The sequence below is a fragment of the Podarcis bocagei genome (genome assembly GCF_964188305.1).
Source record: "Podarcis bocagei genome assembly, chromosome: 11".
NCBI classification, from domain to species: Eukaryota; Metazoa; Chordata; class Lepidosauria; order Squamata; family Lacertidae; genus Podarcis; species Podarcis bocagei.
In genome coordinates, this window is record NC_138136.1 from 23,286,637 (window position 1) to 23,574,994 (window position 288,358).

The 288,358-nt window shown below is 40.9% G+C and overlaps 3 protein-coding genes and 1 long non-coding RNA gene across 5 annotated transcripts in view; 2 read left to right on the plus strand and 2 right to left on the minus strand.

Moving 5' to 3' along the window:
- The first annotated feature begins 46,877 nt into the window (after positions 1–46,877).
- Positions 46,878–193,680, plus strand: FBXL17 (F-box and leucine rich repeat protein 17). Its single transcript, XM_081213702.1, has 9 exons — positions 46,878–47,926; positions 49,971–50,093; positions 50,769–51,026; positions 53,959–54,090; positions 93,605–93,712; positions 97,428–97,558; positions 139,009–139,085; positions 179,067–179,209; positions 190,801–193,680. Exons 1-9 carry the CDS (start codon positions 47,078–47,080, stop codon positions 190,936–190,938), a joined length of 1,959 nt encoding a protein of 652 aa, XP_081069828.1. The 5' UTR covers positions 46,878–47,077; the 3' UTR covers positions 190,939–193,680.
- On the minus strand, positions 191,639–239,089 carry LOC308597880. Its single transcript, XR_014013246.1, has 2 exons — positions 238,804–239,089; positions 191,639–191,925 (listed from the first exon to the last, which is right to left on the minus strand). It is a non-coding gene; the product is annotated as an uncharacterized lncRNA (long non-coding RNA).
- Positions 239,090–273,872: 34,783 nt separating this feature from the next.
- Positions 273,873–278,748, minus strand: LOC308597721 (uncharacterized protein). The gene is made up of 2 exons (XM_081213757.1): positions 274,031–278,748; positions 273,873–273,995 (listed from the first exon to the last, which is right to left on the minus strand). The coding sequence occupies exon 1, from the start codon at positions 277,973–277,975 to the stop codon at positions 276,602–276,604; it is 1,374 nt and encodes a 457-aa protein (XP_081069883.1). The 5' UTR covers positions 277,976–278,748; the 3' UTR covers positions 273,873–273,995; positions 274,031–276,601.
- Positions 277,616–288,358, plus strand: part of EFNA5 (ephrin A5) — a 225,319-nt gene continuing 214,576 nt past the window's right edge. The window contains exon 1 of one of the 2 annotated variants that reach the window (XM_081213874.1): positions 277,616–278,754. In XM_081213874.1, coding sequence (XP_081070000.1) covers positions 278,630–278,754 — 125 coding nt within the window. In that variant the 5' untranslated portion in view covers positions 277,616–278,629. The remainder of the gene's footprint in view (positions 278,755–288,358) is intronic. The other variant, XM_081213873.1, reaches the window with a different exon arrangement.

Below are 288,358 nucleotides of genomic sequence, written 5' to 3' on the forward strand. Positions count from 1 at the left end.
TTAGATGGTACCGGCCGGGCATCAATGAGGCTGACTGAGACAGCTGCCTTGGAAGCAGAAGCCAAGTGGCCCTGCCCTTGTGCCACCAGAGAAGCGGGTGCAGGCAAGATCTTGTGAGAGCCCCACAGAATGTCATAAAAGCCCCCACAGAGGACTCAGCTAGATTGGTAAAGAAAAAGTGTTGTATATGCATTGTGTATGCAATATAACACTGTGACACCAGATGGCGCTGTGGAGTCCTGTCTTTCCGTACCGGATTTCCCTGTATGAATTTACAATGCGTTTAACCGAATCACTTCTTTGACATGTCTAGATCCAGCCAGGATCTCACAGGGCAACACCTTCCGGTTTCTCTCCAGGAGAAACAAAAGGAGATGGGCCACCCCCTGGATGTTACACCAGCGGAGCTGGGGTGTATAAATGATAACTTGTCCACATGGTGTTAGAGGGGTTGGGGACAAATTAGTATGTTCTTTACTATGTGGTGCTTTGTCCTGTAGTGCAAACTTTTTGGCTCAGGATTTTTCAGAAGATGACAAAAATTATTGATCAACTTGCCTACCCAGATCTGGGCTTTGCTTTCATTTGCCTCTTTCCCGACTCCATGCATAGACTCATGCAGTTACTTCTTTCCTTGAAGCTGCAAGATTGGAGTTAGCTCAGCATTGGAAATATGCCTTTCCATTTACAGAGCAAAGCTGGTGGATAATTAGAGGGTGTATTGCCTTGGCTGAAAAACTAACTCAGCATCATGGTGTCTTTTAGGGTAAAACTAAGATAGATAAATTTGATATTGTACAGCAAACGTTCCTATGAAATGTTACTGGTCAAAAAAGTTTGTCCTCCAGATCCTTTCAAATATTTCTGCCAGACCTACCTAAGCATTAGTCTGTTCCTAGAATAGCAGTCAGGACAAGTCAAAAGCCTTTACCAAAATCTGCATCTAATGCCCTTTGATATGTAGTAGCTTGTCTTTTGTATACGTGGGACAGTTTCATTGTTGTTGGTTACATGTTGCTCTTATGCATGCAACTGCTTGCAACTGTTAAGCAGAAAATTTGTGAAATAGAGAGTAATTCTAAACAATGAGTTTTTTTACAGCTAATAACCAACGGTCAGGCTAGGGCAGGCATGTCTAAAGCGGGTCAATTTAATCCAGCCCCCATGGCAGTATATGTCTTGGGGTAAAATACTAAAAAAAGCTCATCAACTTCAATCCTACAAAAAACTCAACAACTTTGGTCGGCCCTCACACATGTTCACTTCATCAAATTTGGCCCTCTTTGGGAAAAGTTTGGGCACCCCTGGGCTACGGCAACACTCTAGCAAAGAGCAAGCAAAATGATTTTACTACTACTTCTACTACTATTACTACTAACTGCATTTATACAGTGCCTTTCTGCCAAGGCACTCAAAGCATATGCGTGTTGGAAGTACTGGGCTGTGGAAGTTCCCATTGTCCCTTTATATATATATTTCAAATTTCCAGTAGCAGGCCAGGATATTCATCTTGGTTCCATAAATTCTTAATACAGTTGTTATATAGTACTAAATCCTGTGGAGCTTGGCAATGGGTTTTAACAGTGCTGCCAAAAATGGTTCGCTATGTAAAAAGTGTGTTGTGCAAGTTAAAATAACTGTACATGTCTTTACAGGACCAGCCTTATAATTGCTTTAGCTATCCTGTTTCAAGCTGTGAACATTTTATTAACACTAGCAGTTGGTGCTCCCCAAATCTTATCTACCCGCTCAAAACCATTCTGTCCCAGGTTGCTTCCACCCGCGTGTCTTTTAGGGAGGCGTTAATTTTTCATAATGTGTAGTTAAAACCGTGGTTCTAAGCAGCACATTATAATACTATATATTCTCTGACAGTGCTCATCCCCATGATAAAGATTATTCTACAGTGTTTACTCAGGACCTTTATCTTCAGCAAAGGTCCCCTACAATTTTAATGAGAAGCTTCCTCCTTCTGATTTCTCCTCAATATGGCATTTGTGATGAAGTGTTCCTGATCACCATGGGAAGGTTTAATTACTGGCTTCCCCACTTTTTATTTTATTTTTGTTTTATTGCAAAATAGTTAGTCTTGAAGAGAAACCCTGCATTTGGCACATAATGGCAGTCTACCATGTGAAGAACTACACCTCATCTCACATAATGGCTGTATAAGAGTTATCTTAATAATGACTTTAAAGGGGGGGACACATTTTCAGGATTAGGACCAAGTGTAGCAGAATGGTGTAGAGTTTTTGCATACCTAGACCAGAGGATGTCATGGTTGTGGTGATTATATGACAAAATTCCAGAGATTAGTAGCATACCCAAGGAATATCTTCCAAGATAACTAAACTGATCTGATGTCTCCAATCTTTTGTGTGTCACTTTCATAATAAGTATAAATGTTTCTAATATCCCTTGAGCTACTGCAAATAAATATATGTGACAATAGGAGCGTGGAAACCTGTCACAAATGAGAAATCATTATAATCAGGGGCCTCAGGCAGAGAGAAACATTACATAGAAAGTTGTTGATTACACAGATTCGCTGCATCTGTTATTGCTTTTGAATCTTGGGAAGTCTAGTGCTATATTCTGGGCTAGTGTAATGAGTTTAAAAATGAATGTTACAGCACCGCCACTTGCATATAAGATTTTGATATCGTCTAACGCGGAGCAGGCAAAAGGTAAAATTGGGATCTCCTGATTGCAGACGATTTGCAGTAGAAGATGATTTGCGGTAGAACTGCTAAATGTTTAACTAACAAAAACAAAAAGTGAGACTCACAAGTAAGCAAAAAAAATAAAAATTAAATGTGTCAGGACTGACAATGTGCTCATACACAGGCTGAATTAGGAATGGCTTATGGGCTCCAATTGGTTTGAGAAACAGTACATCAAACAGTAATATCTTCGGCTGTACACACACACTACCTTTAAAGCACATTTGAAGCACATTCTTTTCTCAAAGAATTCTGGGCACTATAGTTTACCCCTCACAGCGACATAATTCCCAGCAGCCCTTAACATAATACAAGGCCTATTGTTGTATATAACAAGTTTAATAAATGTGTTTTTCTTTATCAATGTTTGTAGCTTATTTTGCCATAAGGTTTCCATCGCAACAAAAATCTGTTTTGATTTCATTTTCCTTCTTCCCACCGCCTTTTCTTTTGGAAACTTTTTTTAATTATCAACAGTCTTTCCCTCTTGTGACAAACAGTTTGCTCTCCCTTACTCCCAATCACAGTCAGCCATGATCCAGGGATGTTCATTTGTTCTCTTCCCACAATCAGCATCCGAGTCAGAAAGCTGCAAAGGCTTGTGTGGTGATCCACAAACTTGCAAATGCTGTTTATCCAGATAGTACAGTGGTACCTCAGGTTACATATGCTTCAGGTTACAGACTCCGCTAACCCAGAAATATTACCTCGGGTTAAGAACTTTGCTTCAGGATGAGAACAGAAATTGTTAAGTTGTGGGCGAACATATCAGACGACACAGCGATTCTTCAAACAGCTCTTCTTTATTCAGATGTCAGAACGGAACTGAGCTGAAGGGCTCAGTCAGCCTGCTTATATAGAGCTCCAGCACAACAGTTACTGTAGCAACTTTCTAAAACTATCCAATCACTGAACGTCATTTTTGATCCTTCATTTGCATACAAACTATCCAATCAGTGAACGTCACTTTCAATCCTTCATTTGCATAACTATCTACAGTATCCCCCTGCTGGCCCAGGGTGAGAACTTCAATACATAACAGAAATCGTGCAGCAGCGGCGCGGCGGCAGTGGGAGGCCCCATTAGCTAAAGTGGTGCTTCAGGCTAAGAACAGTTTCAGATTAAGAACAGACCTCCAGAACAAATTAAGTTCTTAACCCGAGGTGCCACTGTAAAACACAGGCAATGAATGAGCACACTGTGGACAAAAATGGTGGTACTATTCTATCTTGACCTCTTCATTTATTCATTATAAGGGTTATATACTGTTTTCCATATAATTATCAAGGTGACACCCAACTATAAATTCAACCATATAAACATTTACGCATTTGACTAGGACTTGAAGCCATTGGTTAAATGTCTATCACTGAGGTGTTTTTTCATTAAGAACAGTAAACAACAACAACAACAACAACAACAAACTCTTGCAAACTGGAAGTGTCATCAACTACTCAAATTGTCCAAATAAAATCAGCAGTTTTTGAGATGGATGATACTGCAATCAGTCTTGAAGCATCACTTTGACATTTTAAGTTAGAATAATAGGGCTGCTGCACAAGAATATAATATATAATAATGATATTTATAATATAAATATGCCTTTTTCTGCTTGGTACAATCAATGAATCAGGGTTGGTTTTCTTTTTACTCATCTTCATATTACTTCAACATTGTTTTGTAATTGTGAATCCTTTCTGCCCTTGACTACTTTTCTCCCCTTTTCCATTTAATTGTCTTCAATTCCCAAACTCAAGTTGCCATAGCCGCTGCATGGAATTAATCCTCTTGCTAAAAAAACTTAAGTTCTAGTGGTGGGGGGGCTGCTTTGCATTGCTATGAGAACAATATCAACTTTTGAAGAAAATTACATGCCTGGAAGGCATAAATGTAAGAGGCAGAGAGTACCTCATTATCACTCCTTCAAGATGGTAAAAAGCAAACCTCAAGTCATTGCAAATCCCAGCATAAAATAATCTCTGGGACATACTAAAGAATGCTATTATACATGCAGCAGCAATGTGCAGAAGTTATTGGGAAGCAGGGGAGCACTGCAGGCACAGATTCTTGTGAGAAGTAAGACAATACATTAAGACACACACACACACCCCAAATCCCAGAGTTTCAAGCAGAAATTACAATCACTGAAGCGTTCAGTCAAGGGATAGCAACTTCTCTCTGCCACCTCCCTCATCATCGCAGTGCTTTTGCTAATCCATGTATGAAAATGTTCATTTCTGATGTGATCTATCACAGACATTAGCAATTGGCAGTTCTGGCTCAAATCCACTGGCAGCAAGCCGCACGAAATGCATCCAAGCCATGATAAATAGCAGGCTGCAAAGGGGTGAGCATCAAGTACCTGATAGACCAGATGTCAAACAAATCGTCTGTGGTCGATCCTCCAGACAGATGCCACCAGAATTGGATGAGAGCTCCTTCTTGCAGGGAAAGTGTGTGCAAGACTGTGCGTTTGAATGTGGTAGGCAGGAAGGGAAGTCTATCAGGCTATGGAAAAGGTTACCAGGCTGCTGTGGAGAAGGGGGGAGAATGATCAATTTTCTGTCACATCCAAGGGCACTTCCAGGTTGCTGCTGTTTCAAACTGAAATTCGATCACATATTGGCCAATTGAGGTTGTACAGTTACAGCTGATTGAGAGTTTTCCCGAGAGATCAGACCTTGAAATAAGGAAAAGGACAGAAAAATCACCGGAAAGCGTGGTTAATGCTTGCTTGATGCAATGTCGTGTAACAGCCCCACAAACAAATCAGGATGAATGCTCACTAAATAGCCAACATCACCTCACCTTCCTGCAAACAAGTGAGGATGGATGTTCAATGAACAGGTCGTCTGGAGGTGCCCCAAGTCTAAAACATTTCAGTTCCACTGTTTGCCCTACATGCAGCAAGGACGCCAGAGATAGTATACAGTGGTGCCTCGGGTTACATACGCTTCAGGTTACAGACTCTGCTAACCCAGAAATAGTGCCTCAGGTTAAGAACTTTGCTTCAGGATGAGAACAGAAATCGTGCTCCGGCAGTGCGGCAGCAGCGGGAGGCCCCATTAGCTAAAGTGGTGCTTCAGGTTAAGAACAGTTTCAGGTTAAGTACGGACCTCCGGAACGAATTAAGTACTTAACCCGAGGTATCACTGTATATGCATCAACACAAAAACACAGGCAGTTCATTTTTAAAAATGCACCAAGCATCCCCCCACCCCGCCACCCCATGATAGTATCAGAAAGTTTTGGCTGCATGCTAACAGCAAATCAATACCACCATAGGCTAATAAGAGCCTGGGGGGAAATGTAAGCTTGTCACTTTTAGTTGGTGCCTAAAAGGTGTCAGTGAAGGCACCAGGGAGACCACACCAGGGAAAGCATTCTGCAGATGGTGGGCCACAACTGAAAAGGCCCTTTTTTGTGACATCATCTGCCAAGCCTCCAGGGGCCTGGTAAAGGATGTCAGATGAAGATCTAGCGGTCCAGGGAGGTTCACATTAGGAGAAATGTTCCAGAAAATATTGCGGTCTTGAGATGTAAAGAGCTTTATGGGTCTTTTGAGCTCAGAAGCATGCCGATTTATTATGTTTTAATGCATTATACTATTTATTTCATTCAGTGTCTTCACTGTTTTTAATGAATATTTATAGTTTTTTTCACCTTTTCTAAACTGACTCCTTTTCAGTGAGATTTTGACTCTTTAGCCATGTGCTCCCTAGAGAAAATTAATACAGAGGTAATAAAGAACTCGGGACGTGGGTGGCGCTGTGGTCTAAACCACTTAGCCCAGGACTTGGCAATAGGAAGGTTGGCAGTTCATATCCCTGCGGCGGGGTGAGCTCCCGTTGTTTGGTCCCAGCTCCTGCCAACCTAGCAGTTCAAAAGCATTTCAAAATGCAAGTAGATAAATAGGTACTGCTTCGGTGGGAAGGTAAATGGCATTTCCGTGCGCTGCTCTGGTTTCACCAGAAGCGGCTTAGTCATGCTGGCCACATGACCCGGAAAAACTGTCTGCGAGCAAACGCCAGCTCCCTCGGCCAGTAAAGCGAGATGAGCACCGCAACCCCAGAGTCAGTCACGACTGGACTTAACTGTCAGGGGTCCTTTACCTTTACCTTTAATAAAGAACTCATTGTTCAGGTTGCATGCCCAACACCTGGCAGACCACAATATGCTAACATGACAAAATGTTAATTGCTTATAGCTGTAGGGTTGGGGACCTGTGACCTTCTTACAAAGTGAGGCTACAACATTTCCAGGAGGAGCTTCAAAGAAATTAATGGAAACATCCACAATTTCCTCTTAAACAGAGATATCTGTAGCTCTGCCCCAAGCATCTGCATAATTCAGCACCTGTGACTCAATAGCGTCATAATAAATGCATAAGTTGAATTAAATTAGTTATTTTTTTAAAAGTTGATAAACTTTTTCACTTCTGCACTGGCTATTGGATAGAAGAGGGAACATCCCAGAAGGGGACCGATTTGACACGGGACACCGCTGGGTGGTGCCAAATTTATGATGTTTATTCTTGCCATCTCTGTGGCACTGTCTTTCCTTATGCAACAGGGTGCACTGAACATTTTTCTTCCACATTCATTTTGAATTTCTTATGTATCGAGTTTATTACCCAGTCTCATACTTCCAGAGCCAGCTGTCTGAAAATGGCACTACAGGGAATCCAACATAATTTTGGTGGAGGCTGCAAAGTCACATTCATCTACAAATTCACTTGATGGCTTATGAGGGAAATAGGCGTCGTCATATGCAGAAAGAAAGCCTTCATTTCTTTCATCTTGAAGCTTGTCGTGGGCTTGGTTCTTCATTTAGATTATTGGTGTTGGGCCTTACAGTGGGCAAATGGCAAAGTACTGTCATGGGCACAAACTAGCTCTCTATAATTCCTACCAGACAACTTAGATTTTACAACATTTCTTTGAGACTGGTATTTTTAATTACTTTGAAGCTGCTGAAAGGCACAAGTGGCCATAGAGAGCTCCAAATGAAATCTTGCATTGAGAAGTAATTAGCACAACAGATGCATTGTACAACTGTAGCCTCAGAAATACTACAGGTTTCATTGGCAGTGAGTCTGTAAAAAGTTTACAGTGCTCAGCAGTCCACATTACTGAAAAATTGAAATAATCACCTCTTGAGCGTTTCCTCTTTTGCTTTAATAGGTAATAATTGCTTTATTTTTAAACATAAATAGTGTACATAATAGGATTTTGCTGGGGTGAAAAAGGTAGAAGATAAAACGTAATTAAATCTGTCCTTTATGCTTGTAGAACGAATATACTATATCCCTGTTTGGCATTAAAACTTTACTTATCTTCATACTCATAGCAAATAAAGGACTTGATGACAAATCAAAGTTAGGCAGCACTAGTTATGTATTCTACATTGTTTTAATAACAGAGAAGTTCATAATATTTAAAATTTTGTCAAAAGTACATTGTAAAAGGCAAATTTGCTCTTTTAGTCTAAAGTGTAGAACTACCTAAATTAAGAGTGAGAATTAGACTACAGTTGCCTTAGCAATGATGACTTAATAATAACAATAAAAGGTCAATGCAGTCCTATGGATGACTTCTTAGGGGGAAAGACCTACTGTATGTGATAGGCTTACCCCCTGGAAATGCTGCAATCCTAGGCACACACACTTCCTATTGAACATAGTGAAATTTACTTCTGAGTAAATATGCCTAGAACTATGCATGGACATCCATGGGGGAAGGAAAGGGAGGGAAAGTTCTGGTGCATGGGCAGAAGTCTGTTCTATTTGTACAAGGACTCACAACTAGGAAGCCAGAAGCACATATAACCAGCAGCAGAAACCTCCAGTAGCTCACCAAACAAAGCAGGAGATTGGGAAATATAAATGGGAAAACCAGCCTCATTCAACTTTTGCATGGCTGTCAAACAATAACGGTGGCAGAGGGAAAAGAGAGGGGCATCCCAGAACTGAAACCCTAATAAGAATAAGAATAAGAATAAGAATAAGAATAAGAATAAGAATAAGAATAAGAATTTATTTATACCCCACACATCTGGCTGCATTTCCCTAGCCACTCTGGAACTCTCCCAACAGAATATTAAAAACGCAGTAAAACATCAAACATAAACTTCCCTAAACAGGGCTGCCTTTGGATGTCTTCTAAAAGTGAGATAGTTGTTTATTTCCTTGACATCTGATGGGAAGGTGTTCCACAGGGCGGGCGCCACCACCGAGAAGGCCCTCTGCCTGGTTCCCTGCAACCTCACTTCTCGCACTGAGGGTACCACCAGAAGGCCCTCGGCACTGGACCTCCGTGTTTGGGCTGAACGATGGGGGTGGAGACGCTCCTTCAGGTATACAGGACCGAGGCCGTTTAGGGCTTTAAAGATCAGCACCAACACTTTGAATTGGGCTCGGAAACATACTGAGAGCCAATGTAGGTCTTTTAGGACTGGTGTTATATGGTCTCGGCAGCCATACTCCATACTCCAAACATCAAACAGTATGTCCACTTGGGCACAGCGACAGAAAGCAGTCAGGTTGGAATTGTGGGCCAGGTGTTTTCTTCCGGTCCCCAGCCACATCTCAGAACCTGGGGTCATCACCAAAACATCAAAGCCCATCTTGTTTATGGTGTTATCCTGTGGGCAGAGGTGAGGGCCCTAACATCTCCAGATACGGATGGGTGAGATCCCTGCCAGAAAGACTGGAGAGCCACTGACAGCCAGTGTAGGCGGTACTGAGATAGATGTGCCAATGGTCTGACTAATTATATGACAGCTTCCTATTTTCCTATGTGTTTCTCATTTCTTTCTCATCCCTCTGCTGCCTCAGTCCGCTAGATCTGTCATAAAAGGTAGTCAAGTTTCCCTCGTCTTCGTTTGCTGTGACTGGGGGAAGGGGGTATTGTTCTGTACAGTTCTACTTTTTCTGTACAATTGCTTTCAGAGTTCTGTGCAGTTGCACAGTTCTCTCCATGGGTGGTTTGGGTTTTTTTAAAGTAATAACATGCAAAATGACAACTCTCAAGAGTGTCAAAACTGCTGCCACAGAATGGGATTTAAAAACATTATCGAAGGCTGCTGGGAGACTTGCTTGCTTGAAATAATCTACTCCTGGGTAAATACAGGTTTTGCTTACATTTTCGCAGTTGTTTTAAAATCGCTTATAGTGTATATAAAAGCAATTGAAGCCCTGTGAACTGCCACAGTGATTTGCAGAAAACACTTCCAGGCAAGTCCAGATTCTCTCTTCTCCCAACTCACACAGGAGTTCTTTCTCCTAACTTCTCTGATTGCGTTTCCTTTATCTTCCCATATTTTATTTTGCAATGGTTGTGCTTGAGGAAAAGCAAAATTCTGACCTGCTGCTGCATAAGCCGCCTGTTAAAGCAGACACTAAAAATATGATATTGCAGCTGAAATGCGGGAGCAATTGAAAGGAAGTAGGGAGAGGTGGGAAGCATTGATGAGACTCATAAACAGGCCATTATCATTTATTTCCTCACCCCCAAACCCCTCGTTCACACACTTGGCTTGGCATTGGCTTTTGTCTGCTTTTGACAGGAGGAAAGCTGCTGATTACACCATCCCACGCAGCATGAGAGAACTAGGCAGGAGTCCCAAAGGGGGAATGTGGATGCTAGGCAGGAGTCATGTGACTGGGGCATCCTTGGCTGTGTGGGTCTGGCTCAGCTCCCTCCCAAAGCCATTAAACTCAACAAGCCCATTACAGCCAAACAGCGAGGTGTCAAGATGACCCCGAGCTAAAGTTAAGGGACTGCCAAGGTGATATTAACATAATCATAATTATCAAAATGGGTACTGTTCTTCCTTATAAATTTCAACAACAGCATCCTTTTCAGAATAAGGAACCAGCCCACATATTTGTTTTGATTGCTGCTCCTGCTGAAACACTGACTGGGTTTGCTTATTTTATCCCATCTTTTCCTTTGAGGAGCTCAGAAAAGCAAACGTGTTTCTTCCTATTGTAATGACTCAGACTTGTGTGCATGAAAGGTTGATCTGAGCTCAAGTTACTACTACAGCGGGACCTCATTTTTCGAATGTCTTCGACTTCTGAACTCTGAAAACCCGGAAGTAACTGCTTCGGTTTTTGAACGCTTTTCAGAAGTCGAACGTGCCACTCGGCTTCCGTATTGAGTTTTCCGGAAGTAAATGCTTCGGTTTTCGAACGTTTTGGAAGTCAAACGGTCTTCTGGAAAGGATTACGTTAAAAAACCGAGGTATCACTGTACTTGGAGAAAATCTGTCAGACAACTGCTCTCGGACACATTGGAAGTTCACCACTTTCGCCACCACACAGGAGGCCCAATTATGCGTCCATGAATGTACATCTTACCCACACAGTGAACCTTGCACCATTTGCTTTCTCCTGACATGTTTCACTGTTCAGAGCTCTCCAGGAAACTAGTAGTCTGCTTGAGCTCCACAATATCAGAGAGTGCAAAATTGGATCAATTTCCTGCCATGCCTCATGAGGTGAGACAAGGCCTCAGTAGAATGTCCAGTACTGACTAATGGGGAAACCCCCCCCCCCTGGATTCAGGAATCCATTGGCTTCCGTGAGCCTCTGGGGGTGACCCATCTTAAGAAGTCCTGCACCTTTCCCCACATGGCCTGACCTGCACCTCCATAAAATAGCTTGCTGCTCTCATGTGTGGTGGAGGATGCCATCCTGTGACCAGTGTTGAAATATGATTCCACTGCCTGCCTGGTTGGCTTTTGTGCATGGAAATGAGACACCATATTGTGCTTTGCCTCAGACAACAAAAGGTCATAGCTTAGCCTGGCCCCTAGAACTAATGCAAGTTCAGGTTGAAGGTGACACCACAGGAAGAGAAATCTGCATGTAAAGTTACCATGTGAGGTACCTTTGCGATAAAAGAAAGTCACTTGAGGCTGTTTTGTCTTCTAGAGCTCTCTCCCCCGCCCCTCGCCTTTTCCTTTCAACAAGGAGGGAATTGTTTACTTCATTACATAGTCTTAACAGAGATGGACATTTGCTACTTTTGTGAATTAAAGCAATGCTAATTAAATTGATCTTCCTGCCATGCTCTTCTTTGACCATCTAGTCAGCCCTCCACTCTTTTGTGTTGTGTGTGAGAGAGGCAAAAATAAAGAATATTGGAAAGAAAACATTTCCAGAAAACCAGCAGGTCAGAAGCATTCTCATACTAAGCCTTTGATTTTTTTAAAAAACAAAGGTTTAGTTGACACACAAGCCTGGCTTGCAAGTTCTAGAGATTCAGAGAGGGATGAAACCTATGGCCTTCCAGATATTGTTGTACTCCAGTTCCCATCCTCCCCAGCCAGGGAAGGTGGGACTTGGAGTACAACAACATATGGAGGGCCACAGATTCCCCAACACTGTTCTAGGTGCAGGAGGCCCTGGAGCAAGCCGTGAGCTTGCAATAATCCCCACCCTCAGGTCACACAAATTGTCCACACTGAAAAACTGGTGGCATGCGTTCTATGCTCTTGTCACATGCAGAACTGAATTTCTCTCCCCTCTGCATGCTTCTTTGGCAATTGTTGAATAATAGGAGCATGTGGGACAGAGAACACTAACAACACTAATGTGCAAATAGTTGATTGTTGTTAAGCCAACCAGGCTTAACACACACACACACCTTAAATATATGCTTAGTGACATACAGATAGATCACAAAGTGTACCCCAAATGTACTTTTGATATAGTTTCATTTCATTCATTCCATAGTTAGAAGGTTTCAAACCACACATTTCATAATCATCTTTGCCAATTAATTACTTCAAATGTCAACTAAAGATCAAGGCATTAACGTGCATCTAGCACAGGTTTTTTAGTGTGATTAGTGAGAATGACACTTCTCGGCGCTTTTTTTCTGGGGTACTCAAGGGTACGCAGTACTGATAGAAACTTTCCCCAAAAAAAGTTAGGGACTGACTGTAACAACTTCATGGTGAGTACTGGCACCTTTTTTCCTTAAAAAACAAGAAAGAAAGTACTGACTCTTCTGGAAATAACCAATGGGGGATTATGTTTCATTTATCAGAGGTGGTTTTAGGGCAGCGAACCGGTTCGGCCACACTGGGTGCAGTGCTGCAGAGGGTGCCAGAACCATGCTGTAGAACAGAGTGAGAAAGGCTGGGGGAACCACCAAATTTTAGTGCCACACAGGATGCCACTGAAATTTGAGAGCCCAAAGTCCACCACTGCATGCATCATGTACAGATTTCCCACCAATTTCTTTTGTAATTTTACTTTTTTTTTTAATGAAGGTGTCTGAAATTTGGTCCTTTGGTTACAATACAGACCTCTTTGCTATATTGCCACAGTATGATGCTGTTCAGCCTTCAGTGAATGAGGCATACGGACATAGACAAATAGAAGATTTGTAAACATTGCATTCAGTTAAGTTTCTGCATTTCACAGCATTTCCATCCTGTGAGTCTCCCTGCTGATTTGTGAGGACATTTAACTTATAAATGAACTATAATCCTATGTCACCTGGGAATACGCCCCACTGAACTCAATGAGACTCACTTCTGAGCTGTGGCATATAGGATTGCACTGTTAGAAACAACACACACACATTTCCCAGAAATAATGACCTCGGGGTCAGCTATTTCCTGGCAGATATTGACCATCTGAAATGGCTGCATTTGTCTTGGATGTTGATCCCAGTGTTAGCTGCCAGGAAATTCTTTTCCAATTGGTCATTATGTCTTAGTAAACTAGAAAACAGTATGAAGAAATGAGACTCAATCTGGAACTACTAAACTATCATGTATTTCTGCTGCAAAGTTGTTCTGTTTATACACTCCTGGGAAAGGATTCTCTTGTGCACTAATGCGAGCAGTTGGGCAGCCAGCCTGTTATAAACACCAGATCCATCAGCTGTTTTTGGGTCACATCATTAGGATTGGCACAAGTTCGGAGTCTAACTTACACCAGCTGGCCTGACTGTGGTCTCTAAGGAACCATATGCCATCTGAGAATTAGTCGAGCAAGGCTAGCATATCAGCTACAGTAGGAAAGTATAAATAATGGCAGGTCATTTGAATGACAGTATTCTAGATTCATATCCTACATATACAAAGCCATTAGCCAAAGTGGCCATCCTCTTTCATATTTGTAAAATGATCAAAACGCGTGCATGCATCATCTCAGGCATTCTGCAGTCACCTGGCCAAACAAAGACAACGTGATCTTCACCTGTGTGCAGAATCTTCTCATCTTCTCAAAGACAAATTTACTTTTCTTGTAGAGTGTGAATGTGTCTGGTCATTGCTGATAAAATCATTACCATCCTCATTATACCTGCCTCAGCAGTTTCAGTCTTGTATCAAGCACTTTAAAGTTTGTCGTTTTATTATGTTTTTATATGTGCTGGAAGCCATCCAGAGTGGATGGGGAAACAACACTAGATGCGTATAAATAATAAAATTATTATTATTATTAGTGAAATAGAAGTTGATAGAACAAGGGAGGGATGGAAGTTGCATCTACAGAGACCTTAGTTAATATGAATAGTCACTGTAGCAGAAAATAACTATTCCTACTCTTTCAGGAGTAGTGAGACTTTTGAGGTCGTGAAAAAGAAAGTCTCCAAAATTAAGGTGGCCTAGGGTATTTGCAAGCTGTTGGTTGATTTAAAGGGCAATCCTATGTATGTCTACTGAAAAACGAGTCCTACTAGGTTCAATGGGGTTTACTCTCAGGGATGTAACTGACTGATAACATGCTAATGTTGGTCTTCTTGCTTCTCAATATGCTGCTCTTTGGAATCCATGGGACATAAGCTCCTTCAAATCTCTTTAAAATCAATGAGACTTACTAGATCATGACAATTTCCCCCCACTGATCTAACTGTAATTGTCATGCAACCCATTATATCCAACCCCTAAAACTGCAAGCGAGCCCCACCTGGCCAGCTGGAGAGTTGGGTTGTGGGTCCTTGCTTGCCTCAGCCTCCTAGAGTGTCCCTCTTGCTGCTTCCTACGCTTCAGAGCCTGCAGTGTTCATGGCGACAGGGGCCCCTCAGGCTCTGGTGATGGGTCCGGCTGCTCTGGCTCCTGTTCACTAATCCCCACCCCCCGTCACCCTGTGAATACTTCCTTCCCTATCCCCTGCTGGCCCCGGTGTGTCCCAGTCCCAGCCCTCCTACCCGTTATCCTGTCAGTTTGTGACAGCAAAGTTCATTTTGATCTGTTATGTCTCCTCCTCATCCCCTCTGCACCTCTGTGTTCTCTCACTCTCTGCTCTACAGAAGGCAGAAATCGACACTTTACACTGGAAATAAATAGTACAGAGATAATCAAGATGGTAATATTAGCATAAATCTGTTTCATTTTGAGTTTCCCTGGGTCTGCTCATTAACTAGCTGATGTGTTTGGGGTGCCTCTGTATGAACATGCAGGCAGGCAATGCGTACTATGAATGTAGCATGTCACACAGTCTAGAACACCTTCGTTTTGGGCTTCAACATGGATGTTGTAGAGGCATAGAATATCTGAAACTAGTGTATCCCACATCCCAGGCTAGGGTGTCCAATTCCTTGGGCGGCTTTAGATATGTATCAATGCCACCTTGTGGCCAATGGTAACATCACTTCTTAAAATCAGTGTTGAAAAAGTCTTCAGGATTTAATAATTTAATTTGCTTTTTCATTTCCATGTTGTTGCTGGCTACTGTCTATCTTGAGAGAAAATGTTATGCCCCTCCTATTTTGATGCATAGAGTCTTCTGCATGCAGCAGTGTACGTGTGGGGACTCTTTGAGATCTTATGGTTTTTTTGTTTTTGTTTAGTTGTGTCTGACTCTTTGTGACCCCATGGACTAGAGCACGGCAGGCACTCCTGTCTTCCACTGCCTCCCACAGTTTGGTCAGATTCATGCTGGTAGCTTCAAGAACACTGTCCAACCATCTCGTCCTCTGTCGTCCCCTTCTCCTTGTGCCCTCCTTCTTTCCCAACATCAGGGTCTTTTCCAGGGAGTCTTCTCTTCTCATGAGGTGGCCAAAGTATTGGAGCCTCAGCTTCAGGATCTGTCCTTCCAGTGAGCACTCAGGGCTGATTTCCTTAAGAATGGATAGGTTTGATCTTCTTGCAGTCCATGGGACTCTCAAGAGTCTCCTCCAGCACCACAATTCAAAAGCATCCATTCTTAGGCTTCTTTATGGTCCGGCTATCACTTCCATACATCACTACTGGGAAAACCATAGCTTTAACTATATGTACCTTTGTCGGCAAGGTGAGGTCTCTGCTTTTTAAGATGCTGTCTAGGTTTGTTATTGCTTTTCTCCCAAGAAGCAGGCGTCTTTTAATTTCATAACTGCTGTCACCATCTGCAGTGACCCAGGAAAGTAAAATCTCTCACTGCCTCCATTTCTTCCCCTTAGGAATGCATAATTGGGCACAAGTGAAGCCATTCACCCTCTCCATGTGTTCTTATAACATTGAAACTGGGTTTTTCTCTATGGACGAAAGGGTAACAGACAAACAAACACACCAGTTCCACCCAGGCTGCACATTTTATTTACAAGCCAACAAGAAAATAAATCAGTTGTCAACTTTCTCCTTACCTTTCTCCTTTTTTGCAGGGTCAAACATCATAGGAAGAATGTGAAATACTGCCTAGATGTCACCATGCATACAATTTGACAAGGTGGGGGGGGGCTCTTTCGGACTTGATAAATGTTTGTGGAGGTTTGGCATCTGCAAGCCAGCTGCCCCCTCTCCAGATGTTCATATCATATCCAAACAGAGCTATGATCCCTATAGATTTAGTTCAGCCAACTGTCATCCTGATTCCATCAAGGCAGAGCTAAAAATAAACATCATTGGTTGTCTTCGTTTTTTGTTTTAAAGTAACACCCCTTTCTGTGAAATGGTTTGACATGGCTAAGGCACATACAGAAATAAAATGAAACATTTCAACACATTAGGCGCACATAGTCTATATTCCACAATATGGTACTCTGCTTATGTGACTCATTGCTCCCCCACACCTCTCTTGATACATGCACATATAGCAATGCTCCTGACTCTAGCAGAAAGTTCAAGGAAAAAATGACTGCAACCAGCACTTTTTTGAAACCCTCAACCCCTCTGCCACCAACATGTTCAGATCACCTTATCTCAGCATAGTAAGCTGCAGTGTACATTGGCTCTTTGCCCATGGGACAGTTCCACCTCTCCTCCTTTTGCATCTTAATCAAATGTGAAAGCAAGCCATAGTTTCCCATTCTGTCTAAACCAGGAAACTATGGGCGGAATTAAATGTTGTGTTCTTTTTAATCGGTTTGTCTATGCAAGTATTTCCGCTTGCTGGACAGAATGACCCCTCTTCTCCTTCTTCGTACACCGTTCTGGATGTTCTGCCATCCCCCCCCCCCAACCAATTTCATGTTGTGCATGCGAAGGAGAGCAGAAAAGCCCCACTGTGCAAGCAAAAGTCCTTGCGTGGGCTTCCACTAGCAGTTCTTGTCAGCTGAATCCCACCCTATAATTACCAGCATCAGAAGAAACCAGAGTCTTAAGCCAAATTAAAACCATGATTTAAGATCCTGGTTTGTTCTGAATCTGATAACTGTAGGTTCCCGGTTCAGATGACTCGGGGAACTATGGCTAATTCTGGGTTTACTTACAGAGTGCCCTGAAAGGAGGAAACAGCTGCATACACTGTTATAAGGCCTGTGCATATATCAGCTTATTAGACCAATATATGATCATCTGATCAGGGCCACTGATTTTGTTACAGAAGGCTATGTGCTGGTCCCATGGGTTAACCAAGAGGCGAGGTCCGAGTCCAGTCCGAGGTCGAAGATGCAATATGAAGGCAGTCCGTAAAAGCTGAAGCTGGGTGCAGGACAGGGAGTCAGGAGAGGTCAGGAGCGCAGCCCGGAAAGCAGGACAGGGTTCAGGGAGGAACTGGCAACCTACAACGTTGCTCCCGCAACTTGGGATTGGGGCTGGATGGCTTTTATCTGCCCTGAGGCATAGGGCGGCCCCGATCCTCAGGTGACTCGCCTCTCCTGGCCTGAAGACGAGCAGTCCTCCTGCAGGAACTTAGTTCCCTCCACCTCTCTGCCCTGAGCCTCTGCAGCTCAGGAGAGGCTGGAGGGTTCCCGGACCCAGAGGCAACCTCAGCTTCCCCTGATGGGGCTGAGACTGGAGCACCTGCAGGCAATGGGTCCTCCATCACCTCAGGAGCCAGAGCAGACTCAGCTGGTGCCTGCACCTGAGGATCCAGCCCAGGTGAGGACCCTTCAGGCTCAAGCCCCAGCCCCAGCTCAGCTGGTTCTGGAGGTGGGGAATCCTGTGCAGGCTGGGTTTCCTCAGGTTCAGCATCCGAGTCCGAATCCCAGGCCATCACAGGCTAGCAGTCATTTTTGAAGCAGAAGACAATTCTGGCTACAGCACTTGAGCTTCCATGTCTCTTTAGGAATACGATTAAGAAGTTACTTGCGATAAACAGAGAGTGCCTAATTAATGTCACTGCAATGAACCTCCCTCCCATGATTCAGCTCCATGAACAGTCCCCTTAACTGAGGGAACTGAAAGGCAGCATTGCTCATTCAGAGAGAACATCTTCCAACAGTCTGGGAGCAAAGACAGCACACACACACACACACACACACACACACACACACACACCTGCTTTTGGAATCAGCTTGAAGTTACATAATCATAGCCTGTAATTTGGTTGCGTTTTGACGCTTCATGTTTGATTTTTTTGTGGTTTTGTTTATATTATTTATGTACTCATGTGATTTGTTTTTATATATTTATTGTTGCTTAATTGCGTTACTTAAAATGGGGAATTATTACTGTCACCAGCAGCCATGCTCATTTTGACTAGTGTTGAATGTGGAATTTGTACTGCATTTTAAAAATATATATTCATTTTTGTTGGCATATGTAAACTGCATACAGATTTCTGTTGAAATATAGGCTGTTATACAAAAGAAAGAAAGGAAGAAATGAGATGTTTCCATCTCATTGGTATTGCCTGACGTTGTGCTTTTACTATCTCCCTCTTAACAAACTCCCAGCCATCATGAACTCCCTTTCCGACTTGGATGATGGACTCAAAGGCATCCTGATCAAATTTGCAGATGACACCAAACTGGGAGGGGTGGCTAACACCCCAGAGGACAGGATCACACTTCAAAACGACCTTGACAGATTAGAGAACTGGGCCAAAACAAACAAGATGAATTTTAACAGGGAGAAATGTAAAGTATTGCACTTGGGCAAAAAAAATGAGAGGCACAAATACAAGATGGGGGACACCTGGCTTGAGAGCAGTACATGTGAAAAGGATCTAGGAGTCTTGGTTGGCCACAAACTTGACATGAGCCAACAGTGTGACGCAGCAGCTAAAAAAGCCAATGCAATTCTGGGCTGCATCAATAGGAGTATAGCATCTAGATCAAGGGAAGTAATAGTGCCACTGTATTCTGCTCTGGTCAGACCTCACCTGGAGTACTGTGTCCAGTTCTGGGCACCACAATTCAAGAAGGACACTGACAAACTGGAACGTGTCCAGAGGAGGGCAACCAAAATGGTCAAAGGCCTGGAAACGATGCCTTATGAGGAACGGCTAAGGGAGCTGGGCATGTTTAGCCTGGAGAAGAGGAGGTTAAGGGGTGATATGATAGCCATGTTCAAATACATAAAAGGATGTCACATAGAGGAGGGAGAAAGGTTGTTTTCTGCTGCTCCAGAGAAGCGGACACGGAGCAATGGATCCAAACTACAAGAAAGAAGATTCCACCTAAACATTCGGAAGAACTTCCTGACAGTAAGAGCTGTTCGACAGTGGAATTTGCTGCCAAGGAGTGTGGTGGAGTCTCCTACTTTGGAGGTCTTTAAGCAGAGGCTTGACAACCATATGTCAGGAGTGCTCTGATGGTGTTTCCTGCTTGGCAGGGGGTTGGACTCGATGGCCCTTGTGGTCTCTTCCAACTCTATGATTCTATGATTCTATTCTATGATTCTATGATTCTACGAAGGAAGGAAGGAAGGAAGGAAGGAAGGAAGGAAGGAAGGAAGGAAGGAAGGAAGGCCTGGAAATGGTAATCTAACAATCCTATACCCCCTAGAACAGGGGTCTGCAACCCGCGGCTCTGGAGCCGCATGTGGCTCTTTTACACCTTTGCCGCGGCTCCGGGGCGGATACTAGCGAGGGGAGGAGGCGCATTGTGTGCCCCAACACTCCCCACTGTGGCGGGCACTGTACTGGCTGTGATGTCGCATGGGGGAGGTGCGTGCGTTAGTCACGCACCGTCCCGACGTCACCTTCCCGCCCGCCCGCCCGCCCACTACATAGTAAGGGGCATGTACGCTGGTCACTGCATTGAAAGGGGGCATGTACGCTGGTCACTGTTTTGAAGGGGAGTGAAGAACACACACACACAAAAAAGGTAACTTGTTAATTTAACGTTTATTTCTATGAGGAGGAGTAATTCTGAGGGATCAAACAAAGAAATAATTTTTAAAAAGTGACAAAAAAGTTATTTTTATAATGACGAGTTTTGCGGCTCCCAGTTTTTTTTTCTTTGGAAACGGGTCCAAGTGGCTCTTTTTGTCTTAAAGGTTGCAGACCCCTGACCTAGAAGCAAGTCCCATTGAATTCAGTAGGACTTGCTTCTGAGAAGACATGCCTAGGATTGTGCTGTCTGATACATTACAAAAACTACCATATCTCACACACTAATATAAGAAAAGTGTGTGGGACGAAATTTTAGGAGGAGCCACAAATTCCAACAGATATCCAGGAATCATGTTCTAAATTAAATATCTTAATGGGCTGCCATTGGAACAGATCCCCTCCTTCCTGCCCAGTAAGTGTAGATCACTCTGTCAAACACAGATAAGGAAATAAACAGCAGCTTCCTAATCTTTGGCCCCGATAGTGAAGTTCACACTCATTCTCAAAGACACAAAAATCACATTGTACAGAGAATTTTTTTTTAAAGCCCACATAGAGATTGGCAAACAACGTAGCCTTGACAGACAGACAATTCATAAGAATCAAGTAAGCTTGCATTTTCTATTATTCCTGAGCAGCTGAAGACTGATGGATGAAAAATACCCTCGGGAAGAATATTTCAGTTGTATGATGTTGAATTAATTTATGGATTCTGATATACAAAATCTTCTAGAAACTTATGACATGATCCAGCTATTTAGCATATGAATTTAGGTTTGGGTGAACCTTGTGGAAATCAGTTTTAGAAGACTTCTTGTTGTTTAGTCGTGTCCAACTCTTCGTGACCCCATGGACCAGAGCACGCTAGGCACTCCTGTCTTCCACTGCCTCCCGCAGTTTGGTCAAATTCATGCTGGTAGCTTCGAGAACATTGTCCAACCATCTTGTCTTCTGTCGTTCCCTTCTCCTTGTGCCCTCCATCTTTCCCAACATCAGGGTCTTTTCCAGGGAGTCTTCTCTTCTCATGATGTGGCCAAAATATTGGAGCCTCAGCTACAGGATCTGTTGTTCCAGTGAGCACTCAGGGCTGATTTCCTTCAGAATGGATAGGTTTGATCTTCTTGCAGTCCATGGGACTCCCAAGAGTCTCCTCCAGGACCATAATTCAAAAGCATCAATTCTTTGGCAATCAGCTGCCTTTATGGTCCAGCTCTCACTTCCATACATCACTACTGGGAAAACCCAGTATATAAAATTTTATATAAAAATTTATTTATATAAACTACAATATATTTTGGGGTGCAAAAAGCATAACCCCCTCTCCCAGTTAAGCTTAACACGCAAGTTGCCTTCTTTTCACAGCATCCTCATGTTGGATCAAGGCTGTTTTCCTTGAGTTAATTTCTCACATCCCCCAAATCTCTTTCCTGATCAGTCACTGCTAGCTCAGACCTCATCAGCATATATGTAAAACCCTCTTGCCTTTAATGGCCCATTCCCTGCTTTTGTTTCCACACACAGAAACACACCTGCCGAGCATTTGTCTTAGACCCCCCTCCATCCATCCAGGTGAATCACCATTCAGGGAACCACCCACAGTCATTAAAAAACGTTAACTTTCTTTTGCCAAGTCCCCAAGCACCCATACCCAGTGACTGAGCCAGCCACACTCGCAGCAATATTTACGTGATGAGTTTGCTTCATATCAAGCAGAAGATCTTGAACGTTGCTTCCCTGCCTGACCTCTGGTCACTTGGGAGCTCTGCAGAGGCTGCTTTGAAACTGCTAATGTTTGCAGGGCTGTGTGTATGTAGATAGAACTATGACAGAAACATTTGTTCCAGGTTCTGGGCGACTCTACACAGAAAATCCAGTGTGTCTTAATTCTGTTGTGTTTATTCCACACACACCTCTGCTTTGCAGCTAACAATGCAACATTCACAACTCAGCCATTCAAAACTGGCTTATTGCTCCATCACTTTCCCACCAAAATACTACTTGAAAGGTGATGAGCCTGAATTAAGTGACACTTGGTGCTGAGTAGAGTTTAAGGTCATTGCTATTTGCGGCTGGACTGGATACAGGTGTCAGGCACCAGAACTCAAAAGTTGCCCTGCTCTCTCTGGTAACTGCATCTGAAAATTACATATAATACTTTTGTCTCATCTTCTTTAAAGATATATTTTTCCCAGGAAAAGTAATGGCCACGTGCAGTTACGCCTCACTTCTTATACTGTATATGGTTCTTACCTTGCAAATTCAAGAGTTGTGCTTATTCAGGCATACTTGAGGGGGTACAAATCTAATACACACACACACACACACACACACACACACACTTTTTGCGGTTAGAGAAGTCATGGGATATGCACTGAAAAGTATGAGATGAATGATTAATGGAAGGACGTACAAAAACCCTGCAAGCAAATCAGGATAGATGCTCATTGTCTTCTAGTCACCTTACGAACAGATCAGAATGAATGCTCAGTTAAGACCAAGCACAGCCTTGCTCTTGTGTAGGTTTTGTGCTGGCAAATCAGGATGAATGCTCAATAGACAGGTTACCTGGAGGAACCAGTTAGTTCCTAACATGCCCATTAACCCATTGGCTTGTAACCTGAGGGGATAGCATTGATCTCTATGGTTTTGACATGCAGTTGAGAACTACAAACGCTTTGGATAAGAGCTAAGGCCCTGAGATCGCTTGCACCTCATTTACTTGGAAGAACACCACATCAATTTCAGTGGTGTTCATTTCAAAATAAGCATGCTTTCTGTCGATGCCTAAGAGCGCAATCAGAGCCCAGAACAGCCAGGCTGAGTGAGTTTGGGATAGGCAGATCTTGGCCACTGTAACACCCTCATTCCAGCTGAACTAGGGTTATGCTTGCTCAGTCAGCCAGCAGTAGCCCAGTGGGGTGAGCAGAGCTGGCCCACCAATGAGACAAGCTGAGGCAACTACCTCAGGCAGCAGGATCCACAAGGGCAGCAAACCTGGCCTCCAAGAAATGTATTGCCTGCTGCTGCTGCTGCTGCTGCTGCTGCTCATTGGAAGCCAGCTCTGCTGCCATCTTGGCAGCCCTGTCCCCATCCAATGGCACTGCTACAGTATCTTCTCAACGAATAGGAGGTGCTGCTGGTCTCCTCCCACCCACAGGGAGAAATTGGTGGGGCTGCCCTATGGGGTCTTCTGGGCTCTGCAGCTGTCCAGAGTGACTCAGAGTGGCCCCTTCCCCACCACCCCACAACTTCCTTTGATTCCCACTTCAACCGTTGAGTGAGGTCCATTTGTCCCCCCACCTTGTTCCTAGTCTAGATGTTTATTCCCTCCTTGTTTCTGATGCAGAGCTTTGCTCAGCCCTTCTTCCCTGGCAGGGGGCAGAGGCAGCACCATTTTGTGGTTTGCCTCAGGTACCAAAATATCTTAGGCTGGCCTTGGGGGTATCTCCCGAAAACTTAAATATTTGCGAAGATTCACGCATAAAGCTTTTGAGACCTTTCTTCACGAGCTGCTCCATCACCTTTGCCCCAAAATGTCTGTATGCAGAGAATTCCCTCAATACCCACTTCAAGGGAGAATATTCTGCTCTTGCTAGTATGCGACAAAAATATCCAGGGAAAATGATTTTATTTTAAACAAACATGTTGTTAATTATTTAGTTTCTGGCTTCATTTATTATTTAAAAACTAACACAATGCTGAGAGGCACTATTGTTGCGACAAGCTGAGATCCCTCTGTAAAAATATGTCAGTGGTTTTTCCTAAGTAGTTATACTTAAAGATACACAGCCCCTCGCAATGAGTAACACCTCACGTTTTGGTATATAATCAACTCCTAAAATGAATGCTTCTTTGAAGTTTGATCTGCGTGAGGTTTTCAGAACACTAGAAATTCATTTTTCCTAGAAGCTTACATTGCAATCCTAACCATTTTTTCTCAGAAGGAAGTCTGACTGAATTCAGTGGGGCTTATTACAAGACAAATGGGGTTTGGACTACAATCTTGGGCTGGCATGTATTTAGGCTATGCAACCCTGAATAGGGAGCTTTTAAATGTTTGATGTCGTACTGTGTTTTAATTTATTGGAAGTCACCTCAGCTGGGGTAACCCAGTCAGATGAGCAGCATAAGTGGTGTTGTGTAGTTAGATTACTACCAAGGTTAGATTACTGCAATGTGTTAAACGTAGGGCTGCCTCTGAAGACAGTTTGGAAACTTCAGCTAGTGCAGAATTCGGCAGCCAGGTTGCTCACCGGAACAAGATGGTTTGAACATGTTACACTGATCCTGGTCCAACTGCGCTGGCTACCAATTAGTTTCCGAGCCCAGTTCAAAGTGATGGTTTTGACGTATAAAGCCTTAAACTGCTCAAGACTGCAATACCTCAAGGACTGCCTCTTTCCCTATGAACCTACCCAGACCCCGATATCATCTTCTAAGGCCCCCTCCTCTAGAGGTTTGGAGGGCGGCAACACGAAAACGGGCCTTCTCTGCAGTGGCTCCCCGTCTGTGGAATGCTCTCCCCAGGGAAATTTGCCTGGCACCTTCATTATACAGTCATACCTCAGGTTACAGACGCTTCAGGTTACATTTTTTTCGGGTTATGGATGCACCGAAACCCGGAAGTACCGGAACAGGTTACTTCTTGGTTTTGACAGTCACACATGCACAGAAGCGCTAAATCACGCTTTGCGCATGTGCAGAAGTGCCAAATTGCAACCAGCGCATGCGCAGACGCGCCGCTGCGGGTTGCGAAAGCTGCAGGTTGTGAACGTGCATCCCGCACGGATCACGTTCGCAACCCGAGCATCCACTGTACACCTTTAGGGGCCAGGCAAAAATGTTCCTTTTTAACCAGGCCTTTGGTTGATTTGATTGACATTCTATGCCCTTTTAAAATGTGGTTATTTGGGGGGGTGTTATTGGGTTGTTGTTTTTATTTTGATTATATATATTGTGGTTTTATATTTTGATTTTGTTCTGTGAACTGCCCTGAGACCTCCGGGTATAGGGCAGTATATAAATTCATTAAATAATAAAATAATAGTGTAGTGTTGCTGTCTGTCCTTCCCTGTAGTCCTTACAACAAACTTATGAGGTAAATGAGGGCGAGACAGTGAGTAGTAGCTTAAAGTCACAGGGTAAGCTTCGTAGCTGAGTGGGGATTTGAACCCGAATCCCCTGGGTCCTATTCCAACACCTAAGTACAATATGAAACTGGCCCTTAGTATCTTTCAGTATACAGTGGTACCTTGGGTTAAGTACTTAATTCGTTCCGGAGGTCCGTTCTTAACCTGAAACTGTTCTTAACCTGAAGCACCACTTTAGCTAATGGGGCCTCCTGCTGCCGCTGCGCCGCTGGAGCACAATTTCTGTTCTCATCCTGAAGCAAAGTTCTTAACCCAAGGTACTATTTCTGGGTTAGCGGAGTCTGTAACCTGAAGCATATGTAAGCTGAAGCATATGTAACCTGAGGTACCACTGTAATCCTGTGCCTGTCTACTCAGTACTAAGCACCAATGAATTCTATGTGCCTTAATTCCAGATAATTGTGTGCAGCAGGGGTGAGGAAACTGGCTCTACAGATTTTGTTGGCCTACAGCTCCCATCAACCCTAACCATTGGCCCTGCTGGCCGAGGCTGGTAGGAGTTGAAGTCCAACACTATCCTGAGGGCCACAGGCCCCCCACCTCTATTGTACAGGACAGGGTCTTAGAAACATTCCAGCCACTCTATGAGGGGACTGAATGAGAAATTGATGTTTAAGGTGTTTTTGGATTCCTGTCCTCTCTCAAGAGTCACATTCCCCACTTAGTAATCAAATGAGGCTTCTGTTCATTTGAATGCTAGCATGAAACCAGCCTTATTCAGCCAAGGTCAGTTATAAATCAAATGGATGTCATTTCACAAACCAGCCCGAAACAACTGTACTCCATTATCTAAATGGGAAGCAGAGTTGTTAATGGGTGTCTGAGGGCTAAAATCAATTTAGCTTACAGGCACTCAGCTGTTAGAACAGTTGTGAACATGTCGGAATCTTAATAAACAATGATTAGTATTAATATTATACAAGTTTTGAAATGGAGCAAGGGTATTGAGTTTCCCCACTCCAATGGCTGAATCAGAGGTGCTTCCTGCCTGAAAGTCCCATCACAGAAATCACAATGGCATTGTGGAAGGTTTATTCATTGTTTTTATGGCAGAACAGCCACAAAAAGGAGAGTCTGAAGAGTGCCCACATCCAAACAATATAGGTTCCTGCCAGTCCAGTGGTTCATCACAGGAGCAATGGACAGATGGACAATCCAGTGTGTTTGTCTAATAACCGTCTTCCTCTCTGCCTCAAAGGAAATACCATGAACGCTTAACTTCAGGGAAGACATACAAATGGTTGGTGGAAATTTTAGTGACAATCTGCCTTTTCCGCCCCCATCCCTCAAAATAGCAGACACCGCACCAGCTTTCCCCAATCTGGTGCCCTCCAGATGTTGTTGGATTATTACTCTTAGCATCCCTTGTAAATTTGTTGCTCTTATCAGTAACCAGACGTTTATTTTTGTTTCTAGCTAACTTTGCAATAATGACGTTTTCCATTTGCGTCCTGCTTTGAGGGTTTTCTTTTTCTTAAACAATCAAGGAGTATATACATTTCATGAAATAAATAACATAAATGCTGTAGCCTGCCCTCCTATGATGAAAGGTGGGTTTTAAATATGCCTAATAAATAAAACAAACTGGAATGGGGCCTCACAGCTGCCCCTGCCCCTTGTCTCCTTGAGATACCACAAGGTGAATTCAGCTGAATGTTCATAAACACTCTACACACTTGGGGCACCGACTGCAGGGGGTGCCTCCATGTTCTCAGCTAACCCTTCCAGACTGGGCCAGTAGTATGCATGGTGTCAGGTACTGTGACCAGTGGCACAGCCCCTCTCCCCATTTAGCGACAGCATATCTTATTCAAGTGGATAATGTGTGGAAACAGCTACAACTTACCTCCAAACCAGAACTGGAAAGCCCGTTCACACTGCAGTTGGCTATGCTCTCTAGAGCCGATGGGAATTGTAGTTCAGTAACATCTGAAGGGCCAAAGGTTCCCCACACCTGGCTTGCACAAAAACATTTGGAAGTATATGTAATAACTGCACGAATCAGGTGTTTTCTACAAATGACCTCCTAACTTCCCAGGGTCTACCAGCTGACCTGTCAAGGTTCCATCAGACTCCACCTCTTAAGACACCAGGTTCTGCCTCTTGGCTTATCAACTTCACCTCTCAAATGAAACCTGCCACACCCTTTGCTGAATGGTTTGACCAGATTGGTACACTAGTAGGCCCCCCACTGTAGAGAGGCAGCAACATCTGCATACTAAAATGTTGATAGTATGCCTTGATTTTAGACATAAATATAGAGCCTACAGCTATGGTGCATTATTTATTAGCCACTGCAGATGATATGGCCCTTGCAATTTTCTCTCTCTCCTGGTTTTATGTGTGTTACTTCACTGCATCATTTGAAAGGATATGCAATTTAAATATACATGAAATAACAGCAGTTTCATAGCAGCCTTTTCATTTAAAGTTAACTTTGAATTAGCTGGCCTTCAGCTGTTCTTTTGCAGAGAAAGCAGAATGATGCTTTCTGCTCCGAAGTTGCCTCTGTCTATATGCTTACCTTTTTACAGATGTGTGGTACCCATGGAGCACATTATCTTGAATTAGTTCTGCGGCTCCCATTTCTTATAAAGAATAATCAACAGCTATTATATCTCGACAGGGGTCTCCTGTCTGTGAGGATTGCGAATTAGGTAGGTATTTTATCTGAAAATTCTACAAACGCTATTTATCACTGACTTGCTTGGCAATGATGTTTTCAGATTCAGTTCACAGAACTATATATTTCAAGTGTCACAGAGATCTATCAGTATTCAAATATTCTGAAGCGAATATAAATTAACCAAGCTATTTGATTTGGTACCAGCATGAAAAACCCCAGTAATCAATCAGCAAAGATATTAGACAAATTCTCAGCATCAGAGGGAAATGTACACATAATGAAAGTAGGGCTCATTTATGAGGATTGTGTAATACCTCCAGAACCAGAGGCAACATACTTCTGTATACCAGTTCTGGTGGAACTACAGTGGAAGATTTGTCCGATTTCTTGGCTTCCCATAAGGCAGGGGTTGGAAACAAGTGGCCTCCAAATGCTGTAGAACTCCAACTCTTATCAGTGCCAGACAGCATGGCTAATCCTGGTTCATAGTAACAGGACAGTTTAATCTTGAAACTACATTTCCCGTGTTAGGACCTGTGACACCGACCCTGGAAAAGCACACCGACTGTGATGGCCGGCGATTCGGACTCAGATGCTGAACCTGAGGGATCCCAGCTGGGGCTGGGGCTTGAGCCTGAAGGGTCCTCACCTGTGCTGGGTCCTCAGGTGCAGACTCCAGCTGAGTCTGCTCTGGCTCCTGAGGTGATGGAGGACCCATTGCCTGCAGGTGTTCCACTCTCAGCCCCATCAGAGGAAGCTGAGGTTGCCTCTGGGTCCGGGAACCCTCCAGCCTCTCCTGAGCTGCAGAGGCTCAGGGCAGAGAGGCAGAGGGAACTAAGTTCCCGCAGGAGGACTGCTCGCCTCCAGGCCAGGAGAGATGAGTCACCAGAGGATTGGGGCCACCCTATGCCTCGGAGCAGATAAAAGCCAGCCAGCCCCAAGTCCCAAGTTGTGGGAGCAACATGGTTGGTTGCTAGTTCCTGCCTGAACCCTGTCCTGCTTTTTTGCTAGAGCTCCTGACCTGCCCTGGCTCCCTGCTTGCATGCCTGTTCCTGACTTCACCTGACTCCCTGCCCTGAACCCAGCTTCAGCTACTATGGACTGCCTCCATGTTGCACCTTTGACCACGAACCGGACTTGGACCTCGCCTCTCAGATAACCCATGGGACCAGCACACCGACCTTCCTTAGAAAGGAGAGAGGCCAGAAAAGAAAGACAGAGGAAGGCACACTGGGACCAGGTGTGGGCAAGCCAGTGAAACAGCAGTAGGGACTTTGAGAGCTCACACAGAAGATGACTTGTACAGACTTCACCACAAATGAGGGTCCATGGGGCACAAGAGATACCTGGGAATAGATTAATACATCAGTCAGATGGTTTCAGGCTGGAGCTTCAGGACCTTGGATAGTTCCAAGTAGAACACTTGTTTCAAGGATGTTGGGGGACCAGGAATCAGACTCCACTTCAGGTGATGAAGCAGAGGGTTTTGAAACAGAAGGGGAAGGGCATTCAGGGCACACCCCGGAGTGTTGCTACCAGAGGACTTTGCAGGGCCGTTGTGGCCCTGGTCAGAGGATGTGCTCTGTCAAAAGACTCAGTGAAGATCCAGTGCAGACAGAGACTCCTCAGCTCTGTCACAGCAAGAGACTAATCGAAAGGGCTGGTTCCTGTAAGTAAAACAGCATCTTTCAGCATGGGCAGGGCTCACAATTAGGAGGCAGCTGTGTCGATGCTATAGAGGGCTGAGGCTCAGTTTGTTCTCTGCTGAGGCAGCACAATAGATTTGTGGTTGAAGAGCACAGCGTGAGCCACAGCATTCAGCTGGAACCCCCCTATATCCAGCCTTGCTTCAGTCTGCTGGTACCCAGCCTCAACCTTACTCTGTATTCCACATGAGTTTTGCCTTGCCTGAGCACAGAGCACAACAAAATCATATGTGGACCAGGCACTCCTGGCCCTTGCTGCTCAACCAAGATATTGAACTCATTTTTGCTTCTGCCCAAATCCTTAATGTTTCAGTCAGTATGATATGCACACAAGGTTTAAAAGGGAAAGATGATGAACTGCATGGCTAAGCATAAGCAAAGATGTTGATGCAACAAGCAACACACCCTCTTCCTTTTGAAGAGTGGGGCAGGCACAGCGTTTAGCACAGCAAGTCCTAGGAATGGGCAAGCAAACAAGTACTTCTGTGGGTGGAACCTGAGCAGTTTGTGCTGGCATCTCTGTGACCCAGGAGACAGAGGGGCAGTCAGTGCTGGCTTGGCATCTGAGTTGTCAGCAGGACTCTCTCCTGAGGGGCAAGACTGACAGGGAGAGGCACTGAAGGCAAGAGTTGCTGGAGGTGCTGAGCCAAGGGTGTCCAGTAACACAAGGGTTAATGTCCAGTTCTGCAAAAGCCCACTTCATATGATTCTTTGTCCATATGGAGGGAGAGGAACCACAGAAACCAGGTCTGCATGGATCATGCTTGATTTATTTTCATGGGGCAAGCCAAGCTGGCTTCTCCACCTCCATATGAGAACTAGCAAGAGCATGAATCACGGCTTCTCTGCAGCTATTCAAGGCACAAGTACACTGTCATTTTGCATCCAGGCACCCTAGCTCAAATATCTTCATCTGATTTACTTTCTAGCTATGGTACGTTGTTATTGATTCACCTTTTCACAGGCACTACACCTATAAATATGGAATCAGTTCATCAATATCTTCAATACTGTCTCCCGTCTGCAAGAGAAAAGAGCAATCTAGTGCACCGTCCTTCATTACTCTTTAGCAGTAGATATGGTTGTTATTCCAAGATAGTGGTTTGATTTATGATCTTTCTGCCTTTGAGGTAAAATACTAAGAAGCATTCATGCAATAACCAGAAATTAGCATGTCAAAGCAACACTACTCTTTGATCTCTACTCAATATTTTTTAAGTGTCCAAATGTAAGCATACAAACTACGTTGTAAGAACCAGGATGGCCAACATTCTGTATTCAGCATGAAAATCTTTGATCCCTGCTGGATATGAACATCTGGATATTAACATTTGCATTGTGCCTTAAAGCTATAACATTTAAAAAGAAAGCCACACTTACAAAGTCAGATATTTCATTATGCCCTTCAGGAGCACATCATTAACACAACTTTGTCCAATTAGTGTTTATACTTGGGAACTAAATTCTATTCTACTCAATATATTTGTGCAGAAGAAGCTGTAGTTCCAATGTGCTACAGGTTTCGTGCTGGTATCTCCTGGGGTTTCTAAAATACAGACATTTAAAAACTGGTCTGTTGTGCTGTGCCCTAAAGCATCTCAGTAGTGCTGAAACTGAGTCTAATTAACCTCCTGCTAAACCTAAAATGTCAGGAAGGAATACCACCAAACCCAAATGGTTGCGGGGAAAACACATTAGACATGGGTAGAATTAGTTATTCTAGATTGTGGGCCAATTATCATGAAAGCTAACACAATCATAGCAAGTTTTAGTCATTTAGTCATTAATTTTTTTCTTTTTTAAAAAAGGCCCAGATATCATCAAGTATGAATTATACCTTATCATAACACCACAATGCAACATGTTTACATCAAAGGGAAGTCTCACTGAGTTTCACAGGATTCTCACCCAGGTAAATATGCATTGTATTGCAGTCCTGATTAATTTGTAAGCATTCCCATGCCTAGGGGGACTTTCATCACTTCCCAAAAGTGTTTACATGGTAACTTAGTTCCTGTAATTATGACAAGCGGGTTTAACAAGTCTGGCTTCACTTGTCTCGGACCACTTACTCTGGAGTAGTCATACTGACCACCAAAGGACTACTGCAAAGAAATCATGTGTCTAGTTAGGTGCTAGATCTAGATCTAGTACATGACCAACACATAAACCTGAAAATTATGATTTAATTATTGGCAGTGCTCAAATTTGTGCTGTTGCAACAAGAGATTTCATTAAGGTTTTGGTCATACTCCAAATGATCTCTTTGTAAACATGAGCGAGCCAACTTTATTATAATTTTTAAATAGTTTCGGCTTAAGATCTCAGATAAATAATTACCAGTGGGCACAAACCAACCAGCTAAATGCTGTAGATAGTGGGGCAGATTTAAACATGCACGTAACTCATTGCTGGACAACTTCACAGAGATACAACAAAGGAGTTTGAAAGAATGTCAAGGTTTTGGTGTACCTAGTACACATGTTAAGGTAACAGCCATCCAAATTTCAGGTGTTAAAAGGTGAATTGAAATACCGTCGGCTAACCGCACAGCCCTTGTGTTAACAAGGAACAAACCATTCTTACATCGTACTTAGACTAAGCTGTAGCATTACCTAACAATATTGCTTAACTTAACCCCCCCCCCATGATATCGAAGAGGAATTGGATTTTGTGGGTTCAAATAGAATGTCCTGAACCCCTGGCCTACCTGGCAGCAAGTCAGTATGTCAAGTCCAAATTTGGGGGTCAAGCCACACTAGCAAAGGCCAAAGTCCAGGAAATACAGTCTAGGGTCAATACAAGTAGTGAAATCGAGCAGTCGGAAGAACACAGTCCAGAGTAAAAACCCCAAGCACAGTCCTATAGAGATCCAAGAGCATCCAAGCCAAGGTCCATCAACATGGTCAGTTGAGGAGACACAGCACCTCCGCTCTGCTTCCCTTTGGTACTTTGCATGCAGATTGCAGCATCTGGGCTTGATGAGGCATGTGACCCTCACCTGTTCTGAGTCTACTCAGACTGAGGAATCACATCCCTCCTCTCAGAGCTAGCAAGCCCCACCTGGCCAGATAGGGAGCTGGTCTGTTGGTCCTTGCCTGCCTCAGCCTCCTGGAGTGCCTCTCCTGCTGCTTCCTATGTCTCAGAGCCTACCATGTTCATGAAGAAAGGGGCCCCTCTGGCTCTGGTGACTGGTCCTGCTGCTCTGGTTCCTGTCCATTGACCTCTATCCCCTTGCCATCCTCCACCACCCTGTGAATACTTCCTTCTCCACCCCCTGCTTGCCCTGGTGTGTCCCAGTCCTGGCTACACCCCTCGCCGGGATCCTCTTCCTCCTCTCCGTCATCCATTCATGACATAGGAGTGCATATACAGGAAAACTTTGGAAAATGAATCAAGGTCAAGATGCATGAAACTTATGGCCAAACTGGCCATGATGTGGGTAATCCAAGAATAGGGCAAAAATTGTGGAGGCTCTCTGGAGTTGGTGTTTGCTTTATGGGCTAAAATATATAGTTACCCATATATGTGGGATATATCTAAGTCATACTCAGAGTAGCCCTGTGGACGTCAATGAACTTAAGAGATTTGAGTGCATGCCTTTCTGTTGGTTGTGACTTGCACTGAATAGCACCCCATATGGTTTCCCCAGTGGGACAATTTCAGGGTGAATTTTAAATGGAATAACAGTACAAGCAAAAGGGTTCTTAAAAAAATCCTTCACTTAGGGTCATGGCCCTAATTCATGCTGACTTCTCCCATATCTTCCCAGAAACTGAAATAAATACATTTTAAACAACCCAGCCAGATATCCTGGTTTGGTCTCTCTAAAATTGTAGTCCTGTGCATTTTTTTTATCAGGGAGTAAGCCCCACTGAACACAGAGGGTCATATTTTCAAGTAAACATGCCGAGTGTTGGGTTGTAATGTACACTTACTGGGGACTAAACCTCAGTAAATTCATATGGAATGACTTCTAGTAATCATGAATTGCACTGCACACAACAAAGCTGAGTTGGGTTAAACTGAGTAGGAGGAACTGGTCCAATATCACCCTGTGGGTTCCTTGGCTGAGTCAGGACTTGAACCCAGAACTCCTCAGTCTAGGCCTCTTAATGCCCCATCTCTCTCCTCACACTGTATCTCCAATGGGGTGCCTCTAATCACAATGTGGTGGTGGTGCATATGAATTTCAGTATTATGCAGCCAGCCTTATTTTTATAAAAAAGGAATAAATAAATATAATAAAATCAACACTGACTGTATTCTGTGCATCCTACAGTTTTAGTTTCCCACTTGTTTATTTAAGTGACAGGAGCAGGCAGTTTCTGTCAGCTGCATTAATATTTTACGTGTGCGCAAAGGCTTCATCCACAGGGATTCCGCCCTCCCCCCAATAAATAAATAAATAAATAAGCTGTTGATTAAAGAAGTGAGTTGTGGGGATCATTTCCACAGACAACTCTCTGATTTAACATGGAGGAATCATTAACTTGTGATATGCAGCCTGTCGTCCTCAGGGAATTTAATTCAAGATTTTCGCTAGCCTTCTCAGGTCTTGGGAACAGACTGGAAATGGTTTGAGAAGAAAAAGAGAGGGCATTACTGCTGGGCCCTTTTCACTCTGTCACCGGAGTCACAAGAAAAAACAGCTTCTTGTTTTCCAGACTGAATTCACCCGCAGTCTGCGCCATCAAGATGAAATGCAATGCAAGGAATCATAAAAGTTTACTAATGTCATATTTCTCGAGAATTTCCCTTCAGCAAATCTCTGACGGAGCTTGATTCATCCTTCCTGGGACTGAAGGCACTCCAGGGTGTGTAATTATTCACTACAGCTTACTTTGATTGAATAAATTAGAAGCTACCCCAACAGTTCCAGAATGATATATGGCAATAACATTATTTTTTAAAAAATGTTTAAAAAGCACAAATGGTTGAGTGAAACATTCTTTATAGTATATTCATGCCAAACCTAAGAATTGCCTTGATCTTTTTCCAACTGCCACCTCATAACTTTCCATTTGTGGTGCAACAATCTGGAAACACGGGTGGCAAGCCACTTAAATTGCAGCTTCTAAATTCTCCCGTGCCCATGTCCAGACACATTACAGCTGTATGAGTGCCACAGGTTGCCAGATTAAATTCACGTGTTGGTGATTCACGTCAAAGCCCCTTGCAGTCTGGGCCCTGGATACCTGGCCAGAGAACCTTCTCCCATACCTGCTTCCTTTTGTGTGATGAGTCAAGCAAAGAGACAGGAGAGACTCGGAGCCAGAGGACAAAGCCAGAACAAAAAGGCAAATCAGGAGGCAGGACAGGATGTGTAAGACTTCGTTTTTCCTTTAAAGGCCTAGCTAGAAGAGGAAGCTATCTTATATTCTTTCCTTTCCAGGAGGAGACAATGGTTAGTCTGGGTGGGCAGAATCAATTCAATACCTGATGGTACCTCACTGTTGCAACCTGCAATTTGGTGGTTTGCCACACGGGGCAGCCACACATTGATCTAAACGCTCTCAGGGCTTCATTGATAAACAGGCTGAGCTTTACTTGCGCATCTATGCACCACCACCTTGCCAACCTTCTCCCATCCAGGTGAGCTGCAGTGACCCCTGCAGTGGCAGGACGGCAGCTACTGGGAATTCGCTGCCCCGGCAGATTCATCTAGTCCTCTCTTCATTTTGGGGCTAGGGGAGTCACCTGTTGGATGTCTCCCCCAAACAGCTGTCATTTGGCCTGTCTTCTGTTTGATTTGGCTGTTCTCCCTCTGGAATATTTCCTGGATTCCATTTGTCATTTGATTTTTGATGTGCTTTGAATGGGTTACTTTGAATGGGTTACTAAATAAATGGCATTTATTGAGTTTCTGAGTGTTATGTGCATTGAACACACCATTCTGAAGTGGAAAGGCAGCATAGATATTTTGTAATAAATAAAACAAAATGTAAGAGCTCACAAATTGACTAAGTACCATATCGGAGCAAGGGGTCTGCTCTCTTGGAGCTGTCCAGGGTGCTGCAGGGTCTTTCTCTGACTGTTCCGAGTTTCTGGTCTATGGGCCTTCTTTGGCTCCTGACTGAAGGCCAAACTACACATTACATTAAATACACTTCTTAAATGCTGTAATACTGCAAACTTTGTTTTGCAGGGAAAGCAGCTATGGGGCTCCAATCTGGTAATGTGCTGCTATTCTGGATCGGGGGCCTGCATTGCTTTCCTGCTTAAAATCCTCCCAGTCAGTGCTCCTTCCCCCCAAAGGATATTAAAAATGTGACCAATGTATCCTGAAGTTTAGCCATAATTTTCTGAGTACACCACTCCTGCTGGTATCCTCAGATGACCTGGTAAATTAGCCCAACCCAACTCCCTTGTGAATCTAACATTACTTTTGTTGTTGTTGTTTAGTCGTTTAGTCATGTCTGACTCTTCGTGACCCCATGGACCAGAGCACGCCAGGCACTTCTGACTTCCACTGCCTCCCGCAGTTTGGTCAGACTCATGCTGGTAGCTTCGAGAACACTGTCCAACCATCTCGTCCTCTGTCATCCCCTTTTCTCCTTGTGCCCTCCATCTTTCCCAACATCAGGGTCCTTTCCAGGGAGTCTTCTCTTCTCATGAGGTGGCCAAAGTATTGGAGCCTCAGCTTCACAATCTGCTAACACTGCTAGGACTGGACAATTCTCTGAATTGCACAATTGTCTCAACACATAAATGCACTTCTAAATTCAGATTTTTTTAAAAAAAAACCAACTGCCATTATATTCCTGTTATAAGTGTTGTTTCTGTTAAATTATGCACAGAAATGTTGAGTTTTTAATCCCTTAATGTCTGGGTTTTCCAAATATCTCTTGAAAATTAGATAGAAGTAAAGCATTTATCGTTGGGATGCATTTTAAATGCACTCCAGAATCACAAGCCTAGCACATGGGAAACAAACAACCCAACTTGCAGTTTTATCTACATCCCAGAGCCCTCAGTACTTACTCTGACCATACCTTACAATAGTGGAAAAACAAGGAAGTAGTGATGGGGAGGAGAGGGAGAGAGGAGAGTTGAGCTGGGTATGTTTGTGTAGTTCTCATGTTTTCACACAAGACTGCAAAAGTTTGGTGCAAGCAGAAGAATGTGGACATCTAGAGGCACACAAGAAGAAGCCTGCTTCCAAGTGTGGATAGCCTTTGCACTTCCGGCTTTGAAGATGAGTAACACGCTCCCTGTGCACTCTTAAGTTCAGAGTTCGTAATAAATCTTATCATCAGCCTGTTTCGACTTCAAAGGCAATTAACAAACTCCTACAAGTTCCTTATCTCCTACTTGTCACCAGCAAGGTGGTAAATGTCAGCCAAGACAAGTAAAAAAGACTGTAAGAGTCAAGCCCCGACCAGCCCATCCCCCCACTCTGCTCCCACTACATGCAGCAAAATAGCAAAACAGAAAATGGAAGAGGCTGGGAATGAGAGAGAGATGGTGTTGGAGAGTTTCATTGCTGACACGCTTAAGGAAATTGTGTCACAGACTAAACGCCTGAAACCAATGCAAGATAAATTAACTCAGGTGGATGTCAAGGTTTCAGCCTTAGATGCAAAAATTACTGATCGTAAGGAGGAAATATCCAGCCTGAAAGTCGAAATGGCTCAGATTAAACGAGATGTAACAGAAATAAACACACAAGTGAATTGTGAAAAACGTTTAGCTCTCCAGGAAGCTTTGGCAGAACCTAATTGCAATATCTTGAACAACAGAATAACAGTCCTGGGGAAATAGGCGTGCAGACGCAACCTTCACAGAGTAGGCATTGGCAAAATTCGAACTCAAGGCAATCTGCCAGTGTTCTTGGAGGACCTTCTCAGAAAACTGCTACAAATTAATCAGGCCATTAGAATCCCAATTCGACAATGAATTGCAGTTTTCACACAAGACTGCAGAAGTTTTGTGCAAGCAGAAGAATGTGGACATCTAGAGACACACAAGAAGAAGCCTGCTTCCAAGTGTGAATAGCCTTTAGCTGGAATGGGAAACTGGGCATTTAAGACCCTCTAGATAAGGAAACCTAGCAGTCATGAAATAAGAGAATAGGCATTCTCATGGAACTGAGCATACTCCACCCTCGTCATCCCAAATATCTGTACAGGATTAATGCTACTTACTAATTGTGCCTATGAATTATCTGGAGTCAGGGCTGGGCAGCGAGGTAGCCAATTGTTGTAAATGCCATCATTTAAAACTGCACACATAGAAACAAGAGGATATAGTTAAACTGCATGATAAGAGAACAGGTGATGTGATTCAGTGTGAATTAATTTGCACTAGGTTCTGAAGAAGTGTGCATGCACACGAAAGCTCATACCAAGAACTAACTTAGTTGGTCTTTAAGGTGCTACTGGAAGGAATTTTTTTATTTTTTAAAAAAAGAAGTTAATGTTATAATTTAATTCAACACATAATTAACTTATTGCCACAGGATTTGGTGAAGAGACCAACAAAATCATGGAGGATGAATATTCAATGGCAAATACCAATGACTGCAGAAAATATATATAATCTCATTGGAAGCTGCCCTACACCAAAGTAGACAGTGTTTCAGGTGGCAGTCTTCCTATCTCTACCTGGAGATGCCAGAGATTGGATATGGGACCTATTGCATGCTGTACCATTGAGCTTTGTGCCGTCCAAACTCCATGATCTGCAAGCTTTTAAATCAGTCTCTCTCTCAATATCAGAAGCTGGGAAAAGGAAGACAGGATGGCCACTACCATTATATTCTGCTTGTTAGCTTCTCTCAACAGCATCTGGTTTGCTCATGCTGGAATGCTGGGCTTTATAAATGTCAGTAAAGGTAAAGGTAAAGGGACCCCTGACCATTAGGTCCAGTTGTGGCTGACTCTGGGGCTGCGGCGCTCATCTTGCTTTATTGGCCGAGGGAGCCGGCGTACAGCTTCCAAGTCATGTGGCCAGCATGACTAAGCCGCTTCTGGCGAACCAGAGCAGTGTACGGAAACACCGTTTACCTTCCCACCGGAGTGGTACCTATTTATCTACTTGACCTTTGACGTGCTTTCGAACTGCTAGGTTGGCAGGAGCAGGGACCGAACAACAGGAGCTCACCCCGTCGCGGGGATTCGAACCGCTGACCTTCTGATTGGCAAGCCCTAGGCTCTGTGGTTTAATCCACAGCGCCACCCGCATCCCAATAAATATCAGTACTTAGGTAAATTAAAATGTTTTAAAGCCATTTGGTAAGGTTCCAAGCCTAACAACGTTATTTATTTTGTTTCTTCCCCAAAACAGTCGGGGAATAAATTCCAAGTATAAGATTACATCAATGAGACTGAACTCTCCCTCCCTTTTCTTTAAGTAAAAATGCTTGGGGGGGGGGGAGAGGCGAGTGCAGGCTGTAAACAGTACATTACTTGGTCTTTCTGCCTAATGGCTAGGAACACTGAAATTGACAAGGTAACAACTAGCCATTCAGCCAAAGGTGCCACATAATTTGCTGTAGCCCAGCAGCTTTTTCACTTGGAGACAAAATCCATTAGTAATGTTGACACGAGGGAATAGAGGTCAGCACACAACCATCTCCTTTCCAAGTTCACGATGCTTACTTAATGGGACAAGACAACCTCATTAGTCCTTTTAATCTTTAGAAAAACCAAATCATAGCATCAATAAAATCTGAATCTAAATGAAAGGGAAAACACTCGTTTCCAAAGTATAATATTTTTAAAGGTCCAAATAAAAACATTGCCCTTTAAAAAGACAAATATATAACAAACTCTAATCTACCCTGGCTAGGTTTCTATAGCATCCCAATTTTAAATCTTTTGGAGTATCACAGTTTATGCTTCAATGACTAAAACTCATGCTTTCATCATCAAGAACTAAAGAGTATTAACAATGGTATGCAATTTTCACTTGTGCCACTGTCAAATATTTAATTCCAAACATCTCTACAAGTTATGGAATTATCATTTCATTTGAGATATAACTATCTTCACAGACTTTTACTTTAATTCACAACTTTATCAGCCAAGTAACATGTGTCACAAGAAAATAATGTTGTTTATGATGGATTATAGTTTTGCAATATTCACATTCTTACACCGCAATCCTATACATGCCTACTTCGAAGTGAGGCCCACTGAGTTCAATGGGACTTACTCTAAGGTAAGTGTGTGTACAGGCCTGACGCTTTATTCTTGCTGATCTGAGAGTCTGCTGGCCAGCTGGCTTTGGAAGGATGAAGTTCTTAAAATGAATGAATGAAAATTCTGAATGGACACTACTAAATGTGTATTCTGACAGAATCTAGTATATAGCTTATCTAACTGTGTGATCATTGAGTTACATGCACTCGGTCATTCCTAAATAGGATAGGATCACTCTACTCCACTAGCCTCATGAATTTATCTTGATGTTACACTACTGTTTCTCAGCGATAATGGTGGTGGCGGCAGGTTTGGGATCAACGAAAAGCGTGGGATGACTGTAGCCCACTTCCTCTGTCTGTGCTCCCCCTTTCTGATCCCCTGATTCCAGCCATACCAAGGCTCTCTTTGTGTGTTTAGGCTTAAATACCAACACCAACATCCAGAGAGTTCCAGAATAACATCTACTTCTGCTTCATTGACTACGCAACAGCCTTTGACTGTGTGGATCATAGCAAACTATGGGGGGTTCTTAAAGAAATGGGAGTGCCTGACCACCTTATCTGACTCCTGAGAAATCTCTATGTGGGACAAGAAGCAACAGTTAGAACTGGATATGGAACAACAGATTGGTTCAAAATTGGGAATGGAGTATGACAAGGCTGTATATTGTCTCCCTGCTTATTTAATTTATATGCAGAATACATCATGCGAAAGGCTGGGCTGGATGAATCCCAAGACGGAATTAAGATTTCCGGAAGAAATATCAACAACCTCAGATATACAGATGACACAACTTTGATAGCAAAAAGTGAGGAGGAATTAGAGAACTTTTTATTGAGGGTGAAAGAGGAGAGTGCAAAATATGGTCTGAAGCTCAACATAAAAAAAACTAAGATCATGGCCACTGATCCCATCACATCCTGGCAAATAGAAGGGGAAGAAATGGAGGCAGTTACAGATTTTACCTTCTTGGGCTCCATGATCACTGCAAATGGTGACAGCAGTCATTAAATTGAAAGGCGGCTGCTTCTTGGGAGAAAAGCAATGACAAACCTAGACAGCATCTTAAAAAGCAGAGACATCACTTTGCCAACAAAGGTCCGTATAGTTAAAGCTATGGTTTTCCTAGTAGTGATGTATGGAAGTGAGAGCTGGAACATAAAGAAGGCTGATTGCCAAAGAATTGATGCTTTTGAATTGTGGTGCTGGAGGAGACTCTTGAGAGTCCCATGAACTGCAAGAAGATCAAACCTATCCATTCTGAAGGAAATCAGCCCTGAGTGCTCACTGGAAGGACAGATCCTGAAGCTGAGGCTCCAATACCTTGGCCACCTCATGAGAAGACTCCCTGGAAAAGACCCTGATGTTGGGAAAGATTGAGGGCACAAGGAGAAGGGGACGATAGAGGACGAGATGGTTGGACAGTGTTCTCGAAGCTACCAACATGAATTTGACCAAACTGTTGGAGGCAGTAGAAGACAGGAGTGCCTGGCGTGCTCTGGTCCATGGGGTCACGAAGAGTCAGACACAGCTAAATGATTAAACAACAACCACATCCCAGGAGAGTGATTTCATTTCCTTCTAGTTGGTAGTGCAATTCTCAGATCTAAGTCCCATTGACTTCAATGGGACTTACTAAAGAGAAGTGTCTGTAAGGATTGCAGCCTTCAGTTTGTTAGCCTTCTCTGCGACTAGACAGCCTACCCCCAAAATGTATATATTCCCTGGACTTAAAGCATGCATAACAGAGCTATAGTTTATATCTATACGTTGAACTGCACATCTGCTCAGTGTAATCTTTTGCTGGCAATGTTTAGAAGGTGGAAATTTGTTGTTTATAAAAATTAGCTGCGTCAGTTTTAGACACTTCTGTGCTAAGAACCCTGGGACACTTTCTCTTTTCGATAAAAGAGCATGAATTGAGAGCGCGAAAAGCACCTTGGATAGGGTGGAGACAGGTCCATGCAATTCACGGGAAATATTTCTTCTATCATTTGTGCACCAATTGAAGCAGTGGTGAAGGTTTCTTAAGGTTAGACATCCTTCAAAGCTTGGAAGAATGATCTCCTTTGCAATGATCACTGAAATAATGCCAAATCCAATACAGAAGAGATAAGAAATTATGGATTTTAGTCTTTCCCTTCTGTATCTTAATTAGAACTCTACTTCCTCATAGTTCAGGAACTTTTCTAGGTGATGATTCATAAATCATATGGCAGGACATAAAAGACAATTGCCTAAGGACTCAAAGTAAAGCTCTATCATTTGCTAAGTGCTTCTTTCCATCTTCAAAGATGAAAACATACTTGGCACAACAAAGCCCTGAGAACATTTTATTAATCCCAATAACAGTGTATGTGGCTTAAATGGTTCTTTTTTAAAAGTTAGCATTTTGAAACCCAGTTAAAAGAGTACTCTAATTATCAATTCTGGACACCAGTCCTAAAGAGGTTTCTACATTTGTAACCATGCATAGAAAGGGAAAAGAGGACAGAAGACTTTCTGTGTAGAGATGAAGTACGTACTGGAAGAAGCTGGGAACAGGAACAAAAGAGTGCGCATGTGGGTTTATAGGGGCTGTTGCTACCAAGACTGCATATAGTCCTATTTACATGTTACATGGTGTTTGCTGGTGCCTGTGTTCAGCTGTGATTATGTTAACTGTTTTTCCCCTTAGATATATATTGCTGCCCTATTGAGGCCACCTTTAAAGGATGAAAATAAATTGAATGGCGGGAAGGGATTTTCTCTTTTGCTGGAGCAAGTGCTGTTAGGTTATGTTAGTACACCAACTGTTCAAACTCTTGGCTAAGCAGACAGGCACTATCTCTCCTGCAACAATGGTTTGCTGCTTCATAAAGCTTTCATTTTTAGTTTATGAGCGCAACCCATAGCTAACAGGTGCCAGGCATGCCACTGAGATTTGAAAGCTGAGAAGCAAATTCCATGCACCAGTTAATGTGCTGTTTCTCCAATATTTCCCCACACTATTGTTTCGATTTTATTTTTTGCTACATTTCCCCAGTTTAGTGTAAAGGTTTTTAACTAGCAGTCTCACAGCCATGCCAGCAATGGCTCCAGAATCATACTTAAAAAAAGAATCTGCCATAGTCTCATTCCCTTACACTTACATTTCCTACCAAGTGAGGAATTCACCCCAGCAGGTGCAGGGATAGATACATTTCCTCTGTCCCCATTTTAAAGTGAACTGAGCTCATATGCACCTCTCAGACTGCTGCCTGAATTGCAATATAATTATTCTGCAGATTACTCTCCAAATTTTACAACACAGCTATCAACTTTAAAAAAAATATAGTACCAAAATGAATACAAAATGCATATTTCAGGACAAAGAAATACTTAGAAATGCATACACAAGATAAAATATGTGTTTAAATATGTATTTTGTGATAAAACCTATTTAAATATGATTTTTGGGTATAGATTTTAAGGGTTCAGATTAATGTGCAAATGGATGGAACAGACATATGCGTGAACACATGCAAAATTCATTGCCAAAATCCAGGCAATCCTTTGACATAAATGTGAAGGGCTTCAGAACATTTTGCATTACACCATAATCAGTAGATAATTTCCTTCTTGAATATAGGCAGAGCAGACCAAATTGTTTTAAATGCCATCATGAAAATTTATGTTGCTGACTCAGATAGTTATTCAGCATTTGAATTTAGAGAATGGTCTTCAGTTCCATCCTACATGTTCAGTAATTATATAGAAATGGATAGTTAGTAATAATTTGCTGCTGACATTAAAATAACAAGAACTCCTCACTAGGGAGGCCATACACTCCTGCCCCACCTGCAAGCCTTTATTTCACCTTAAACTATGCTGCCATCTAGTGACAAAGTAGATAAGTTACAAGCCATAGTCTTTAATTTTCCCGTTATTTTTTGTAAAGTACGGTGGTACCTTGGTTTAAGAACTTAATCCGTTCTGCATTCCGGAAGTACGTTCTTAAACCAAAACTGTTCTTAAACCGAGGTGCACTTTCCCTAATGAGGCCTCCTGCTGCCGTTGCCCTTCCACCGTTCGGCTTTCCTTCGTAGACTAAGGTAAAGTTTGCTAACTGGGACACTAATTCCGATTTTGCGGAGTTCGTATACCAAATAGTTTGTAAACAGGGCTGTTCTTAAACCGAGGTACCACTGTACTCATTTTTGCCTTTTAGAAAATATAGATAGATAGGTTCAAAAATAGCAGTTGGGTAATACCTTTATTAGAACCAACTAGAATAATAATAAAAAGAGGGGCGGGGGAAGAAAAGGACAAGTTTCCCTAAGAAATTGGGAGGTGATTGGGCTGAAAACAGAAGAAGGGGGAGAGAGTAAGGTTTTTGCCAGCTGATGGGCTTGCCAAGGAACAAAGAGAAGAAACATTTAATACATGTTCCTCATCTGTGCAAGGAGGCTGACTGATGTGTTGGAGTTGAGGGCACCTGTTGGAGTTGAACAGCAAATGGATACAGAGAAAAGCAAGGAGGAGGGTGCTGGCGTTCTCGGGAAAGTTCCTGGGCAGAGGGAGATGAGGTCTCATAGGTATCCAAAGATTCCTATTTGGCAAGGTGAAAAGCATTGCTTCGTATGCTCAAGATGGGCTTCATAGAATCATAGAATCATAGAATCATAGAGTTGGAAGAGACCACAAGGGCCATCGAGTCCAACCCCCCAAAATCAGCATAAAAACAAATACTGCAAAACTTGTCTTCCTGGTGATGAGTGGGTTTAAAGGGTTTCAAATGGGGTTGGCCAGTTTGTCTAAAATGCATCTTCTTCTACTATGTAAGTGAGATGGGGGAAGGAGTTTAAGGTTTCCTTTGGGCTCCTCTGGAAGGAACTTCAGGTCACTGAAATTGTTAGTGATTGCAGAAGAGCAGGGAAGGAAAGAGTGATATTTAGGTGATCTTACTTTGAGGTACATATCTTGAGGACAACAGAGGACGAGATGGTTGGATAGTGTTCTCGAAGCTACTAGCATGAGTTTGACCAAACTGCGGGAGGCAGTGGAAGACAGGAGTGCCTGGCGTGCTCTGGTCCATGGGGTCACAAAGAGTCGGACACGACTAAACGACTAAACAACAACAACAAATCTTGAGGTAACACTTCTAGAAGAAAATTGATGTTCTTTCACTGACTTTAAATTTACAAACGATAAGGGAAGAATGGCAGAGATTTACAATGAAAGGAGATGGCTATCCATGGCTTCCTGTCATGGACCCTCTCTAGGCCAAAACTGAATCTCCCTTCTCAGAGGCAGGCTATTATAGCATACGCTGGTGGTGGTTGTTTTAAAGGGGGCATTTACCCTGATTAGCATAGGCTCTCCAGGGTTTCAGACAGAGAACATTCCCATTCCTGGAATGCTGGGAAGAGAACCTGCTGGGGGTGCCAGGGTTGAACCCGAGACCTTTACATGCAAAGATGATGCTGTGCCACTAAGCTACAACCTTTCCACATAGGCAGCAAGCCTAAGCATGCTCATATTTGAAAGTAAGTGTCCATGAAATCAATGGCACTTACCGTATTTTTTGCTCTATAAGACTCACTTTTTCCCTCCTAAAAAGTAAGGGGAAATGTGTGTGCGTCTTATGGAGCGAATGCAAGGCTGCGCAGCTATCCCAGAAGCCAGAACAGCAAAAGGGACTGCTGCTTTCACTGCACAGTGATCCCTCTTGCTGTTCTGGATTCTGAGATTCAGAAATTTTTTTTCCTTGTTTTCCTCCTCCAAAAACTAGGTGCGTCTTGTGGTCTGGTGCGTCTTATAGAGCGAAAAATACGGTACTTCTTAGCATGTATGGGTAAGGCTCAGGTGACAAATAATCTCTTCTGTAAACTAAAGGCATCAAATACACTCAGTCTACACAGTATTCAAAACACTTTTACGTCTCCTAGGTTTTTAAAGAATTGCTTTCCAAGACGGTTCTGACTCTGCTGAAGAGGTATTTTAAATTGGCTAAGTTTAGAAGATTGACAATCAGAAAGCGCTTTCGTGTTGGACTGCAGCAGAAAAAGTCAAAAAGCATTACAGAATTCCAGGGCCAAACTACCTATGACTGTGGCAGATATTCATTTTTTAAAAAAATTTGCACAATGACTGAGCCTTTCTGTGAGGTGCAGGGTCCTTCTGGCCAATTTCTCTTTGCGTTGGTGAAGGATAAAGCCGAATAGGCACAGTCCTTCCGCCATGCCACAGTGGGGCAGAGCTGCTGAAGATAGGCTCAGTCCTCTTGCTGAAAGCTGACAGCTTTGCTCTTTGCTCTGACAGCTGTTTGTGAGAGTCCAAGAGATGCAGTCTTAACGGTTCTCCAAAAGTACATCTGGTTCCCATTTTGTAGTAAGCAGAATCTTCCGCATGTGGGGCAAGAGTGGTGGGAATACATAGCCTTTGGTGCAAAATCCACAGATACAGCAGGCAAGCCATTTGTTGCAATGTTTCCATGAAATCATAGATTTGTAGAGTTGGGAAGGATCCCAAGGGTCATCTAGTCCAACCCCCTGCAACTGCAACTACAGTACCCCCCCAAATCCCACCCCCATTTTGAAATGATCATGCCTTCCACCCACAAAAAAAGCGAGAGACAAGTAACAATTATCTCTCATTTACATTTAAACGCCTGCCAGCACAGCCCCTATACCACCTTGTATGTCTCAATCCTCTTCCTTGGTCGGAGCGGGGGGCCACAAAAAGAGCCAAATCCTGTCAGAACACGGCCATGACGAAACAGCTGCTTTCCCTGTTTAGGGAAGCTTTTAATGGTTAATTGGTTATTGTATTTTAGTGTTTTGTTGGAAGCCGCCCAGAGTGGCTGGGGAAACCCAGCCAGATGGACGGAGTATAAATTAATAATAATAATAATAATAATAATAATAATAATAATAATAATAATAATAATAATAATAATAATAATAATAATAATAATACCCTCGCAATCCTCCACACCACCCTCGTCCCGCACATGGAAGTGTCTATGGGGAACTCGGAAGTGAGGGTTGCGCGGCCGAGCAGCAGCTCTTGGGGCGAGTGCGCGCGCGCGCGGGGTCAGGGAACCGGAAGTTCCGGCGGTTCCTCTTCCTCCAACGTCCCGGAACCTGCCTTGTTGTGACTGCCGGCCTCAGAGTTTTGCCGGTCTCCTCCTCAGACGCCGCCGCCGCCGTTGCCGCGCTCGGGCGGGCGGAGGCGAGCGATGAAGCCCAGGCAGCGCAGCTGAAGCCGCCGAGGGAGGAAGGTCTTGCTGGGGGCGGCGGCGGCGGCGGCGCCTCCTATATGGGCCACTTTCTCTCGCGGAAGGGAACCAGCCAGACCGCGGATAGGAGCCGCCGCCGCCGCTGCCGCCGCCGACCCCTGAGGGGGAAAGTGCCAGTGCCGCCGCCGCCGCCTCGGGACCGGAGCTGCTTCCTGCGCGGTCCCTGCATGCTCTGCTTCCTGGTGCACAGCGCCAGCCCGCCCGCCGCCGCCGCCACCGAGGAACCGCCGCCGCCTGCTGCTCCTCCGCTTCTCTACGCAGCTCTGAAGGCGCCCGAGGACCGCGCCGCCCGCCGCCTGCTGCGCTTCTCCTGCCGCCGCCTGCTGCTCTCCGGCCTCCTCTTCTCCTCTCCTCCGCCTTCCGCGCGGAGAGCGGGGCCTGCGCTGGAGAGCAGCGAGGCCCCCCCGGAGATGGTGTGCAAGCGCAAGGGCGTCCGGCTGCTCCCCTGCCCGCCCCGAAAGCAGCCCCGCTGCGCCGCCGCCGCCGCCGCCGCCGCCGCCGCCATCCCAGCCACAGGGGCCGGGAGCCCCGCTTCCACGCCGCCGCCGCCCGAGGTTTCTGCCGCCGCTGCTTCTCCTTCGCTGCCCGAGCAGCACCTCTGCCCGCTGCCCTGCCCCTCGGACCGCGCCGGGGGAGGCTCGCCGCCGAAAGACCCCGCCGTCGGCGAGAACGGGGACGATGGGGAAGGGCTGGCGGCGGCGGCGGCTGCGGGCTCCCCGTCTCAGCTGCCCGAGCTGGACGGGAGGGAGAAGGGCGAGGCCCGCGAGCCGGACTGCGAGGAGCCCCCCGAGAACCCCGGGGACTGCTGCCGGGAGCCGCAGCCCCTCTCGCCCGACATCAACCAGCTGCCGCCCTCCATCCTCCTCAAGGTGGGTTTGGTGAGCTGGCAGGTGTCCGGGATGTAGAAGGTTGCCAACGTAGGCTGGGGGCTGCCTGGACACCTGTCGCTGCATCCCTTGCCGCCCCCTCCTCCTGAGTTTCTTGGTTGTGTGTTTTTCCATGTAGAGCTCAAGAGTGCCCATTTCTTAGGTCCTGGTCTCCTGGCGTTTTCCCTTGCAAAGGTGCCCAGGACAACATTATAGGGGTGGCGATACGAGAAGACCTTACCCAATTATAATTTTCGTTTTCTCGTTTTCAGTTTTGGCTGGCAATAGATGGGGATCCTGGAAATTGGTTGCATGCACAAGCGTTTCTGCTAAGTTCATAAGTTTTTACATAAAACACTAGACGCTAATCCAGCTGAAGGTGAAATAGTAATGGTTCTTGATTGAAACAGAGTCCTTTTCTTGACAGAGCTTGGTCTTGGTCACATCATTTAATTCAGAATAGTCACTTCCCCAAGTTATTTGCACATAATGATATAATTAGAATTGGTTCACATGGAAACAGTGCTTAATAGCATTGTTGATAGCTTAATAGCACAAAGAGGCACAATTTGTAGTAATCCTGCCTTTATGAAACAAAACAGTATTATGGGAACACCTGAGTAGTTAAGGTTCAACAACTGGTGTGAGTTCTAGATGAGCCTGCTACACTGGACTGGAGCTGGTGGAATGAGGAAGTCTGAAAAGTTGAGAAAGGGTGATTTCTGACCTGCAGGGTTAAAAAAGTAAAGAAGCAAAGAGTGCTTCCAGGGCACATTCTCAGGATAGCTGAATCTCACACCAGTGCATTAAGCTCTTGAAAAAGCCTATGGAAAGGCTTCATGAGAATAGATAGCTTGGAGCTTTAGAGCAGAGTAATCACTGTATATGGCTTACCGAAGTTAAAATCCTGGTTTGTGGTAGCTTTTTACGAGATATATCCCCAAGAATGGTAAATGGGAGCTAAAGGTGGAAAGGCCCTGTCAGTTATGTCTTGGAGCTGCTTTCAATCTGCTCCTCTCTGCTTTCCCTGCACTGGCTGACAACAGCACAGAATATATTGTGTAAAGGGGTTGGGGATGTTGTGGAAGACTGTTGCCTGACAAGGTGATGTATGTATAAATGCTGAGGAGCCTGTGAGTGTTTCAAGGGCCGTGTCCAAGCCTTCCCTATGCCTCAGGATGAAGTTCACTAATGGACACCCATAACATTGGGGAGAATGACTTTTTCTCTCTCTCTCTCTCTCTCTCACACACACACACAGAGAGAGAGAGAGAGAGAGAGAGAGAGAGAGAAACTGCAACCATCACTCGCACACACACTCCAGAAATGAATTAGGTAGATGGAATCCCCCGCCAAAAAAAAATGCTGCCCAACTTTTCAGTTACAAAGCATGAAATGAGAAAAATGTTGTCTGTGGTCACAGTATTTGTTGGCAAGCCATTTTATGAGGTGTGGGTGGAGTTGCTTCCCCATCAGCTTTCTAGGACAGTTAGTTGCTGACCAGGGCCTTAAGGTTTTCACTCAAGATGTCACTGCATGGGACTGTCAAATTACCTAATATATAGATTGTTCATAGTATCAAGTTGAATGCTTATCACTGTAGACACAGGCAACCCCCCCCCCATTTGCACAGGTGTTGCATTCCTGGTTTCTGTGCATGTTGACGGAGCATGCATAAGCCCGCTCCGTTCTTTGCCACCCAACTCACATTCTGCTCTCTTCTGGGTCCAAAAGGACCCGCAGGTTGGTTATGCGTCAATTGTAAAATTGTCATCACCTCTATTACTTAATGGAAAGTAGAAAATTGGTGGAATAATGAGGAATGCATAGCTGGAGGGAAATCCATTTTCTTTGTTTTAAACAAATATATTTGTCCAAAGCTTATTAGAAGAATGAAAGCCTTGGAAGAATGATAGAAAGGGCATGTCTTTGGAAAGAACTTTGGAAAGAAAGTGATAGAAATGATAGAAAGGGCATGTCTTTGGAAAGAACTTTGGAAAGAAAGGCGTTTCACTTTCTCTTAACTCTTCCTTTTTTCCTTTCATAGATATTTTCCAACTTATCTTTGAACGAGCGATGTCTTTCAGCATCGTTGGTTTGTAAATATTGGCGTGACCTCTGTTTAGATTTCCAGTTTTGGAAGCAATTGGATCTCAGTAGTCGTCAGCAGGTATGAAGGAAGCTACGTTGAAATCTGAATTCTTTTAATCAAATTAAAGCAATTCCTTTGTCTTCCTCTGATAAAAGTGATACCTGTTTCACTTTTCAGCCCATATTTCTTATAGAAAACATAACGAGTTTTGTGAATTCCTTCATTCACAGTGATTGGCTGTCTTAAAAGCCAGTGTTGAACCACACACATGAATATATTAAGTTGCTTTCATTGACTGAATAGATGCATATTTAGTATGATGGTGAATTATATAATGACATGACCTGAATTACATTTTTCATAACCTAAAGAAGCTTAGAGCCTGATTATCTGAAAAAGGATTACGTATCTGTTCCCAGTGCAAGGGAACAACAGTACCTTTGTTGTAGCTGTTGTGGCAGCCTTGGGCAAATCTGATGAGCAGGTGTTTTTTTTTGGGGGGGGGGGAAATCAGGAGGGGCTATTGAGGTGGTATCCATTGGTCAGACATAGTGCTGAAAAAAAATCATTATTTGCAGCAAAAGGCTCCTAAAATTTAAGTTGAGCAGGAATGCATGGAGGCCAAACTTGTCGTGAAAGTACTAACTTGGTTTGGTACAAATGCTGTTGTGAATGTATAGGCTTGTTTTTTTCTTTAAAAATACAGATAAAACTGAGAATATGAATGTTACCTATTCAAATTGTTTTTGACAGGTCACCGATGAGTTACTGGAAAGAATTGCATCAAGAAGCCAGAATATAACGGAAATCAATATTTCAGATTGCCGTAACGTATCGGATACAGGAGTATGTATATTAGCATCTAAATGTCCTGGACTTCTAAGATATACCGCATATAGATGTAAACAGCTGTCTGATACGTCTATAATTGCAGTGGCTTCACAGTGTCCTCAACTGCAGAAAGTACATGTGGGAAACCAGGATCGACTCACTGATGAAGGACTCAAGCAGGTGAACTTTAAATATTGGTGAAAGTATTTTATATATATATAAAATTACATTGTTTTTGAATATTTTAAGCTGCAATTTTATGTCCACTTGGGAGTAGCCCCTACCCAAATTCGGGAACATGTCTAAGAGTATGCTGTTGTTGTCAGAACAAAATGTTTATATTTCCAGTTTACATTGACCTCAAAGGTATACATTAGATGGTATATGATAGTAAAATAAAAGGACAAATCAAGGGCTAAAAGAAGTTGAATTTTCTGTTCTGGGAATCATGGAAGGTACCATGAGGGTCATCTAATCCAACCCCCTACAATGCAGGAATCTCAGCACATGGAAGAACATTTTTAAAAATTGTCTGTACCCACAGTTCTTTAGCTGTGTATCCATAGCTCTTACTGAATACAACCAATGAGCCATAACTAGCTCTAATTGTGCTATGTGCAAACCCCAGTTTTAGAACCCAGAAAACAGGTTTTGGGGGCTTTTTGTCTAGAATAGTGCATGCAAGCTCCATTTTGGGTGTTTTCTGAGCCATCCAAACTTCTGCTGCTGCAGCCACTATTGAATTTACAGACTGCTAGTGACATTATATGTTTATTAGAGATCTGCGAATTTTGCAGGCCATTTTGATTCTAAATGTGAAATTCTTAGCCCTACCACACTGTTTTGAGCTATTTTCAGTGGATTATGGTCTTTTTTGGGGGGGTGGGGTGTCCTACAATATTATACCCTGCCTTTTAGTCATTACTTCCTTGTACCCCCTGTGAAGCTTTTACCTGTTCTAAACAAATTTCCCCATCTCATCAGAATTACTGTGCTTAACATGTCTGAACTTGGCATAACATAGCATCTTAGTGGGTACTTTAGGATATTTTGTTCCCAATGGGCAAGAACATTTCCTGAGCAGCGTTCTTGAGGAACAGATTACTTTAGCCAGTTTCCCCTCCCTCCTGCAGCCCCCTTGTGCCATCTGAACAACTGCTTTAGAAAGTTGAGGGAGCATCCAGAAGAGTGTAGGAGGTGGTGCTGGTTAAATCACTCAGGTAGATCAAAAGTGTTCCATGGACAGAAGGATCTATTCCATGCATGGAGGGTGAAGTTTGGATCCAAGTGAAAAGTTTTATCCTGCCCACCTACCTACTATTTTTTTAAACCTACCAATTAGAAGAAGAAGATACATTCTTAAGTGATGGCTGAATATTTTCCATGTACTTTGCAAATAGTCACAGATTCTGTTCTGGTGAACCAGAGTACCGTATTTTTCGTCCTATAAGGCGCACCGGCCCACAAGACGCACCTCATTTTTTGGGGGGGAAATAAATTTTAAAAAATTATTTCCCCCCCCCCAGCCCTGGCTGCCGCCCCAAGCCTTGCGCTCACCTGCCCGAAGCAGGGGAAGCCCTCCGGAGGGCTCCCCGTGCTTCGGGGTGACAGGCTGCCGCCCCAAGCCTCGCGCACCCGGCGGGACCTCCTGCCGGGCGCGCGAGGCTTGCAGACACTCGCCCAAAGCAAGGGGAGCTCTCCGAAGGGCTCCCCGTGCTTCGGGCAACAGGCTGCCGCCCCAAGCCTCGCGCACCCGGCAGGACCTCCTGCCGGGCGCGCGAGGCTTGCAGACACTCGCCCAAAGCAAGGGGAGCCCTCCGAAGGGCTCCCCGTGCTTCGGGCGACAGGCTGCCGCCCCAAGCCTCGTGCACCCGGCGGGACCTCCTGCCGGGCATGCGAGGCGTGCAGACACTCGCCCGAAGCAAGGGGAGCCCTCTGAAGGGCTCCCCATGCTTCGGGCGACAGGCTGCCGCCCCAAGCCTCGCGCACCCGGCGGGACCTCCTGCCGGGCGCGCCAGGCTTGCAGACACTCGCCCGAAGCAGGGGGAGCCCTCTGGAGGGCTCCCCGTGCTTCGGGCGACAGGCTGCCGCCCCAAGCCTCGCGCACCCGGTGCTTGAGGAGAGATCCGCGAAGCCTGGACGCGCTGAGATCAGCGCGCGCAGGCTTCGGGATGCAGGCAACTCTCCCCAAGCAGCGGGAGCGTTCCCGCTGCTTGCCGAGAGGTCCGCGAAGCCTGGAGAGCGAGAGGGGTCGGTGCGCACCTACCGCTCTCGCTCTCCAGGCTTCAGCGAAAGCCTGCATTCGCCCCATAGGACGCACCCACATTTCCCCTTCATTTTTGGAGGGGAAAAAGTGCGTCTTATAGGGCGAAAAATACGGTATATTAGAAAGAACTATACTATGGTGGAACCTTGGTTTTCGAACTTAATCCGTTCTGCAAGACTGTTCAGCTTTTGAAAAGTTTGGAAATGGAGGATCAATGGGGTGGCTGCAAAGTCAATGGGAAAAAATGACAAATGCGACTCAGAAGCCGTTCGGTTTCCGAATATCATTCGAAAACTAAAGCAGTTACTTCTGGGTTTTCAGCATTCAGGAGCCGAAACGTTCCAAAACGGAGGAGTTCGGGAACCAAGGTTTGACTGTATTTAGCCTTCTTTGTCAAACTGTCACTACTGTTAAAAACAAAGTTGCATTTGCTAGTAATAGTATCCTTGAAATCTAACCGTAAGCCTTCTTTTTTTCTTGATGACTACAGTAACTTTTTAAGTTAGAGACATCTTTACAACTTTTCAGCTTCTACAGGCAAGACTGTTTTATTGATTTGGGTGGTGATAACTGGAATTCTGAGCTTCTGGTGTGCACAATACAATTTATTTCTGGTTATTGATGCATGTTGGATATGGCTAAATATAATAGACCTGTTCTCTTACTTGGACTGCTGAAATCTATACTGTCATTCAATTTCCTATTTTGAGAGCAATGTGGCCTCTTGGCTAATGCATTAGTTAAAATCTGAACTAATTGTTTAGCAATGTAATGCTTGTATATACACCATAGATTGAAGGCAATGTTAGTGTTAAATATTTATGTGTGTGTTAATTTCATTTGCAGCTCGGATCAGAGTGCAGAGAACTGAAAGATATTCATTTTGGGCAGTGTTACAAGATCTCAGATGAAGGAATGATAATCATAGCTAAAGGATGCCTGAAGTTACAGAGAATATACATGCAGGAAAACAAATTAGTAAGTATTTTGTCTTGTGTATTTAAATTAAAAATGCCTACACCCTCTTTTATACTTGCCCACATCCAACATTTTATATGTGTATCTTAACTGATTTTTGAAGGGTTAGAAACCTATGTCCATATTCTGAGAGTGTTAACCTACAATACACATAGTGATTAAAAAGCTAATTCTTAGAATACAGTTCATATTGGTTAATACTTTTCTTTGGGCAAACATGCTACACTTAATTGTGGAATTGGCTTTGCCTTGTGTGATTCAGTAGTTGATAGAGAAGTAATAATGCTAGCTAAGCATTTCTATTCTGTTGGATACAAAATATTCTCTGAATATCTTTGTATACCTTTGCAGTGCCATGTTTAAACTTTACACGGGCTTAGCTTATAAACATGTATGTTTGCATGTGAAGAACCTGCTTTATATGACTACAAGGTGTCATGTTGGCTACCAGATTTGATGAGTTAAAATAAATAGTCTGATTCATGGTGGAATCTACATTAACAGCAAAATGGAACTTCTGCGTAGAATGGCAATATTTCTGCGGATACAACATGCTGGGTACAAACAGATGGCTGTCACAACTGTACCCTGTTAATGAACTTCCTTCTAACTTATATAAGTGTGTATATATATGTGTGTGTGTGTGTGTGTGTGTGTGTGTATCCTTCTAACTTCTAACAGTAGCCGTGTTCAAAACTCCCATTGTTCTAGGCGCATTTTGCGACAGGGAATTTCATTGGCGCAAGCAGTTTCTGAACTCTGGGCACAGTAGTGCACCTAAGATTTCAGTTCAAAACTGCGATGGACTAGGTGGATACAATCCATAGTGCTGTACTTCCCTGACTCAGAGCAATTTTAATCCTACTTAAGAGTAGACCCATTCAAGTTAGTGGACATGATTAACTTGGGCCCATTAATTTCAGTGGGCCTACTCGGAGTAATTTTATTGTGATAATTTTGAAAATATTGACATTAATCAGTCTTAGGTGTGAAACTTGGCACTCTTCAATTAGATGCTTCTTATACAACAGTTGAAACTGGAGAACCAACACTTCCTTATGGCCATCCTAAGCTTCTTTTACTTAAATCTGATGTTTCATTGTTCCTAAGATATTAATTTTGCTGCAACTCCTTTCATGGCAGCCAAGCCTAGGATATGACTATTACATCCCAGCATTCACATTAAAAAAGTGGAAAAATAGGCTGCACTAGAAAACACTTAGATTTCATTCTGATGTAGTTTTCCAAGGAAGTCCCTCAACAGCATTTCAGTGGAAGCTTTTGGATCATGCACTCTTTACAGTGTACTGTAAAGAAAGAATTGGAAGCTGGCAAGCAAAAACACATTTTGTGTTCAAATAATTTACTGTGAGTGAAACTAAAACTTCTGAAGGTGTTTTTGGAAAAAACAAACCATTGCTGAAATACTAGAACAGTTTCCAAAACTCAAAATAATTGTATTAGATCTCCTGTGTATTAGATCTTCATTGCAAGTCAATCAAATGTCTATTACGGAAGTCATAGGAATTTGAATGGTCAATCAGTTTCATGTTTTCTGTGCTGGATAGGCTGCTGATTCCATGTTCTGCTAAGTGATTCGTTTTTTCTGACCTTTTGAAAAGTCTCATAAAGATCACTGTATAGTTGTCAAGGCACTAGATAAGTACATTAAAGTTTCTTTCACTGGTGTATCAAGAATAGGAAACATTGTGACTCATTTCTTTTTCAAAGAAAGAACTAAACTTTCTAAGAAAAATTCAGTATGTTCAGATACCAACTCAAAAGCAGAGCTTTAAAGAGTGACTTCATCAGTTCCTGGCATCTCCAGGTGGTTCTGGGAAATATCCCTTTTGTAAACTCTGAACAGCCACTGTCAATTAATGTAACAACACTAAGCTAGATGGCTTGTTGGAAGTCACAAACCGTAGTTCTTATTTTGCACATAACGAGAAGCTATGATTTACTGTGACTTACTGGTTTGTTTCCCCACACAATGAGGGGAAGAGTAAAGGAGACTTGGTCATTCTAAAGGATACAGATAATAAAAATTCAAGTACAAAAAATGCCTCTTCATGCTCAAGAACTTGGAGGGTCCCAGTTGAGAGTATACATAACCTAAAGAAGTGGTAGCTAAAGTTTTTAGAGCTGTGTGGCATTCAGAGCAGTCCTGTTTGTATCTGTGATTTTGAAATATTGAGCAGTGTATCCAACTTTCTCCAAATAAAGGCGGGCCAAAAAGTGGTGTCTTGGGGCACAAAAATATACGACTGTGATAATTTTCAGATAAAAATAGAAATATAGTACCAGTTAATGGGCTTCTGATTGAATAGTTACATTTTGTTTTCTATTTAATTTATATTTATGTGACAAGAACTCAGTTGTAATTGCAAAGCTGGACTTGGAAGCCAACAGAAAATATGTTGCTTCTCTATGAGCAGCATAAGAACCTATAAAGGCACCACACCTGGTGACTCAAAGCAGACGTTTAGCATTTTTCTGCTAGTAGGTCAGCAACAAAGACTTATTGGACACATACCATGTTTTGTTTGTGCTTGGTGTAGTGTGGTAAAGACTCTGCACGTTTTGTGGCACCTCCCCCCCAAAATAATAATTCTGCAGTCAAATTCTATATGCATAACAACAAACCATGGTTAGTTATGAGACTGAGCTCTGTAAGCTTCCTTTGTTACAGTGAGCTTTCACTTTTGAATATATTGCCAGTAGGAAATTGTAGTTTAGTTAACAAAACATGATTTGATGTTCTGGTTTTGCTAATCCACAGGATAAACCAGAGGTTGACATCCAACACTGTCAGCCTGCTTCCTCAGTGTGGTTTCTCCCTCCTTCCCATTGCAGCCCCCATGCATGCCCCAAAAATCTGTTCCAGAGCCTGGACTGGATATCATTGGATATCACTGAAATTTCCCCCCAGTTTGGAGCATAATGAAGAAACTGCAGTTTATTTAAAAGGGAAGCTTTCAATCTCTTCTGGTGTGTATGTGCATGAGAAAGCACCCAAGACATAACAGCAAATCATAATTTACTGCATGTGAAGACCACCACTGAGTAAATTTAGTTAAATTGCTGCTTCTATGCAAATATATATCCTTGTTTTGAGAGTGAGCGTAGGGACCAAGTACATGCCTGGTTCAGATCTTGCTTCACCCGTAATTTCACCAGCCTGTAGAATGGGGATTGGGAATCTGTGGTCCTTTGGCTGTTGTTGTCCAAATCCCATCAGCTCCAGTGACCAAGGATGATGGGCAAGAGCATCTGGAGGGCCACAGGTTCTTATCCTTGCTTTAGAAAGTAAGCTTCTCTCGTAGGTTCACCACCTCTTCCCTTATGCAGTATGGAAATATATCAGCCTAGCTTTGATGATTGATGTAAAGATTAGAGAGAACTCATTGCCATTCTTGTATTCTACTGTGCACATAGTGACCCTTTTTTGCCTTTGGTCATTCACTGTACTGGCTTTCTGCTTCTCCCTGGCACCGCTGTGTTCAGTGATGGAATATTTTTTTCCTGAACTGTGCTTGCAGTATAGAAATGTGTGCGTATGTAATAAAAATGCAATAGCTTCATGCTGACATGTCATGAAGGCTCTCAGGTTTTTCAGCCTGGAGCATGCCATAGTCTCATTGCCACAAAACAATTCTTTGTACCCAGTTCCTCAGAATACTCTTTACACACAATGATTTATCAGTTCGTTTCAGGCCTAAGGGCACTCTACTTCAGCAGCATCCTACAGCCAAGTCAACGTGCATCAGAGGCTGTTAGAGGCATGTTAGCAGAGTAGCTAGGCAGTTTTGATTAATAAAGAGTGCAATGAATATCTAGAATGCAGTTCTATATCTTTATACCTCTGTTAAGGGGGAAAAACATTCAGAAATGCACCATAAAACACATGTGCCTAGAATCTTAGCATGTAAGAAGAAATGTGGGATTTGAAATCTTAAAATTTTGCTTACTCTTGTATTTCGTTCCTTGCTTCTTTTATTTATTCTATTTTATGGTTGGTATCACTGTGAGTTAAACCACTGTGTCATTTGGATGGCGGTTCGAATCCCTGCGACGGGGTGAGCTCCCATTGTCCAGTCCCAGCTCCTGGCAACCTAGCAGTTTGAAAGCACACAGTGCAAGTAGATAAATAGGTTGGCGGGAAGGTAAACGGTGTTTCCGTGTGCTGCTCTGGTTTCACCAGAAGCAGCGTAGTCATGCTGGCCACATGACCTGGAAAAGCTGTCTGCGGAAGCAGACAAACGCCGGCTCCCTCGGCCTGTAAAGCGAGATGAGCGACGCAACTCCAGAGTCGTTCATGACTGGACTTAATTGTCAGGGGTCCCTTTACCTTTACCTTTATGGTTGGTATCAAATACTGTCCATGTGTGAGTAGAATGGACTTTTGCTTGTACAACACAGTTTCACTTTCTCTTTCTACTTCACATTCTGAAAATCTACTCTGGAGGGTTGGGGACCATCATGAGAAGATCTTGGGGTGGGACTCCCAAGGAGGAGAAGAAAGTAAAGTCTATTGTGAGTGGAAGTCTGCTCATGCAATGTTGTATTTGCTCTATATCCTGGCCTTCTTTCTGAGAGCGGTAACTGTTGCTTTTTTACTATTGTATTATGTACTTTGGGTCTATGGACCGCAATAAAGCTCTGTGTGTGTGATGTTTATAGTTTTACCTCTTATTTTTTATCCCCACAGTAACCCGGTGTTGTAAGTTAGGCTGGGAAGTTGTAACTGGCCCAAGGCCACCTAGTGAGTTTTATGCCCAAGCGAGGATTTGAATGAGTCTCTTCTGCCCTTGACACCACTCTCTCCTATTCAGGTCTGACACTTCAGCTGAAGCTTGTCAAACCTGCAGCTGTGACAGTGTTAACAGCCGAAAATTTTAGCCATTTTGTTACTCATTCTTCTTCACTTAAAGTTAAGTGGTTTTACATTACTTAAGCAGTTATGCTATTGGGCAGTACACCAGGTAAACACAAGGTAAAAAGTATATACCTGCACACATCATTTTATTTGTATCCCCCCTTTCCATACATAGTTAAAACCATGCTCAAGGCAGCTTACAACATAAAAAACAAGCTGATAACCATTTTAGCTATCCTGAGGCATGATCAGCCTGAGTAGTTCCGCTATTGTTCAGAGTGAACTTCTTCCTCTTTTTTTTGGTGGAACATTATGGGTTACTATAGACACTATTTAATATATTATCCAGTACATTGTATTTAGCTTCCATAAGAAAATATCTGCACTGGCTGGGTCCCCGTCCCCCACTGTCCCACACATCCCTCCCAAACTCTTGAAATTCCTGGGCTTCAGCAGTCTGCTTCTGCAAAACAAGAGTCAGAAACATGAGAACGTGTTCCCTTTTTAAATATTATGAAAATAAGTTTAATGAAAACTTTGGGTGTTTGGGTTACCAGTTGTTCTGCTCAAAATCAGTGGAGACTTGCTAGCTGTATTAGCAATTATCCTACTGCTCCAAATTGAAATGGAAGCAGTCTTCCCAGAAGCCTAGTTTAATTAAAACAACAAGTTAACCAGCCTTTAAAATGTTACAAGAACAGTTAAGCAAATACTCTTAAGATATGCTTGAAATGCTCCTAAACCAACATAGCTTACTTAAACTAATAATTGAACCAGTACAATTGATAACAATCTGGTCTGTAATTTCTTTTTATTCTCACAAAATGTGACTCTTCCCATCTGTGTGGGCAACAGTCCCTAACAGGTACAATATAACATACTAGTTTTTTAAATGCTAAGTGTTGTGATTTGCAGATGTTGCTGGAAAAATGTATTTGTTTCTTATGACCTTTAGGTGGCAGTGTTGACGTTAGAGATGCTACTAAAACATCTTTGTGTCCTTGGTACAACAATAAAATGCCTGGAAACAGTAGATTACAAATACAGGAAAAAATGATACTATGCAGCCATAATTTTCTTATTTACAATGGCCAGTGTGTGTATTTTCTTGTTCTCTGCACTTGTACTACTGATTTTAATGCTCTAAAGCATAAAGCCATATGCTTTGCTGCACTTGAATAATATTTTTTCAGTGTAATGACCTATCGAATCATGCGTAAGTGCAATTATTGATTAATACCTTTTTAACAACAGTTTCCAAATGAGTTGGATATCAGTATTTCTAAATATTATGTTGTTGTTGTTGTTTAGTCGTTTAGTCGTGTCTGACTCTTCGTGACCCCATGGATCAGAGCACGCCAAGCACCCTTGTTTTCTACTGCCTCCTGCAATTTCGTCAAATTCATGTTGGTAGTTTCGAGAACACTATCCAACCATCTCGTCCTCTGTCGTCCCCTTCTCCTTGTGCCCTCAATTTTTCCCAACATAAGGGTCTTTTCCAGGGAGTCTTCTCTTCTCATGATGTGGGCAAAATATTGGAGCCTCAGCTACAGGATCTGTTGTTCCAGTGAGCACTCAGGGCTGATTTCCTTCAGAATGGATAGGTTTGATCTTCTTGCAGTTCATGGGACTCTCAAGAGTCTCCTCCAGCACCATAATTCAAAAGCATCAATTCTTTGGCAATTAGCTGCCTTTATGGTCCAGCTCTTACTACATCACTACTGGGAAAACCAAAGCTTTAACTATACAAGACCTTTGTTGGCAAGGTGATGTCTCTGCTTTTTAAGATGCTGTCTAGGTTTGTCATTGCTTTTCTCCCAAGAAGCAGGCGTCTTTTAATTTTGTGACTGCTGTCACCATCTGCAGTGATCATGGAGCCCAAGAAGGTAAAATCTGTCATTGCCACCATTTCTTCCTCTTCTATTTGCCAGGATGTGGTGGGACCAGTGGCCATATATAGTGCCATAAATCAGTATGAAATACAGCCTGGCAGATTGTTTCTGAGTTCACTTTCTGCACATGAGAAATGCTGTTGCCTTTTTTTGCAGCTCTTAATTTGCTGGTTGGCCCCATCCTGAAAAGCAAATTGAATATGGTTTGTCTGGTACAAAGTTCGATATTCCTTGCAAAATATTCCAGATGGAGTGCAGTGGAAACTAAAGTCCCCTTTTGTTCACTAATCAGGTACAGCATGAGCATCTGCACTGCAAGCTACTCTATACTTTGCTATTCCTACCCCATTTACAATGCTGCAACCCTTGTCCTGGAGTGGAACCTTTCGATAGTGGATAGATGTGTCCTTCCCAAACCTCACAGAGTGGGCCATAATCACCAGCTCATCTTATTCTGAACACTTGTCAAAGCTTCCTTCTCTGTGGAGTTAGGCCAGGCTTGAACTGCTAAAATACAGGTTGAAGGTTGTGAACTTTCAGTTATCCTGAGTCTCAAATCCAACACTTAACAGCACTCAAACTGATTAATGCATTGTATCCTATGACAGCATATAAATACTGTTTTATTTTAGGTCCTGAAAGTTTAAAATGGCTGTACCTAATGTAAAGGGGGTACGAAGATAATATTTCCTTCATTAAATATAATGGAATATACATGCATATATGTAACTTTCTAAATGTCGCCTTCAAAAAAAGAACTTGATTCCTAGATATACTTCTTAAGCTTAATGTATTAAGGACCTGAAGTCTGGTTTGACTTCAGAGTGCAATATACAGTGAAACAAATACTAATGTACATCAGTATTGAATTTATTTGTGTAAGATCTTTCTGGCTTTTTATTTCAAATGTGGGTGTGACACGTTTCAGTGCCTTCATGATAGAGCAGTGGCTGGCATCTGGTGGCTGTCAACAGGAAATTAGAATAAAGGGTTTGTCCTAAGAATGAAAATGGTACTACAGCTGTGACCTGTTTAGGGGAAGTAGCCTAGAACTGAGAGATGCTAATGATGCTGGGAGAAATTTTTATTTTTTAAAAAATTGAAGTGACCTTTAGGCCACTGATTTGCAAAATGCATGCTTGATGAAAAGGCCTGTTTCTCCTGATGTGCTATAGGTAGTGTTTCTCCTGATGTGCCATACATTCCAGAGCTTAAAACTAGGCTTTTCACACCTGTGTATGCATTCACTCACTTTCTTTCTTTATGCCTAATTTTACTCCTTCCCGTGTTCTGTCAAGGCCATACTTCTTCAGCGCATCCAAGCCTTACATCAGATTTTTACTTCTTTCCAGTCTGTCATTGGCCACCTCCAACTTCTTTATAGTTTGGACTGCTGGAATCCTCCATTTAACACTTTGATACCGTTGCTCTGTTATTATTTTTTGGGTTAAACGCAAGCTTAAAAAGTTAGGTTAGAATAGTTAGGTTTATTAGTGAAACTTGTAATTTATGAAAAAATGTTTCAAATTATATTCCGAAGCTGTTTCTTCTGAAGATGTGGTTCCTTACAAGATACACAGTACATTTCTGAATGCTCTATCCTGTAGGATGCCAGGATAATATACAGAATAAAATTAAAAACAATACATTAAAACAAAATACACCTAATTAGAAATGATTTAAACCTATTTAAAATGCTACACCATTCATAGACTCAGTGAGCAACAGTCGCTATGTAGATGGACCTATTTATTGAACTGAATGAATAAACAGTAATTCCCCCCCCCCCAAAAAAAAGTACAAAATGAAAATTGAAAACAAATGGCAATTAAAACATGATTCAAGTGGATAACTCAGTTACTTAGAGCATGGTGCTGAGAATGCCAGGGCTCCAGGTTCGATCTCCATATAGAACAGCTGCATGTTCCTGCCTTCCAGGGGGTTGGACTAGATGATCCTCGGGGGGTCCCTTCCAACTCTACAATTCTGTGAAAAACAGCATAAAAAGAATGCCTACATATGTAATAAGCTTTTAAAATGCACAATCTATAAAATACGTATTCTATAAAACATTGTGGGTTTCAACATTTGCTCCTCAGTCCTCCTAAAGTCCTCAGTGTAAAAATCAATAAGGGAAAACAAGTGTCTCTGAAAGACAGCTTGCTTATTACAACAATTAGAGAGGTGGGTCTTTGTTTTAGGTCACACCCTTGGTTCAAATGGGGGCGTCAAAGTGACTTTGCCAATACTCCGCATGAACTGAGCATGCATCGTGGCTCAGACTCTTCCTGAAAGATGCTGGGACTCCATGGCAGATATTTAGGGGTTCATTGATAGTGCCTAAAAAGAACACCCTGGAAGCATAAAGTTTGTAAATCACTGGTGTAGTGAGATCTCTTGCCGAATCTTTCTGTTTTTGTAGTAAGTTATGTTTGTCTGGAGCTTTGAGATGGCGCTGGTTAGAATACTGAATTTCCAGCATCCTCTCAAAACAGTTAAGCATTTTAATTAAATTTCCCTCATAATGTAGAAAAAAAACCCTTGGTTTTTCTGATTATGCGAATATTCCAGAACAAAGTGTAATGCTGACACATGCACTTCACATGTAAGCAGTAACTGAATAATAAGATATGCTAACAGGATGTTTGAATTGTTTGTGTTGTCAGTTTGTCTGCTCCTCTGGAAGATAAAGGAAGTGGGTCTTCAGTTAAATTTTGATCCAAGCTTATTTACTGGGTAAACTCTTTGATTAAATGCCTCCTTAAAGCTCCATGTAATCTCTCTTTGTAATCACTGCTGATGGATAAGCATGGGAAATTCCTTAAATTAAACAAATCCTTGATCAAAGATACTTTTTGTAGCCGATTTTCATACCTGTTTTGATGTTAGGTACATTTTTATAGTCAGTGTCATTCAAAAGTATCATTGCTGTATAAAAATCAAGTTTAATGCCTTAGCCTTTGCTTATGTTTTAGGTGTGTTCTAATTATTGTAAAATGCATTTTTAATAAGAGCTTTTATCCAGATATTTCAACTCTGAAATGCATGCACAGAAAGAATAATTTTATATGATGCATAATTAAGTAGCACATTATTTTCTGCTTTTTGCTGTGTGACTGCAGTTACATACCTGCACTCTGTTAAACTGGTAAGAGTGGATGGACCAAAAGGAAAGACATTACTTTGGGCAGGGTGCCACCTGACACAGGTATATCTGCCTTGGAGATGCTATTTGTAATGAATGAATCCTATGTTTGGGCTTGGAACATGAACAGCATTTATTTATGCTTTTCAAACTAACCTACTGAAGTCATAATGCATCAGGAGCCAGCCTTGGGGACATACATTCCCTCCTTCCTTGTAGTGTGAATTCCTTTCCATTGCTGGCCTTCAGTCATGGTTTAGCATACATCTGCATAATATTAATGATTGAATACTCTTTGAAAAAGAGACACTGAACGTTGTGCACTACTATTGGTGAACCTTTCACATGGATACCTCTAGTATTCATCGAAACAAGCAAAACCAGGGAAAATCTGTAGTTGGAGTAAATTATGTACATTAAACATCCTCATATGCAATTACTCCGTATAATTCTGTTGCAAACTCTGTGACTTTCCATCTGTAACTTGGTAATGAGCATGGTAGCAGAAAGACAGGGCTGGGGGCTAACTCCGTATCTAGAGACAGTTTCTCTCTGTTGCTGTAACAGTGTAAGAGAGGCTTTGGGGACAAAAACTTGTTACTTGTTTGTGTATTTTTTTTCTACTGGAAAAGAGTATTGAGTATTAGAATTTCACGTGTTGTGTACGTGTTCACATCTCCATGAGTTGTGTTCATATCATGTGCATCTGATGTATGATTACTTTTGGCGTACATGTGTATTTATTGTAGAATAGTAGAATTGTAGACTTGGAAGGGACCCTGAGGATCATCTAGTCCAAACCCCTGCAATACAGGCGTATTTTTATCTTCACCAGTGTTCATAGTTCTGCCTTATATTTACATAGCTTTGCATGTTGATTTTGAGGCTAAAGGAAAAAAATATATACTAGCCCAAAGATGGAAGGAACCAAGAGTCCCAATTAGGGAAGAATGGCAAACCAAACTTCTGGATTATGCTGAAATGGCAAAACTGACTGGGACACTCAAGAATCAAGAAGATAATGACTTTTTAAAAAGAATGGGGAAAATTCATAACTTACTTAGGAGACCATTGTAAAAAAATAAAAACATTAGCTGGACTTTAAAAAAGAAACAAAAGATAATTTAGAGAGATGGAAACTGGAGAACATAATATGTAGTCTTAGAAAAATTATTTTAAGGACCCTTGCAGGGGATGGGGGAAAGTTATGAGATTCAGAGAATCTCAGATATGGATATGTTATAAGTTTTTTATTTTCATTATTTTAAATTTGTTCTTGTAAAACCCAATAAAAAATATTCTTAAAAGAAAAAGAAAAAAAAAATTTTCTTCTAACCTTATGCTAACTATACTGGGTGATATCCAACTCAAGAGTTGACCCCATTAAAATCAGTGAGTCCTAGGTAACTACTGGTGGATATCAATGACTGAATCACTGATTGGGTTTTGGGTTTTTTTAGCTAATATTTTGATGATTAATTCTTTATAATTTGCTTTTTAGAAATGTTATTATCTTGGCTACTATTTATTTAGCATCTTTTGAATTAAACAGTCATAAGATAAATAAAAGCAGCAGTGGTAACAGCATGTTTTATGATGATAAAGTCTTCTAACATTTCATTACCTATCTTAATATGGCTCACAGGCAGATTCTATGTTCTTTAGATTTGGAATCTTAAAATAATATTTTATGCTAGCAATATTTAATGGGTTTATCTCTTGAATTAAACTTGTAAAAAGTCTTGACTGAAATAGTGTTTTGAATAAAGATTTATTTAAATGTATAAAGAAAATATTAAAAGATCCAAGAATCTGCACTAGATAAAACTTGTGCCTTATGCTGGCCAACTGTATTACAGCATAATCTTGTGTGTGTTGCTTGTGACGGATTCCTTAGCAATAGTGCTTAAGATGGTAACCTTAAGGAGAGTGTTTAGACATCAGCTTCTAACATAGGCCTTAATGAACCAGCAATATGATTATAACACAGCCCTCAGCAGGGAAATGCATGCTTAGAAAAGATGCTTTTGCAGTGACATGGTTGCTTGTAGTTTTATTTATAAAGTTCCTTCCCACAGTCCAACAGACACGCTGTTATGCCATGTAAAACATAGCATACAAAAATGTTTGACTTTTAAAAAATGAGAGTATTTTGAAGCATGGGATTAAAGAGGCCTTGGTGTTTCATCCAGTGCATTATAATTTCAATTAGATTTCTGATGCAGTGTCCACAGTACAGACAAAATATTCTCACTTTTATGGTTTTAAATAGTTGAAGGATAAGGAATTAACCATGAGAGAGTTAATTTATTTTAATTAAAAATCTTGTTTTATTACTTACCTTTTTATGATCTTTCATGGAACTGAAATACTTGAAATGCAGAGGGTATGAAGTCAAAATAATAGGCTTAGTCTGTCTGCTTTATCATGAAACTTACTCATTTTATACGCTGAAATGCTTTAAAGCTCAGTTTTTATTTAATGGCGTTCTTAAAAATGGCCCATACAATAGTAGTGGCCAGCTGGTTTCAAGCGACCTAATATTACACCTGTTTGAAAACTTTGGGGGAGGAAAGCCCTATAGATCAGCGACAGGACATTCAGTATCTCAAAGAAGATTTAAACAAACTTCCCATAACAGTATTTGTAGAGTCTGTTTCATAGTAACTACCATGACGTTCACAGCATTTAAGGGGACGAAGAAGCTGACATGAAAAGATAGTAATTCATGAAGACTTGGCTTCACAGTGTGTGTATAATCCTTCATGCTCTCAATGGTACCCTAACCCCTGTACCCACCAGAACAAAAGAAACTGAATTGGAAATTGTGGGAGCTGGGGAATGTTCCATTGGCAGCGCAACTCATGGCCCATAGGCCTTGTCAGGACTCAGTTTGAGGTCCTTTATTCTTTCTGACAGATGTGAGGTAGGTTCTATGAGGTGGAAGTCATTACTCGAGTGAGGGCAATGTCAGATCAAAAGTAACCAGTGATCAAACAAGGTAAAGGGGCTGTGGAAAATAGGCTTGCTTTTTGGCCTTGACACCTGCCTGATCAGTGGGGGAAATGTGCCTTGTGTGTCAGGTGGAGCTAATTCACTTTGATGTACAGTGAATGGGAAAAGATGGAGGCTGAACTGGAGAGAGGAAGATTTTGATTTCCTTTTTCTCTTGGCGCAATTAAATGTGCTTTTGTTACATGACACTAATATTGGCTCTGCTCCTGTTGTAAGATTTGTCAGTGTCCCCTCAAAGTGTGAAATGTTCAGACTTGGGAAGCATATGCAAAGCGAAGGAGAACTGTTAAATAAAGTAGCAGTTGTGCATTATTATTAATAGTTATTCTTACTGAACACATTAATGATGTTTCCTTGGAGGTAGTGTTCTTGTTTCTTCTTGTGAGAAATAATGTTTAGCTATATTAGGAGGGAAAGGCAATGCTCTTGTGTCATTTTCTTGCAAACACAGATCCATGTGAGTGCATTTGACTTACTCCTAAGAGTAAGTGCGTTTAGGATTGTGCTGTAAAACATACTCAAACCTGGATTAAAATAACTAAGGAGAAAATAGTCACTCAAGCAAACACCCTGTATTTGAAATAGAAGTCTATAATATATGTACCGGTGTGTGGAAAGCAACAGAGCACCTAATCAGTTCCATATTAAGATGTGTGCCTATGTAAGTTGTTAGACATCAGTATTCGCTTATGTTCAGTATTTAAATATGCTGTAAACTAAAAGCTAGTTCAGTATAATACATTGTTTTCCTATGTGTGCTGTTTTGCGCATGCACGCACACACTGACATTTGATTTTTCTTAATTAGCAACTAACACTTTCCTTTCCCCCCTTTTTTCATATAAATAAACAGTGTCACTGAATCATCATTGCATTGTTTGAAGGGAGACTGTGTTGCAGATTATTGCTAGAGTTGCCACCAAATGGATATCTTTATCTTTTATCTGGCTTATTTCTCTAAACATCCCTTTAACCTTCTCTACTTTACTGGCAAAAAATTCTCCTTTTACTGGGTAAACTGGTATTATACTTAGGCATGAGGTGAATAACAAGGCCTTGGACCTAATTTTTTTCAAAAATGAAAAAACACTTTTGGTTAAAAAGTTCCCAGAGAGTTTGTTCGTTTGTTCATTCATTCATTCATAAATAAATAAATAAATTCCCCTACACTATTTTTACAGTTTAAGGCGTTTCCATAAAGCTGTGTGTGTGTGTGTGTGTGACCATGTGACCTAACGAGAGATGCCTATTCTACATTGTTTCCCTAACCATGCCAATCTTTATTAACTCACATCCTTCAAGTTTCTGAGTCGCTTTGAGGTCTTCTCCTGGCTCCTTGCAGCTACAGTGCTCTTAACACTTCCCAATGTTTCAGCTCTCTTAAAGTGTTTCAGACCTTCCCTCCATCCCATAGCACTGTCTCCTAACCTCTTAGCCATTAAGAAGCAAAGTAGACTCCTGGTTTAGATTTTATTCCCCAATTGATTGCCTTGTTCCTGGGATGAACCTCTGACCTGTGCAAAACTTCATGAAGAAAACAGTCCCTTGTACTTTCAAACATTATATGAACTTCAACCCTCCTGTGCAAACTGGTGTCTAAAGCACAAGTAGTCATTTTACAACCAAAATTTTATAACAAAAACTGAGACACAAAATTGCTGAAAGTTCTGTTCCTTCACAGTGGGTTATTGTGGCATGTGAACACAGCCATCATGTAGCTTTGGAGAACTTATGGTCTTCTTACAGTTTCCATGAAGTGTTTATTACCCATTTGTGAGAGTTTTCTGAATTCTTACTCTTGTTTGGTTGTTCTTTGCAAGATGCTGATATGCAAAATTGCTTGAAGTATGACTGACATTGGTTTGTTTAGCTGTTTTAGGATGCTTTTATGGTTATCACTTACAGTGGTACCTTGGGTTAAGAACTTAATTTGTTCTGTAGGTCTGTTCTTAACCTGAAACTGTTTTTAACCTGAGGTACTACTTTAGCTAATGGGACCTCCCGCTGCCATGCGAATTCTGTTCTCATCCTGAAGCAAAGTTATTAACCCGAGGTACTATTTCTGGGTTAGCAGAGTCTGTAACCTAAAGTGTCTGTAACCTGAAGCATCTGTAACCCAAGGTACCACTGTACAACCTGAGTTACAGTGAAGAATTCTTTTCATTAGAAGTTTATTTTAAGGATTTTCTCATGCCAGCGCACTTTCCACGTTCTTTATCCAGAGTAGACTTTAGAGCTTCTGTCTTTAGACAACTTGAAATCAGTGTGGGCTAACGTTCTTACCATTAGCTGACCCTCGAGTTCAGGAAAGATCCTGGACTGTGAACTATGACATCAACTGCTAGTGACCAGAATGTGTATGCATTATATTGTAAAGCAATCTGTGTTAAAAGGCAAGGTGTAAATAAAAATTCAGTCCAAACCTGGAGATTATAAAAGTAGGAACAAAAATCTTGGGGTGGTGGTGGTGGAATGGATATTCATGGTCCTGTCAGGGGATTCTTAAGAAACAATGGTTAATGCCACCATTCTTTGTCTACCTTGTCTACAATACTTCCTCCCAGGTCTTTCCAAGGACAGCACTGAGGTACAAAATTTTATTGTCCTTAACATTTTGCAGGAGATGCATGTGCCTTTTCATTCCTTTCTCAGACAAAGGGAGATGAAAACAAACAATCACTTACTGAGTTTTCACTGCTTAAAAGTGTTCCCACATGGCAGCATTACTTAGTGATCTGGGAAGAAACGCCGTTGTTGACTATCCAGCACCACTAGAATAATGTTAAAGTTAGGGGCACTTGACTATCCCTTGGAAAGGGAGGGGCAACTATTGGAAATGCCTAAAAAATAAGGAAACTTGATGAGGATGGAAGTGTTTGGGGAGCTGGAGATAATCATTAGGTAATATAAAGATAAGCAGAAAAGAAAGCTAAGCATCTGGATGAACTACAAACACTGGAATAGTCTTTGGCACAGGAGCAAACTCAAAAGAATGTAACCAAAGGAATTATTTACACATAATATTTGTGTGTTTGGAATTATATGAGACATATCCTTTATGTAGAAGGAATAATTGCAGTGTGGAAGGGATCTGTCAGCTTGTTGCACTGTTAGATGGCACTATTACTTTTTTAACAATGGAAATTTTTCTGTTATACTCAAGTTAATGAGTAACTATTGTGGCAATATCAAATATAAGATTCCAATAGTATACTCTTAGTGATTCAAGCAATTGCAAGTTGGGTATAAATGTCCAACTTCTGCCTTTTGGTTGTCTCTATATCTTCACTGGATATATACACCTAATATGAGTTCTAATCGCCTCCCTTTTAATTTCCAGTATTTCCAGCATACAGGAGTTTATATTAACTTTGTCTGTAAGCTTTTCATTTTCATTTTCATTTTAAACTGTAGGTAATAAATACTGGACTTAAAAAGTTAAAGCCACCCTGGCAGCAATTATGCATTGGCAAACAATTTTATAGGACAATAAGAGAGAAGCAGAAAGCAAATCTGCTAGAATATATACAACAGCCTGTTATGGAAGAAATGGATCTTATTCAGAAATGAATAAATCAGGGAAGAAAAACAATTCTTGAAAGCCTTATTAGGTTCAAGAAAGCTCCTGTGTGTGCTCAGCTTACTTGAAGGCTCTATTTATAACTGGTTGCATTCCAGAAGCCCTTGAGATGAGCTCAATTTGTTGATCCTGTTTAAATTCCTTATCTCTTCCTCTAGACTGCAGAGGACAAGTGGGAAAGAAGTGGCTTGGGATAGATTTCAAGACTGTATGTTTATGAAATGTTGTAATAAGCTGGAGCATTTCCCTATTGAGTTGTAGCACCCCCTACACACTGAACCTATTATTTGACCAGAGTTAGAAGCCCTTCACATAATGTAGAACTTGCTTACTCTTAACTGAGAGAAAGCAGCAAATTACATCATTTAGGGGAAAGGTAAAACATACAGGAAAATTGAGAGTAAACAACGGTCTCTGGTATGTTTATGTTTTTAATGGTCATATATAATTTCATAGTATTGTGTATGTTGTGTACAAATGTATATTGTCTGCGCAGTAAACATATGGGTAGAGATTGTGCCAAGCAGTGGGAAAATATACTGGTACATATTTTAGAACAACTCTGAAGAATACTTGATTTTGAAAACCAAACATTATTTTTACGCTAAATACTGAATGTTTCTTGAAACTATATGATAAATAAGTATAATATCAAGTAGCCTTCTAGTAGTGTTATAGAATAGAATGTGCTTTGTAATAGAAAATGGTAATATGTCAAAATAATTAGTTCACTGTTAATTAGCTGCGTTTAATATGAAAGCTCAGATGTTGACTTTATATGTTGTTTATTACAATTCTTTTTATTTTCGTTGGTTTGTATATTTTGTCATATATAATATATACAGTACTTTTATCTCGTATTTGGCCATGTTGATGTGAATTAGGAAGTTTATGTCTCTTCCTGTTTTCAAATGTTTTCTGTATTGTACAAGATTTATATAATTCAGCTGGTTGCATATATAAAATACAGAATGTTTGCATCCCAGAAATCTGAAATAGTTGTTATATTTATTTTTACCCCACAATCATATCTCACTTGTGAGTTTAAAATTTCATAAATTTCACAAGTTTGATGTATGAACATTTAAAATTTGAAATGTAGATAAAAATGGCACAAGAACTTCGCAGCAGCAGTTTGGCACTATGATGTGCTGCAAGGAAGTGCTAGAGAAGGAAAACATTCTTTTCCTGTATGCTTAAACCGTAAATAGTAGTTTTGATTGTTTAATAAAAAATCTGTCAAGGGATTATTTGCTCAGAAATCTTTGGTTTGAATGTCTGCAGCTTTCTGTTGATCATATGTGCTGCTTAACCATCTGAAGGAAGCTTATGTGTCTATTTCCCCAGTTCTGTTGCTCTTCCTTAAATGGTAGTTTTGAGGCATAAATTTGGATTTTTTTTAATGTTGCATGCAAAACATGCACTTAAACGCAGAATACGATCAGTCAGTCATTTCATTTCTGTCTCTCTGTAAGCATGTAGGAAGCAACCTAGCTTTAACAAACTTTCGGCATGAGTTTTATACTTTATTTTTTGTTGAATCTGATCATCACCAAGGTACAAAATCTAAATAATTGATTGATTATGTTAAACTCCATGTCTCGTCACCACTTTGCTGCCAAAATCATATTTTTGCAGCCCAGAAGTAAACTCTTTCCCTGGATTTAAATTTATTACCCCATAGAATCGGAACACTCCTTGCAACATGGAGACATGGTGTCAGAGCATACATCAGAAAGAGGAGGAAATCAATTTGAAGTTAATTCAGAGCTATTGAATGGTGAAGAGCAGGACAGATTCTCTAAAATTAGAGCTGTCAGTAGATGGAAAGAATAGATAGTAACTTATATGTGTAAAGCAGCAATTAGGTTGCAGTTGAGTTCTTGAAGTCTGAAATCAATGTACAGTATTCTGTTCCTTCATTCTCCAAATAGTAATGTTACTTTCCCAGGGTAGTGGAGGATGGACATAGTGCAATTGGGTTTAAGAACAATTGCTGCATTATTATTTTTTAAAGTTTCCGCACCTACCTCATGTTATGGCTTTTTCCTTGCTTTTAGAAGCGTAGTCCAATCTCTTACACTTAGTTCTGAATATCCATCTTTATTCCATAATGTCAGAGATGCTGTTGTTTCATATATATATACATATTAGATTTTCCACCCACCCCAAACTAATACTCTGATCTTTATTTCAGTTGTTTTAAAATATGGATAACAGATAGATTGTGAATTTTGTTGATGTAAATGGGTCAGCAGAGTTTTACATAATCTCTAACTTTGAATGCTCTGCAGAATAATTTGAGAGCAATAAGGATAAAGTAGGGTATCTTTTTGGTTTGCACTTTGTCTGTCCATGCAAATTCTACAGCTCTGATGGTTTTCTGTTAGCAAAACAAATAAGCAAAGCAATAATATGAAGCAATCTCTTTCAGACGAAAAACAACTAAAGGCCCTGTCCTCTAAAACTCCCGGAACATTGCATGTGCCCATAGATTATACAAGAATTATGTCTTTGTCTTTCAGTTCCAGCTTGGTAGTTGAATAGTCTTTAAAAACCATTTAGGATTGTGCTGATGGGTACAGTTTCCAAAAAGATAATGATTGAGAATATGTCGTTTTATTTTACTGTTGTATTGTCAGAACTTAAATGTGGTTCCATAGTGGCATTTCTAAGTTCTACGTGTCAAGATAAACAGATATGACCATTCTGACATTTTTAAAAAGTTATCTCAATGATGCATTTTTTGGTTTTTTTTAATGACAGGGTCCAACAGTGTTTGGGACAATAATTTTTTAGGTCTGCATGACATAAAATGTCATTTTCTTTGCTACCTTTGTTGGTTGTTGTGCTGTGGTCTTTCCGCAGTATTTTTGAATCTACTTGTTTTGTATTAGTTAATTGAAAAAATTCTAAATACACAATTTATTTTGTGTAAGGCTTGGAGTGTAATATAGACATTTTAAAGGTGTAAAGAATTACTATGTATGATTAATTGCTTTGTTAATTATTGCTCAACCATCTCAAACTAAACCTGATGAAAATTTGAAATATGAAAAAGTGGATAATTGTGGCTGGTCAGTGAATATACCTAATTAATATAATACTAAATATTTTCTAAGATATTTTGTTTGAATATTCTTCAATAGAAATTAATAGTAAAGACATTCATATTGTATACACCTGAATATCTTTTCATAATGGCATATGGTTTCAGGGCATAGATTTTAATAATTGACTGTACAGATTTGTGTTATCAAATGAATAAATGCATAATAGCCTGATTCCTCAAATGAAAATAAGCACAGGCTCTGTTATAGCTATATTATATTTCAACATATAACTATCCTTAAAATAGTTTCAATTTTGCGCCTTTTGTACAGAGAAATTTAAAGAATAGTAAATGTGAAGCATCAATTCTTAGCACAAGGAAATGAAGGTCTTCTAAACTGTTACTATTTCTAATTGGACTATTTCTAATTAAACTGGGGGTTAGGTGTTTATAATTCTACTAGTCATATTTCTAATTATGTGATTACTATAAATTGAAATTTTCATTTGAACATCAAAGATTTGGAGCATCTGCTACTGAAATTCAAGTATTGGATTCTGCTGAAATAAATTACATGTAGAAGTCGATAAAATTGCCTTTTAATGTTATTAATAAGCTCTTTTCTTGTTAATGAGAAGTAGACTTAAATAAACACATTATGCCTGAAAGCCATGCCTTCTTTTAAAAACTTATTCTAATTTGCTCAGATGAATGACATCATCCAATTATTGTTTGACACTGGAATTATGTTATATTTTATAAATATATTCAGTACAAATGAGTAAATGTTTCTAAACTGAGAGATGACCATTTTTATAATGAAATATTGCAGAATGTACCCTATTTAAACCATCAAATGTTTGTTTACATTTTAGTTAGTGCCAGATTTTTTTTGTTACCATGATGGTAATCTTTATGCATTCTTCTGTTACTATAGTGAGGTATCAGAGTCCACATCTTTATTGTCAGCAAGTCTTGAATTATTACCGTTTCAAGCAAATCACACAATGTAAATTACATAAAATGTTTGCACCTCCATGAAATATAAAAATAAACAAAATATAATAGTAACCTTCCAGTTTATTTAGGAAGGAAAGGGGGGGGGAAGCCTTGTCTGTACAATTTGACAAAAAAATAAATACTTAGAATCCATTACACTCAAAGTGATGCAAGAAACTTCACATATAGTATGGCTGTGATATTTCAGTTATATGAATGGAAAAACTCAGCCAGCTACCTCCTAGGCAGCCACCATTCTGATCATCAACTGTGTTATAAATTTCAGTGCTTAATTTTATTTGCTGTGGTGGAAATTCTCATCATTGTGTTTTGTAAGGAATACATTTTTAAACTAAGTTCTGAGCTGAAATTATTTTGTCTTTTTTTCCTGAGTAGTAGCCCTGTGGTCCATTTTTCTGCCCACCCATTTAAATTGCCCTTTCCAAGTTTTGAAGATTTAGGTACAGTACTGATAAATATTTTCGTTCAAGTTTGTTTCACTTTTAAAAATTTATTTCATGTTCCTGTGCATATGTTCGTTACCCAGTCCATTCAGTAAGTAACTCTGGTAGACTTTGTTGTGATTCTCATTTTTGTTGGCATTTATCTTTCTGTGGATTTTTAAAATGGATTTTATGAATAAGGGACTTAAAGAAAGAATAGCACCCTCTGTGTAGTTCTAACAATCAATTTTTGATAGCATCTAAATAATAGCATAGCCTAACAAGCATATAGCTTATTTAAAAATAAGTAAGCACAGAATCTTCTCTGCTAATGAAGAGTTTGTCTTAAGTCAATAAGAATGCTGTACTTTAGAGTTTACGTCAACCTTTTCCTATTTTATTCTTGCACATAATTTTAATGACCTTTTTTAAAAAAAGAAAAGACATAAGCAAGTGATTAATATTGCTATCATTTTGAATTGATCGTTGGGAAAACTTGTCATGTTGTACATAATGATGTATGGTTCGTTCTTGACAGTTTTATTCAAAATTCAAAATCTATACAAGCATCTTTTAAAAGTTCATGTCTTTGAATTGAGCTGCTTCTACAAAATGTGGTTTTTCGTAGATTTCCATGCTGCCTTTGATTCAGTCGATCGTGTGATATTGTGGATGAAGCTTGCAGAGTTAGGAATTGATCAACATTTGTTGATCTGAATACAGAATATATATTCTTTTAACATCTCCCAAATCAAACTCAAAATCAAAAGTCACCTCTCCTCTGATATTCCTAACATGAAAGGTGTAAAACAAGGGTGTATTCTTGCCCCGTTTCTACTGTCCACTGTACAACCATCTACGTAAACGCATGTTATCCCCCTTTTTGGGTAGTTTAACATAATGGCATAATGCAAATACCAGATTCTACCTGTCTGATATTAACCCAGAGGTAACTGCAAGGGTGACTGAGTTTCTGACAATAGTATCTCTTAGAGTGGTGAATAGCACGATTTAGCAGGAAGACACTCCAATGAAAATTTCTGTTACTATATATCTTATATAGCTGCTTCTTTGTATATATTTTAAAAATTTTGTACAGTGGTCCCTCGGTTTATGAACTTAAATCTGTTCCGGAAGTCCATTCTTAAACCGAAACCGTTCTTAAACTGAGGCATGCTTTCCCTAATGAGGGCTGCTGGTGCCCTTCCACTGTTTGGATTCCGTTCTTAGATCGAGGTAAAGTTTGCAAACCAGGACACTACTGCCGGTTTTGCAGAGTTCATAAACTGAATAGTTCGTAAACAGGGCTGTTCGTAGACTGAGGTACCACTATATATCAGGCTTCCTTGACCCTCCAGATGTTTTTGGCCTACAACTCCCATGATCCCTAGCTAGCAGGACCAGTGGTCAGGGCTGATGGGAATTGTAGTTTCAAAACATCTGGAGGGCCGAGGTTGAGGAAGCCTGCCGTATATGGATGCTTTAAGATGGTCTATATCTGTAATGCCTAATAACGGTTTGGAGAAAGAAAAAGAAAGAAAGAAAGAAAGAAAGAAAGAAAGAAAGAAAGAAAGAAAAGTTTTTCAGAGTATACAAAGATGGGCATTCTTACTAAAAAAGCAATCTTGGTTGTGAGTTTTTGATACTGTGACATTTGGAAGAATTAAAAAAAAACCAACAACTTCCCTTCCATGTATGCTTCCAGATTGGTGCTTGCATTGCACAGTTCAGGGAAACGCTTTAATCTCATGTTGCATCATTATTACCTTATACTCAGCAAGTACTTTTATGTCCATTAAGATCACCTGGGTGAACGCTGCATTGTCATTGGATTACCATTTCAATAATATTTGTTTTTCACAGCTGAGGTCAACAAGGTGTACAGATATCTTACGGCTGATATGTTGATTTGCTGTTGGCTGAATGCAAAGTTGACCCAAGACACAACTGCATCATGACTGTGTCAAACATCTTCATAGCAGATTGTTGTTACAGATAGGTAGCCGTGTTGGTCTGCCATAGTCAAAATAAAAAAATTCCTTCCAGTAGCACCTTAAAGACCAACTAAGTTAGTTCTTGCTATTAGTTCTTGGTATGAGCTCATACCAAGAACTAACTTAGTTGGTCTTTAAGGTGCTACTGGAAGGAATTTTTTTATAGCAGATTGTGACAGGCTTCTGTTGCTTGCACTGTGCATGGATTCAGCCCAGAGACATGCTGTAGGGGCATGTAACTTGGCTTACCAGGTCTTCCACACACTTTCCTGGAGGGCTGTGCCCCAGATATATAAAGATGCCAAGTAGATTGACAGCACATGTTCCTTTGCATTGCCTACCAGACCCACAGGGTGCCTTAAAGCTTACCTAGGCAGCTCCTCTTTGCTCTCTTTGAACTCTAGAGCATGGTCTGGTATAGGGACATAAGGAGATCAGGCCAATGGCATTCAGTTCTCACAGTGGCCAGCCAGATGCATCTGGGAAGCCTGTAAGCAGGACCTGATTGCGAGAGCACCCTGCCCATCTTTAATGCCCACTAACTGGTGTTCAGAGGCAGGCTACCTTTCACAGTCTAGGTAGAATATAGCCACCATGGCTAGTTGCTGTTGATAGCCTTGGCCTCCACGAATTTGTCTAATCCTCTTTGAAAGCCATCCAAGTTGCTGGCCATCACTGCCTCCTGCAGAAGTGAGTTCCATAGTTTAACAATGTGCTAGGTAAGGAAGCTCTTCCATTCACCTGTCTTGAATCTTCCAACATTCAGCTTCATTGCATGTATATTCTAGTGTTATGTGAAATGGAAAAAGACCTTTCCCTATCCATTTTCTCCATTTCATACTTATTTCAGTCATGTCACCTTCTGTCATGTCCCCTCTTACATGCCTTTTATCTAAAGATGTCCCAAATGCTTCAACTTTTCCTTAATGGAGAGTTGCTCCATCCTATTTACCATTTTGGGTGCCCTTTTCAGAACCTTTCCCAGCTCTACAATATACTTTGGGAGGTGAGGTGACAGGAACCATAAAGTATTATTTCTCATTTAAAATGTTCTAATAAATAGCTTTCAAAGGCAGGTTGGTGGTTGTTTTTTTACCAATTTACCCCAGTTCAGCACATCAAATCTATTGCTGTTCAAACATGGCGTTCTTATGTAGCTGTGCCTGTATATAATATAGCAACTTTGCATGTATTTTGTGTGTGTGTGTGAACCTTAAAAAAAGTCCAGGATATTGGTTGAGTTGTTGTGCTCGTAAGATAGAGCACAGGGATAGAGAAAAGCTGTATCTTTGACAGCTTAAGGATGCTAAATGAAGAGGAATATTCCTACCCTTCCTTCTTAGTACAGCTCTCTATTCTGCATAAGGCCTTTATTTATGGTCTCCAAGGCCTCAGGAGAGGCCTTTCAAGGGCACAGTTGGCTGAATCGTGAGCAGAGGCAAGGAATTATTCTATGAGCAATCTTGCACTTGCACAGCTTTTGGTTACCTCCCACTGTTTTTAATATACACAATGGCTTAAAATATTCAGAATATGCAAATTAGTTTCCTCTTGTACTTTTTAAAGGCCACCTCTAGTTTTTGGTACCGATTTCCAATTTTTATTTAAATATCAAACCTGTTTTAGGCTATTGTTACTTAATTTTTGTGGTTTTCGGTATAAGCAGCTTTGAAGGTTTACTGAGACGAACACATATGTTCATGAAATAAAAAGAGAAAACAAAAAACTCAATATAGACATTAATGCTCAATCATAAATGTTGATAAACATTTTCAAGCAAACCTTAAGGGTTGCACTCAAGTAACGCCTAACACCCCAGGGAAATGTGGCATGACCTTTTAGAATAACCTACTAAAGCGTGACAGATGTCTGTGATTTTATTGGTATAAGCTGTTTGCTATTTACTGTTGTAGCAATTGTTTATATGCTTATTTTTTTTAAAAGAATAAGAATAGACCCACTGAAATTAATGGCCATGACTTGGTCTATTAATTTCAATTAGTCTACTATGAGTAAAAGTTGAAACAGCAATTGAAATGTGAGCAGTAGCGTAGCCGTCTGCCTCACAAAATCTGTAGTGGAGCAGTTAAGCCAACATATTTGACCAAATTGTGCTTTTTCAATTAGAAACATCAAACCTTGCCATGGACTTGCAGTGATAATGCCTAAACATTCCCTGATAATGACCCACCCTATTCTCATTTTCAAATAAATAAGTTTCAATCTTTACACAGTTCACTTGTGAACGAATGTTCTCTGTATCAAGAGAATGTTCCTAGTGGTGGTGGTGGTAAATTCTTAGTAAAATTAGATGACAAATGTAAAATGGATGTACATAGACAATAAACATGAAACGTAGGCTGTGCATGTTCACAATGTAATAGGAAATCCTAATCCTATAACACTAAACTGTTTCAAAGCTGCACTGACCACAGCCCCTACTAGTATTCTGCTATAGCACAAGGACTGCTGAGGAGGGCAGGAAGTGATCCCGAGGAGAACAAATAATGATAGAAAAGGGAGGAGTGGTCCTTATGAGGCTGGGGGCTGCAATGAGCTGATAGCAGCTATATTCCTGCCGGCTGGTATGATCATTGGAGATTTCTTGAACCATACAGTGATAACAGAATTTCTTGAACCATACAGTGATCACAGAAAGTGCACGTTGTTATTGGGATCTGTATAAATAAGTTTCAGCACAGGCTGATGAATAAGTGTGCCAAGTTTCATTGTTCTAACCTGAACTGTGCAATTTTAGTCTTAACCACTCCTGTTACTGCTGTAATCCTCCAGAGGGCATTGCTTAGCGGATCCATAGAAAAACATTTAGTGTGGAACAACGCATCTGTGTGCCAAATTTCATACTTGTAAGCCAACATGCACAATTTTAGGCTTAACTGCTCAACCAATATAAAACAATGCAACAAAGTTTCTGTAACTCCGAAAAAAGAGCTTCAGTATGACAGGTCAAGAAATTGCCCAACTTTATTATTTTAGGATATTTGCATAATTGCTTTTCAGGTGGATCTCGCAAGTGGATTACATAAGACTTTTCCCAGTAATAAGTATTGATTTTTTTAAAAAAGTTGCAATAAAATGGAAAAGACAACTTGTTTGTTTATAAGCAGCTTTACTGCTTCTTTTAACTTCCCTCAGGGAAAGATGGTTCTGCAAAAGCACTGTGGTGACAGGTGGAGGGGAAGCTCAGTTTCTAAGAAGGAACACCTTTGATTATTTGATTGATAGGTCAATATTTTTTCATACTATGTTTTGGTGACTGTGGTGCAAAATGGTGTTGAAAACCAGTTTTGTGGCATTCTGTAAAAATGGTCTTTTAAAATCAGTAGTAGAATAAAGAACTTTCCCACATCTTCCTTCTCATATGGTCTTCCAAGTACTTCTTCCATCCCGTGGCATTCATTAAAAGCGTATTTTCCTCTGTCCATTTAGTGGGTGTAGATCGCACAATGTAATAGTAGTAAAGAATCGAGAATTAGGGTAGATTTCTTTTCTCGACCGTCTTATATTACAGCTGCTCCTAATGGTCTGACCAAATACTTTAAATACTTTTTTTTTTAGTCTTGAGCATGCCCAGATCTGAAAAATGAAAGGATTGACAATTTCATGGTTAAGAAAGGTCACCGTTTCTGTGACCCTATGTGACCTCTGTGATGTAATCTGGGCTGTTAGCACTTTATATTTTGAAAGAACTGTGTAAATATTGATCAATTAATCCTCTTTGAGGTATCAGAATATAACAATAAGAGGACTGCATGAAACCCAGCCTCTCTAGTTTGAGCTGCTATGGCTGCTCCTTTGGGAAGAAGAGATCATTGCTGGTGTTCTTTATGTTCTATGTCACAGCAAACCAGTTTAGTCTCCAGCCAAGGAGATAGCGCATATTGTTCTTGTTGCTGCAAACATAACACAACATTTCTTTGCAAAGAAAGGTTACTAAACTAACTGGCATATTTTTAACTTGGGGAAACATGGTACCCAAGGCATTGGCTGGGATCTAAAGTGCTGTTTGGTTTTGCCGTGGAGGTTGTATTTTACTCTCCCCTCCTTTGAGTGGGATGTTACCCTGCCATACCACAAACTGCTTTTTAAGTTTCAAAAGTGCTTTGCCATGTGGCATGTGGACTTTTTGGGGAAACGAAGTTGTATTTTTCTTTGGCCGTAGCAGTCTTCTTGGACATAACTAGAAGTTGACAAAAAGCTTGGTATCTTTTAAAAGAGGGAGATTGTGGTATTTGATCTCTCAGGCATGTTTGATCCATATCTTGGTTCAAGAATAGAGAGTTTATGGGAATACTGTAGGAGTCTTATTAACATGACAAGAGATCTTCATAGGTTCAGATTGAAAGCATGTAAAAAACATCTTGCGAATGGATGCTCTTAAGAATTTAGTTACTCTGGGAAAGCAAGAGAGCTCTATGACAGTAAACATCACATGAGCAGACATACCAGCCTCCCTGCAGCCCCCCCAAATATCTGTTCTTTGTGGGATGAGTTTTAATGAGTAGCAGAGGATACATTAATTGCAATTTATTCTTCCAGGTCCCCACATGTGTGGGTTGAGCATACACTGAGCAGAGTTTAAAGTCTTATCCATAGCAGAAAAATGGAAAGCATATAGGCATAGGCTTTGAAGCCTTCTTTTAAATAAGTTCAGCTCCAAAGCAAGCTGACTTCCCCTTTTCTTACCTCACTTAACAAAGAATCAGACAACAGACTGAAAATTGAGTTTAAAATATGATTTACTTTCTCATAGACATGCATTGGCTCTCAGCAACTGCAGCAGTAAAAACTATGCAGGTAAAATACTTATATTTACAGTAGAAACAGCCTCAAGCGTGTTCCTGCGACTGAAGCAGTTAGATATATGTTTGCTGCCATCGCTGGTTGAAAAAGAGGGGGGGGGGACAGGAAAATACGATATGCTCTTCCCCCCTCAGGGGAGAAGCGGAAATGACGTCACACAGAACCGACTAACAACATTTCTATGGTCTGCCTATCAGCAGTACAGCTGTGTGGTCTTAAACGCTTCTCATGCTAGCTATCAATAATATGCATTGTTAGATTTGGCTGCTAATCTCCCACACTCTGCAGGATTGGGGGACCCCTGGGAGCAGGAGAAATCCAGTTGTGCAAGCAGAAGTCTGTTTATCATAGGTTTCCATGGACAGTCCACTTCATCAGATTAATGAAGTATAGTCTTGAGATACTGAAATATATACATATGGTGAGGACAGGGATTGTAAACAGTGAAGTCAGAAGGAAAGGAAATTACTAATCCACAGCACTTCTTGCGCTGAACCCATACATGTTGCTACCAACAAGTCAACTATTAGAAACACAAATGCCAAGGCATTACTTTCCCTTGGTTGCCTTTTTAAAGTATCTGCCTCTTGCCCCTTCTAAGTTCTCATGGTTTGGGGTGGGGGGAAGAAATGACCAGATTCTCCTTAAGGGAAGCAACCTCTATCTACACATGAAGATGATGGAAGCTTGTTTGGTGAAAGCTATTAGTGGTATGAGTGATATTTTAAATTAAAAGTTCAGAAGTTGCATTCAAAACCAGAAGTTTTTGGAGTTTGACATACCTGATGTTCTTGGATAATAGACCTACAATCTATAACTAACCATCACAATTCTATTTCTCAATCCTGGAGGGAGCAACCTCTCCTCCACCCCACCCCCCTTTTATAAAGGCAAATGCCCAGAAATTTGTTTCCCTCAGGTGTAATGTAGCATAACAGTGCCCAGAAATACTATTACAAAACTCTGCACCTCTGTTGCTTCTACAGACCATGACCATTTTGTGTGGGGGTGCCCTATTACGCCCCACCCCATTCCATTCTGCTCCTCTCTCATTCTGCCCTCTTCTGGGTCCAAAAGGACCTGCGCGTTGGTGATCACGCATCATTTGGACGTGCCTAAAACAAGTGTACAGATGAGCAGGAACTTTTAAGAAAACATTCCCATATATCTGCTTGTAGTATAGTTTGTTCCCTCAATCTTTAATTTACATCTTTTTTTAAAACACTTCGCCTCACATTGTTTGGCTCTGCCTTCTTTGTAGCCTAGCTTTGAATTAATTTGGTGTATGTGCTTTCGCCCAATGTTTTCCCCCTCAAAATCTTGAAACAATGTCAGGAAATAAAATTTTACATGCATTGTATTACTTAGCATTGTCTTATCATGAAAACTCAGAACTGATGCTGTCAAAAAGGCATTAAAAATATATGCCGTGCTTTAAAAGTGAGCACAAAAGGAGCCATTATTTTTCACTGCTGACATCAAAGTGAGTACTAGGGGTGTATCAAAGTCTTAAACTTTATCCATTAGTAATGTATAGTAAATAAATCAGTTGCTCTGGGTCTCTGAGAGGTTAGTTTCCCCACCTAAAGTTTTCTTTTAGGTTGTATCTCCCAAGTGAAATACTTGTCTATTTTAAGCAAGAGTGTCTTCAATTAAATGGGGGATGGAGAAAATAAATAATAGCCCTAATTCATTTTTGGACTAGTGAAGCAGCAATTTGGCTTATATTCAGCTATTGTTTTAAAACAATTACTAATTTCAAGACAAAAGTATTTTGCAAAATCCTAGAAGCTAGAAAGAGTAGTGTAAATGTCACTGATGTAGCTGGGAATGTTACAGCAATTTTTTTTAAAGTGTTTGGGGTTCTTTGTGGCATGAACTATTTTTGCACTAAATCCCACTGAGTCATAAGGATATTGTATTGTGCAGTAGTAGTGTATTTATCAGGTGTATAGTTGTCAAGATTATGCACACTCACTCTCCTTCACACATGACAGTGTGCTTACTAAAGAATGTATGTATAGAAAATAGAAACAAAGGGACTAAAAGGTCATGAAATGCAAGAGGTATGGCCTGTGACATTTTTTATGAAAACCCTATATGAATAAGTGAAGTGATCATTCACTTTCACCACTGCAGTAATTGGTGAAAACAAAAATGCTTACCTTTGCTACATTACACCAACACTTGTCTTTATGACTTGCCTTTACATTAACACTTGTCTTTACCTTGGTCATGACTGAGCTCCAAATTAAGAGAATGGTAGTAACAGGTAAATGTTAGTTCAGTAATTTACACAGTCTCCTTTTACAGTTGTTTTGTTGAATAAGTGTGATTTTCAGGTCAGCAGCGGCTAGTCCCAACAGATGTTCTCCTGCTGGATTCTGAATATTTCAGTTTTGAATTTCACTGGGGGTTTTTTGGTCAGTTTGTTCTTTTGTTTTAAAGTAAACTTGTTTGTCATTTATAGACTACACGAGGGCATAGTTGGTATGTAAAAAAACAAAAACAAACCACACACACACACACACATGCTTGAAGATGAGCAGATGAATAAACCCCTAATGGTATGGCTAGTGCTTTTTCTCTGGGGATAATCAAGGGTATTCAGTATCAGGCCTTTTTTTCCTAGAAGAAAAGCACTGGGTATGGCTGATGTTGTCAGATCCTGTAATAGTTTAGTGGCTGTTGGAGCAGAGGAGGCATTTGGGTTTGTTGTAACAAACCCAGAAAGAGAATGAGTAGTAGCAAGGGCATCCTAGTTTCCAGTGTTAAGTCCTCAAGCTTGGGATACACTGGAAAACATGAAAATTTGGAGCCTAACAGCACCATCACTAGTGTTTTGAAGAAAGATTGCTGAAAAGCCCTGTACTTTCAACCTCTCAGATCAAGTGAGCCACAAGAGTACTTTGACACACAACCCAGGGACCACACACTGAATTAAATTAGCATATTGTGAATATTGTACCATGGGCCAGTACAGGGTGCATTTGCTTGGAAGTAAGGCCCCCACAAAATATTGTGGCACTGATGCCAGAATAACAAAAATAGGCAGAATGAAAGGAGCTGCTTAGGGGGCTCCCAGTGTTAAGGAAGAAAGGAGTGATGCTGAGTATTGGGCAAGAAGGGAGAAGGACAATGGTGAACCTTTTCCATAAAAAGCAAACTGGGGATGGAGGCAGATGAAGACTGTCTGCTTTTTCTTTTCCCACCCTACTGGATGAAACTGTCTTGTCATTGTATGTTGGCTGTTTTGTTTAACTTGTTTGTTTGTTTTTCAAATCCTTATGATTGTGTTCAGTATTCTTGTACTACTTTTGCCTTTATATGTTTTCCTTATTTTATTTTTTTAAATACACTGGTCAGGAATGTCTTCAGGTTCAAGTTTAGTTCAAGGTCCAAGGTTGGCTTTCTTGTTCCATTCTGCTTTGCTCCTCCTCCTTCTCTGCAAGCCGCCAAAGAGTCAGCAGCTAACCCATTCATTGCGATCCTTCCCTTACTCACTGGCTCTGACTCCTTTTCAAAGCGCCGCCTCGCTGGCAAACACTGAGCAGCTTATCCACCTCTTGTGCTTCCTCCCTGTTTCTGTCTCTGAATGCCTGCAGTGGCAGACCAATTGGGCAGCAGTGCCAGCAGTGGCAATTCTAATCTAGAGCCTCAGAAACCATACATAGCAACGAAACTTCTAAAATTGCTTGCAATTGGACCACCTCTATTGCAAAGTGCGCCCAGCACCTGGTTGGTTTCAAACGCTGCATGTGCTGGACCACCCTGATATAGAGTAAGATCAGTTGCCTGGAAAATTCAATTTTAAAATACAAGCTTGTATTAAGAAGCTGTATGTTCACACACGCGCACGCGCGCGCGCACACACACACACACCAGTAAGACGTTGGCTCCAATCCAGTGAAGGCTACTGCAAGAGAAGGGAGGGGAAGTGAATCAATTATCACCAATTATCTTGCAGCTCCATATACACCACCCCACCGCAAACCTCAGGAAGTTGGGCAAACCCTTTAGAATAGTGTGGAAGGTAGCTGTGGGGGCTGCAGGGGGAAGGGCTGTCAGTGAAAATTGCCCCCCCCCTTTGTTGGCAGAAACCACAACTGGGTTCGGAGCTAGTGAGATTAAAAGAAAAGTATTTGAAAGAGTGATCTTATTAAAACTATTATTCAGCAGATACTTAGCACCCAAGATATCCAAGCCATTGTACAGAACATAGAATTGATTAGGTAGTTCTTATAGTTATGCATGTCTGCTTCAGTAATGCTGATTTAAAGGTAAGGAAAGTTCTCTTTGAAATACTGAAAAGAAATTGCCTTGGGCCACAATATTACTATACTAAAGAAGTGTATCCAGGCACTTTAAAACTTCAAAAGAGTTAATTTTGGGCTGAAGCTGTGGCTCATTTTTGTTTGAAGTGTATTATTGAAGATAATACTAATTGTCTGCATATCAAACAGCAGACTTTGCAAACATAGATCTGCTTAACAAATAGAATTTCTTAATATCATGTACACATATGAGCCTTATGCAGCACACACTTTCTACATGTTCTTCTGAGCTGAAGGTGGTTACTAATTTCCAGTTGTTTGTTTCCTCATAAGCTTGAAATGAGGAACAGAAGTAATTATGCCCCTGCAGTCCAAAATAAATGTCAGTGACTCCATATCCTGTATATCCATTACAGAGCAACTAGTTTTGAGATCGGCAACAGTTTTATCAGATGAAAAAGGTTATTGTTGCACAATGTTCTTTAATGTTGGTTGTCCTAAATTTATTGTGAAGTACATGCGGACAATTTCTTACTTGTTTATATGAATGTTGGTTCTTATTGGCATGGGGCAGTGTGGTATTGTGCCAAAATAAAGTTCAGGTTGTTGCCAGCACTCCATGCATCAGCACTGGTGACCACACAAAACAAGTGGTAGATGATTTTGTCTACCTGGGCTCCATCATAACCAGCAACCTTTCCATCGACACTGAGCTGGACATGCTCATCGGCAAGGCAGTTACAGCAATATCTCGCCTGTCCAAAAGGGTATGGAAGAATATGATGCTAACAACCAATACCAAGATGATGGTCTACCAGTCTTGTGTGTTGAGCGCACTACTTTATGGAAATGAGCAATGAGCAAATCACACCCGTCAGGAGAGATGTGTGCACTGCATCAGGAAGATTTTGGTGCATTACCAAGCCCAACATGGCATCTACACTAGCTTGATCATGTCCACAGAATGGAAGATGGCAGGATCCCCAAGGACGTGGCCTACAGGGAGCTGGCTTCAGGCACTTGGCCTGTTGGCAGACCAACTTTTCATTACAAAAATGTAACATGAAGGCTGGCAACATTAACCCCACTGTATGGAAATCCCTTGCAGACGATTTCAAGGAGACAGGCTGTGTATCCACAGCTGTGACCAGAGGAGGAATGACCACTGGGAGCAGCACAGAGAGAAGAAATGCCATGGTGCACCTGTAGCAGCACAACCGGACACCTTCACCTGCCTCATATGCAATAAAACATGTTCCTCCCATATTGGTTTCTACAGCCGCAGCAGGTGCTATAATTCTCCAATGGTTTGACTTTACCCCCGAAGGAGCACTCTTCCATTGTCTCCCAAGACAGATGCATGCCAAGGAGTCAGTGAACTTCAGCTGTGTATTGAGGCTGCTAATTCAGCGGTTTTGAGCTATTTTATCGTGGGAATAAGGGATAAGCAGCTAGGAACCAATAACCAGCTTCTCCCTTGTATGTCTCTGTCCTCCTCTGAACCCTTATATTAGCCGTAAATCTCTCTTGTCTCTCAGTTAATAAGCCACATACACCTCAGTACTGTATTTCTGTTCCCTGCTTCTATAATACCTTACCTCTCCCCATTTGTTATTGTTATGTTTTGGACAATTGGCCTACAGATGCTAGCCACTTTTTGTCTGTTCCTGTGGATATAGGCATGATACTTTTGTATTTGTATTCTGCTACAATGATTTCATTGTGGAAGGTAAAGTTTAGGTAAAGCGGCTGTTTGCAGAATTCTCTTCATTGCTGTAAGGAATTGATATTTGGGAGTGGCGGAGAAAAGGAGTATATGACTCCTGTGGTTCCAGGGCATGTTTTAATTACTTGCATAAAGCAATTGGGTTCCCATAGTGCATAGCACCATGGTATTCACTTGCCAGCAAGAGATGAATTAAATTGGGAAAATAACCATTAGAGAATATTTCATCTTTTGACATTCTTGTATGTTTCGTTTACGTAAGCAAAACAGTGACTTCCAGAACTCAAAGCAAGTGTGTACTATTTTAATATATCTGCACAGAGTACTTTTGTTAACTAAGGCATTCAGTTTGCAGACATTAGATTCCCCAAGTCCATAGTGAATAAATCATATACCTAGCCTGCAAATCTCTGCAGATCATTTTGAACACACTGCTGCCAACCACCTGCAATTTAATTTTAAAACAGTTTTTCTACAGTTCCAAAAGTTAGCAGCTTTCTTTATAATTGTTCTCTAAGGGAACTTTAAATATTGTGCTTTGGAAGCAGATTTTTTTTTAACCCAATCCATAATAAATAATATTTTGACAATGAATAATTTTGCACAAAAATGATATTTAAATAATGTAAACTAGTTTTAGAACTTTTATGTCTTCTGTATAAAATACTCAAATACATGATAATACATGATAGGTTTATTGATTAGTTATTATTTTATGATTCTTTTGATTAAAATGGTTATTTGAGACCTCTTAAAATTACTGGTTGGTCATGCATTGTTTTCCCCTCAGACTATGTTAATCATACTAAAGTGTGGTTAGTTGTAATTAATCTTTTCATAATATCTCTAGTTAAGGATTTAATCTAAAACAAGATATTTAAGGTAAATAACGATGTATGTGAAAAATTAGAAAACTATTGAATTGATGGGCTGCAGTATTTAGACAGACTTCCTATATAATGTGTTTTTCTAACTGGCATGCTAAAATTGTATACATGAAAAAATAAATTCCTTTAATTTTATTGTGGTAGAGCCCATATAAATGCACCAAAATGAGGTCGTGAGCTGATTTGCTTATTTGATTCTAATAATCTCAGTGCACTATCCTTAAAAGCTGTAACCCTTTTGGTTTCTTTAAAATCATCAGAGTCAGAATGACCAGTAATATTGGTTTAAATGAAGTTTGACGGTATTTGTGGTGCTGTTTGAAAAGAAGCTGATATGTTAGTAGTTGAAAAGAAGACAAATGGTTGAATTCCTAAGCATAATAATTTAAGTTTTCTGCTGCTCCAGAGAAGCGGACACGGAGCAATGGATCCAAACTACAAGAAAGAAGATTCCACCTAAACATTAGGAAGAACTTCCTGACAGTAAGAGCTGTTCGACAGTGGAATTTGCTGCCAAGGAGTGTGGTGGAGTCTCCTACTTTGGAGGTCTTTAAGCAGAGGCTTGACAACCATATGTCAGGAGTGCTCTGATGGTGTTTCCTGCTTGGCAGGGGGTTGGACTCGATGGCCCTTGTGGTCTCTTCCAACTCTATGAGTCTATGATTCTATGAAATCAGAATCCAATAAGAATATATTTGCATCTTAATTTTAAGTACTGCTGCTCTTGGACCTTTAGTTCAGCTGTGCTTTGTAAGGAAACTCAAACCTTTGCTGGCTTGTGGTTTTCCTGCTATGTTAATGTCATATTTGATGGAAGTAATGGGATAAAGGAGAGTTTGCCATCCTTTTAGGGCCAATGGGCACATTTACAAACTGAAGAAACAGTCTTGGGTACCACACAACCTGTTCTGTTGCCTGCAATAGGATGCTTTTTTCAAACCTAATTTCAGCAAAGACCCTGAGGGCACCTGCAAATCCCTAGGATAAGGGATTGTTAACACCATCAGTATTAAGAGGCTACATAAACTCTGTGGAGTTTCGGTGATGGTAAACTGCAATGAAATGTTTGATTACGTAATCTCTATGATAGGTTTAGGGAACCGTATAGGTATGACTTTGTGATGACATATATGTGCAAGAGCAGGAGGGATTCTAATGTGTAATTTGGAATCAAGGCTGGAATGGTTTGGTTTTTCAGGATTTAACCTATTGGGGATAGGCATCCATTCTGAAATGTTTAATAGTTTCTATACCTTGTGACATGATATTTTGCTGTGGTGGGAGGTTATCTTGGTAGTAGAACAATACCGTAAAAGTGTCTTGGAAAAATTCTGCAGCTCACTTTATATCGATTAGAGATTATGTCAGTAGATTGCTTGAATTATGTCATTATATTTACTTAATCACAGTTCTTTGGGGCAACTTGAGCACCAAGAAAAAAGTTTACCATTCCCAGAATACTGAGCTTTAATAACGTAAACTAAATTTGCAGCATCAAACTAGTCAAATATGCTCAAGAAAAATGGCCAAACTCATGATAGGTTTTTTTTATTGGGTGTCTAATATCTGCGCCATTAGTTCCAGGCTGATGTCTTTCCCACTCTCAGTGCTTTTGTGCATAGCTTATAAATCTCTTTTCATCATCTTATATGACTTTTTCAAAGCAAGGCTAACATAATATAAGGCAGAATAAAAGAAAGTCACTGAAGGTCGAACAGGCAATCAAATTATTACTGATTCCTCAGTGAACACTAATGGACCTTTATAATGTGATTAGTTGTGAATATCTGTGCCCTCATTCACAAGGGTTCGTTTTTAGTAAAAATTATAGTATATTCTTTGCTCAATTTGGATTGATTTGACTAAGTTGTGCATGGCAGAGTGTGGTGACTGGTTTCCATGTTAAAAGTTTCAGTTACAATAATAACTTATCTATTAAGTTGCCCATGAATAATAATAATTATCTCTGAAACATGACACCCTACTGTGGTGATGCTTCTAAGCAGTACCAGTTCGTCAAGGAAAGAATATGTAGAAGTTAACGGGTTTCTTAAGTGGGTGGAAGTGAGGGGGTAACTGTCTTGCCTGCCAAACCCTAATTTGTGGTCCTAAGTGTGTATCCTGTAAGTGCATTGTCCTGCTAAGCTGTCTCACATTTTCAGTTTATAGTTCCACCTTTTTAAATAAATAGGGCAAAGCAATATCTAACCTATATGAAATAAATAAATTAAATGTGTATGACTAAGGGGGAGGGAGAGTTAGTGATCTCTGTGTGTAAGGTGTGTTTAATGTGTGCATATGAATTGGATAATTGAGTAATGGGTGTGGGTGTGTGTGGAATTTATGCAAAGAATACACGCACATTGTGCATTTCCACTTGAAAGTTCATCAAAAAACCTAATTTGTGCATTTGAGTGTAGCTTTGTTTCTTGGAGTGTAGCTTTGTTTCTTACAGTACCTTTAAATTTTCCTCCTCTAAAGACTTGTGGGAGTTATGAAATCTAGTTGTTGGCTGACAGAAGGAAGTCTTGCTTTGAACAGAAAGGCAAATCAGACATTGCTACCTTAAATGCATTGTCTTTAAACAGGGTTGAAACCAGATTTCTATGAAGTCCCCAGCTGTCCATCACAAGACGATAAATACATCTTTTCAGATACCAAAGTCTTGAATGATGATACTAAAGTGAAATGTTATGGTGAGATTTCAAAGGAACTACTCCAATATGACCCAGGTTCTCCTGCATCCGAAACCTGTAATATAACATCCATATAACAGAGTACCTAACTTTCCTTCATAACAGTCTTTGTCTTCATTAACACCATTTGGAGTTTTAAAAATAAATCAATTTAGTTGGAAGCTCTCTCAAACTACAGCCAGGGAATAGAATGATGATAGATTGGAATATCTAGTGAAATCCCCTGGCACTTTACTAGACACTACTGAGTTAAAACATCCATTGCTATGTGCTGTATTGGAGCTGTGAAAATACATTAATTTTTTATATTAGTGTGGTAAGAAATGCTGACAAGGATACTGCAGGCGCTGACTGAGACTTTTCACTATTTTTCTTTACAGATCCAACTAATCTTGCAGTTTGTAGCTTTGCTGTGGGCTGGCTGCAAAAGATTGTATAACTGAGCCCAAGGTCTCAATTTTTTTACATAGTCACTTTTGGAGTTGCTGCTGTTTGTACATTTCAAAGAATAAACTGCTGTAACCAGTCCTTTTTTTCTGGGGGGACGCAGGAGTACGCATACCCGCAAACATTTTGTGAATCTAAGTTTGGCCTCATTGAGGGGAAGCATTTCAATATGAGTAGGAAAATGAGAGTACCCCTAAACATTTTTAATAGAAAAAAAGCACTGACTTAAGAGGTCATCTTAGTCTCCTATGTAAATGCAAGCAGACTTACAGAAAAGTAGAGTATGCAAAGACTCTCAAGGATGAACCCATGAAAAGAATCAAACAGTAATTATTTGTTCCAGTGCAATTATTCCAGTTCAACACACTCTGCAATTACTAGGATGTGGTGGTTTTAATGTATTATTTTTAAGCTGAAGGGTGGCAAAGAAATTAATTAAGCATAACATAGATTGCGACATGAGTGAGAAATCAAATGTGTATACACACACACACACATAATATCTGGTGTGTGTATATCCTATATATATGTGTGTGTACACACACACAAGCTTACTTCATTTTTACATAACTAAATACAACTATGGAAAGGTTTACGTATTCTTAATGTTTGCTGAAAAGAGTAGAGGCAACTATATTTTGCCTATTTTGTTCAACATTTAAGGTAGCATAAAGAACAGAGGGAAAACTGAGTAAGTGAAGTTCAGAAATGGTTTCTGCCTTTGGAGGTAAAAGGGATGTCAGAGACAGCAAGTTTCCCTTTGCTCTGTTCTTCGCTCTGAAATGTACTGCATTTGCTTTTTAAAATAATTTGTTAATTTTATTATGATTATATTCCGCAGTTCCTCCCAAAAGAAACCCAAAGTGGCAAAATGGCATTTCAGTGGTATTGCAATATGGTATCACAATGGGGTCTTGTGAATTATCTCTTGGCAGTGCCAAAAGGATTTTACACCCATGCTGTTATTCCATGTGTTTTCCATCGTTTCAAATGGTGATAAGTTTGGAATGGGATTTGGTTGTGGTATGTTGGTGGCAGAATCCTTCACATTCCTAAATGTCTATTAGGTACTGAAATCCACCTTTTTACTGTTTTCAGACCATAGAAAGATAATTTGTTTAATGAATTTTTTTTAAGTATTACCTTTATTACTTTTGCCCCATCATATCAATATGTTAGACTGGTTTGGTTAGCAGCATCTCTGAATAATGGGAAAAGGCTGTAGGGTAATAGGTTTTGTAAATACATTGTCTTGATTTTTTTTTTAAACCACTAGCTGAAATATAATCTACTTCATGTACTGCCTAACCGTTTAGGGGACAGAGGAGAGCTGTTGGCTCCTGGTTATAGTTTCAAGCTTCTATAAAAGCAAAGAATACTTGCAGGGAGTTACCCCTGCAGATATATTCAATGCTTATATTTTAAATTTTTGTTCTATCATCTGGTACTTCCTTTGTCATTTGCTGGAGGAGAGGAACCCTTTTCATCATGTTCTTTCTTCCCCAGAGTCCTTTTAGACACACTTTACTCTATCCTTCATGCCATTAAGGCAAAGAAACTATTGAACCCACAGGTTGTCACTTCTGCAATGATGCCCCCAAACTTCATTGTACTTGAATATTCAGTGTCACCTTCAACTAGCTTTTTTCTTTCTTTATGCAGGTGACAGATCAGTCGGTTAAAGCATTTGCTGAACATTGTCCCGAGTTGCAGTATGTTGGGTTTATGGGCTGTTCTGTTACATCTAAAGGAGTCATACACCTTACCAATGTAAGTACAGCAACAAGGTTTCCTGTTGTCAGTTCCAGTTAGGATAATATTGCACAATAGACATAACTGAGAGGTGTATTTCATAGAGTCAAAATTATACAGTTATAGTAATCTTACATACTAGAAGCAATATTAGGGATGCATTTTGTAACACGGATAACAGTTTTGTAGATGCATTCATTTATTATTAACATTAGCTTTAACTTTGCACATCTAGCTGAGACACAAAACTGATACAAGTGGCAGCTTTGGTGCACGCCGGCCAGATTGCACCAATTAGAAGTGTATATTAAGAAATAGGATCAATTTTGTGATGGGAGGAAGGTCTTTTATCGAAAAGAATGTCTATAGGTGATAGCTAAGAACCAAATAAAAAATATCCAGGTCCACAACCAGAAAAACTTGATAAATCAAGTGCACAGGGGGCCTTTTCTGTTTATCATTGGCAATTGGTCGTAGGGAAAAGTGAAAGAAAAAAACATGGCTTTGCTTATTATTCTTTCACATCTATTTATTCCTTTTCTGGATCGTCTCCTAAATTGCTCATCAATTGACTGGAAATAGTGGATGTCACATTAATGTGAAGGATATAGGTGTTGTATCAAGTAAAGGAAGAGCAGGAAGAAGGTGACAAAGAAGAGGACACATTGCAATAGACCTAGAGAAGTGTGAGTGGTGTTTCCCCCCTTATAAGTGGGGTTTCCTCCCTCTCCTCCCCACGGTAGCTTCCTGCACACACTAGAAATATCAAAAGGGCCTGCACACCATCTGAAATGGGGTGGGATGGGGTCTGGCGCTGTAAAGGAGAAATGGGCAGAGTTTGGGAAGGTTACCTTGCATGAGCAGAATTGCCTTTTAATGTGTACGGGGCACTTTAGAAGCCAACCAACCATCAATATAAACAAAATGCAGTTCATTCAGGAGAAGTTGCAGATGGGGGTCGTGATGTGGGTTTTCTTCAAAAATTGAACTTATATTTCAATGCCCTAAATTAATTGGCACCTTGCTTGGGTTTATATGCAATTTGGGTTTTAATTTACTGTTGTGCTTACAATCTTAATCTTTTATTTATTATTTTAAATACTTATATCCCACCCTTTTCATAATGTGAATTCAAGGCAGCTTCTATAAAATGCATCACACAATAAATAAGAAATACAATATAAAATGACAAGAAAATCAAACATCAAGTTTTAAATGGAGATGAATGTAATTAAAACAACAAGTTCAACTCAATTCAAAGCCTCCTGGAACAGCCATATTGAGTTAACAAATAAACCATGTGTATTCCTAATTCCACTTAAAAACCATTGAAATCAGTGGGCTTTAACTTTGAGTATACATTGTTAAGATTTATATTCAGAGGGAGGGAGGGGGAAAAACAGTGAGCAAGTGCTTGTATAGGTATGATATGGAGGTTTGGGAAGGAAATTTGGGTCGGGATTCATTTTTGGTGGTGGGTGGTCAAAGAACCAACACCAACTGTCCCCTCTAAAACCAGAAGAAAAGGCTGTGATTTAATCTGACAGTGAGTGGGCAAGGCTGCTTGTACCGCTCATTGCCAAATTGCCCAGTTTCAACTGTCCTCTAGCTTGAGCAGAGGGGTCATTTGCTATTGCTGTGTTGAGCTTCTCTAGTAACCTCGATATTTGATTGGCTTACTATATTTATGAATTTTTCTCCATGTTAAAAAAAATGTACTGAAGCAATGTGCAACAAAAATACAGGGCCCAAAGTTATTGCTTGCTGTATGTAGCTAACTTTTATACTCTTCCCAGCTGAGGTAAACATTATTTTCATTCTGTGCTGCTTAATCATGTCGCTTCACAAGCTGCACTTTGGGTTTTTTCCTCTCAAGTTTGGGTGAATGTGAGGGGCCACTGAGGCTGGTTCCTCTGGGAGTTGAATAACGAACACTTCTCACTAAGCTTCTATTTCCTCAGTTGCTACCCCTTTTAATTTGTGAAATATATGTCCTCTCTAACCCAACTCTAGCTCACTTCTAGGAAAATGTCGTGATTTTGCATTCTTTTTGCAAAACCTCTCATGTGTTGCTGAGATGACTCTTCCCATTCTTGGAAAATATTTTCTCTCTACTTCTTAATTTAAATAGTTCCAATAGAAAGCCCTTTCTTGGTGAATTTCGCTATCAAATGCCTATCTTGCCCAGTATAGTTTACGTATGTATTTACTGTTTCCTTTGAATGAGCTGTCAACTTCTATCTGTGTTAGCTTGTTATTAGTCTTAATGGAGGTTCTAGAGACATCCTTGCCACATTTCGACAGGGACATATTGCATTACTTATTGTTGGATACTGTGTCTATGTAAGAAGGACCTGCCTTATTTACAAGTGATTATTGAATATAGTTTTTACCTGTTAGCTAGTTATGATTGCAACTCTAGAGCTCCTGGATTTTCTTTGGTCATATCTGTAACATTGTCGCTCTAAACACCTGTCTTAACATCTATAGAGTGCTATATGGTGGTACTTTGGGTTACAAACTTAATTCGTTCCGGAGGTCCGTTCTTAACCTGAAACTGTTCTTAACCTGAGGTACCACTTTAGCTAATGTGGCCTACATTCACTGTTGCGCAATTTCTGTTCTCATCCTGAGGTAAAGTTCTTAACCCAAGGTACTACTTCCGGGTTAGTGGAGTCTGTAACTTGAAGTGTTTGTAACGCGAAGCGTTTGTAACCCGAGGTACCACTGTATATCAGTACAGGAGTAATATTTAAATAATAGGCCTGAAAGCAGGGACTATGTTGTTAACTGACATCTATACTTGGAAATACAGGAATTAATGCAAATGCTAATATGTTCATTATAATTCATACTAACAATTATAGAGTTAAAGTGAATGCTTTTCATCAGTATCAAATCATATGAGTAGGAAACTTCAGATTGTATGTTGATGATGATGCTATTTAGCTTGGTAAGGATCCCAAATGGGACTTTTGTACTTGATATATTAAATTTTAGCACATTACTATTTATTTTCCAGTATTACTTTGCAAGAATATATCATAGTTACTCTTTTCACATTGGGTATGATAAGTGTTAGCAGGGTTTTTCTTTAATTACCGTGGTTGGTACCCTAGAGGATCTATGTCCTGATGGAGGGAACCTTTCAGCGGAACAAGGCAGAGGCAGTTTTTGGTGATTCCCCTTGTTTCTGCAGCCTCCCATGCTCTTGCTGCTTCTCCAGAGAATCACCCAACCTGCTGGAGCAAATAAGTGAGGCACAAGTTACAGAGAGGAGGGGAAATAGATGGAAATTGCCTCCCTCCTTGATTCTCTTGATTCTGCTGATGGATACCATTGAATACTACCCTGTGTAGCTTTGTGGCTTTTTTTTAAAAAAAAAAAAAGTTTTGTCAATAGGCTTTCATTTGTAACTTCATTTCAAAAGTTTAATAGCATATTTTTTAAATAAATAAATTACATTAAAAATATTGCATTAATTCCATTAGTTCATTCATTGGTGAAGAACAGAGCCAGAGATACTCCTTTTAAATAAAAATATACAGCAAGTCCTCTCTTTGATTGAAATCAATAGTTTGTTTTTGCAGCTTTTCTATTGCATAGGTAGAAAAAAATAACATTAATTAAAGGACAAAAGCAGGTTCAAGCAGATCAAAACTACAATTAATTCTATAAATAGTTTATATTTATATATGAATTATAAAACTTACCATTGTATTTATCTTAATAGCTAAGAAACCTTTCCAGCTTGGATCTACGTCATATCACAGAACTGGATAATGAAACAGTGATGGAAATAGTAAAGAGATGCAAAAACCTTACCTCCCTCAATCTCTGTCTGAACTGGATTATAAATGACAGGTAACTTCATCATAGAAAAGCAAAGTCAAACCATTGTGTTAAATATTATTAATAATTGATAATTTTATGAAGCTGGGAAGAAATGAATCTTAAAAGTCAGCACAGTCTTTTTAGAATAATGTCGTTGTGTGCATTTTAACATTATCTATCTTGAAGGAGAATCCTTGCCTAAAAATAGATATGCCTATTAGTAAATCTGATTGTAGGTCTGAATTTTGAATGCAGACTTCCTGCTTTGAACTCCCTTGCTAAAAAGGTAGATTTATGTATACTGAGCCAGTTCACCCATGGCAGTTAGCCAAACCATGGCTGAGTGTGAATGCACAAGCTTGTGGCCTCCTGGAGAGAGATTGTGATCATGTTGCACCTCCTCTAGTTCTCCTACTGCACTGCTGTGAGTAAGCCATTGTCGTTGAAACATGACCTCAGGGTTTCCAGATAAGCGAGGTTTGCTCCTGGTTTGAAGCTTGTGGTTTGTTGGAAGGAAACAAACCACAACCTCAGATTCAGATGATTTTAAACTAGCCACACATGATATTTATGTAAGAGTCATGATTGTGTAACAAACCACCTCTAAGGATGCAATCCTAAAAAAGTGTACCAGACAGTTGGTTTCCCTGAATATAGTTGAACTTGCTTCCAAGTTAACATACATGGGATTGTGCATGCAGGTGGCTGGGGAATTTGTGTTTCGAGTGGAAAGGCTGAAAGAAAGCTGTGTTTAACCTGAGAAAATACTGGTGACTTTCAAAAAGCTAATACCAGTAATAGGAAGAGGAACATGTGTTATCTTTGATCAACTAAAAGTAAACAAGAAATAGAGGTTTAAAGTGACATTAGATCTTAGGTTGGGAAAAATCTTTTAAATATGAGCCATGGAAGATTGGAAAACTTTCTCTGCTCTTGGATATTTCTCAAAAAGAGGTTAGTCAGTTGTGTGTGGTTTTTCTTATGGAAGGAATTTGTCTCAATGGATTATTTACTCAAGTCTTTTTTCTACTTGATTCTGTGCTGCTGCTATAAAAAAGGTGTTTATTATTAGATGTAAGTTATTAAATGGAAATGGTAGAATGTTCTCTCTTTCTAAAGGATAGCCTTGGCTATAATCTTGAAAACATGTTCTCATATCTTTCTTTTTAAAAACAAACAAACCCCACACTAAATAAATTGGAAACCCATATAAGGGCTCCTATCAAAGCATAAGCTTTATAGACGACTAGTTGGAATTAAAATAATTTAGCCTGTTTGTTCCAGCTGTATTAATTAGCTGATTCAAAGATGCATGCCAGAAAATAACATCACAAAACAAATACACCAGTGCAAATGTTTAGAATTGAGGTGCCAATCAGTGAACTCCCTGCTGCCCTCATGCCAGGTTTGTTTATGCAGTATAGACTCGTTCAAATAGAAGAGTTTAAAAATAGTTTTAGAAAAGGCTTGGTTTCATAAGCTTCCCTGTTGTGGAGGAGCCAAGTGAAGATATACATCTGCATTTACAGCAGCCTCACAGGTCATGGTGCATTGACAAGATGTATTCCACAAGCTATCTTATCACATATTTGGTTTCACGCTGTACCAAATTTTAGAATAGCCCCAGGCTGCATAACCAATGGACAGGGACGATAGGAGTTGCAGTCCAAACCTTCAGAAGGGCACCAGGTTGGTGAACCCTGTTCTAAAGTTATGCTGTGGACTTCAATCGTAAACCTTTCTGTCCTCAAGAACTGAAATTCTTCCAGAAAACACAATGTTAGTTTTTAGATACACTGCTTCCTGACAGAAGGTTGTTATTTTATGTGTGTGCAGAGGGAGCTGCATAACTATAATGCCATTCAGTTATGCAGGGAACTGTGTGGAAACCAACTGTTCAGCTTTTGAGCAGAAAGGTGACTCAGAAATGGATTTTAATAATAGTAGTAGTAATAATGAAAAAGCACATTGAACTTACAGTGTTTCTGCACCTCCTAGCTATAATATTGTGAGACAACTCTCCCAGCCTCTGATTCATTGACAGGGTAGTGGCATTCATTATCTAGGGGTACTTGCGCCTGCTTTCACAGTGGAAGAGTTAAGCCTCTCTTCTGAAGTTTATCATGGCTTGTATTCCACTAACCTGTACTCGGAGTAGACTGATATCAATATATTAATGGACCCAAGCTAGTCATGGCCATTTATTTCAGTGGGTCTACTCTGAGCAAAAGTTGACTGAATGTTTGCTAAATCTTGGTAATTTAGTAAATCTTACTTGGTCCCTGCTTCTAGTAGTAGCTGTGTTGGTTCATGGCAGCAGATACAATGAAGAGTGTTATAGCACCTGTAAGATTAACAAATGTATTGTGTTATTCCAGAATTAATTTGTTGGCCTTCAAGGTACTGCAAGACTCTTCTTTGGTCACTTTTCTTTAAAATCAATTCCATATGTTATAGATTCCGTGGGAAATGTTTTCCCCTTCCCATGACACCTTGTTATACATCAAAGTGTCCAAGCCCATTTTTAAAAAATACTGTCTCTAAACTATCTTTTTTTAAAAACAAAAACAAAACTAACCATCTCCTGTGGCACAATGGGTCAGTGCATCTGGCTGCTAACAATAAAGTTGGTGGTCCGAGCTATGGGCTGGATTCCTGGATTGCAGGGGGTTGGACTAAATGACCCTTGGGGTCCCTTCAAACTCTACAATTCTGTGATTCTATGATTCTAGTGGGTGGGTTTTTATTAAGGCTCAAATATGAAATATTTATTCAGTATGCAACATATTATAACATACATTGAAAAGTGGATAATGAAAATAAATTGAGGACGGTGTGATGGACTGAATTGTAAAATGTTGTTGATAGACTGGTAACATAGATGCTTGATATAACTTGACTGCACTTAATTTTAATAGCCTTTCTTGTAGCTAAGAATTTCCATCGTCCACTGTATTTTTATTTATTTTTGATATATTTACTGGAGTGTAAAACATAGAAGGAAAAATGTGGGAATGAAATATGCAAAGGAAAAAACGGAGATGTAAAGGAACAAAGTTCTTTTGGTCCTTTCCTCAATTGGGCTCCAAATATGAAATCAAACTTCTCTCAGTTAAAGTTTCTGTTAAACAAGAAAATCACTACTTTAACCTAGAAGTAACCAGAGCATAGGCAACAGTAGTCAGGCTGACCATGTCCAGGTATGGGAGCAGCTGGGCCGTCAGCCTCAGCTGATGGAAGGCAGTCCATGCTACTGAGGCCAGAATAGATCCACAACTACCCCCCAGCCACAACCTCTTCCTTCAGAGGGAGTGTAACCCCTTCCAGAGTAGGGCACATCCCACTCATCTGGTCTAGGAAAGCACCCACTAACGGTGCCTAAGTCTCGCCTGGATTTAGCTTCAGGCTATTGGCTTTTGTCCAGTACGCTACAGAGCAAGACTTCAGTCCAGCACATTGACTGCACACCTGCAGAGCATAGAAGTAGAACATGTGTATCATCAGTCTGTTGCTGACCACACACTCCAAAGCTCCAAAATTAATGCTAGATTATGTCATCTTTGAGTTCTCGTACAAAACTGAATCTGATTTTTTGACATCGTATTAAACCATTGCCTTGCTATTTCTACATTACAGCCACCCATAAAATATCCTATGCATTTTTGTACCACATCATTAATTCGCCTTCTGCAATTTGCGTTGAATTTCTTATTTTCAGTAGCTGCCGACCTTTGCTGGGCTCAGACTTGTGGCACACATTCTTGTGTTTTTCTGCTGTGACTCTAAGCAGTTCTCTTTAATAAAAGAGCCATTGATGATACTTCATGTTTTATTAAAAGCTGTTTTGTTTTAAAACATCTGTGACTTCAAGGCAAGTGTGTGGTAGTGAAAATTAATTTATTTTTACCTAGAGCTAAAGCATGTTCATGCAAGATAGCTTTGAATTATTTTTAATGGGCGAAGAAAACTACTTTTTCATCAGGATGAGCAAACATGTTTCACAGATGTTGAGTAATAAAAAGCATCCTTAATGTAGTTTATTTTTAAATGGCTTATTAGGGCAGTCTAAACTATGCTGAATGTCTCAGCAGGTGTTTAAACTCTTCTAAATATGCATAGAGCATATGCACCATTTTGGTAAATAAAATTGCAAAAACAATTTACTGCTTCGCATCTGGAGATAATGCAAAATGGTTGTAAATTTCGTAGGGAACCATTATTGGAAAAGTAATCTCAAATGTTTACAAATATTGTTCTCGTGTTTTAGTTAGTCATTTTTGATACATTTATCTCTAGAAGTCATTATATTTAGTCAATGTAGGGAGAGATTTGCTAATCCGGCAGAACATAACTGTTTCTTGTGCATTCTAAACGTGTTTCAGTGAGCATACTATTTTGCCAATATGCAAGAGAAGACTTGGCAGATTCCAGATTATAGTCTTAAGGCATATGGTTTGGTACCCTTGCCGAAGCCAAGCAGATCTGGATCTCATCAATAATACAAATTTAGTCAAAGAAGAAGTCAGTCCACACCAACACTCCCAAGATAACTAAGGGAAAGATTCAATTAAAATTAACTATGAAGTTTTACCCTGTTTCCTCACCCCTGCTGTAGTGTGTGTGGTCTGCCTCTTTAAGAGAAGTGCCTGACTGAAACTCTTTCCCACTTTCTGGGCATGGTCCCTTCCATAGCTGAGAGGGAACCAGTAGGTATTTTGATCTTGCTTGTGTAGCAAGCACTAGCTGCTGTACTGAGTTATTAATCTGTTGTTCATGAATTTATACAAGTATTGAAGTTATCTTTTTTTAAAAAAAAATATTTATTACTTTTCCAACAATTTAAACACTACAAAGAAGAAAAAAAAGAACAATACAATACAATACAATACAAAAACACTACATAACACTAACACATTAAACAAAACAAAACAAAAACCGTTTAAAACACATCAAACAATTTCAATATCTTATCTTTCATTCACTTATTTCAACGACCTCCTCACACCTCCCTTTTTGTATTCCACTTCTGTTAGTTGTTTCAGCAATTCCTTTCCATCTTCCTCTGTTTTCTATCCTATAATTATCTTGACACATTCTAACCTTATTTTTCCCTTTAATACTCTATTAATCTATTTATACTTAGTTCCTTATAACATTTCTACTAAAGCCATATCACTTCACTCCAACATTCTTCTAGCATTCATTAATTTTACAATGTTTCTGTAAATAGTCTTTAAACTTTTTCCAGTCTTCTTCCACCGACTCTTCTCCCTGGTCTCGGATTCTGCCAGTCATTTCCACCAGTTCCATATAGTCCAACAACTTCATCTGCCATTCTTCCCTGGTGGGTAAATCTTGTGTCTTCCAATACTTCACGATAAGTATTCTTGCTGCTAAGTATTGAAGTTATCTTGACTCCTGTTGCCTCCTTGTATTAGAACAGACCTGTTGCTGGGTTTCCTAACATAGTGAGTTTCCTTCCCAAACCCACAAGGATACACAGACAATGCTGAATTCTTCCTGTGCTTGACCAGTATATTCCCATGGGTTTCAGCCTGAAACAGGGTAAAACTTCATAGTTAATTTTAATTGAATCTCTCCCATAGTTATCTGGGAGTGTTTGTGTGAATTGACTTCTTAGACTGAGTTTGTATTATTGACTAATAGCTTCCTCTGTGAGATCTTTACCAATCAAAGAGTTTTGCAAACAGTTTTGATGGAAGATTTTATTTATTTTATTTTTTACAATCAAGCGGTATATAAATCTAATAAAATAAAACAAATAACGAATGTAGGATCAGTGCAAACTGTTGTGTTGAATTTGATGTTCTTTTGCTAAGAATTCTCTCCACACTTACTATTATTGTTTATTAGATTTATATACTGCCCTTCATCACAAGATCTCAGGGTGGTTCACAAAATAAAAATATAAGGTAAAAGCACAAATAAATAGTTAAAACAAAAACAGCAAAGCAATAACCTCCCCTGCCACAAACACATTTAAAAAGCTGTAGAATATTAATTAGCTTCTGCTTCCATTTTAGGATTACATTTATTAGCTGTTGTCCATAATGCCATGAATGGGATACACTGGATCAGGTTTGAGATTTCTGTTTCTGGATTGGTTGAAAAGGCAGAATAGATATGATTATCATATGCTCTGTCTTGGCAGATTTTAAAGAAGTATTTTGCTCATATGGTGAAGAGCAAGAGTCCAGAAATTAACTACAATTGGAGCTGGATATTTCACGGGGGGGGGGGGGATACTTGGTCAATTCTGTGGTGTGCCTGTTGTCCTGGTTGTTATGGCAAAGGAGTGCACAGCTGTTCTCAGCTTGAGTCCTTAGTTTTTGAGGCTTCTGATGAGATCTGTTTGAACTTGGACCAGCAGACACAACTACATTTATTACAAACACTTGTATTGACAGTCTCTTGGCACAAATCTTTTCATCAAAGTCTGCCTGATGCATTGAGCTCCCAAATGTTGGTATCTATCATACTTGCTTTGACATTGGCCTTCAGAGTGGTCAGCGATTTGAAGAATTAATTTATTAGAATTATAGCAAAGAGAGTGAGACACTTAAGCTTCTCGCAAAACAATCGCAGGTTAATTGTTTGGGTCTCGGGAGATAGCACTGTCCTCATCCTCTGGCTAATAAAATGTTGGAACTAATAATATATGCAAATATAAGTGTGTGTGAATGATATGGAAGAGACTGAACTGTTCAGTTTTTTCCTGAAACCTTTGGTAACAGTCCAAATAGATACAGAACTTTGATCAGGGGGAGATCAGTGGGAAGGGATTCTGTTGCACACCTTGCCTCCTGTCAGGCATGTCACTGTGCTTACCAAGAAGGGAGGAAGCCGACGGGAGGAAATTGGTGTTGTGTGGGTCCTCATCACCCCTGCTTTCCCTCCCAATAAGTACAGTGTGCAGTGGCAACCCTCCCTTCTGGGTACCCATGAGATGCAGAAGATCAAAGTTACTTTCTCAATACATGCTTGGATTTAGGGCAAGGGGCATCGACCCCAAAAGTGGGGGGCGGAGGGCAGGAATGGGACCTTGAACATGGCAGATCTGAAAGAAACCTCCCTCCTGGTTGTTGTTTTAATCAGATAACACCTTTATGCAGCTAAAAGGAGTCTTTCTTCCAAAAACAGATTGATGTCAATCTAAGACATGGGTAGGCAAACGAAGGCCCAGAAGCCAGAGCCGGCCCAATCACCTTCTAAATCTGGCCCGCGGACGGTCCGGGAATCACCATGTTTTTACATGAGTAGAATGTGTGCTTTTATTTAAAATGCATCTCTGGGTTATTTGTGGGGCATGGGAATTCGTTCTGCCCCCCCCCCCCATATAGTCCAGCCTCCCACAAGGTCTGAGGGACAGTGGACTGGCCCGCTGCTGAAAAAGTTTGCTGACCCCTGATCTAAGAGGATGTGCCCTATAAATATACCTCTGGCTTTACCACAAGAAAATACTATATATAAAAAAGCTTTCCCAGGAGGAAGCTTGGAAACGAGGTAGCAAGGTTGGCTGTTGGTGAGAATGTATTTTGTAGTCCTTTTCCTCATTTAAGTGTGTTTGCGACCTGTAATGACAAGGGTTTCAGAGTCTATATCAGCTAGTCATTTCAAGTCTCCAAAATGCCTAAACATTTTACAAACTCCCAGTTGCCTAGACCAGGAAAGAATAAGCCGCACATCACCCCAAAAAGCTTGGTTAGAAACTTGATGTTGCTGAACAGGGTTACCCACCCAACCCCTTTTTACCACTGTGCTGGCGAAAGCTTCCTTTCCCCCTTTTTCTTTTGGCCAAACTTGAAAATTGTGGAAAACAACTACTTTCACTGTTGTCTGATTGCTAGAATGCGTGGTACACAAGGTGCTGCACATAGTGAAAATGTGAGAAAAGTGATTAATTCTGACAATATTCATGTAAGATTTTTGAGATGGTAAACACCTCCTGTGAATTAGTTATTTAGTTCAGAGGATTTAGCATCAGCCTTCACTGCTTTATGGATTGTGGCATAAATATTTTTGGAAGATAGCTATGTAGATGTTAAATTAAGGGAGAAATTACTTGGGCTTAGATTGGTGGTAATAAAAAAATGGCAGATTTGACTTGGGTGTCGTCCAATTATATACATACTAATTCAGGAGTAAATCTTATTGAATGAGATGGCACTTCTGAGAAACCTGTGTCAGGTCAGGATGTCTGTTCTGTATATGAAATTCTGCACAGAAATTAAGAAAGGACAGCAGTTGGATGGCATGACACAGCATTATAAATCCAAGTCTTTGGTGTAAAATTAAAACCGAAATGGCTTTCTATATATCATTCTTCTGTAGACCAAATATTTATGATCTTACAACATAAAGTAGTATGAAACAGTATAAAGTGCCTTACAAAGGCATTGATAACAAGATCTAATCTCTTGTAATTATTTTATATTTTGAAACTACTTCCTATAATTAACTGCACAGCTACCCTGGCCATTCAGTTCAAAAACGAAAGGAAAAAAGTGATGGCTGTCGTGATGATTTACTGCACTGACTATATTGTTTAAGGTCTGTCAGTATTTCCATTATAAACAACATTTCTGAAGGGTGCATAACTCATCTTTTAAATTTGCCTTGGGCTCTCTCTTGGCACATGAGTTTTCAGCTGAAATGTAAATTATTTTGTAATTTGTGTATATGTGTGCACATGTGAAATGTGCTTCTCCATAAAAATGAAGGATTAGTATTGGTTGGAAGCTGACAAAGTCTGGGAAGAAGCTGCGCAAAGTACCACATAACAGGAGTCCTGAATCACTTTGGTACTGATTTACATTACATCTGTGATACCAGTTTTGGGACTCTTCCAGATAGCACACGCTAAGTCTGCATCTGCCGAATTTAGTTATGTGTTTATATGGCAGCTACGCACTTGGAATGCTCATACGTTCAGAATTCATGGCAGGTTTAGAATGGGATGGGGAATAGTGCAAGCAAGATATGAACTGAATGTATATATTTCTTGTGAACTAGGACATATAGTAAGTAAAATATATAGTCAATGTAATATCAGTTTCAGTTTGCAACATGGACTTGGTATTGATACCAAGGGTTGAAGCTGATGTGACACAGTCTATGGATAAAATCAATGTCTGTGTAAATCTGCTGTCACATGTCTCCACTTTCAAATCCAGTGGAACCTCGGGTTAAGTACCATCCTCCTTACAAACACTTTGGGTTACAAGCTCCGTTAACCTGGAAGTAGGTGTTCCGGGTAGCGAACTTTGCCCCAGGATGCAGGCGGAAGTTGTGTGCCAGCAGTGGGAGGCCTCATTAGCGAAAGCTCGCCTCAGGTTTAGAACGGTTTCAGGTTAGGAATGGACATCCGGAACGAATTAAGTTTGTAAACAGAGGTACCACTTTACACTGATGCCCCTGGACCTTTTGTAACATTAGCATGGCAGCAAAAGTGGTTCAGGTGGATTTGCTACTGGCATGGTGATGTTACATGCAAATGGGCAGAGCACATGATAGGTGCATTTGAACATGATAAACCATGTCTGGAATGTTTATGCATAACTGCTGCATAATTCCACTATCAGCCCTTAGAATCAGTGCCCCATTAACATTACAGATTGAAAAGACTCACATAACATTTCTTTTATTTAGCAGAATTTGTATGCCACCTAATACCTCTTAAGTGGTTTACAAAAAGAAAAATGCATGTTAAAATTACCAAGTAGAAGTTAGAGGTTGGTATTCAACTAGATTTTATTCAGAGTTGACCTATTGAAATTCATGCTTCCAACTTAGTTGTGTTCATTAACATCAGTGAGTCTACAGTGAATAAAGTTGAATACAGTCCATTGTTAAAAAGAAGTTAACCTATTTATATATAAAATCAGCAGTCGTACAGTATAAATTAGAAAGTAAATTTATGTATTAAAATACATATCTGGGTAGGCTTGCCTAAACAAAAATGTTTACAGCAAAGGTTCTTGCCCATGTCAGTGGTGCTTCCATGTTAAAATATTGATTCCTTATCTACTGTCATCTGATTAAAAGGATCAGTTGTTTATACTGAGAATTTAGCTCCTAAATATCCCAAATTATGCATGGTGAATATATAACAAAATAATACCCCACCCATCTACCCATATTGATTTGCCAATAGCTAAGTTTTTATGGCTATTTGGTTTCTGACAAAATGAAATTCAGATACATTAAACATGCTTGGTTCGAAGTCAGAGAATGTGAAAAGTTGCTATCCATTTAGTATATGCTGATGGTGAAATGTAATAGAATTTATTTAATATTGGTTGTATTGTTCCACCATTGTTTTCCATATAGTCCTAATGCTTCCGGCCATCCTTTCTTCTTTTTAAACACAGAATTAATTGGGTGAAAAATCATGTATTGGCAAGTGGAGAAGAAGAGCTCGATTGTTCAAGATTTAATAAAGCATGCAAAGACTTCTTTGAAATTTGGCAAACCCTCTATGTGTGCCTTGGGCAAAACATTTGGCAGCTCTACCTGCTATATCTACTTTGTCCCGTTCCCCCATTTTTAAAATCCCTTTTATGTATTTCTTCTCTGAAACTACTTCTCCCTCACACTTCCTTTATTCTCTCATCCATCCCATAGCAACAAGGAGACCTAGCTAGCACATTGGCAAATATGTGTGCATATAAAATATGTACAGGTGGTATTACTTGTTGCTTTTCTTCTTTAAAACAAATTGGTTTGTTAGAGTGGACTTTCGTACATTGTACTTACAGATGTTGGTGTTGCTTGAGAACACCAATATTATTGTTAGGTGCTTTTTTTGTAGGGTATCAGAAATCAAATATGTGAAAGTTATGAAACATCTTATGCAGCGGGGGACAGCCTTGGGCTTAAAGAAATATTGGAGTCGATGGAATGGCAATGTAGTCTTCCATCTTAAAAGTCTTCTGTAGTCCAAGTGCTGTGCAAAATAAATAAACAACTTTTTATCTTCCCTTTTCTACAGAAATATAAATTGATACACTACTTAGCCAGCCTGGGCAACATACGTTAAAAACCAATCCCTTTATAACACAAATTACTTTTGCCCCAAAATATAGAGTTATAGTAACCATGTGACCAAGACTAGCAATTTCCTTGTATGCCAAACAATCCTGTAGCACAAGCGAGATTGATACCACTATACCACCTACACTAGAGCAAGTCTTGCTTTTCTTTGCCACCGGTTTTATGTGGCTTTTCTAAATTCTGACCCCATAGCTATACAGAATGTTTGTCAACTTCAGGCTTCTGATTTCAAGTATTATTTTTTCTGTTAAAGACATTAGATAGAGAATAGAGAAATGGCAAGTTACACTGAAAACGAGAGCTGAATAATATTGTATAAACTTGTCCTTACACTAGATAATAGGGCCTGAATTTAGTTTCAGTGACTTGCATATGAAAGTATGCAAACTCATGCCGATGGCATGAATTCCACCTAAGGGTTTCCCCAGGCCATCAAAGGCAAAAGTGTGTTTACAAATAGCTGTTTTTATGCTGTATTCCAGAGGCAATGGCAGATGAAAGGCAGGAGCAAGTGACCAACCAATTTAGCATCCTTCCTCACATCATAGGTGCACATGATAGCCATGGAAGTGACTAAGAAATGTAAACTGAAAAGGATTCCCTCTTGGGTTATTGCCAGGCAGGGTGGAACCAAGAGGGAATATACACTGTTGTATTCATAGGGAAGAGATCCTGATGGAGACCGGTGGTTGGGGCTTCATTTTGCTACAGGGATATTTTACTCAAGTCTGTATAATAGTAATTTCTTTCATTACACCAAGTCAGTTATAGCCCATGATACAAGGAAGCTGCTAGGCTTGATCTCATGGTTAGTACAGCTCCATATTTTGGGGCAATGAACATTTCCAAAGTCCTTTTTAAAAAGCAACAAGGGATTAGGACTGAAGAAGAATGGGAAATTATACTATATGGTGATACCATCCCTTTAAGGCAAGCTATGGCACTTCAGCAGAGGGCCTCCCTGTAGATGAGGAGGCAGTGTTGTGGTGAGGTGTGCATCCCAAGTGATTATTTGCTTAGGTCTGCACGAGAGCACTGCCCCCAGGATTCCATACTGAGTTTTGATTTAGCTCCTGGGTCTTGCAGGTTTCCCCCAGCTGTTGGCATTGCTGTGTGGGACAGTGATTGCCCCGCCAGGCACATGCAGAGGTTGGGATGCCAGCAGCTCATCTCTCTACCACCATCCCAGTACACAAAGGCTGCTCCACGTGAATGGGACTTCTCACAATGGTGGGGAACAAGCATCAGGAGCCGGCCCAGTATACCTGAAGGAGCGTCTCCACCCCCATCATTCTGCCCAGACACTGAGATCCAGTGCCAAGGGCCTTCTGGTGGTTCCCTCACTGCGAGAAACCAAGTTACAGGGAACCAGGCAGAGGGCCTTCTCGGTAGTGGTGCCCTTCCTGTGGTACGCCTTCCCATCAGGTGTCAAAGCAATAAACAACTACAGTGGTGCCTCGCAAGACGAAATTAATTCGTTCCGCGAGTTTTTTTGTCTAGCGAATTTTTCGTCTTGCGAAGCACGGTGTCGGAAAAGTTTTGGAAAAGCTTCAAAAATCACCAAAAACCTCAAAAAAGGCTACCACACCGCGTTCTATGAGTTGCTCCTCAAAGTCAAGTCGCAACTGTATTAAGGGTGTTAAGAAAAAGGAAACAAACTTGCAAAAAACGCAAGACGTTTTCGTCTTGCAAAGCAAGCCCATAGGGAAATTTGTCTTGCGAATCAGCTCAAAAACCGCAAAACCCTTTCGTCTAGCGAGTTTTTCGTCTTGCGAGGCATTCGTCTTGCGGGGCACCACTGTACCTGACGTTTAGAAGACATCTGAAGGCAGCCCTGTTTAGGGAAGTTTTTAATGACTGATGTTTTAATGTATTTTTAATCTCTGTTGGAAGCTGCCCAGAGTAGCTGGGGAAAGCCAGCCAGATGGGCTGGGTACAAATAATAAATTATTATTATTATATTTTATTATTTTATTTTATTAGGCTTGACAGTCTTTCACTTGTTCCTGCATTTTCTGATAGCACAATTCTAGACACTATCAACCATTAGCAGCAGGATAAAGAGGTAGATGTTGTGGTAAATATAGTGATAAGTGTTTGAGTGCTCATAACATTTGGAGTTTTTCATTATAGTATGCAATACAATAAAATGTATATAGGGTTGGTGAGTGCGCTCACACACCCACATACCATTTTCTCTGGAAATTAAATTTTGTTCCCTGGACTGAACTGCAGTTAAAAGCTTGAAACTGGTAATCCCTTCCGCTCTTTTGGTTTAATATATGTGTGAAACAGTAGAGGTGGTAGTTTCTCTAATTGCTCTACTATCATTACAATTATAAAGAAAAGGTCAATCTAATCGTCACCAATTAAATTGGGGGAAAGCTGCATTGTGGCCCCGAAGAGTCATTATGTCAATTTTATGTTGTGCATCAGCGTATAACACATTTTCGAGGATATATAAATCTAATCTTCTTGGGTATTAGTTCAGACTTGCTCCATTACAGACGGTTGGTGCTGTAGTAGAGAGATAACCCTAAGCAACATCTATTAATTGCACCGTCTTTCATTGTGTGTCTCTTCTCAGGATTCATGTACTGTAAAACCTGGCAGCTATAATGAGTAGAAATGGATGTGCCAGATGGCTGTTTGACCCTCCTATTGTTATGTGTTTCACGGTGTGAAAAAAGATGTTCTGCAGTCTTGACTCTCTCTTTTTCTTTGTCTCTTTAAGACTGCTTTAATACTGGCTGACTTGCTTAATGTGTGTGTGAACCTATTGGATGCTGCTGTTCGGGTAGAAATACAAGTTGTGCTGCTAAATTTGTTCTCCATTCCCTTGTCACATGTGATAAAATTATGTTTTGTCTTGTTCCCAAAGAAAATGCATTAGAATCATATATTCCTATGACCACCAGACTGTTTCTCTTGTTGTAGGGTCAGAAATGCTCATGACAGATTTACCCAGATGCTGTTCAACCCAGGGGTATGTTTATGTTGCTAACTGAGCAGTGGGGCTGCTCTTCTCTGATTAATTATGTGTCCTATCCTCAGCACACATTCATCTAAGATCACCTGCACTCTGGTTACTTATTTCCCTGGTTTAAGGAAAGGTTGACTGGAGGGGAGCCCATTAGTAGAGAATTTAAGCACACTGAATTATGGCTTGCATAACTCATTGAACTAGTGGGAGTGGGGATTAAAGAAAAACCAAACCTCACATTTAAGTACACAACAGCCTTGGGGTACTTCTGCAAGATTTCACACACAAAAATGGATGAAATATTAAGAATGCATTTCATTTTGTTGGCTCCAACTTGTAATCACTTAAAAAATGAGGTTATTCATATCTAACTGCCAATTTCTTTTTATAAGTCATTAGAGGCGTATTAAACAATATGTGTAAAAAACCACGATCAGTTTAATGGTCCATTAATGTCCTTAAGGCTTTTATAATCATTACACAGATATGTTATGAACCTGAATTTGAGGTTAATCAGTGCCTAAAGCATACATTTATGAGTCTTATAATTAAGGTTGCTTTAGGTCAATCTTTTGAGAAATATTTGTTACACTACTTTCACATATGTGTTGCCCATCACTTACCTTTTAAGTCTTTATTATATCAGTTATCTTCTCAAATAGCATCATGAGATATATATACACAACTTTCAGAACCTTAGTCCTGTATCAGACCAGTTGCAACATCTATTTTTAAACAACGGGAGGTAATGGGAGTTTGTGAGCATTTGTTTCTACTTTTAATTTTGCTTTTATTTATTTGAAAAACACCAAAATGACTGGAGAGAAAAAAAGAAAAACATTCATTAAATGTTCTTTTAGTTTTTTTATATTTCTAAACTTGCAATTACTTTCCAAAAGACTGCAATTAGTGTTATTTATGTAAACTGTGTAGATAAAAGTAATTAGCTAATTGTAAAAAAAGAAAAAAACTTCATAGTTATAATAGCCTGCTATTTGTGGATTTAATCTCTGGAGGGTTGAAAGACTGTGGATTGAGCTGACTTTTTTTAAAAAAATAAAACATAAAATGGAGCATCTGTAAGTTTTAGACACAAATTATTTCACAGTTTCACCTTATCATTCTGGGCATGGCTACAGGTTTAGCTCATTAAATTCCTTTTAAATTCACCTGCTGCTGGGAGTTGCAAGTGGGGAAAATCTCCAAACAGTCTTTGAAAAATTACTGTTTGCAAAAAGATTACAAGGGAAGCAAAAATGGTATGCAAAGTAATTATAACTAGTATGTGGCTTTTTACAGTTTGAGTGCCGATTATAGAAATGATAAGACTTCCATGAGAGATATAATTTGGATGTTTTATTCCAATCAATACATACAAACATTTAAAGACAGTTAACATGATAATTTACCGCCTCTCTTTCTTCACAGGGCACAATGCATACTTTTAGATATGGGTACACAACAGGCCACCTGAATTTTCACTGCAGGCCTCTGCAGTCTATATAAGATGTGATTGCCCATGTTAATAATTATGCAGTGTGATTACAGTCAGATTATTCTAACCTAGAATTGAAAGAAATGATCAAACTGGATGTCGTGAATTATTCCAAATGTTTGAGAGAACGTGCTTCGAATGTACCTGAAAAAACATAAAATAATTGGAGATCAACTTTGCTGCTGCTGCTGTTTTGTTTTGTTTACCTTTTTGGCTATGAATGAATTTGAAGTGGAGTGGTATTTGGCAATGTTAGGCTAGGGGACTTTCACAAAGAGTTATGCTTCAAGCAATTTTGGTATGTTCAAATCATATTACCTTCCACATATGTGGCTGAGAAATGTTCCTTCTTTGGGGCTATGCTAGTGGTGACACAGTCTATTTACACAGTCTATTTACTTAAACTACCTTAATCTGACTCTTAAATAAATTAGCTCCCCTACAAACACCTCTTGGTGGGGATACAAACAGTTCTGGGAGTGCCTGGGAATACTCAAAAAGTGGCAGCAAAAAGTGGTCTTGTCTTATAACGGAATACCAGCAGCACCAGCAGAATTGTCATAGATAGCTATAATTTATGGAAAAGGCCAGTCAGAAATTTCGGTTCTTGCTTTGCATAGAATACATAGAGCTAGATTATTAGTGTGGGCATAAGATCCTGCCAGCCATGAGGGAACTGAGGTCTCTGTTCATAAAGTATTCCAGGTCTTCTGTCATAAGTAGGATTTGGTTCAGGAAACAGACTATTGGATTAGGTTAGGATTCCCGTGCAGTGGGTTTGTGGGTGGGTTTGTACAGGTTATGCACAAACATGTAAAACATATCTTACACACACATGAACACACATATATTTATGTTGCCTGGCACCCAAATAATTTTACATCAGACCTGGCTGTTTTCTTACAAAGATTCATTTAAAACATTTTCAGGAAGAATGTATCATGTTACAAAACTTTTAGGTTTGGTGATGTTAATGCAGAGCCTATGAAGACACACGTTGTAGCTTTTGATTGTAGGTTTTCTCACCTCCAGCCATTCTGTGAAGCTGTCGTTGGCTGTAGGAGTTATTTTTCTATTCCAAAATTTGAAACTTAGAAAAATGTATCAATGAACAATAACGCTAAGCCTGACATTTCATAAAGAGTTGTGTTAACTGTTCTTGCTTGTCGGAATATTGAGTTCTTAATTTATTTTAGGCAGGCTCTGAAACACTTAATGCAGTCTGTGTAGGTCCGCAGGAAATTATTTTTCACTTGTTTAATGAAACATGGGAACATGCTGCATGTGAAATGCTATATATGCCTGATGTCACATAGGTGGGTGGTTTTCCCATAAAATAGTAGCCAACACTGGAAAGAAGTCACATTGATCAGCAGGGGGAGCTCTCAACAGTGAAATAGTGTTGATGAACTGCAAATATCTCTGGGTGAATGTAAAATACAGTACATTGGAAAAGTTGTCTAGTTCACAAACCACTTTTACTATTAGATTCAGGGCCTCAGAAGCATTGACAATGAGGGCGGTATTGATATTTCATCACCAGTATTAAAATTAATATGATACTAGAACTTGTTAGGACACGCAGAAGTTTCATCATCTACTGGTTTTATAGTTATTAATAGAGAGAGTATTTAATTTTACACAGCAGAGAAGAAACAAAATTATGAAGATGCAAAAGGTACTGTGAGAAAGAGCACAGTACTGTGTATGTGGCTTATTAATGTCTGTTACAGAAATGAAGTCCTTTTAACAGAGCAGTAGTTGTCGATAGACAATCCTGATCAGTACTTGATTATCAGTGACAATCCTAACCATGTCTACTCAGAAGTAAGTCCTATTGAATTAAGTGGGGCCTACTTCCAGTTAAGTGGAGTTAGGATAGTGGCCTGTATCAGTGTTAGATAACAACATATAGTCTCTTTCATTTGATACATCATCCAAAAGTATCAGACAGCCACCAAGGTCCGTTTTAAGATTATGCACATCCTTTTTTGGTGCAGTTGCTTTCCACAGTAGAGAGCACATGATTTAATTATCCTCTAAATTAATATTCATTAGACGGTAGACCATCTTTGTGTGCTACTTTTGAAATCTTCCCGTAGATGCATGGCATCAGATCTGCATAGTTGCTTGGTGTTCCCCAAAATCACTTAGCTTTGTGATAAATAATAATGGGGCTGCAAACATACCCCACCCACATACAGAGAATAGAGCTGACATTTGATCATAACAATTAAGTACATCAGGCACCCCCAACCTGCAGCCCTCCAGATGTTTTGGCCTCCAACTCCCATGATCCCTAGCTAACAGGACCAGTGGTCAGGGATGATGGGAATTGTAGTCCAAAACATCTGGAGGGCCGAAGGTTGGGGATGCCTGAAGTACATGCTCCTCCGTCTCCCCTTTTCTGTGCCATTCACACCACAATACACTAAACTTGAAACATTTTGCTTTTCCCCTTGACATCTTTATAGACTCTGTATATAGCCCACACATAATCAGTTTCTGGGATTGTTGGGAGGTAGGCTAGAAAGCAGTAAAAGGGAAATGTAATACTAACTGCTTGCAACTGGGTGATAGGGTGAACTACCCAGGCAAATTAAGGTGGTCAATTGATGTGACCACAGCTGCACAATCAGTGTACTATCTAGAGAAGGTCACCATAAAGGTTTAACTACTGTTAGGCTCAAGCACGTATTTTTGTGACTTCCTTCCTTGGCATAATAAAGCTTGATTTGCAAAAGCTTTCTGCTTTCATAGCTTCAGATGACTCGAATATAAACTGTTGTTTGATCATATTAGCCTTTATTTTTAAATCCTCATGAAATTAAAGTCAAAACATCTCAAATAAAGACCCTTGAAAACTAAAGGTTTTTTTCTCAGAAGCAACAAATTTCTGCTTGGATTTCTGCTTTCCCAATTCCTTTTTTCCTTGCTAAAAATAGTTTCCTTTGAAGGGATTTTTAAAAACTAAAATCTTGTCAGACTTGTGTTGTTAAATATAAGTCATATGCTGTTATCTACTGTTATCTGAAAAAGAGCATTTATACTGTATGCCCATTATGTTTATGTTTTATTTTACTTTGAAACTAGGTTTGGGCACAACTGGTGATTGTATATCACTAGAATCTATTATTAACCTTTTATCTCTCAATTATGAGAAAATGTTCTTCTATCCATGAGTTTTAATGACCATTAGTTTGTGTCCTAATATTGTTAACCAGATACATTCCTTCCTTTTCTTTCAGCCTGGTTTTAAATGGATTACTAGAGTGGGTTTTGGTTTTTTAAATTTTACCTAGCAAATAGCAGAAAATGAAATTCTTTTGAGCTTGTATCATATAGAGCTTCAGATTATTTATATAAATATATAGATTTGCCAAAAAGTAACTTTGCATTGTATGTCTGATTCCCTTTCGGGGGGAAATCACTCACATACAACCACTTTAAAAATGGTCAGTCTTTTAAAATTTAGTTACAGCAACCATGTCTCTTCAAAGGTGTAACTAAGATATCAAAATAAAACAACTAAACGCATTTCCTTTTCTCTGGTGCTGTCTCCAGAACTTCTGCACAGAGAAAGTATTTCACTTTCTCTAAGAATTATAACCATTTATGATTCGTGCATTAAAAATATTCTAGGGTCTGCTGTTCAGAAGACTTCCTCCTTGGTCTTCTGGTCTTCTACAAATACAGGTGTGTGTAGAGGAACACTCCTGTGTATATAACTGTTTTTGTATTACAGCTGAATGCATGGTGAGAATACATTTCATAGCATCAGTCAACACTATCCCTCTGCTTGCCTTTATGCAGCCATACTAAGCATAATTACATGGCAATCTAAAGTTCTCTGCTGCTACCACTGCAGCACCCAGTGACGCAGCTCCACCATCACACCCAACCAAGGCAGCCCAAATGCAGTGCAGTTGCTACTTGGTGATCCAGTGACCAGGCATCGGGTCTATTTTACCCTACTTTTCCTCTGCCTGCACAAAAGTGGAACCCTTCAGTTGCCAGCCTGTTCGTGTGTAGCAATTGTTATGTTCATTAATTAAGATCGTTCTCTCCCTTTTAAAATAAATATTTTAAATACCTATTTAATTTGCTATGAATTCTAATGGACAGTTATGTCACAATAGGAATATTTAAGGGGGAAAACCCCTGTAAGGAGGGAATGTATGATTAAGGGAATGAATGATTATGCTTTTTTAAAAAAACGGAAAGAACAGTTTCATTTCCCATATCTCACCCACCCACTCTATTGCAACGTTTAGCATTTAACAAGTGCTGGCCTAGTATAATCATTGCATGGATGAGATTAGAACAACTTCCACTTGATTGGAAAGCACAGAGCTGGGACAGTTTCCTGAACCAACCAGGCCTGTGGGGGATGGATATTTACAGTATTTAATAGCAAACCAACTTCTGAAGCTGTTAGCTAGTTTTCTGTGCTGTCAGCAAACAGAATATTGTTTTCCGTTCTTTGTGTTTTAAATGCTGTTCAGGGAGCTGTGTAAGTTATAATTGATGCTTAGGAAGAGACTCAGAATTTTATACTCTTATAAATTGGCACATCTACATCAATGAGATTGGGAAAGCTATTTTCCCATGAGTATGGTAAAAAATACCATCAAACTATTTACATTTACAAAAAAAACCATATTTCAGTATGTCACAGAACTAGCTTGTTGGTCCAATTACAGTAGTAGTAAAGAAATTAGAATAAGGAAAAGCTTTCCCACACTGTTAACAAAAAGTACAAAGAAACCATATGTGTGATACATTATTTGTGAATGAGCAACTTCTATCTTGGAATGCTAACCTTCATAGGATGTAAGACTTATTTGTAAATGTCTTTACAGTTGCTGCATCTTGTAAATAGAGTGGATAACATTAGACAAGTCACTACTGGATCTGTCTGCATTTCCAAAGATCACTTCCTCCACCTACACAATGATATTTGCACACAAAATTAGCATTCAAACATCACAATCTTCATACATCCAAGTACTCTGAGAACTGCGTTCAGATGTATAATGAGGATGCTTCTTTAGTGGCTTCCTAGGTCTGAAGACATGGGACGCGGGTGGCGCTGTGGGTTAAACCACAGAGCCTAGGACTTGCCGATCAGCAGGTCGGCGGTTCGAATCCCCATGATGGGGTAAGCTCCCATTGCTCGGACCCTGCTCCTGCCAACCTAGCAGTTTGAAAGCACGTCAAAGTGCAAGTAGATAAATAGGTACCACTCCGGCGGGAAGGTAAACGGCGTTTCCGTGCGCTGCTCTGGTTCGCCAGAGGTGGCTTAGTCATGCTGGCCACATGACCCGGAAGCTGTACGCCGGCTCCCTCGGCCAATAAAGCGTGATGAGCGCCGCAACCCCAGAGTCGGCCACGACTGGACCTAATGGTCAGGGTTCCCTTTACCTTTACCTAGGCTGCAATCCATAGGCCTCCACCCCTGGACAGACACTGAGCCTTAAATGCCTGCAGAGGGAAGAGAATAGAATTATAGAGTTAAGGACTATGAGGGTCATCTAGTCCGACCCCCTGCAATGCAGGAATCTTTTCCTCGATGTGGGGCTTGAGCCTATGACCCTGAGATTAAAAGTCTCATGCTCTACTGACTGAGCCAAAGAAATGAGTAGTACAAACATAGTCTGGAGCTAGGTATTGGGCTCTTTGCTCAAGTCAGCATTTCCCTCTCCCCCCCCCCACTATCTGTATTTGCAATGTACTACATAAGATCCTAGGCATCACAAATTGTGGTGACTTTATCCTTGGAATATTGCAGGGCAGAACTTCATCAGACATGAGCTATTGAGTTTGTAGGCCCAACCTCTTCCAGGGCTCTCCTGGTAGCAGAATAGTCTTTAATGGAGCTAGCAGACACCGGCTGTTCCCTTGTAAAAAGTTAATGCCATTGTAAAATGTGATTTGGTTATATTTTGACTCCTAACAGAGAGAGTAGTATGGCCATCCTAATCCTGCCAGACCTTATTTTATTTTATTTTTAAGGGAAAAGTGTGTTTCTATAGATCTGATCTGGATAAAATCGAGTACCAGCACACAGGTCAAGGGTTTCCCATGCTAGGCATAGACCATGGTTTCCTTTTGAGAAACTGCCTAAGCTGGGTGCTGAGGATACTGCTTTCCAATCATTTAATTTGTACCTTGAAGGCCAATTCCAGAACATGGTGCTGTGGGATTTCTGGTTGATTCCTTAGCTGTTATGGCTTGAGATACTGCATGATTTCATTTTGTCTCCAGTGCTTCTAGATAGATACACAAAACAAGAGAAATGTCATTCGTAGAGATGGTGTGAGGTGGTTTGCCCACCCCAGTAAAAGCCTTTTTAGAAGATCTGGTTGTAGACTGGGATGGGGGAATGTCTGTTGATCTCCTGCGGCTCAGAGCATCTCTTAAAAGGTTACATCATGTATAATACAGCTTTGTTTCAGTTATCCATAATCTGGTAACCTCTCATTTGCTATACACTAATGTGTTTTGCTTGGGACAACCTTTGAAACAATCAAGAAATTTCTCTTAAGTTCAGAATAAAGGTACAAGGCTGTTATTTTTGACTGAACCCACCATGCCAGTGTTTCATCATTTTCACCAGCTTCCAGATCCTTTTAGGGCCCCATTCAAGGTGCTGCATTTGACCTTTAAGGCCCTTCTTGACATGAGTTCCTGAGGGGTCACGTTGCTCAATTCATTTATATCTTCTTTGGAGGCCTGTCTCTAAGTGCCACCCCTTCTAGACTTTTCAGTTCTAGAACCCTGGCTGCGAAATTCCCTCTCGGGAAGGCTTGCCTGGTGCCTATTTTGGTGTCTTCAGCACCAAGAAAAAACTTTTCTGTTTTCCCAGGTCTTTTAACATGATTTAGCCTTAAACTGTTTTTTTATTATTATTTCTGCAACAGTTTTTAGACTATAGTTATTTTTTTAAAATAAAATAATTAATATTTTAGTTTTTTTGTTTCTTGTTGTGAGCCACCCTGAGAACTTTGCTATAGGGCTGCTTATAAATACTGTAGCTAAAAAAAATAAACACAAAGTAGGTGAGGTGTGTTTTCCAAATATTGCCCGTATTTCCTATTGTCTTTCTGCTCTATACATCTTCCTCCCCTTTCATCCTCCAGTGATCCTTTACTCAGGAGACGAGAGCTCATATTTTTATGTTCCTCTGAAAATCTACAAGTTCCTTCAGGCAGAGTGCTTATTCAGAGCTCTTTGTTGGAAGTTTCAGTCAACTTCATACAAAGCAGCTCTCTGAATGTGTGCAGCTCCTTTGCTGTCAAACGCATAGCTGCCAGAGCACAGCCAGATCGTGGACATTATTACTGACTGCATTTCTTTTCATGTGAAGTAAACTTCATTTGCTTGAACCAGTGGAAAAAGTAAAGATTTAGTTGTAATTAATTGATTGCAAAAATCAGTTTGTGTTTAAAGAGTTTTAACATGCGGAAAAGATTTAAGAGTAAAGTAAAAGGTAAAGGTAAAGGACCCCTGGACAGTTAAGTCCAGTCAAAGGCAACTATGGGGTGTGGCACTCATCTCACTTTCAGGCCAAGGGAGCTGGCGCTTGTCCACAGACAGCTTTCCGGGTCATGTGGCCAGTATTGCAGAGGCAGCACCCTGACCCCTACTTGATTTCTCTCCCCAAAAGAGGAAATGGAAGACTCAGCTTAGAGACATATTAAATATATATGTAAAGCCATGAAAGCAGGCATTCTTCCCCCTGCATTCCATGCTTTAACTGTAATACCCCATTCGTGGTTTTCAAGCAAAAAAAAAAGGGGGGGCCAAACATTATCAATAATAATTAAACCTCTGATCATATGCAGCTTCTCCTTTTAAACTCACTAAACTTGTTGATTTTCCCCACTGCTTTAGGCCAGTCACCAGCTCTCTGCCTAGCATACCTTACAGGGTTGTTGTGAGAACAAAAGAGGGGAGGAGCTTGAACCAGCTTTAGCTCCTAGGAGAAAAGGCAGAGTATAAATGTAATATAGCATTCGTAGACAAAAAGAGGTGGTGAAGAGAACAATAAACACCAACACAAAGCCAGAAAAGCAAGCATGCCTGCCTTACGTGTTGTGACTGCTGCACTATATGCACCTACCCTATGCTTGGCACTTCAACATTTCCTATTATTCTTATTTCAGCACTTTTCAAATTCTACAAACTTAGGCCAGATGACAGATGTTTATTAGGAGAAGCCACTATAGAAGAACTAGAGAAATAAGTTGTTATTATGTTGCTTTATACTTAAATCAATAATCACCAATTGATTGAGTGCAATATCCAGGTCACACGAGACTCAACGTCTTCTTCCAAATAATGGATAGTATAAATTAGTTAAACTTCAGTCATATTATAATCAATGGGGCATAAGTCATGATTAAATTTTCATTTTGGACCTAGGTATCTTACAGTATTCTGGGTGCAGTTAGTTAAAATAATTAATAATCATGATAACTTTTCTAAAATTCTTCTAACTACCTGTTCTGATTCCCTTTTAATTTTTGTTCTTACTAATAATGTGTTTTTTTTAAAAAAAAATGCACTGTGGTGGTATGTAATATGTTTTTAACGTTATTTTTCACATCACATTTGCTCTTCTTTTAACATTATTATTATTAAGAAAAAGGTTAATTTTTCTGTAACGTATTAGCGTAGATTGGTATGCAGAAAATGCTTGGCTTAAGTAAGTACGGACTTTTGAATCCAAGCTTTAAGGAGGTTTTTTCCTCCTAATATTTAGTGATAACAACATCTCCAGAACAGAGGTAACTCAATTTAGTTGAAAAGCTGAGCTCTTTAAATGAGTGGAATTAGCTGGAAATAGTACTACATTAACACACCCTGCCAGCGGCTGAAATCTGCACACAAAACACTTTTTCATGTTTTCCTTGAACTCCTTTGATTGAGCCTAACATTCAGCTTATGCTGAATGAGCTCTGTGTCAACCTTGGCAGGAACTGAAGAATATTGATATCTGTTGTAATGAATAGTGGAAGAGCAAAAGGCTTAAGTGAGCTGGCACAAGTACTGTCTCAGTATGATGAGCTAAACACAGGCATTGTTCAGTGAGCAGCCTCTGTGTCATTTTGGAAATTAAATCTTGGCTGGCTAACATTAGGTCTGTGTACACACATTGAATTTCTTTGTCTGTTTGCTGTGGTATCCATTCATAATTAAACATTTCAAGCAAAGTTCTAAAGAGATCCTTGAATGCCTCCTCCGCCTTTAAATATGCCTCCGAAACAAGCATTTGATGCAAGGATGACATAGCCCCTCTCCCTTTTATTTGGTAGCATTCCTCAGTTCACATCAAATGGCCCAAGAACAAATTCTTATGCTAGATATAGTTACAACTGAAAAGTAGCGAGGCAATTTATGGCTATTTGCAGTTAGTATCAAGGCTGTGAAAAGGATTTTTGCAATAGTATTCATGTTTTGTGACACATCTGTCTCCAATGCCTCCTCTGTTTTCAGTGGTGCTTCTGCTTATTTCAGAATAAATCAGAAGTCAATCTGTTGTTTGGATGGAGTGCCCTTGAAAACCGAAGCTTTCCCTTGAAACAAAAAGCAAAACAAAGCAAATTAATGGCGATGGCTAGTGAATCACCGCTGCAAAACCGGACTGAAAATATTGGTCGAGCCTTTGGTGTGCACTCTGTTTTGCACAATCGCTTATTGCGGCTTAAGAATTCCAGAACTTTGTTCTCTTGTTCTGCATGTTGGAAGGGTGTCTTAGGAGAGTTAAGAGCCAGTCAGCAGTCCTTGGGAAGATGACAGGCTTGCTTCACCTCTCCTTCATTCTGAAATAAAAGTTCATTTAAAGCAGGGTTGTCTCTTGCAGGCAAAAGGGTCTAATAATCCCATGAAGAAACAAAGTGGCCAGTGAAGGACCACTAGTTAAGTAAGGGGTCTGAAGAAATACTGTGGAAGCTACACATATAACAGTGCCTGAAACCTTGTCCAGGAGATTGGACAGAATAACATCGTCACAGGACCTGTATAATCCCTGTTTTGCATAAATAGGGGTTGTAGTACTCTGAGGTAACCTCTGAATATTGTATGAATGGGTTCTTCAAAGACAAAACGCTTTTTTGTGTTTAAATAAACCCAATACCTAGTCGCTCGCATTGCTTTGGCTTTGGTTGCCACTTCTATGGACTGCTTTATCTTCCTTCAATCCCCTTTATCCTCTCCCCTGTTGGAAGGCAGTGTGGAGTCTGTGAAAGCACAGTAAATATGTTATTTACTCAGATTAATGTGTCATCAGCATCTCAGTATTCTTATTTTTCCTAAAAGCTAGAGCCTCCTGTTAGGCAAAAGGAAAGTAGCTGGTGCTGCTAAGGGACTGGGTGTTCCACTTAGCACTAGAGAGAGAACTAAATAACTGAGGAGTTTTATATTTTCCTTTGGTTCAATTTGAGGGGTTTTGTGGGTTTGGGGCAGCAAACCAGTCCAACCTGTTTCATGTAGCACCTTCCCATTTCCTTTGAAGACTGTAACAATCTACTAACAATGTCTGGTAACATTCCCCCCCCCCAATCTTCTCTTTTTATGCTTAAACATCCAGTTTGATAAAGAGTTTTGACAAACTCAAAAGCTGTCTCGCTTCTTTGTGACCATTTACTTAGACCAGGAATATATTAGAAACTTGGTTTTGAGCTTAATTTACTAATAGTGATTGCTATTTAAATGAATTAAAATGCTTGAAAATGTATGTTCTGGAACATCTTTCCATTTTTTACAATCCTGAATCGTTGACATGTAACAGAAATGCATTGCATGCAGCTTTGTTCCAGCTGGGGCACATCTCTTGTGTACTCTGTAGTCTATCTAGGAGCATTTGACATATTGGAAAACCACTTATTCACCCCCTGATATCTTACTTTTCATTGCCGATTAGTTTTATTAACAGTTAAATTGGCTTAGGCTTGTGGGTTCTCTTAGCCCTCTAACAGCCATGGTGAAAACATAAAGCAACCACAGCTTTATGTTTCTTTTTCCACAATGTGCATTATTTTATTTTATTTTTAGTTTCTCTGAGATGCATCTAGACCACTTACCCAGCATTCAAATGATCCTCCAAACTATGTTTTGGAGGGCCACAAATCAGTTTTATGTACATAAGTTCCCCCTGCCTCTCCTTCATGTGGCAGTAATGAATTACTTGCCTGCAGAGGGCAGAAGGGACTGACTCACTTGGCACATAACCAGCAGTCATTCCTGCCCCCTTCACTCTAAGGCATTTTTTATGAACAAAATTGAGTGTAATATGTGGGTATACAGTGGTACCCCGCAAGACGAATGCCTCGCAAGACGGAAAACCCGCAAGACGAAAGGGTTTTCTGTTTTGGAGGCGCTTCGCAAGACGAATTTCCCTATGGGCTTGCATCGCAAGACGAAAGCCCATAGGGAAATGCTGGCGGTCGGGAGCAAAGACTTTCGCCCACAGCCGGCCTTCAGAAGAGGACCTCTTCTGAAGGCCGGCGGGGGGCAAAAGTCTTTGCTCCCCCCCGCCTGCCTTCCCCCCACCTGCCCCGGGCGATCTTAAAATGCTGGCGGGCGGGAGCGAAGCGTTCGCTGCCGACCCCCAGCATTTTAAAATCTCCAAGGGACAGCAGAGAAGTCTCTGTCCCGGGGAGGTTTTAAAATGCTGGGGGTCGGGAGCATTCGCTGCCGACCCCCAGCATTTTAAAACGATGTTCCGAAGTGGGGAGGTGGGGCGGGAACATCTGCCCCAGCCGCCCCACTTCGGAACGATGTTCCGAAGGGGGGAGGTGGGGCGGGAACAGCTGCCCCATCCGCCCCACTTCGGAACGATGTTCCGAAGGGGGGAGGTGGGGCGGGAACAGCTGCCCCATCCGCCCCACTTCGGAACGCTGTTCCGAAGTGGGGAGGTGGGGCGGGAACAGCTGCCCCATCCGCCCCACTTCGGAACGATGTTCCGAAGGGGGGGGGGCGGGAACAGCTGCCCCATCCGCCCCACTTCGGAACGATGTTCCGAAGGGGGGAGGTGGGGCGGGAACAACTGCCCCATCCGCCCCACTTCGGAACGCTGTTCCGAAGTGGGGAGGTGGGGCGGGAACAGCTGCCCCATCCGCCCCACTTCGGAACGATGTTCCGAAGGGGGGAGGTGGGGCGGGAACAGCTGCCCCATCCGCCCCACTTCGGAACGCTGTTCCGAAGTGGGGAGGTGGGGCGGGAACAGCTGCCCCAGCCGCCCCACTTCGGAACGATGTTCCGAAGGGGGGAGGTGGGGCGGGAACAGCTGCCCCATCCGCCCCACTTCGGAACGATGTTCCGAAGGGGGGAGGTGGGGCGGGAACATCTGCCCCATCCGCCCCACTTCGGAACGATGTTCCGAAGGGGGGAGGGGGGCGGGAACATCTGCCCCATCCGCCCCACTTCGGAACGATGTTCCGAAGGGGGGAGGGGGGCGGGAACATCTGCCCCATCCGCCCCACTTCGGAACGATGTTCCGAAGGGGGGAGGTGGGGCGGGAACAGCTGCCCCATCCGCCCCTCTTCGGAACGATGTTCCGAAGGGGGGAGGTGGGGCGGGAACAGCTGCCCCATCCGCCCCACTTCGGAACGCTGTTCCGAAGGGGGGAGGGGGGCGGGAACATCTGCCCCATCCGCCCCACTTCGGAACGATGTTCCGAAGGGGGGAGGTGGGGCGGGAACAGCTGCCCCAGCCGCCCCACTTCGGAACGATGTTCCGAAGGGGGGAGGGGGGGCGGGAACAGCTGCCCCATCCGCCCCACTTCCGAACGCTGTTCCGAAGTGGGGAGGTGGGGCGGGAACAGCTGCCCCAGCCGCCCCACTTCGGAACGATGTTCCGAAGGGGGGAGGGGGGCGGGAACAGCTGCCCCAGCTGCCGGGCTTCGTAGCGCTGCTGCGAAGCCGGGCGGGGGGGTGGGAACACCTTCTGAAGGCGGGCAGGGGGCGAAAGTCTTTGCTCCCCCCTGCCTGCCTTCCCAGGGGCTTTTAAATCGCCCCGGACAGCGGAGAAGTCCTCCGCTGTCCGGGGCGATTTTAAAATGCCGCCCGCCAGCATTTTAAGATCGCCCGGACAGCGGAGAAGTCCTCCGCTGTCCCAGGGTTTTTAAAAATGCTGGGGGTGGGAAGAAAAGCCCTTGTCCCCCCCCCAGCCTTCAGAAGAGGTCCGGGGACAGACTGTCCCCGGACCTGGTCTGAAGGCGGTTTCCCTAGGAACGCATTAATTGATTTTCAATGCATTCCTATGGGAAACCGTGCATCGCAAGACGAAAAACCCGCAAGACGAAGAGAATTGCGGAACGAATTAATTTCGTCTTGCGAGGCACCACTGTACTTCCTTGTTTAATCAAATCATATTTCTCTGTTGCATCAAAATGTTGCAGATTATGGTCCAATTAAACTGGGAAGTATTGAAGTCACAGGCGTATGGGGGAAAGTATCTTCCAAACTGTTGTTGGAAGATCATCTGAATGTAGTCTTTGACTGTATTTGGATGTAACTTGAAACTGTGCTTTAATGTTACACCAAGGAATCTCAGTCTTATGGGCTGATCCCTCCTGTCTCCTCCTCTGGTATGGCCATGAAGAGACAGTCAGAAGTTTTTGTTTTATTTTCAACTAACCACAGTTATTTGTTATATCCAGACCTGAACAACTTTTGTTTAGTCTTAACTATTGTTCAGGGAAACAAGCCAACTTCAGTATTGACTTATTTCCCAAGACCACTGTTAAGATTAACCACAGTCCCGGGTTCAGACATAACAACAAACCACAGTTAATTGAAAATCGAAGCAGAAAACCCTTTACCAGGAAAAGGGAAATGCATGAGTCTGAGGTTTGTGCACATAATGCTAAACCATGATTTTAGCATTATGTCCAAACTAGATGGTTGTGTAGAAGCAGTGGAAGAAAGCCCGTTCTGGAATTCTTTGGGGTATGTCAGCTCAGAGGATATGAGAGGCATCCTGAACGTTAAGGCTGAAAGTGTGTGTTTTTTAAACCGTGAACTTCTGACAGTTCCATGTGTCTGGCACTTTTTTCATTTACTTAAAGGGGCCTGTTTCTCAGCATCCCCCCCCCGCCCCCGCCGGTTTGCCTATAGAGGCTGACAATCATCATTCCAATGTCAAAATGCCTTTACTCTGGACTCTAATATCAGATTATTAAGGTGTTAGCTCTCACGTAAAGGAGGCCAGAAACTCTTCTTCTCTTCAGTCAGAATTACAGTTGCAGATAGAAACAAGCCTCCTCTGGTGCTGTCATCTGTCAGAGCAATGCATGGACAATTGTATGTCAGGTTCCTGTTAACAACAGCGCAATTGCTCTATTTCTGCCTCAGGTAGACTTGCTCAACTGTGACTCGGTGTTTCCTATTCAGCCGGCTCTCTAGGAATTTCCAGGCGTTAGATTTTTTTTTTTTTTTGTAGAAAATTATTATTTGAGAATTTGAGAGGGCAGCTCTAATATTAGCAGCATTAGCCCAGGGGCAAGGAGATGCTGCACCCGGATCAATTTGCATAGTGCCCTCACTGGGCACCCAGAATGTCTTAGCTGTCTTTCTAAGGATGCGAAGTTGGAGATTCTTTTGATTCAAGGAGGCAATTTGCATCATGCTAAGTTCATGAATCGTTTGCCGTGTTACATTTTTAAAAATATGTCAAGAAAAAAAACACTTTCTTTGTAAAATAATTTCTAAATTACATTAATACATGGGAACTTTAGGAGAGTTCTGTCCAGATATAATTAATGAAATGCTAGATTTCTTTAAAAGACTTGCAGCATTTATATGCTAAGCATATAAACAATCATATAATTAATTTTGTATGTTAAAAACCTTGGGGACTTTTGTAACTTGTTTGTGTACCAGATTCCTACCCCAGTGGTTTAACTTAGTCTCATAGCACTTAATTTGTATAGAAAATAATGACTTAAAGAAAAGCATACTAGGTTGTTAGTTTTGTTTCACAGATTGGCTTTGCGCCTTGTGTATTTTTGGTGTACCTTGAATTCTGGCAGTTGCCTTTGGACAATATTATATCTTATATTCTTTACTGACCTGTTTTACTCCTGGGTTTAACTGTAATTTTGTGGTATAGATTGACGAGAAACCTGCAGCACCTTGCTATTTGCTCAGGGACAACTCTCATTTTTTACTTATAGTTAATGACTTATTCACCTGGATGCAAATTAGTCCTTAGATTAATTTATCCTGAGAAAGAGCACCTTGCATCATTTTTTTGAAATTGCCTTCTTGTTCCTGTTTTGTATATTAAAAAGTGAGTTACTTTTCCCCAGTTTCTTTTAGATTCAAGTTGGATAGAAATTGTGTTTGCTTTTGTAAATTTTTGTTTGTAAACTTTTAAACATTTTTGCTTTCAGTTAACTACAAACACACACAACCCTTATATAATTATCATGTTATCTGTACACCAATCCTTTCCTGATTGGGGGTTGGATGAGATCAGGAAAAAAATTATATCTCATTCGGAAAGAGAAACAAGCTTTGCCTAAAATTTGACACTTTCTTTTTTAGGTTGGACTTACTTTAAAATAGAAGTAAAGGCCATACAGTTAAATATATATTCTGTAATTTTGTAGGGGATGAATTGCAGTGGTGTCTCCCAGTGTTTGGATGGATTCCTCCTATTTCTCTGTAGCCCCCAAAATCTGGGATCATCTGGAGAAGATTCACAGGGTATGGGCTGAGTAGGGTTTGGGGAAGGAAGAAGACTCATTGCACAAGCAGATGTCCACTCATACATGTCATTCTTTTGACTTTTAATCCACTTCACAGAATTTAAAATAAAACTTTTTTTTTTAAAAAAAGCTAACAATTTCATCTATTTCAGCAAGCTGTATGAAAATTTAAATAAATATAGATGCTCCAAAAATACTCCTCTGGCCTAATTAATGAGCCATTCCATGTAGACATAAAAATAAATATTTCAACTAAGTCTTAATATGTAAAATATCTAGGGTTGCCATATTTCAAAAGGTGAAAATCCAGACAAAAAAGTTGTTGAGTTTTTTTGTTTTTACAAAATCTTTTAAAAAAGAGACGTTTTTGAGGTACTTTTAAGGAAGTTTGCCAAAATCGACATTGCCGACATGGGTTGCCATACTTCCGGATTTTCCTGGACATTTCAGTGATTTCTGCCCGGGCACACCTTCTGACAGCCAAATCCCAACTATGTCCAGGAAATTCCGAACGTATGGCAACCCTAAAAATATCCATGTGAGGTTTTGGGAACAAAATCAAACTAGTGAATAGTCTTAGGTGTGTGGAATTGTGTAGGGACAAATGATATGTGTGGATGACTGATTACTGTTTTCTGCAGCAAATCAATGGGACTAAGTTGTTGAGAAGATACTTTCAGATTTTCCAAAGGGAAGATTAGAATGCACTAAACTTAAGGATTGCTGGTAAATGTTTGGTAGAGAAATCAACAGATAGAAAATAAATAAATTATGTATATATCATTCTACAGTTTGAAAAATGGGGGTTCTAAATGACTTTAGTGTTCAAAATTTGCCTTTGTTAAGTGGATTGTGAGCTTATTAATTGTACTAGATTTTTAGTTTTAATTAGAGCCGTTCTTCTGAGACTAAACCTTTTTACCATTAGGCTTTTTGAACCCTGTGAGATAAAAAGAAAGAGTTATTTTGGAACATTATTTACATGATTTTAATTAATGATTATAATCTCAGTGGTCACTTTTTGCAAAAGAGCATTTAATCCTTTAACCAGTTTTCATGATTTGCATTTTTCACAAACACTTGGGCCCTGCAATGTTATCTTTATCCCCCCCTTTAAAAAACAAAAAACCCACATAATTTTATTTTGTTCCCTCTTCAAACAACATTTCCTACCACAACACCTGTTTTTCATGCAGACTGAGCCGATAGGTAAAGAAGCAAAGTTTGCTTCCTTTTGCCAAGATAGAACATAGCTCCTGGCAAGGTTATGTTTGAAAACAGTTTTTCATGCAGGGATCGTATACAAGCAGTGTTGCTGTTGCCAAGATCCTCTGACTAATGAAGGGCTGGAACGATAGTGTATTCTTCTTCTTTGCTTGCGGCATGAACATGTAGCATTTCTTCTGAGGAAAGGCATTCTGGTGTTTCAAACAAAGCAGGAAGTTTAACCTTCTCAGAAGAAGGTCAATGTTTTTACTGATAGTGGGGTGGGGAGAGCAACTTTATAAACAACATAAAAGATAAATTTTCTGCTTTGCAATAAGAGACACAAACAATGAATTTTCAGGATTTTTTTTCAGTGAAGATCAGCAGGAAAGTGAGTATGTTTATCAACTTCTTTACCTCTCAGCGCCACATTTTGCTTAAAGAGAGCTGTATTAACGACTTCAAGAACCTCCTGCTGTCTGCGCACTGGCAATTTGAATTGTGAAGTACAAAGACATGATAACCCTTTAAATATCCTTTTTGTGGTCAGTGCACCTGAGAGCATTTGCAATTCGTTCTTTTCAAAATTATAATGTGAGGCATTTCACATTGGGAAGTACATACTTAGCTGTAGTTTGTAATATGCCAGATTGGGATTATGTTGAGAATAAGTGGCCTGTTGGGAATTGTGCAAATATTTTAGTAAACAATAAAATGGAGGCAATCTAGTTTACAGACTGAAGGCTGGACTGGATGAACTTTGAAGTCCCTTCGAACTCCCTTCATGTTTCTATGAAGCAGTTACAGACAGCAGTGATGGAAAGCAGTAGAGAAACTTTGCAGTAAAATGAGAAATGTTTATGAATTATAACTATAGCACCGATGAGGAAACTCTTTTAATCTTTTTGGGATAAACCAGCAACTAACTTGCTGTGATACCAACTGAATGGCCAGTGTAGCAGATTTCCTGTCCCGGGGTCCTGACTACAGCTGCTACATCTTCCCAGATGTCAAAATGATGGTTCATGTGGGCTTTGAAGGCAGCATTGCTCTCAGTCCTCAGCTCAAAGTATATTGCTGTCCACAGAACAGCTTACTGTGACCCCTCTACATTTTCTAATTAACCCTTGCATTTAGAACCTGTCTGCAAGGTATCCGGTTAGCATGTTTCTATGTGTCCTATTCTAGAGATATTCACAGGCAGATTGGGGCACCAAAGGACCTGAACACAACAGCAATTTTATAAGGTAACTGTTAACTTCCTAATTATTTGCGAACACAATCTTTAAATGCAGTGGTATAAAATGAGAACACATTCTCAATCCCAATATTCCAAAGATATACAAAGGAGATTGACACTGTGCTGCTTATACACAACATGAGAAAATGCTGTGTAATGCAGAAAAGCCATTCCTAAATGTCTGCAACCCTATTTTGCTTTGTTAATTGGCTTTATGCTCTAGGGGGCATTAACGCTGAAGTGAACAATATATATGTAGCACATTGCATTCCTTGAGCCAAGTCAATTAATCTCTCTCTACTTTTCAAAATAGTTTCTGTTTAGCAGTTGTTGTGCAAATTAGGCTCATTGTAATAAACAAGGAGGCATTTGATAATTCACAAACCCCAGTGCAATAATCTGTAAAACCTCAGTGCTTGTACACACAAAATAGCGGTAGATGCCGCTTGGCTACATTGGCCATTTAGTCTCGGAGAGTCTGTAATTATACATTTAAATTTTGCAGGCAGATTTTTGTAATAAGATTTTTGTGCTCCTAATTAGGCTCTCGCTGCTTGATATGTATAGAATTGTGGATTGTTTTAAATTACATTAATTTAAGTAATTAACCCACTCTTTTATAAGCAAAGAAACGAGATGGCAGCTCTTGCTGAGAAATGACTGATATGTCTTAATAGCAAACTTCTCAGTATTGAGGTCCAGCACCCTGATTTGATCAGTGGCTACAACTTGTGATAATATTCTGTGGCTCCACGGTCAGAGGCAATAATGCTTTCAAATACCTGTTTCTGGAAACCACAGTAGGGCAGAGGGCTCTTGTGCTGGGCTCCTGTATGCAGGTTTCCCACAGACATCTGGTTGGCTGCTATGAAAACAGGATGCTGGACTAGATGGGTTGTTGGTCTGATCTAGCAGACTCTTCTAATGTCCCCTTATGGATCCTTTAGCAGTCATGGGTGGCACTAATCTGGATCAGTATTGCAGCATGGGCCACTTCCCCCAATGCAACGATACTAATCTGCACACCTGTTCTTGTTGTTTAGTCGTGTCTGACTCTTCGTGACCCCATGGACCAGAGCACGCCAGGCACTCCTATCTTCCACTGCCTCCCACAGTATGGTCAAACTCATTTTAGTAGCGTCGAGAACACTGTCCAACCATCTCGTCCTCTGTCGTCCCCTTCTCCTTGTGCCCTCAGTCTTTCCCAGCACCAGGGTATTTTCCAGGGAGTCTTCTCTTCTCATGAGGTGGCCAAAGTATTGCAGCCTCAGCTTCAGGATCTGTCCTTCGAGTGAGCACTCAGGGCTGATTTCCCTAAGAATGGAGAGGTTTGATCTTCTTGCAGTCCATGGGACTCTCAAGAGTCTCCTCCAGCACCATAATTCAAAAGCATCAATTGTTCGGCGATCGGCCTTCTTTATGGTCCAGCTCTCAGTTCCATACATCACTACTGGGAAAACCATAGCTTTAATTATACAGACCCTAGTAATGAACAAACAAGCATCAGAAGGCCTATTATTTGCTACATATTTGCTACAATTCTCGTTTTAACTTTAGTATGTGAGTGGTTATGCTCCAGTTAGGCTTACACCTTGCCGTTTATTTTAAAAAAGGCTAACATTGAATGTGAATGTTTGTACGGACATACAGCTGTTTAGAGAAAATAAATTGCAATTGAGGGTCAGGTTCAAAAACTTCAAACGGCTCTTTACATCAGCTGTAAATGCAGACTTCTTCTTCTTTTTGGCAAACCTTCATGTTTGCATTTGAAGGCAATCAACATTGTAAAGATTTAAAAGAGTATAATACCCCCAGTAATTTCTGTACAACAATGAACTTGTTCTGTGTATGGTTGTATGACATCTGAACGGCATGTGTACATTGCTGCAAATCAATTTGCTAAGAGAAGTATCTATCTTCTGTAGTATTGGCACAGATCTTCAAAAAAACTGTAATAATATTGTAAAAGAAACCCATTCGTACTTATATTCCTAGAAATATACACTAGAGAGAGAGAAGCTTTCTCTGCTGTGATAAACTATTGACTACATGTGCTCACTGTTACTCCCCAAGGATTACTTAAATTATAACCATTGTGTCTTGTTATTGGTAACACCTTGGTCTTTTCTTTAATTGCACTTCTGGGTAGGCCAGTCACTGGTCCTTCTGTCTTAATTATTCTTGGAATGTTCTCTCTCAATCTACCAAGTATCTAAGTAATCTTTATTTCACTTTATTCCTGAACCTTTCCCCTCATGTACTATTTGAAAATTGCTGAGGGTCTGTGAGGCCCAGATAATAATTGCTCGGCTTGTTGCAACAATTGCAATGCGATGTGTTGGATATTGTATTTTTATTGGTTCTTTTATTTATATTTTATTTTATTGTATTGTATAAACACTTGGAGTATTATGTGTTTATACAATCCGTGAGCCGGATTTAGAAGGCGATTGGGCCGGATCCAGCCCCCAGGCCTTAGTTTGCCTACCCATGCTTTAAGGTGTGGGGAATTGTTTCCACTCAAAAGCTTTCCAGAAATCCCTTAAAACTTGCTAGTATTTCCTCTCCTCCTGTCCAGCCTTTTCCCTCCCAAATGTAATCTCTGTTTTTGTTTCTTTTGCTCCTCAAACCTCAGCATGTAGCTGGTACTTCAGTCATGCCCAGATGCTGTGCCTGTAAACCTTTGTATGGTAACACTGCCTGCTGAGTTCCTCAAGGACAAGTCTGAGTCTGACTAAGGTGGAGGGGGATAGCTAAAGCCGCATCCTTCGACCGGTGGTGGCAGGCAGAAGGATGGATAGCCTGGTCTGTGGGGTTGTGCCCCTTGACCTTACTGGATTGGCTTCACTGAACATATATCCAGCTTTAGAACAAAGTTGGTAATCATCATGTAGCTTTCTGTAATCTATTGTACATACATTCAGCTATTTTACAGAGAAATATCTATAACTGCAGGACTATAGTGAACCTGGCAAAGTACCGTATTTTTCCGTGTATAACACGCCACCATGTAAAAGATGCCCTCTACTTTTGGGGACTCCAATTTAAGAAAATGGGGGGAGATGGCCCAGAGTTTTTTGGAGGGGGATGCCGAAAATCACTCACCCAACTGACAAACACTGCCAATCGCATGCATCACAGAATAAAACATTATTTTAGAGTAGAAAAACCTCATCTTATACACGGAAAAGTACGGTAAATATAGCTTTTCCAAGGCTGTTTTAGAGGTCTGATAAAGCACGACATATGAAGCGTATGGTTGGGACGGTTTAGGTAAAAGTACGAATCAGTAAAATAATCCCGATTTGTAAGAAAGAAAGGAGTTACAACGTCTAACCTTTACCTCATTTGTTAAATTCTACTCACCCCTACTGGTTTAGGACTAGAATTTGTTTAGAATGGTTTATTTTGGATAACAGTTGGTGCCTCTGATTTGAAATTAAGTTTGTCTAATGATAGTAAAGAGGTGGTAATATTGACATTCCAAAGCACCATGCCAGAATATACAAAAAATAAAAGGAAATACACAAAACAATAAACATAGGCATTGGGATATCTGCATGTCACCTTAGTGTAAAACAAAATCTATACCACTAGAAAACAAGCCAGACCCTCTTGTTGTGACAACCTGGGTTTGTCTCCAGTGTTTGTACAGACAACCAAGGTTTATTCTACTACAGTAAGAGTGGGAGAAGAGTGCTGTGAGAATCTTTGAGCATCACCCACCTGCTTGCTGCTCGGTCACATAAAACCATGGTTTGTTTTTAAATATAGTTTAATGTGGTTTGCGAACCAGGCCAATAAATTACATTTCTTCGCTAATAGGTTCAGAATATTCATTTTATGTTCACAAATAAGAACCCAATTCTGTGCTCAGCACTGCATTGGCACATTATGATAAGAACCTGGACACTGGCCCACAAATGGATTATATATGTACATTTCACCCCTTAATTTCAGACAGCCAAACCCTAGAAATCCCAGGCACACTGGGGTTCAGACCCACCATGTGGCCCAGTTAGACATTTGTCCTTTGTGAAAACTGCTTAGGTGGCTTAAAGCTATTGAAAAAGCCTCCTAGTTAGTGGCTGTAAGCCCGGAATTGTGGAGAAAGTGGGCATTTACCTGGGAGCTGCTAAAATTACTCATGATTAGTCATAAACTGTGCCTTGAAGGTATGCAGCTCTTGGGCTGTGTAGCAATCTTGCTTCTGGGCTTCCCGAGGGAAGAACCTAGGCGCAAGACAGCAACTTTTCACATTTAATCTTATATATTATTCAGCCAACAAAAGTAAATATATCCAAGCCTTGTCTTTATTTTGTGGCTCACTAAGAGAGTTGAACATTTTTTTAACACTATGGCGGCTTTTGTTGCAGATACTCGTTCTCTCCCTCCCTCCCATCCCATTATTATTTTTTCTGATAAACAGCTCAACTTACCTGTCCCCTTCTGGCTGTCATTGTGTTTCTTAGTTGTATATGAATCAAAGTAGTAAGCTGATTTTTAAAATATGCTCCTTCGTCTACATTTTATAACTGCATCTCACAGAAATTCTACATGCATATCTAATTAAATAATTTATTTCAGGTGCCTTATATCTTTCTATGGAGATTGACACTTAGGATATTTGTTCATATGATGTTTCTCACATTTTCTTTCTTCATATAAGAAGCAATATCAGTTTCTATTTAAACATTTATTTGCTAGTAGTGAATGTGTGCCCTCAAAGTATTTACTGCTAGTGTATCTCTTTTCTGCAATCCTGGTTTATGCATCTTGCCTGCTTTCTATTAACTCCCAGCCAGGAGAGTCGTTTTTTGCATCTAGATGAGAAGACAGAAGCATTTCCACACTTGCTGAATTCTCTCTGGTGCCTGTTCAAGGCTAAGTCCTTTGCCAGTGCAAATTACTTATAATACAACAGTTTGAGAGAGAGAGAAATCAAAATTTATCCAACCAAGGATAGCACTTTGTTACTTTTTATCAAGCTCAAACAGACAGCATTAATCCCTGGAATTATAGTCTACTATGAGAAGTCTACCTATTCTGCAGTCTTCTGAGGATAGAAAAATAAGAGATAAAGGGGCCAAAATGGTAAAGATCCTTAATGCTGATCTAACTAGCTTATTCTGGCAGCTATGCAGAAAATCCTATGCCTGGATTTATTTATTTCAATTTCCCTTTTTATATTGCTTACAGCAACTTTCACCATCTATGGCAGGTGAAAGTGTGTTTCATAAATACAGTGGTACCTCTGGTTGCGGACCCAGTCCGTTCCAGGGTGCCATTCTCACCCCGAAAACTCAGTAACCAGAGCGGCGCGATAGAGCACTTCTGCGCATGCGCGAACCGCGCAGAACACTTCTGCGCGCATGGCAAAACACTTCCGGGTTTGCCACATTCTTAACCCGAAAAAATGCAACATGAAGCGTTCGCAAGAAGAGGTATGACTGTAATGAAGAATCTGTAATGAAGAATCTTGCGGGACTATAAAAACTAGTGCACATATTAAGTTACAAACTTTTCTGCTTCGTCCTTTACAGTCCAGAAGCTCCTATCTTGTTCACCGTGGACTCATAGGAAGGTGACAGCTGTAATCTTACTAGTGGGCTGCCAACTTTCAGAGATGTTGGGTTTCTATTTAGAACGGGTACGTTTTAGGGCCTTTCCCTGGGACACCCCAAGTAAAGCTTACAACCTCAGTAAAAATGAGAGATGGGTGAATTTCCGGAAGTGCTCTTTCGATTAACGGTTAATAGAATGAAGTTTGTATAAGGGGGGAACATTTTACTAGCTCATCTTTGTAGTTAGATGTTGTTCTCAGTGAATTTTCATGCTTCCTTGTTTGCATTTTAAATGAGTTTTTTTCTGTTTAGAAAAAATATTTACCTTGTTCAAATGTAACGTTCAGGTGGCATGTGCATTCTGATACTCATTCCAAATCTCATCAGGCTGTGGCTCTGATGGTGTCATTTCCTTTCATACCAAGGTGATCGAAATGCAGTTCTTTAAAGTGAAATGTCCTAAACCAGTGTCTGGCAGCTCCTATTAACTGAAGTGCATCACAAACAGTAACAAGGTCTCTGAGGACCACTTTCCTTACAAGCTGTGTAGTCATATTTCCTCATTAGCTCGTTTCAATTGTCACTAATGCCATGTCCCAGGCTTTTGCAAAGTTGACCAAAAAACCCCATAAAAACTATATGCATGTAGAACAGACAATTATTTTCTGTAATTCAAGATCCTTTTGAATCCATTTGATAGCTTGTGGCTTACACAGTTTAATTAGTTAACATTCACCCAGATTCAAGTCTGAATATAAGGAAGAAACATCTTGGGGAAAATGCACAAATTGTAATGCACAATAGACAGCATCAACCTTTGATTTTAAAATATTTATTTTAGCATTTAAATTGTTGTGCTCAGTGCATAAAAAAACAGGAAGGCATGAATATAATCGAATTGCTAAAGTGTTCAAATGCACCAAAGTGGAAGTGGTGTTCTTAAATGTTTACCGCTACATTATGGCAGGAGAAGAATGAGCGTGTGTGATATTCTTTCTATACTTTATTGCTCTGCTACATAGTGGCATTCAATGCTTTGCATTTGAGGCGTGTTGCAGTCCCATGCAATGTAATAGTTAGCTTGTAAGTATGCACGGTACTATATTTCTGAGACTTGATAACTGTGCTGATCAGGGTGAAAGGCAGTGTTGTGCAGAACTGGAAATAGGGTTCTTGTTCTTACATTTAATGTTACAAATTTTAGTAACTCTATGTATATATGTTTTGATATGAGGACATCTTTTGGTTTACAGCTTTGGGAGCAGTATTTCCTCTTCTATATGTGCCAGTTGGCTTGTAAAAAAGTTCAAACCACTCTCACTTGTGTGGTTTTCAAGATAGAAACATGGAAACTTTGTGGAGAATTTGGAATAGGTGCAATACGTGATTGTTACATGTTGCAGCTGTTGAATTATAAGCTGAGCACCTTGTTAATAAATTCATAGTGTTTCTTCTGAAACAAGCAAACATTGGCATTTCTAAAATGTATAACATAAAGGAAATAGTTCACACAATGGAATTTTGATTGTGTTTACTCCTATGTTTTTGTTTTTATAAGTTTCAAGAAAAGTCTACAAAATGTAATAATAATAAACACAATTCTATAATTCTCTTACAAACTAACAAACACTTTGGAACTCAAATCTCCATTCTAATTAATGCATGTTTCTGTAGCTAAACATTTATGCTCAAGTAGTGGGTGATGTTTGCTGACGTCTGTAATAATCACTTTGGACATACAGCAATGAATCAAGGTACCTAATTTGTAATTATTGTGAGTAGTATCTGAAGTTCCATTAAAATTGTAAACTGCATTATAATAGTATCTCAAAGTTAGATGAAGGTTAAAATACTTTATGATTATTGTTTTTAATCTAACTCTGTTACAAATATTGTGTTACTATTCAACATTTTGTTTACAGTCTGAAATATTTGTATATTTCAAAATTAAGAACACAGGACTGAATGATGCAAGTCCTTTATGTTGTCAAAATTTCTGTTTTCTATCTTGCTGAAATGATCAGAATCTCTCGGACTGAAAAGTAAGGCTGTAATGTATTCTGAAATAGCCTCATATACACACACAACAAATTAAAAGTTTGATTTCTCAATTAGTAATTTACATTCTAAAAATATGGTAGTCATTGGTCTCTCATTACTGTATGTAAGCATTCATTAATCGAGATCTCTATGTATTCCAGATGTGTAGAAGTCATTGCTAAAGAAGGGCAGAACTTGAAAGAACTTTATTTGGTGTCCTGTAAGATCACAGACTATGGTATGTAATATTCATTTTTAAAACACATTTATGCCATCAAGAAGAGTTAATTGTAGTTGATATTTTTAGATTTCTCCGTTCTGAAAAGTTTGAAGAAATGTTCATTATAAATATGTAGCTTCAAAACTTATTTGTAAGCAATTGCAACATAATCTATTGGTCACAGTCACTGCCCACTATGGTGCGATGTATTGCATTTTTATTAAAATGATCAACTATCTTAATGATAATAATACATGCACATTTTATGCAAATTGGTATCCTCTTTTCTCTTTTTTTTGAGATTTAGTTTCTCTTTCAGGCAATGTGTAAGTTGCCACTGTATTTGTTGTGAGCTTCCAGGCAACCGGTGGTTTTAAACTACAAGCCTGCCTTTGCTTTCATCTGTGAGTCCCCATATGTTGTTAAACTACAACTCCCATCACCCCCAGCTAGCAAGGCCAGAGCTCAGGGATGATAGGAGTTGTAGTCCAACAACATCTAGGGACCCACGGGTTGAGAACCGCTAAGCACTTCCATATCTAGTTGCAGTGGCTTCCAGTGATCGAACAATAAAAATAACTGGCTTTTCAATAGAGCATTGTGCTAAATCATAGCTCAGCTTTCTTAATTAGGATTTGGTGTAATGTCTCAATTAATTCATTGTTCAACTAAACACATCTTTGACATATTTAAGGCAGCTTCAAGCATTACATAGCAAGCTTGAAACATGGTGTGGGGCTGCTATCCAGTCATGTTATGTGTGTATTCATGTTTAAATTGAATATGACTCAGATAAGTAACACTTGGGGAGAAAAATGGGAAAAGCAGCTAAGTGGTCTAAGAGTTTGAATTTATTTTCCACGGTTTGTATAGATAGTTTTTTTGCATGGGGAGGGGGGGATTTAGAAACTTCAGAGTTTAGTGCTTTTATAAAAGAACTGTATGGGAAACAACCAAGCTAACATTTTCTGTACTTAAAAGATGAGTGTAAAGTATTAAATATGGTTTTGGATCACACAACCAACTAGGTTTAAGTTTAGTTGGATTGACTTGCACACTTTCCAGCTAAGCTCTGATTTTGGGACAGGCTGTCAAGAAGTCAAGCCGTATCTTTATTCAGATATATGCATGTTAAAAACTATAATATAAATATTGACTTCCAGAAATAATACTGTTGACCGTCCTGCAAAAGACTGAAAATAATGTAACTTTTATTTGTAAGTCTTAGGATATCTAGTATGACAGATAAAGAGTAGTCACCCAAGTCAGCCTGTAAATCACATAAATCATCCTTTAAAAAAGAAAGTTATATTAAAACTTTGTTGACAATATTCTTAACAATCACTCATGCAAAAAGAACATTTTCTACCATCTGCCAGCGCTATATGTAATTCATAACTATCAGAAATCAATTTTCTTTAAATAACTTCAAAGAATACTCCTGATGTCATGAAAATTCCAGGCAATTTTCTTTGAGAGTTGGTTTGGAATGCCACTGTGCATCTCAAAGCCCCATATAGTGAGGTAAATTACAGCAATAGCATATTTCTCAACTATAAGAATTGCAGATCTTTTGTCTTGTGGTACATTATGGAGGATTTTCAATTTGAGAAAGACAGTTAAGCTGAACTTTTAATTTATTTGATAAATGTAAAATGATGCACTGCCCCCGTTATCAGCACCTTCTTCGCCCACTAAGTAAGTATACAGGGAAATAGCAGGTTGGATGAAAGTGTGCTTTGAATGTGGTTTGTCACTATGCCCCAAACTAGAGCACCATATGCTCTTACCTATATTTTACAATCCATTGCAGAAGTCTCGTATATGCCTCCCTGTTTAAAGGCATCTATTGCCTTCATTTAAATTCCTCTAAAGTGATTTTTTGCTCTCCTCTGATCTTTTATTTTGCTTCCTGCATAGCAAACTGTGGGAAACGACATATTTGAAAACGCAACATTAAATGCTAACTTAACATTTCATCCTCTTAAAACTAAAGTGTTGTTCCCCAGGGTCCTAGAATCTATTAACAACTCTTTCATATATAAAAAAATTAAAGTATATTTTTACTACAAAAACCAAGCAGTTGCTTCATCTTGGGGTGGGATCAGTGACCTCTATTTACTTTATTGTATTTTAGTTATTAGGTTTGTATCCAACTATTCATCCAAATATAGAATACTTCAAATCTATTCAAAGGTATGATATCATCTGTTGGTGTGTGGGGTCCACTGGTCCCTGGCACTTGACATAATTACAGGCAAGTATCCAGATTTCTCCCTGCAGGAGGAGGGGTAGAAAGAGTTGAAGATGAATTCCAGAGCTGGTTGATAGTGAAGATACCAACTCACAAAAGCAACTCCTTCTGCTTGCCTATCCAATTGCTCTGTAGTCAGAGACCACAGATAAAGCACAACCTGTAAATAAAAGTTCAGGTACTTGGCAGAAGCCTCCTGGATCACATTAAAACATGTTCCCTAATTCCTGAGGAATGTCATACACCAATTGTCAACCTGGATTCCCTAACATCACCTTTAGGAACTGACCCCTAAGGAAAGACTGGGAACAGTGCTCCCCAGAGCCATCCCATGCCAAACAGTCCAGAAGACTATGGTGGTCAACAGACTGGAAGCTGCTGAGAGGTCCAGCAAACCCAACAGGGACTTACTCCCCCTGCCTAGTTTGCTATGAGATCTCTGTAAAGCCAGGTAACTTGTTTGCCACAACTGGACAGGATGTTCAGGAGCAATTATGTCAAACTTCCTGGTCGTTTCCCCATCCTAGAGACTGATAAGTGCTTTGACAGAATCATCAAGTGACAAAATAGGAAACTTCCCCAAGGCATCCAGAAAACTGTTGGGATCCATCTTACTTCTTTTTAGTAGGTCCTCTCTCCTGTGGAAGTTAGGAGTTCCTGCAATTCTCAACTCAACATATAGTAAGGCTATGAAGCATCTGCCTGGAAGTGGAAATCACTCAGTACCATCAATCTGGGAGATACCATGCCCAAGACTACCCAGCTAGCTCAATTAGGGTGACTGTTGGGCAGCAGAGTCCCCATTCTGTTGGCAGCTGTCCTCACAAACAAAAAACTTAATACTGGTAGATAGCTGAAGACGGCACCTCATCTGAAGAATGGAATTATAGTAGGTCTGAACAACTCTACTCGTCTTAGATAGCACTGAATGGAGAAACCTCACAGATATACTGATTTTGTTAAAATAATATAAATATCATAGTACTAGGAACAGCCACCTCTTTGCTAACCCCCTTCCTGCACTCCTTCCCCCACACCTCTTCCCTTTACACCTAACCCCAAAACCCCTCACTTTACACCTCACCCATCCCTTGCCTATCTCCACCCCAAGCCCCACCTCTGTTTAAAGGTGGAGGAGCTCAGAGAGGAGCTAGTCCCCTCCATTTTTAGTTTGTCACAGAGTGGCTCAATTTTTTTTTATGCCTTGCACCTGAGCAACTGCCACACCTTCCAACTTGACTTTCGGCAGTCCCTGTCACCTTCCTGCTTCCTTCCCCATCCGGCCCATTCCCGACTGGTGTGTTTGTGACCAGCACACCGAGTGCTGTTTCCTCTCGTTCAGCCAGGAGTCCCTCAGGCAGTTGCCAGCAGTAGCAGTCTGTCATGGAGGGTCATGTCATTGTGGCTCTTCCTTGTCACGCCAGTCAGCCAGCCACTTTCCCCAGCTAGGGTGCTCCAGGCTTTGGTGGGGGTGCCATCCTAGGGGCTCCGGTGGCTCTCAGGTTCTTGCCCCCTGGCCACCTGCCCTTGTTCAGTTGCGCTGGTGCTGCTTGTAAGCTCTTGGTGGCAGCTTAACCTGCCGTTGTCTCCATTGCTGCCGCTGCCTGTTAAATGCTGCTGTAGCGGTAGGGAGTCTGCCTGCTTTGTTCACGCTCCCTCCTTCCTGCTGTTCTGGCGGCATGCTGGAGTTGGTGCGGCCACGCAAATAGCAGAGCGTCACAACAACTTTACATTTTTATTTATATAGGAAAATAATAATTTTTATAATCAGATAATGCAAAATAAAAAGTAAACTTGCTTTTACAGTATGCAAATGTTGAAAACCCATTCACTAACTGATCGTCATGTCAGCTTTTCAATTAAAAATCCTTTTCCAAATGAGAAGTGCAAATTGCCTCTTTGTATGTTACGACTTGTGGCAGCAAGTCTAAGCACAAGTGCATTTGTATTTCTATTTTTCTGCCTATTGCCACTTGTGAGTCTAGTAGGCTCAGTTATTGTGATCCAGAAACCTTGCCTTTCAGGGCTAAGCAGCATCAGTGAATTGCCATTTCATCTTGCTGAACTGAAGCTGCAGAACTCAACTTAGTGCCTTTTTTTAAAAAAAAAAATCCAAAGTAATTTAAATGTATGTATTCTAGTTCTTCCATAAGTCAAGTGGAATGATTCTAGTTTTTGAAATGTCAGGGATCTTTTTGACCTAACTAAGCTAATGGCATACTTTATTTGCAATTCTCTTTCATCCAGTGCCCTATTCTTGCTTATTTATTAACTGTACATACTGAAATACATTGCATCTAATTACAAAATGCCAAGAGCTCATAAGAAATGCTTCCATAAATATGTAACCACTTGGGCCTTAGTACACAAAAAAGAGAATATTTCAAGCAGAAGATATGTGGCCAATTTCTATAATAAAGAAAATAGGTCCTGAGATTCAGCAGTGTCTTTGAGAAAATAAAGTGGCTTGAAAACTGTAAAATTACAAGAGCACAGATTTCTTTTGAAAAACTAAATATTTGTAAGACTAAACATTTCTAAAATCCTGTGTGCCTAACCTAATTAACCTGGGTAGTCTTTTCTACTTGACTATATATGTGGTTTGTCAAAGAGTAAATGGTGTAATGATCTCAGGCAGGCAAGCAAGCCCTGATAAGAACTAATGAGACTCTGGCAGTTTTATGGCATGTTTATTTACAATTTACATCCTTAGCGCAGTTCCAAGCCTGCCGCTCTTAGCTACGAGTTGGTCACTCTGAGTCTCCGTCCCTTTTGCAGCACGAAGGGTGCCAAAGTCCATCCATTCCTCTCTTGTACTTCCATTGCATTTTAACCCTTTCAGCTCTTCTGGTTTGGGGAGAAGGTGGGTGAACTCCCCCTCCCCGCTATCAAACAAAGATCCCGATAACCGCTGCCTACCTCCTGGTTGCATAGCAACCCTCTCAATGTCATCTACCTCCTTCCTTCCCTCTGCCTGTGAGCTTTCCAAGTCTGTTGCTCTATCTGAGTCTGGGAACTCTTGATGAAGGGGGGCTGAACTAACCCACTCCTGCTCTGTCTGTGGCTGCAATCCCTCACCTCTAAAGTCAGACTCTGTCTCCCTTTGTACTGGCATTCCTTCCTCTTCAGAGTCAGACTCTTCCCAGGCATTCAATTCAGCCATGTCCCTGACAAAAGGTAAGTTAGGTGTAATGTAGGGTTGCCATATTTCAAAAAGTGAAAATCCAGACACATGGACGAATCCCAGCTATGTCTGGGAAATTCCAGACATTATGACAGTCTTAGTGTAATGACAAAAGTGTAGGACTTGCACCAGAAATCAAATGCCTCTCAGTCATGAACACACTAACCTTGTGCTGAGGGTTTGGGGGATAAAATGAGATCCCTCCAGATGTGAAATTTTGAAGCTGGGGGAAAAGGCAGGGGGACAAGTTTCAATCTCTCTTCTCTCCCCGGCAGATTTTTCATAATTTTTCATGAAATTTTAAATGAAAACAATTTGAGTACTGTTTAACTATAAATAAAACCTACAAGAAGTTGGCAGAAGATAAAATATACAAGTATTGATAAAAATTAAAAACAAGTTTTGAAAAATTCAAAAAAGATTTAATCTAAAATTACAGATTAAAACACCTGCCAACTTTTACACGTCCAAGTAGATTTGCCTAAACAAAAAAAGTTTATCGCAGGTGTCAGGAAGAGTACAGTGAAGGCAACTGCTTGATGTCAATAGGCAGGGACTCAGAAAGTACAGATGCTATTGTGCTTAAAGAAGCTATTTCTTACAAATGTGGGACAGTTATGTGGCACTTGTAAAAGTGCCATTTCCGCAGATTGTTTTGTTATCAGTGAACATTTCCTACTGTTATTGTTCTGTTTTGAGTTGTAATTTTTGCTTATACTTTTATTGATTTTGAATTTGTTAGCCACCTTGTGCTCTTTAGAAAAGGCAGTGCAAAGCCATCTTATAGATAAATGAATTTCCTCTGGATGGAAGATCTGGTTTCCGTCCTGTGTAGTCTTAAATTGAGGTACTAACAGGCCACTCCCAGACCTGTTGTACTTCAGGGATGAAATAATGCCTGTAAAATCAGACCATTTGTTTGAAACAGAGGGGGAGATACTTTAAAATTAATAATACTCTAAATACAATCAGCTGTTTCACAGATGCTGGGTGTAAGTTATGATTGTGTCAGCGCCTTTTATTTATCTGGATTTTTCAGCCCTACCAGATTCCTGAAGGTTTTTGATTGTTCCATTAATGTTGTCGTTTTTGTGTTATCAGCTCTACAACTGTTTTCACTTTGTTTCATGAAGCAACACAATATTAATTTGCTCAATTTACATGAAGATTCAATAGGTTTAAATAAATATCTGTATTTTTGAAGTCTGAACTGCACAATGTGTTTCTGAGCGGTATTTTCAGCTTTATGGTTTGGTGCTTATTAGGAGTACTTTTAACAGCACATTTTAGAATACATTTTAATACATAGACACTTACAAATGTTTGCCTGTTCACTTTCTTTCATAATTGTTATTTACCTAGAAACATAGAGTAACAAATATTTCATTAATTCAAAATAAAAATGCTGAAATTTGTTCCTTCCCCATCATGCACTCACTGTTTTATCTTTACAATGTTAGTGTAGTGATCAGCTAAGCTTCATTTTACTAACTGGATGTTAATGTTGTAAATATTCAACAGCAGAATGATATTTTTATACTAAGGTACTTCTATTGGCCTTTTGTATAAGTGATCTTGCAATGCCTTATACGATTGAGTCATACTGCTTCGTAGCAGTTGGCTGCAGTAGATGGCTTTTTAGTCCCTTCCAATTCTGTAACTTCTTTTCATGTACTTGAGATAACTGGCCATGCATACTGTTATAATAGCTTAAGAATCTGGGAGCTTGAGCTAGATAATTTCATTTATTATTCAAATAAACTATTACTTCCCAAAGACAGTGTCTACCATAGCTGTACAGGTTTGGCTCTTAGCAAAGAGCAGAATCCTCATGACTGAAGGAATCCTCATTGAACAACTGAAAAAGAGACTGCTTTTCTTTACAGCTATTTTTCCTCTATGTTGTTTTTAAGATCATAAAGATTTTAGCTGCAACTGTGTGGTAGACATCTGGAGCAATACGTTCCTACATACTGGTGTTGGCATGTGAGGCCGTCATTTATAATTGTTTCCAAAGATATTGATGAGACATGATAAACATCTTAAATCTGTTAATCCTCTAGGATTAGCTGCAGCCAAGTTCGTTTTACCAAAAAGTGTGTCCTCATGAGTGAAACAACCTTAGAGTTTGAAAGGCAGACACTTCTGTGATGTTGAAAAGATCATAATTGTTTGTATCCTTTGCACTAGAGCAGTGTTTCCCAAACTTGAGTCTCCAGCTGTTTCTGAACTACAACTCCCTTCATTGCTAGCTAGCAGGATCAGTGGTCAGGGATGATGGGAATTGTAGTCCAAAAACAGCTGGAGACCCAAGTTTGGGAAACACTGCAGTAGATCATCAGTTTGAACTTCATTGGAATAATGGAATTAAGATAAATGTGAAAGCAATAAAGTTAAACTTATTTGTTTACTTGGCCCAGTTATTTCACACACTGCTTTTTGCACGCACATTTTTTTTACTGGCACTCAAATGGGCTACTTGTCTGAGCACAGTAACATGTAAACTAATTTTAATTGCAGAAACTTCTGCGATCTGTTAGATGTATATTGAGACTTTGCTTGCCGCCGCCGCTATTTGTGAACTTCCACTTCCGTATGCTACTGTTTAATGGAAGCCTAAAATAAATAAGTTGTTACAGCATCCTAGAAAACTGTTGAGTTGTATCCAGTTATGTCCCTCCTTTCACAAGAAGGGTTTTTGGTTCAGTTGAGCCTTCTGTGAACAGAGGAGAGGAAAAGCTTTCACAAACTCACCCATTCACTCTGCTGCACCCCTCCAAACCTGCACTAAGGGGTTGGTAAGGAAGTAGCACATGGGAGTACAGAAGAAGCAGAAATTCTTGAAAATCATCTCCCTTCTACTTCCATTCACTGAAACCTCTGCTGGAGCAATGAACCTTCCACGGTGGAAGGACATCATTGAAATCAAGCCTTCATTTCGCTGATAATGTAGGGACTTCTGCAGCATGGGTTTTTTTAAGACAAAAGCTCATCAGTTCTACAATAAACACTCGTTTTCTTTATAATCTTCATTGTATTGTACCTTTTTAGTTAGCTTCTGGGTGAAAATATATAAATGGTTATACTTACTTCCACAAAGACTGTACTTCTTAGTCAGGCTGATGATCAGCTTCACTTATAGTATTCAAAGCACATTTAGAGTGCATGCCTTGGGGATGGGAGGCAAGTGTCTCTTGCATTTCTAAAAGCGCTATCCTTTACATATCTATGCAAGAACAGCAGCCATTGAGTTCAGTGGAACTTATTTCTTGATAAATGTGTATAAAGCCATATCCATATACCGTATTTTTCGCCCTATAGGACGCACCGTCCCATAAGACGCACCTAGTTTTTTGGGGGGGAATAAAGGGGAAAAAATTATTTCCCCCCCAGGCGCGGGGCTGGGGCAGCCCGAGCTTCCCCCGACCCCAGCCCCCAAACAGGCAGCTCTCTGCAAGCCGTGGGAGCCCAGCGGTGGCTCCCACTGCTTGAGGAGAGATCCGCGAAGCCTGGACGCGCTGAGATCAGCGCGCGCAGGCTTCGGGATGCCAGCAACCCTCCCCAAGCAGCAGGAACGTTCCCGCTGCTTGGGGAGAGATCCACGAAGCCTGGACGCGCTAAGATCAGCGCGCGCAGGCTTCGGGATGCCGGCAACTCTCCCCAAGCAGCGGGAACGTTCCCGCTGCTTGGGGAGAGATCCGCGAAGCCTGGACGCGCTGAGATCAGTGCGCGCAGGCTTCGGGATGCCGGGAACTCTCCCCAAGCAGCGGGAACGTTCCCGCTGCTTGAGGAGAGGTCCGCGAAGCCTGGAGAGCGAGAGGGGTCGGTGCGCACCTACCGCTCTCGCTCTCCAGGCTTCAGCGAAAGCCTGCATTCGCCCCATAAGACGCACCCACATTTCCCCTTCATTTTTGGAGGGGATAAAGTGCATCTTATAGGGCGAAAAATACGGTATTTAAAATACATGAAGAAGTTGACTAGATAACTGGCCTATCCTACTAGCATATTTTGTTTTTGCTTATTATAATGAAAATAGAAATAATAATGTACAGGCAAACAACAACCAAAATTGATTGTTACATTCTATCAGCAGAATCCAAGTGTTCTGTTTCTAATGGAGTGAAAAGGCAAAATAAAAAAGTTAACATAACTGTTCGTTTTCCTTAAATATATTCACAGTACTAAAGCATCACACTGCACATCTGTGCAGTGATATAATATCCACTGTAATGGCAGTTTTGGATATCTAAAGACTAAAGTCGAGTTCTCTTTTTATTAGACAATATACTCCCTAACTTATTTTAACTCTTTCTATAATTCATTATTGAAGTACTACAACTGACACACATTGAAATGTATACCCTTAGTAGGCTACCAGCTAATTTGATTAGGAATATTATTGTTGGACTCTTAGCTCTCATCAGTAAAACTTGCTTCTTGAATTTATTGATTTACAACCATTTCTCCACAATATACAAGGGTTTCTAAGTTAATAAATTAATAAATTCAGAAAGAGGTATTTCATTATAAGGACATATACTTTTTGATTGGTATCATTTAACTTGTTGGCTGCAGGGCAGTTCCCATAAAAGCACTAGTTTAGCCCTATTCTTATCTGATAAAATCTCAGTATTCCAAGGATGCTGGCGCTGTACCAGAAGTCCTCTAATATGGAGAGGTCGTTCATGACAAGCAGAGGTTTCCTACACCTTAGCTAGGTATGTCTGTAAGCTCATCTGTTCAACTCACACCCCTCCCAACTCTCATGTGAGGCTTCAATTCTATTAATCTTGAATATCCTGAGAGTATAAGAAGCATAAACTTCTGGATACTTCTTGGTGAGCATAGAAGAGCTTCTTATTGCTATTAATTTCATCAAGAGATGAAAACAGAACATAGTGCAATAAAAAAATTGTGTATGTCTATAGTTAAGGCAAAGCAGTGCTAATTGCTGTTGGCTGCTGAAATGAAAACACATTTGACTACCTTTGTAAAGAAAAAAACGAGAACTGGTAAAGTAAGTCTATTTCATCAGTTGCCTAAACAAATAATAGTAAGAAAGCCGGTTTGCTGAGGCTGTGAATAAAGCACTGCTTCACCGAGGAGATGTGGATCTTTGCGCTTTGTGCAAAAAATGTACTGTATTGTTGCATAGAAACCATGAAAGCTATTTTCCCACTCTTCATTGGGGGGGGGGGGAGCCACTGGGCAATAGTGATAGTTTTTCCACACCGCTCTGACCCCAAGTAAGTCTCTGTGAAATCATTTTTTAGACAAAAAGGGAGAAGTGACGATGCATGCAAGGTATTGCTGCATTAGTCTTTTCCAATTAGGTGAGCTGACCTGCCGAGTGACTGATCTAGAAAGAAGAATGGTTGCAGCTTACAACACGATCCAAGCAGAACAGTCAGAACAAACTATTGTAAAACAGTTTTGCTGAATATATTAGTTAAAGAAAAGGGAGCACTAGGATAGAGGTTGCAAAATGGGGAAAGAGTCACAGAAACAAATTACATAGATGGTAAAGCTGTTGGAGGGCAATGAGGGATGGACTCTATATTCTTCAAAGAAAATAGCTTCCTGAAGTTTTGATTTAAAATCATAGCTGGGTTTATTTGCAGGCTTCTCAGAAAATACCTCTGGGACAACAGAGCAGTTCCTGATTTAAAATAAAAAATAACAATTGACAGTGGGGCAAAAACAGTTTAATAGCTGGAGAGAAATGACTTGAGCAAAAGAAATAACTTGAGCAATAAAAGCAGTTCTGTTCAGCTCCATTTCTGAATTTCACAGAGTCAACGAAGAAAATAAGTTTTAATATGGCAAATTTCATTGTGATTATATCAAGTAAGTGACTGGGAATTGTTATTGTGCTGCAAAAGGCTAGCATGGCGCTCCCTTCTGGGTTTTATTGAGGAATAGAAATTTGTAAACTCCATAGCTAGATAATTGCCACCAAAACCAAGTTAGGGATACAGTTTACATTAAAATTTGGTTGGAAGAAAAAGGTATACATTTTTGAAAATAATGTTCCTTCTGAAATGTCATTGATTGTTGAAATACCATTCCAGTTTTCCTCTCCCATTTTTCTTTATCTACCTCCTTGCCTTCCTCCAGAGTCTGCCATCCTGGGTGTGAGCTGGAAGACACCAAGGGAGTCATGGCACTCCTGTAGACAATGTAATGTGTCAAATTCAATACATCTTACAATAATGTTGTTGTTGTTTAGTTGTTTAGTCGTGTTCAACTCTTCGTGACCCCATGGACCAGAGCACGCCAGGCACTCCTTCTTACAATAATAGATTTGCATTATTTCGTTTCAGATAGCCATGTAAAACACTGGAAAACAGTGAAATCGGTAGAGCTTGTTTCTAAGTAGATAAGTTATACTTTGCACTTTTAGAAGACACCTTGGAAATTGGAATGGAGTTTAAACCTGTTTTTAGAAGGACCTAGAGCAGGAATGTGTATCCAGATGTTGATACTACAGTGCCCATCATCCCTGACCATTGATCATGCTGGCTAGGGCAAGTTGGAGATAAAGTTCAGCAGCAACAGGAAGATCACATCTTGCCCATTGAGTGTCTCATGCTTAAATCCACATTTCCCACGTGGAGTCCCAACTGAGAAAACCTGTGCTTTCCAGGGCTGATGACTGTGGTACGTTCAATCTGGGCCACTCCTCTCTGTTGCCATCTCAACATATTGGGTTTTTTTAAAAAATGTGTGGGTCATCTTACACACTTGGGGTTATTGCAGAGAAGCTGCAGAGTGTGCCCTTTCCCACACTTGAGACTAGATCAATTTATTTCCTAGTACAGAGACTCTAGTAAGCTAGGGCATCATAGGAATACAAGAAAAGAAATTACATGGTAGTCATTGAATATTATTAACGGTATCCCTTAAGGGTGTGGTTGTAATACGTAGTGAATAACTATTCACTGGTACACTTCAAAAGGAAGTTCATTCCAGTAGCAATTGATGTTAAGACTTATCTGTCTGTATGCTTGTAGGGGGCTGAGATTTTAGGCTAGCAGCTTTGGTGTGTGGATAGATGCTTGCTATAATCTCATTTCCATTCTAATTATACATTTTTATCTTCCTTAATATGAGCCTCTTTCAGTAATAAATTGAGCTCTGATAGTACTGTGTGACTTGAGGGATTTTGAGATAAACAAGCTAATAGTAGGTGCTTCTGAGTCAGCAAATCCTCAGTACAGAAATACTGAAAGGCCCTTGAGGCTCAAAATATGCTAATGTTTTAATGAGAGAAAATAGAGGCAAGTAGAGCATGCCTGTTGCATTGTGTGGTTAGGGCCCTGAGACCCAGTTGAGCACATCTGGAGTGACTTATATCAATTTTAGGATGGACAGGGCTGCAATTGCTGGAGTGGAAGGTTACAGTTAGCAGATACAATGCCAAGCATTCTCTCATTTTGAATCCAATAGAAATTCACCCTGCTTACTTAATTCTCATTGACTCCAAAACAATAGCCAAAATGCCTTTAAGATTGAGTAAATTATATTTTATCTGAACATTTAAAAAGTCTTTATCGGAGTGAAGAGCATAAACCATCTGAAGCAGAGACTACTCATGAGCAAAGAGACAGAAATGTTACTCAATTACAGAAGAATGAAGATCTTGCTGCTTTTCTAATTGGTTTGTGATATAATGGGTGAAAGCATGAGAGACCAATTTCACAAGATACTTCGAGAGTAGTTTCTAACATGTAATCAAGAAATGACAGGCTTTCAACAGAAAAGTCAGAGTAGTCTCGGAGGTAATTTTGGAATTGCTTCGCTGTCTGTACTACTTGTACTGAACATCCTCTTAAGACATTTGGCAGGATGCCATATCATCAACCTGATGCCAGGAGTATGAGGGCTAATCATCCTTATTCATAGACTGCTATGAACTTGTATCTCGTCCTTTCAAGAACTCAACTAGGTATTGCAAGAGTGAGGCACTTGCTACTAATTTGGTCAAAGTTTCTGTCATCTTGGTTCTGTTACATGCATATATTGTCAAATCTATTGAACATGGAATGCTAAATTGAAAAAGACCTAGGTAGACATACCGTATTTTTCTATGTATAAGATGAGCCCTATTTTTTTGAACCCAAAATTAAGAAATCGATAGTTTAAACATCAAACAGAACAACTTCAATATTTTATTAAATATTCCAAGCACCGGTGTGCAAGGGCAGCAGCGGAGTGTGCCCCACCCAAGTTGGGGTTTTTTTTTTTGGGGGGGGAGATAGCCCCCAAAGACCACATAAGGATTTTTGTCATAAAGAGCGAGCACCAGCTATCTAGCACAGGAAATCAAAGTATTTCAGGGACTGAATTTTTGATTGGTTTTCTTGGCACAATACAGGTGATAGGTCTAGCATGACACAGTTTGGGGCCAAAACAAAGACAACTTTCCTTGCTGCAAGATAAAACACTGTGGTCCTTTGCTGGTTAAGGAACAACTGCTTTCTCCTGGTACAACATGAATTTGATTAGAATACCTATTTTTTTTCAATTCTGATGCCACCCACACCCCGCTTGGTTGTAAAGAAAACCTCAGAGTTATTTGTTAAAAGTAACCATACATCATGTTACTTTCATGAGAAAAGTTTCTATTTACCATGGAAAACAGAATAATGATTCTTTTAGTGACGTGGGTGGCGCTGTGGGTTAAACCACAGAGCCTAGGACTTGCTGATCAGAAGGTCGGCGGTTCGAATCCCCGTGATGGGGTGAGCTCCTGTTGCTCAGCCCCTGCTCCTGTCAACCTAGCAGTTTGAAAGCACATCAAAGTGCAAGTAGATAAATAGGTACCGCTCCGGCGGGAAGGTAAACGGTGTTTCCGTGCGCTGCTCTGGTTCGCCAGAAGCGGCTTAGTCATGCTGGCCACATGACCTGGAAGCTGTACTCCGGCTCCCTCGGCCAATAAAGTGAGATGAGCACTGCAACCCCAGAGTCGGTCACGACTGGACCTAATGGTCAGGGGTCCCTTTACCTTTACCTTTACTGAAGCCATTGTTTTAGGTATCAGGAGCAGCCTGCAGGAATTGGTATTTCTCCCTTCCTGTGGCACACGTATTTCTACTGATGCTTAAGATTTATGCCCATGCCAATATTAGCCATGGTTAACTGCAATGTACTGTTATCCAAGATTTGAAAAAAAAAGGTCTGAGTGTTAAACATGGTTAAAGCTGACGCTTATTTAGATCTGGTGGAGACAGTAGGGGATTCACAATAGACAATAGAACTAGAGGAATCATGTCAGACCCTTTACCAGTTCCTGATCCTTTAGACCTGGTCCCAGAATTCAGCGGCAATACCCCAGCATATAAACATGCATTTTTAAAATGGTAAAATTCCACCTCTTGGTAGCATTTCATTCACGCTGGTGTGTGAGCTAAAGCATGGGTGAAATTAATATATTATATGTATGAGTTTGCCTCAGCTGAGAATCATTATTACCTTGTGAATATTTTTAATATTATGTATTGTTTAATTAAATACATACTCTGTAATCTGTATATTAGGTTAGGATTTTCATTGGCACATTGTACCTGTCCCAGTGATTTTGAATCCTAGGTATTAGGACTTTAAAACAGTAACCTGAACATTTAACATCTGCATTAGATATACACTGAATTTAATGGAAATGCTGACAGAATCTTAATTGTGAAGATGCTACAGGGCATCACTATTATTCATAGCCTGTTTCAAGTGGTACCTGTAGGCTGTTTGCTGATAATCTATTGCATATGACAGGAAGACAAATTGTGGCCTATTTTTTTAGCACGGCATTATAATTGGTACATGTGCTCATTAAGAATAGTTTATAGAAATGTTGTCCGCAAGGTCCATCAATTAGCCAAGTAGCACTACATTCAGTGCATATCTATTTTATCCTTTTACTTGTGGAATTTTTTAAAAAAAATATATATAGTTATATGTGTATGTTTCTGGTTTTGTATCTGTGTCTGCACATTTATACTTATAATGTTTCAGTTTTAATTTTGTTTCAAATAAGAAATGTAGCTTAGACAGATGCTTCACAAAGCCAGAGTCGTATAAAATAGTTTGTGTACTAAGCTTGTTATTTAACCAAGATCATATCCTTAACATATTTTTATCTTTGCCTTCCAACTGGGTAGTGAGTGCTGAAGATTGATTGCTGTTGTCCATCAAAGAAACAAAGCAAATTCCCATTTAGCTTTTTCATGGAGACATCTGTGCCTTTGTATTTCCCATTTAAAGATGGAAAAATGGTGATCTCTAAAATTATTTGTCTTTATATGGGTTAAAATACATCAAGTATAGGAATAAACCTCTTTACCTGGTATGTCTATTTATTTGAATTTTAAAAAATAAAATCCAGGAATGAATTATAATAAATATGCAGAAATGTGTACATTCTCATTAATCCAAATATTGGCTTTTCTTGTCCATGCATTAAACTCTAGAGTCACAAACCTCCTATGTCTTCCAAATTTAAGTAAGGATCGTTTCCTATCGCTGTCCCTACAACAGCATGTAATGGGGACCTGATTCTTTAATGTTCTTTTCCACTTCCTTTTTAAACAGAATCATCACATTGTTGAGTTTACCTGCTGCAAGAAGAAAATTTACCAGCAATTCACACAATTGTGTTTTTGTTGTTGTTTGTTAGCAATTCCCTTATGCAATTGCCAGCATATAATTGGCAGAGATCAATCTTGCAATGCATTCACCCTTGTGACCTGATTCATTGCTGACATTCAAACCAATTCATACCCAGCCTTTCACTGGCAAATAGGCATGTTTATTACAAGTCAAAATACAAGTCAGTAAGGACCCAGTGACCAGGCTTTGGAGGGAATATTTCCCATGGCTACCAGAAAGTCCATAGAAATACAGGATTAGGCTTCAGGTGGAGTTACCACAATGTGGAATCATTTTCACAATTAATCTATATCAAAACACCTTTAATGGGACATGTGATGTGTAATGGGACATGTGATGTGATCCTGAAAGGATTCTTAGCATCCAAGGAAGTGAATTTATAAATTAGAAGTTAGTCCCTTCCCCATAAAAATCTATAGACTGATGCCCTATGGAATGAACACAAAAAAATAGGGATGAATGAGAAAAAATCAAAATTCCAAGTGGAAATATTAGAAGGAAAGAGTAAGCTTCTATCCAAAATGTACAATCAATTACTGGAATGGGATACAAAAGACGAGGAGGTGAAGGAGGTCATGATAAAGTGGGCCATAGATTTGGGATATAGTTTAGAATATGAGAGATGGGTGAAACTTTGGACTAAGGACATGAAATTTACAGCATGCGTTAGCCTCCGTGAAAACATGGAAAAAATGATGTATCGTTGGCATATTACTCCTGTTAAGCTTGCGAAAATGTACAAGACTGGAGACAAAAGATGTTGGAAATGTAAAAAAAAAGAGGGCGACTTCCATCATATGTGGTGGTCATGTGAAGAAGTGAAGAGGTTCTGGGGTTCTATCTATGATGAATTGAAAAAGATACTGAAATACACATTTCCTAAAAAACCAGAGGCATTTCTTCTGGGAATGGTCGGTGAGGAGATTAGAAAAGAAGATCAAACCATGTTCCAGTATGCAACAACAGCAGCTAGACTACTGTTGGCACAGAACTGGAAATCATCTAAAATCCCAACTATTAGTGAATGGCAAAACAAGCTATTTGAGTACTCTGAGCTAGCAAAAATGACACAGAAGATCAGGCATCAGAGTAATAAAATCTTTATTAATGATTGGAATAAATTTATATCATACATGGAGAAAAACTTAGGTAACATCAAAATAACAGTAGGTGAATTATAGAATCTGCGAAGTAAAGATAAAGGTAGAAAGAAGGAACTGCAAGAAGGGTATCAATGGAATATAGCTTAAATCGTGGTGGAGGGAAGTCAGAATGATGTTATGATAATTAATACTTTTGGAGAAATGTATTTACGTCTTGATATTTTATTGTCTACATCTGTTTATTTTGCGATGTCTTTTTTTTTTACTTTCTTATTGTGATTTTAAAAGAGTGAATATTGGAAATAAAAGTTTATTAAAAAAATAAAAAAATATAGTTTCAATTAAGAGAATATTTAAACACAATGGGTAATAGCCAAGTAAGTCAGACTCAGAGTAGACCCTGAAATCAATGTACAATATTCAACATTACCCCCCCCACACACACTTTAGTTAGGAGTAAACATTAACTTTTATAGTACAAAAAAGAAAAGATGTCATTGAGATATTTGCAAGGGACTATTGCTGTTTCTGTTCATTGTTGTGACTTTTCACAGTGGCAATTTCATCCTCACTTTCATAACTTTTATCGTTTGACTGCATTGCGTAATAACTGTAGGTATCAAGCTGAGACCATTAAACCACGAGGATCTTCACAATTCTGCAGGGCCACTGTGCCTTGGAAAATTGATTTTCTTCCTGAATGTGAAGCAGGGGTATGAAAAGTTGTTTTATATAAATTGCAAAGGTGCTGTCTGATTTATCTGAATGCAGATTTAGACTTCTAGAAAGTAAATAGAAAGTATTACTGTGCCTTTATCATTCACATGCATAAATGTGTATTCAACAATGCCTCTGCGTTGTACGCAGCATGTGTGATTTGCCTTCCCATCTAATGCTTTTAGCATGAGCTCTGTTTAATGCATAACACATTTCTTTTTGTTTCTCTTGTTTTGTTATTCTACAATGTTTCCAGCAAAATGTAAAAGCACTCCTAATACAGCTTGAACACAGAGGGGATAACATGTAGAATTAAGTGTTCATGTAGAAATGGTATAAACAGAATAAAGTATGTTTGCAGCAACTAAATATATGTTAAGCCAGGGATAGCGAACATAGTGCTTTCTAGACGTTTTTGAACTATAACATGCATCATCCAGACCATTGAGACCATACTGATGGAAGTTGGACTCCACCAAAAAACAGACAAAACAAAAACTTACAAACAGCAAGAAGTTATTAATACAGAGTATCATTGATCTGATGTGATCATACTTATATATTTCCTGCACAGTACTTCTAGCCTCTTTTCTCTCAGCACAGCACAATAGAACCTAGTGGTAGCACCATGGTACCCATAAACTGAAACACTAAGGATTGCTTGAGGTTCTCCCTCCTTAAGACTAACAGGAATCAATGCAACACTCCTTTCCCACAGATATATCAAAGCAAATTCAAAGACAGACAGCTTGAAATGCAGTCTAGAAAGCCAAGCACAGAGCATAATATGAGCTTTTTGTTTTGTCTGATGTATAACCACTCCAGATTTAAGCCAGTACAGACTGAGTATTCCTTGACCCCCCACCTTATTAAGTCAGCTGCAGTGGACACAAATGTAATGGAGCTTCTTTGAGTTACATCAGAGGGAAATTCGGGAATCTAATTTATTACTTTATCAAAGTATATATTTCTTACCAAACCATGATGTTTGTATTTCACCCTCGGTGATGCACCAAGACTTCAGACCTAAGAGATGTGCTGGATTAATTCCAATTCAAACAGGGTAAATGTTGTTTTAAAAGATACTCCTAAAACTTAATTATTTTAAAGCCATGTCAAATATATAAGTGCTTAAAAGGTAATGAATCGGATATTTGAATGAGTCATTCCATCAATTTGTGTAAAGACTGATGGTAAGTAAAATTACGTTTTAATGGCCTTTTATTTTCTGCACTGAAGTTGATGGCAAAACTCCCATTGACGTCAGTTGCTGCAGGATTAGGCCTTAATTGGTTTGCCTTTGGGAGGAATCAACTGATCTAGCTCTCTGCAAAACTAGCATTCAACCAACCATTCAGTGACTAGTAAATGCACATTTTCTGAAAAGTCTGAACTAATGTTGTAAAGAGTAGACTTCAAATAGGCATTAGCTTAAGTTTCAATATCGAATTGTGTTTACACACCGCATACTGTTAGTTGAGATTTTTTAGTATTGCACTTATGTTCTATGCTTAGATCACATCAGTTTGCTGGTTTGTGGAAACAAATTTTGCTGCACCAACTTTCTGTCAGTAGGAACTATCAATCAACACTAGATCTGTCAATGTAAAGGTCTGGTAACCAAATATCTGCCCAACTAAGAAATAAGATGTTATTTATTGCTGTTGTTGTTATTAATCTGCCCTTCACTTTAAGGTTTCGGGGCAAGTTACAACAATTAAAACACAATACTAAAATCAGTTTTAAACAACTTACAGCCACAGAATTAAGGTGGATCCTAAAAATATAAACATCTCGAGTGTCAAAAGTCAGGGTAAAAAGGTGTATCTTCACCATTTGCCAAATGCTTTAAAATGAAGATGGCAGATGCACCTCTCTGAGGACAGTGGAACAGTCCATGGGGCCTGCTCTGCCAATATAAACACCCAAAAGTGTCTGTAGGAAAGAAGGTGGGCTTTCAGGTATTTAAGGCCTGAGTTGTTTAAACACTAAACACCTTGAGTTGGGCCTGGAAAAGAACTGGCAACCCGTTGTTTTAAAATAGGTTCTGTGGTGTCTAAACAGAACCCCAGAAGTAATCTGACCACTGTATTTTGGACCAACTGATCTTTCTGAATTATCTAGAAGGGCAGGTTGCACTAATCCAATCTGGAAGTGGCCAGAGCATGGAGTACAGTGGCCAAGTCATTAGTATCCAAAAAGGGCTGTAACTGGTGAATTAGCCATAGCTAGAGAAAGGCATTCTTATCTACCCAGTGTCTCCAGTGACAATGTTGAATCCAGGAGCAACCCTAAGCTGCAAACCTGCTACTTCCAGGAGAGTGCAACCGTGTCCATGTCACCTCCCAGATGTGAGAATGTGGGACACATAATGCCTGTGTCTTCTTAGGACTCAGCTTCAGTTTATTGGCCCACATCCAGCTCGTCACTGCCTCCAAACATTGGTCTAACACCTCAATCACGTCTCCTGATTCAGATGAAACAGAGAGAAATGGCTGGGTGTCATATCTGTATTGCAAAAGTGCACATCATTGTGGTTAATATTCACTGAGGTTACAAGATAGGAAAACACTTTCACTAGAAGGACTGGAGAGTGGTTGGATGAAGCAATGGGTAGGGAGAACTGGAGAAACCACTGTGATAGTTAGAGATTACATGTGATGTGGCTCACGGTTAGATGTTGATGTTGCTCTGCTTCTAGGCTTCAGAACTTGGTCTATAGAATCCCAGGATTGGCTGGTGAATTGCATTGCATTTCTAGAAGAAAACAAGACAAGTAAAACACAAATGTTTGGTGCCTGAGTTAAGCTCCACATTTGTTCAAATCCCAAATGTATACAAAGGTAGCAAAAACATCTACCCAAAGTATTAAGCATGGTTAAACGGCTTCATCCGACTTCAGTGCCTTCTTTTATACTGTGCATTTAACAATTAGCATAGTAAGTTCAGGGTATATATAATAAGCAAGTACAATATAGACAAAATGGAACACTGATCTAAGGTCATTGTGTCAAATGCAGCAAAACACTCTGTTTGTGGCAGGTCAGAGTTGGGCACACAATTAGTACTAATTATGGAGAAAAAAATCAAAACAGCAGCTGTAGAGAAGGACATTTTTCACTGCAAGATCAAAGCTGTATCTCCACAGAATAGCAAAGCCTCTTCCATTTAATTGCACTGAAGTGCTAATTGGATAGTGATGTGCTTTCATGTGTTCCCCCAATTAGCCAGTCATCCCTGACCAAATCCATGTAAGAAGAGATTATGTGTTTTTAAAGCTTTTTTTCTGCTTAGTTTTGATTGGTGTACCTGAGCAAAGTGGCTCCTTTTTATGCAAAATGAGGTCTTGCAAGGTCAGAGTTAGTTGTGTAGAAGAATGAATATTGAGAAAATGTTTCAACTGTGTAGTAAATAAATCACACCGATGTACTTGGTGATATAGGTCAGTAGAGGAAATAGATACTAAAGCTTTGGTATAAAAATATAAGCATGAACTTTATAGGGTCAGTAAAATACAACTACCAGGACGGACAATTCAGTATGTGCAGTTTTCAAATACACTGAACTCTTCTGCATATTCAAAAATGTTATTTAAAGGGGGGGGAGGTTTGTATCTCTTAGTACATGATATTAAACCTTTGCCTGCAGTTTCTTTTAATCTTGGGGTACTTGACTGTATTCCTTCCATCTAACTCAGTGGGCATACATAGGATCAAACTGTTTCTAAGGTAGAGATAAACACCTCTCAGAAACAGCATGTCCTATCTTGTAGTTCTGCCTTATCAGGATTGAAGTTCTGTTATTTCAAAATCAACAAGAGAGTATTTCAAGTATTGTTTATGAAGGATAGAAATTGATTTAATGTTTAAAATGACTTTGATATGTTTTACAGCAATGTTTTTAAAGACCTTTTTTCAGAGTTTTGGCAAGCCCTTTGCTCCCTTAAAGTTTGTTAAATTGTCAGAAATGACCTTGGCAGTTGGGATTTCAGATTCAAAACCAATTTTTAAAGGAAACTAAAGAGGCGCTAGCTTATCTGAAGCAAAAGCATTTCAGAGTGGCTTTCTTTTTAAAGTCTATGAAAGACTGCATTTGCCTTGAAAGACGCACTCTTCCTTTTCCTTTGTTTCTTATTCCCTCATATGGAAGCCATGTTTTATGTAAACATCATTATCATACTGGTCATAACATTAGATCCTAACAGCACTGAGTGCAATAGTGTCAGTAGGAAGATTGCCTTCTTAGTTACTACCGTCCCCCATATATTCGTGTGAAAATCTTAAAGATGAACAACCAATATATACTCTATGTCAGGCACGTCCAGCTCCCAGGAGACTGTGATCTACTCACAGTATAAAAAACCTCGCAGTGATCTACCCATTGTCATTGGAGGATTGACAAGAGTTGTTGGGCTTTTTTAGGGAGCCAAAATTGTTGTTTTATTTGGGGGGGGATAAACCACTGAGGGTCCAAAGATCGACCAGGATTGACCAGGGAAACCCCCACGATCGACCAGTAGATAGTGATCGATCTGTTGGACACGCCTGCTCTATGGTACTTCATTCCCATTTCGATTTTAATTTCTTTGTACACCAGTCATCTACAGGATTTTTATTTCTTCTTTTCTTGGAGCCTGCATACTTTGTAGAGTCTTCATTAGAGTAGAAAATAAAAAGGGAGAAATGTGATGTCAGGGGAGTGGATCCCACAAGTTTATATCTGCTAGCAAATAAAAAAAGTAAAACCTAGCTACAATTACAAGGTGAATTGCAAAACTGCCATTATGAGGAAATTCTTTCTTAAAATTACAGATTATAGTTTTCTTACAAGCCAGGACATTTTTCACAAAGGAGGGCTGTTGGTGACACTTACTAAAGTGCTGCAACATTTTGCTAATTTAAAAAATCCACTGCAGATCGATTCTGACCTTATCAATAAGATAGTCTCATTCATCTCTTAAGCAGCCTGTTGTCTTGTTGCACAATAATAGCACTAAGCTGCAGGCTCTTCGCTTATGTTTTGTAATGCCTTTCACACAAGGTGACACATTAGAAAAAATCTTTACCATAACTGTAACAATACAGATTTTCCTGGGACAACTCCCAACTTAAGGAACCCTGTCCTAGGGAGCAAGGCATTGCAGTATACAAGTAAATCTATTAGGAAATATAATTTAATTACATTGAAGCAATTAAAATCATATAGATGCCTGATGCAGAAAGATAAAATGGGACAAGAACATCATTGGATGGCATTTGACTAAGACATAATTAATTAACATAAATTACACTTGACTTTCCAAAATCCATTGATTGCAATGGGCCTAATCAGAGTATGACATAGTCAAATGCTACCCACTGTTCCCCATAACCTAGGTAATCAACTGTTGAAGTTTTTATTTTATTTTGGTATGGAATATGTCTTTATTAAGTGAAGCTGGTGACCAGCAAATAGGCATCATGTAGGAGCTCTGAAGTTGTATGCAAGAATGCTGATTGGTTTTCTCTTCAAATTTGTAGTGCTCACTGTAAATTACATGCTTTTACTATTAGATGGTTATCTCTGCTTCTCCATGCCCAAAGAGAAAAATGTAGACTCTAGGGAGGTGAGGATCCTCTGTCCTTCCAGAGATGTTGCTAGCCACCATCATCCCTGACAAGTGACCATGCTGATGGGAATTGGGAGCCCAAATGAGAGGGGACAAAAAAAATGAGCCTGCAAATGTCATCCAAGGATGTACCATGTGTCTTGCAGTCTTTTCAGTGGTTTTGTCAGTATCAAGTATCTTGCAAGACGAAGCCTGGGATAAACTGGGACACAAAATCATTTGGAATATGGAATGTGCATTTATACAGTGATCACGTGATACAACCTCATACACAAGATGATCTTCTAATTCCTATTCAAATAAGATCATGAAATCAGTGACTGACAGATGTTAAACTAGAACATTTTATTTAAATGACAACTTGTTCAATCAACTGATTGGATTTGTATGTGGTCAATTTAGGCCTACAGAGCAGCTCACAACAAGAAAGACATTGTAGTGTCTAACAAAACTCAATATATAAACTACCACAGCATGCTAGAATTATATAGATAAATCAAATATTTGTTTTAATATTTTTTTTTACTCAACTGCTTGACATTCTCTTGCTTGTTTATATCTTTGCTCGGAACATGGTATTTCAAGGTACTTGTCTGAAGTATTGGAATATTCATCAAACACATCTTTGCTGAACATTCAGGTTAGACAGATTTCAGCACTGAAGGCATTATTATTACAGGCATCTCTGACATTCCTTCAGATGTAAGCACAGTCTATTGACCAATGTTAGCCTCAGAAAGACCTAAGATTAATGTGAGAGCCCATATAATCAGTTTCATATATGGAATACAACTCAGAAAATACAAGTAGGGGCTCGTCCACACTTTCACATGTGGTGTACCTAGAAAGCATGGGTCTGAGTGGTTTTCCACTTGCCACTGCTTTCTAGGTGCAGGTCCAAGTGCTTCCCCCCTTGCCCCACTCCTTCTGAGGGAAAATCCACTCTTTAACGAGAGATCGGAACAAATGCCAATCCGTGGAAACCCAAATTGTTGTTTGATCTGACTGAGCGCTAAAGAGCGGTTTTCCCCGGGGGAAAGCAGCAGTGCAAGTGTGGATAAGCCTTAGATCAAAAATCAAAGATGGAAAATGGTTTTTCTTGGAGTGTGTGCATGTTAATTCTCAGTGGGCTGGTTGTCTGTATACAAGACACCTTCAGTCCTTATCTAAGTCAGATTTGTACATAATTGCCTCCCAAGAGCTTGATTTGGAGATACACACATCAGCTAGTGTGTATATCTCCAAATCAGAACAAACAATTTCTCGCAGTTGTACCAGGCCTTCGTGATGATGGATTTGGCCAAGTGGCTGCACATATATTTGTAAAGGATGTCCGGAATGGCATATATGACGATGACTGTGAAAGTAATGTTAGTGGTTTACGCAGACATGCTGGATGAATAGCCTCAGTCTGATGGGCCTTTCACCATATGACAATGGATATTACAGATTAGCAGTAAAATGTTACAGATTAGCAACTTTATAGATGCAGTAGTTCTACATCAAACTGTTCCATGATTAAATATCTGGGGCTGGGGCATAGCCCTAAGGATCAACTAACTGCTCTCTACATTAGTATCACAGCTACATTGCATGAATGCAAGTTTCAAAGTATGCAGGGTTTAGTAGTATGAAGAGTGGAACAGATTGCTACTGTATATAAATTCTTTTCAAAGCTGGTGAAAGGATTTTGTTCCATTTCCCTTTTCAGCCTTAGTGAAAGGCAGCTCCATAGATCTGAATGTGCTCTACAGGTGTCCTGTTTTTCCATTATTTGCTTCTCCAGGCATTTCTTCTGCACCAGACTCACTATAATACAATTTCCTATACCAGTGGTCAAAGAAACAATATTTTCTCACACTTCATCTTATTTAGAATCTCCTTTGTTATAGGTAGGCAGATATCCACAAAGGCTAATTTTCCAGGACAACACTGAAATTTCCTCCAGGGGCTTCTGCAAAGCACTTGGAATGTAAGGTGCAACTGGATTTATAAGTACTTAATATGTACACTCCTAATTACCAATATTATTAGATTCAAGTAATATGGTAAAATATATTATTCACATTGCAACTCTTAAAAGTATGATAAAATGTACAAAATGCTATAATTAATTTGAAAGGGGAAAAGATTGTTATAGTTTTCAGTATATTAGTTTGCTCCTCTTCATTAGCTTTTAAAGGGAGAAAAATTAATGGTAAAAGCACAGCAGAAAACAATACAATATTAAATTACAAAGAATTTCAAGCTGTGAAATGCATGTCAATATGAACGGAATGTGTTGGAAACTAAATGTGGTATATATGTATCACATTTAAGAAAAATAGCATTTTTTAGAGCCTGCATAAAACTATGAATGGGAACACCTATGCTTTATCCATAATCCTTTCAGGTTTTTGCTGGATGACTTTGCTTTCAATGACTTTGACTTTGAACGGTTAATTTAATTTCTGCATTTTCTGGAGTACGATCCTACATTCACAAATGTTAAGAATAAATGAGTTTCAGGTTGGTTCCTTAGGTTTTTTTAATAGTTTAAATGATAATACTAGGCACTTGGATCAGTCCTGAAGGATGCAGTTATTATCAAGATATCATTCACTGTTAAGCATAATGGTTAGGAATGTGCATATCACAAAGTACTGCTACTAGGAACAGAAGTTGCATGTCAGTCTACTTAAAGCAGGCATAGGCAAACTCAGCCCTCCAGATGTTTTGGGACTACAATTCCCATCATCCCCGACCACTGGTTCTGTTAGCTAGGGATCATGAGAGTTGTAGGCAAAAAACATCTGGAGGGCTGAGTTTGCCTATGCCTGACTTAAAGCCTGTGAGTGCAGCAGAGTCCCATATTTGCAGGAACAAAGAAGGTGGTATGGAGGCTTTTGCATGTGAAGAAGCCACATATATGCTGCCTGCACAGCCACCCAGCCTTAAGGATCTGGTTCTATACAAAAACCATGCTATACCCTGCAAGCACAAGTCAGGTGTGCCACTGTACACCTTTGTGGGTCATAGTAACCGGATGTCGTCCGCATCTCCCAGGACATTCTATATTGTGGGGTTTTCTTTGGTTTGCTTATGGTTGTAGTGTGTGGAGCATTCAGACAAAGCATGCTACTGGTAGCAGAAGTTTTACTAAGGGAGAATAGCATGTAAGTCCAGTTCAGGGCTCTGAGGAAAGCTAACTATACGGAACCAATGCCATGAAGGTTTGGGTACTGGCCTACAAGTTTCAACTCATGGTACCTGTTCCATGCATAAATAATAGCCTGTGCATCATTATTGTTGCTGATGTTTGCAACATTCCCAGCCATCAGTGTTTCAAATCATTGTAAATAATCAGGAATAACGAAGCAAGATACATAAATGAGATTTAACTGATTAGTCTATAGACAAGCCTGTAGCCATTACTAAAACATATTACAGTGGTGCCTCGCAAGACGAAAAGAATCCGTTCTGTGATTCTCTTCGTCTAGCGGTTTTTTCGTCTTGCGAAGCAAGCCCATTGAAGGATTAGCGGCTTTTAGCGGCTTATTTGCTGATCGGATCAGCTGATAAGCGGCTTAGCAGCTCAGAAAAAGGGGGGAGGGAAAAAAACCAGCAGGAACTCGCAAGACATTATCGTCTTGCGAAGCAAGCCCATAGGAAATTCGTTTTGCGAAGCACCTGTCTTTGAATTAAAATCAGGGTGTGTGTTTTTTGCCATCTGCAAAAGCCATGAGCTTGCTTCAGCAGATCGTACAGTTACTTCTTGCTACTGTGCAAACAATCAAATACCCCTTTTGTGTGTTTTCCTTATTTCAACAAAGCCTTAACAGTATCAGATTTTTCTTTTTGCTCTATATTAAAATTGACACAAGTTTTAGTCTGAATAAGGGTCCTTCCTTATAATCTCTTCAAAACATTTCCAGTTTGCTTGACATTAGTCAAACTTTTCTTTACATTTCTTACAAGATGAAGTATTTTCATTATAGTATTATCAAACGTTTTTTGTTTTTGCAATAACAAGTGCGTGTTGACAGAAATACAAAGTAGTGTCAATTTTATCTTATTGAAACGAAGTGTGGGCTGAGCTATTTTACATAATATTCAGCTGCTGGGTATATTTTGTTTTTATCCCACACATCCTTAGGGGCTTTGCACAGTACTGAGGTTGCCTTTTAAAGTCTCAAAGTCTGTTCAGCTTGATGGCCCTTTTAGCCATTCTGTAGGACTGAAGGGACTGTCTTTTTTGAAAACTTTTCAGCCCTTTAATCATGACCAACCCCCCCCCCAACCCCTCATTCACCTTTTTGTCTGTGAAGTTGTTTGATGTGAGCAACACTGGAAGAGAACTTAATGGAATGGATTCTTACTATGCTTGCTGAGTTCCCTGAAGATGTATTAGGTAGAGGATGGCTGAATGGGCAGTCACTGAAATTTGTTCCTATGACAGTTTGGTCTCTAAGAGCATTGCCCCATATCCCTTCTGCAGCTGATGTGGGATTTACTTATTTTTTTCTGTAACAAAGGGGCAAAGTAACTTCAATTCTTGCAACCCATCTCTCTTATGTTTCTATTGCTACTTTTTCTATTACTTTCCAATATTAAAAGCATTGCAAGTTTTCATCACACAGTCTGCCACTAGCTATCTTTTCTGCAAATTTCTGTAGAATACGCCATCCAGATGTAGCATTTTGAATCCCTTTTTTATCTTTATGGTTCTCAAATATGGAATATCTAGAAATGCAGTCAAAGGTTGGTGTTCATGTTGTCTCAGTGGATGTGACTTCTGTAGTGGTCAGCCTTGTAGGATATTTGCTACTCTGGGTACTGTAGTTTGTTATCTCAGGTAGAAATGTTTTACAGACAGCTAAATAGATAAAGCTGATGATTCATGTGAATTCCCTATTTAAATTTACAGGCTGCATAATATACTTATGTAGGAGAAAGCGAGTCTAGGTTTGTGAAATGCATGCTGGAATTTTGTGGAAACAGGGATTCTGGAGCTGCAAAAATGTCCATGCCTCTAAAATCACAATAAAATATTGTAGCCCTGACAGGCTTAGCTGTGGAGACCTTTTAAGTCTCATCCTTAGTGAATGCTAAATTTACCTTTCAAATAGGGTTTATTACTGTATCAGGTATAATTCCACACTAAAGAACCTTTTAAAAAACATATTTTGGTGTCTTTACTGTGTAAAATATTTACAATACCAAATCCTTCTCTTTTCAATCAATATATGGTGCATACTCAACACTATTAACGTTTTTCTTTAAATTGTATTTGCTGAGTAGCAACATATTTTGCCTACACAGAAGGCAGCATCTTTGATCTAGTACTTTATTCAAGAAGTATATAAACAGTCTGAAGGATTCTGCTTTGAGACTTGTTGACTTTTAGAAGGTTATGTTTTGTTCATCATCTGGAGAGGAGAAAAGAAGCTTGGCAACACACAATAGGAAGCTACTGAAAAGTATTATTAATTCTTAGAGGAAAAGAAGAGCATGACTTAGTGATGTACCTTTGATAACACTCTGAGACTAGTATGCTACTAGGAAAATCAGCTCCTGGAGCAATTTCTTTAAAATTGATTTATTCCATAGAAAATAATAGCTATTGTAAAACACTGTGCTGGGTGGCATTCTATTTATTGCACAGAAATCAATGTTAAACTGAGGTCATGTGGTTGAGGAGAAGCCAGTGCTGGCATGAGGAGTAGTTGTCCCTAAACTCTTGTCTTGACTACAGCTTCCTTTGTTGCCACCATGACTGAGAATAGTTCCCAGGGAAGGAAGAAGAGTTTCTGACAGTGCCACTGGTGACTGGGATTACACTGGTTTCAGTGCTGCTGCTGCTGCTGCCTATTTTCCAGAACGTATCAGATGATTACATCTCAGGCTAAACTTAACATAACACTCAACTGTGTTCCTTTCTTCAGGGCGAGTTGTCTGCTAGAAGGGCCAAGCGCTATACATGAATCTTTTTACAACTGCAAATAGCAGCCACAGTACAAGTGTATCAGGATCATAAGGATCGGAGAGGGGTTAACCGTTTTACATCACAGTCCCAAAAAACATCTACATCAAGTAACTATTTGGGTGAAAATTATCACAATAGTGACACTTGGAAATTGTGTGTGTGTGTCAGAAAGGGAGATCAGAATAATTTGGAGAGTGTTGTGTAACCCTTTCCACCAACACTGTGGTCCAGATGAAAATCACCCACCCCTGCTGCTATTTGACTTTAGAGGGTCTCTCACTGGATTCTACAATACTGCATAATTGTTTTATATACAAAATTGTTTTGTTATTGTTATGGTTGTTAATCACTTCCAAAATATTTCGTAGGAAGCAATGCATAAATGGGAATATTTATTTACTTAAATCTGTACTCATATTAACCTCTTTTTGTAACTTCGTTTTCTTCTTGGTAGCTTGGTAATACAGTCGTACCTTGGTTTTCAAGCAGCCCAGTTCTTGAACGTTATGGCTCCCAAACGATTGAAACCTGAAGTGAATGTTATGGTTTTTGAACATTATTTTGGAAGCCAAACATCCAACAGGGCTTCCTCAGCTTCCAGTTAGCTGCAGGAGCTTCCTGCAGCTGATCAGAAGCCGCGCTTTGGTTTCCGAATGCTTTGGAAGTTGAACAGACTTCCAGAATGGATTCCATTCGACTTCCAAGATACAACTGTACTGGAACAAGGCATTTATTGGGGACTTCCTTTTTTTTTTTTGGTCTAGTTCAGGCATAGGCAAACTCGGCCCTCCAGATGTTTTGGAACTACAATTCCCAACATCCCTGACCACTGGTCCTGTTAGCTAGGGATCATGGGAGTTGTAGTCCCAGAACATCTGGAGGGCTGAGTTTGCCTATGCCTGGTCTAGTTGGACATAAGTGTTTAGAATTGCAGACTATGGTCTTCTTATTTTATTCCTTAGATTTTGTTTCATTTATCTGAGTTGTTTTTTTGTGATAGAAATTGAGAAGCAGTGGTGAATACTTCTTCAGAACTGTCTGTTTGCTTCAAGATTCTTAACTTGTCACTTTCTTGCACTTGATTTATCTTTAGAGAATAATTGTGACTGGCTTTCACATAGGGAGAATGTCTGTATTGGCTCTTCATTGAATATATAGATATTATTGACTAGTAGCTCTGACTTGGAATAAAATTTTTGAAAATGAACTGAGGTCCCATGCTCGTATTTTAAGGGACTCTGGTTCATTTGTACTTATAAAGGTAAAGGTAAAGGACCCCTGACAGTTAAGTCCATTTGCGAACGACTCTGGGGTTGCGGCGCTCATCTCGCTTTACTGGCCGAGGGAGCCGATGTTTGTCCGCAGACAGTTTTCCAGGTCATGTGGCCAGCATGTGGCGAAACCAGAGCAGTGCACTGAAACACCATTTACCATCCCGCTGGAGTGGTACCCATTTATCTACTTGCACTTTGACATGCTTTTGAACTGCTAGGTTGGCAGGAGTTGGGACTGAGCAACGGGAGCTCACCCCTTCGTGGGGATTCGAACCGCCGACCTTCCAATCGGCAGGCCCTAGGAGTACTCTGCTAATACTAAGTAATTAGTGCAGATCAAACTGCCCACAAGCAAAATGACTTTGCATCTTGCTGTCCATGTTCTCAATGTGTAAGGCATTGTTTAAAAAAAAAGCAAAAAAGCCCTTGACTTAATGTGTGTCTTGCATCTGATGACAATCATACTGCGGAATATGCCTGATGTGATGGGAATGTATCCTTAGTAATACTAGCATAAAACAAAATTGAGAGGGGAAAGCCTGTTAATTCGTATCATAATCCTCAGAAAATATTTATTTATATTAATGGTAATCATTAGCAATATCAAATCCATTTAAAAAAAATAGTTTTCCACTGCCCACAAAGAACTGAATAGACCTTCCCATTTCTTCCATTGTGATTTTTCCTCCTGAACGTGTACTTAGCCAAAAACCAATATCTGAATTAGCATTGTCCTTGCTTTCAAATAGCCAAAAAGCTGCATATAACTTACATGGAATGGGTGTGTTATTCAGTGGCATATACAAATGTGTGTCCTTAGCGTAGACATATGTTTGAGCTGCATATGCCTGAGAGAATGTGTGTGTGTGTGTGTGTGTGTGTGTGTGAGTGAGTGTGTGTGTGTGTGGTTGCTCCCTCCCTCTCTCTCTCTCTCTCTCTCTCTCTCTCTCTCTCAAAGGGAATCTTGGTTTATGCATGGTTTTTAAAACTTAAAGTTCCCTTCAGAATGAACCTCTGCACCTGTTCATTTATTTTGTCCGTAAATCAAATTTTTAAAAAAATAAAATCAAAAGGGGGCACCTTACTAGTTTAACAGAAACTAGTTTATTACCTTCCTAATATATGCCAGATGACAGAATATCAATGTAAATTCATAGTTCCCCCCAAAAAAGATATGCAGAGCATTTTTGTTGCAATGTTCTTAGAAATCAGATAATCTAACCTTTATTTATTAACACATTTAGTAGTGTTTAATCAATTTGAGTTTCTAGTGTGTTATTGTTATCCCTTTAGCAGGTTATGTGAGCAAATGATACCAGGAAAAGAGGTGGTAGGAAGAGGAAATGCAAGCTGGTATACTCGTTTCACATCCAGTGCTGTCTTCTGTGAAAGATAGGATATTGAGCTAAGTGGACGATTGGTATGATCTACTAGAATTGTTCTCGTGGTCTTATCTGAAATTGCTTGCTTGTATGAAGAAAGAAGAAAGATCTGGAGTTCACCTTTAGCGAACATTCATTCCATCTGATGATTAGTTAATGGATTTCCCACAGTAAAACAAAGCACTTTAAATGAGCAAAGAATGCAGTGAAATAATTGCAGCACACAATGGAACCAGTAAAGATAGATGTGACATGAATACAGTTTAAAGTAAAAAGATGTTTAAACTTTTTAGAAACTATTTTTGTCAATATGATTGAGAAGTAAGGGAGTGATGAACTAAGACACATTGCAATAACAGTAAAACATCGTGGAAGCTCATCTCAGTTTGGGGATATAATTCCTTCAATATAGTACTATAGGAGAAATGTCCAAAATACGAGCAATGCTCACAGCTGACAAAAACAAAGTATTGATCCATCACAAGGATCAAAATTATTTTTTACACTACATGCACAAAGGTGCACTCAGTGTTGAAAATTATCAGGACCAGGACAGTTGCTGTCGTTGAGCAATGTTCACTGAAACTCCAGACTAGCAGACAGAGTAAAAATAATTACTTTTATAGCTCCCTGGAAGAAAAAAATCTACTGAAGTAAACTGGTACTGAAGTTTTAAGTTTCAAGCAGTAACTCTATTGACCCGCTGCCTTTCTTTAGATAAACAAAACTTTCAACTGTAAGTTAATTTCGCTGTCATAAAAATGTAATAACATCTCTCCATTAATTCCATGGCTATCATATATGCAGAGCAATTATATTTAATGACTGTGGGCATCCGCAATGAAGTTTTCCTATATGGGCCCATTGAAATAACTGTGGCAAGCACAATACTACAATATAAGCCTTATAAGATTTTAAAGAAGCAACTAGCATAATTCAAACACTGGCATATTCTCACTTCCATTTTGCCAGCATAATCTTACTTGCTGAACATAATATACAGAGTTGTGTCAAACAAAGTCCTACTCAGAGTATACTCACTGAAAATTATGGATATAAGTTATGCATCTCCATTAATTTTAGTAGATCTACTCTTGAGTAGAACTAACATGAGATTCAAAGTGTTCTCATGTTATGAAAGTGTATGAATAATTTTACATGTATCCAGTGATAACCCACCTCAGAGTAGACACATTGAAATTAATGAACATGACTAGTGGTGGATACAACTCAAGGTAATACAAAAATCTCTTTATTAAAATCCACTCAACTGACTGAAACTGTTGGTAAACTGCAGGTCAGCTTTCCTCCCATATAAAGAGTAGCCTTAAGAATTTATGAAGGTAGACTTCCACATTTTCTTGCTACTGGTTTTAGTTATTATAGTTAAAGTAAGCACTGTACAGTATTTGTATAAAGGTTTATGAGCATGAAAAGAGCTACGAACATGATTATCCCCCAACTATTCAGAAATTTCAGAGCTAAGCATCTTTATCCATTGTGTTCTTTAGAAATTTCATTCCGATTGATACTTTAAAATTTGAGTTTGAATTCTGCCTCCCATTGTAAGAATAGTGATTTTTCCCCCACAGTATGGCATTCCTTAGTATCACTGCCACCACCATAGCTGTTGTCACCTTTATTAAATTATCCATTCATTCCTTTCTTTCTTTAGTTGTTTAGTATTGTGACTAACGGTTGAAACAAGAAATTGTAGTCTAGTTATCTCTTGCTTTTCTATCGGGGCATTATATTAGCTCGGATAAATTGGCACATATAGCCAGTATGCATCTTTCCACCATTATCTGACCAAATAACTATTCAAAAATCACTATCACTACCTATGGTATTATTGTCTCTCCTCTTGAAGAGGAATTTTTCCATGTTAAAGTGCTGCTTTCCTCCCCTTCTTTTTTTTGCATGTTCCCTCAAGACATGATTCTTATTAGTGAATATTTTGAAGACTGAAATTATGCTGCTAAATCTGAAGTGTGCTGAAAAATACTTTAGGAGAAAGTAGCCTTTTTCAAGCCCTTAGGACTCAACATTTTTATTTGCATTTCCATCATGTTAATTACTGTTTAAAGAGTTCCCGGGGTGATTACACGCAACTATTTTCAAGAAGTTTTATCCCATTCTTTATACAGGACAGCTAATTAATGTTAGAAGCTTTATTAATCTGCAGAAGATGCAATTAAGGTCTATCCAGTTACACCTTATCCTGGGATATGTATTGTAACTGTCATTATTTGGAAGTAATTTGATGAGTCCACTGAAAATACATTGCTGTAAATTCTCTCATGCATGTCATTGACAACACAGCCTCAGTAGTTCTTCTGGGTTCAGTAGGACACAAATTGAAAGGTTTAATAATGAGAACCTCTGAAGGGGGTGTCTGGAAACAGTTCCTTCATTACTTTTTAAGTCTGCTTGTGATGATTCACAGTGTGAAGCCCTTTTTAATTTTGTTCAATTTTCCCAGAGTCTCAGTAATACACAATCTAAGCATCCATTTATATTGATTTATATGAGCAAATGAGATCAACTCAAGTTTAGTTAATCATAATTAACTTAATGGCAAGATACAATATCGTGGTCACTGGCTGTGCCCCTCAATTTAGAGCTCTCTCTGTGTGTCACTGAACATTGGGTTATGAACAAATACAAAAGCCTTGTTAAGATTAATTCATGTTGAGGCTTGGAGTGATACCAACTGTCAGAAGCAAGAAAATTTGAAATTAAGGCTCATGCTTTGTTCCTATTTCCCTTGGATCTACAGATATGTTGTGATGAATTCCCATATTATGTCATTTTATTCGGTGACCTGAGATGTAGGCAGAAGAAAAGCCCATTACAGTGAGCTGTGCAGTGTGGCTTGGATTTATTTTGAATTTCATGTAATAAAAAAAAATACACTTTAGATTATTAGTTTCAACAGATCTCTGACTGCTTTATTATCTTTCGAATAATAAAGATGTAGAAGTATTTTTATCCGTCCATGCAAAGTTATTGATTCACTCTTGCTCCTTGGCCACTAGTTGAGAAATTTGTCGCCTCGTTTCCCAGTGAAGGTCAAAATATGCATTCGGAAAGAGGGAATTTAACTAGACTTGCTAAAGTTCTCAGAAAAACTAGACTGGCTTCTATAGGGATGTAGTCTGACTCACTTCCTTCCATTTCCTCAGGGCATCATATTAGATTGGCTTCCCAGCATAGTCATGCCCCTGTATCCTCTGTATTTCACTGTGGTCCCATACGTCATTTTTACAAACTGTGGTACGTCCACATGTGCACAAATGTATAACTACAAAATTACCACAGGAGACCTCGAGCAGCCTGAGGCAGGTGGCGCATACAGCTTTTCTTACTACAGCATTCTTCCCATCTAAAAAAAAATGATGGTAGGTCTCCTATGAAAATGTGTGCAGACAATATCTTGGTCATCTGTTTTCTTCTCTCATAGAATTTCCATGTTTCCTAACAATGTATTACAAACGCAACATTTAAATATTTATCTTCTGTTTGGCTTAGCTTGTAAGGAAGACAGTTTATACACTTGTGAGTTATATCACCGTGCAAAATAACAGATGAGCTTTGTTTTAGCGTTTCAAATCAGAAAGCCCACGGTGACTCTCTTTTGTGTGAGTTGAGCATCCCGTCCTATGCCTGGGAGTAAGTCTCATTGTTGCCAGTGTGATTTGCTTCTGGGTAAATTGCATAGGGCTTGTGCTCTAAGGTAGCTAAGCACGTTCATGTCATAGTGAATTGATGCCTCTAAAAGATGGTGTGGGGCATAAAACAAGAATGGCATAGCAGCCCCCTTCCCATGTCTGGACTGCCTCATGAGAGCCATCAGTTAGAAAAGACTCATACAGTTGGCTCCGCCCACATGGCTGCGGCAATCTCACTCCTACTGCAGCTGCATCAGAGAGCACCTTGGGGAAGCAGCTCTCACACAGCTGCAAGTAGGTGTGAAGAGGACCATTATTTGAAGTCAGTGGTCTCCTGCGAAGAGGACAACTCTAGGTGGCCCATTAGCGCAGAGGCTTTGTGCTGGATTAGATTCTCTGGAATGTTCACACAGGCTAGAACATTAATAACCAGGATTTGTTCATATGGGGATTCTAAACAGCACAATCCTTTTATAAAGCCACAAAAGTGAACAAGAGCTCTTTTGCCCAGTATCCTCACAAATCTGTTATTTGTCAGTCAGCCATGTACTAACATAAGGTTACCAGATTTTTTTCAATGAATCCAGGGACACTTTTCAACTTCCTCCTAAATAGATGGATTTTGTCAGGGGACTGATTTGTAAACCTGGGGACTGTCCCCGGGAAACGGGGACGTCTGGTAACCTTACACTAACAGGCTATGCTAACACCTGGAGTTACTTTCTCTCCTAGACAGGAAGAAAGTGACTATTGCCCAATTGTATTTCTCTTTGAATATATTCAAATTTACATGTGTGTATTGATTGGCAATCCAAATTACAAATGGGATCTAAAACAAAATGTAGTTTATCCTCACCTCCTAAACCACCAATGCCCTCCTCCCAAACCCTATGAGCTGTTGGGGGCTCTAGTAAACCAAATCCAACCCACCCCCATCTCCCATTTTCAATAACCAGTATTCTTTTTCTTTTTTAAAATCACATATTTCTTGTGCTAGTTGAAAGAAAAGGGGAGAGAGGAAAGGGCAGTTGAGTAGGAGAGACAAGATACAACTACCCACTTTCTAATATTTTCCTTACCTATCTTATGAGCCTCTCTTGCCTGTCTGCCAGCTGATCACAAACATTTTGATGTTTCCTGGGTTGCGACAGCCAGCTACTCTCTCTTCACCTTCCAATTCCATTACCCCTCTCCTGCTTCACAGAGCTTTCCTTCTTTAGAGTTCAAAAGATTTTTTAATTTATTTTCTACTTCTACCATTGTTGGACTAAATTGTGCTCTTACCTCCCTCTTAAGCAAAGCTGATGCCATTTTGGTTGCATAACTTTGTGAATAGACATAACTATTATGTAATACTGGGACTAAACACCACAGCCATCTCCATAATCTTTGTGTTCATAATCTTTGAACTCTTGGTTGAGCTGAGAAATTTCCAGGCCTCAACTGTTGCAGCACATTGATCAGGCAGATCACAGAGCAGCTTGGAATTTGTCGTACAAGGAATCCCACAAACAAAGCCATTTTCCTTTTGGCATTAACCACTGCATCAAGGATCAATTTATATGAAATTTATATGAAACTGCCTTATACACAGGGTTTTTATTTACTCCTTTAATAGAAATAAAGTCAGTAAGCTTTTTATATTATTCAAAAACTGCTACTGTGGCCTTTTACAGTTTAATATCTGAAGAGTTTTGTCAGCATATTTTAAAGGACTTGAGCAGCGAGACACTTGCTACTTCCCTAGAGATGAATATTCCACTGTCCAGTTGATCCATTATAAAAAGTTCTTAATAATGGGTCTACAGTTTTCTTTGTTCATTTCCGTTCTATTACACCAGCTATTTCCCACTGGTCTTCCCTAAACCATTTTCCAATTTTCCTTGTACTAAAGCCCTGCACTTTCTTGTAAGTGGCTCTCATAGGCCACCTGATAGTTCATTGGCCAACTGATGACTATAGTAAATATAATTTAAGGACAAAGCACCATAAGAAGAAGGCCATTATCAGTAGCTGTTCAGTACTGGTTTCTCGTTGATACATAACTTATATAAATTAGATTTATTTTATAACAAAAAAGCAAGTTCTACTGGTACCATGTTGCCTTTAAATGGAGAGGAGGGATTGTAGGGAATGGAAAGTGAGAAGCTCTTGCTTTGTTGGTCATTGTTGCTCAGGTATCTTATTCTTAACTTGTTCACATTTTATGTAGTGGGACTGGGGGAAAGAACAGCTCCACAGGGTCCAGGCTTCACCTTTATGGTAATTGGAAAGGTGCTCATGGGTATAGTAGTCCTTCAATAGGAAAAAACACAAATACACGGAGACCTGCTGGTATTTACAATGTGTGAGTATTGTAGTACAGGGTTTCCATCATTTGGTGTATATACAGTAATAAAGTGGGATCCAATTAGGGGATTGATGGATTAGCTTAACTGACGGAACACTTCTTGATCAACTAAAAATAAAAGCTTGGCGAGTTGCTAGACAATGTGCCAATGCCTACTGGGTAAGGCTGTGTCAGAGCATTCAACTCACTGCTGACAGCAGCAACACTCACAAAATGCCCCAGTTAGCCCCAAACCACAGCCACTTGTCCATTATCTGACACGTTATGACATCATATAACGACGACATCATATGACATCATATGACACCATATGACGATGACATCGTATGACATCATATGATGATGACATCATATGACACCATATGATGACGACATCATATGACATCATAACGTGTGGCACCAAGTTCAAAAGGAAGAATCGGCAGTGCATTCGAAGTCAAAGTGTTCCATGGAGTATGGAACAGTTCTGAACCTGGCCTTCAATCCGGCTTTCAGCCCCGTCGTAACATGTGAACATTTTCTTAGCAAGCACTTCCATCTTACAAGGGTTGCTAGTTTGGCTATTAGCGCCAATATATCATTTTGTTCTAGCTAGGAAATTTTGCCGATTTTGCTCACCAATGCAAACACACAGTCAGAATCACAGTCATTTTTTTAAAAAAATCTTTTAAAAGTGTAGGTGGTTTTAAGTAGCATATTTGTCAAGAATGTGCTAGAAATATATAATTGTCAAATAATACTAAGAGTGCTACAATTCATGGCACCACATTGCAAAACATGATGCTTAGAATTGGCTTTGCAAGATTAGCTGTTAGCCTGGAGACAGTATGTCCAAAACCAAATATAAATATATATTTTCTATGTGTGTGCTGTAAAAAATTTTTTTTTCTTGCCCTGAGAGAATAACTGAGTTTTATCCTAGCTAATTGTTAAATTGGCTTTTAGACAGTCTTTAGTAATTTTTCTTACTCATCGGAAAATGACAAGAGATTTAATATACAATGTAATTCATTGAACCATGTCTGTAGACACTGTAATGTACATAACCTTTGAACTTCCATTGATAATATTTAAAGAAAACCAAGTACCTAGTTGAAGGGAGTTGGTAGTTAATAGAGCAGTTTTTATTCCATCACAAATAAGAACATCCAAGTTGGGTTGGCCAAAGTAAAGTAAAAGGAAGAGGAGATCGCTTGAGACCAGCTGATAGTCAGAAGCACAAATCCCGCCTTGCTAATAAAGGCAAAGTTGCTACTACAGAGTGCAAAAGAGTGGGCTAATGCTAAGTAAATAATTTGTGTACCTTCTTCATTATATGTTAAAATTTATCTTGATGCTCTCCTTTTAAAAATCACCTGGCAAGTTTTAGCCAATAGGGATTCAGGAAACCTCTTTCGGAATGCACACATGGCTCCTATGCTTTTCTTCACAAAGAATTCTTAAGACATTTTGGAACAAATGATTATTAATATTGTGTTAATATTTCATCCAAACCCAAATATTAATTTATTTTATAAAAATAAATCATATGCCGTTTTCCAATCCTTGAAATTTAGACTGTGTTGTTTTGGGCAATGCAGCTTACCTATGAAAGGGATTCTTGTGTGATTTTAAAAGGCAGCTTGATCATTTTTATAGCAATATGTGCCTTTCAGTGTGTTAGGGGAAAAATGGAACTTGGTATAGACTGTTCTTTATATACATGCATGTATATATGGTTTGACGATATAAACTAGATTTTTTGAAATATATAATATTTAAAATATTTCGCTGCCTAACATTTCACCCCTTTGTTTTGTTTCTCTTGTGTTTTTTATGTTTTGTAGCACTGATAGCCATTGGCCGATACAGTATGACAATAGAGACTGTGGATGTGGGATGGTGCAAAGAAATCACAGATCAGGGAGCCACCCAAATTGCTCAAAGTAGTAAGTCGCTCAGATACTTGGGACTAATGCGATGTGATAAGGTAAGAATTTGGGGTTTTTTTTGCATAAAAGACTATGTTACATAGGCAAGAGTGGCATGTCCATTTACTCCACACAATTGCATTCACATTAGCAGTTATTAACAAAAAAAAAGCAGCAAATGCATATTGGACATATGATAAGCGTCTCTGATACTGAGTCAGTCATGTTAGTACATTTTTTGCTGCTTTCTGAATTTTATAATTTCTGTCTTTAGTGGGTCATGACATTAATATAGCAGTCTGTCTTGTCTTAAAACACAGAATGCAGTAATAGCAAAAAAAAAATACTGCCGTCTGACTTTCAAAAGAAATAATTTTCAGCTCAGTAACCTTGATCACAAATCCTCATTGTAAAAACAGATGAACCAAAGAGCTTTGTGTAGCTCACTCAGAGGAGAAATGTTTCAGCTCAATGGCCTTGATTCTTAAATTTTCCATATATATTTTTTCTTTCCCATTTAGAAACATGCTAAGAAGCTCCTGCTTCCTGTATTCTCTGTTTACAAAAGCAAATTGTGAATATGAAGCTATAAAAAGTCTAGCTTCTGAGCCGAAGAACCACTATTTTGTGAATTGATGGAACATAATACCTTAAACTTGAATGTTTTGTAAAAGCCAAGAGAAGAAAAGTGTGTGAGAGTCTCCTTTGATGAATTGGGCTAAGATTATCTACTTAGACTGTTCAAAGGGTTACTTGACCCTGGGATTTAGATTTGACCCTAAGTCACCTGATCAATGTTACATACATATCTTTTGTGGGTTTAGTTAAAACAGCTTGTACAATCAGGAAAGACTTAATAAAAGCAATATATTTATCCTGTCTTGAGCTGCTAAAGACAATCAATGACCTTGATGTTGCAAACAGTTTTTAGTACAACATCACTTAAACTACGCATACTGTATATTCTTTATTCCTTTAATTGCTGGCTTATGCTTTCCTGGCTTCCTACAAAGGGACTGCATGCTGTGTAGGGAGACAACTGAGCTAGCAGGAATAAAAATCTGCGAGACGGCTGCAGCACAAATGGGGAAAACTGCTTCTGATTAATGGGAAACGTATATTGGGTATCTTGATGAGAATGCTGTAAAGTGTGGCATTAGGGGGACCATTGGGGGTCATTTAACTTGCTTGTTAAACCTCTTATGTGCAGGAGAATGAGGAAAGTAGCCATAAAAAGAACAAATTTTCGGAAGCTCTATCCTGAATTTAAAATGTTTAAAATGCCGTGTTGGCAGCTCTAAGAGCTACATGCCTCTTCCACATCCAGAGAATAGAGAAGTTATCATACAAAACCACTTCCTTCGCTTTTCCAAATTCGTGCGGAACTAATTTCTTCTTCCAAATGCTAGTACCCAGAACGTTAATGAGAAGGGTTTTCAAATGCCACTGTGGCAGAAAAATGTTCTTTCATAAAGTTGGGTGGGGGCCACACATTGGTCCAGTCTGCCCCTCCCCCGGGTGCTTCTTAGCCTTTTCCCAAATGTTATTTAATATTGCTATACCTGATAGCCATTCCCTTCTTATGTGGCATTGCCTGACATGCAAGTAAGGCGCTCAGAAACAAAAAGAAATAGATGGGGCATACAGCAATAGATTTCAGCAATCAATACCAAAATACTCTTCATGACATCATCTCTTCAGAATTTCTTTGAAACGCACTTGAAATAAATTTAGAATTACAAAGGCGTCAAGGGCCTTGCCAAAAAAGATCAGAGAAACTGCAGGCCTGAGTAAAGGCAGGCTCTGTTTGATTCCATCGATTATATAACTGCCTCTAGGCTATAGATGTCACTAGTGGCTATTCTATTGATCCACACCATGAAAATAATCAGATTAATTCATTTCTCATTAAGTTGCCATTTACTGTGGTCTTTTTGATTTCCAAGTACAGTGTGGAAGCAACACATTCACTGCTATAAGGGGGCAGGAACTGGCTTCATAATCTTAGGCCATGAGAAATAACAATTTTATGTCTCCATGAAGTCTTAAGTGTTGTTTTATCAGCTTAAACCAAGTATTCTTAAAATGACTTTCATTGTTTTGCCCAGTTAATGGAGGCTCAGTTTCAAGGAACATGATATAAGACCTAGTTGGAGGTCTTTGCATAAGAGCAGTAGCACCTGATGACTAAGGGCATGACATCTAGTGTCATTGTTCCTCAAGGGTAAGACAGGAACATCAATCACTACTCCTTGAAAGAGCCAGAAGCCACACTGTGCAGCTGCCCAGATGAGGAGGTGCCCCACAACTGGGACAGTGCAGGAATTTGCTCTGTCTGTGCACCTATACAGCCCCAACCTCACCCCTGCCCCATCCCCACACTGCCCCAGTAAGATGCAACAACACTGGTATCCCCCACCATGTCACCTGCTGCTGCCTAGTTGCTAAGTAAGCAGCTAAGGACATTTTGAACCCCTAGAGCAGGCATGCCCAAACTTGAGCCTCCAGATGTTTTGGGACTACAACTCCCATCATCCCTAGCTAACAGGACCAGTGGTCAGGGATTATGGGAATTGTAGTCCCAAAACATCTGGAGGGCCAAGTTTGGCCATTCCTGCCCTAGAGCCTTCATCAATCATCACTGTCTTTCTTCCTTCCTTTTTAAACATTTGTTATGTTGGTTGCATATTGGTTTTCTCTTATTGTCAGCTCGCTTAGAGGATTGTTTTCAGGCAGAAAGGTGAGATATACATATTTTAAATAAGCAATCATTTAACCAAAGTAAAAGTAGACTAACCAGGCAGAGAGCCTTCTCGGTAGCGGTGCCCACCTTGTGTAATGCCCTCACATCAGATGTCAAGGAAATAAACAACTATCTGCTGGTAGCCACCCAGAGTGGCTGGGGAGGCCCAGCCAGATGGGCAGCGTATAAGCAATAAATTGTTCTTGTTCTTAAGCTGCTCTAATGGTTAAGTTTGCATTACAATTCATATTCAACCAAAGCCATTAAGAACACAAGAAAAACCCTGCTGGATCTGACCAAAAACCCACCTAGTTGGGCATGGTGATCAGCCAGATGGCTGTGGGAAGTCCACAAGCAGGACTGAGCGCCATAGCAGTCTCCTCACTTGCAATTCTGAATCCAGAGGTGTACCGCCTCCGACAGTGGAAGTAAAACATGGTTCTGTTGTTTAGTTTATCTTCCATTAATCTTAAAGCCATCCAAGTTAGGGCCATCCTGTATCTTCTGGCACATGATAGCCATTCAGAGTTTCCAAAGCACTGTGGGTTAAAACGCACAGACCAAAGACATTTGGAGAGAAACACTGTACATTTTCCAGTGTACAGTTTTCATCGCAAATTTGCTGGATAGTGCCACACTGGTGAAGAAGTAATCCGTTGTTATATTCCTTCTCGAACCCTGTAAATGCGGCATTTTCAGTCACTGTCTGGCCTCAGTTTCAAGCTGCTTGGGCCATCTTCTTCCTTTCCCACATACATGTCTGCATCATAAACTTACGGGAAAGAATTCAATGCGGCAGCAAGTGGAATATTTATGCATGGAGCATGGTCCCTTTATGCAATGAGGCTCCCCTCCTCACCCTCCACACACTCCTAAACCTGTTATGGGGGTCCCTTCAACTCCCCAGAGCTGTTCTGGGTGGACATGTTGGAGCAGAGGGGATGAAGTCCTTATTCTATCCACATAAGTACTTAGTTGTATCCAGTATTATGCCTACTCACAGTAGACCCATTGAAATTAATTGTCATGACTAACATAGGTCCATTAATTTCAATAGTTCAATACAACCCATAATGTTTTTGCACTGTACCATGACCATTGTAGATCTTTCTTTGAATGACACTAATTGTTCATTAGTTGTAACATTGCCGTATGATGGCACAATGTTTTGGTAATTATATCCCTCAGGTTGTGCAAAGAAGCAACTTTGTCTTTCGTTTTGTTGTTCAGTGTTTAAGCCAGACATCAGAAACGATGAGCTGTTTCTCCCCTGCCTGCAATTCATCATAGCTCTTTATGCCTTCCATTCAGGATTCTGAAATTTTTCAGGTTACTTTCTTAGGAGCTCCTATATGATGCATACTGTTTTCATACTAACATTCTTCTCCACAAAACCACAGGGAGGGAAGTGAATCCCTTTTATTACCCCCCTCCAAATCAATTTTCAAGGCACCTAGTACAAAATGCCTTATCCATTCTTCTGAATTTCAGCAAGTTTCTTACCTAAAGGTACCACTGTACCGTATGCTATTTTCATACAAATTTTTATATGGAACAATAGGGGGTGTTAAGTCGTTACCTTTTTAACTACTGTCGTTACAGGAAAGCACAGCAGGTATCTTTCTGAAAATTTGCAGTATTCACCACACTTTCTTTTTTCTTTTATAAAAGTAATTATTTTATCTTTGCAATGTATTTTATTCTGTTTTTATTATGTCTTATATATTTTACCTTTTATAATGGATTTGGCGAGACAAAATAAATAATAATGAAATGTAACCATAAAAATTTCATCCAGTTATTTCCAAAAGTAAAATTGTTACAGCCATTACAAAATGTTCTTCATAATAGTTAATGGATATGATTTCCATATTGGGGTTTTGGTTTGGACCCAAGTCAAATTAGGCAGCTTCTGAATTGGTCCAAATCAAATTGGGTTCCCAAATCAAGTGCCAGATTAGGATCTGAAGTAAATCTTACGATGCATTGCAAGTGGGGAATGCTTCCCTGTGCTGTAAGCCTGAGAATTATATTTATCTTATCATTAATATAACTTTGCCATATTAATATCAAAGGACAAAGAGCTGTTAAAAAGATAGGTGATGTCAATATCCAGTCGTGTGGCTATTTCTGGTAGATAGTACAAAAGTTTCCTTCACATTATCTCAGTAAGCTGGTAAATATTAAAATAAAACAGTATTTAAAAAAATGGGTTTAAACAAAAAAGAAAGACTTGAAATAACTTGTGGTTTTTGTAGAGAATTACAAAACCTAATCTTTTCTAAGTATGCAGCGTTTATTTCCAGCCACAAATGGCTGTAATGTGTTCAAATCAAATATGAAGCAATTGTGTGCAATATTGTGTAATATGGAGTACTGTGTGTAATATTGGGTATACCAGATCCTCTCACTCAGAGAATCCTATTAGAAAACAATTTACTTCAATGCTTTCATCCACTCCAACCCTATCCAACGTGTTCTTATTTTAAATTTAGATTTGCAACATTAGCTTTTTAAAAGATAGAACAAAATATGCTTTTGAAGGGAAATGGAGAAGCTTTCTATTAAGTCTATAACTGAAAAGTGCTTACTGAATTGCTCAGGAAGAAAAGTTTTAGACAGATTATTTCACATCTCCAGTTTAACCAATTCATCCCCACATTGTTTATAATTTCTAATAAATCCCTTTTCATAAATTATCTATAAACAGGAAACAAGTGAGTATAGATGACTTACATTTCTTTTTGTCTTGCTTCTACTGTAAATTAGAAGTGAAGTGGTAAAAGAACCACTAACCTTTAATAACTACAAACCCTCAAAGTACAGTTATAGACCTACAAAAATACACAGTGCTTCAGAGAGAGAAATTACACAGGGAAAGCTGGTCTATAGACATCAGTTTGGTTTTCTTATGACAGCTACAAACATTGCAATTGCTGTGGGTGACACCAGCATTTCCCTTTTACTTAGTAGCATAATTATTTGGAGCTTTTAACAATATTGTACACGAACAGGAAACTTCATAAGATGGCCTCCATTTTTTCAGAGCCTATCTAGCTGAACTTAACAAAGCATAAAGAGGCTAATATGTTACAAAATCGGGTTTCAAACATCCGTGGGTGGTTTACAGTGTCAGATTGCAGGGGTACAAATAATGATTGTGACATTTACACATTTAAATTGTTTGCAGCAAGACAGGAAGTCTGGTTTACTAATCCAAAATTATCAGTGCATTGGCTAACCTGTATTAAGGTCAGTTTAAGCCCATATCTTTCTTAACCCTTAAAAAGAAATATATGAGTCAGTCTAGGTTGCTGTCAGGGACTGGGCAGAGGAGGAGTGGTGGAGACCGCCTCCCCAGCCTGACCCTTCCAAAGAAGAAGACGGTTCAGGGATTTGAGAGAGATCACCGCTCAGAGGCAGATGAGTGGAAAACCTGGGAAATAATTGGAAAGGAGGAGGAGGAGGAAGAAGAAGCAGCACCAGGCGGGGTGAAAGCTGACAGACACAGTGTCTTTAGAAAGCATTCCAGATCCCTCTCTCCCAGAACCTGACGAGCATTAGAAGTAGGAGAGCAAAGAGCTCAAAGGCAGAGGGCACTTTTCAGCACCTGTATATTGAATAAAAAGTAAGAACTTTTCCTTGTATTATCCATTCCTGGTAACCTGCTGTGGGGGTTAGATCCTCTGCCGCCTGACACCATTGAAGCAATTACTGTTAAGAGAGTTAATATGGACAGACAATGGGCGACTTACAGGGAATTGCTGGACTTTGCAAGGGGCGAACCCAGACTGAAACCTATGGAGAACTTAAGAAGCCAAGTTACGGATTGGTTACAATACCACCTGATAAATTATAGGTTTAAGGTTGACCAAAAAAAGTGGGGGGTTGGGGGTTGGACCAAAGCTCACAATTTGAAAAAGAACTGTTACAAAATAAGGATAAACTTCTGTATAAAATGTATAATTTCTTATTCGAATGGGAAACAAAGGACGAGCTAGTTAAAGCATCTATGACACACTGGGCAATAGATACTGGGCAATAGATATAGGACACAATATAGACCTAAACCTTTGGAAGAAACTTTGGAAAAGTGATTTAAAATTTACTGTGTGTTATTCTCTGAAAGAGAACTGCTTGAAAATGATTCATAGATGGTACTTAATTCCAAACAGAACGGCTAAGATGTATAAAGCAGAATCAGATACGTGTTGGAAATGTAAAGAAGTGGGAGGAACCTTTCTTCATATGTGGTGGACATGTAGAAAGGTGAAAGAATATTGGAAAATGATTAATAATGAGTTGAAAAAAATGTTTAAATTTACCTTCCCCAAAAAAACCAGAGCCCAGACAGAAATTCCCAGGTGCCAGAAAAGAAGAGTGGAAAATATTTATTGAATATATGGAAAATAATTGTACACAGCTGAAAGCACTGGCAGAATTAAGATAAATTCAACAGAGTTAACAATATTTGATTGATGTAAAAGTGTAAAATTGATTTGAATGGTTATAGTAAAATATGCAGGAAAGTATGATTTGTAATATGAACTATGGAAGGAGAAGAAGGGAAGTCATTGGATTTGAAATGTATAAAAATTAGAGAGAGAGAGAGAACCAAGTCCTTGCAAACTGTTATCTTGAGTACTGAACTTCTTCCTCTGAAGATCACTTCAATTAGTCTTCACTCGAATTCACAGTCCTAACAGATAACCTTCAACAATGCCTTCAACACTTCTTGCAATCTCCTACCATGGGCCTAACAGTATGCTGTAAATTGATCCCTTTTATATGCACAGTTACTTGCCAACTTCGCCCAGTAACACAGATAAGAGAGTCACAAGATGTCTGCAGGTGCATTGTGGGGAATGAGTCATCTCGCTGACTCATAGAAAATTAACTCATTAACTGCATTCCTTAATAGTCTAAACCTCTGACAATCATTAGCAGACCATTAATGACCACTAATGACTTGAACATATGGAGAACTGCAGCAGTTCCACTGTTACATGTGCACAAAGTTTAATGAAACAGAAGAAGTGAAATTCAGTCACTTCATGACACAAGAGTGAAAGAGGGAATACAAAGAGTATTTCCAAATGTAGAGATTGCACTGCATATTTTTCTAACATTGATAATTACTAACTGCTCCGCAGAAAACTCTCTTTCTCAATTGAGAAGAATAAAAAACTCTCATGAACAACAGTGTTTCAGGGCAGACTAGATTTGCATAGTATTTGTGTCATTTAAAAATAGTAATACTTTATTTGATGTTTTAGTGTTGCTTTTATTTTGTGTTACATATGGAGGAAGGACACCATAATCCTTTCAGTTCTTAGGGCCTCTAAAGGTCTTAATCCTGCCCTTTCTGTAATTCATTTTGACAAAGTGTTGCATCAGTATTCTGGTGAACACTGGCTTTCACCAGGTGCATTCATTACCAGGCCACTGCTGTTGCTTTCGATCCATAATTTAAATCGAAGCACATTGTTTGCCTTAACATTCAGGAAATCCAGAATGCAGATGTTGTGCTGTGTGTGTGTGTGTTGTTGTTGTTCAACTGGTCCTAAGCCCCTAAGCACTGAGGTAATCATTGAAACTCTCTGGAACATATCGGCCTTAACAGATCAAGTGCATAGCACATCACACAAAATGACTCCACAAACCTTTCATTGTGTTGCAGCTACAGGCAGGAATTATAATTGGGCCACCTGAGAATGTTATTCATTCAACTATTAGGTTTTTAAAAAGTCAAACATTTGTTGTTGTTGTTTTTTTAAAAAATGACTTGAGGAAATAATACCTGTAGAGCAGGAGGATAGCACATAAACCTGCCTAGTCCATTAATTGTAAGCAAGGCAAAGGTGGTGGTTGCATAAAAGTTTTTCACCCCAGAACAAATATGAGGGTTGGACATTGGATACATTTCTCTGTCCACAGTTCACCATGAGCATTGGAATCAAATATCACAGAGAGAACACCTGCAAGAGGAACGCTGTTCGCGTCTGCTTATGGACTGAAGACCTTCCATCATTAGTGCTAGTACCATATATATGGACCATCTCCTAGTTTTTATTGGAATTTAATGAATAAATTGTAGCTTGTCAAAAATATTTTTTGTCAACAGAAAGTTGATCCATGGGGCTTTAATTGGCACTAGTGGTTAGCCATTATTTATTTTAGTACAGTGGTACCTTGGTTTTCAAACGTAATCCGTTCCGGAAGACTGTTCGACTTCCGAAACGTTCGAAAATGGAAACATTTACTTATGGAAAACTCAATATGGAAGCTGCATGGCATGTTCGACTTCCAAAAAGCATTCGAAAACCAAAGCAGTTACTTCCGGGTTTTCAGCGTTCAAAATCCAAAATGTTCGACTTCCAAAACGTTCGAAAACCGAGGTACCGCTGTACTTCTCCGGCTTCCAAATTCCGTATTTGGGGCAGCTTCCCACATTTCAGTTGTTGCTACACGGAAGGCACGGAAGCAAAATCTGTGTATATACTATCATCATTCATGATTATCTACAGATTTCATGCTGTTTTATGTCAGAAAGGTGTTTGTGTAGGAAAAAACTGATTCCTTCACAGGTGTAGATCACATACCCAGTGATAAAGGACTCCTGTATGTGCAGTGGGCATGAACCGCTTCCTCTGTGCTTATGAGGAGATATGTGACATAGTTATTCATGTATATGCACGCCCACTTTCATCTTGCCCTTTTTTGAGGGTGAAAAATCTCACATTTCAATATGCATTTGCAGGTACTCATCACAGTTTGCTAAGTATGTGAATTGTAATTTGTTTACTAACCTGGTTGTATGACCATTATAGATCTTTTATTTGCCACTGTGAATAAACTGCAGAGTTTTTACATAAGATTTTCCAGAATATATATTCACTATGAAAAACAAATAGCTGAATAAATAAATAAATGTTATTTTTAATCAACCTCTGTTTCAGGATTTGAGTGGATCCTTTTAGGCTTTATGCTTCTACTTTGCCAAACCTTTATTAGGCATGACAAATATAGGTCATCATAAAGCATCCATATATAATTTTTAAAAAATATATACAAATAAGCAGCTAGGCTTTATAAAGGATTTTTGCATATTTAAATATGGAGGTTTTTTTTTTAAAAAGGATGGTCCCATTGCACAGGTTTAAGCTATAGGACAATGCTAATATATGTAGTTAGACTTGATAAATCAAATTAAAACTGCTTTGTATTTCTTATTTTCACAATTAAATGCTGTTGGGAAATTCAGCAGAAAGTGAAACCTATTTAATGTTAAACTTGTGTTCTTTTGTAGTTCTTTTCTCTTGCAAGAATTGGTTAGAATGGCCTTCCCATATCCAAGAGCTGTTGTCCAAGATAGCTATATATTGCCCCTTGCTCCTTGGAGATGTTTTCTCCATCAGTGTTTGAGATATGACAGTGTTTTCATCAGAAGCAATACATGGAGGCTTATGACATCATATATATTTCATATAATACCAAGGAAAATCTTTTCTCTTTTTCTTTACTAGCAATTTAGATGTGTGCATTTTTTAGAAATAGTATTTATGGGTTGGGGTATATTCTTGAGTTGTGGGCTTTATAATTACCCTTAATAATGCTAATTAATACTTTGTTTTCACATAACACTTTCCCAACATTATTTCAGTAATCTTTGCAACAACTTTGTAGGGCCTAAATTATCATCCACATATAACAGATGCAGAAGCAGATCAGAATCCGTTCTTGGGACTACTTTCTTCTCAGCTTTTAAAATGTGATTTACTAATGTGTGCAAGCTACTAAGGGGCTTGTACCATCACAGATCTCATTCTGATTTATTAAAAGGCAGTTGCTGCTTATAGACACCTTTGGTGTTGCTGTAATGTAGTTGTTTACAAAAGTGTTTAGAGCTTGCAGGGTCTCTGTGTTCTTGGAAAAGAAGTTAAACCTATTTTCTATCCAAGTTGCTCTTCAGTTGACAAATCTCCCAATGAAGATTGAGTGTTTCTATTATCAAAGCAGAAGAACTGTAGATTAAACCCGTCATTTATCCCTGTCATAAAATGCAATCACTGTTCATTCTCTGCACTACCTAGCACAATTGCTTCAGTTGGGGATTCTTTTTTTGAGGGGGGGGGAGGTTGAAAGTAGGTGGATATTTAAGGTGTTTTGGTTGTGCTTAAACGATTTCTGCCAAGGAGGAATTCAAGGAAAGTGAATACTTATTTGTGGCATGAATGGAAAGTGGCTATTACTGGGCTTGTTGTCTCATATTAGTTGGACATAGTAGGGCACGAAAATAGGAAGTGCAAAGTGAGCAGTTGTTCTGCTGAGACACTCCGTCAGATTTAGGCAGCTGAGTATTTAAATTAAATATTGATGTATCTTTATATGTTCAATAAAGGTTCCAAAGAAAGCTACCTAAAAGTTGTGGTTCTTAGGTTAATCTATTATTTATCTAAAAGGACCATGGAAGCTGTCTGTTTCTGTGATATGAACTACAATCAGCTTTAAAATAATTGACAAATTAATCCCCTCGCAGCACAGCGGTTGTAAAGGTGTTAAGTTTAATTAGGTCTTTCTGATTGCTTTGTATGATCAAGGAACAAAGGTGGGATCTCTGGATAAGGTCTAGCAGGGATGCTCCTGACCTGCGTGGCTTGTATATTTTAATTATTGATGGCCGACATTACAATTGTTACCCAAAAAAGGACCTTAATTCTAAGTTCATTCTCACCAAGTAGTATAAAACGAAAACCATCTCGAGAAGATATTTGTGAAGATCCTCTTAACAAATCACTGTTCTTTTACTCAGATCCAAATTAGCCAGCCACATGACGAATCCATTGTTGACTCCCCCCCCCCATTTGTTTTTTAACATAAGTGACAGATTTTTTCTTTTGTTTGCAGGTGAATGAAGTGACTGTGGAACAACTAGTGCAGCAGCATCCGCACATCACTTTCAGTACTGTACTACAAGACTGCAAGAGAACTTTGGAACGGGCTTACCAGATGGGCTGGACACCCAATATGTCAACTGCCTCTTAATTCATGATGTGATAGTCAAATACTCGGCAGATTTAGGCTGAACATTTGAACACTGTTAAGTTTTTTATGAATATTTTTGCTTTATATTAAATATATGTTAAGCTTTTAATATTGAATATACATATACATACATACATATATGTATGTATCGTTCAATGTAGTGGGAAATGTCTATTCTGTCTTTTCGTGGAAATATTGAAAGAGAAACCTGGTCAGATATATTTAATTTTTTGGAAAGTTTATTTGTCAACCTAAACATCTGCAAGTTGAGTAAAATGTTGCAGAGGGTTTGCAACTTTTTTTGATGCAACATAACTGTAAGTTTACATAAAATAGAAACACTATTTGGATGTGTGTGGTTTTTTCCTACTACAAGTTCAGGATAGAAACAACTCTTTAAAGATGCATTGTAAGATTTTTGTATACATAAATCTGATGTTTAAAGGCCTTTTGGCAAATTTATTGAAGTGGGTTTCTGCTAGTTCTGTGGGTAGTTTCAGCAATGTAATAATACATTACACTTTTTTCTTTCATGTTTTTTTCTTATTCTTGCTGCTCATATTTCCTTTCAGATAGGAAGTGTTGATTCCTTTCCTGGACTCACTTAAATTAGAGACTGATCTTAAATGGATGCTACCCACATTTGTGTGTTTGAGCTGCACAGTTGTGAAAATTCGCAGATAACTGTGATGCAAGAATATAACATTTTGATGACAAATCTTTATTTTGGATGGAATCTTTAATAGATGCTGGACTCATGTGGAATGGATATTTAAGCAGATGATCCTGCTGGTTTCTGTTGGTGCTGCCAAAGTGATGTTTTTGCCCTGCATCTAGTTTTCAGTATCTTGTGAATGCATGTTATTTTGAGACAGGCTTCTGTAGCAGTTGTTCCCGGCTGAATGTGCCCTTCATTTGGTTTCTCCATGCTTGCACCTTCCAGTTTCCCACAATGTTTTCATTTTTAACAATGTTCACTAAGCAAATCTGAAAAACATAAAGATAAATGACCAATTCAGAGGTAAAAATTCACAGTTTTTCCCACTCTGTGAAATAACTGCGGTGAGCCTTGGTTTGTACAATATCTCTTCATCTCTCCTGGGGCATGCCAAAGGCAGTTGGATGTATCTGGTTCCACTTTTAGACAAACCATAGCTCCCCATTGCACCTGAACTCAGAGAACACTGGTTAGTTAAAACTACAGTTAGTTCAGAGGATCCAGAAGTGGTTCCTGATGCTGACATGCTCACTCACTGTAGTTTAAAAGAAGCCACCGTTCCCCATGTTTGGATGTAGTGAAGAACTATGGTTTGTTTAAGAGCAGATGCTAGGGGGAAACACATGAACCCAGAACATAAAATGGCTTGTGTAAAAATCCAGAGTTTCCTGTTACGTTCAAACTTGCCAGGTTGCATATTGGGGCATGTCCCTAGTGACCCATGCACAAGTGGAAGGCATTTTTGCTCCTTTATGGCAGGTGGTTTCTCTCCAATCTCTTTCCCTAGGCTGTATGCCACATCATATATGAAATCCATGTTTTTTCAGGGTGGATGGAAGCTGCAGTGGGAAGGAGTATGAGAGCCCTCAATCTGTGTTTAAAACATTGTGCATGGTTCTTCGATCTATGCCTTTGCAGATATACACCTTAGTGGATTCATAATGTTTCCTCCTTCTGCGCAATCACATGTATAGATCATATTGAGAAAGTCTAGTGTGAACTCTAGAACTACAGTTTTCCAGACCCACAGAAATGGTTGCTGGTTCAGCATAAGTACAGCCATGTGTTTAAACTAATCTTTCTCTGTGCAGTCATGTATCTGGATTCATTTTCAGCTGGAGGAATGTGCCCCTGTAAACTGACCTAATAACAAAGTTATCTTAGACAGGTAGCCTTATAGACACTTACTTGGAAGTAACTTCCATTGAACACAGTGGGACTTCCTTCTGAATAGGCATGTGTAGTATTGCACCTTACTCTTCTGTCATCGCTGGTTAGTAAATACTGAAATAAAACAAATGAATTATGGTTTTTATTGTTAAGCTAATTAAAGACCCAGTCCTGAAAATGCCCAGTTCCAGGGTATAATTTTCTGCTGCCCAACTGTTCTGCCATACCTGAAGTTGCCACAGTGCAAATCGTTTGGAATCCAAAACAGGTTTATATGTGCAGAGAATGTTGTGATGAAATGGTTAGTTTTAAGCCTGTTAAACTATTGTGAAGGGTTAAATTTGAAGATAGTTGACAAGCAGACACTGGAAACACAGGGCAATAAGTAACCTTTAGAATGTAACAATTTGATAAAGGGTGATTCTTCCCCTCCCATGCAACGCTGTGTATTTGTTTTTTAAAGGTTAAAGTGTTTTAATCCAAAATATCAAATGTTCAGGCTTCACCTGAAGAGTTGCCATTATTGTCAAAATGTTTGGCTAATCTAGAAGACTTTAGGCAGCACAGCTCTGAAAACAACATTAGTATGTTTGTATAAATCACAAGTCCAGTCTCGCAGCATCAATTCCTGAGGACAGAAAGGGCTTGCTGTGTCATTTCCGTGACAGTTCTTTGAATGTTTTCTTATTAGATATTTCAAATTGAGACTAAAAGCCTTTGCAAAAGGAACAAAAACCCTGTACAGTGGATTTTGCTTGGCATGTCACAAACGTATGTGAATGCATATAAATGCAGGGCTTTATATCCACTTAAATAGTGGCAGTATTTTCACAAATAAAGACAATGAATGAAAATGATGCCTCAGCATTTTTTCACTTTTAGAAGTGCATCAATCTCTGTAATTAATATATTTCAGTTGTTCTGCATTGCTCTTAACCTTGTAATTAGCTGTAAAAAAAAGAGAGAAACACACAGTGGGAACTATATTTTTGCTACTCATGAAACTTTGCTCTTGTTTCATTCAGGAATTAGGCAAGTATTAGAAATGGGGGGGGGGTGAGAATTTGAAAATTAAAAGAGCCCGGCTCAAATTAGATGGCCCCATGCTAAGTAGAGACCAGTCCCCTTCAAGCTGGGCCAAATTAAATATGGGATTCATCTGCCACCATATCTACTTCCCTGTCCTCTCAGCCAGACCACCATGCCACCTGCAGTTCAGATGAGGGTCCTTTTCTCGATGACAAATGGCACATTCCATGCATCAATTACAACAAAATATAGCGTATCTCATCATCCCCAGCAGAAAATGACACATTTACCACAGACAGCTTTGTAGGAGTTCCCCTCAACAGCAAATCATATATTACCTGTGTGATTGCCTGCTGGGCATCAGTAGCCCGGGGGGGGTTGGCAGAGAAGGAGGAGCTTTGGTCTGCTCAAGTATTGAACACAGAAAAAAACCCATTATGTAATTTTTACAAAGGAAGCAGAAAATTGTGGAATGCAAAGGTGGTCCTGTTGGTCCAGGGCACGCACGCACACACATCAACAAAGCATCACTTGGAAAGGCAAACATCTACTGTTTTCAGTGTCGTTGCATGCAAAGCCACAAAAGAAAATCGGGCAGAATTGGCATTGCTGTTAATATCTCTCAGGCCTCCTGATGAATGCCAGCCTTGCATTAAGCAAGCAAACAAACAAACCCAGCTTTAAAACAAGTCCGTTTAAGAAAGCATCTAAAATGTTTGCATGACAGTGAATTTTAACTTGTTCAGCTCACAAGATCTGCCGAATGTAATGGACTATTGAATTTTCCTGTTTCGGTGCCTATAGAAAATCCCTGACAAATGAGGAAATAACTCTTCTCCATCTCCCTCACTTTACACAACTGACAACACAGACAGATTGTTTTGTTTTCCTTTTGGTTATTGGTAAATTCGGAAAAGGGATTGCTGAGTCTGTTCTTCAAAGTGCAAACATACAAACAAGACATTCCAGACTTATGTGTGCATTTTTGTAGATTGACGTACTGTAAAGATTTGGCAGAGGGGCCTGCTTCAGCACAATGTTGATGGTTTCATTTTTTACATGCAACTATTCTCTCTTCCCTTGCCCTCCCTAAGTGTTTGGAGAAGGTGAGTTGATTGCAGAGGAATTTTTGAAGAGCTTTCTTAGACTTGCAGGTTTGGTATTTGCAAAAGAAAGGCAATGGTATTACACCTCTGTAAAAGCATTGGTTTCTCCCCTCTAGAGTATTTTTCCTTTCTGAAAGAGAAGTTTACATCAATAGATTTCTTTGATCTGTTGCCTACCCCGATCCTTGTAATTCAGTCCTTAATCAGGATTAGATTGAAGGCAAGCAAGCATGTTTTAGTTGCTGATTTTATTTTTCTGATCTTGATTTAATTCATAACTTCAAAATGTGGAGCTGCTTTACACTATCTGATCCAACATTGTCTTTTTCTGACTGATAACACCTGTTTGGGTCATAGGCAGAGGGGTTTTTACATCACCTGCTGCCCATTCTGCATGCATTAGCGTACACTGTACCACTGAGCTGTGTCCCTTCCCAACAAAAAAAAAATCCTTCAAGGATAAGTAATTGGTTGAATGCAATATATATGGCATCCATATTTATAGAGGGGACCCCACTTTCATTTCAGTTGTTTTAATTCTTCCATCCCCTGCATCTTTTTCTGCTTGCTTTATCTTGCATGATGTCACCCTCTTCTTGTCTTCTAGCTACCTTCATCAGCAGTTATATCCACTTCTCATTTTATACACACACAAATCTTATCACTGCAACAGTTTCAACTTCTCAATATCTCTGCATGTCTTCAAATGATTCCAGCTATCTTTCTGGCTGTAGCCGGCCTTATAATAGATGGAGCCCATTTTTAGAGCACCCGGTCTATAGGTGGCCCAGTCATCAGCTTCATAAATCTCCATTGAGTCACCTCACTGATTCAGGAACTGCCACAGAGCACCCTAAAATACTCCTCAATCATTACGGACACTCTTCCTGTGGCAAAATATCTCGCACTTACCTAAACTCTCACTGACGGTTTCCAAAAACCCTTTCAATTTAACACAAAGCACATTTTTAGATATATATATTTAAAGTTTCTACAGTATTATGAGAGCACATCATTTCATGCCACAATCTAGATTCATGCTTTTCAAATGTGAAACTTTTAGCCCACTTCAGCTTTAAGCCTTAATTTAACTGTTACAGCTTTATCCAAATAGTCTGTCAAATGTTATGTAAAACTGATTATTATTTATTTGCACTGAGTGAGATAAGGAGAGGCTTTCCTATCCTTAAAAAAAATTATTCTCAGGAGTAAGTATATGGGAGGGTAGGAAGGTGGGTGGATGAATGAATGCATGTAAGGAGCAACTATGGCTCAGCAGTCTTGTATCTGCTGTTAAGACTCGAGTGATGTAAAGCTTTATTTTTTATGGGCAGCTGAATGATTCTGTGTTAATCTCTCTTGATTTAGCCTTATGTGGGTTCACTGCCAATTCATTTGGCTTTGAGTTCACAATCGATGAAAGCTAATATTGGTGCAATGTTATCTAAAGTATCTAAAGGGGCAATTCAAGAGTTGCTTGACTAATTTAGTCCCGGAATTCACATATGGGCTATATACATACTGTTATCCCCATCTACTCTGCATCCAGTGTGCTCTCAGCAGTGTTTTGGGAAGCAGTATACACACAACATGAGCCACAATTCATATCCTCTTGTTTTGATACATTTCCCATCAAACCAGCTTTGATCCAAATTAAGGGAAAGGACAGCCTTGTTGTGTGTTAAGATGTACAAGATTTAGGTTTATAACAAAATCTGAAACTGAATTGTGGCCTTTAAAAAAAATGGTAGGCAAATAATAATAATAATAATAATAATAATAATAATAATAATAATTATACTCCACCCATCTACCTGGGTTTTCCCGCAGAAACCCATAGAAATGTCATGTAATCGTGTGATTAGAGGAAACAAACCATGTAGCTAACTAAAGTTCTGCAAAATTAAAGTACCTTTCACTCACCTGTAATCATTCCAGCTACTCTGTCATCTTGTCTCTACTGCTGGGAACTGGCACGGGGCTAAAGACCAGGTGTAGGCTGAGAGGGATGGAAGAGACCTTTCCATACAGTCATGGATCAATAAGTCTTCCATATAGTTTTAAATTCTTTTGTTTTTGTTTTTTTACTTAAAAGCAAACAAACCCAGACTAGAACAGAATCTTACCATGCTTTGGAACTAGCAGTCCCAGGTAGGCATGTTCATCTCTGGCAGCTGGCAGAATCTGATGGGAGCTCTAGTCCAAAATATCTGGAGGAAACTGAGTTAGCAAAAGCTGATCTACAAGCAAATGCATCGATCAAGTTTGGTGGTGACCAGAAAAGAATCTGAATCAGGTAAACACGGGGCTATCTTTTGCTGGAACAGGGCAAAAATGTAAAGCCCAAATAACTAGTCTAGAAAAGAACAAACGTCTGATTTACATGTGTTGAGTTTCTTTTAAAAATCGGAACATGTAAGACTAGGCTACACACTTAACTTCTTTTCAACTCATTCTGCTTATCAAATAATTTTATTTGATGTGTCCTGAATATTTTAGAACTGAGACTGTAAAAAGCATAGGCACAGCCAATAACAAATAGCAATAGTATTTTCAGTGGTCTTCAACTACACTTTACTCAGAGTAGAGCCATTGAAATGAATGAACATGACTTAAGTTAGATCCATTAATTGGAGGACCTTGAGCTTGTTTGGAGGTTCTAGCAGGGGAGCGCAGCTATCGTATACCCTTGACCGAAGAACGGTACACTCCTATCTGGGATGGTCGTCCTCTTCCACCGAGCGCGCAGCTTCGGGAGGGACGCACATGGAGCGGTGCGGGAGGAAGGGGACACCCGCCTAGCCAGCCAGATCAGCCGAATCAACCCTGGCGATCCATGGGGTGACAGATGTCGCAGCCAGATCGCCCTCACATCCAGATCCATTAATTTATAATCAACTTTCAGTAAAACTTTACTGGATACCACTGTGTATCCTCTTAATGGGTGGTTTGCTTGATCAGTTGAGTGGTGTATAAACTGTTCTGTGAGGACCGGCAGCTGCCCCCCCCCCCTCCCAAGATCTGGTGTGTCTTTGCCATCACACTCCCTTGAGGAACAGGTGAATTTCATGGCTCAGAATTCCTTTTATCAGCTTCCACCAATATACCAACTATGATGACACTGCTTTAGAAATGGTCAGGGAAGTTCAGCTTGTCCAAAACAGTGAAGCAAACAAAAAGGATCATATAATACCAGCCCTTTGTCATCTGTACTGCCTCCCTGTCTATTTCCAGGCTCAATTCAAATGGCATCTATGAAACTTTAAAGACCCAAACAGCCAAGAGCCATGTTTCCAAGTCATTCCATTTATATATTTATTACTCACTTCTTTCATAAGAAATGATTCAAATTATACAAACATCAAAGCCTAGCATTAAAAAACCCCCAAACACACCCATAACATATATCTAAAACATATGTAACATAACATATATTTAAAAAGGCAACTCCAACACAACCCACCCCCCTAAAAAATAAAGACAAAAGGGGCCACCACTATACATATATACCTGGTCCCTAAAATAATATTGAAGGTGCCAGAGACCATCTTGCTGGGAGTCCTATAAGACCTTGCCCCTGCTCTCTGTCCATTTCTACCTGGCCTGGGATTATTCTGATTATTCTGCTTCTGCCACCGAAAAGAGCCTAGAGTCTATCAGGGTGGGGTTATTGTTTAGAGGTTGTTGCTGGGAGTCAATATTCAGTTTTGGAGATGCATTATTTGCTGTTATCTGGATTACATATTTTTAATGTTAGGCCTTATGAATTACAGCATCAGTGGGGTTTTGAATTTTATTATTCATTTATTAATATGAGAAGTTTTAATTAAACTGCAGTTGATAAGACTATACAAGTTTTGTTGTGTCTTTTAATTGTTAATGAAATATCTTACGCAGCCTCTGCTTTTGTGAGCTGCTCCGAGCATGTTTTAATTTTGAGAAACAGCATACACAGCGATGAGTTTCTGAAACTTTGAGGTGTCCCTGAGCATGTTGTCCTCTTGGGCAGGGGGAGCCCAGTGTTCCTGTAAGCCCACCATGTCAGCGTGTGCTGGATGGCTGGCGCCTCTGCTCCTTTTCCTCCCCTTTACTTCCTCCTGTATTTGGGAGTTGGGAGTTGGCAGGCTTACAAGCCAGGAAAGTGGAGTCGGGGAAGGCGATAGAAGCATCAACACGTTTCTGATAAATGCAAGTTGGCTGCCACTGCAATTGCCCATTTGGTTCCTGAAAAGCATTGTAAGCAATTCCTATAACAACTGTCTGGTGTTCACTGGAGGAGGACTTGCAAAAGTCATGAGCCCTCATCAAGTGCCTAAAGCAGTGGTGTCCAGACTTTTTTCAAAGAGGGCCAGATTTGACGAAGTAAAGGGCTGTGAGGGCCGACCAAAGGGCCAACCTTTTTTTAGGATAGAAGTTGAGCTTTTTTGTGATTTACCCCAGAAAATAAACTGCCACAGGGCCGGATTAAACCAACCAGTAGGCTGGATTAGGCCCCCAAAACAGACTTTGGACATGCCTGGCTCTCTGCCAGCTGATGAAGGTCTTGCGTTTCAGAATATTTTAGTGCTTCTGGACCTGCTCTTTGGGAAGGTAAGAGAAATATCCTGGTTTTTTTATAGATAGTTGATGTCTCGCTTTATCTTCTTAGGGATTCAGAACGTAGCTGGGGGAAAAGACAACTTCTTCTGCCAAACTTAAGTTTGCTGCCTTTCAGATAAAACTATAATGTCACAGAGATAAATGGATATACAACTATACGCAAGTAGTGCTGGATCGATCCCCCCCCCCAATTGTAGTGTGCTGTGTCCATCCAACATGCAAATCTCTCTCCAATAACAACTGCAAAATCACTAGCTCTGGATAATTGTTTTGAATGGATGTCAATTTAATCAGCATGAAATAATACCAATATTACTTAGTACCTTTCTGGAGGGTTATCTTTCAGCAGACAAAACTATAGTGCTTTGAATAAGCTTTGTAAAAACTGGATTTTAATAACTTTTACAAGGAGGTAGCAGGGTCTAGCAATTACACTGCAGTACATTTGCTTTCCCCAACATGGCTTCTTCCAGATGTTTTGAAACACAACTGCCATCATCCCTACTCATTGAGCATACTGGCTGGGGTGATGGAATCTGACCAAAACATCTGGAGGACACCAAATTTGGAAATACATGCATGTATGGCCACCTGAGAGTAAGTCCCATTGACTTACATGTGAAAAAGATCTAGGAGTCTTGGTTGACCACAAACTTGACATGAGCCAATAGTGTGACGCGGCAGCTAAAAAAGCCAATGCAATTCTGGGCTGCATCAATAGGAGTATAGCATCTAGATCAAGGGAAGTAATAGTGCCACTGTATTCTGCTCTGGTCAGACCTCACCTGCAGTACTGTGTCCAGTTCTGGGCACCACAGTTCAAGAAGGACACTGACAAACTGGACCGTGTCCAGAGGAGGGCAACCAAAATGGTCAAAGGCCTGGAAACGATGCCTTATGAGGAACGGCTAAGGGAGCTGGGCATGTTTAGCCTGGAGAAGAGGAGGTTAAGGGGTGATATGATAGCCATGTTCAAATATATAAAAGGATGTCACATAGAGGAGGGAGAAAGGTTGTTTTCTGCTGCTCCAGAGAAGCGGACACGGAGCAATGGATCCAAACTACATGAAAGAAGATTCCACCTAAACATTAGGAAGAACTTCCTGACAGTAAGAGCTGTTCGACAGTGGAATTTGCTGCCAAGGAGTGTGGTGGAGTCTCCTACTTTGGAGGTCTTTAAGCAGAGGCTTGACAACCATATGTCAGGAGTGCTCTGATGGTGTTTCCTGCTTGGCAGGGGGTTGGACTCGATGGCCCTTGTGGTCTCTTCCAACTCTATGATTCTATGATTCTATGATTCTATGACTTACTTCTGAGTAAACATGCATAGGATTGCCTTGCCATACATTGCTTTACCTTTAGGGTGGGTCTTCTATCAACCAAAGTAAAACATACATGGAACTCAAACCAACCAAAACTAAGTACCTCTGGGTCCCATTGATTTCAATAGGACAGATATACATTGTCTGGAGAATTCAAAAGTTTGCTCTCTGCTTTGTGATAGCTTAGATATTGCCCTATTGTGGCTTTGTTGTTATTATTTCGATCAATGGACCAACACTCTGTCATTTCTGTTTTTATTGTTAGTTCAAACAAGAAGTGCGTGAAGAATTATATTAGACACCTAAAGAGAAATAAATAGTGAAAAAAGAAAAAAAATCTATTTATTATTTTATGTGCCCAGAGTCCTCTAGGGTGTATTAAAGAGCCCAGATTGCCCCCTCAGCATAGTATCTTGTCTCTGGCATAGTTTTAAATCAAGCAAAAGCACAAGTGGCCATATAGACGACACTTCTCAAAGTAACTTCAGAGGTAACCCAGTCTGAGTGATGTGAGAATTGGGGTCACTGTTCCCTACAACCTATGCATATTTGAAAACTCCAGGTTCTGTTTATTCCACCAAGAAGAATGCAATAAAATAAGGGAAAATCAGTGGGGAGCCTTTTTCTTTTTTCTTTTACATGACAACATGAAGAAAATTTAGGCACTACACTAAAAAATTCTCCTTCTGGGGTCTTCCCATCATGGATACATCAGACCAATGCAAGATAGCTGATGATGAATCAGCAACTGTTTATGGAGATTGATGCCTGCCCTGGAGTAACATCTTATTTTTCTTTCTTCTTTATAGCAGTACATAGGTTGAGAGCAGAGAATGTCAACTGGGAGCACCCTGCGAGGTTCCCATATTAATCATATTAGGGTTTAAAATAAAATGCTGCCAGAATACATTTGTTTAAAACATGAGAATGATCTACCTTGTTTGACACAATATCGTAAATATAGGCGAATGAAGTAACATATATCTGGTAGCTGTTCTTCTGAGGGCAAGAGCTTGAATGAATCTCAAGTGTTTTTTTCTCCAACATCAAGGAAAGCTATTTATCATAGGTGACCGCAAGCAAGCGAGAAGAGGCAATTGAAACAATTGTACAATTCTTTCCAAATAAGATTCTAACACTTTGTAGGTTGGAGGAGCAGTGCTCCACTTGTCTTAATGGACCAGCTTCCACTGGAAGTGAAGAGCGTTGGGCTCTCGTTCTCCTTCATAACAGGAGGCAGGATTACCCTCTGTAGCCATGGAGATGTAGGGACTTCAGCTATATGCAAATACATTACTCTGCATGTGATTCCTTCTACACACAGCCACCATAAGAACACTCTTCTGTCTGATCATTCTGATGGGAATATAGTTCCATGCCAGCAAGTGTTGCCTCCTAAGGTAATCAACCTCCACCCAGGATTTGCATATGAAATCCAACAATAGTTCAATAGCTCCACTGCCCTCAATCTTCTATTCATTTGACTCCCTGTAGAATTATGCACAAGGAGCCCATCCCAACCTGTTCACACAATACCAATAGCCAGGAGACTGGTATTGAACTAACTTCCCAAATACCCCGAGGTTCTATGGATCCCTCTTTTCTGAGATCATTCTCTTGTTATATATAAACACCTGCGCTGTGGAAACAGAATCTTTAAGAACACATTCGTCGCATGGGACCCCATTGTTCAGTTTTCATGAGATCCATCTTGAAACAGATTAGCTTTGTTCCCTTCCCTTTTTCTTCTTCCTTAGTGTTCCCTACTCTTCTATTGTCTTTGTTGGTGTCAGGAACTGCTGTCCGCTGGCCCTGGAGAAACCTTCCAGTTCTGGCCTGGCCACTGGATCATATAACAGACTTCATTTTCCAGCTAAGCCCTGCTTGAGCACTCAGGTCAACCAGAAATCTAGTCTTTTGCATTTCTGTTATTTGTCCTGACTCCCAATTTGTTTACTGGTCCTCTCCTCTGATTTACCCTCTGATCCCTCTACTGTGAGGATGGGAACCTGAGGCTGTCCAGGTATTCTTGGTATCCCATCAGCCACAGCTAGCAAAGCCAGTGGTCAGGGATAGCAGGAATTTTAGGCCAACAACATCTAGAGGCTCACAGGTTCCTCATCCCTGCCCTACTTTATTGACACCTGGTTTGTTCTCCATTCCAGTCTTCTGGTTTTCTACTTGATCCTGATTGCCCTTGGACCAATTCTTGGCTATCTCCAGACTACTACAGTGGTACCTCGGGTTACATATGCTTCAGGTTACATATGCTTCAGGTTACATATGCTTCAGGTTACACACTCTGCTAACCCAGAAATAGTGCTTCAGGTTAAGAACTTTGCTTCAGGATAAGAACAGAAATCGTGCTCCGGTGGCGCAGAGGCAGCAAGAGGCCCCATTAGCTAAAGTGGTCTTCAGGTTAAGAACGGACCTCTGGAACGAATTAAGTACTTAACCTGAGGTACCACTGTACTAATAGCCCAGCCCTGACAGTTCCATGAAATCAAGCAAGCAATTACCGGTAACCATAGGATCTGACACAGGAGTTCCTGGGTAACAGAACCACAATATGTTCAGGTAGACAGGTGACTCACAGAAACAGAAAAACACTTTGGCAGGCACAATGACGATAACAACTCCACAGGTAAAGCTGAATACTGTTATTAGTTTGTGGGTGCCTGACACCTATAATTCCTGGATCCAGTAAGTGTTAAAATCTAAATAAGCCAGGCTAGCTCCATGTGTTGAGATAATTGCCTGGAGTGATGGGTCATTAAGAGAACAAAGGAAAGGTGATGGGCCATTAAGGAAGCAAACAGAGAAAGGAATCTGTGCCAAATGCAAATGGGGGGGCTTCCCCCAATTCTCATGGAATTGGACGGGACCCCGAGGATAATCTAGTCCAATGCAGGAATACGCAGCTGTCCCATATGGGGATCAAACCTGCAACCTTGGCGTTGCCAGCACCATGCTGTAACCAACAAAGCTGGGGTTTGAGCTGAGAGTTTGCTGTAATTGTGACCCAGAAGAAAAGCTGCAGCCTGGAAAGCCAGAGAAGCAGAGCAATGATCGATTTCTGTTTGACTCCAAGGCCATGTCTATGGGAGAAATGAGACCTTTTTGGGGCGTTAATGCTGGCTAAGCGCTTGGAACCCTGGAATCTTGCACACATCATTCTGGGATTGGGATGGCGTGCAACAATACATTTACTTCTGCCTTCCCTGCCTGCATAATTGAAAGTTCCTGGTGCCAATGTGATTGTTACCCACTGGCACCCTTTTTTTAAATAAACGTGAAGCAAATAACAACAGGAGTGGGATTCAAGGCTCTGTGCAACAATCAATCAACTCGCTGACAGGCGAACTGAAGGCAAGGATTGTCTCCCTTCTTGTATTTACTGACTTGCCCTTGGCCACTACTGAAATCCTGCCATTTGTTATCAGAGCTGCACTCAGTGATGTTTCTTTCCTAGGAAAGCCACCGCTAATATCTTGGCATTTTTATAGCAGTTGCCAGCTGGTGCAATATCCCCTCCCCCCAAGAGATGCATTAAAATAGTTGCATTCATCTCTAGTGTTCTGTTGTAGTAGTTAATTTTATAGTAAGGCAAAGAGTGATTTACTCTTTTAAACCTGCTTTTCGTTCGTTCCCTCTCTCTCTTAGACACTGAATTATACGTCTTTTCAGAACTAAAAGCCTTCATTGTGAACAAAATAAAGGAAAGGCATTGATTGAATTATGGGGCAGTAATTCTCAATTGCCACCAGCCAAGGGCTTGTCCACATGATCAATCAAAGCAGATTTCAGTGGCACATCTTACCCTTAGCACGACACTCCCTGTAATTCCCCTTTTTCTGGAGGAGTACCGTAGTGTCCCATCCATATGAAACAGATAAGAGGGAGGGAGGGCTCTACCATTATCTCCATTCCCCCTCCATATAAACTGCTTAGATGTGCACTTCACAAGCATAATTCAAACAAGGAGCAATGCACATGGGTACACTGATGGCAAGGCAACCTTTTCTTTCTTTCCTTTCGGAAGGAACATGGGCATGAGCGTAGCTTTGAAAGCACTGCCCCCTTGATATTCAAAGGTTGATTATGCCTGGAGCAGTGTATTTGCGCAATCTCTGGTTTTATTTTTTATTCTCTTTCTAGGAAGATTATATTCATTATAAATGCACTGTAAATGCTGACTATATGAATAGTGTACTCAAACCTTCGAGGCCTCTGGATTCCTATCAACATTCTGAATTCATTTAGGTACATGCAATTAAGGTTGGAAAAGAATATTGTTTGTTCCACTTTTTTAAAAATACGTAATGCATAGTAAGGACACTACAGTCAGCTAACAGGACCCGGTTAGCTCTGCCAAGGCATGATTATTGCGTACCCACAGCACCCCCTCTCCCAGGAGCCAGGCCTCACAGTCAAAGGAGAAGACACGACAACATATCGTCATCATCATTTTTAATTTGTATACCGTCTTTCTATCTTACAATACTCAAGGCGGCTTACAAGCTGAAGAAACAAAAAATGTACAGTGGTACCTTGGGTTACATACGCTTCAGGTTACAGACTCCACTAACCCAGAAATAGTACCTCGGGTTAAGAACTTTGCTTCAGGATGAGAACAGAAATCTTGCTCCGGCGGCGTGGCAGCAGCGGGAGGCCCCATTAGCTAAAGTGGTGCTTCAGGTTAAGAACAGTTTCAGGTTAAGAACGGACCTCCAGAACGAATTAAGTACTTAACCCGAGATACCACTGTACTTCTTATAACAATCTAATGCAATACAAAAATGTGATAATAAAACAAAACTTTAAAATAAGTAAGCAACCTACATCAAAAAGTAACATTCAACAATTATTAAAATAGTATAAAATAATAATAACATATAAAAATTAAACAGAAGTCCACTCAACAGTTACAATAAATAATTTCTAAACTATAATCAATAAAACAACGGCAAACCACAGTACATGAAATAATACAATACAGATTGAGAAGCAGAGACTAGAGCAGGGGTAGGCAACCTAAGGCCCATGGGCCACAAGCGGCCATGGGGGTCGTTTAACCAGCCCACAAGCCGCCCCCAAACCAAGCGGCCCGCTCAGCTAGTCCCTGTGTGCTGCGCTAAACTGGCACAGCATGGCGCGGGGACTTGCTTCCGTGGCACCGGGGATCGCATCTGCGCATGCACAGATGTCAGAAATCACATCTACACAGATGTCAGAAATCACATCTGTGCAGATGCAGACGCCGGAAATCGCAGGCATGTGTGCAATCCGGCCCACAGAGGGATCTCCGTGGAGTGAACCAGCCCAGGTGAGGTAAACCTTGCCAACCCCTGGATCAGGGTGGAGCAAGGCAGGTGGAAGGAGGCCTTGCCTAACGAAGTCTCTTCCCTCACTGTTCTTCCTCCAGTAACAGCTTCCTTATAAGAAGTTCCAGGGCCAGAGGGTGGGGCAAGGCAGGTGGAAGGAGGCCTTGCCTGATAGAGTTTCTCCCCTCACAGTTCTTCCTCCAGGCACAGCTCCCTTATGAGGACTCCTAGGGCCAGAGGGTGGAGCAAGGCAGGTGGAAGGAGGCCTTGCCTGATGAAGTCTCTTCCCCTCACAGTTCTTCCTCCAGGAACAGCTTCCTCATGAGGAGTCCCAGGGCCAGGTGGATGTAGGTAAACCTTGATATAGGCATTGGGTGTGTATCCCTCTCAGCCCCTTGCTGAGGGTCTGAGGCATGTTAGGGTCAGTTAGGGGAATATGGGACCAACACAAACATGATTTTACGCAGCTGGTCCCTCCCCAAATCGCTGAGGGTATCCCTAGGCCCCTCTGTCATGTGCTTGTGGACAGAGACTACCCTCATGACCCCTCTAACGGCGTACCCTGTTATCGCCACTGCAGGAAGTGGGTGAGTCACCACTTCACCCCTTCTTCAGATGCTTGACTAAAGGATTCCACCTAAGGCCTAAACCACCAAAGTGGTGACAATTGCTATGGAAAAGGCAAAACCTGCAGAGCAGGGGAAATTCCTTCCCGGCCCCGCAAAAACAGCAGCTGTCGTACAACCATAGCAATGCCTGCATGCCTGGGAAGAAAAACAAGATTAGAGGGTGGGCTGGATCGGTGATGCTCTGGGGCCGACTGTTCTCTTGGAGCAGATAAGAGTAAAGCTCCCTCCAGTGTGGTCCGCTCTGATTGCCCCGCCCCCAAGGCTGTTGTGGATTGGCCAGAAATTTCAAACTGGGTTTGGCAGGAACCCAGCAGGCACCATGGTGGCTAGGGGAGAGGAGCCAACGGTTGGGGCAAATATGGCATGACTTCAGAAGGAAGGGGGAACACTGTGCTGAGAGTTGCAACCGCTGCCCACTTCTGTACCAGGTAAGTGGCCATTATTGGCTTGTGGTTTTTTTTAAAAAAATTGTAACACTGAAAGTTCAGTTCAAGGGGCTATTTGCCTAAAGACAAGCCGGCGGAATGCCAACACTGAAGGGGCCTCTCATATTTCAGCAGGGAGGGCATTCCATAACACTGGTACCACCAGTGAAAAAGCCAACCTCAAGGAAAGTATGGCGAAGGAGGGGTGTGGCCTGAGGAGAATCCCAAAGGGCTTGGAAGACACATTCAACCCCTGAGTCTGAGGTTTCCCACCCCTGGTTTAAATAAACTAATCATGTGGACATAACTTACCTTGTGGGATCTCAACCACTGAATCAGAAGCTCATGGAACACTAATAATAATAATAATAATAATAATAATAATAATAATAATTATTATTATTATTATTATTTATTTGCACCCCGCCCATCTGGCTGGGTTTCCCCAGCCACTCTGGGCGGCTTCCATAGAAACCAAAAATACACTAAAATATCACAGATTAAAAACTTCCCTGAACAGGGCTGCCTTAAGATGTCTTCTGAATGTCAGGTAGTTATTTATCGCTTTGACATCTGATGGGAGGGCGTTCCACAGGGCGGGCACCACTACCGAGAAGGCCCTCTGCCTGGTTCCTTGTAGCTTTGCTTCTCATAATGAGGGAACCGCCAGAAGGCCCTCGGCACTGGACCTCAGTGTCCAGGCAGAACGATGGGGGTGGAGACGCTCCTTCAGGTATACAGGACCGAGGCCGTTTAGGGCTTTAAAGGTCAACACCAGCAGTTTGAATTGTGCTCGGAAATGTACTGGGAGCCAATGTAGGTCTTTCAAGACCGGTGTTATGTGGTCTCGGCGGCCACATAACACCGAGACCACATAACACCGGTCTTGAAAGACCTACATTGACTTTAAAATTGAAATTACATTGAAATTAAAGTAGACTTTAATTTCTACTGTATTTATGCCATGTAATTGATTCCTGTAAATGTGGCTGAGTCATTTAAAGTGACCCTCAGCTTCAGCGGAGGACAATTCCAGTCCATAGCTGTCAACTTTTCCATTTTCTTGCGAGGAATCCTATTCGGAATAAGGGAATTTCCCTTAAAATAAGGGAAACGTTGACAGCTATGTTCCAGTCACATTTTACTTCTTTTGCCACAAGGCTGCAACAAACAAGATGTCTGAACTCTTCCTCCATCTTATTTGGAAGTATAGTCAGGTCAAACCATATTGCTGAACGGAAGCAATATTTTAGGAAGGAAAATACGGCAAGCAGCTTTTTAACATTAGTTGAAACAATCCAGCCAATATAAGTCTGTCGGCCAAGTGACAGACATTGTGTGTACAGCAAATTGCATATAGGTTGATGTGAAAATCTAAATGCTGCTTTGCATATGAGAGAGAACACTTTGCGTCTGCCTGGAGAGTTTTCCATTGCTATCAGAGGTGCTTTGTAATCCAGGTGTTTTGGAAAGTTCTTTTATGCTCATTATGCCTCATGAAGGCCCTGCAGCTGTTCCTTTTCTTCAGGGTTCCTCCAGGCTGTCTAGTTTCATCCTACTTTTAGCTAAATATTTCCACTGGTTGAAGGCCAGGACTGTTATCATATCACACGTCTGTCTGTCTGCTGCCCCTAGAATAAAGCAGTTCTTTCCATCTGGGGAACATTCAGGCAGCTGCAATTTAAATTGGCTAGATAGACTGTTTCAGAGCAACCGATCCCTGTAGGACATGCGTACTGGAGTACCCCACACCTGTCCACACAGTTTGCAGAAATTCAGTGGACTGGTATTGGTTGTGACTTCCTCCCGAGACATTGCTGTGCTGTCACTGTAATCAAAGTACAAGTGTTTCTATGATACCTTTCCTCTGCTCCTGCCTGTACACTGCACCGCTAAGAGCCAAAGAATATCAGCAAAAAGATCACAATGGATTAACAAAACAAAATCTCTTCACATCTAGAGTCACTGGGTGCTTATATGTGCTCCTCTTTTTATATTATTATTTAAAGAATGTTTGGCCCACTCTTCTGCCTTAAAAAGGCTCCCTGAGAGGCTTACAGTTCACTACAAACCATGGCTGGCTCACCCGTGAGGCAAGGTGTGGCGACTGCCTCAGACAACAGGATCTATAGGGGCAGGACATCTCCGGAGCAATTTTTACCACCACCACCCCTGTTCTTGATGTATATCTTCACTCATCCCTTCTTCTCTGGTGGGAAGGAGGACACACCATTTTGTGGTTCACCTCAGGTGACAGACATCTTTGGTCGGCCCTGGTACAAACAAGGAGGGACAACAACGCAAACATAAAACGAGGGATTATTGTATGTCTTACAGAAATGGCATGGACATGTGGGTTCCTGCAGAACAGCCTGCAGCCCTTTTGCTCCTCCCTGGTTCTTCCCCTTTCAGTGCCACAGCAAGCTAAGTCAAGGCTTGTCCTGGCATGTTACTCAAACCTAGATTCACAGTTATGTGCTCTCTTCACTAACCACAAGCTGTAGCCAAGGTTTCTTCTGATTCGTTATCTGATGTGGCCGTTCCAATGCCCTCATCTCATGGAACGTGTGGTGTGAAATTTGTTTCTGTGAATCCAGGACTGTTTCTTTTCAATACTGTTACAACCTCATTCTTTAAAGAGAGTGTAACTTTTCAGTAACTGATGTATAGGACTACAGTCCTGATTTCAGAACCTCACTTGCCCAGTGAGCATTTATGTAAAAATAGTAGGAAACTCAGGAGCAGTTGGGAGCAATCCAGACCAGTTTTTCCTTCTCTCTCAGACTCTTCTGTGACTTTGCCTTGTAGTGCCGGCAAATGACATTTATTTTATCCACCCTGCAGAAATTGTTACAGCACAATCCTATGCATGTCTACACAGAAGTCAGTCCTGTTGAATTCAGTGGGATCTCCTCCTGAGTAGGCATGCATAGGATTGTTTGTTAATAACTTTCCCATCCGTGAATATGAGTGATAGCTGAAAAGTTAGCAATGTTGCACCGGGGTTAAACTTGTCATGAAATATTGAAATTCATCTTTTTGATGTGATGTGTTGTTGTTGTTGTTGTTTTGAAAAAATAAAGCCTCGTAGATTCCTCTCCAACTAATAAAAAAAATAATGAAATTGATTTTCATGTAAAATGTTCATTGACAGGCAATTGGGTTTAGAAAAAAAATTATTAGAGATGCTGGAGAAGCATTATTTGAGATGGGAGGTAAGGCTGGGGGGTTAAAACACAGAGGAGAAAAAGTTAATTTAAAGTGATGTTTGGTAAAAATTCCCCTTTGAGATCCTGTTGTGTAATTGAACAGATTAAGAGAACTGACAGTAACTTCACAGTGTGTCTAAGTGGAGGTCTCTACGGGTCAGCTCTCGGATCTTGTGCCGACACGTTAAACAAGTTTGTCAATTTTCCATCAGATTGATTTTTCTCACAGGTCTGGAAGCCTCGTCTCATTTCATCTTATTTCCACAGGGGTTCTTAACATTGCAAACTGCCATTTACTTTTGTCTCAAAGTGTGAGGAATGATTTTTATCTCAGAGTGGCAATCAAGGCAGGAAGCTCCTGAAATTCAGCACTCTGTTTATCATGGAGCACACTTTGCTCGTGGTTTTTTTGGTGGGCGGAGAGGGTTGCTTTTCTTCTGAGAGGATTTTTATTTGAAGGTAAACAAGCAAGAATTTTCTTCCCTTTTTTTTTTTACTTTGGGAAATTATTTATATAGTCATCTCCAAAGTCTCAGCTTTCTGAAGGGAAAAGGCTATTGTTTTTCTTTACAGTTTCAGCCCTAATGAAAGAACAGCTTGACAAAATATGGCACTCCCGAAAGGTCACATAAAACCATATTGATGTCTATTTTCATGTCAGGGTGAAATGACCCCACCCCTCGAGGGGTTGTCAAGGGAAATTACATGCATGGATAAATCAGAGAGCATACCTCTTAATGATCAAATACCGTTACAGCTTTTACAAATCCAAACCCTCAGTAACTTTACTGCTGCCAGAGGAACCACATCATATATGCAGCAGTACCACAGAGGGCAGAGTTTGTCTTTAAGACTTCAGAGCTAAATAAGCTGCGTAAGGACCGGATCCAGGTCTCTTCAGCCAACGGACTGGCAACCATCCAAATATGAGCTGTTAATAAGCAGGTTTAGCACCATAGGCAGATGCCAAGACCAAGGCTGACATTTGCAATATTCAGTGACATGTGATTAAACCCTTTATTTTTAGAAAGGGTGGGAGAGAAACAGTGTAACCGCATATTAATAATCACATGTTGTTGTTAATAAAATGGCTCAAGACTGCAATACCTCAAGGATCGCCTCTTTCCATATGAACCTTCCCGGACCCTGAGATCATCTTCCTAGGCCCTCCTTCGTGTGCCTCCTCCTTGAAAGGTTTGGAGGGTGGCAACATGAGAACGGGTCTTCTCTGCAGTGGCCCCCTGTCTGTGGAATGCTCTCCCCAGGGAAGTTCGCCTGGTGCCTTCATTATATACCTTTAGGTGTCAGGCCTAAACGTTCCTCTTTAACCAGGCATTTGGTTGATCCAATTTATATCCTATGCCCTTTTAAAATGTTTTTTTTTGGGGGGGGAGGGGAGTATTAGGTTGCTGTTTTTCTTTTTATTAGGTATTTTGTGGTTTTCTATCTTGATTTTATTCTGTGAACCGCCCTGAGACCCCCGGGTATAGGGCGGTATATACATTCTATAAATAATAATAATAAATAATAGGTTGTGTCCAAGTGACCTCCATGTGCAATGGAACTCCCTCTCCTCCTGTCTTTCCTCTCCTGATTCCCAATGCACCCTCAAATTCAGCTCCGGAGGATTGGGGAACCCTCCCTTACAAATTTTTGGTTGAGTGGGGTGGGGTGGGAAGATGAAACAAAAGCCTGTTGCACCATTGGAAGCCCACTGGGGCAGCAATGGATATCATTTTTATTTCTGCATTCTGTATTTCTTTTATGAAGCAACTAAAATTAACTATGTGCTATACAAAGATTTTGGGGATACGGGTGGCGCTGTGGGTTAAACCACTGAGCCTAGGACTTGCCGATCGGCGGTTTGAATCCCCACGACAGGGTGAGCTCCCGTCTCTCAGTCCCAGCTCCTGCCAACCTAGCAGTTCGAAAGCACGTCAAAGTTCAAATAAATAAATAGGTACCGCTCCGGCGGGAAGGTAAACAGCGTTTCTGTGCGCTGCTCTGGTTCACCAGAAGCAGCTTAGTCATGCTGGCCACATGACCCAGAAGCTGTACGCCAGCTCCCTCGGCCAATAAAGCAAGATGAGCGCCGCAACCCCAGAGTCGGCCATGACTGCACCTAATGGTCAGGGGTCCCTTTACCTTTATACAAAGATTTAAAGAAACAAAATTGTCCCTACCAGCAAGTTTATAATGCAATAGACAGTTTCAGTTTCTGTCCTGACTGTGTGTTTGTTTCTTGAAACAGGCAGTCTTTGCTGTACCAAGTGAGAGGCCATTCTGGCCAGCTACAGTTATGCAATGAAACAAATGTGACGCAAACTTCCTTTCCCATTCATTTGCAGTTTTGAGCAAGATCAGACTCAAAGGCCACCCTTTGCACCTGTTTTTGCACTAAGGTCAATGTGACCAGGTGCAAGGTGACAGGAACACTTCTGTAGATGTGCACAAAACCTGAAAAAGTGCTTCAAAGGATAATTTAATATTCACGATAAAAGGTTCCTTACCAAATATAGAAAGTTGTGCTTGTATTTTTGAGCCTGTATTTCTAAAGGTAGAGTTCTCATAAAGTAATGCTTTGAAGTAAAAATTACATTACCCGCAATGTATATTTTCAGGACCACAAATTAGGTTATTAGTGCGTACAAGGAAATGGAAATTGGAAATCAGTTAAATGGCTGAGTGGAAATTGAATTCTAATCTCTTAACAGGATTTCCCCCATTAAATCTACTTCCTCCACTGTAATGACTATTGTTTATTTTCTTCCAATATTTACTAGACTTTGGAAATGGAAAAAGACCTATATGCTAAGACACAAAGTCAGCTACAATAAATTCTGAATAACAGGAGATTGTTGAGTTTCAGACTTGGATGACTTCCCCTTTTTTTGCTGTGTAGAATTCACATTTCCTAATCCTTCAGTGTTGCTTCCTGAGCACACAGGGACCCTGGAGCCAAGGGTATAGCTTCCCCTCTTTGAGCAAGCGCTGGACTTTGAGCTGATCTAGCTGAACGTCCTAAAACATACCTTAGCAATACAGCAAGGACTATCACATCCTTTGGAAGGAGAGGAGAGGGGGGCATGGACCTCTTGTGAGCCGTGGAGGTCAGATATGAGCTTTACTGGGAATGGGACAAAGGGAGTGTGAACTTTCTCCTTCTTGATCTCTCTGCGACTTTTTGACACCATGCATTGACTGTGGTAACCTCCAGGACCAGCTATGTGGGGTGATTATCAGAGTAGCTATGCTGCCATTCCAGTCTGCATGAAACTATTGGCACAGCAGTCTAATGAAAAGGGATCCCAGTATATCTTGGAGTCGAATGACACTTTATGCTGAATGTGTATTGTGCAACCATAGCTCTCCCTCCGCATTTAGTTAATTACTGCCACAGGATTGTTCCTGGGATGCCAGCAGATGGGAGAGGTATGCCTTCCCTGACTGGACCTATTCTCCTTAGGTAAAGGTAAAGGACCCCTGGACAGTTAAGTCCAGACAAAGGCGACTATGGGTTTGCAGTGCTCATCTTGCTTTCAGGCTGAGGGAGCCGGTGTTTGTCCACAGATAGCTTTCTGGGTCATGTGGCCAGCATGACCAAACTGCTTCTGGTGCAACGGAACACTGTGACGGAAACCAGAGAACACGGAAACGCTGTTTACCTTCCCGCTGCAGCAGTACCTATTTATCTACTTGCACTGGTGTGCTTTCAAACTGCTAAGTTGGCAGGAGTTGGGACAGAGCAATGGGAGCTCACTTTGTTGCGGGGATTCGAACCGCTGACCTTCTGATCAGCAAGCCCAAGAGGCTCAGTGGTTTAGACCACTTAGCATCCCTTAGCCTCACAGCTGAAGGTGGGCTGATTTTGGAAGTGAGGAATATTGTGTGCTATGGTCCCATTAATGATGGGGGAGAAGGTGTGCTGGCAATTAGTTAAATAAAAGAAAGTAAGAGTAATGTGTCGTTTGAGCATCCTCATCATGCTGGCAGATTTAGAGCTGCAAAACTATCATCTCTATGCAACCTATCAGCACCTCTGGCTACACCTCTTGTATGCGATCGGTCCTTTCAGAGTCCACTAACTACTAGTGAATGCTATATTTCCTCTTCATTGCTTACATGCTCTCTACATCTGGCATTCAGTTCTTAGCCTGGCTAAAACCAAATCACTATGGTTCCACAATGTGCCTTTGTGTTTAATGTGGACATTAAAAACAGAAGACGTAAATAGCAGAAACTGGGTGCATGTGAATGAACATTACTGAGGTTGCAATAGGGAAGGGGGGTTAACCCTTTCATTCTCTGCTGATAAAAATGGCTCTTTTGAAGTTGCTGTTTGCACTAACACCAAAGGAGTATTTCCTCCCAAGGCAAATATCAACGTCAAATAAATAATTTCCATCAGGACCACAGCAGAGAAGGAAAGGGTTAAACTCCCACCATCACCACTTGCTGTGTTCCTGATATTTATCAGCCCCTTTCAAGGGCTATTTGCATTTTAAAAAATGCTTGTCAAATGCAAGGATGTATTGATCCTGATGTCTGTCTTGGCCCTTGGTCTCTAAGGAGTAACCAGCATGGCTCCCTCCCTGGAAATTCCCCCATGGGTGGGTCCAGCTGGGTGCCCCATGCTGTTGACCCTGTTCCTACTCAATCCCATAAGTCAAGCATGACAGGTTCTTGCAGCTAAAGAATGCCTGAAACTGAGTGCGTAAGTCTAAATTAACCAAATGGAAACTTGGGTGGCAAGTTTACTGCCTGAGTCAGTAAATAACCATTTCAAGATGTTTAATCTATAAATTGCTCTAAACTGACTTTTCCCTTCCAGTGTTTTAGTTTCGCCATGCTGAAGCCACCAGAATGCCCGAGAGCAAGCAGGGAATGGAAAGTGCTTTCCCAAGTACTTGGGCCATTCAGCAGGAAATTGCAGAGTTATTTCCTCAAGGTCCTGTCTCAGGTCATTTTGATACTCCGGGTGTCAGCAGACTCTTGTCAACTTGATTCATAACCTTAATGTCACTCGGGTGTGTTGAGCTGGATGCGTTTTCTATTGCTTTGTTTTTGAGCACCTCATAGGTGAGTTGACATGTTCAAGGCAATAGCTTGTCATGTAAGTGCAAAGTTACAAGCTGCATTTGAACTGCCAGATTTTGTGTGTGTGTGTGTGCGTGTGTGCGAAGTGAGAGAAGCAGGAGAGGAGACCAGCAGCTCCTCCTCTTTGCCAAGAGACTGCTGTAGAGGCAGCATTTTTTATGGGTGCGGGGCTGTCGATGTGGTGGCAGGTCTGACCTCTAGGAAATGCATCACTGCAGCAGCAGGCAATGCATTCTTTGGAGGCTGGATCTGCTGCCCCCGTGGATTCTGCCACCCGAGGCAGTCACCTCATGTTGCCTCATGGTTGGGTCGGTCCTGTCTAGCTCTGTATCATGCACAATAACTGGCAGCAGCTTTCCAGGGTTTCAGAGAGGGGACATTCCCAGCTCTTATGTGGAGATGTTGGGAAGGGAACCTCTGCATGCAAAGCCATGAAGCTGTGGCTTCGGAATTCTGAATAATGGCAGAAATCTGGAATCTTAAGTGACCCCCCCCCACATGCCAAGATACAGCATAAGAGGCGCCTGTACTAGACTGACATGTTGATGGGGCGGTAATTGTGCACCCAATTAAGCTGTTGAAATCCCATTGAAGGCAATGAGTGCAGGGGCTGTCACTGTGCATACCATCTGAAAAGCTACTGAAGTAATTTATATCAAAGAGTTGTAAATGTTCTTACCCAAAGTTGTAAATACAAAGTTTTCATAATAGTCATCTTTCAAAGTTAAGTACCTCCGACATCTTACACTTCCTCCATTTTTCAAACGGTAATTAGAACGCAATATGGATTAATTTCTTGTCACATTTGATTTTTTATTGCCAAATTGTTTCAGAGAGCCGAGCATCAAATTTGTACACTGCTTCATCCTTTGCCAATTCTTTTGTCTCCTCCCTTCCATTTTCTTCCTTTTTTTAACTTATTGTGTGCTGAAACATAAAGAGCTGATCCAGTGTCATATTATTCAGTCAATATGAATAAGCTCAGTAAACAAAAATAGCTATGACGCTAGTAAGGGGCACTATCCAATGTATTTCACAGAGTGTCACTATCTGTGTGCTGGGTGTTGGGGGGGGGGCTTGGTGTAATGAGAACATGGTTCTCAGGAAACAAGTCCATTTCTTCAAGGCCAAGGGAGATGCTGAGAAAGGCAGAGAGCTCTGTGGCAACACCTGTCATGGATAATGTGACACATATTTAGATATAGGTTTTCTTACACACTTTTTATATATAAAAAAGTCACAGATTGGCATGTGGTGTTAGGGTGTCCAGGTGCAAAGCGAGACACAACAAATAGCTATGAAAAGGGGGGATTTCAGCAAGTATAGCTTATCATGTAAGTTATAAAGTGTAGGAGCCCTATTTGGTATACAAAAATCAGAAAATGGCATTTTTAGGATTATAGTGAAAGAAAGAAAGAGGAAAAGCATACTGTGTGGTTACCTCTTCAATTCAAAGGAAAAAAATTACTAACTGCCCGCTTCAATATAGGTATAGGATAAGAGAGTACCCTGGTCTTACTGTTAGGTTTCTGTTTATGCCACTGTGCAATTTTTGGAGTCACAAGACTCTGTTTACATTCCAGACTGTTGGAAGTCTCACGGGAGATGGGAGATGGATGTTGATGTTACTGGTTTCCTGTTTCTTTGTTCCAGTTGTTCACTGACTCTCACAGAGAGCAGATGCATATTCTTTTCTGTCCTGCGTAGTTAGAAATAAACGTAGCGATGTAGCACATATTGCTCGCCCTTCTGCTGCTTAGATACTCTGTGGGGAAACGTGCCTGAAGCCTCATCAAAGGCTTAGGTCGTTAATCACCGTCAGAGGAGGAGAGCCTGATGGATTCCGAAGTACGTCGTGGAAGAGAGCTATTTCAGCTCGGTCGTAAGGAACCTCCAACACTTACATGGGGTGGGGAAAAAATCATGTGACTGAACTACAGGCAGATAGGCAGACCTGGAGGAACCCTTGTCATTTAGGCACTTGCTGAAATCGTCTATGTGGTCTGGCCTTAATCTAGGCCATTTTATTTTGTAGGTGTGAATTGGACTAGGGTTGTGCCTGCTATTTTATGTTTTGCTCAGTGGTGATATTTTTTTATATATATAAAAAAATTCATTCATTTTGTAAGCTGTGCAAAGAGCTTCATCTGAACCGTGGCTGATTAATGTGTTAAACAAACAAATGCTGATGATTACTGGGTTCCCTTTAAGGATTACTGAAACAGTGTTTGAGGAGTGCAGCAAATACTCAGAAGTGCTATACAAATGCGAAGTATTAATTACCCTGTTTTCTAATTCCTCAATGCCTAAACGGCAGGATTTCTGATTGAATTGCATTTGTGCCAGTTAAGAGTGGCAGCTCTCCTGGTAGCTAGCACAAACAAGATATTTCTCGAGGCCTACTGGGGGCGTTGCTTGCTGCTTCTTCTCCAACTGGAGATCAAGTATAGTTAGGTTTTGAGAGGAAGCCACAAGAGGAGAAGATACTTCTGATCTCTCCCTCTGCCTCTCTTGCCATGTGATTATTTCTTTGAGCCTGCCCTACTCTGTTGCCAAAGCTGTCCACCCCCCTCTCTTGCTTTAGAAATTAGAAAGTGATTGCACTCAGCTAACAGCAGCAGAATAACAGCATGAAGGCACTGATACCCTGAAGCAGCATCTTTTAGAGCTCTGGATACAATATGCTTCAAGTCTAGGCACCCTTCTTGCATTTCAAATAAAATTAATGGGAAATTGTTTAGGCATAGCCGATTCCAGGTTAGCAGAGCAGCTCCAGCAGGGATGCCTCTGTTTTGGAAGGGGGGTGGGGAAATGCAGACACTTACTGATATCAATATTACATACAGCAACAGCGAAACCTTCAGGCAGGGAAATGGCTTTAAAGTGTTCCTTAACCCTAAATACAGATTTATGGGTATTTTCCAAGCATACCACAAACCAGCAATAGCCTGCTGCAGGATGGGGCAGGTCCGATTAATACTGAGGCAGTCGCAAGTGGCTTTGGATCTAGAAAATCACTGTGCGATTCAATCACATCCTGGAAATTTGTGCAACCATAGTTAATTTGGTCTTCTTCAGCAACAAACTTGCCCCCCCAAAAAAATCAGATCAGACCTTTTGCAATAAGAAAAGTGACAGAGAAATGCAAGTGTGGAACAACAACTTGATGCAATGTTGCATAAACTTCCTACAAACAAGTCACAATGAATGCTTAATAGTTGACATACTCTAACCCCCCTCCCCACCATGTATGCAAAGAAACCAGGATGAAGGCTCATTAAACAGGTAATCTGGGAGTGACTTCAGATTTTTGTATATTTAGGTGAGAGAGAATTTTCAACATGGCTCCCAAGTCAGTTCTGAGAATCACTAATGGTTAAAATGTAAAAATGCTGCCTATTGTCGGGTTTCAGGGACTCAGCTTCCTCCCCCTTTTTGGCAGTAGATAAGCAAAACAAAGTGAAGGAGTCTCTTACCAGTTAGAAATGTTAATGATCATAGTGAGAGAACAAAGAATCCATTTCTAGGAATGAAGGTGCTCCCAATTAAGGGTTTCACCTGCTCCCCCCTAGTCACCCACTTCACTTCCGCGTCTTGCAACCTGATCTCACAACCATTGTGCTTTTTGTGCGGCCACCTTATCTGCCCTCCTTGACCTTAGGCTGAGTGGATGGATGCTCTCCAGTGAAAGCAATTCTGTTAACTCTCTCTCTCCCAGTGATTCTTCTCCTAGCTGTTCACCACCCAGTTCTTCCCAACTTCGGTCTTCTGAACTATGTCCCTCAGCAAACCACTGTTCCAAATCTATACTGTCCCACTGCTCCTGGGAAGATTCAGGGTCCTGATCAGGAGCAAGGGGAGGGGGAGGCTCACACCATTCCTCCTCAGTGCAGCTTTCCTCAGCACGGTCCCTGGCACCTATTACAGGAACATTTGCACTAAGGGCTGCCCCGGAGATCCTGCTCACCCCTTGTAAATGAATGGTCTTGGAACAATGAAAAAGGATGTAGCTGTGGGATTCAGGCCAAGTCATTTTGGCCTGACTCGCCAGCCTGCTGTAGGGTAAATGAGAATCCTGCTTACTCTTCCTGGTTCCACGGTTCTGCTTGGGCCTCTTGCTGGTGGTGGTGAGCAGTGGCGGCTCATGTGTAGGGACAGAGCTGCCTGCCCCCACCACAACATCGGTGCCACTGCAACATACCCACACAGAGCTGGGGAGAAGCAGGACAGCAGCAAGTTCTGGACTGCATGGGTGCACCAGAGGATGCACCAATCCAATGCTCCCACCAGTTCACCCACACAATCACAGCCTTACTGCTGACCTGTCCCACCCCCACCCAGAAAAGCTGCAGTGATGCTGGTGATGAGGAGGTGGCTCTCCCACTCTGTCCCACTATCCTACTGATAGTCAACCAGTGGTGAGGACTTTTGTCCACCAGCTGCTTCTCTTGTGCCTTGTTTTGTTTCTTTGGTGGCATTTTTCTGGGACACCCAGGCATGTTCTTGACCACATGACTGGTGTTTTCTGGAAGGCCGCCTCTGTTTTTGTTGTATAATTCAATGGAGATCTAGGATGGTTCTGCCCTGCTGTCTTAATGTTACTGGTATACAAGGTACAAGAGCAAACACAAACACCTGAAGCCCCATCCAGATTGTGTTCATTTTCACCAGCTGTCAACATTGTGTTCGGGGTTCACATCCTACCTGTTGAGGAGAAATGGAACCAGCTTAACACCAGATATCACCACTTTCTCTTGACTTTTGTTGTGCACAGAGATTTTCTCCCCACCTTGAGATTCACTCCCTGTACTGGATAGAGGTTCCTGAACAGCTTTCTTAGCTTGCTCACTGAGACAGCCAGCTGTAACCTTTAACCAGGCATTTTGGAGCTCCTTAAAAGGCAAACCTATGAATATTTTGGCATAGTTTTTCATGACCACAGTCCATCAGTTGCATGAAGTAGACTGCAATCCATGAAGGATTATTATAATAAATTTGTTGATCTTTCAGGTGCTCCAAGATTCTTTGCTATAGCAGATGGTAGTTAATCTTACACGGAGGTACAAACAGTCATTGCAAAACTGAGCCTATGCAGTCTCCTTGATAGTTTCCCCCCTTAAGATGTCCCAAAGGGGTGCCTAGTGCAACTTTTCTAAACAGATTGCCCATTGAAGCACCCAAATAGGCTGTATCTATCAAATGGGACAACGTAGATCACTGGTGGCATTGATTTGTAACATCTAAACACAGTCTAAGAAAAGCTCAATGGTGATGCTATACAATCCTTCCAGCCCACCATATGATAAGTCATAACAGCCAGTGGGGTGGAGTGGTTAGAGAGCCGGACACTCTGTTCATGAAACTTGCTGGATGAACTTGGGCCACTCTACCTCTCTCTCTTGCTCAGCTTGGCATACCTCACAGTATGTTCTGAGGATAAAAAGGGAAGAGAACTTTGTGAACCACATTGAGCTCTTTGGAAGCAAGGTGGGAAATATTGGTACTTAATGAATAATATTTCTACTAAAAGAAGGTGAAAAGGAGTCAGTACTCTGACTGTACCTCCACTATGGTCTAGCTACCAGAGCGGATTTCTGCCCAGTCAAGATACAACTGACTGAGGGTCAGACATAATGCTATATAGTGGTACCTCAGGTTAAGAGGTGAGAGAGCCAGTGTGGTGTAGTGGTTAAGAGCGGTAGTCTCGTAATCTGGTGAACTGGGTTCGCGTCTCCGCTCCTCCACATGCAGCTGCTGGGTGACCTTGGGCCAGTCACACTTCTTTGAAGTCTCTCAGCCTCACTCACCTCACAGAGTGTTCGTTGTGGGGGAGGAAGGGAAAGGAGAATGTTAGCCGCTTTGAGACTCCTGAAGGGGAGTGAAAGGCGGGATATCAAATCCAAATCCAAATCCAAGAATTTAATTCATTCTGGAGGTCCGTTCTTAACCTGAAACTGTTCTTAACCTGAGGTACCACTTTAGCTAATGGGGCCTCCCACTGCCGCCACACCGCCAGCGCACGATTTCTGTTCTCATCCTGAGGTAAAGTTCTTAACCCGAGGTACTACTTCCAGGTTAGCAGAGTCTGTAACCTGAAGTGTTTGTAATCTGAGGTGTTTGTAACCCGAGGTACCACTGTACAATATATAGTGTTTAGTTTTAAGGAGAATGAGCCTAGCCTCTCTTGGGTTTGATTGCCCACCCACAACCTCTCCTCCTCCAGTGTGATTTCAAGGAAGGGATTGGGAAGTTTTTGCTTCTGTTTTCTGTTGACTGCAGTCTAGAGTGTCATCCTAAATGATGGCACTAATTGGTAGTTAACCTCATTTTTTTGTTGACACCCATTTTTCTCCAGAGACAATGCAGTGCACCTCCAGGGGTGAGTCAAACCACCATGTCAGCGACACCAAAGTGACCTCCCTGGGGCACAAGCCTGGGCAGTGTGGTCTGAAAAAACACCAGCTTCACAAACTAAGGCTTCACATTTTATTGTTTCCACTAACCATAGTAAAAATTAACCATAGTTAGTCTGGGTTCAGACTCCACAGAAGCTGGAATTATTTAATAATGCAAGTTAAAGCTTCCACATGCCTCCTCAAGGGCTCTCCAGAAGATGAAAGGCGGGAAATGGTTTGGCTTCTTCTCATACTGCTAAACTATGGTTTAGCATTGTGTCTGAAGCAGCCTTGTTGTGAGTTACCCAATAATAATAATAATAATAATAATAATAATAATAATAATAATAATAATAATAATAATAAATTTATTTATACCCCGCCCATCTGGCCGGGCTTCCCCAGCCACTCTGGGTGGCTTCCAAAAAAATATTAAAATACCCTAATACATCAAAGATTAAAAGCTTCCCTAAACAGGGCTGCCTTCAGATGTCTTCTAAAAGTCTGGTAGTTGTTGTTCTCTTTGACATCTGGTGGGAGGGTTTCCACAGGGAGGGCGCCAATACTGAGAAGGCCCTCTACCTGGTTCCCTGTAACTTGGCTTCTCGCAGTGAGGGAACCGCCAGAAGGCCCTTGGCGCTGGACCTCAGTGTCTGGGTAGAATGATGGGGGTGGAGACGCTCCTTCAGGTATACAGGACCGAGGCTGTTTAGGGCTTTAAAGGTCAGCCCCAACACTTTGAATTGTGCTCGGAAACGTACTGGGAGCCAATGTAGATCTTTCAAGACCGGTGTTATGTGGTCTCGGCGGCCGCTCCCAGTCACCAGTCTAGCTGCTGCATTCTGGATTAGTTGTAGTTTCCAGGTCACCTTCAAAGGTAGCCCCACGTAGAGTGCATTGCAGTAGTCCAAGCGGGAGATAACCAGAGCATGCACCACATAACCATGCTATCACAGCAAGAAAAGCCACCACTGAGGTAAACTGGTTAATCCACGAAGTACAGGGAAGCCTCACTTTCACTAGGGTTTGATGGGAAGAGAGAGCTGCTTCTCTCACCCTTCATGCCCAAAGCAATTGCTGTAGTGATTTTCCTTCTAGCCTACCTGAACTGCTTCTTTGCTTGGAAGCTTAAAGGCCAAACACTCCTGAAAGAAGTGAAGGGTTTCGCTTCCCTCGTGTATTCCTTCTCTCCTGAGTTGTGCCTGTTACTAAATGCTTCAGTGAGAAGTTGCTGTTTGCAGCTCAGCAGAGAAACCATTAGCAATTTATAAACATACCTTTCAGGACTCTTCTGACTTGGCAGTATAACGGCGTGTAATAAGCCTACATTAAAAATCATGTTGCTCCACACCCATTTCCCCTCTCAGGAACTGTCTGCGATAGCAAAAAGATCCAGAAACAAAATTATTTTCAGGCTTTAACGAGCTCATCCTGCAATAACAGCAGCAGTTGTGGCAACGGGAATGATGAACTTGGTGAAAATATCTGGAGTCTTGTAAACACTTCAGCCTTCTGGCAGTGCCCTTGTGGGGGCTATTTACAGCCTCCGTGATGCAAGGCAGATACTATCTAAATATGCACATCTGGATAGGTTTCAATCACTCAGCTCCTCAGTTCACCAGTAATATTTTTGCTTTAGTCTTACCTTCCAGCAGAATTGAAAACATGCAAAACTCCCTAACCATGTCTACTTCACAACATCTGGTTTTGGACCCCATAAGAAGCTGCCAGTCAGCCAGACCACTGTTCCATCTAACTTAGTATTGTCTACACTCACTGGCAGCAGCCCTCCAGGTTTTCAGGCAGGAGCTGTTTCCAGGTCTGCCTAGAGATGCTGGGGATGGAACCAGGAACCTTCTGCAAGCAGAGCAGATACCCAGGGACCCCTTTTCCAAGCATTCCAGGAACCCAACTCTTTGGCTGCCAAGTGGAGAGGATGCATTCACCCAGTTGAATGTATGGAAGCAACATCATGGGAAGGGTTTTTCCAGCTATCCCACCTGCTGCCTTTGGAAGTGTCATAAGAAGTTGGTACAGGAGGGGTACTGTGAGGGGTGTTTCTCAGACAAAAGTGGTACTGTGAAGGTTTCTTGCTGCTTTGGTTATTGACAGGAGGTGTGTTGTTGCTAATGCCTTGCTGGTTGAAATGTTTTCTGTATATTGTTATATTTGCTATTGTGTGGAAGTTTTATTATGCCTGATATGAAAGAGTTCTTGCTTTGATTTTGAGAGGCGTTGCTGTTCACTTTGTTGTAATCCACTTTTAGCACGATTGTGTGTGCAAACATGGCATATAAATAAAATGGTGAGATATAGCATCCTACTGTGTAGTTAAGGTTCCATGGATGGGTGAACTATTTCTGTGACTGGCATCATAAGGAAACAAGAATGAGATATATTGGGACCTAACTAGAAGTTATGTGGGTGAACTGTGCTTGGGAAATCTAATTTAATTTTCTTCTCAAAGCTGCTGCAGAGGGTCCTCAGTTTGGAACCAGGCCAACACATATGGTAGGCTCCAGCTTAACTCTGGCGGTTCCCTCACTGCGAGAGGCCAAGTTACAGGGAACCAGGCAGAGGGCCTTCTCGGTAGTGGCGCCCGCCCTGTGGAACGCCCTCCCATCAGATGTCAAAGCGATAAACAACTACCTGACATTCAGGAGACATCTGAAGGCAGCCCTGTTCAGGGAAGTTTTTAATATGTGACATTTTAGTGTATTTTTCATCTTTGTTGGAAGCCGCCCAGAGTGGCTGGGGAAACCCAGCCAGATGGGCGGGGTACAAATAATAAATTATTATTATTATTATTATTATTATTATTATTATTAGGCTCTAAGGTAGATCTCCATGTCTTCAAACTGCATGTTAAAAAAAATTGAGGGAAGAATGATTTCTGGCTAAAGGATTACTGGTATATTGGGCTGTTTCTCTGACACTTAGTTTGGTTTAAACCTTTCAGCTGGGAACATTGATACTCCCAGAAATGAAATTGGAGCATGCCATTTGCTCCCATTGATCATCCTGAATGATTAGCCAAACAAAACTCAGTGTCGGGCAGCATGTATAATAAGTTAACTGAAAATTTTGAAAAGTAACCCAAAATTTACAAAGTCATAAGCCAAAACCAAGTTTATGGTGAGGAGGCAGAGCAGATGCAGAAGAATAAGGAAAGAGGAAGATCGGAAATGATCTTGGTATCCTCATTTGAAAGGCTCCAGGACTTGAGGAGAAACTCAGCAGTTCACATCACATAAGATATAGTCATAGTAGCAACAGTCACATCAGGTGTAGTCACAGTGGGTACTTGCTCCACTCTACAATCGCAGCAGGGATAATTGCATCAGGAATATAGTCACAGAGCTCACAAGTTGAGGAAACTACATCAACACCTTGAAGAGCTCCTGGTGAGTCTAGTCATCCTCCTTCCATTTGACAACTGGAGGAGAAGTTGCCACAGCAAGGCATTGGAGCCCTATATCAATATAGATAACTCTATAGGATGCTACTAGAAAGTATGGACTGACTATCTTTGCCATACAAAAACGTATAGGTCAGATCTTCTTAAGAGCCCAGGAAAGATATGGATGGTTTTATGATGTGGTTGTCATTTATACAATATGCCAGGCACTGCCAAGCTGATGCTACCCAGATGGTACCTCGGGTTAAGTACTTAATTCATTACGGAGGTCCAATCTTAACCTGAAACTGTTCTTAACCTGAAGCACCACTTTAGCTAATGGGGCCTCCTGCTGCTGCCGTGCCACCAGAGCACAATTTCTGTTCTCATCATGAAGCAAAGTTCTTAATCCGAGGTACTATTTCTGGGTTAGCGGAGTCTGTAACCTGAAGCGTATGTAACCCGAGTTACCACTGTAATGCTACATGAGACCCATGGAGTTGTAATCCAAAGCGTATGGAATGCATCAGATTGGCAAAAGTTCCAGTATGCAGAAAGTTCAGTCCAAATAAACTGACCTCCAAAAGAGTGAAAGTGTAAAGAGAATCAGAAATGAATCTCTTTACCCCCAAGCAGTCACTGGTGGAGAGGGTGAAGCAGTTTATGGAGTGCAAATTCAGGATCTGGTCGGGGCAAAGGAGATCTACCCCCTGGGAGCAATTCTAGAAGAAGTAAACATCAAAATGAGTGACTTAACAAGGCACTGCAACCTCACTTGCTGGCAAATTGGATCATCTTACCTCACATAAATATTCCGAAAGAGTGATCTGATTTTGTAACCTGCAGCTATTAAAACAGCATGGATTTAACACCATGTGGGAAGAAGGTTAAGCAAACATCTTAGCTGTAAAAGCCACTAATTAGATATCATAAAATAGTAAATCTGAGTGTGGAAATGCTTGAAAATCAATCAGACTTTATGGTATTCATACCCCAAGGAAAGTTGTGAATTGGGAGGGTGGGCTGGGGAAACAGTAAAAGCCAGTAGCACATTATGGGGCTAAATATCCACTAGAATCCCAATGTTGATGATTGAGAGGGGTGTGTGAGGTCTGGGTAATGTTGGTGGATCCCTTCCAGGCTTTCTATATGATGTTTATCTGTGTAACTGTATCAATGAATCTAATAGAAGAACCTGCTGAACCAGTCACACCAGTCTCTTTATAAGATAATGGCTTTAGCTGGTCAATTAACTATCTTCATCAACATTTTAAAAAGTGAACTATGTTGTCAAAGTGACACTAATTGATGCTGCTCTCCAGGAAGGAGGGGGCAGGACTTTTCCCACCTTACCTGGCTTGGAGCCACTTCGTCCTAGGATAGTGTCTAACAGTGTATTACAACAGCTACTACACTATTGCTATCCAGAGGGCAAAAAAGGGACAACAATAAAACAGAATATTTGTGGCATAAAAGGTATGGGATTTTCCTAGGAAGTTATGGGATATGCACTGCAGTGAAGCACTGCAACCACAGTCCCCAAAATTTTGCAGGCACAAACAGTATTGAAAATGGGATTGTGTGTGACTGCCCCAATAACATCATGAGGACAAATCATAATGAATACACAGTAAAAATGATATCTGGAGATGCCCTTAAGACAGATGATGAGTAATACCTATTCAACTTTAAACCACATGTTGTTGTTGTTTACTTTGCCTCTTGGTGACAAACAGTTAAACATTTGAATTTATTCTGAAGCCCATCCATGTTTTTGATATTACAGGCTTATTCTTGAGCAACCGTTTTCCATTGTGCATGAGTTCTGATCTACTGTTATCCTGAAAATCAGAAATCTCATGCTGAGATCTCACAGTGGCATGAGAAAATACCAAGCCATGTCTGCTGCTTTCTTACATGCTCCCTTTGTCAGTAGCTCTGCTGGATCATTCAATTTCACTCACCTCTTAAGAGACTATTGTATTCCTCCCCTACTCAATATATCTTTATACAAGGGGAAGCATGTTGTGGTCCTGACAATAAGTCATTGATGGCAGGCCTGTTGTGACATATTTTTCTGACATCCTTTTGGAATCTAGCCACTATCTGCTCACACTCAAAGTATCTATCTATATCCCGGGAAATATATACAGCTCCCCTCCCCTCAAATATATATTGGCACAATAGCTACAATTAATTCGCAAAGCTGCATCTCTTAACACACAAGGTAAGAAACAACAATTTCATTATTACCATTCTTCAGAGACAACTGGGCATTACTGAGACTCATTAAAACCTAAAACATACTGAAACAACTTAATCTGGGAATAAGCCCCATTGAATTGAATGGGGACTACTTCTGAGTAGACGTGTATTAGAATACACCAAAGCTAACAGTAAAAATTACAATCTTAATTTCTAGCACAGTGAAAACACTACTCCATTGCCAATGATTTTCATATCGTTGACATTTCTTAGAAGTTTTCCTATGTGGTAAGATCAGAGATATATCACAGGTTCATCAGAGTCAGAGCTTTTTAACACAGGACATGATAGAATTTAGGTGTTACAGTACAGGACCACTTTGGGAAGAAATATCTACTAGATAAGGTGGTTAAAAGCAGAGCTGCACTGGGTTTTGGTGAAGGTCATTTTTCACAACAGAAAGTGCCATTTCAAGGGGGACAATGCTTTCCTTTAATCTCTCTCGCTTGGTCCTGATTCTGGGCAGCTCAGATCCTGAGCCGAGCTCTCTAGGGCACTCATAAAAATAGCAAAAGGCCCCATTAGCTTGCAGTCCTACACCCACTTACTTAGAAGTAAGTCTCATTGAACTTGAGGGCTTGCTTCTGATAGACATTGGATAGAATTGCATTGTTATTTTCCGTAGAGTCTTCAAATTCTCACTGTTTCAGTCTGTGATTGCTGAATGCATTCCTTGCTAAGGGGGCAGGATCATTAAGTGTGCTTCGATAATAAGCAAGGCTGCAGCAGCATTAAGCTTGAGCCTCTGAAATGAGTGGAGTGCACATCATGGATTTTTTTAAAGGAATCTGAAGAAGGGCTCTTGTCTGCAGCTTTGTGACTGTATTATGTTGTTCAGCAGTAATCAGTGCTAGGTATCGACTGAATGTCTTGAGTAGAACTGCAGATTAACAACTGGACATATGTGATATGGCATAAGAACATAAGAGCCTACTGAATCAGGCTAAAAGCCTATCTTGTCTAGCATCCTGTTCTCACAGTGGCCAATCTGATGCCTATGAGAAGCCCACAAGCAGAATCTGAGTCCAACAGCATTTTCTTGCAGTTTCTAGGAACAACAACAACTCTTATTATTTATATGCAGCCCATCTGACTGGGCTGCCCAAGCCACTCTGGATGGCTCCCAACAAAATATTAAAAACACAGTAAAACATCAACTTTTAAAAACTTCCCTGAAGAAGCTTGCCTTCAGATGTCTTCTAAAAGTAAAATAGTTGTTTAGCTGTTTGATATCTGATGGGAGGGCATTCCACAGGGAAGGCGCCACTACTGTGAAGGTTCTCTGCCTGGTTCCCTGTAGCTTCACATCTACCTTGCAGTGAGGGAACCGCAGGGACGCGGACTTAGAAAAAATATTGGGGGGGGGCCCGGGAAAGCTCATGAATAATAAATAAGCTCATGAATATGCAAATAAAGTGGCTCCGGCCCTAAATAGGGCAAGCCACGCCCCCCAGCCAGCCGATTGGCTGGCTGGGAGGTGTGGCCAGTCGGGATTCCCCTGTTCTCGCGGGATTTCCGGCCGGGGCTCTCCGATTAGGGCGCGCGGCTGGCTGGCTGGCGAAGGAGCAGGTGGGGAGGAGGCGGGGGACGGCGGCGGCGCTCTGCTGGAAGGGCGCCCGCCCGAGATTATTGGGGGGGCTGAGCCCCCCCAAAAAATTTTTTGAGGGGGCTCGAGCCCCCTCAAGCCCCATGGAGTCGGCGCCTATGGGGAACCGCCAGAAGGCCCTCGGAGATGGACCTCAGTGTCCAGCCTGTGTGATGGATACCAGGAACGGGTATTCAGAGGCCTACTGCTTCCAAAAATACAGGTACAAGATAGCCAGAGAAGGTCTCTGCATGGGGTTTTCTTCTGTCTTGAGTTCCTCAGTAATTTGTCTGGCATTGGGTTCTATGCACAGTTCTTGACTGGATAGGGATGCCTTTTGCTGATTCGCATCAGGCAGTAAATGCATTGAGCAGGTCCTGAGGGCTACACACTTTTGGTACCCAGAGCTGCTGGCATGGAAGCTCCCCCATCTGTGATACCAGGTGGTTAGAAAACAGACAAGCTAGATTAACAGAGAAGCAAATTGTGAAGCATTTTTCATACATTTATCTCATCTACTAGTAGTTCATGAAACAACTGTTAGTAGATCATTGCACTTGGCTTGAGGGGAAGAGTCAAGATTTCTAGGCCTTACAGAGCAGGCATAATTCAGAGTAATCTATACATTTCTATACTGAATTTCCATTTTTATAAAATAGAGCTAAATAGACAAGATCACCATTTGATGTAGGTTATTAATACATGCAAAGTATCTTGAGATACTCGCATGGAAGGTGCGATATAAGTGTAAATTAGTACCCTATGTGTGAAAATTTAAGAAGACAACCAACAGTACTCATAATTATGCATTCACAAAATGGAAGCAGACCTTTTTGTGCTGGAACTCGGTTAAATCCCCTTGCTGCTATGTTTTCTAATAATAGTCCCATATCACTCAGCGGGGGGATATCAAATGGTGTAACAATGAACTGAGAAGCTTTCCAATAAAGCAAATATTTATATGGAGGGAAAGTGCTTCTTTTTGTTAATATGAAAAAGTATCCCCCAGTGTTTCACAATTCTCTGCTGAGTGAACTTCTCTTTCTGTCAGAAGTATTCGCATTTTTAAGTGCTTTACTGAATTGCAAGTTTCTTGTTCATTTATTAGTCCTTGACAAAGCATCAGGCGATTTGGAGTTTTATTTGGAAAGGAACTGTGGGAGGGGAAGATTAAATGGAAGGCTGGCTGCATTTAGCTTCACCGGCCTGGGAAGATTTTATGCCTTTCTTGATTTTGGTGGTGGTGAGATTAGTGCATTCCACTGTCCGGGCATCAGATTTAGAGCTAATGAAAATAAAGGTCATTGAATTTGACTTCATTTCTCTCTCACTTAAATAGCTGGCCTGTATGTTTGCTGCTTTTCGCTGCAATCCCCTCTTACTTGTCTCTTCTGTATCTAATGTAATCAGCTTTGATTTGTGCTTGGTTATCAATCCTGGTGTGGCTTCCTCAGACAACATTTTCTGCTTTAGACTCCATTCTATCACCACATGTGCATTATGGGGTGGTGGATAGGTTATAAAGCACATCTTTTGTTACCTGTGAACACATGATTAAATCAATTGTATGAAGGATTGATTTCTTTTGGGGGCTTTCCTGTGTTTCCTTGGTTCTGAATCGATCATCTGTGATCTCTTGGCATAACCGCTGGGTCCTAGTGCATGATTTCTGATATCCGGCCTCTGATTCTACTGTAATGGCTGCCTATATCTCAGCCCTAACAACTGTAAATTTAAACTTTGTGCCAAACCTTCGCCACACCTTCCTTACAACTTTTCTGGGCTACGAGAAGCCTACTAAAATGCTAAGAAACCAAGCTTATTATCTGCCAGTTGTCACTTTGCTATTATACCGTGGTGTCACATAATAGCGCATAGATCTCGCCTACATTTCTAAGAAGAAAATGTTTCCTACAGCATAATATATTGCAATATCAATGGAAATGAAACTCAGCTCAGTTAACTGACACCCAATGAAACAAACCCCATGGCTGATCAAAATGGATCGCTCACTAATTATGCTCAATCTAGTGTTGTTGTTGTTTTTCAGACACCAGTTCCCCACCATACATTTAAAGCACATGACTTTCTGCAAAATATTCTGGGGACTGTAGTTTGCAAACCCTCCCCCCGCCAGGTCTGCAGTTCCCAGAATTCTTTGGGGAAAACCATCTGCTTTAAATGTACGGTGTTGCTATGACCAGAATGAAGAGGAAGGCCTCTCACATCTAGGGTCTTACATTTGACTTTATGGCTAACTGGAGGCAGAGGTCTGTACTGAAAAATATGTAATTCTTCATGGTTTGGTTTACAGAAAGGCCCCATAGGAATGATACAGATTTTTTGATAGTTGAAACTGCTACACAGAGGATTCTGTGGCATATTCTGCACAGATTCACATGAGATCTTAGCTGTCAACTTTTCCCTTTTCTTGCAAGGAATCCTATTTGGAATAAGGGAATTTTCCTTAAAAAGGGGGGAAAGTTGACAGCTATGCATGAAATCCTGGCAGACCTGTGAAGTCTCACTGTCACCCTGCATGAACCAAGACAGTGCTCCAGAAAACTCTAAATACATTCCTCTGGCCACACATTGCAGGAGAATGTCAGCAGAGGGGGATGCAAACCATCTTTCAGATATGTTTGTTTGCCATTTCTTGATCTTCTCAACGAGGAACCTTGGTTATATTGCTTGGAGGGGGAGAGCTGATGTAGGGTTGCCATATTTCAAAAAGTAAAAACCAGGACACCCCAAAAGTTGTTGAGCCCCCCAAAACACAATTTTTCGATTGACTTGCCACCTTTCGGAAATTCCTCCGGGACATCAGTTCCTCCTTTGAAATCCCAGGAAAATCTGGACATATGGTAGCCCTTAAGCTGATATAAAACATGAAAAATAAACTCTGATATAGTTGTCATTGGAATTTACCTACAGATAGTCCATAAATCAAATTCTCTACTTGGGAACGCTGCTCATTCAGTATTTTTCTGCGGAGAATGCAAGCCGGTTACCACTGCCTAACATTCATTTCCGTTGACTGGCAGTGTCCTCTGTGGAAGCTCCATGCTCTTCCAGCCCTTAATCTATCTGTTTAGATCTCCAAACAAATGGGTTGGGGTTTTTGTTTTTTGTCTTTTTGATAATAAAATCCCCAGATAACACAGACTAACAAATCTTAGTAACTACTATTCTGAGCTTGATTTAAGTTAGGGACTTAGACACAAAGAAACCCCTTAATTACCAATTCTCAGTCCTCCCAACATACAAAAACTTGTTTTACTTTCATGCACATTTCAATGCCTATTATCTTTCCTTGAAAGTAGATGTGACAGTTGCGTCTGAATTGTTTAATGGCATTGCGAAAGGGAGGCGGGGGGGGGAGGCACACACCATTTGGGGATAAATTAGCAGAAAAATTGCATCGATGTAATGGGGAGTAAATAATGCCACCATTCCACGCAACGCTGTTTAGGTCTCTGTTGGACCATCATGTTCAGTTCAGCTGACACAAATTAAGAAGCCTTGGAAAGGATTCGGGGGAAATGATGAAGCACTTAGAATGCAAGGTACAGTAGAAGAGAACTGGGAAAGTTTTATTATAGAGGAGAAAAGTTAAGGGAAATGTTATTTCTTGTGCTCTTCGAACCCCTCAGCATCCACATGGTCTAGTGTTAAGCCTGCCAATCTGTACCTGAGCCTTCTATATCAAGGCATAACATGAACAACAACTACCAGACTTTTAGAAGACATCTGAAGGCAGCCCTGTTTAGGGAAGCTTTTAATGTTTGATGTATTGCAGTATTTTGATATAATTGATAGAATTATTATTATTATTAATTTTGAAGGGTGTTAGACCCCAGCCTTCAAAAGCATTCCAATTTACAAGATTAAAACAGATCAGATACATCAAAACAAAATACTCTATTAGAAACAATAAAATAACTAGGAGCAGCATAAAACAAAAAAACCTAGTCAAGGTAAAGCAGATGAGATACAATGAAAAGGTAGGTGCCAGGAAAGCTATTGTGGGGAGTGCATCCTACAATTGGGATGTAACCGCTGAGAAGGCTGTGGCTGTGGCAGCTAACCTGCTGTACTTTGGGTTCACTTGGAGAACCCAGAAATGGAAGACGCCCACCATGCTTATCCTGAAAACCACCCTTATCACAATAATTCAGTGATTGGCTATATGCCCCTTGCTCAGGTGTGTGAACCAGCTGCTGACTGACACTTTTGCACTTGCTTACACTTTTGTAACAGCTATTGGATGCCTGTCGACTCAGTGGCGTAGTGTGAGGAGGGGGCACACGGGCAGTTGCCCCAGGTGCAAAATTGTGAGGGGAGCAAAATTTCAACACATGGTGCTGCCTCTTTACAGATGTGTGCTTCCATTGTTGAGCTCTGTTGAAACTGCTTCTCTATGCAATCCAGGAAGTTACCTCTTCAGACGACGGAACTTCTCTTCTTTTCTTATCTCTGTGGCTGCGATCTCTTGGGTGGCATGGGCCCCATTAAGCAGTTGAGTGTGCATGTATACTCTGTTTCCCTTCCTCTATTCTACCCCTCTGAGCAGCTCCGGGCACTGGCAACCCATGATATGCCACTGTGTCCACTGAAACATTTTCTTTGCTACAATGGCCTAGCTCACACATATTAAAGTATAGTTAAAATAAACAATGGTTTAACATGAACAAGCAGAGTGTAGGTATGTAATGCAATAAAATAAAATAAAATAAAACAAAAACATGGCTGCCACCGGGAAACAAACTGTGGATTGGCCTGTTGTGTTGTCCGAAATCAGGTTGATGGTTTGGTTCCCCAAACAAGCCATGAGTGGTAAGCCAAGAACAAACCTTGACTTCTGCTAAAGTTAAAGTCTGGACAAAACTTCAGCTCCCTCAGGTGCGATGGCGTTTTCACCCCAGTACCTCACAGGGCTGGGGCCGATGCAGATCGTTCCTCCCTCTGCTTTTCAACATCACAATGTATTGGCTGATGGTACATTGTGATGTTGAAAAGCTGATATCTCCCAGCCCTAGCCATGACCTCATAGCTTTCTTGGCAACTGGATCCCCATGCTGAAAAGATTAACAGCTGAGGGGCTATATCTACTTCTTTGTCCACAAATTGGTTGAAAGCATGTTGTCCTCTCTCTCTCTCTCTCTCTCTCTCTCTCTCTCTCTCTCTCTCACACACACACACACACACACACACACACACACACAGGAGACAATGGTAGACACTTTGCCTTGCCAATGCCATGTCCGCATTGAACACAACTCCAATTTGTCCAAAGGCCATTTTTCATGCTTGTGTTCATTCCTCGTTGACTGCAGCATCAAGTAATGACTTGGATGTGTGAGTGAGCCTTCAAAAATTAATCGCCATCAAAAGAACTTACAGTAAAAGCAGCTGCAGAAGTTCTGGTAAAAGTGAAGGAAAAGCTTGACTCATCCTGCTCTGTTTAGTCTCAAATCCCACTTGCTAGCTCCACAGCACCACACATCTAAATATATAAACCCAGGGGATGCCATTTAAGGATAAGTGCATATCCCCCCACCACCCCACAATGTTTAAAACTGTATATTGTTATTCCTCAAGATCACCTACATTTCTGGCTTCTCCACTAGTTCCATACACAATTACTGCAAACAGTGGATTCCAAAAAAACACAAATCCCATTGCCTGCTCTAAAAAACAACAACCAAGGAAAAAAAAGGTGGGAGTGATGGTTAGATATGGAATTACATTGCCAAGGCAGTTATGAGGTATAAACAACTAGGCATAGCAAATGTTCTTCAAAATACTTTCTTCTCTCTGTGCAGCAGGAATGCTGAATATATTCAAGTGCAAGCCAGTAAACGTAGCTGAGAATTGTACCTCCCCCCCTGAAATAAAAAAGCCCATACCCCACCAATTTCTGCTTAGTAGAGAAGCACAAGAGTTGCCGCCACAACCTGGCTACTAACAGAAAGCTAAGGCAGTGTGGTTTAGGGGTTACAGTGTTGGACTAAGATCTGGAAGACCAAGGTTCACATCCCTGCTCACCCATGAAACCCACTGGGTCTACTCTGGCTAGTCACAGTCTCTCTCAGTGGAACCTACCTCACAAGGCTGTTGTGAAGATAAAATGGGGAGGAACAGAACCAGAGCGCTCTGGAGGAAAAGTGGGTTGTGAAAGTGTTAGCAGTAGATAACAGCCCAAGGCTAGTGCAGCCACTTTCCAGTCTTTAAACGTTCTATAATAAAGAATTTGGAGAATGGCTGCTTGTTCTTAAATGCCATCGAAGAAAAGGGAACAGAGCCTGCTTTGACTCCATTTGGTGGTTTTATGCATGGTCTGAATGATGCTTTCATAGTTCTGCCCAGTCTGGTTAGCCACAAGAAGTTGTCTAGGATTAACAAAGGTATCTCGCTCCCAGGCGCCATTGTTTGTTCTGTGGCAGGCGGTGATGCTCATAGCTCTCCTGTTGGCTCATATGGAGGGATTCCCTACACACACACACACACACACACACACACACACACACACACCCCACATATCAGTCATTCATTAAGTACCCTGGGATTCCTCTTTGCCATTTCCCATTTGTGCCGATTAATGAGGTTCTACAGCTGTTTGACTTTGATATGCAATTCCGAACAAGCAACACCAAAGGAGCCAGAGAAGGGCAGATATTCCATGCAATCAGATCTGAAATGCACTAGATTCAGCTAAATCTAATGGGAAAACAGCAAAGGGCAAAGCAGCTTGAACTGTTTAGACCTCAAAGCTTCCCCCCACCCCTGTTTAATTTCACATTCTAAGCATCTTTGGCCTAATAACTGATTTACTGTGCATATCATTAAGGTTTCATTTAATTTCTCTCTCTCTCTCTCTCTCTCTCTCTCTCTCTCTCTCTCTCTCTCTCTCACACACACACACACACACACACCATTAACACAGGGATGTGTGTGTTAAGAGTCTCTCCACTTGTTGGTTTGGGAATTGTGCCTGTGCTTTCAACACCACCACACTGAATAATAAGACCTGATAAATTAAACTCCACCCTGCCCCATGCTTCTATTCCACAGTGCACCAATGGTCTGTTAAACAGGTGTCCCCCACATTCTTATTTTTGCATCCTGACTCCTTGGGTTTTGTACCTGAAATCTGACACAGTACGAGCACATCTGCTTCTCATTCTGGCCAAGCTGGTTCACGTTCAAAACACGAAATGATGAATGCTACTCCCATTTCATCAGTATGCTAATGACATTCAGTTCTGCCACGTGGTCCCAGGGAAGCAGTAGCGGTGACAAAACCGTGCCTGGCTTCAGTTCAGGGTTGCATACAGGTGACCAAATGGAACCTTAATCCAGAGATACTGTGGTTAGGAATTCTAGTCTTCTGAGAGTGGTTATACAGCTTGTTCTAGATTTACTGTATTTTTGGTTTTTATGGAAGCCGCCCAGAGTGGCTGGGGAGGCCCAGCCAGATGGGCGGGGTATAAATAATTTATTATTATTATTATTATTATTATTATTATTATTATTATTATTATTATTATTATTATTCTAGATGGGATTGTATACATCATAAAGGAGCAGGTATGTAGTCTGTGGGTCTCATTGATTAAGCGCTTTTCTTGGATTCTCAAGCAGCAGCAGTTGTGTGAAGTGACTTTTACCAGCTGTGGTTGGTTTGCCAGAGGAGATAATTTCTGGAGAAAACAGGCTAGGCATCAGTTATCCCCTCCCAGTTGCAATGACAGGACACTTCAACTAGTCCGAAAGGTAGAACTCGTAACGTCATCCAGGATCTGAAGATTGGAGCACATCTCTACTTTGTCTCCCATTGCCACGGGATGTAAAATAGTGAAAAGGGGAGCAGCGGGCTAGTTTCTCACAAAAAAACGAGAATAGTACCTGCACATTTTGTGTCATATCTCAGGTTCTACAAATGCTAGAAATGTACACTTTTTTTTGGTAAATGCAAGCTGAGGGACTGCATATTACAATTCATCTGAGGGAGGGAAGAACTGCCCCTTCCTGCCACTTTCACACACAATCTACTCTCATATGATCCTGTCCACAATTTAATCACTGGCTTTAGGGGCCCTGTTCTCTGCCCCATCCTTTGGTGAAATCAAATGCACATGTTACCAAAACTGTGGAATGCCACTTCCATAGAGATCTGCTAGGCACCTTCTTTTCAGACATCTCCAAAATCTCTTACAATTTAGCTCACTTTTCATGTGTGACTCTTAAATCTGCTAATCTGCTGCATTCTGCTGTTTTATTATCTGCTTATACTGCACTGCAGCATTTTAAATTTTGCTTTTATGGTATTGTTTAATTTTTAATGCATTTTTAAATGCCGCTTTTAACAGGGGGTTTTTTTTAATATGACACTTGTGAAAGGAGCTCAAACTGGGAGAAAGATTTGCATTTTCATCCTGGATACATCTATGAGTGTGATATCCAAACAAAGAACATGCTATAATAATAAATAACTATCTTCATGCACTCAGGAATGCAAGAAGCCGATATAGGGGGTGGGGGGTGGGGGGAAAACATGGCTTTCTTAACTTAATCTGTGGTTGACAGTGGTGCTCACCACAGGATACCGAAGTGTAACCCACACATATTACATTTACCAATAATGAACTGGAAAAGGGAGAAGAGTGGCAATACTTACAACGGACGCAAAATGATTTTGGTCAGGTGAAAAAGAGAATATTGCAAGAAGGAACCGAGTAACGCTAAAAATGCTACTCCTGTAAATGAACTGTCATCACTCAAGAAGAAAGAATTGTGCAAACGAAAACCCAACTTTCCTTTCTCATATTCCCTCAGCTCTGTCAATTTTCCTGCCAGTCTAGATTTTGCTTCTTCTCATAGGCCTCATTAATAATGTTGTACCCTTTAGCTTCTTGATTCTCCAGACCCCTCTTGTCCCATTTTATAATGGGTGTTCACATCTTACATGTACCACAGATGTACAGTCTGTGCACACAAAAGCAGAGCTGTGCAAATAAACAAGTGTATACTCTTCCACACAAACACTTGCCCGTGCACAGAGACAGCTTGTACCTGTGTTCAATGCCATGTGTGAATAAGCCTAGAGATATTCCTACATGGCATGCTTTTTAAACCTTTCCCTCACTCTTAAACACACACACACACTTCTATTTATATGCACCCCACAATATCCTAAAAGTGATTCTCATAGCTCAGAGGTGGCCAGCTCCCAAGAGACTGTGATCTACTCACAGAGTATGTGATCTACTCACAGTTAAAGACTGGCAGTGATTTACCCCCTTTACCAGTGATCTACTGCAGATGTCCAGTGATCTACCGGTAGACCACGATCTACCGGTAGACCACGATCTACCTGTTGGATGTGCCTGTCATAGCTTATTTCTTTCCATTCCACACCCTTCCCCTTAAACACATAACACATACATATGTGGCATTTTCAGAGTCTTTGAACCTTTGGTGTAAATATTTTTCAGATGACTACTCATTTTAAACTGACCCAGTGTTACAGCTTACGCAGGTTTTACATTTGCATTGTGGACATTGGGAAATGAAAAACAGAATTCAGACTCGCCTGCTAAAAACATCCTAGGCCATCTTTCTCACAGCGCCTGTGAGGACATACCAGTGGCGTGTGTCCCTGTGAATCAGCCGTTGACAATGAACAGCTGCTACTTGATGGGAAATACTGGCTTCCATTGCCAGAAGGAAGTAGTAGCCAGCACCTGTTGCCTCCCCAAACCTTATGAAGCATTAGCGTGGGGTATTCCCACAAGGTTGGCAGTGCTTTTCCTCCTGGGCATTGCATGACTTGTCCGATGGCCTCAAGTCATTCCTTAAATATCTATCAAGGAGTTGTTCCAAGTACTGAAAAAGGCCAACTGTCTAGTGATCAAAGTCCCAAGTTGTGAAAATATCAGGTCAAAGGGCCATTCTTTGAGCTTTGGCACATAGCATATTCTTATAAACTATCGTGGCTGATAGAGCTTTTTTTAAGTCATGGAAAACTCTCTGTTGACAATGCGGCAATACTATCCTGTATTGTGGTGGTGCCTCCTTAGCCGGGGTAGCTCTGGAAGAGCTGAGCTCCAAGAAATGACATTTATCAAGAAGCTTAGTGCAGCCAAGTGATAAATGGGGCAAGCCAGGAACAGATCAAAGAGACCCTCTTAGTCTTCCATTCAAAGAATCAGGCAGGGAATGGCATGCTAAGTAAGTGCATGGCAAGTCGGGTGTGAAAAATGATCTCTCCTACAAGAATTCCATTGGTGACAGATAATCAGAAATTTAAATGGCATTCCCACCTTCAGAAAGTGCCTTAAATAATGGGGGCTGCATGAAACCGTTTGTATTTAAAGGAGAGGCTGAATAATTTATTGCCGAGCAGAATGCACAGCACTAGGCAGATAAATGAGGAAATCCCAGCGCAGTCTATCTTGCGCAGTTGCCACACTAATTACAGATCAATTACTTACCAGTTGTTTGCAACCTTATCAAAGAATAGTAAATTTACTGAGAGGAAAATGTGATAAGATGACTTTTCATTATTACAGTAGATTTGTTGAAACAGCTCTGACACCGAGATTAATAAGAGCTTTCCCAGAGGTAATGCGATCAGTATGCACAGAGCGAGAATGTTAAAAGCTGAAAACTTGAACCTCGGCACTATCATAAAAGTCCTTTCGTGAATGAATCATTTTCATGGGAGTGTCCTTAACACAGAAGGGTGGGGCGTGGGGGCGGTCTGATAAACTGCAATCTTACTACAGGGATTATATATGTATCCCTTTCTGTTTCTTCGAAGAAGAACAGTGGAAGAGGGTGTTTTCTTTTTCTTTCTTAAGTGTTCACAGTCAGCTGCCTTGTATCGAGTCAGATCATGGGCCAATCTAGTTCAGTATTGTTTCCACTGACTGACAGAGCCCCTCTAGGGTTTCAGACTGAAGTCTTGCTCAACTGAACATAGAGATGCTCTGGATTGAACCTGGAGCCAGGGTCCTTCCCTTCCCCACCCCCCATTATGGACATTAAGGGCAGGTGGAAGCTCCCCACATTTTGTGTTGTGCAGTTTGCTCTAAAACAAGGGGGAAACAGTTTGGGAGGGAGGGATAAAGATATCGCACAGTGTATATTTGTGTGAATGTGTACGTGTGCGCACCAACAGTACTCTTCCTGCATGTGGCCGGCACCATGGGGGTGGGTGTTCAGCACAAAACCTCCATGTTCATAGAATCGTAGAGCTGGGGGGTGGGGAGGCCATGAGGCTCATCTCATCCAACCCCCTGCAATGCAGTAATCTTTTGCCCTAGCAAAACAACAACAAACAAACCTATGGTCACGTAAGCTATTACTATGCCATAAGATCCACTGTCCTGTAATATCACATATGAGCTTTAACTACTGGTGAAGCCCAGGATGGCAAAACAAGGCCAATATTCCAGAAATCCTGGAATTGTTTGGACCTTATGAACAGACAGGTGGAATAGACACTATTACACGGATGGACCTTATGCATGAACTGACTAGAGAATGATCTGATCTACTGGGTCTTCTGCTTTGTTCGTTTGTTGAACTTTATGAGTTACTTCTGTTGAAATTTATGATTTGATACAATGAATAGTATACCTTATTTATCTAAGAATACAGCCGGTTACGTCTTGTGTGTTTGTTGAGTAATCTTTTGCCCAACATAGGCCTCAAACCCACGACCCAGAGACTAAGAGTCTGATGTTCTGCCAACATGGATTATGAAATGCTAGGCGCCAACAATCAGATAACGCCATCAGCTTCACAGTTGCACCCTAGCTGTGAGTTTCCAAGGAATATCTGACAAGTTAAGCTTAGAAAATGAAAACTGGATTGCATTGGCTGTTGGTCCAATCCGGCAGGACGCTGCCTATGTTAACTGGTCCCCCAAACAGTTACATGACTATACAGGGGATCTGTGCAATTTGTAAGATTGTCAGTCGGCCAGGGGAAAAAGAAAAAAACACACCAGCCTGTCTCGCTTGCTCCTGACAGCTTTTAACAAGTGATTTCCGATTTGCAGGAATCAGCAGGTAGTATGGAGCTAAGCATTATTGTTTGCTACGTCTTCAGATCAGGCTGCTATCGAAGGCAAAGAAGCAGAGACTCATGAAAAAATTGGCACCCCTAACGATTTTTTCACAGGTGCCATGCGATTTGCAAGGACTGGTTGTGCTAAATGTCAACCAAGAAGCATACAAAGGCCAGCGCAGGATTGTCATAACAGAACAAATGGTGCTTTTTGTAGAACTCTGAAAGTGAAAAGCAGCGTTTTTGAGACAGGCATGTCTTGGCAAGGATACCTTGAAACAGAAAGTGATTGATAGCAACTGGAACATCCTTTCCTGGTTGTACATATAATATATTCATAGTCCAACTCAACCCAAGTGCTTAATTGGGTGAGTTACCATTTGAGTGAGCACCAAGATCACTGTTCTTTTTCATCCCAAATTGAATCTTTCCCAAAGAGAATATAGAATGACTCTTCCTATTAAAAAAGGGGGAGAGGAGGGGATATAGTGTGAACAGGAGAAGCCAATACACATTCTCTGAGTGTACTTGAAGAAGTAATGTATGGCAAAACTAAGATGCAATGGTATTAGGAAAATACAAACAGTGCACCCACAATAGTCTCACGTGCTGAGACGTTTTGCCACAATAACTGCATTTTAGCTGCTGCCATGATTATCTGATGGAAGGAACATGTTTGTTCCCCTTTCCCCATTATGATGAGGGACAGCAGGAAGAAGAAGAAGAAGAAGAAGAAGAAGAAGAAGAAGAAGAAGAAGAAGAAGAAGAAGAAGAAGAAGAAGTTGTTATTTATATGCCGCCCATCTGACTGGGTTTCCCCAGCCACTCTGGGCATCTCCCAACAAATGAAAACACCAAACACAGTAAAACAGCAAACATCAAAAAGTCCCCTATACAGGGCTGCCTTCAGATGTCTTCTAAAAATCAGATTGTTGTTTATTTCCTTGACATATGACAGGAGGGCATTCTACAGGGCAGGCATGACTACCAAAAAGGTCCTCTGCCTGGTTCCCTGTAACCTCACAATGAAGGAGCAGCTGGACCTAAGTGTCTGGGCTGAACAATGGGGGTGGAGATGCTCCTTCAGGATTGAGGCATCTGTGGCCCTCCAGGTGACTCTTAATCCTATCACTCCCATCCAACAGGACTGATGGTAAGGGATGCAACATCTGGATGGCCTCAGCTAACTCTGAGGTAGGAGAGCTCATGGTGCAGAGGACTATACTAGCCCTTTTCAGAGGTTACTTTCCACACATGGCCATAATATTGGGGACGACGACAGTGAGCAGGGACCCAAATCCCCATCCCTGATGGATCCACCCAGACTTTTACATATTTATGTTATGTTTGCTGAATTGTTGATTTCCCCCTCCTTGAGATTGCCAGTATTTCGTAACATGCTGGGTTTTTTGGAATGTGATGTTGTAATTTTGATGATAAGTTGATGTTTATTGCAAGCTGCTTTGGGCACAATCAACTGTGGAAAAGAAGCATGCTAACGAATTATGCCACCCCGAACCAAAATGCATCGAGTGTAGGTTTCTCTGTGTCACCGGGGATTCTGCATGCTTTGGGCTCCTGGTTACACGGAGAAGGCTGCACGTGTTCACCTGAACACACATAGCTTCTGTGTTTAGACCTTCTTTCCGAAACACAAACGTCTGGAGGTAGAGTGGCAATGGTATCTGGGTGTGTGGAAATGGGAGTGGAGCCAGTGATCGCCCGCATCATGTTCTTTTGAAGAGGGGCTAGTGGGTCTTGTGATTAAACACATCTTCTCAAAAGAAGCGTAAGTAGGACTGTTGCTTGATTAAAGAAACATTCATTGATTAATCCTAAGAGTTTGATTAAATTTGAGGAGGAAAGATAGTTCCCAAGCACAAACAGTAATTAGGTTTTACACACACACACACACACACACACACACACACACACACTACTGTCCAATTAACTTGGCACCTTTCTAGTCAATGATTTTTTTAAAAAAAGGAATTATAATTAAACTGGAAATGGGAGTTAGCTTCATTTAAATACGGAATCTGCAAGTTAATGCAGTATTTGATCTCTCCCTTGTCCTCAAACGTCCAACGCCAAATCCTCATTGATTACATTGGGAGATATTTCATCTTGAAAGATGTAAGCGATCCTTAATATTATTTGGTACATATTGGTTTATATATGAATGGCAATTAGCATGATGCTTCAAATAACCCATTTAATTGTGGTCCTCTCAGTTTCCTTCACTGCAAGCCACAGTGCAGTTGGTCCATCATTAACGCTTAAAGAAGGTATTTTAAAAACTTTTTTAAAAAAAGCAATATAGGGTTTCGGTTATTGAATGTTACATGATTAGGAAAAAAAAAACCCCTGGTCTCTGCAGAAATTGTTTGTTTTGTTATATTCAATACTTGGCAAACTCTGTTGGCAAACTGACGGTTTAAATTGGTTCTCTAGTGTTGAGAGAAACTTTCCTTTATCTTCTATTGTTGCTTTTCTTTCCCTTTTTTTAATCTGGCTAGATCCCAACCTTTAACCCCTGACACTGAATGTTTCAAGCACGGTACATCGGATCAGAGCTGTTCTCCTTGCCCTTTGCCCTCCAATATGTCCAAAAGGCAAACTTCTCACAGAATCCGAGATAATCACTTCTGAATGCTTTGCACCCCTGGGGTTTCAAGCAGCCAATTTAAAAAACATGGTTCCAACAATCCCTTTTCTGAAGACTTTAGTACTGGCTGCTGCCTAGAGATGATGATGATGATGATGATGATGATGATGATGATGATGATTATTATTCCTCTATTCCTAATCGTAGATCTTAAAGGATTTTTTAATCTGCTTCTTTAACTTTCCTTATGTCACTGTGCAGCTAGGAACCTTCAGTTCCACAACAGCAGCAAACTTCCTTCTGTAAGAAAAGTCAAGTTAAAAGGTGCATAATAGAAACTCTGACATTATATTCACCTGATGCCATTTTAGAAGATGGCCTTTTTATTTTTGCTTTCCGGTGTCACGTTGTCTCTAGTCATTACGGGAGTCTGAAAACTGACTTTGAGTTTCAACTTTTGTTGTTTAGTTCTCCCATTTTCTCCTCTCATTTATGCTTGGAAGGAGACATTAGCTACGAATTCTCTGTGTGTGTTCTGGCGAGACTCTTTCTGTACCTGATAATGCAGATATGGTGCAGGTTAAGCATTATTTTTGTCCCAGGGAAAGCCAGCCTTCCCCAACCTTGTGCCCCCCAGATGTTGTTGAACTCCAATTTCCATCAGTCCTGCCAGCATGTGGTGAACTGAGGTCTTGCTGTCTCTTTCTTGTTTTTTTTTTAAACTTCAAAGCAGCTTGGAATGGCACCTCCATCACCCCGGGTAAAAACACTTCTTGACATGATTCAGGAAATGAATGCACATTGTTTCCTGTGTTATATACACTGTGTTATATGCACATTGTTTCCTGTGTTATATACATAAAAAAATGGCTGCCGTCTTGTTCCCACTTCAGTCCATGTGACCTGTAGACCAGACCTCAATATTTCCCTCCTTTATTGAATCCTGTCTGTCAGCCAACTCATCAGCTATGTAACTCATCCTAACCCATTTCCTCACCTTGGTATGCTCAAGCTTTCATACAAATTGGGATGCCTAGAATTAACATGTGTTTGTTTCAATAATCTGTCCTCTCTGCCATTGTGATTTCCATGACAATCTAATAGCTTGGGAGGTTCCTGGACTGATAGGTAATAGCTAGCTTGTGCTCACTTTAGGAATTTGTCCTTTATTTTCTCCCCACCCGCACTATTTGCATGCAAATCCTTATGGCTTGTGCTTTAATTTGACACCTCATTCATATTTCCACAGCTGTGGTCAGCGCCCTCAAATTTCATCAGCAGAGAAGGCCATGACCTCACAGTGAAAATATAAACAAGGAAAAATGGACAGGGCTGTTGTTGTCCCCCCTCCCCCCATCGCATTGCTCTGCTTTCCTTTGGACTACGTTAGCAAGGTTGAGGAGGGTGAGTTTTGTCATCTGGACAGCCCAGGACATCCATGCACCCTGCCCAGGCTTGCGTCCCAGGGAGGTCACTCCATTATCTCTCGAGACAGATGGGTGCCAGCGAAGCCTGTCCTTCATCTGATCAACACAATCTGCACAAAATGCAATAATACATCAAAATTTAGCATTTGAATGAAGAAGAAGAAGAAGAAGAAGAAGAAGAAGAAGAAGAAGAAGAAGAGAGGGATGAGGAGTTTGGATTTGATATCCCGCCTTTCACTCCCTTTAAGGAGTCTCAAAGCGGCTAACATTCTCCATTCCCTTCCTCCCCCACAACAAACACTCTGTGAGGTGAGTGGGGCTGAGAGACTTCAGAGAAGTGTGACTAGCCCATGGTCACCCAGCAGCTGCATGTGGAGGAGCAGAGACGCGAACCCGGTTCCCCAGATTACGAGACTACAGCTCTTAACCACTACACCACACTGGCAATAAATACAAATTGCATCCACACACACACACACACACACACACACACACACACACACACATGCTTAGGTTCTATCTAGCAAACGAGAAGCATTATGAGAGTTGAATTCCAGTTGGGCAAAACCACTAGGGATCTGAAGCCGGACCAGAGTGGGACCTGGGAAGAGAACCAAGGACCTTGGATTGGCTTTGATCCCTGGACTTGAGGCCCCGCCTCTCTGCTGTAGAGCAAATGTTTCAAGAGCAAATAGGAAAGCAAAGCATACAGTCACTTGTGCAAGAAAGCTGATCCAGCGTGCATTTCCTTTACTTGCACCATTTATCTGCATGCCTAATTGCCTCCTTCCGATGAGGGCTGCAATTACAAGAAGTGTTTATGACCTCTTTGCAGAGTTGCCCATGACACTGCTATTTGAACAAAATTGCCCAAAGAGGTTTTTAAAATTGGCCATATATTATTCCCCAGATAGGCTTTACAAGCTCTGCATTGTCTGAGCTGGGGCTTTGATTTATTTCCGTTCCACTTTTAACCTGCTTTATCTCTGAAGCCTCGTGGCAGGCGACAGCATTTTAAAACTATTTAGGACGAAATATAGACGGCACTAAAACAAAGCCCTGCACCAATCCAGCCATAGGAAGAGTAATCCCATATTTATATTATGCCGGTGTGGGGATAACATGGCTGCTACACAGACAGAGCTGCTCCCATATTCAGTGCATGCGAAGCTGGGAAGGGCAGGGGGGGACACACAAGTAGGGCTGTGTGTACACCATACCATACATTTAAAGCAACTGTAGTTTGCTTGAAACTGCATCCATTCAAGGGGTTGGGGATGCACTCCTGTAAAAAAAAGGTTGCAGCATTCAGGACTTTTTAGAGAAAAGGTGAGTAAGTGGGGGCATGATAGAAGCTTATGAAATTATACACAGCACAGGGGAAACGGGTAGAGAAAAGTTTTTCTCCCTCATAATTCTAGAATTTGTGGGCATCCAACGAAGTGTTGCAAGATTCCGGACAGACAAAAGAAAGCACTTCAGGCAACACATAGTTAAATTTTGGATCTTGTTCCCACAGGAGGCAGTGACGGCCATCAATTTTAAGAGGGGATTAGACAAAGTCATGGAGGAGAGGGCTATTGATCTCTACTGGCCACAATGGCTGTGCTCTGGCTCCACAGTTGGAGACAGAGATGCTTCTGAATGCCAGTTGCTGGAAACTACAGGACAGGAGAGGGATCTTGTGCTTGCAGGCTGCTTGCTGGTTTCAGCCACTGTGAGAACAGAATTCTGGGCTGTTGGTCTGATCCAGCAGGCTCTTCTTATGTTCTCTTGGTCTGTAAGGATGTGGGGTGGATTCTGCATTTGTGGGAGAGCCCTTGCTCTTGCCTCAGCTTCTCACCTTCATGGGTGAATAAAAGTATATGGGACGCGGGTGGCGCTGTGGTCTAATCCACTGAGCCTCTTGGGCTTGCTGAGAGCCAGTGTGGTGTAGTGGTTAAGAGTGGTGGTCTCGTAATCTGGGGAACCGGGTTCGCTTCCCCGCTCTTCCACATGCAGCTGCTGGGTGACCTTGGGCCAGTCACACTTCTCTGAAGTCTCTCAGCCCCATTCACCTCACAGAGTGTTTGTTGTGGGGGGGGCAGGGAAGGGAAAGGAGATTATTAGCCGCTTTGAGACTCCTTAGGGTAGTGATAAAGCGGGATATCAAATCCAAACTCTTCTTCTTCATCATCATCAGAAGGTCGGCAGTTCGAATCCCCACGATGGGGTGGGCCCCCATTGCTCTGTCCCAGCTCCTGCCAACCTAACAGTTCAAAAGCATGCCAGTGCAAGTAGATAAATAGGTACCGCTGTGGCACGAAGGTAAACAGTGTTGCACTCTGGTTTCTGTCACAGTGTTCCATTGAGCCAGAAGCGGTTTGGTCATGCTGGCCACATGACCTGGAAAGCTGTCTGTGGACAAACACCGGCTCCCTCAGCCTGAAAGCAAGATGAGTGCTGCAACCCCATAGTCGCCTTTGACTGGACTTAACTGTCATGGGGTCCTTTACCTTTTTTTATATACTGCCCCCCTTTCCCCTTGTGAGTTGTCGAGGAACATTGGCCACTTTCAAATGACCTGCTTATTGAGCATTTATCCTGATTTGTTTCAGGGGCTATTTAAGTCAGTGTTCATTCCAATTTGTTTGTGGGCAGCTTATATGATATAACATCATGCTGTATAATTATTCCATGCAGTATGCATGAGATTGCCACCTAAGGCTTTCAGGCTAAGCACACTTATCTTAGAGGAAGCACCATTTAAAAGAGTAGTACTTGCTTCCAAGTAGAGATGCCTAAGTTTGTGCTGTCCGTGTTGCAAAGTATTGGGTGAATTAAAATGAAAAGGGAAAGCAGTGTTAGGTCATTATATTAAGCTATAGTGAAACCGCATTTAGAATCCTGTGAGATGCTCAGTTCCCCACTAAGAAAGATGCAGGAAAAGGACAACTAAAATGATCAGGGCATCTTCCCTAGAAAGAAAGCTCAAGAGATGAGAAATTTCTCGCTCCCTTCTTTCAAAATACTAGAACTTGAGGTCATCCAATTAAATTGATTGGCAGAAGGATCAGGATGACAAAAGGAAATAGTTCTCTATATGATACATAATTACCTTCTGGAATTCCCTTCCCAAAAAAATATGTAATGATATAATGTATCTATGGGGTTAGATTGCCTGTAAAAAGAATTACAGCGCCATCATACATATGCCTATTCCTCAGTAAGACCCACTGATTTCAATGGGGCTTACTCTGAGGTAATTGGGTATAGAATTGTAGCTTAGATTTACAGTATAGATTTGTCTATATGATTCCTCTATCCTCAGTCAAAAGCAGACTACCAGATCAATTAGCAGGGGAACATTGTTGTTGTGCTCACCCCAAAAGCATCTGTCTGGCCAAAGAAGAGCTAGAGAAGGTGTCGAGTTAGATCTTTGGTCTGGACCAGTTGGGCAATTATACAATTGTACCTTGGAAGTCAGACGGAATCTGTTCCGGAAATCCGCTCAACTTCCAAAACATTCAGAAACCAAGGTGATGCTTCCAGTTGGAAGCAGCGTCGGGCATTCGGGAGCCAAAACATTGTACTCGCAAAGCTTTTGGGAACCAAGGTACGGCTGTAGTATTCTTTAAAAACAACAACAACACGTATGTAATTCTGTTATTGTGTTATTATTGCTGAATGTCATAAAAACATACTAAGAGTGACTCAGGCTTAGACCATAGGCCTATCTCACCCAGCAGCCGTTATCCAATAGTAGTCAATGGTCCTTTCTCCCACTGTTGTTTCACAGCAACTGTTAATTCAGAGGAATTTTGCCTCTCAATCCGTAGGTAGCAGAACATGACTTACAACCATTAATAGACTCATCCTCCATTAGTTTCAAAGCCATTTAAACTAACAGCCATTACAGCTTCTGGCAGAAAATTCCTTAACTACGAGCTGTGTAACTACTTACTTTTGCCTGTCCTGAATCTCCTGCAAGTCAGCTTCACTCGATGCCCTTTGCTTCCACTGTTATGAGGGAGAAAAATGCTACTCTCTATCCATGGCCTTTACACTATATATAATTTAAAAAATAAACTTCTGTGTTCCATCTGACTTATTCCGTCCCCCCTAAACTCAGAAGCTCTAAATGTTGTGGCTTTCCTCTATCCCTCACTTGGCCTTTGAGTGCCATATTGGATGCCCTGTATCTTCAGGAATCTTTTGTTTCCTGCTTGGCAGGGGGTTGGACTCGATGGCCCTTGTGGTCTCTTCCAACTCTATGATTCTATGATTCTATGATTCAGCTTCATTGCAATGCAGAGATGCCACCCTGATGAATATCCACGTTCAGATGGCATAAGGTAAAGGTAAAGGGACCCCTGACCATTGGGTCCAGTTGTGGCCGACTCTGGGGTTGCGGAGCTCATTTCACTTTATTGGCCGAGGGAGCTGGCGTAAAGCTTCCAGGTCATGTGGCCAGCATGACTAAGCCACTTCTGGCAAACCAGAGCAGCACACGGAAACGCCGTTTACCTTCCCGCCAGAGCGGTTCCTATTTATCTACTTGCACTTTGACGTGCTTTCAAACTGCTAGGTTGGCAGGAGCAGGGACCGAGCAACGGGAGCTCACCCCATTGCGGGGATTCAAACTGCCGACCTTCTGATCAGCAAGTCCTAGGCTCTGTGGTTTAACCCACAGCGCCACCCGCATCCCTCAAGGAGGCATATATGATTCCAAATCCAGCAAAGGAATCCATGTACAGAAGCTGCCTCTGCACACATCTCCCTTGCTGGGTGAGCAAGCAAATGTCAAGGCAAACGTTATATAATGAAATTGACATTTGCTTGCAAAACCTAAGTGCAGCAGCCATATAAAAGTGAGACCCTAAACGCAGCACCTCTACAGCCCTAAACCCCTTGTGCCAGAATGATGGGAAACAGACTGAGAGGATAGTGAGATAATATGATACTTCTTTCCCCTTCCAAAGACAAGCAAATGATCTCACACCTGCAGTTTAAATAACCAAATAAATGTCATATCAGCCCTGCAATCTCCAGCTAACGAATCTCTGAGCCAAATAAGTGAAGGATGCATTGTGTCTGCTTTAAATCTGAGTGTGTTTTTGGCTTCCTGCCTGCTGTGACAGTGAAGAAACTTATTGGAGGAAAGTCTGTGCCCCAAATCCTGAAGCAGTACTGCCGTAGTGGGCTTAGATAAGACATTACTCTGATTCAGTGTAATTCCCAGCCTCAATAAGCGATGAAATAATGAAAACTGTTCAGGCACTTTATACAGTTCTCCTATGGCAAGAGAGCCCACTTGAAAACTCTTTTGTTTATGGTAGCCTAACCAGACCTGTGATTTTATTATGTACATTTGTTAATAAATTTTTTGATTTATCTATATTTTGATAGTTGTATTATGTCGGCTGTTTCTAATGCCTATCACTATTCTTAATGAATGTTTTATACTATTTTATGTAAACCACTTAGCAATTTTTAAAATAAACACACACACACAATTACATTGTTTTATACAGTAGGAATTCTACACTCTAAGTAGCAGTTGAAGAGGATAATTGTAACAGTCTGAACACTTTTACTGAAGTGCCCAGTGGGAACCAGCGGAGGCTCTTACACAATCTACAAAATGTTACCAAGCCGGAAAATGTTGGGTGGCTTTTGATGAGTAGGAGACAATGTTTTATTTACATGACATCATAGAGTCCCACATTTGTAACTCTCTAGCAATCATGCATTTGTGATTTGGCTGCAGATCAGTCCTCCCACTATTTTTTAAAGCCTTGATCAAGGTGGAGAACCTTTATTGCCCCAAGGGCTGCGTGTTCTCATGGACAACCTTCTGGAGGCCCCATGCCAGAGGTGGCCAAAAAGCACATGAGGCCAGAGGCAAGCGTGGGCAATTGTGACTCTTACCTTGGTACAAGGGGACTACATTCCATGCATCTCAAAGCCAGAAGTTTCTACAAGTTTCTACTCCTACACATGTCTCTATCTTTCCTCCTGGCAAGCAAGAAGGGTTATCATAGTTCAAGGACATATCCAGAAGCAGTTGAGGAAGGGATGGAGCGGGGTCACTGAGGTGAGGTGGCCAGGGGAGAGTCCAGGGGGTCAGGCAGAGCAATCTAGAGTGCTGCATTCACCCCACAGGCCTGACGCGTCCTACCCCTGGTTTAGATGTTGACAGTAAGGCCAACTCTGGTCTAAGTGGCATTTGACTTGCCCCTGAACTTGTTTTCAGCATAATATGATCTAAATTGTTTCCAGCATCCAACATTTTTTTAAAAATTGGCTTAGCAGAGACAAAATGTTACACTGCAGAATCAACCAGACATTCCGTACTGACATTTACTGAAAGTAATTTTCCTCCGCAGACTGTTACAGAGATGCAAGTCAGGTACAGTCTGGAAAATGTGGGCATTTTAAAATGAATGAGGAATATGTAATCGTGGGAGAAAGTATTGTAGTAAGCTTTATGTGAGGAAAGGTGAGGGTGGTGGAAACCAAACATCTTGTAGGATATGTTTATCAGGGGCTGAAGTGGGCCAGTCTCTTTTGCCCTGCAAAGTTTTGTGTGGCACTGAGTCACCTGACGGGTGATGCCAACAAACTGCCGTTTGCCCTTTTGGACAATTTGCACTGCGCCAATCAAGCCTTGTCGTGTCTCTTTCATTTGTCTCCAAAAGAATACAATGGCAGGGTGCCATCACCTGCAATGTTTAGCTTCAGGGTTTAAGTGAGAGGTATTGTACCTTTTCCCACCATTGTTACAATACATATTCTGCACAAACAAACCCTCCTGTATTAGGAAGGAGGATATGCATGGTAAGGTGTTGTCAGATGAAGCCAGTTATAGTGAGGTTATTTTTCATTAACGCGGATGGTTGATGGATTGCTCCCATCCCATTTACTCCTGATTCACCTAAACTGGGTTATAATTATTATATCCCAACCTTCTCCCAATAGGGACGTGGGTGGCACTGTGGGTTAAACCACAGAGCCTAGGACTTGCCAATCAGAAGGCCGGCGGTTCGAATCCCCGCGACGGGGTGAGCTCCCGTTGCTTGGTCCCTGCTCCTGCCAACCTAATAGTTCGAAAGCACAAAAGTGCAAGTAGATAAATAGGTACCACTCCAGCAGGAAGGTAAACATGACCCAGAAGCTGAACGCCGGCTCCCTCAGCCAATAAAGCGAGATGAGCGCCGCAACCCCAGAGTCGGCCACGACTGGACCTAATGGTCAGGGGTCCCTTTACCTTTTAACCTTCTCCCAAAGCAGAATTTCAGTCTCACTAGCTTCCTGTGTGGTAGGTTCAACCGTAAGATCAATGACTTTACCCATGTGAACTTCATGGTTGAGTGGAGATCGAAGGTAGCTAGCTTGCTCAGCACTTTAGCCACTGTCTCGTATTGAATTTGGTGAATTCAGGATTGATAGGGTTGCTATATTTCAAAAAGTAAAAACCAGGACACCCTGAAAGTTGTTGAGCTTTTTTAAGGGAACACCCAAAAGATTGACTTGCCCACCTTTCAGAAATCCGCCCCCCCCCATGCCAATTCCACCTTTGGAATCCCGGTAATGTCCAGGAAAATCTGGACGTATGGCAGCTCTAGGAGTGGAGAGTTGCCATTTCCTTCTGGGACAGAACATGGCCAGGCAGCAAATTTGCTGTACCTTGACTGGAAGGCTTGTGAGACTTTTCTGTACTGGCAGATTCCCTTTTTGTACCAGAGTCCCACAACCCTTTCAAAGGATTATGATAGGCTGGCCCTAGACAAGATGAACCAGCTGCCACACCCTAATCTGCCCAGGTCTAGGAAAATACTAAAAGTGAGAGCAGCTTTGGATTTATGTTTCCAAAGCCTAATGGGCACAGACCTTAACAAAATTGTATGAAACATTTGTATATCAGGAAGAATAGCATTAGTGGGCAAGATTCTAGTGAAAAATGCCAGAGAAATGACTTTTAAGACCAATGAAGCTGAATGTCAAAACTCAAAGAATTTTATTAAGGAAAAGGGAAGGCAACAATTGCACATGGAGCCTTGCAAACAAAATCAATAAAATCAATCCAACGAAGTATGGGGTTATCTGATCATGTCACATGTGACTTAGATTGTTTGCTACTGACTGAGTGTGAGAGAACTGATAGCTAACGGTGCAAAAAGGATCTTTAAGAAGAGCAATTATAATACCAAATCCAATGCAGGGGTGAGTTAGGATCCAGTCAGCTATATACCTAGGTGTTGGTTAGCTTGGCCCCCACCAAGGGTGCAAGCCCAGGGAGTGCAAAAATTGCACCTCTCCACTGTGATCAGGAGCCTACTAGCCTGTCTGCATCTTCCCCAGGCTGCCCCTCTGCTGCTCTGGGTGAGGTGGGCAGGCTCCTCTGGGCACCACAGTGGAGAAATCCAGCCAGTGGCATGGGCCATTGCAACAGCTCTGTGGAGGCCCCTCCCCAGTTGGCCAGCGGCACTTTTAGAAGTATGTGGGGCACTCAGTGGGGCTCAGAGGGAAGAAAGGTGGAGAGAGCAGGCCAGAGTTGCAGGAGGAGGGAAAGGGGGGGGGAGGCAGAAGATAAAGCAGCCAGTGGGAGGAGAGAGGCAGGAAGGCAGGCGCACAGATGGACCAATGGAGGAGGAGAAGTTGGGGAGGCAAAGCAGCACAGACTTGAGCCAGAGGTGCCAAGTTCCATGCGACATGGGGGGGGGGCGCTTGTTGCATGCAAATGATGTCACATGTGCGACACACGTGTGTGAAATCACATGCACAGGGAGGAGGCCACCACAGGTAGGCCAGCCGAGCCCCTTCACTGCTTCAGGAAAGCTTAATGAGGCTCTCTGCTGCTGCTGCCCCTCAAGATTGTGGCAGGGGGCTCAGCCCCATCCCCACATACATTGGGGGAGCTGAGCTGTCCTCAGCTCCATAGAGTTGGTGTCTATAGAGCAGACCCCAATGGCCACAGAGGAAGTCACTGAAAGGTGATAAAAAGCAAGCTTTTTGAGTTTCTGGTCCATGGTTTCTCCCAGCTTCAGAGGCACCAATAAATCTCTATGCCAAGGGATGCCTCTGGATCCAACAGAGGTATCCTCTTCCATGTTCTGCCAGAGTGGGGTGGCAAGGGCTCCAGTGCTGCAGAGGTCCCCGCTGTACCCTAAAAGGTGGTGGAGTGTGTGCTACAGCCAGCAAGAATAAGCCTCAATAAGCCCCCCAATGTTTTGGTGGTGGGGTGCAGGAAGAGCAGACCGGGTGATTAACCTGCTGGATGCAATGCTGATCTGTTTACTAGAGAAGAGCCTGACCCAGGCTGCTGGCAGTACCAGCCTGCAAATTGGCACAGCAAAATAAGTTGTACAACTGCCTCCTCCCTCTCTTTTGCTTTGGGTGACAGCAGCATACTGGAGGCAAAGGCTGTGGATGCAGCAGAGAATCTAGCTTATGCTCTGTGCACACTGATCTTTTCCTGCAGAACCCCTCGCTTGGCAATCTGCAGGATCTGATTTCTTTCCGCAGGGCCTGTAAGACAGACTTGTTCCGCCTGGCCTTTGGCTTGGAATCAGTTTGATTCCCTCCCCCTCTTTCTTTTTTCCTTTCTCCTCCTGTGATGGAACTCCTATTTGGGGACTTCCCTGGCTTTTGTTAGGCCCATGTAGGACCAGTCTGGATAGTTAGCCTTCGTGAAGACCTGATCCCCCAAAAAGTTTTTGATTTGAGTTTCCATTGAAATGAGACTGCGTTTTAATGTTTTAATGTATTTTAATCTTGTTTTTAAGTTGTATTTCAATCAATTTGTTTTTATATCAGTTGTTAGCCGCCCTGAGCCTGGTCTTGGCTGGGGAGGGTGGGGTATAAATAAAATTTATCATTATTATTATTATTAAACTTGAAAGTTCAGAATCATCACTTGTGAGAGGTGAAGCTGGGATGTTTCACTTGGCCTAGGTCCTTGACTTCTCTTGCTAGCAAGTTGTGAGTGTGAGCCTGGAGGGAACAAGGAGTTTAGAGGAGCATTAGGAGCTGGTGAACACACTGCATTCTCGTTTGCAAAAGAGAGGCTGCAATCTTATTAGTACTTACCTAGGAGTAAGCCCTATAGTGGGGCTTACTTCTGAGTAAACATGCACAGGATTCTTGCAGAGTAAGGGGAATGCTATGTGAATACCTTCCTTTTATTGCAATTTGTGTGTACATCATAAGAGTCCCTTCATATGCATGCTAGGAATTCTTATACTTTCTAAAAGCTTGCAAGAACTTGGTTTAGTCATTTTATATATTTCTCTCTCTTCTCTCTCTTTTAAAAAATGCAACTCTTGGTCCAATTTAAATGGCAAGAGATCCATCTGAAATCAAACACATACACATGAAACTTACCTCTCTTGGTGCTGACTCCCAAATTGGTATCATCTTGTTAGGAACATCTTTTATTTTTAATAGAAAATTTCTGACAGAGACAAAAGGCCAAGAGAGGCAAAGAGAGAGTTAGTGCTTTGCAAAGTGTGTCTCGAGTGAAAACGCCAACGGGGAAAAAAATATCCCAACCATCACACAACACCTCAATTCCTGCAGATGAATCAAGCATTGTTGAAGCGGATAGTAATTTATCCAGCTGTGCATCTACATCTGTTAGTTTAATAGGTGACACAAGGCTGGATTTTGAATTACTTTAAACCTATAACTTGGCTTACACAATAGGCTTCAGGAAGAGGAGAAAGAAGCTTCAATGCTAAGAAACCCAAGCTCAAAGTATCAGTTCCAGCAGCTCCTGCAGCCGACACTAAAGCTTTCTGTCTGCCGGTATAGCTTTTACTTCTTTTGGTCTATTTGCACTACAATTCCCTTTGGCCTCCCATCAACCCCCACAAACACGCAGGTGCATGCATAATATATGAACAAAGGCACTCTATTGTTCCTGGGATGTCTTTCTGACCGAAGTGGCTTACAAAAGATGCGTGTCACAGACGGCCATTTTTTTCTTAATCACACCTGAAACTTCAGCCCATCATATTTGGTGTCGCAGCTTCTCTCGTTTCAAAGGGGCAGAGGTTAACCAGTTTCTTTTAAGAGCTTGTACACTGAATTGTAGATGGCTATTAGGAATCCAGGCCTATTGGATTATCCCAGATTTTTTACAATATTTGAGGGAGAGATCTGAGATACTGTATGTATATTTCTGTCTCCCTACTCCTATTTCTGTTTTGCTTGTAAGCCATTTGAAAGCCATTTTTTTTGCTTAATCTTTCAATTTATTATGTATTATACACACTTGACAGGGATGTGGGTGGTGCTGCGGGTTAAACCACAGAGCCTAGGACTTGCCGATCAGAAGGTCGGCGGTTCAAATCCCCGCGACGGGGTGAGCTCCCGTTGCTTGGTCCCTGCTCCTGCCAACCTAGCAGTTCGAAAGCACGTCAAAGTGCAAGTAGATAAATAGGTACCGCTCCGGTGGGAAGGTAAATGGCATTTCCGTGCGCTGCTCTGGTTCACCAGAAGCGGCTTACTCAAGCTGGCCACATGACCTGGAAGCCGTACGCCGGCTCCCTCGGCCAATAAAACAAGATGAGCGCCGCAGCCCCAGAGTCGGCTACGACTGGACCTAATGGTCAGGGGTCCCTTTACCTTTACCTTATACACACTTACATTCAATCTTTCCTCCAAGGAGCTCAAGGTGGGGTACATAATTTTTCTCCTCCCCATTTTAGCCTCACTACAACCCTGGGAGGTGGGTTAGGTTGAGAGACTGGCCCAAGGTATCACTCACTGAGCTTCATGGTCTAGTGGCGATTTGAACCCCAGCCTCCCAGGTCGTAGTCCAACACTCTAACTGCTATGCAGCACTGGCTGAATAATATGTTAAACTGTTAAAAAGAAGAAGTATCTAAACGGAATGTATCATGTCTTGAGCCCAGTGACTTTGCACTAAGAAAGCTACACTGCATCCCTGTGCCTATTTTCTCAGAAGTGAATCTGCATATCGAAATCCAGCCTAAATATTTCACAAAGATAGTAAGAAATAATTATAGTTTGTTTAACGGTATGCGGTGTCACAAAATATGGGTAATACATTCAATTTTGCTTTGCTTAAAAGTTGATCCGTGGGCCGGATAGTCTCCTCTCTCATTCCCTCCAAAACTTGCCTTCCTAAAACTTCTCCCTAGGGAATTTTTAACACTGATGTTGCCCTCTCACTGGAGGTCGCCTCACATCCCAACCCACTATTTCTTTGCATTAGAAATTATTTCTGTCCACCTCTACCATATATCCCTTTCAGTTCCAGCTCAGCTTTCATTTCTGACCTCAATACATGCCTTGGCTTCTTCTTTCTACCCTGACAATATTTTCATCCTTCTTGGTGATTTTCTCTGACCCCAGGGCTGACTCCTCGCCTCAGAGCCATGGGCTCCTTCTTGATCTTGGCTTCTTTAAGAACTGCTCCGCCTCTGACTTCTCTGCTGTGGACTTCCCCCTGTGAAATATCACTACGTCTCTTCCAGCGCTGCTCAGTACCCATCCAACCTTGCTCTGCCTCTCGCTTCTTCTGTGACCTTTGGTCAATTGATGTTGTGGCTTTTTCACCAGTATGTTCCCACATGCTTCTCATCTGTTGCCTCTGCCCCACTCTATGGCTGCTCCAGTTTCCACCTTCCCTGCTGTCAACTGTTGGCAATTTTCCTTGTTCATCACAAGCTTCCATTTGATATTCCTGTGTACGGTATGTTGTTGAGCATCTGAATAGCTCAAGAGAATATTGAAAACGTCAGGAGATGATACATTTTAAATTCCTGATCCTTTTCCTCTGTCATTTCCCTAAACTAGGAAACTTTGCCACTCATTTTATCCTCACATTCATCCTTTGTTACAGTAATTTATTCCTTTCTGCACTGCCCCAATTTAGACTGTAAACTGATTTGGGCAGGGACCTGTACTTTGCTTAATATATTACATAAAACATACTGACATGGCAATTAACAAAATAAACAATAATTATTAAGAACCTCAATGCTTGGGCTTGGTTTTTTTTACCCTCTGACAATATTTTCACCCTCAACTTGAAAGTCGTTCAGTGTACATCTTTGAAATCCATGTCACAATCTTCACCCTTCCGAACATATTATTTACAAAACTATCCAGATGTTCAGTTTTCCAATAAAATAAAAATACAGAACTTGTCTTATGAATAATGCAGACTTATCATAAAAAGGATCAATTATAGTGATTTCCTCCATATATTTACCATTGCAAACTTTACCTCCCCTCTGCCCCAGGAAAAAGTAAACTTTGAAGGGTTGGATTGATTTTATATAAAGCAAGAACTGATAAAAGCTTTGGTGCAAAATAAAGTATATTTGGTTTGTTTAGAGCTAGAAAATAATTTTCCTCCTTAATCTCCCAGCCTACTCCAATGTCACTAACTCAAGGTTATCTTCACAAATGAGGCAACAGTACACAGAAGTGTGTATGTTTTTGTAAAATGGGGACAAGCTACTATGAATTATTTTCAGAATAATAAACTACTATGAATTATTTTCAGAATAAGAATTTGCTGTGTTTAAATGTGTAAACATTGCAGTCATTTTTACACCATTCCTTCTCTAGTGAAAAACAATATAAAATCATTATGCTATTGATATTGTTTTGGAAGCGTAAAGCAGCTATTTGAATTGGATTGAATTTAAGCACCAGAAACCAATGCAAACGTGATCATTACTTTAATTGTGTAAGAATACAGTGCAGAAAGGGGGGGGGGAGCCAACAGAGATAATTATCAGACTGACTTTGAGACTACCAACTGCACAAAGAATTCCCACATTTCAAGCCCTACAATTTATTATATAGCTGTGAAATAAGCACACATTGTTCTGTGTATTTCTGACATCTTGTCAAGGGCAAGGTCACATTGCCTTGTGGGAATAACCTTAAATGATGAGTTTGTAAACATTCCTATCCATTAAACAAGATCATGCAGAAGTTGCTGGTTGTGGCAAATGAATGCTCAGCATTTATCTGATGCTTCACTTCCTTGAAAATGATGACCACCTGGCCACCGTGATGCATACCTTCAAACATTAAGGTAACATATTCCACATGAGACTGCCTTTGAAGGTCATTTGCAAACTACAATTAGCTTAAAAATGTTGCTACTACAAGTCATCAGGATCATGGGACACCATGGGCAACCAAATTGGTTTACAAGTGCAAACCAAAGACCTGGACCTAAGGTATCTAAGAAAACATCTTTCTGAACTCCACTGTGCACTGTAATCTTTAACGGAAGCACTGCTCAGAATTTCCTCTTTCACTGAGGTCAGGTTTACAACAGTAAGGTTAAGGAGTAGGCCCTTTCAACAGAACTCAGGAATTCTCTCTCCAGGGAAGTTCAGAGTCCACCTGTATTTTCACCACCTGATAACAAGGTAGCCTGCTGTTTTAATGTACGTGGGCAGTATTTTGTTTGCTGTAATATGTTTGGGTTTTGCCATGTTTTAGTGGTTGTGTATATTGACTTAGTTGTGGTGTTCACATTTATTGAAACATTGTGAGTAATTGTATTATGGCTTAAAGAAACCACCACCACCATTTATTACTTCTACCGCACCCATCTGGCCGGGCCTCCCCAGCCACTCTGGGCAGCTTCCAACAGGATATTAAAAACACAATAACACACTGAACATTAAAAACCTCCCTAAACAGGGCTGCCTTCAGATGCCTTCTAAAAGTCAGATAGTTGTTTATTTCCTTGACATCTGATGGGAGGGCATTCCACAGGGCGGGAGCCACTACTGAGAAGGCCCCCCTGCCTGGTTCCCTGGCACTTCTCGCAGTGAGGGAGATTATTTATATCAGCTAACGTGGGCATGGCCAAATAAAGGAGTTTCATTAGCATGAGGATTTTCACTGGCACAGCTTGAATGCCCCTCCTTCTCTTCCCACGTGCCTCCACACCACCCCCAAATTAGCTCCAGAGAATTGCAGAACCCCCCGTGTCATGCAGTCAGTGGACTAGGGGGACTCAGCTAGTCCTCTAAATGTTCTCAGTAAATTCTTTGGGAGGGAGGCACGATGCTCCCGTGGGGTCCAAGAGCCCTCCCATCACCTTCCTAAAGCTGGCCCAGCTTTGGGAAGGAGGCAGTAGGGCTCCAGAATCCTGTCAGAGGCCTGGCACCTCCTTCCCAAAGCCCGAGAAGCTTCTGTCTGTCACTGCTCACACACGTGATGTCCAGACATCACAACATCATGCACATATCACACACACCCTCAAGCTGGCACCTCTGGCCGCAACTGTTCGCCTATGGAAAATGTCACTGCACGCTACTGCCCAAAACACATTTAGGGGGCACGTGGAGAGGGAGAGTTATTTTTGTTGTGCAACCAGAAGCCCTTGCACTAACGGGTTTACTTTGTTGGATATCCACCTAAATTTCTGATAATGCCAATAGTTATGGAAGTTAGACTGATTTTCCAGCTGGGTGGTGGGTCTTCTTCTTCTTCTTCTTCTTCTTCTTCTTCTTCTTCTTCTTCTTCTATTTAGTGATGTGAAATTTCACACGGTGCAGCTCAGAGTTGGCCATAAAACTGTTTTATGCTTTCATTTATGTGTTTGAATGTGCATACACACTATTTTCCTGCTTATAGTTTCCTTATTTCTGTGTAGTATTTAAACACATGAGCAGACCAGTGTCATTTTTACTGTTTGCATCAGGCATGCCAATGTCAAAGTCCAGCACTGATGCTAGTTGGCTCAAATATTGACAATGTCTTATCCTCCCACCCCAGTGCATCTATCCTCGATATATACCTTGTTCTAAGAGTCTTGCGGCACTTTAAAGGCAAACAAATGTATCATGGCATACGTTTTTGTAGACTCTTCATTGTTTATGCTGCAGTAGACTATCATGGCTCCTCTTTTAGAAAACAAGGTGAAAAGAAGCCCAGAAAAGAAGGAGGCAAGATGATAATCATCATTGATTATGACAATGACTTGCAGCATGGCAGCTCATTAGATGTGTGTGTAGGCTTAGTTCCTTATTCATCGCTTATTTATGAGGCGTTAAAAGTTTCCAAAGGTGTTCACATCACTTTAGTATTCAACAATCAATGCACATCTCTTATGTGTTAAAAAAAATTAGCCTGAGTTAAATTATACTTCTGAAGAAATTTCCCATTTGGAATGGAGTGTTCCTCCCAAGTTCTCATGAACTATTTAACAATTCCTTGAAAGAAAGAAAGAAAGAAAAAAAACCTTGCATGCTGTGAATTCTCATCAATTTTTAATATTAGCATTGCCTGGAGTGTGAGATTCACTTCCCCACCCCCCTTGTGCAAAGAGGAAAAGCATTGTGTACATTGCACCACTCCTTAGCTGGGGTAACCTCTGACGTGCATTGACTTTATTTCCTTTGTAGCTGTTTACTTTATTTTATAGGCTTCAGTTATTAATGATCTGTCTCAGAGCTAAGCTCCGGGTTTATTCTCCATTCACCTTTGTCTGGGTCTCTGTCAGCATTCGTGGTTGAATGTGTGTTTTTAAGATTAATCATAAAACAAATTGCCACGTCTGACTCTTCCAGTCCTTTCATTGCCAGCCTCTGGAAGTGATAATGTTCTACCATGTTAATTGCTGTTTCTCTACTTGCTGAAAGAGTTCCAAACTCATGGGTCAGAAGAGGTATCAGTGGATGAGACAGGAGGACCACCAGCGCTTTGCTTGACTACATTCTCACTGGTGAGGCTTGCTTGTGTGTTGGATGCCAGTCTAGTTCCTTCATTAACTTCTCTAGTTTAGTTTCCAAGGGGTTACATACAAGCCTGCACAGCCCAAAAGGTCTAAAGGTTTTGTGCAGGCTTGTATCACATTCATTTGAAGACTGCACTCTATTTCCCCCCCAAAATTTTTTTTTTTTAAATTGATTTTCCAGATAATTACAAATCAAACCAAATTAAATTAATACAATTTCTTAAAATCAGGTTTCCTGCTCTTGTTCAAAGCATATGATCACCACCATTTCCTAAATACAGTGGTACCTCAGGTTAAGTACTTAATTCGTTCCGGAGGTCCGTTCTTAACCTGAAACTGTTCTTAACCTGAAGCACCACTTTAGCTAATGGGGCCTCCTGCTGCCGCCACGCCACCAGAACACGATTTCTGTTCTCATCCTGAAGCAAAGTTTTTAACCAGAGGTACTATTTCTGGGTTAGCAGAGTCTGTAACCTGAAGCGTCTGTAACCTGAAGCGTATGTAACCCGAGATACCACTGTATGTTGTTGGGTTAGCCTTGGTCTCATGCCTTGATTTTCACCCCATTACCAAAATATCTCACCACATTACCTAATAGTTTTGTTGGTCATGTGTTGGGCTAATAAGGAAGTATGTAGTAACAGAAGAAGGGGTGTCCAACCTTTGGTCCTCCAGGTGTTGTTGGATATAACTCCCATCATCCCTGACCATTGGCCATGCTGGCTGGAGTTGTGAGCTGTGGTCCAACAATATCTGGAAGGCAACAGGGTAGGTTCTCCATCATCAAAGGACAGGTTTAGCAGAGATAGCCAAGAAGTTCCTTTGGTGGCAACACTGAGAACCACAGGAAAGGAGCAACAGATAGGGAGCTTATGTTAGCTGGGTTGCTCCCTTCTCTTCCCTTTCACAGGTATAGCTCATGCCATCACAGAGTGTCATGATAATTCTACCCAGAGCAGTTTCCAGCTCAATCAGGAGATGTGGAAAGGACTATATTCATGTTATGATCTCTGAAGAGTGAGGTGACCACCACCACATCTTACCAGCTTTCCATTTCTCCACTAAGCTTTCCCCTTTACTGCAGGGGTGGGAACCACTGGTCCTCCAGATGTTGCCAGACTATAACTCCTAACATCCTTGATCATTAGCCATTTTGGCTGGGGCTGATGGGACTCACAGTCCAACAATATCTAATAGACAACAGATTCCTCACCCCAGTTTTACCACTTGGTGGTCTAAAGATATTTATTCAATTTGAGACCAGGTGAAGACTGAAACCACTGCCTCCATTAATACATCTGAATTGCCTGATTAAAATGCGGATGACACTCAGCTCTACATTTAATTAACTAAGCAATAAGGAGCAGCTGTCTGAGTTCTAAACAAGTGTCCAGAGGCTGTGATTTAGGTGGACAAGGTTAAAGAAGCTGAAGTTTAATTCAGAAAAGATGGAAGTAATGCTGGTGCTTAATGTTAGTGCTCTGGAGGAAGATAAACTAGTTGTGATGGATGAGATTATTTCTACATTTCAGCAGGTGCTCCTAGAATTATCTTTCACCTAGAAAAATACTGTATTTAGATGAAAGGACCAGATATGAACTCTTATTCTCTCACTAGGATTCTTGTTGGTGAAGCCAAGAAATTTGACAGACTAGTACAAACGTTTAAATTATTTTTACATGGTCATATTCCTATACAGTGTAACAGTCCATGGGCCATTAACTTCTGCCTGTTTTAACTTCTGTTAGATATACTGCCCTTTTGCACACAGAGAGGATCCCAGTGTAAGGCAGACCAGAACACGATTTCTAGTATCACTTCTGTGATCCTGCGGGACCAGATGTGGAGCACAGGTGTTCAAATCTGCATAGAATCCAGCATCAGGAATCTGGTGGGTTAATTAATATTGGATTATGGATGCGTCAGTTCCTATGGCTGTCTAGCAATTACTTCTGAGTGGAAGCATATATTCTGTAATGAAGACAAGTGGTATTATTGGGTACATTGTACTAGTGAAAGAGATACACATAACAGATGTGGGGTGAAATGAATGTTATCTGCAGATAAATAGTGATAATAAGATTCAAAGTTATGTAAGCAAAAGACATACTGATTTGGTGAATGCAGTCACTGTTGTAATGCTGAAATTAGCATGAATCTGTCCTGACCCAAACATTTGATTTAATCAGTTTTCACCCTTAAACATGAGAGTAGAGAGATATAAATCTGAAAGCAGGCTCCTAAGACTGTGTGTGGAAATAGGACACTACTTTGGTATGTTTTATATGCCAGCAATTTTTTAAAAAATGAATAACTCATTAATATATCTGATTATAGTTATTCCTTGGTGGCCTTAGAGATGCGCATACATTATGTTGACCAGCATGCATTCTTTTCCTTGATGCAAAGACATTGGATTAAAGGTCACTGTCTACCTTAAAATGTCAAAGTACAGCAGTGCAATTGCAAGTTACTTCTGCATTTGAAAATGTCTTGAAGTGCTTAGAATACATCAGACTGGCTCCCAGAACATTACACTGCTTCTTTACAGGGCTGCAGTACCTACATCTCATTGAGTGTGTTGGCTCAAGAGAAAATCCCTGGTTCAAATTACACTTCTGCCATAAATTCACTAGGTGGTCCTTGGTCAAAATTATACATTATTCATTGTGCGACAATGACATAAGCAGCAGCCTGACTCCTCCTTGTCCTCATTAGTGGGGTAGGGGAGCTGAAAATAATGCCAATATATTTCACATCTGGAAACCAATGTTCCCCTTTGGTTTCAGATAGTACATGGGTAGAAGAGTCTAAAAATCCCGGGACACAAATTTTCTTGGCACCTCTACTCGCTATGGTGGCTCATTTACCCAAAGTAATGTGTTTAGTGTTAACTCTGGAAGTGTAGACTCAATTCTGACCAAACTAAGCCTCCTAGAGCACAATACCCCTCAGGAGGCTTAGTTTGCTCAGAATTGAGTCTACACTGACAGAGTTAACACCAAAAATACATTAAAAAGGTAAAGGGACCCCTAACTATTAGGTCCAGTCGTGACCGACTCTGGGGTTGCGGCACTCATCTCACTTTATTGGCTGAGGGAGCCGGCGTACAGCTTCCGGGTCATGTGGCCAGCATGACTAAGCTGCTTCTGGCGAACCAGAGCAGCGCATGGAAACGCCGTTTACCTTCCTACTGGAGCGGTACCTATTTAGCTACTTGCACTTTGACGTGATTTCGAAGTGCTAGGTTGGCAGGAGCAGGGACTGAGCAACGGGAACTCACCCCATCATGGGGATTTGAACCGCTGACCTTCTGATCAGCAAGTCCTAGGCTCCGTAGTTTAACCCACAGTGCCACCCACGTCCCCTAAATACATTACTTCAGGTAAATAAGCCACCATAGCTGCTACAGGGCCATGAAAATTTGATGTGGATTTCCCCCCAAGCTCTCCTACCCCACTCCATCGTACATAAAGGGATGCTACCACATTGCCAGTTTCCGTTTTATTTATTTGAAATATTTATATACCACCTATTTTGAAAACGTCTCAAGCTGCTTCACAATAAAATACAACTGGAGTGGAAAAAATAAACTGAGCAGCATTAACCGTCAGTTCAAAAGTGCATCACCATTCGCACACGGCTTCTTTCCTTTTTTGGGGGGAGGGGTACTTTAAAGAGTGCACACCACCAATTGTGGTAGGCAGGGGGGCATGGGCAGGGCAGCATTGCTCATCTCCTTTCCCATTGCTTCTGGTTTCTGAAAGGGAGAGGGCCTAGGCACAAGGAACTCAGTGCAGGTATTGGCTCTGCCGCTGCACTGAGTTCCCCACTGGGGAGTTGGGAAGGCAGGTAAGCAATACTGACCCACCTGCATTGCTATGCTCGCTGACCACTACTGGACACCACAACAGAATTGTTTTCAAGAGCTGAGCTGTAGGGGACTGCGGCACAAACAGGATGGCCTCCATAGACCTTAGTGCAGGGGTCAGCAAACCTTTTCAGCATGAGGCTGGTCCACTGTCCCTCAGACCTTGTGGGGGGCCAGACTATATTGGGGGGGGGATGAATGAATCCCTATGCCCCACAAATAACCCAGAGATGCTGTTATGCCTGTTATGTGGTTGCTCAAGAGCGAACAGGCCGTTTCCCCACTGGTCTTTTCAAAGGCTTTATTATTGGTGCAAAAACATTTACAGTGCAGAACGCCTCAATTCCATGTCTTGCTCAGTCACTAGCAGAATCTGAGAGTGGGCAGTCCTTAAACTTTCCCCAGCAGAGTAGTCTCTTGACCCCCATCTGATGCCTCCTCTCTCTGCGCGTAAACCTACTGCGCAAGGACGTCTTCGGTAAAGGGGAACCTGCCTCCCCCCACTTTGCTCAGGCACGGTGTCTTGGCTCTTTCTTGCATCCTCCGAGCCCTGCATCTCTTCTCCACTAGAGGCGGGGCTTCCCTATTCTGCTGAGGAAGTGCTGCTTCCCACAATCTTTGGAGGCTCCCTGTAATCCAGCTGCCCTCGCCTCTGAGCTGATGGCAGTTCCCTGACAGATGCATTTTAAATAAAAGCACACATTCTACTCAAGTAAAAGCACCAGGCTGGACCCGCAAATAACCCAGAGATGCATTTTAAATAAAAGGACACATTCTACTCATGTAAAAACACGCTGATTTCTGGACCGCCCACAGGCCGGATTTAGAAGGTGATTGGGCCGGATCCGGCCCCCAGGCCTTAGTTTGCCTACCCATGCCTTAGTGACTGGGTAGATCTGGCATTCTCTCAGATAGTTTGGTCCCAGGTTGTTTAGGGCTAATGCCTTAAACGTGGCCCAGTAGAAAATTGGCAGCTCATGCTGTGGTGTTATACGTTTGTCCAATAGTCAGGAGTTCCATTCAGTAACCTAGCTGTAGGATTTTGAACCTCTTGCAGCATTCAAGACACATTACAGCAATTGATTCCTGAAGTGACCACTGCCTGGGTCACTGTGGCAGAGCTATCCCTACCCATATCTCCAGAATCAGCCCATGAAACGGAATAGGGTCAGGGAAACTCTCAAAACAGAAGGATATCATGTCACACATTTTGTCTCGCTAAATGTTGGATTGAAATGGCATGGGGTTTGTTTTGTTTTTGTCAGTGGCCTTGCATAATGTATTCTTTCATCCTTATAGGATTTCTTACCTGCCCTTTACCATAAGATTCCTGGGCAGGACACAACAATAAAGCATACCACGATAAAAACAAACAAAAGCATTACAACTATAAAACATTTGGCAGCATTTGAAATGAAATAGAACAATATAAATTGAGCAAAAGAGGTGGGTCTCACCATTATGCTCTGCAATAGGAGAATAATTATCCTGGCTTAATTTACAAACAAACAAAAAACCAAACAAATATTCAAAGGGTTTTACAGATTATGTGAAATGCTTTGAATGTTCAGAAAACAATATTGTTGTCATTGTGTATAAATTTACATGAATTTTCCAAGCAGGAGGCGTTGCGGCTACAAGAGATGTCTGACCTCAGTTTTTCAGAAAATCATAGTCAAGGCAGAATAATTAGGCTGAATGTGCGTACTCAATAATTTTTTTTTTTAAAAAAAACTTTTCTTGTTTCCTCACTGTGGTGTATATGAGAAATGCACTTAATACTATTTCCTTGTTGATGACCTCACCGGTGCATTAGCTGAAGTGCATAGAGCTTAATATAATTGTTTCTATCCCCCTGTAGGCTAACTACATAATCACCAAGGGCTAGGTCACATCAATAGAGCCTTATGAGATAAGAGACAAAACCACATTTGAGCACTTTGGTTTCGGAGAGTATCTCTGAATAAAATTAAATACAATATTTAAACACCATGGATGAAGATGAATTGCTTTTAGCATTGAGACAAAGAATGAAATGCAATAAGAAAAAGTAAAAAAAAAAACCCAAAACACACAAATTAACATGTAGTCAGTCTCTCTCTCTCTCTCTCTCTCTCTCTCACACACACACACACACACACACAGCTCAATATTTGGTATGTAATACTGTGGAATACTCTCCTAAAGTCAATGGAACATTTATTATTTGAGGCACAAGAAGATTGTTTCTGTTGGTAAACGTACAACAGCCAAGCCCAGGGAAGGGGGGTGGGGGTGGGAAGGACCAGATTTATGCTATGCATATAAGGCAAAACAATGTTACGAATGGCAAAGGGAAACAGATAAATGTATCAGATAAATGTCTATTGGTAAAATTGTAACTATGAACTGTAGCTTAATATGCAGCAGATAAAAATTGTAATGTTCAATGTATACATAGAAAGTGTTAATGCAATTATTTTTATCCCACTGCTCTAGTTCTTGTTCTTAAAAAATGGAGGCAAACAATATTGTGGAAAGGATTGCTCTCCTTTCCTTTTATCAGAAAAAGTGCTAATATTTGCACAGTAGATAACACCAGTTGTTTCTTAAAACAAAAGCCTTTATACTGCAATAGGAGCTGGAAGCTTAGGAAATGTCCTGTACGGTGTGGTTATTTGCTACTGACTGCTTCATCCAGATCTCATTCTGATGATGGATTTTGCAAAGGTAAAGCTAAGAAGAAGAAGAAGAAGAAGAAGAAGAAGAAGAAGAAGAAGAAGAGGAGTTTGGATTTGATATCCCGCCTTTCACTCCCCTTCAGGAGTCTCAAAGCGGCTAACATTCTCCTTTCCCTTCCTCCCCCACAACAAACACTCTGTGAGGTGAGTGGGGCTGAGAGACTTCACAGAAGTGTGACTGGCCCAAGGTCACCCAGCAGCTGCATGTGGAGGAGCGGGGACGCGAACCCGGTTTCCCAGATTACGTGACTACCGCTCTTAACCACTACACCACACAAATAATATGTACTTGTAAAGAAAAACACTCAACTTTGTAAAAGTTACTGCTTTTACTCCTTAAGATGACTGCCTTGTGATTTAATTAGCCTCCTATTTTAATTTGTCAGTCATTATACAGCTTTTGACTGTTGTGCTCTAATGTTCCGAGAAGCCTCACAATGTTCATGCATCTCACAATTACTCTTTCTGATTCAGCACTTTCGTTCTACAAGCTCTGATGACTGTTTCACTTTGAAATGATGTGTGAACATCTACTAAAGCGCCTCTTTCAAAATTCAAATGAAGATAGAAAGGGATATTTGCTTCTGCTTGGGTGTCCCTACATGCTTCCAAGCAGACTGGATAAACAAATTATGTTGCTCCACCACCAATGAAACTCACGGAGAGAACTTCAAATCTGCAGATATTCTGCCTTCATTGAAAAATAACTTTTGGCATGGTGGTACAACCAGCTCTCCTTCTTCCTCTGACTGCTTTCTTGAGTTTCAGTGGCAACACAGTGTCTAGCAAAATTGAGGCCTATGTATAGTTAGACTAAGAATTGGGCACCTGCGGCTCTTCAGATGTTGTTGGACTTCACCTCCCACTGGCTCCAACCTATGTAGGGATAATGAGAGCTCTAGTCCCTAACATCTGGAGGACTACAAGTCCTAGATCTCTGAGTTAGAGATGCTGAACATGAATTGGGACAATATAGTAAACAGAGGTTTGGTGAACTGCAGAGGGGTGGGTAGGAAATGTGTTATTGGTGTATATTAAGCTTTATCTCCATATGGATGTGTTATTGATATATACTAGTACCTGTGGGGAAGAAATGGAGGCAGTGAGAGATTTTACTTTCTTGGGCTCCATGATCACTGCAGATGGTGACAGCAGCCATGAAATTAAAAGACGCCTGCTTCTTGGGAGAAAAGCAATGACAAACCTAGACAGCATCTTAAAAAGCAAAGAACTCACCTTGCCGACAAAGGTCCGTATAGTTAAAGCTATGGTTTTCCCATTAGTGATGTATGGAAGTGAGAGCTGGACCATAAAGAAGGCTGATCGCTGAAGAATTGATGCTTTTGAATTATGGTGCTGAAGGAGACTCTTGAGAGTCCCATGGACTGCAAGAAGATCAAACCTCTCCATTCTGAAGGAAATCAGCCCTGAGTGCTCACTGGAAGGACAGATCCTGTAGCTGAGGCTCCAGTACTTTGGCCACCTCATGAGAAGAGAAGACTCCCTGGAAAAGACCCTGATGTTGGGAAAGATGGAGGGCACAAGGAGAAGGGGGCGACAGAGGACGAGATGGTTGGATAGTGTTCTTGAAGCTACCAGCATGAGTTTGACCAAACTGCGGGAGGCAGTGGAAGACAGGAGTGCTTGGCGTGCTCTGGTCCATGGGGTCACGAAGAGTCGGACATGACTAAACAACTAAACAACAACAACTACAGTCCCTTTGGTAACCTCTAGCCCCCCACTAAAAATCTCAATAGTCTGCCAAGTAAATGTGATGAGGTGGCAAGCCTTCTAGGCTTGGCAACATGCATGCAGGGCTTGAAACTGGGCTCATGTTCTGTGTCCAACAAAGAGCTAATCTTGAAGCTTATTTATAAGTGTCAGCTAACAATGCGCACATATGTTGTCAACATCCAGGAGACTTGGCCCTCTGACCAGGCCAAGTGGTTCTTCCATTGACCAGAATTTTTAAAGATGCCAGGAGACCAGGAAACACTAGAAGATAGCAGCTGTACCAAACGATGCCTTCTGGAGGTTCCCTTGGAAATGGATTTATGATTTATATATTACACATGTCTCAGCTGTAGTAGCGGTGGCAGACTGCCGTTGTTGCATGTCAAGAAGAAAAAGATATAACGTTATTAAGAGGCAATAGCTAGAGGCAAGGAGGTATCACGCAGCTTCAGTCACATACTGGTTCACAAGATAGCTTGGTTAAGAGCAATGCTGAAGTCATTTTGCTGCACATCATAGTTGTTCAGATGACCAGTTGTGTGATCCTTGGACCTTAGTGTCCAATTACCATGCTTTTCCTCCCAGGTACACACCAAGGAGCTACAGGCAGACTCTGTTCTCTTGTCCCTGTCCTTAATTCCTCCTCCTGAAGTTCAAATTGACTCAGACTGAATTCCAGGGACACAAGATCTTCAGAAGCCAATCTCCTCCAGCCTTTCATTTCAGTATAGGGCTACATTGCGCAAAAAAGGTAATTAATGAAATAAAAACTTTTGACTCACTAATATTTGCAGTCTGCAATCCGCCCACGAGCACGCTACAAAGAAAGCTCTTGTAATGTTTAGCCTAAAGCGTTTTTCCTAAATACTTTTAAACATGTTTTGTTCTTTAATTACAAGCTATAAGTACAATGTATTAAAAATAAAAGGAGGGAGGATTTATAACTATTAACCATGCCATGTAACAATTAGTTTTCAAACCTTGGCTCTCAAGCTGTTTTCTAAAGGCCTTCTTTAGAAACAGCTTTAGGGACTCAAAACAGGTTTTCAGACACTGGATGTCCCCATATCTTTAAGGCCATAAAAACAGCCATTTCAAATGTATATAGAGCTATCAAAATCAATAATCATAAACAGCTGTTTAAAAGAAACCTTCATTAAAGTTTTTCAACAAAGCTTTAAAACATTTATTTTGAACCAAATTATCCTTTAAAATCTGAAAAGTAAAAAAACCAAGCTTCTGAAACTATATTTTAAAATGAATAGTAGCATTAAATATAAAATGTTAAGATGATGGGTATGATGCATCTAACATACACAACCACTGTCAAAAAAAAATATTATGGACTGAGATAAAAAAAATTGATCAATATATAAAAACTCGCAGACTTTTGTAGGCTTGTAAGCATTAAAAATATGCACTGGCCCTTCATGAAACTACACCTATATTTTATTGTGGTTTAAAATATTCCATTAACAGTTTATTCATTTTGTTTATAAAAAAAATATTTATATACTGCTAAAGCATTTACAACAGCTCGAAAGAATGTAAATACCCACAATCTCAAAGGAATAATTGTTAGACTTTCTGTATTGGTTCTTACTAAGTATAGCTAAAAGTCTGGGTTTGCCTCCAAGTAATATGACTTAATGGCAGTGGTACTTACTTTTAAGTAGGTTGAAGTCAAACCAAAGGATAAAAGTCACATGGTCCTCTAAGGTCCTTGGTGAAAAACCCCCAGAAAGAGCACCCCTCTCTCGCCCGAGTGTTGCCATATTATGTAGCAAAAAGAGGTTAGAAAACTTTGTCGCAATATTCAGCTTCTTGGAGTGGAAAGAATGGATAAACCACATCTTTTTAAAATGTGGATTACACAGAGTAGTAGAAAAGCAAAGGAACTAGGAACAGTGTGGAAGGGAAGTCATATGGTGTATGTATACAGTGGTACCTTGGGTTACATACGCTTCAGGTTACATACACTTCAGGTTACAGATTCCGCTAACCCAGAAATAGTGCTTCAGGTTAAGAACTTTGCTTCAGGATGAGAACAGAAATTGTGCTCCGGTGGCGCAGAAGCAGCAGGAGGCCCCATTAGCTAATGTGGTGCTTCAGGTTAAGAACAGTTTCAGGTTAAGTGCAGACCTCCAGAACGAATTAAGTACTTAACCCGAGGTACCACTGTACATGCTGTATTTGGTACGAAGTTGTAAGTGGGACAGGGGGAGGGGAGGGGGGTTAAATATGTTCCTGTTTTTGAAAATGATGATGATAATAATAATAATAATAATAATAATAATAATAATAATAATAATAATAATAGGAATGACTAATGGCCCAGTCAGTGCACAAAAAATGATCAAACTGATTTTGGGAAGAGAATATTCCCCCCACCCCCACCCATTCTTAAAGTCTGTGTATGTCTGTTTTTGGAAGTCTCCATCAAGAGAGATGCACTTCACAGTTCTTTAACTATAGGACAATGAAAACACGAACCACACGCCTTCTGAATAGTTTCTATCCAAGAGCTCTGATTGCACTAAATAATGATCTCAGGGCCAGTTGCAAGGTTTAGTAAGTAGGGAGTGGAAGGAATGAGATAGGTTTTAGGTTATGTTATGTTTTTAATAGGTCATGCTATATTCTGGATTATGTTATGTTTTATAGATTATGTCTAAATAGGATGAGAGTTCGGAGATACGTGCAAATGTATATGTGAACCCGGTCTTTGGGTGGGTGTTTGATTTTCGTTGTTGTGTATACTGTGTATATACGGACAATGACAATAAATTTATCTAAATCTAAATCTAAATCTTAAGAGTTGAAATCAATTCTACGTTTACTTTTTTAGAACATGTTGGTACATGGCAAGGCTGGGGTATGAACTAACACGAAACAGGAACTTTCCAGCTTCTGGCTCAGTGAATTTCTGGGTAATAGTAATCTTTTGTCTCAAAACATGTCGGGACATCCACGGGACACATGTGGAATTATCTCTAAATGTCAATTCGCAGTGACTGCTACATAAAAAAAGATCTATGAATCAATTCTCATCCTGACATTTGTTAATTGAAATAGTTCTTAAAACTGGCCTTTTGGAAGCTGGCTCAGTGGCTTAGGTCGTGTAGTTTTGCTTACTTTTGTTTGGTTAAGACCAATAACTCATGGTAAAACACAAACTATGCATCCCTGTGAGGCACACAGCAAAAGTTCGATCTCTGGCATTTCTAGTAAAAAGGAACTCAGTTAACAGGACTGAAAACATCCCATGCCTGAGATCCTGCAAAAACCTTTGCCAGTCGGTGTAGATTATGGGGGCTAAATGAACCAGTGGTCTGGCTCACTATAAGGTATCACTTGTATTTATTATTCAGAATTTATATTGGCTATATGTAACATGCATTATATTATCCATTAACAAGCCAAAGGCAATGCATTCCAGACTTAAAGGTATTCTCAGTGTCATTCCTGAAATTCCCTGGCAATAACCAGTCTTAAGCTGCTTCTTCTTTTTAATGCTTTATACAGAATCAGAACATTTGTTAACATGATGATGATAATAATAATAAGCATTTTGGGGAAAGACACGACTATTGGGTTATATTTGTTTGCATAGTTCAAATTACCTGTATGTTATATTTGTTTGCATAGTTCAAATTGCATAACGGATGTGAATCCTGGAAATTAAAAAAAACACCCACTTCTTCATGGATCTTTTGATTCCATTAATTACAGACCAAGGTCAGAGGTGTTTATTGGCATGCACAAATAGTCTATAACTTTGACATCAATAATTGTTTAATGTCAGCAAGGGAGAGGACACCCAACTCTACAATTCTATGATCAGATGAGCTGACATTGGATTGGATGTTTTAGTCAATACACCCACAAGAATTGCTTTTGTTATGGCATTTGCTAATCCAATAGTCCCGTTAATAACTATTGACTTTTTCTTAAAAAAAATTGAAAGAAGTCAAGCTTACTTGATCCATAGTTATTCTGTCTGTACTGTACCTGTACATTATTCAGTGACAAGTGCAAAATAGACCCGGGACACTTTTCTTGCAGTCTGTTTCCTCACTTTAACACCTGTTAGTGAAAACTGAAACATTACTTTATTATTTATTTGATCCTTTTATATATGCAGGGCATGTGTTTGTATGTAATGAAAGAACAGCAAGAACAAGCAACAATAACAGAATATTACACCAGAGTCACACTCCCCCTGCTTTAAATCCAGAATGATTACAATAATTTTGAGCCCTCTCAAAATATATGTTAACAGTATTTTTGCCCCATGGCACATGCATTCAAAACATTCAGTCCCATTGATGAAAAAAAGGAAAACACTTCTTAATAAGCAACCAAATGCTCTTGTGCACTATCAACTATTGTCTTTGTAGCTAAGTTCTGTTGTAGTGTTTGGATCTACAGTTTGGCCTTGGACTGCCTTCAATCTGTTTAAAACAGGCAGTGCCTGTTATATAATGTTGAAAGTGGCTGTTGTGGTGCAACTGTGAAGGTTAACTGTTGTGTTCTTATGAGATAAGGCACAGTGGGCACAGGACATTATTGTGGCTACGTTTTAGGAGGTACTCCTAAAAGGGGAATTATCAGTGCCAGTAATATTTTGGAAGTAATAATGCAATCTATTTTGATACTTAGTTCCCATCTCCCTCCTAACTGCTGACACCACAGCATGCAACTATTGGGATAGCAACGAAGATGCTTCCACAGACAGACATCTATGTAGTGCTTATACCTAATTCAAAAAAGTTTTCTTAATGATAGGGAAACATAAATTTCTTCTTTATTTTTTCCAGGAGCAATTAAGGGCAAAGACAAAATGCATGGACATTTTGGTCCTGGGATATTTTTTTGTTTGCAACGTTTGAGGGTGAGTGGGTGAAGCAGGAATGAGAAGAAATTTTTGGATTCCCAGCCCGAGCCTTCAGACAGATTTAAACGGAAGTGATTTTTTTGAGTGTCGCGAAAATTCCTGTAGGTTTGAATTAAGAAATGCCCAGCAAATAAATGTGCGGCCTTAAAATCTGCCACTAGAGGGAGTCTGGGCACTTTCAAACGACTGAAAAGCCTAGAGAAAGCAGAGTAGGGAGCCAAGTGGATGAAAGACGAGAGAGTATGATGATGCTTGGGTGGGTTTTTTTTTTCTTTTTTGCTCATCTGCTGAAGAAACCACAGCAGATACAGCCACATCATGCTTGGAAAACATTTCGCCTCAAATTAAAAGCCAGCCGTTTCAAAGGAAGGAAGGCAACCTCAACCTCAAAGATTCCGGACACCAGAATGTGCGTCTCTCTTCCAAAGCCCCCCCCCCTATTTTCTCTTCCCTCCTCCCCACTTTTTCAGTTTTAGGAGGAAGAAAGGTTAACTCAAAGGGGGCTCAGGGAAGCGACTTCCTCGGAACTCCCTGTTCATGGATTGTTGCAGATCGCCACTGGCGATCACCCCTCAAATGGACATCAGCAGGGTGTGGTTTGATGCGAAGGCTGATTCGTGTGTAAACAGCACTCTCGTTTGCCTTCTGGAGGAAGGTCACCTGGGCTAGTTTCCCGGTAGCGCAGCGTAAGCAGGGCAGCTGCTGGCGGAGGGCGAGGCGAATGCCCTTTTAAGAATGAAAAATAGCTCCAGAAGGACCCCTGGCTTCTACTTCTCTCGATGCAAATAAATGTGAGAGGGGGAAAAGGGGTTTTCAGGTGAATCCCTTTGCCGCATTCAGCTAAATACTTAGCAGAGAGATCTCTCCGGCTGCGTGGATCTTGCTTTCAACTGCGCTACCCAAGCAGGGCAACCCCATCTCTCGCTTATAAACCCCTTAAATAAACTAATTTAAAGCCGCACTGCCGACCCGTCATTCAGCGGCGCAGAAAAGCATGGGGGGGGGGGGGAGAGGATTAAAAGCGGAACAAAGCAGCTCAGAAGTCTGTTTTCCAGACTGCTAAACTTTCAAAATGTTGATTATACACCGTGTGCGAGATTAGACTTGCAGCCTGTGGTTAGATCCCCTCTGATCTCGCAAACACCCACCCTCCCTCCAGCAGCTGATGCCGCAACCCCGTCCACTGGAACTGGGGAGGCGGCTTTCGTAACCACTCGCTCCCCCCATCTCGCAGGCAAGGAAAAGATCTCTCTCCCCCAACTCGATCCTGCGCCGTCTCCCGCGCGGAAACGGTTACCTGCGGCACCGAGGGAACCACTCCTTGTAATTCAATTAGTCAGGTTTTGCAGAAGGCGGGGCTTGCGCGGGGTGTCGTCTCTTTGGAACGCGGGGGCGGGGCGCCGGAGAGAGGCCACGCCCCTTTCCGAGGCACAGAACCCAATCGCATTGGAGAGAACGCCGGGGAAGAAGGCATCTGTAAGCAAACAGCAGCCCGGGCCGTGACTGGCTGCTCCGGCTCACTCCCCCCCCCCGCCAACCTCGCAAGTAAACTGCATGCAAAAAAATCCCACATGATCGAGCAGCAGCAGCGCCTTTGCTCCCAGCTAGCCGACTGCGCCTCTTCCGTGCGCGCGCGGGCGCGCACCCCCGCACCTCCACCAACGGAGGCTCTCTCTCTCTCTCCAGATTCGTCTCCTGACACCCAGACGCATGTGGATGTGTATATATATCTCTCTCCGGACACATCCCGTGTAGGCATCGATGCAGCTGTCTGTTGCGCGCAGGCACCGCCAACCCCGCCGGCCGCCTCGCTTTGCCTAGGCTGCCGCCGCCGCCGCCGGATTTACACGCGAGCAAGAAGCCGGTCGTTGCAAAAAAAAGAAAGGGGGCGTGACTATTTAAATATGTTTCCCCCCTCGTAAATTCTCTCTCTCTCCCCCCCCCTCCTTCTCCTCTCTGGCAGTCTGTTGACTTCTGCTTCTCCATTCCTCGTTGCGTTTTCCGATCCCTGCTGCTTCTGCGTTCGAGTTCTGCTTCCTTCGTTCGCCGGAGTCGCGAGAGAGACATTTGCCCGCTTCTCTCGGCGCTGCTGCTGCTGCAGACGGTTGAGAGCAGCTGCCTGCTGCCGGGCCAGACCCCGAAGGTGCCTCCCGCCCGAATGTAGTCGTCGGCGAGGGAGGCTTCTTCCTTCTCTTCACGCCTCCTCTTCTCTTTTGCAAAGTTGACGTTCGAGGGGCGACTTGGACCTTGGCCGGCTCCCCGAGACACTTGGCGAAGCTGAAAGGAAGCGAGACCGCCGCTGCCTCGCCTCGCCTGGAGGGCTGGGGAGAGGGCTCGGGCAGCAGCAGCAACTCCTGCCTTCCGACAGACGAGGCGCCGGCACCGCGAAGCAACAGCGGCGGAGTTGGCGAGGGGCGCGCGCGCTCTCTTCCCTTCTCCCTCAGCCGCTCCCTCCTCCCCTCCAACCCAGCGAGGGAAGCCGCTCCTGAGGCGATTCGGCGCTGACCTATCCTGAGGATTAGCCAACTCCTGCGCGGCATTCCGCCCCCTCCGCCCCCCAGTCCGGTCTGGGTCTTGTGGATTCCTCTCGCTTGTTGGTCGTCCGTCACCCAGGAAGAGAGGGGAAGGCGAGCGAGGCGCCTCAACTCCCCAACTCCAGCGAGCGGGAGGCGCCTCAGAAGTGGACTTCTCCTCACTCCTCTTCATTCTCTCTCTCTCCTCCCCCCCACCGCCCCGTTTCCTCCGAGGATTTCCTGCCCGCTTCTCCTCAGCCGGCCTCGGAGCGATCCCTTCAGAGCCCCTCGCGCCAAAAGGCGGGAAGAAGGAGGAGGAGAAGAAAGGCGCCTCAGAGAGAGAGAGGAGAGAGGGAAAGAAGCGCGAGGGCGGGCGAAAGGAAACCCCTCCGGCCAAAGGAGGCTTGGCCCGCGGGGCCGCCCATCGTGGGCGCTGGACGGGGGCCGGGCCGGTGCATGTCTCGCCCTGGGCTCGCCACAGGACTCGCCGCCTTGAAGGAGCTCCTGCCGCCGCCTCAGCCTCCGTCTGCTGCTGCTGCTGCCCAGTTCCCCCGGCCGAGGCGCGCAGACTCCCTGAGGATCCTTCCGCGGCGCAGGCTTTCCCCCCCGCGGGGGAATCTCCTGGCGGCCCCTCGCCCTTCTCTTTGTGTGTGTTTTTTTGGTGTCTTGTGACTCCGGTGTGGCTTTGTCTCCTTCCTCCCTCGTTCTCTCCTCCTTGTCGCCGTCTGCCTTTTGAGAAAGGAGCGCCTTGTCTGCCTCCTTCGCCCCTCTCTCTTTCTCCCCACCCCCCGATCCCCCCCTTGTGCTGCTGCCGCCGTGTCTGTGTGTGTCTCGTTGGCCGGGAGTGATGTTGCACGTGGAGATGTTGACGCTGCTCTTTCTGGTGCTCTGGATGTGCGTCTTCTGCCAGGATCCCAGCTCCAAGACGGTGGCCGACCGCTACGCCGTCTACTGGAACAGCACCAACCCCAGGTAAGGAGGGCGAAGGCGGCTCTCAGGCCGAGCCCCCGCCGATGCTTCTCAGGGATGCCGGGCTACCCGGGGCAGCGGCAGCTCGAGGATCGGATGTAGGAAGGGAAGGAACATGATGGGCTGCCTTCTCCCTTGGAAGCACCAGCCGTTGGGCATCCTCCAGCGGGGGAAACCCTTGCTTGGAAGAAGGGGACAAACTTTTCCTCCCTACTCTGTAGTTTCGGAGGCATCGCCCTGCGCCTTGTTATTTCTGGGTTGCATCAGCGCAGCTGATTTCCAATCCTTGGCTGTTGATCGTTCCTAAGGAATGCACCTCTTATCTTAGGCACGCATCTCTTAACTTGTAGTGAATCACTCCTGAGAGCAAATAGGTGAACTCATACACCCAGGAAGCGTGTGCCTGTGATATATATGTGTGTGTTTCCCTTAGTACCTTGCTACCAGGGGTTGTTTTTTCCCCCGTAGATCTTTTTTTAACAGAACAGAGAAATTCTAATCCTTTTACTCTAGCGAACTTTTTTTTTTTGCAAGTGTCTACAGGGAGAACATCAAACTTGTTCAGTGTCCTACGACTTTTGCCAGAGTGGTTCTGTTTTCGTTAGACTTAGTTTTTGTGGATTGTGGTTGCCTGTAGCCACATGTGGCACCTGTTCTGTGTCAGGGTTAGAGTCAGTAAAGGAGAAGTACTTCCCTTGCTTTCCAGCTACTCTTCTTTCCATCTCTTTGCCTGGGGCAAGAGTATATGAATCTTACTCGTAAGCTGACTTGGGTTAATTGAGTAATGATATCCCCCAAGTTTGAAATGTTTCAGTGCAGCCAGATGATCCCTAGACTTGCAGGTTTCTCATGGAAAAGGGCGTCTCAAGCTGTCAGAGCAAATTCAAGTCCAATGGTTGGTGATATTCTCACAATGCAGAGGAAATCTGCTGTGAATCTAGACTCCTTTATGCAGAGAGTTAGCATCATCAGGAGATGATACTGAGAGCTTGAGAGAGGATGTTCTCTTATGGGAGACATGTTTAATAATAAAACTAATTTAGGACAAAGTATCCAGTTAAGATTGTGTAAAAACAAACTTTCACTGTGTTCCTTTGTTCTATTTGCATTTCGATAAATATAGTAAGTGCAAATAAAACCTATTTTGTTATTGTTTCTAAACTCTCCCATCAAGATTGCATGGATGGATCTTCTTTGAATTAGGAAGTTTTGCTGAGCTGCTCACATCTCCCCCTTTTCAGTAGCAGAAATTACAATCTTTTCCCAGTGCTGCCCCAGTATGACTAAGGCACCTCAGTACTTTAGGAGTTGCTGTTTTTTGTTGGAGAGGGGGTTGCATTGTTAAAGTGGACAGGTAATTTTTCTTAGGTCTTCTAAACCTATCTTGCTACTTCAAGTGAGTTTCTGGTCATTTTATTTTATGTTATCTTTGTGCTATGCTGCTGATTTGGCTGCTTGAATTGAGATTAGCACATTGATTTTTGTCGCAGGTCATGTTTTTTTATAGATCTGTGGTGCCTGCCAAAGTCTGTTTTGCTCTGTATGTGAGAATGGCCTCAGAATATATGGTGCCAAAGTTAAAAACTGCTTGTTAAGTACCTTGAGTTCAGTAGACAGTTTGGCGTGTTAATTTTGTGTGGGGTACTTCAAGCAAAACAAACATTAATGCGGTAGTGTGTGTGGCAATTAATACTGTTCCCGCTACTTAATTTTCTTGGTGACAGTTATTAACAGTTGTGTTATCAAAACCTGCCACCTCTCTCCCATCATATCAAAGAGAAAACTGCAGCCACAAGTAAAACTGGTCAACTGTTACAACAGGCAGAGATCTGGAAGCTTTCCCTCCCAATATGTCTCTTCTTAAGGGTGATTGTCCCATCTTAGAATAAAAGTTAAAAAATGAAGTGTATTTGTTGAAGAAGGTGAAATAATAAACCGAATTCGCCTACTGTAGTTGTGAAACGGAAATGTTTGCTGCTTTGAATTTGACCAAATGACTTGCACATGTTGCTCTCTTGCGAAAATCAAAGCATCCTATTAAATGTTTGCTTCTCTGCCTGTTATGGTATTAATTAAAGATGTGATGTAGGTACAATACTTCACTGTAAATAATCCATGGAACATTGGGGTCAAAACTAGAGCGTTTAAACTAGTGAACATGGATGACGCCCATTTAAATGATAACTTTTGTGCCAATAAAATGGTGTGTAAGAGAGAGGAGATAAAAAAATAGCAGAGGAGTAATGAGTTATGGAACTTTTTAAAGGTTGATGTGGGAATAAATTCCTGAAACTAAGGGTTTAGAACACTGTACTATTGAAAGTGTTTTAAACTATAAGGCTCTTTCACAGTCACTATAAGCTCATAATTAACGCAATATAGTTTCTTTTCTTTTCTAGAATTGTTAACATATCTGCATACTTTATGTTCGCTGTTTGCTCTACTGAACATGAAAAACCCTGCTTCATAAGATATTAAAAGTTAAGAGAACTTGCCATGTATTTTTATAATTCATGGTTAAGGTGATGAAGTACTGCACCCATAATGGTATTATTTTTTAAAAGATGCCATCATAGGTTACAAGAATGAGTTTTTAAATTAATAAACTGGGCAACTCTTACAAATTGCAGAGTGATAGATGATGGCTATCACTTGACAAAGAAAATACTGTTTTTTAATGTATTGTACTTCAAATTTGGAAAACCACAAAAACTTTTGAGAAGTAATTCAAGTGCAAAATATTTATGTACAAGAACACTTAATATTTTGTGCGCAATTTCTGAAGCTTAATGTATATTCCCAAAAAGCTCATATATTTAGATTTTATATAATCCAAGCATCAAATATAGCATCAGAGAAAAGACTTCAAATTAAACAGATGAACAATAAATGACTTACCACTAAGTACTTTCAGAAAGAAGCCATTTTGCTATATATATGGGCCTCAATATGGTGCAGAAGTTGGTACACTTAAGTTTTTATATGGTCAGCGTATACATATGAAGGATAGACATAATTTTTTCAGTAGTATTTGGGTATTTTAGTAAAACTCTTCATCATGAAAGAGAAGCAGATCTTGGAATAATTGTACCTAGTTTTCCTTTCTAATGTAAGTTAATTGAATACATACAATTGTAACTAATATCAGTTAATAGTAGCGGTTAATCAGGACAGTAATTGTAAGTAATTTCTAAAATGGTTGGGTGATTTTACTTTAGGAAGTATTTGGCAAGTTGTCCTAAAAACTATGATGTACATAGTTTTGTGACTATAAATGACTATATATGGACATCAGACTTTATAGCTGTATTTATGGCTAAAACGTCTACATTGAAGAATTGTATGTAGAACAGCTGAATGCTGTTTGGAACCCTTGTACAATGATTGGGCAGCTTTGAGAGGTGAAGTATAGGCTTCTGAAGCAAATGAGTATTATGTTTCCCGAAAATTGCATAAAGAAATCATTTTCTGTTTTAGGGCTTTATCCTTCAAATACTTAGTGTGTCAAGCAGACATTGCAGATGGTCTACGATCCCTAGTGCTGTGTTTTGCACAACTGTCTCCCCATTTGCAATATCTAGATTATATCAGGCTGCATAATGTACAAAAGCTAGCTAACACTGCTTGCTTATATAAGTAATTACGTTAAAGTCAAACATGCATTAAACCTAGGAATATTTGTATACCTATAAATAAAAACTAATTATATTTCCACACTGGTGCACGTGTAAGCTTGAGTAAAAAAATTACACTTTTAATTATGCATTTTGAGAAATATAAAATTTTGCCAAATGGCGCTTATCTAATGGACAGTGCAGTCCTATGCATGTTTACACTGAAGTAAATCCAACTGTATTCAGTAGAGCGTAATGTGTGTATGATTATAGTCTTGGGCTGCAATCCCATGCACACTTGGAAGTAAGTTCTGTTAAACTCAGTGGGGTTTAATTCTGAGTTAGACAGTTATAAAATCAAATTGTCAGATACACTAAGACTGGTTGCCACAAATATTGCTTTATCAGAGTTGTTGTGAAGGAGACTGCATAAGTGTAAAATGTGCCATGTATCATTTTCAAAACACTGTAGGTTTTGTTGCAATGAAGAGGGCCTTGCACACATTTGATATGAGTTTTTTCCTGATCCAAGTCTCACTGAAATTAATGGACTTAAGTGCATTCTTAAGTTGAACCTTGCACTTAATTCCTTCACTGTGTAACTCAGGCCTTAAAGTAGGTTAGCTTTCAGAGATGCTATTGCTGTTGAATGCTTTCAGTTTTAACTGAATTTGGCAGTTTCTCAGAAATATTCAGGCAAGTGGTTTGCAGAGGGGTTCTACTTTATTTTATTTCCAAATCCTACATCATTTCTCTGTGTATTATTAATACTATTGTATGAAAAAAAGCCTTTGTGGTTAAATGGGAAGACCTAACTTTGTGTAGTATGAACCTATTAATATTTCCTCTAAAGTCCCACTATCTTAAGTGTTGTAGGGATTGCAGTCTCTATTTGAAGTAGATATATAGGGTTGCAGTGTTAGTTTCTTAAGAAAGTCTATTTATGTATAAGGAATATTAATATTTCAAATGCTAATTTTATTGGCAACTACAATCTGGAGGGACTGCTATCTCAAAATCAGTGAATTTCTTGTGATTAAAAGTGCAAAGAGAAAGCATTTAGTAGGTCGTTGAATGCGGTTTACTTGACTGTGTTGCCCTGAAAATTGTGGCCCTGAAAGGCCTTTGGTATTTTAAAATGGACTCCCATACTGTTCAGCTTCTCACTTGGAAACCTATCCAGTGAGCCATAGCTATATGTGCCTTCCTCTTTAAAGGAGATGGTACTGACCAGAGGGATGAAAAAATATCACCTGCCTAATTATTTTCCCATTTTACTCTTTTGCAAGGAAGCAAGCAAATTCTTAATGGTGATACGTCATTGTGTTGGACACAACAGCCTAATCTACTGTGAGGGGCAGACAGGCAAATATGCTCCTTACTGTCCATTTCCTCAATATTCCGGCTTATGCTGGGATGAGAAAACAAATGAATGCAGTGAGTCCATCAGGAATCCTGACCTTTTTGCTTTTGATGACTTAAAGATGAGACATGGCTACATACAAGGACACTGTTGTAAGGGGAAATGTAATGTTAGAGAGATACAGAACTGAAAAATAAAAGAAGCAATAATGCTTCTAATATAAATTGACAAAGTATTCTCATTTCTTAAGACCCAAACCTTTTATAGGAATATTTGTTAACTTGGATTTCAGGTATGCTTTTTATTTGTTTACAAACTGAATAGGCACAGTTCAACAAAAGTTAAATACTGAACATCACATTCCCATTCTGGTCTACCCCAAAGTAAACCCCATTGAGTTCAATGAAGCTTACTCATTGTGAGTATAAGATTGCAGCCTAAATCCCAGTGATTTTCATAGCTCTGTTTCAGTAGAAGAGTTAGTCTTTGAATATTTACCATTGTAAGCAACAGGATTTGAGTGCTTCGCCTTGGCTGCATCATGACTTTTATTTATTGACTGGGATCCTAAATTGACAGCTGTTCTCTCATTATTTTGTATCTTGCTGTCATCAGTAAGTGTCTAATGTATATGAAACTATGGGCCACTGTTGGTTGTTAAAATATGACTCAATATAAAATGCATTACATTGCTAAAGTATTGGAACTTTTATTATTATTATTAGTATTAGTATTATAAAAACTATACAAGAATAGATTATGGGGCGATTCTCTTATTACTAGGCGGGAACAGTACTTAGAGATACTTATGACTATCCAAGATGATAAATTCAGCTCATATTACTGCTTATTTTTATTAGATTGTATTAAAATGCCAAATAAACAGTTCCTTATATGTTAGCTATTCGGCATATATTTATTCAACTTCTGGAATTGTTTTAACCTAATTTTTCAGAGGTTGACAGTGATGTATTTACTTTTGAGAACAATTTCCTTTTATATACATTTCTCTTCCATTTATGTTTAAATGTGTAGTCATTGAGAAATTAGATGCTGAGTTTATAAGAGAAATATTTTTAAAACGACTTTCTAGTGATATTACAACTGTTGAAATATAACTCGAGTGTAATACCCATCATCATACACAAAAATAGACATTGTTCATCTTCCAACATCTGAATAGCACTGGATGAGCTTTGTAGACATTGTAATAGAATCAACTAGAGAATAAGTAAGTACTTATACTTTTGTCCCCTCAAAAGCAGAAAAATGAGAACTAATGTGTGATGTTCAAGTAAATCCAACTCAGAATAGATAAACTGAAATTGATTGATTTTGGTGGGTTTACTCTGAGTATGACCTACTTGAAAATAAAATAAATACCATTCTCCTTTTACAGTGACTATTACAGCACTAATCATAAAGACACATTATAATGTCTTCTTTCTGTGTTGCCATCTTTGATATAGTTGATGGTTGAGTGATGGAAATGTACTGTCAAATTCTTATTTGTCATTCCAGCGGAAAATAAAATTTAAGTCAAATTTTTGTTCTTAAACCTTACTAAAAGTTCAGAGTCTAAATTTGAAGTAAAAACCTGCTGGTGTTTTATCTTCTGACTGAAGAGCTTTTGTCTTCTGTAAGTTATTGGGGGTGGGGGGGCAGGAAATCCAGTATCTTTCTGAAAAATGCAGTGAATGAAAGAAGTGCTTGGGAATACAGTAAATAACTGAACAACAATTATTAAAATTACACCAATAAGTGGAGATCCTGGGGGTGACTTGTATGTACCCAGTTCAATTGCTGCCTATATCGATTCCTGAGTTAAAAGCATACATTGATTGGGGAATTAAGTGCAAGAGTTGATGAAAGAGAAAATACTGCTAGTATGTACCTGAAGCTGCCCCTCCCTGACTTCACTTTGACTTTCTCTTGCGTGTAATCCCCAAACCTCTTTTTTAAAAATAAAATAATGAGCTTGGAAGTTTAAAGAGAAGTTTGAGGATCTGGACTGGATTGGGGCAAGCGAGGGGGCAGTTTATGATGGGGAAACACTGGGACAAAAAGTAAGTTGTCCTGTAGCTCCTGGCTCTTAACAGAGCCGTATAAAATACTGCTAGGCAATTTATCATCAGTTTAGAAGGAACAGATATTGAGTAACTCCTATATGCATTTTGTATTATATGACCAATCCCACAGATTTCCAATTTGTGCATGTGTGTTCATGCCTGTGTGCGCACACACAATTCTTAGGCAAGGAGCTGTGTTGCCAAACTGCTGATGCCATTTCCAAGGCTAGTTTTTACTCTCCAATTTAATTCAGTTCGCGTCAAGCTCTTTTTGAAACCTCCATTTTGGATGGCTCTATTCTATTCAGCTCTTGTGAGTAGTGAAATGGGGAATGGAAAGACTACATAGACTAAAACATTAGATGTTTGGTGTTCTGAATTATACAATACAGTATATGTATGAGGTCTCTATTTTGCCTTTGAGTTTACTGAAACCATACTGAAATGCTATAGCATAGCTTTAGCACTGCATATTAATTCAAAGTCATCTTGTTCTGTGTTTAATATGCTGTTTTCATCGTCTAGTTAGCTTTTTGTTTGAATACATATATTTTTAACAAGTAAAACTGGCTTTAGTTTAACATTGGACATAATTTCTGCATACTCGGCAAATTTCCCCTTTATTCCTATTTCCTATCATGAAGGAAACAACATTTTAATTTTTAAATATATGAATAGCAATTAATATGCTAGAGCACAGTGAATATTAAAGTACAATTTCACACATACAAATTTGGATGGAATCCTTGGCCTCTATTCTGGCACAGAAGTACTACTACTTTATACCATACACTATACAAAATAATACGATGGTTTTGCTTTTAACATCTTATACTTTGCTTTGGGTTTGTCTTATTATTCCAATTATTGGAGTGTGTTGTAACATTTGGTGGCGAGCTGTTTCCTTAGAGGCAGAGGAATATTGAACAAGAGAGTAATAGTCAATATTTCAATTATCTAGTTTTTGCATTCCAGGTCAGCTTATTTTGCGAACATAATTAAGTATATGTTTGGGTTGCATTGTTTACTGATTTGTATAGGACTCAAGCAATGGTTGAAAGTTGGCTCATGTTGAAAAATGGAATTGCCTTCAGATTCAGAAATACTCTTTCTGCCTTGGATCCAAATTTCCCATAGGGTGGCATCTCCCACTGGGGTTGGGAGCGGCTGGAGAAGGGGAAGGTGTCTTTTGCATATACCTTCCCACACCGGTGCCCTATTGAACAGTGTTAGAAGAGGTGTTGGATTTTGTAGGAGGAAGGGGGAATTTCTTTTGTCTTGCAGGAGTTGGATCCACAATTGGATCTTCCAAGAACAGAAGGTCCTTTCCATTGGTAGAATGAACCCATTATTTCTTTACAATTCCCAAAAGATGCATAATATATGCTGATCGTAATAAATAATCACCAAAACAATTGTTCACATTTCGTTTCTCAAACATTTTTGAGTTTTATAAATTACCACCTTACAGCCATATCCTTTGTTTAGTTTCTTGGTCCAAGCCTTTAAGTTTGCCATTTGTTTCGTGAATATGGATAATTCTGTCAGTACTAAAATGGCAACATTGCAGTATTTTGTGAGGCTAATAACATGTAAACTTAAGCACGATTCATTTCAGTGGATTTACTGTTGAGATAATATAGAAATATATGCTGGTTATCACCGAGATGGCATTAGATATATTCCTATAGAGTGGATGTCAGTATTTGCAGAATCCTTCATTAGCACTACTTTGGACTTAAAAAAAAGAGATACCCACATATTTAAAATCTTAAAACTGTTGCCTGTTTAGCCATAGTGGGCTTAATAAGGCAGGATCTATCAGCACTGGATGTGCATGTGTTGTTTCATGAAAGAGAGAGAGAGAGAGAGATGTTGAAATCTGACACATAAGCACAGCATGGTTGCTGCATTGGCACATAAAGTCCCCTGCAGCCACCAGAATGGCAAACTGCATATTTTTTTATGTTACTGATATGAAAGACAGCTAGATGCTGAACCCAGTATTGATTCCACAGCTATTTGCAAGCTTTCAGCATGATGGTCAACAATACAACTTAATAAACCTACTACTAAGGATTATGCTTGATGTATCTAGGGGATTTGTAAACTGCTGCATAGATTTTCTCCCTCTTGGGTTAGGATTCTGTGGTAATTCTTCCTGGGAGAAGAATTTGTAGGATAACTTAATGAACATTGTGAAGGCAAAACTCTTGCAAGAAAAATGCTGTTGCTATTGTAGCCTTTTTTTAAAATAGAAAGAGAGATACATTTTTCAACAAGAAATCAGAACACTAGTCCAAACAGGCTTCTGCCTTCTGCATCAATGTGAGCGCTATTGTTTCCTGATTGTGCTACTCTTGATAAACCCATCCAGAAGCAGAGCCCAGAAAAAGTTCTAGGACTCCATGTTATGGCAACAGCCTCCTTTATTTGTTTACTCTTGTTGGTTCAATACATTTTACATCTTTTTACCATTCTTTGGTAGCTTGGCTTATTAAAAATTAGTGATCCATCACTAAGAGGGGTACAGTACAAGTGGTGGTTGCTTCTGACAGGGT

Excerpts from the sequence above, each read along its gene's own strand:
- FBXL17 (XM_081213702.1), top strand. The coding sequence starts at position 47,078 with ATGGGCCACTTTCTCTCGCGGAAGGGAACCAGCCAGACCGCGGATAGG. Across the intron at positions 93,713-97,427 it reads GAGTCATACACCTTACCAAT|CTAAGAAACCTTTCCAGCTT; the intron begins GTAAGTACAGCA and ends TTATCTTAATAG. Across the intron at positions 139,086-179,066 it reads CTGTAAGATCACAGACTATG|CACTGATAGCCATTGGCCGA; the intron begins GTATGTAATATT and ends TATGTTTTGTAG.
- LOC308597721 (XM_081213757.1), bottom strand. The coding sequence starts at position 277,975 with ATGAAGAGGAGTGAGGAGAAGTCCACTTCTGAGGCGCCTCCCGCTCGC.